Source organism: Lineus longissimus, chromosome 13, assembly GCF_910592395.1.
Source record: "Lineus longissimus chromosome 13, tnLinLong1.2, whole genome shotgun sequence".
Taxonomy (NCBI): Eukaryota; Metazoa; Nemertea; class Pilidiophora; order Heteronemertea; family Lineidae; genus Lineus; species Lineus longissimus.
The window spans coordinates 5325073-5588570 of record NC_088320.1 but is presented as its reverse complement, the minus strand read 5'-3'; the positions used below and the strand labels follow the sequence as shown (position 1 = coordinate 5588570).

At 40.7% G+C, this 263498-nt stretch overlaps 12 protein-coding genes and 1 long non-coding RNA gene across 36 annotated transcripts in view; 4 read left to right on the top strand and 9 right to left on the bottom strand.

Moving 5' to 3' along the window:
* Positions 1–21541: 21541 nt before the first annotated feature.
* On the top strand, positions 21542–55693 carry LOC135497656 (homeobox protein DLL-1-like). The gene is made up of 3 exons (XM_064787487.1): positions 21542–21936; positions 24114–24295; positions 46830–55693. The coding sequence occupies exons 1-3, from the start codon at positions 21633–21635 to the stop codon at positions 47214–47216; spliced, it is 873 nt and encodes a 290-aa protein (XP_064643557.1). The 5' UTR covers positions 21542–21632; the 3' UTR covers positions 47217–55693.
* An 11184-nt stretch (positions 55694–66877) lies between these two features.
* Positions 66878–75260, bottom strand: LOC135497865 (CUB and sushi domain-containing protein 1-like). Its single transcript, XM_064787844.1, has 9 exons — positions 75148–75260; positions 73705–73965; positions 73378–73491; positions 72461–72895; positions 71964–72299; positions 71455–71652; positions 70732–71184; positions 70166–70360; positions 66878–69852 (listed from the first exon to the last, which is right to left on the bottom strand). The coding sequence occupies exons 1-9, from the start codon at positions 75221–75223 to the stop codon at positions 69833–69835; spliced, it is 2088 nt and encodes a 695-aa protein (XP_064643914.1). The 5' UTR covers positions 75224–75260; the 3' UTR covers positions 66878–69832.
* A 3579-nt stretch (positions 75261–78839) lies between these two features.
* Positions 78840–117359, bottom strand: LOC135497655 (uncharacterized). The gene is made up of 9 exons (XM_064787486.1): positions 117276–117359; positions 113000–113134; positions 101538–101974; positions 99828–101354; positions 99467–99551; positions 97975–98109; positions 97240–97420; positions 96621–96864; positions 78840–95975 (listed from the first exon to the last, which is right to left on the bottom strand). Exons 1-9 carry the CDS (start codon positions 117309–117311, stop codon positions 95750–95752), a joined length of 3006 nt encoding a protein of 1001 aa, XP_064643556.1. The 5' UTR covers positions 117312–117359; the 3' UTR covers positions 78840–95749.
* A 1962-nt stretch (positions 117360–119321) lies between these two features.
* Positions 119322–122857, bottom strand: LOC135497795 (dnaJ homolog subfamily C member 9-like). The gene is made up of 5 exons (XM_064787715.1): positions 122501–122857; positions 121733–121885; positions 121177–121293; positions 120636–120847; positions 119322–120464 (listed from the first exon to the last, which is right to left on the bottom strand). Exons 1-5 carry the CDS (start codon positions 122685–122687, stop codon positions 120258–120260), a joined length of 876 nt encoding a protein of 291 aa, XP_064643785.1. The 5' UTR covers positions 122688–122857; the 3' UTR covers positions 119322–120257.
* On the top strand, positions 122743–129300 carry LOC135497794 (long-chain specific acyl-CoA dehydrogenase, mitochondrial-like). Of its 2 annotated transcripts, XM_064787713.1 has the most exons (9): positions 122743–122839; positions 126084–126254; positions 126399–126545; positions 126850–126987; positions 127323–127487; positions 127732–127963; positions 128174–128389; positions 128481–128608; positions 128928–129300. In XM_064787713.1, exons 2-9 carry the CDS (start codon positions 126145–126147, stop codon positions 129106–129108), a joined length of 1317 nt encoding a protein of 438 aa, XP_064643783.1. In that variant the 5' UTR covers positions 122743–122839; positions 126084–126144; the 3' UTR covers positions 129109–129300. The 2 variants fall into 2 exon arrangements, with proteins under 2 accessions (XP_064643783.1, XP_064643784.1); XM_064787714.1 differs by lacking the exon at positions 122743–122839 and having other exon boundaries at positions 123317–126254.
* Positions 129301–133062: 3762 nt separating this feature from the next.
* LOC135497564 (KAT8 regulatory NSL complex subunit 1-like) lies at positions 133063–149533 on the bottom strand. The gene is made up of 7 exons (XM_064787311.1): positions 147578–149533; positions 144938–145689; positions 140339–140539; positions 140009–140134; positions 139521–139809; positions 139047–139197; positions 133063–138874 (listed from the first exon to the last, which is right to left on the bottom strand). The coding sequence occupies exons 1-7, from the start codon at positions 148969–148971 to the stop codon at positions 138188–138190; spliced, it is 3600 nt and encodes a 1199-aa protein (XP_064643381.1). The 5' UTR covers positions 148972–149533; the 3' UTR covers positions 133063–138187.
* Positions 149534–150750: 1217 nt separating this feature from the next.
* On the top strand, positions 150751–152309 carry LOC135497939 (uncharacterized). The gene is made up of 2 exons (XR_010448969.1): positions 150751–150944; positions 151591–152309. It is a non-coding gene; the product is annotated as an uncharacterized LOC135497939 (long non-coding RNA).
* A 4002-nt stretch (positions 152310–156311) lies between these two features.
* Positions 156312–160866, bottom strand: LOC135497976 (histone acetyltransferase type B catalytic subunit-like). The gene is made up of 10 exons (XM_064788076.1): positions 160836–160866; positions 159934–160005; positions 159640–159715; positions 159437–159560; positions 158925–159069; positions 158442–158595; positions 157879–158090; positions 157357–157508; positions 157130–157246; positions 156312–156939 (listed from the first exon to the last, which is right to left on the bottom strand). Exons 1-10 carry the CDS (start codon positions 160840–160842, stop codon positions 156772–156774), a joined length of 1227 nt encoding a protein of 408 aa, XP_064644146.1. The 5' UTR covers positions 160843–160866; the 3' UTR covers positions 156312–156771.
* An 858-nt stretch (positions 160867–161724) lies between these two features.
* On the bottom strand, positions 161725–180842 carry LOC135497565 (electrogenic aspartate/glutamate antiporter SLC25A12, mitochondrial-like). Of its 6 annotated transcripts, none has more exons than XM_064787316.1 (17): positions 180817–180836; positions 180620–180697; positions 174225–174248; positions 173123–173182; positions 172637–172779; positions 172276–172391; positions 171854–171993; positions 171468–171614; positions 170545–170565; positions 168844–168982; positions 168385–168660; positions 167806–168014; positions 167582–167662; positions 167049–167328; positions 166646–166804; positions 166358–166448; positions 161725–165260 (listed from the first exon to the last, which is right to left on the bottom strand). In XM_064787316.1, exons 2-17 carry the CDS (start codon positions 180653–180655, stop codon positions 165101–165103), a joined length of 2082 nt encoding a protein of 693 aa, XP_064643386.1. In that variant the 5' UTR covers positions 180656–180697; positions 180817–180836; the 3' UTR covers positions 161725–165100. The 6 variants fall into 6 exon arrangements, with proteins under 6 accessions (XP_064643386.1, XP_064643382.1, XP_064643383.1 ...); XM_064787312.1 differs by lacking the exon at positions 180817–180836 and adding an exon at positions 176493–176793; XM_064787313.1 differs by lacking the exon at positions 174225–174248 and having other exon boundaries at positions 180817–180842.
* A 4271-nt stretch (positions 180843–185113) lies between these two features.
* On the bottom strand, positions 185114–193159 carry LOC135497999 (GTP-binding protein 4-like). The gene is made up of 13 exons (XM_064788106.1): positions 193077–193159; positions 192119–192289; positions 191706–191809; positions 191390–191473; positions 190946–191099; positions 190616–190708; positions 190202–190459; positions 189722–189922; positions 188176–188406; positions 186756–186868; positions 186339–186492; positions 185887–186018; positions 185114–185509 (listed from the first exon to the last, which is right to left on the bottom strand). The coding sequence occupies exons 1-13, from the start codon at positions 193122–193124 to the stop codon at positions 185357–185359; spliced, it is 1896 nt and encodes a 631-aa protein (XP_064644176.1). The 5' UTR covers positions 193125–193159; the 3' UTR covers positions 185114–185356.
* Positions 193160–194609: 1450 nt separating this feature from the next.
* On the bottom strand, positions 194610–242829 carry LOC135498472 (bromodomain adjacent to zinc finger domain protein 2B-like). Of its 14 annotated transcripts, none has more exons than XM_064788760.1 (35): positions 242683–242829; positions 232291–232376; positions 221447–221659; positions 220082–220099; positions 217526–217696; positions 215862–216199; positions 215497–215598; positions 214956–215357; positions 214513–214804; positions 214217–214336; positions 213768–213952; positions 213477–213593; positions 213043–213211; positions 211812–211904; positions 210463–210578; positions 209654–209719; positions 208208–208252; positions 207567–207620; positions 206848–206976; positions 206502–206691; positions 206236–206375; positions 205807–206024; positions 205538–205612; positions 205042–205309; positions 203414–204935; positions 202926–203138; positions 202509–202633; positions 201686–202086; positions 201149–201163; positions 199770–199968; positions 199440–199529; positions 199034–199203; positions 198534–198797; positions 198220–198363; positions 194610–197975 (listed from the first exon to the last, which is right to left on the bottom strand). In XM_064788760.1, exons 2-35 carry the CDS (start codon positions 232361–232363, stop codon positions 197768–197770), a joined length of 6945 nt encoding a protein of 2314 aa, XP_064644830.1. In that variant the 5' UTR covers positions 232364–232376; positions 242683–242829; the 3' UTR covers positions 194610–197767. The 14 variants fall into 14 exon arrangements, with proteins under 14 accessions (XP_064644830.1, XP_064644825.1, XP_064644826.1 ...); XM_064788755.1 differs by lacking the exon at positions 242683–242829 and adding an exon at positions 239025–239184; XM_064788756.1 differs by lacking the exon at positions 242683–242829 and adding an exon at positions 239025–239184 and having other exon boundaries at positions 221462–221659.
* Positions 242830–246948: 4119 nt separating this feature from the next.
* Positions 246949–257916, top strand: LOC135497802 (transcription factor CP2-like). Of its 5 annotated transcripts, none has more exons than XM_064787725.1 (15): positions 246949–247105; positions 247612–247800; positions 248196–248255; positions 248440–248573; positions 248804–248871; positions 250343–250448; positions 250604–250857; positions 251127–251195; positions 251448–251489; positions 253370–253600; positions 254633–254727; positions 255121–255196; positions 255739–255832; positions 256175–256315; positions 256529–257916. In XM_064787725.1, exons 2-15 carry the CDS (start codon positions 247697–247699, stop codon positions 256765–256767), a joined length of 1713 nt encoding a protein of 570 aa, XP_064643795.1. In that variant the 5' UTR covers positions 246949–247105; positions 247612–247696; the 3' UTR covers positions 256768–257916. The 5 variants fall into 5 exon arrangements, with proteins under 5 accessions (XP_064643795.1, XP_064643794.1, XP_064643796.1 ...); XM_064787724.1 differs by having other exon boundaries at positions 255115–255196; positions 256529–257914; XM_064787726.1 differs by lacking the exon at positions 253370–253600 and adding an exon at positions 252166–252201 and having other exon boundaries at positions 255115–255196; positions 256529–257912.
* An 863-nt stretch (positions 257917–258779) lies between these two features.
* Positions 258780–263498, bottom strand: part of LOC135497801 (muscle M-line assembly protein unc-89-like) — a 12800-nt gene continuing 8081 nt past the window's right edge. The window contains exons 5-6 of the mRNA XM_064787723.1: positions 261287–261416; positions 258780–261083 (exon numbers count right to left, since the gene is read on the bottom strand). Of these exons, the coding sequence (XP_064643793.1) occupies positions 259708–261083; positions 261287–261416 (1506 nt within the window). The 3' untranslated portion in view covers positions 258780–259707. The remainder of the gene's footprint in view (positions 261084–261286; positions 261417–263498) is intronic.

Genomic DNA, 263498 nt, shown 5'->3' with positions numbered 1-263498 from the left:
ATTTACTGATAAATCCATCCAAAATGTAAAAGCTCGCCTTATATATTTTTGATCCATGCACTGAACAGCCTTGAAATGTTGTTATTACATTTTCAAATATCTTCAATCCAGCAACACCAAGTAAAAATACACGTACAAACACCAACAAAACATTGCCAGCATCGACTTGGATTTTGGGGGGATTTTGGTACTTTTTTTCGATCAGTAAGCCTCGGGCATTTTCGAGATGATCAGTCAAGCTGAAATAGTAATGAATCTTATAAACTAGGTCAGTCATAAAGGTGTGAACTAAAGCCATACATCGGTAAAGTTCAATTGTATTATGGACAAATCATTAATTCTAATTTCCAATTGAAATCCGATAGTGATATTGTGCATTGTCGAGGCGATTCCTAAAGTGCTCTTTTCTTCCCTCAATTGATTCCGTTGTGTATAACGATATCATTAGTGGTAGAGGTGTCACCAGCAGATAACTAGACATGAGTTATAGTTCGTGCCGATATCACACAGAGCTCGTGAACCGTAGGCCTTCCTGTATGTCTTCCTGAGAGGGGATGGGGTAGGGTGGAAACTGGAGGTGCTTTTGGGTTATGATCTCAAGGAGGTTGTGTGACAGTTTGCCATCTTGACACATGAGGCTCTAAGATCTAAAATCAGCTTAAGGGTTGGATTGGTGTTATTGGTGTAAGACGTAGGGGTCGAAAAAGATGGAGAATCGAAAATAACTTGACCTTTTCCTCGAATCGATATCCAACAACTTGGAATCGATTTCCGGCAACAGTAGACCGGCCTGATTTTTTTTGTCACTGGTGAACTTGATTGGTTTAAGGAAAGCATTCGTACATCTCAGTCAAAAGTCATTTGAGAAATGAAGTACATGTGCATTATGTACATCTCAGTTGCATTAGCATGTGCATTTGCTTCCCAAAGATAACCAATGCCATAGTCAATGGTCACTTCCTTCCTGTACTACAACAAATGGACCATGACAATACCGACCTTACTTCGTCGTTCGTCATTCGTAAGGCGTGCGAAGTCTGCCACTAGTCGCAGTACATATTGTCGTATCTGATGTCTGCGGAACCGGAGAAAATCGTAGACGGCAGGAATATCGGAGGCGACTATAGCGAGACAAGGTATTCAAAAACCTCATATCATAGCGAAGCTTTCTGGAGCCGAGGGCGGGACATAGCGAGACATATTTACCATTTCGATATGAATAGATTCATAAACCAATTATAACACTGGGGGCCGCGGTGGCCGACTCACTCCTCGTACTTGACACTGTGCCGGCTAAATCAACACGGGAACGCCTCATATCTCGAGATGGGGAACTTTTTTACAAAGAATACGAGACACTCGAAAAGTCAATGGCCCTTCACACGCTGATGATCCAGTTGCGATTGAATGAGTAGCGAATGGTTCCTTGCAGGAGAATACAAACATTGTTTGCCTGGAGGTTAGCAAATTTCTCTCATGCTATGGTGAAGGCGCACTGAGGCGTGACCAACAGGTATTATCAATTGCATGTCTTGTCCAACACCAAGACGCGCACTGACAGTGTCAACACCGGCTTTGTGCGAGAAATGAACGAGAAAAGGCCATTATTTGCCTCTAAATAGCGCATCTCGGTCGCTCTGTTCATTAAAGCGGGGCCGGCCAATGGAAGAGAAATGCCCGAGGCTAGGGGTGGCTTCCCGCAGTGATGCGGCGTCAGTAGTGCTGGTAGTGCGCTCCTGCCCCCATTCATAGTACAGAAGAATCTTCGTCTATTATGAACCCAGACTGCCCGGGACAGAACACAGTCACAGACATTCGTCGGCGGGGTCGGCCCAATGATTTATGTTCAACTTGTTTTTTTCCTCCTGTCAGTTTGAATGTGTGTTACCTGTGTAGGACGATCGCATTCTAGGTGTGCGCGAACTCAGCAATCAAGATGAAATGGTCGGGTTTTGATTTACTGTTTCAATAACTTAGAGGGATACGCCGTTCGTACCCATATACTACTGTTGGTCCAACTGTGTCTATTTCCTATTTCGAGAATCAGGCGACGCCAAGAGTCAGTCATAATGCCTGTCACCTGCATGGATGCTGAAGCTGTTATCTGTATGCAATTGGTGCGTGTATCAATATTCCCGATCGCCGCATAATAACTTAGCGTGTACTACAAGAGAGAATGCTTAGATAGCATGTCTGCCTTGGATCGATATTGAGATTTCCGGTAAGAATAGACTTGCCCGAGCTATTGTGCCTGGTGAAAATAAGGGGTGTAAGGTTACACCTCAAAGTTCATTCGAGAAAAGGTACGGACGAGACTATCGTGACCCATACTCTTCTGCCGGTTACCTATTTGATTGGGCATCGTGGGAATTATCGGCATGATCGATGATTGATTTCAGTATTGGTTGAAAGATTGTGATTTCTTTTCTCGAAATGTCACAAACCCTCGAAGGGTTAATCGACAGTTAATCTAAATTCATAAATTACCATTCTCATAGCAAGTCAAGTAGTCCAATCGAAGCAAGATTAGTAACCAGTCGAGGCATCACAAATACCCATGTAACTAAATATTTGTTAAGGCATTGTTGTATGCATTCCTATGCCATGTCGAGCATGGAGAATCTCACCTCCATTATGTGATGACGTGACCTCATCACATCTCCAACAATAAATGCACATACAATGCGTGTTTGCAACGATAAACGCAATGATATGATTCGTGACATTTAGATATCTCGTGGAGTGTGTATTTGAGATGATTATCAATGCAAAGCCAATTGCGCGCACAAAAGCACCGTTTCTCACTCGTACCGGCCTGTTATTCTTAAATAAAGGCAGCATGTTTCTTTCAAAGGCACTTCAAGGCCTATAACTTCGATTAAATCTACGTGGGAAACGTGTCATTATTATTGGTTGGATGCATCTCAAATCGATCAATTCATGTCATCAGTTAAACGTCTATTCGGCAAATGCCCAATCCTTTATTGTCTAATTCAACGGTTAAATGAAATCAAAAGCAAACGTTCTAGATTCCAATAATAATGTTTCAGAAGAATAACTTGTCTTAAGATATAATGAAGACTAGTCTTTATTAATTGTCCAATGAATCATACGTAGGTACACTCTTTTTGCTAAACATGCTCTTGTCAAAAATGTCCAATCAATTTCATTTTCGAAGTTTTACGTTGTCCAAATACATGGTGACCACCTCCAGTATATGCAAAACTGGCACAAGCATTGCATTTTAAGGTCTCTGAGCCCGTTTTCCATCTTAGCTGAACTGGTTCAAGCAGCATGTTTATTTGTTGGCTAATCCCGTGCCATCTGGCCGCCATTCTCCCTTGCTGTCAACATCAATTAGCTACACACCGGTAGGTTAACGCCCATCATACGGCGGTTAGCCCATCTATATCAAGTCAGGTCACCGGCTGATAAAAATCTAATAAGTCTTGGCATTTTACGTGATTTCGTAACAAAGATCATGTTTCTATTGACATCAACCCAGCCATGAATCCATCCTAGGAAGATGTGTACAGGCTGTATCGGATGTGCACTAGCATGCACCTATAAAATGGTATGAATCGAAGACCGCTATCCACTTCAATGTAACAGTGATACAATCAGCAGCGCATTATGTACATTGCAATGTACTGCTTCTTGGGTACTAATGCAGATGCAATGGACGGAATCGAATCTGATTTTCGCTCTAACCATGATGGAAATCCAATTATATTTACGGTTTTACCATTGACGCATAATTAAACTACGCACGGCTCATTTTTGCTGAAGCACGTCGTACGCATGATGAGAATTTGATACAATGATAATAAGTTTTAAAGATAACCGTTTCTGAAATCTGACAGCGACAAGAGCTTTCATATATCAGTGAAATTAACCAATATCAAAATGATGGCCAACCAGTGCCGACAAAGGACTTATCCTGTGTTTTACTTACACACAAGAAAGTTTTGAGCTTTAGAAAACCTTTGAGTTAAAGTTGTCGTTTCTGTGACTTATACTTGTATATACGTATATAGCGACGAAATGAGTTGCCTTAGACCTGTCGAGCATGGTTTGACCTGCAAGGAGCCATTGCCAGCGTAGCCCTTAGGGCCAAGGAGCACGCAAACACGTGCACCTTGTCAAGGTCAGCATCCACGAAACCAGACATTATAGGACTTGCATTTTTCTCTCATCAACAACTGACAGCTTATAACTCAGATAACCAATAATGTCACCAACAAAGAATGACTACCTGTATTGTTTTCTTGAGAATTGATCAAAGTGTCTTTCGGCAAGAACGTTAATCACTGGAATGCCTGCTACGCTGTCAATGAGCGAAATCAGCAGTTTGTCGTTTTTAAGACTAAGAAAGGTCCAAATTTTGATAACTTCCTCAGGCATGTCAGGGAGGGTTCTTGTACTCAATATCCACGACTTTTTAAAAGTTAGAAATGATAATCCTGGCGCGTGGATCCCGTTCCCGGGGGATATTTTTTTTATTTCAAATTCATCCAACAGTTGGTGTTTTTGTACAATAAAACCAAGAATTAAAGAAAACATGGAAAAATGACTTCATTTTTTATGCGCATTTAAAAAAAAAGCTCCATTCACTTTGTTACAAATATAAACACAGTGCTGTCCCCCTGTACCAGCCCTGAGGTCAGATGGAACTACTACCTTTATTTCAAATGCCAGACCCCGCGCGCCTCTGTTTGTTATCATTTCTTGTGCAAATATTGCAAGTCTTTCAAAAATGTCTTGCAATCTAAGCTGGGGAGATTTTCAATTGAAACTGGGCGGGGTTGGGTTTTTTTATTCAAAATATTTTAGCAGATGCAACCACTTTGTCAATTTGAGGTAACTCGGTGCTCTTGCTATAGTCAGAAGTTTTCCTGGCCGCTTATGTCCTTTTTTGAAAGCGTGTCTTGCTCTGCTGTATGGTATCGGAATCGGAATAAGGCATGGTTCTGTACAGATTCGAGAAAGACTGCAAACAGGCAATAAGAATAGAGCCTAGAACTGATTGTCGCTAATCATATGAGCAGGATAGCATCTTTAGCGTGATGCTAGCTGTCATAATGCTACCGGTGTGATCTTCCGGCTAAAAAAAATCACGGGGAGTGTTCCGCTGGGTAAGAGGGTGTCACACGCAACTGGAGTTATTCTGCGTTATTTAATCACGATTGATTATGAAAAATAATAGGCCGCGGAAAGTTAAGTTGAGCAATTATCGTTTAGGGTTACATAGAACTTGGTAAAGACTCCCGGGGGGTAACACGGAATCGAACTGTGAGTGTTACTTTGGGTTGAGAGTTCAACGCAGAAGTGAAACATGTTGTTCCAAGGGAGACCATGATTCAAAGCGATTCCTTTCTTATGGTACATGTAGAAACGGTATAAACTTAGTTGTTTAGATTAAAAACTTATATAAGTAAGATTCAATATTTCAATAAGTTTTGAGTGATTGACACAGAAACTACTATCATCGCTTTTAAAACCTGCTCTCGATAGAGACATGCATCACGTGACCAACTGGGAACCGTTTGAGAATAACTATAGAATGGCCAGATCGCGTGCAAAGGACGAGGCGCAATGAACACAAGATAAAAGACGAGATACCAGGACCTATAATGATGGTTCCGTGATTATTTGGACGATAATGGCCACCGGAAGATTCCCAGCGCCACTTTCTGCCCGCCATCTTGAGAGCGCGTCATTGCGTGTTATCGGATTGATATAAACATGACCTGCCATCGCTTGGTACCCGTGTTACTACTCCGTACGGCTGCGTCTCAATCAGTTAGGCATAATTAGGGTGGTCGCTCCCACGCTGCGTATGAATAAATTCATTCATATCTGAAATGTTATGGCTAATTTTGTGTCTGTAAAAGACCTTCTTACTGGTATCAGAATGATTTATCGGGGACGCTGGCGAGGCCTGACTTGTCGCTTGTTGGACTGGTGAGGCGCTTTTTCAACACGGACCTAAATATTCCACTTAGGTCTGTGTTTTTACGGAGGACATTCGATGCTAAGGCTTTTTCTTTTAATATAAGTTCACTTCTCAGCGTCGCGGCGTATGCAAGGCCGTCGACCCTTGTTTTGGGAACGATTTCCCATCTAGATATTTAGGCCCACTACGCCTGAATATACTTGTGTACCAAAGATTGTGTATAACCTTAATCGAAGAGAAAAACATACACGCATGATAGAAATAAAAAATTCTTCTTCTGTCCACAAAACACACTGGTTGCATTCAGAAGAATCAATCACAACACGATGTTGACAATTATTCCAAGTCCAAAGTTTTACAGTTTGCCTTTTTGTGCTTCTCCTTCGATGCGAAGAATATTCCTCAGAGATTCTGTTTTTGTGGCTGTAAAATTCCTATTTCTTCTAACATTGGCTAATGTGAGCACACCATGACCCTTTTTGAGGTAGAAACATGTGATAACAAATCATCCCTATCATTACTAACTTGCGCAGAGAGATACTCCGTCGTGTTTGACCATCATTTCCATTCTTAAGAGGACAACACTTGCAGATTGCCGGGATAAGATCATTTGAAACTGACGACAATATCACTTTATGACATGGTTTACGTTGTCTTCTATATCAGAGAGTTTGCCCCGATCTGGGAGTCAAATCACACAATAACTGTAAAAGAATGTAAACGTATTCCATATTTCAATACAACAGGAAAATCACACAGTGATGTAAACAATGTATTCCATTGTGAAATGTAGGAAAAATCGCCGCCGTCTTCGATGTGCTACCCGTCCGCCGTCTTCGAACACTCTAACCTGACTTCGCGAACACGATAGCCAGATAACTCCAGCCAGCCTGATAAGCTTAACACCGAAACAGATTGTCCTAAACCCTTCAATTATTATAGAAACAGACAAATTGGATGAATTACTCGAAATTACCCACCAATCCAAAGGAAACCCATCATAAAATTACCATTCTTTCACAGGTAACACTGTTGTGGTACTGCGATAATTCGATGGTAATTTTAAGCCTAAATTGTCAAAATTGCACCAAATCTCCAGTGGCAAATTTGCGCCCATTTGGCCCGTTTTGCCACTCTGTTAGAATTGTCCCTATTTTGATTCGGATGACTGTAATGAAGAGGGGTGTAAGGGCCCGGTTAGATGGATGATAATCAGCTGATTATAGTCTAGCGTCTCTAAATGAGAGGCGATTTGGTGGTAGAGACGGTGTCGAAATAACCTGTCGCACGAACGAGAGCATTCCCCGTGGCAAAGTCGAGCGTCCAGAGCTATCTCCACCAGGTTAAAGGGTCTCTATCCCTGATTCAAATATTGCACAGAATTTCTTTTCAGGGGACTTTGAAAATGGACCCAACTCATTCCTCTTCTCTCATCAGAGTAGGCCTAGCTGAGCATAATGGCCGGTTGTCGTAATGCAACAATATAACAAATCATCCTTATTATCGTTGTAATGCACGAAATAATATTCCTAGTGTTCTTTATTGCATCGTATACGTTCATTTGTCCTAAATAGGTATTTTGAGGACAAGTCACAATCAGGATGCAGTGATAAGTTAACTTTAAGTATTCAGTCATATTCAGATGAATCAAAGGTCCGCACAAGTAACTTTTAAGAAATGCCACATTTTGTTATGTAATTATTTTCAAGTATTATAAGTACGGTATATAATGATACCTCAGCAAGAAGTTAAATGAAAAGAAATATGAATTCTATCATATCATAAAAAACATCACTGTGAAAGCCGCGAAGTCATTGCTCATGTTACCACCAGTTTCGCCAACCTCTGATGCTGCTGAGCGTGACGAAGCTATCATACCTTCATCAATCAAATGAAATTATATACCAGATCAAATGACACCTTATCAAATCAGAATTAAACATCTATATAAGTGTCCTTATCAAAGCGGTATATCATTCATTTTTAATTTAAAATGAGCCCCCAGCTACCGGATGATTAAGTTCAAATTGATAATGATGATTTCACCCTCGTAATGGCAGTTTATTTGAACAAGCTGATTGCATGGTGGTCTTATTATTCATTCGTGGCCACGGTCCATAATTTAAACTTCAATTCAAAACAAGTTGTCCTGCTCAATGAGAAAAACTGCTTTAGAAATAATCTATTCTAAAAAAGCTCTAGATTTTCTTCGATAACTGAGCTATGTTTAACTTTATGAACAGCAAGCGTTTTTAAACCAAACATTAGCACATCCGTATTATACTTTAAAAAAGATATTTCTTTTTAAGGTCAACACCATCATGTGCCCTTACAGGTTTTCGAGCGAAATGAAAAACATAAGAGTCTCAAATACCTTTATTTCTAAGAACGTGGCACAAATTACCACCTTTACTTCACCTCATCAGATGCAGAAATAGTCAAGATGAAACGAAAAAGATAATCAATTAGTATATCTCAAGTAAATGAAAAATTTGGCGATGGTTACTCTTCCTCATTAAATTACAGTTGACCTCATCAACTTAGCTTCAGTTCCAAAATTCTATCACCAACGTGTGATTGACGCGGGCTTGTCCTGTGACCTTTGCCACAGACTGTCCCAACCCAGGAGTGTTCTCTAATCATCTCATTAATACCATATTCTCTGTCTCATAAGGTGTGACCAGTAGACCACCAAACCAGCGGGGTCCTGAGTCCAATCACTTCAGTACAAGGATTCCTTAATCTTGGTCTCAAAATGATGACATTTTAATTGCTTCACCTCCCAGTACTACCTATTCCAGTTTACAAAAGGGATACCTATCTAATTACGAATCTTTGACCCATTTGGACCCTTGAATTCTTCTCCTCTGCGGGGTAAACATCGGGGGGCAAAGATTTTTCTCACTTGCTTCATATTTTCATACCTTGGCCAAACACTCAGTATATCACGATGTAGAAACTTAATGGATAATTCTCCTCGGGCTGAGGGTGTCGAACTTTTAATCTACCGGCCATGAGTTCGAAGCCAACCCAGTTTGGTCACCGTCCTTGCAGGTGTCGAGCGCTGTCCGTATGCTTCTTTCTAGAGACCATCAAAAATTTCGATCAAGTTGTTGTAAAGCGCTTTGTTACAGCCCTGAGTCAGTTGTAAGCGCTTACAAAAATAAGCTTGATTTTTTTCAGGGGCATAGTTAGCTTTTTGGTCTTGGAGGAGCAAAAGGCTATATCAGGGGGGAACGTCGCAAAATCGGTCACAATCATGGTAAAAAATGATGTCATAGCATGTTAATGATAATATATCAAGCTTTGTTCTTGGAAAAGGGCATGTCCCCCCAGCTGCAGCATAGGCAGCGCAGATGCGTGACACCCGGACACTGACCTACAACGAGGATTAAGATTATGAGGGTCTCAACACGTGCGCTCGCCGCAGACAGTGCATCGCGCACGGCTCAACTGGAAAAGAACATACTGCACGCCAACTTCGAGTGTATGTCAATATGGCCGCGTGTCCATCATGACACCTGCAGGCCAAGGGCTTCATCTGACAATACCACCAATCGATATGTCTTTGCAACCAGTATTTAAATAGCAATTACATGACTGGGCACTTGTTGTTTTACTTGCCGCCACTCTCAGCGACGATGTAGCTCTAATATGATCAGATAAATCGTGGATTCTTCGTAAACAGTCCGACAGCACCTTACCATACGGTATCACTCGTGTAGGCCCCTACTCGTGTTTATCTTATCCATGCTTTTCACAAATCTGAATGAACCTGTTGATTTGGGGCAAAAAATCTTCTTTACCTACGCGCTAGCAGGTAAATTTGAATTACTACATACCAGGCGGAGTCAGGTGTGATTTTGCCGCTGCGGCATTTAAAGTGGGAAACTGCTCTTAGTGGACGCAGTCTGTCAAGCCCCCCAGACATATCATTTCATTTCACCCAAGTTGCCCCAACCCAACAGTAAACCCACACCCTAAAACAACCCGCGCCACGGGTACTATGCTAGTCAGATTAAAAAGGACAGAGAACATTTAGTCATGACACCCTTCACACTATAGTAAACAAGGTATTAAGTGATTTTAATGATTGTCCCATCACTATCTCCATATTCACAGACCGTAATATGGATTAAGTGACCTTTAAACAAAGGTTCTCGTCAGAAATTAGGAGTTTAAGCTAAAAATCCAGCAATGGTCGACCTGCTAAGCCAACGGTCATCTTCATGAAGCAGTGCAGCTGTGTTTGGGTTATCTGTCGCAGTGATACCAAGCATTTCTTAGTATTATATGTTTTTCTATGTATAGGCTAGTGAATGCGATGACATCCTGATCGGATGATACATTGGTATACGGGTACCGAGCCCGCCCCTACTGGTCAAAACAATAAAGCATCCACCTGCAGCAAGAGTGTCATTGTCCCGTCACCCTCACGCCCGTATGGTCTTTGTCCACTACTAATGTAACACTAATACGACTGACAATGTAATCAGGTTATCTCTTAAATACTACACAGGGATATGGGTCGGTAGAATCAAAAATTCAAAATGTGATTTTTGTACTTGTATAAATCTTAGGTTTGCCACGCCCGCACGTGCGAAATTCATGTTAAACGTGCTCAAATTGACATCGAGAATTTAATTCGTGATTTCAAATAGTGGTATCAATGATTTAATGGTGGTTTGATTGTCCTGTGTGCAAAGGGAGCTGGGAGATTACTAGCATTCAAGAGACAACTGGGGCGGGGCAACTTGTTGATATGGAATACGTCAGAATCGCCAGTTTGCGAATTGCAAATTCAGCGGCAATTGTGAAAAAATGTAATAGGCCGAGTACGGTCACTCTAGAGCGCAGCCGGCCGACTGGCAAGGCTATGCATCCCGGCCTGTGCATCGACGTGTGCATTACATAGCAGTTCAGCATTCGACGACAGAAATCGTGCTTCTGATACATGTAATACATTCATAAGCTGACGGAGCCAACCAATTTCATCGTATTCGCCAGATCTTCATTTCTCACGTCGTTGACCTGCGTGAAGACTGCTTTACTTCTTGGACTAAGGTCTTCTGATGACATGAAATGACTGCTGTTGAATTATATTTGTAAAAAACAATGAACAAAGTGGAAATCTTTCATCAGTTAAGTGCCGACAACACAGAGATTCGCTTGCATAAGACTTGTGCATTTGATTTCGTGATTTACAGACTATAAGGGAAGATATTCTTCCAAAACATGAATATTCGGTCACCTCCCACCCAGATTTCACCTCAAACGCGGAAAGCCATTTTGAGCTACATGAGTATACATGCACTATGGTATACGTTGGTATCATAAGTATGCCATTCGACATGATATCCTTTTTTTCTTCTTCAGTCATGGCTGTGGTGTTCACCTTTCCGCTCTACCCAAAGTGTCAAAAAGGAAAGTGGAAAATATGACATGTGATTGAAACCTAGGATGCAGAAGAAGATGTGAGATATTTGACATTTACGATTGTGATTAGACATAATTGCTCTACGATAATCGGCCGTCGAGAAGCAATTATATAGCGACCCGCATTCCACGACAGCTAGAGGTTTTGTGCTGGTCGGCGTGTTGATAATAAAACAACATGACCTGTCATTTCTAACTGTAGACTTAGATATTTGAAAATATATACTTGAAAATGATATACGGTCCTACGGCAATCAATTCTCCACCATTTACAATAACAGAACTAAATATCCGATTTTGTCATGTTCAAAGGGAAAATATGCTAAAAAATCAGACATCAATCCGATGACAATTTCAGATATATAATGTCTGAACGTGGTTCAAGCGCATTTGTTGCACTTAGGCAAGATAAAATGGGCACTTCAGATAAAATGGGGATTTCTGGAAAATCAGCGATTTCTGCCCACTTGTTTGTAACAGCGTGGGTGTAAGAGAGACTTTGGTGCGATAGCAGGTTCAATTGAGACACCGGACAGCCAGCTTACTGAGGAAAGTTTGGGTAACATGTCATTAAATTAGGTACAATAAAGTTTATAGTAGACGGCAATTACACATTACGAATGTTTACACGACTTAACACCCATGATAAGTATGATAGGTGAGAACCATCCATGTCGTTATATCAATGAATATATTGGCTGGAGGTACATTTTGTATCAACGCAATGGTCTAAATTATCACATTAGAACACTTGTGGATATTACCAAAATTTACCGCTATTGATACGCCATTTTGTGTAGTATACTGGGCACGACTACACACGTACAGATTTGGCTCATGCGTTTTTATATATGTTCACAAATGAGAGCAGAAAAACGCGGCACTTTTTGTTTATTAGCATATACCGGTAGACAGGGTCATAACAGACGATAACGAGGCAAGACAACCAATGAAACCCGCTCCAGTACAAAACTTATATCATACATTCATATATCTAAAAACTCATTTAGTCATTTTCTCGTCATCTTATGATTAATTATCTTAAAATTGGCCAGATAATGGGCAATTTTGTCCAGAGAATGGCAAATTATTTCGACTTCCCCTATATTAATAGGCATAATTATCTAGACGTATTCAGGTTATAGTACATGTCGTTGCATCTGAATGTTATACTTGGCTTTTCCCGTTTTGCTCTTCCTCCCGTTGCTAAAATGTTGCTACTACTTACTGAGCTAGAGGTACGACGGTTCTATAGGGAGGGTGGATGCAAAAAGTTGTAAAACCCGAGGCAACTGTGACGTTATTTGTCTAAACTTTTGTGGCCTGGCCCAAAGTAATAAAGTCGACTCTTAAACAAGGTTAGCTTATTTGCGGTACAATTATCACCCTTGGGTTTTAGAGTGTGTTCTGTAGTCACTTTTGAACGGAGGGATCAACTGATCTATTGTTGTTGGGGTAATCTTTCGCATGTTGATAGCAGGCCATTGAGTTTTTATCCAAAATGCACCATTTCAAAGACAAAGCCACGCCAAGAAAAAAATGTCATTTTTCCAGTCACTTAAATTGTTCTGAGCAGTTTTGTGGTCCTGACACCATAAACTTTCAAAATCGCCCTGGAATTTGCATCAAGTCCAAGATGGTGGCCAAAATCCAAGATGGCCGCCAAATAGTCTAAAATTTAATCTTTGAAAGTGTCTTTGCCGCATAACTTTTTTTTTCTGCTTTTGATTGAGTATCTCATCAGCTGGTCCTTCATAAATAGGTCAAAAGTGTCAGGAGCCATCGTCGGACATTTGACACAATAATTTGATCGGCTCTTCATGACACCCGCATCAAACACCAGTTCCGTTATCGACCCCAGGACAAGTGCCGGAAACGCGTTTCAAAATGTTTGTTGTTTGTCAAGCACATATTGGCAAGGTGGCCTTTCGGTCGTATACAGGATGCTCGAAAAAGAACTCCCGAACACGTCTGCTCAAAGCAACGAAGAGTCAGTTCTATTGGAGAATGCTGCCCCCCCCCCCCCCCCCCAACAAGCGTTGATATATTGATATGTGCATTGAATTCTTCAAGATGCAGCGATTTTTTTACTAACAACATCAACAAAAAGGAATTTAGTGATTCGCCAGTCAAAATAGGACATTACGCAGACATCAATGGAATGACCTCATCCAATTTTCCTTCATTTAAATGTTGTGTAATCGTTCCTGATTACATATGATAACCAAATTAAAATGATTATTTTATTCATGTCTGTAAGATTATTATTATGAATGTGGTTAGAGTGAGATATCAACAGTTTATAAACGCATATGGAAACTATACTTAATTTGCTGCATTATTTTGGTAGAATTAAAAGACTTATAGTAGCTTGTACATAAATACTATGAAGATTTGTTGATAATGGCCGTTCATTATGTTCATTATAGATATAACACACTAATTAGAATTTACAATTTACGTTCATTAAGCAATGTTGCCTATAGATTGCGTAGCTCGTTGAAGGCATCATCTTGGCATTTCATTCATACATATATAACTGTCATGACCGATGATAATTTCGAATCGGACATATCATCTTTTGGTCTCTCGCGTCTTTAGTACTTTCGTTTTATACCAAATGTACAAGTAGATACTTTGATACATGGGCCTCTCTTTCAGGGATATTCGAAGGAATGTTGTTCGGAGTTTCGAGCCGGAAAAGCTGTACCAAGGACAACCCTATAGTGAGACCAGTCCTTCGAGAAAGACATAGTGTGAATGCCAATCAGATAGGCAAGATAAACTACAAAAGCTAAAAATGTAAAAAAACATTATTCTAAGGCTATTGTGACAGTAAATTTAGTCTCATGGAGATATGGTCCTGTCCTATTGTTTAATGATTGTCCCGTGGCTCCAGGGTCACCAAAGCGCACAAGCTGGAGCACCACGACAAGGTCTTGGACCGGCACCAGCTGAGACTACATGTATATCATTCTTACAAGGTAAAGTTCTTTCTCGGACCGAACTTCGATAACCGGGTCTTCGATACCTGCCACGGTTGTCGATTTCCATGTCCCAGCCGAGTTCCCTACTGGTCGAGTTCAGATGAGCGCCTTTCTGGTTACTCCTTGAAACCCCAGATTGATTTCTGTGGAGACCGGGCTTATGATATGATATCCCAAAAGCGCTTTGAGCAGGAAAACCTGGCAAGGAACTACATGTACATGTGCATGTACATACATGTAATATCTCAATATTATCATCATTATTATTAAGATGGCATCCTAAGATTCTGGTTTTTGATACCCCTACCTCGTATTGAAAAAATTCTGGTGCCAGGATGTTAAAATGATGTCACGGGATAGAAGTCGCCGGCCTAATCATTCATTTTAATGATCAAAGCTATTGATCATTTCGTTGTGAGAAAAAAAGCAATATCCATGTGATTATTGTCTATTTGGCTCGCTCTTTTGAATGAAAAACATTTGGGTCACAATCGGTGTGATTTTTTGATTCAGTCCGCCTAGTTTTGGCTGTGTTTTTGCCGTCTCGAAAATAACGAACTACCAGTCACTGTTCAATTTCATCATAACTAACGGACGTTGTTCAAAACTTTGTAATATCACTGCTTACGTGGCCGTGCTATCGTAAAATCGGGTTGACTCTGATTTGGCAAAATTAAATACTGACCCATTTCTCGATAGAATTTACTTTACCAGCACTGTTTTTTATGTAATAGGTTTTCATCGTAACTGTACACTTTGAAAGGTCAGTGTTACAATATGAACGAATGGAACTTCGGCATTTTTAGAAATGTATCCACTAAATCCGAACTAACTCTAATGATAAAATCCTCTTACCACAGGCTGCAGCGAAACCATTCAGGAGGCGCCGATTTGTTGTAAAGAACGGCCAGTCGGGTAGCATAACGATGGGTCGCCTGTCAGAACGGGGAATGGACTTCAATATTGGAGTATGACGAGTCGGCTTGAAAGCTTGAACATGTCTGCAAATGTTAAACACCGGCCAGTTCAGCTTTAAATTGCCAAGATAAAGCAGCAGTTCAGCTTCAAATACCCCTACACCCAGCCGTAATTACCATTCATAGCGCAGCAGAAAGACAATTTATTTATGACGGAGTCGGCAGCCAACATGTCCAGATTATTAAATGGTAATTACGATAATGTATGTTTCATCGTAATTATGTGTAATTTGGCAAATCGTTCTCTGTATGATGTGACCCTCGACTTCTTGATGCTGGTATGACGAAGTACTGGTGGTATTTATGTGGGAAAATGTTACAGCGACCTAGGCCAGCGTTTACCGGGCTTGATAGGAGCTAAATGTAGAAAATGATGGGTAAACTGCCTCGGTAATAGAGTTAATAGTGAAATATTGGCGTTTAAAGGAAATTTCTTTATTGGATGTTTTCACATCGCGTTTTGTTAAGTTGGGTCTAGTTGTTGCAAACACGGCGTTTATGTAAAGTATTTAACAGTAATCTTAACATTTTGTACACATAATCAGTTGGTTTGTTTATATCTGCTTTATTAAACGAGCGCTAAATATGTTATTAATATCTGGTGAAATAGATAGTAATTTTGACAACAATGTGTTAGGTATTATGTGTGCAATGTTACAACTATGATACTTGGGCAAGCCGTCAATGATTATGAAGTGTGAACATTTCCTAGCTATTATTTGCTATCTCCATTTTATATGTTATGCATCCTATATTAAGTGTTCTTCGTGGTACAGCACATAAATGGCCGCCATGTTGGCCGTAATGCAGCGCCCTCTTTCGAAAGACCTAATTTGAAGGTGAATCCGTAGCAGAGCCTCAAGTGAGAAGTCAACGCTACGACTTTTTAGAGGGAATACTGCGTAATGTCTTCTAAGACAAGATTCAAACGTCTTCGTTTCCGAGTTACCACTCCTACTCGTGCATTGATGATTAACCAGCATCATTCAGATGGAGAACTTTGGCAACATGCGAACATGTAGAGACAGCTCGGAAGAACGAGGTCAACGAGTGGAAGGGGCGGGTTAGCAATCGTGACGTGGCATAGGAAGACGTGAGCCATGTCAAGAAGGGGGCAATACGGGCCCCGCTGGAGATGTTTCGGGAACAAGACTGTGTGACTGCCAATACTCACCCAAACTAGAGCCTGTGCAATAACCAAGACCCGGGCTGCCAGTATAAGTTCATTTATGAATCAAGTTGGCCATGATGTGACATGCTTTGCGCTGTAGACAAATATCAATCTTTGAAGCCATGGCGGGTGTATTGTCTTGAAGACGTTCATTTAGTGCAAGACTGTTCTTGAGTTCACAAGATGGTCCTTGATAAGATTGATGGGATGCACGCTTTGTTGTCCATATTGAGAGCTCGCGACAAAAGGAGGTGCGAAACTTCGAAATCCGGATCGGAAAGCTAAAGTTTTGAGTATGTCTCGGAGCCGTGGTCACATCTCAATGAATCGTTAATTACTATCAGGACACTTTGAGACTATAACTCCAATATGCTTCCTGTAGCCTCTAGCTAAGCTCTCAGAGATAGCATTAGCAACGGCGCGTACGTGAAGAGACGTTTTGCCGCCAACGGCGACGCGCTAAAACAAAATGGCCGCGGCCATAGGGGACTTCATAACAATATGGCGGCCACGTGTTTGGCGCTGTCTAATGCATATTTATGTCTCGATGTGGGATTTTGATTGAAACTGAGACACTTATGGTGGCGCTGGGTGATTGATCCGCCTAATCAAGGAGAATAAGGGAATAAACACGAAATTAGGATGAGAGAAAATGATTACTTGCATTGTCCGTGCCTTGTCTGTTGGCAGGCGCAATCGCGGACGGTGGGAAGTCATTATCGGTGGAAGATTTTCACCTAGGTTCATCAGTGCCACAACAGACTGTTGAAATATTGTTCTTTCAACATGCTGCGGTCCTACCAAAGGTGCTTTCTGTATTGAGATTCACCCTGGTTTTTGAGTCAGGTCTGGATGCAACCCCATTCCGTTCAGGCCTAAGAGCATTTAGGCCACGAAGTCGAAAACGACAAATTACAAAAATCCGTGATACCTTGTGGTGATGGCATCCTACAAGTTCATTGTTATGCAATCGTGAGGACTGTCCTAGGTCGACTTGTAGAGACCAAAACTCCGGACTGACCGCACCTCCACTCTTAGAAATAAAGCTTTTTGAACTTTTGAAAAACCCTCTTTTCGGCTAATATAGATATCCACCCCGAAGGTAATTTTCTTTAAAAAGCATCTTTCATTGTACAGAAAAACCTCTACGATGTGCTTATCAAATTGGTTGAAAAGCCTCTAAAGATTTTTCAAGAGTTCAGATTTCTTCATTTCTAAGAGTGGAGAGGACTAACCACCTTTCGACTGTTTCATTTCTTTCGCGGCACTAATGGAGTACACAACAGCAAGTGCACAAATATGTCTGCGATTGAAATTAGACAAAGATATGACACTACCAAAAAAAAGCTCCTGACCATTGCTTCAATTGCTACCGAATGCCGTCTTCGAAAACGTTAGAATAAACAGTCACAGATTATCAATCAATCACTCGTTTTAAAAAGGAAGCGATTTCTGTTTGTCGTTAAAACACTGTAATCAAATGGACAATTTTCCACTTCGAGTCGGTACGGTAATTATGCATCACATGTACATGTAGATGTTGTTTTAGACCGAGGAAAGTATTTTTTTTCTTTTTACAGGATGATTGGTTGATTACTATAAAAATATATAATACATGATAGATTGGCTTATTTGATGGGTTAATTACTATAAAAATGTATAATACGTGATAGAATGGCGTGTTTTAGTACTTAAGGTGTTGTCTTTGGATATTGTTTTGAACGCGCTTCCAACTAACTGCCAGAAATAACTACCCTTTCATCAATTTAGCCCATAGGGATACGGGATGGGTGCACATGACGTAATGGTGATAGGTCAACATTGTCCGTCAGTTTGGCCCGGCTTGAGATAAGAAGGCGTTCGACCGATATTACCAGACAAAAGTATGTTCATCACGCATGCTTTGCAATTTAGTTTCAAAAAGATTAATTGCAAAAAAATATGCAAATTTCAATACATTTTGTGGCAAGTGCCAAGCTGTTGCGAACCCCGGGGAGGACGCAAACCACTTTTTATAAGTTCGACACCCGACCAGCCAGGGCGTAATTAGGCGTCGACTTAATTGCCACGCCTGGCAATGCAGGGGTCTGAGCCGGATGGCTCCTAGCGCGGCTGGGGTTAGTTTGACCCCTGGGTGTTCAGACCCTACAGGGGCCGTGATCCAGTACATCAGCTGCGGACAACCTTTTTGTCGTTCTTACAAGGTGCGACAAGGATCAGCCACATATTCCTTTGAATCAAAACCACCGATTGGTGTTTTGATCCTTTGATCTGTACCAAGGCCGGAAATGTTGACCATGCTGTTGGAATTATGTTTTAATTCTATAAAACTGCTTGCGTATGCTATAAACATACATTTGTCGAGTAGTAGGAAAACAATGTTCCTTGATTAAAAGATTACATTGAGTGGTGTCCCAGCGATCAAGTGGGAAATCAACTGTTTTGCTAATTCACGACAATACGCTCTTAATGTAAAATAAAATGTACACGAATAATGTACTTTGAAAGCCAGTGTCATCAATGGAGCATTTGTTCCAAAAAGATATGATAAGTTCGTTACTGTACAGGTATTACTTTGTGCTGACGTTTATTTTTATAAAAAGCGGAGAAAACAAGAGCGTAAGATCATGAGAATTGTTTTATTCAAATAATTCTTGTTTAATCCTGCCTTGTTTCGAGTTATTCAACCTTATGGCCGAATGTCAAAGAACTATAGATTCTCGTGGACCTATGACATTATGTACGCGGTATCTGTAGGGAATGCGCAAGAGAGCGTAATATCCCACCCCGCAGGAAGCCTCAACCGCTGGCGAGAGAATGGAATGCCCTTCAGGCTAGAGTGAACAATGCATGAAGAATGCACAGGACATGTTCGTGTTTTCATAGAAGAGTATATGTCACTGTCAGCTTGACAAACCCTTCACTTAAAAACGCTTTGGCAAGTGCGCTCCCTTTGTGATGTCATACTATGTTAGGTCACGTTGCGCTGTGTCCCTTCAGCTACCCAATGCTAGCGTGAAGAGGTGTCATTAGACCCCGCTGTTGCGTCACGATTACGTCATAATTGGGACACCGAGTCTTCTGCTTTTTGTGTTCTTGTTTTCTTTGTATTGGTTGAGCGTGTTTAGGCGGTTTTTCTATGGGGATTAAGGTATTAGCCCGGGCAGATAGCCCTCCCCTGAGACCTCTCAGCCATGATGCTCCAACATATGACCACTCCAACGTATCGATCCTTTTAGTATCATGAGAAAAACCGAATTTTTGGCAATCAGCACAACAAAGGACTTTTCGGGGTTTGAACAGACATGCCAAAGCCTCAGCACGCCAAAGCAGTCATGTACACCTAAATAAGTACAGTTATGAAGCTGTTTGTTTCGACTACGATAAAAGCCTGAATTCAATACATGTACTTTTAAATGAATTGGTACCCACTGGGGCCAAGCGTAATGTTGCAGTTCGGAAAATATCTTAGTAGAATCAGGCATTTAGCCTTTTAAGTGTGATATGCTGATACAAGTGATCATAATTCCCATTAAACAGGCCATTCAAACCCGAAATAATTGCAGATAAAACCGTACCGTCCTTGCATAGGCAAACGCATGCTTAGGATGATCTCCTGAATGATTTGACTTAAGACGTAGACAGTGTTCAAGTATAAGTATGTGTGGACAAGCCGACAGGACGTCAGCATTAGCTTTCTGGTGAAAGAAGCGCTTCGTGTCTGACACAGATATCCGAATGTAAACATGGTTAGTAGGAAAACTACTAAGTATCTCCCCAAACTTATTGTGCTAACGCGCCTCCACCTAAATGACATATATCATCAATTGCATGGCCGTATATGTCGAAGTCGAAAAATGTGACCAGAAACAGCTTAATCTCCACTGCCTAAACTCTTACAAGAGAGCAGATGCGTTAATTTTTGTACTTGTAAACCATGATTCTGTATGTTCGCCTTCCTTCCCCGAAGGAGCAACATGACCTGCTTGTCACCGTATGCTCGTTTGCGTCACATGGAGCTAATGGGCGCGATGGTCTCGTTTCATGGCCATCCCAACGGAGAAGCTGAGAGATGGTACGTCAGCCCGCTCGATCTCATGTAGCAATGACTACATTTAGTTATCAACTTATAATTTCTTCTGTTTTCCTGATGCTGACTTAAACCTGAGGACTGAGGACGATTTCACAGAAAGGATTATCAATTCAGAGAATAAGCTGTATCATCGACCAAAGAATTTAAAGAAGTGCCACTTTTACTTTCTCAGTTAGATTTCTACTCGCAAGCATTTCGCATTCCCAATGCTGTGTTTGTGTGAACCGGCGAGGTTCGATCCGAGTTACGCCCCATCCATTGTGAGCTCTCCTTGCAGTGGAGCTCTCGGCGCCAGGTTTGTAAAGGTCTCGCCGGCCGACTTTCGCGGTCCTTTATGGCATTCAAAGAGTAGAAATACCATGGTCTCTTGACTTGCTTGAGTTTTTAAGAAAAAAATCCTCGATATAGAAATAAAAAGCGCCTTAAATAAATATTTTTATTTGCGTTTTAGATTAGTATTTTGGCTATCCGGAGAGTGATATCACATTAGAACTGATACGTCCCTTAAATTGATTAAGTCAATATCAATGTAAACAGAGTTGTAACTATTCGATGACTTGGCTTGCAATAATAATACTTTAATCAATAAATCTTCCGAAATCGCCTTAGCGTTGAACCGCAACGTAGTTAGGCCCGCTCGCAGGGGGTCAAAAACAACGCTAGGCTAAGCCCGACTGATCGCAATTGGGTTAGCAAGGTGAAAACTCATTGCAAGCGGCCTCCTGTGACACATTTTCCATGTTGGTCGCCAACAATGTTTAGCGCCCGCATTTGAATGACAGCTCTGCGGGCGCCATTTTGATTCTAGCGACAGCGACAGCCAATCTAAATGCTTAATTCGGATGAGGGCGTGGTTTGCCACCCGATCCATATTCATTAGAACTGCTCGTGTCATGTTGATTTAAACACTAGGCACTCTGGCTAAATCGTTTAAGTCATCTGATTCTTGCAGTTCTCCCTTATTTAACTACGAAATTACACTTAATCAGCTACCAGGGATTCACTACGCAAAATGCTGAACATGAACGGAGTAGATCCTTTAGAACAGGATAGTAAATCGGCTTTTATGGAACTACAGGCATCACAGGGTATGGGGATGGGGACCCATTCCCCCTACCCCATCAGGTCCTCGTACCCCGGTACGATGCATTCGCAACACGATGGGGCTTTTACCGCGCCAAGACATACTCAACATATCCCCGGCTACCCTTTTTCCATGAACACTATGTCACATACTTCTTACAACCATCCGACGCACCATGCGTTTAGTATGTCACCCTACCATCAAACCTGCTCGACATCGCCACAACGGGACGGTAAGTTTGACTCTTTTTCCTCTTCTCTAACCCCCTTGACCCCCTTCCAACAACATCCGTCTAACCCCACTTGTATGATGTTGATGACAGCGTTCCCCTCAGAGTGTTAAAAAGGATAGCTAAGCGTAGGGCCTACCCTAAGATTTTACCAGTTTCCCAACTCCCATCTTGATATCGGGTCATCTCAAAGTTAAAGTAGTTTAATTCGAGACGTATATATGCATGGATCAATGGGACGTCATTCTGCTGTTTTCTACATTATTGCAATGAAAAATGCAACAAGTCCCAATGCAACATAAATAGTGTGCGTGGACCCATTAAATTTTGTAAACATGTGTGTATCGTTCAAATATAGGCACGTCCAATTCAAAACTTGTCACTAAATCCCAACAACTGGAACGCGATTAGAATTTGGACCAATCTAATAGTTCCATATCACAAATGTGAACTATTATACCGAAAATGTTCTCAGTAGTAGCAACCCAATGAGCATTCTGGTAAATAAATGTAAACATAGTTTGAATTGAAATTCGTACGACTTCACTATGTCCGTGCGCATGTAACCAAGCAAAGGTTTTGCACGACAGAGACAACATGCGAGAAACTTCTATCCCCATGTTGCTTTTTCTGTTATTAAGAGTTAACGCCCGCATCCAGTTTATCAGGCACTTTGCTTGTCTATATCTAGTATTTCACGCTCCGGGCTGAAGTAACTAAGATCAATCAGTGAAAAAGCTAACATCACATTCATAGTTAGGTTTTTATACATACTTTGACATAGCGCTAGAATCCGGGCAGACTCATCCGTACTTTGAGGCGTAACTTCTGTTATTTCACGCATTCTGCGAAATTTGCAAATGTCATCTGTTTTTAAAGGAAACTACTGCGTTTCACATAAAGTTAGAGTTGAAATCTGCAATAACTCAGAACTATATCTTTAAAATGTTTAACTGACAGATTTAAATTCCACTCAGAACTGTAATATTTTTCGAGCATTCTCACAAACGACACATCGTCCAAGAAAAGTAAGCAAACTTTATTCGAAATTGCGACTATAGGTTTACATGAGTTGTTACACAATTAAGCCAGCTGGTCTCTTAACTAAATTAATTCATATGAAGTTCATCGAATTTACTCAAGTTGACATGTCGGAGAAAAACAGCAACAGTTTCTCTGTTGTACGCTATTTCTACTTGGGTTGCAGCGATAGACACGTTAAAAATAAACCCATGCTACACAACCCTCTATAGTGTTGTGTTACTCAAAAAGAGGACACGTTTCACGTGGCCGTTCAAAGTGGCATATCATATGCGATTTCGATGCATTGTCATAGCTCTAAAAGACACACATTAGAATCCCATGTCATTTTAGAATGCGAACATTTGTGGAATCACCAACTCTGCCCACTGACCATAAAGCGCCATTGAAAGCCAAATACGCATGCACCAAACTGTAGCAGGGGTTAGCCCATGTGTGAAATATATTCCAGTGTTGAGAGGACACAATGCGGCCCATATTGTAGAACATGCCGAGAGTGTACGGCAAACTGGTGATGCTGTGAAAAATATATGAAAACATAAACTTTCGCGTAAATGATCAAAGAGCTGTAACTGAGGGAATCACTTTTGCCTGCAAATGTTTGAGGAACCAACTCTAAATTTCACTTAGAACCCCCAGATGACAATATTTTCGGATAACTATTGGCATGTTCTGTCAAAGAGATAAACGATACGACCCAAACTTATCCATTAATGAAGTAAAAAGAATGAAACACGGAAGAACTGACGTATTCGAGACTGTGATTCCACAAGTGATGGACTCTGGTATTAATCCACCGCGAGAAATCAAGTATATGATTCCAGGCGTGTTGTCATAACTCCGAGCAAGAGCATTACAATAATAACGCAATCCTTTGTTCCAATATAACTGAAATGACAAAGTATATTTACGTATTCCCAGTAAATGAAAATAGGTTGAATGACCATTTGTTGTAGCTGCAAAAGCAGCCGAAATATCATTAACTTTTAGTGTCAGATTTGAAATTGAATTATAAAAACATGTGAGAGTAATCCAAAATATATTTACAAAATATGACCACTACATATAAATCCGCTCTGAATGTCAGAATAAATCCGATAACATCTCGACCAAACTGACCAGAATTTTGTCAATTCCAGATAAATCGCTTGTAGAGGAGCAACTCCGCATGAACGGCAAAGGGAAAAAAATGCGTAAACCCCGGACTATTTACTCCAGCTTACAGCTTCAGCAGTTAAACCGGCGATTCCAGCGCACACAGTACCTGGCCCTTCCAGAGAGAGCCGAACTCGCTGCCGCACTAGGACTTACTCAAACTCAGGTATGTATAAGTAATCCTCTCCTCTCTAATTTACCTTAATTTTCTAGGCAGAATAATCCTACCCTAACAATTTGGCAACTTCAACTGCGCTCATTTTCTTATCGCGTAAGTGTTCATCGGAGTCATTAGTGAAAATCACGGGTCGTAAAGGCTGAAATTCAGCCCCTAGTTGCTGGAAATTAGTGGTAATTTTATTAGGAGAACCAGGCAGCTTAAAATTTCATAATGATACAAGATTATGGGTGTTCTCATTTCATCTATGTTATAAGATAATAGATAAACAAACTGTCTCTCCTTATTTATTAATTATATACGCCATCATGGAGTGGTAAGGTATAAATTGTGACATCTTCTACACAGTTAGGTAGACGTTACCTGGACGATTTTCCTAATGAGCGATCATAGCTAATTTGTCAAATTAGTCTTGTCTGGTCGAGCCAGTAGTCACCGAAAGACGTTACACGATAATCATTCATAATCGCCGCGTAATGCCTGTAATATTCTCCGGCAATTGCGGCAAATAAGGATTCATTTTCTGGACAGAATATTCCCTGGAATGTCTCCAGGGTAAGGTAGATTTCCTGTAGAAAATCGACCAGTTGCATTTAGTGCCTGGTGACATGCAAATAGCACAAGATTACTTGTGATATCCGTATGAATATGACATTGAAGAAGAAAGTGGTTCTCATTTTCTACTCCGTATATCTATCATTAAGCTCGCATGGTTAACTCTCACCACAACATTATTTAGCAATTGTATTTATCTTACGCATCCGAGGACACATGTTGCGCGCATAATCAAGCAAATACAACCAGGAGCGGCCTGTTTTCAGTCGAAAGTTGACCAATATTGATTTCATAACTCAGCATAGTAATTTATGCTTTGTATCTCAGTATGTCCTGCTATGCAGTAAACTTGTAATCAATTGAAAAACATAGGTGGTGAGCAAGAAGAGGAAATGAAACACGCCGTACTATTGGAAATCCGGATATAACTCGATTCAGTACAATTCAATTCGCACGCTTTTATCCGTAGCTTTTTTTGCTCTTTTTATGTTTTGAAAAAGGCTCCATAGAAGTAGGTAGGAATAAAATATCGTACATAAACTTTCAATACCAACATCAATACGGTCCCATGATTCGCGAAGCAAGAAGCGCGAGCCCGAAAGTCAGATGCCAAAAATTATGATACTTGTATTTCATTTTCTGATTAGGCTGTTACTTTCCTCAGTCAATAAAGTGTTAATAATACCATTTCAATCAATAAAACATTCTGATGCAACAAACGTGATCAAATTAAACCTTCAATAAATGTGTTGAAATATAATAACCTTTCAAGTCAGGCGATCAATCGATGACAACATTGTTGCGGAGTCATCCAGCGTTCCTTTGTTTCTGGTGTTAATCTTAACACATTCATAACCGCCGATTCTAGTCGTTTAAAAGCTCTTGTGGAGTGAAAAAGCAACAATTTGATATCATTTAAATGCAGGGAATGGGAAAAAGTACTTTTCTCCTCTTCTCATATTTGTGTTAATTTTCAATTTAAATTCATAGACCCGCTGATTACCGCACATTTTGCAAAAGAATTAAATTTTTCGTTTCAAATTCCCGTTCAGATCTCCAATACACGCGATCCGTGTTTACATGACGTTGACACAAACTCTTGCGCTGTTGGGGGACAATCGTAGATGACACCTCAAATTTCTACCAATTCTCCTAAAATTGCTCAGATAAGCACTAGTGTCACACGAGTCGTAAAGCAACATAACTGAAGAAAATTGCAGCAAATTATGCAAATTTGATAACGACATACCCAGGCGTATAGGGGAACTGTACTATAGAGTGACAATGCATCCAATGCATAGCAGTGTCCTTTCCTAGTTTGATAAATTCCTAGATCAGGAACTGATAAGGGATGAATAAGACGTGAATGGGACAGCGTATAGACACAGCGAGCTCGGTCGTTGTCGAACTAGGTCATCTCTGTACCCTTGAAAATGTCGGATTGACTGAACGGAGGTTTTTCGTGCGTTTTGTGTTCAACATTAAGCGTCCAGCGATATTTTCAGTCTTGAAATTTAATATTTTCACCAAAAGAGGTGAACGCTGCAAAGTTTACTTCATCATTCATTATTCATTGATATACATTGTATAAATAATCAACTCGCGCTAGCTAGGACATTTTGAGCAGGAAGTCATACCCCGGATTCTTTTCTGTTTTTATAAGATTATAAGCCGCAATTTTGAAATTCATAAGCCCCTGTGAAATGTACAAATTAAACGTTTTTCCGAAAAGTACGCATTATCCTTGTTACATAGCACATCATCATATAAACTTTTATTCTTTAGAAAGTAGCATTCTGTAATATTTCATTCAAAGTTTATTTGCAGCGCTTATGAAACATCTGATTAAAATAACTGAAAACCTAGTTTATTATAACGTCCCTATTGTAAGTGATGATGCACGTAGATTATTGACTTTGAAGATGTACAGCATAGCGATGCATCTGCAACATACACATACATCCATGTACACGGCATCCTAAGTTTCTTTTTCATATCATAATTATGATAAACACTGCGAACAATATCATACTTCATGATTGTCCACGCAGATTTTTTAACATTCGCTGATTACTATTCACCTTACACCATCCGCGAGAAATCTTAAAATACAAAGGGCTAATTTTACTTTGTTGTCATCCGTGGTACGCGCGTACCTGAATATCGGTATTGGTCAAGAAGATATATAAACTCTGATTTCTGATACTTTATAATTTCATCCAAGCTAACCCAGTACCCATTGATTATGCATTAATCTAATTATTATCATATGATGATATCTTTGCATGGAGACATATGATTATCTGGACGGATTATAGACTTGCCGCGTTTCAAATCGACTTGGCTCTGACCCGTAGCCGCTAAAGTTCAAACGAAAACAGGATACCAGTACTAGCACATTCTTTATTGTGTTGAGTCAGTATCCAGATGTAAAGATTCAGAATTTTAAAAAAAGAGAGTATTTTTTGAAAATTAACTGACCTAAAAATAAAATAAGACTTTTGATATGCATGCAAATATTGCCAGACTTGACTTCGTCAATTAATCTTTGTATCAAGTGATAATTGAAAATGGAATAAACTCGTAAAAATATAATAAAAATACGAACTAATTTTGCAGCGAAGGTTTTGCGCTGTCGTATTTCCCCGTGCTCACTTGTTGCCGTTATTGCTATATTCACTCGATATGTTTCCCCAACTACTGTGCTACACGTTTCATGATATATTTACAAGAAATCTGGACAATAGTGTCCTTCATTCTCAAGTGTCTGTTGACATAAGGAGAATCGGGAACATTGATTAATGTCGCTGTGCTCCTCGCAAGGACACAGGTGTTGCCGTCTCAGGAGCACAGCCGGTCGCCTCGCCCCGCTACCGTCCACCTCAGCTGGGGTCCGCCGCTGCAAAATCAGAACCCGCGGATACCGGATTTGTTTTGTTTGTTTCTGTATGTGTACAAAAAAGTTTCGGTCAGGATTTAAACAGTTAAAACATATTGCTTCCGCGTCCCAATCAAAACTGGTAATCAGATAGCGCACAAATTTGAAATTCCTCAAAATTAGAAATGTACATCTTGTCCAATCGATCACAATGCGATACATAAAATTTCACACCGAACTATAGAAGGAAGTGTCGTCTTTCGTATCAATTTCAAAAGCCGGGAAAAGGCTCCAGTTTAAGAATCAAATCATATTCATTTACGACTTCATCGTATCCAAATTTAAACAGAATCGTACTGAAATTTGACGTGATGTTTTAGGTTTAAATTCGTATCGAAAGGTAAAAATTCCGTATTTGGTACACCAGAATACCAGTAGTCCTGCATGTCAGGCAGGTGTTTGGAATTTAAAATCTCCAAAGCAACCATGTCTCAGTGCATAACTGGAGAACGTGTATAATATTTCGCATTTAGTTTTGTCACAGTTCTCAACTGGTGTATATTTCAAAAACGCTTTGCTGTATCAACTTGGCTAATTAGCACTATATTGCAAAGGTGACAGCCAATTAACGCACCGAATGATTATCATTAGACGAGCTAATTCGTTTTCATCGACGGTTACCCGTCTGACCCGCTAATGAGGAAACGCTAACCCGAGTTGGCCGCGGTTTTCGATGCTAGCACTTGCTAGTTAGCTTGTTAGCGGTCCTAGGGGAGTGATAAGGTCGTGCTCGTCTCCCCTGTGGCTGACATCAGGTGTTACGCAGGTTAATGATGGCATTGAAGCCGATCTGAACCGATAGATCATAACATTGTCATTTTTACGGCTCATTGGTTAAAAATTAATTGGGCAAGAAAATCAGTTAGGGAAAAGTAGGCAGTGTGTAGTCTGAATGTCACAACGTGTGGCAGTTCTAGCCTTAATAGGCTAATATTGCGTGCTGGATATTGATATATCAAACATGAAATAATATTTCTTCACAATTGTGCGGTATATAGCGCATATCACTTTGGTTTTAACCTGGCGCCTCATAGACCATAGTGACCCTAACTTCGTCCAGCAAAAATTGCTTTTGTCTGGTAATTTACCCGAAACTGGTAAAACAACACCAGAAAATAATGTAACGAGTTGACACTGTAAATTAGAGTTGATTATCAAATGACTTAATTTACTAATTAAGAAAATATGTTACGATAAATAGGGAAAAATGATTGTGATTTGATAATTTCCAACACTGTCTTGTTTAACTAACAGTTTTGATTACTTGTTAATGTATGTTTTGGCAACAGTAGTAAATGAAACTGCGTGGATTGTTTTCTCTGCATTTTCTTGAAATATGATATTCACCAAGTTACCAAAATAGAATGAGAATGACAGAGAATTGATCGCGTTTATAGAATATCCCCTTCTTCTAAAACATATCCAGAAGAGAACGCGATTTTGGAAAGTCCAATTTTTTTTCCATTTGTGACCAGTAGACAATGAGAAAGTTGACAGGTCGATGCCCGCGCTAGATCTCATTCTAAACAAACAAAAAATATTGCGAACAATGGTGTATTCGTTTTTGAAAATGCGTCTCAAATCAGACAAGCACTTCATGTTCTTTTCAATCATTATTATAATGTATTTTGTAATGGCAATGCAAGTGTTCCGAACACAACGGTTTATCTAAGAAACACTCCGTGTTACATTTGTATTGTTCGGACGGTACTTCAGTGTTTTGTGTTGGGCAATAAAAAGATAAACTAGCCCGCGGCTTAGGAACTAAGACTTCCAGTCATCCGCCCAAGTTTCTTGAAAAAGAACCCAGAGTGCGGTGGAGATGAATAGGACGCAGTCCCACGTTGTCTTTATGGACTGTGGGAGGCGTTCTTGCCCATCATGCATGCCTCTCGCATTGTTTCCCGTCCCAGGTCTGTCCCCGGGCGCTTCTGGAAACGCGGGGCTACAGATAGTGCGGAATACGAGATCCAGTACGTCTCCATCTTGTAGTGGGACTTCCACCGGTTGGGGAATAACGCCACAAAGGTACCCTGGCGTGGCACCCATGATAAGCAAATGGCGCTGCTCTTTCAAGAGCGGTCCTGAAAGCTTTGCTTTATAAGATTCGAATAACACCATAGGCGTGTATCATAACTGAGCACACGGGGTTCGACCGCTGTTTCAACCCATTTATTGCTAAAACCATGAAATAACCATACGTACATAACATGTCTTCACGGTTTTACTGCTGGGAATTTAGCGTAACCTTACTTCATATCTCCACACTCATCACGGAGCGCGTAGGACAATAAAATGCAGAAATAAATAATACGAATTCTTCACAGCATTGAAAAATTTAACACCCGCTTGTATAGTTTTTGAATACATAAGAAATTGTTTGCTGAGGTATATCATAAAAATTTTACTTGGTACCCCATTTCGTGTCTATCACTACCACAGTCTTGCGACTCACGTAAACTCTGCTAACAAAGTTATAAAGAAAACAGTTATACATGTATCTACTAAAAATGTAGGCGAAAACATTGTAGCGAAGCAAACTTAATATGCTAAGCCAGTACTGTATACTGTATACATGTATGTCATTTCACCACATCTTTTACAACATACATGGGTTTTGTAGAAAAACTTGTGTCTCTGTTTTATCTATGCTAACAAACTCCGTAGGAATGTCTGAGGAAATGGCAGTTAACCTTGGTGTTATAGTGTGAACAATATCTCACGTTGTTGGCCGGTAATAACCTCCATGGCGTTATAATTCTCACGCTTGAAGTCCATACAACCAGTCCTATCGCAAAATGTGATCATTCCTTGCTAATTCTGTTAATTTACTGGTCCGGTATTGTCAAGCGGGAAGGGAAGAGGCAATTTGCAGTTCATAACGATTGCCGTTAGATCAGGAAGCGAGATGTGTCATAAAATGATGCGGGTTTTGGGATGGGGGACTCATCATTGGTTCCATGCAGTTGAAAAATATAAAACAAATGCCGGTTAGATCAATTTTTACCCGTGAGGTTCTAGATCTGTGACATCACGTTGCAGGTCTTCACGTATATAATATTTGGCATGTTGACAGACAGTCATGTACTAGTTGCGTGCAAAACAAATTCGGTCGGAAATAAGTTAGATTCAGTTGCAAATAGTGTACATCAACAGCATCATCGGTAATTCCCGTTTGAACACGTATCGTTTTGGGGCAGTGCATGATGCAACAGACATGTACATGTATCCCCGGCATGTATCCCACAAAATGAGCTCGTATATCGACAACTTTACAGTTTTATTCGTAGTGTAAACCAGCGTCCGACAATACATGTGATGTTTAGTGTACTCTAGCTTTTAGTGGACGTATCGGTCTGCACGGAGCCAGACAGCGTTTGAGCATTTGATTTAATTTAGCCCGCAGACGACGTAAATAAAGGACAAGTTATGTGGTAAAACTACAAAATCCCCAAACTGAAGTGGATAATACGGATTTAGTTAGTTGGGTTAAAGTTTTAGGCGAAAAAGATTATTCTTTAATAATCTGACAGCTTAAGATTGGCATCTACAGATCTACGCTGATTTTCTTTATGTCGGAGTGAAATCTTGTATTCAGCCTTTTATTGAACAATTACTATCTTATAACCCAATTAACATTTTCTCGCATTGACCTATTGTCGGACGATCATAGCTTCTCAGTTTTTTTCTTTACCTCATGTCTGCTGTCTCCATTCCAATTGTCGGATGGCCGTTTTACTCGTCCGTGGCAGATGTAAAGTGAAATAATTGTGTTCGATCTCTTTATTTCATGATAACCTGCGGATCAAAAGGTTTAACTTAGCAAAAGAATTTACACGAAATATGTCACACTTCTCCACAGTCTTCGGTGATTACCTGACTAAGAACGGATTGAGTAAAATAAAAATTTACAAATCTACTGTACACTCCAGCATACGCAGACCTTTTTCAAACTATTTTTTTATTCTTTCATTTTTCAATTTGAAAATCTGCTTATATGTATGTCTTACTGAGCACCTGTCACATTTCTCGCGAAGTAATACTTAATGGAGCTCTGGCTTGTCAATATTAGCAAATTATCCCCTTACAGGGAATGAAAACTTCACGAAATCTCCAAATCCATATTTATATAAGATATTGAAACGGCGGTTAGGAAAGGCCTAAGCCTTAGCTAAAAATAGCGCCTGAAATATTGAGCGCTGTGGTTTTTTTCAGACTTTTTATGTGTCGTATCTGACTGTCAGTGAGAAAAACTTGTGAAACAGCAAAGGGGACATGTGAGTGGTGGAAGTCATCAGCGATTCTCTCCATTTTGTTTTGTTAAACACAACAGGCCGAATTACACAAAGACAAAATCAGCATAAGTTCAATCCGTTTTAAAAATCAACCAAAAAAGTTGGAATTAAGTCATCACACTCTTGTAAATTTATTAGAAAAAAAACTATGGTGATAGGAGTATTTTTTGAAACAATGAGGGATGTCAACTTCGGAATGGCACTTTTGCGTGAGTCCATTCATTCATTCAGCGCGAATCTGAGTAAATTAATTTCCACTTCCTGCGCTCGCCGACGACGGAAGCAGTCCTCTCCACTGCCTCGCGTCTTGGGAGTTAGAAATCAATTCACGGCAGATTACCTGCTAAAGTGATTCCAATCAGGCATCTCAATGTCCCGGAGATCACTAGGACCGTTACACAAACTTATTGAACTAATGACCAATTAAACCACAGTAAGCATCTGCGGACTTGTACTATCATAGTCCCGCGGTGAATACCTTCATTCACGATCTGTCACGAATGGCGTGAATTCAATTTCCGTAATCTATAATGTATGAATAACTGATGATCCGAGTTGCGATGCGTGCATGTGCGTAAATATGACATTATCAGTGCCTTAATTAGCACGATCAACAGTTTCTGCTGGGTAAGCAATGCGTTCATTTTGCGATTATTCCACGCTCATATGCCCTGATGTTATGATATTGGAAAACAGAAAGGAAAATGTTGGACTGGATTGCCAGGAAAGACTAACATCCAGTCACTACGACAAACGCCTCATAACGCAATATTTTTAACACCAACGTATTTAATCAAATTATTGGTTTAGTTCAAATTGCAAACAAAAGTTGTTATTCACTGGTTTATCGGACCAAACTTAACATATTGTTGCGCAGGAAACGATGGGATGCTAAAACTAAGCGGTGTCACTTCCGATCAATAACGCACTGAGCTGATAAATGTGTTTACAATCATATTTTTGTTTACTCAGCACTTCGTGTTTGAGGAATGATTGCCTTTCAGACTATTTAAGGCATTTGTTGAAAATAAAACACCGGAGACTTGTTTGTTTTTATTGGATTAAAATAGGTTTAGCGTATTCTACCACATTATAAACGATATAGATTCGTATTATGGTCACATGTCGCCAGGAAATGTCTGGAACTTACTAACATAATGAAGTGCCTTAATCCGTAAGATAAAGTGCCGCTGTCGGTGTCAGACACCATTGCCAAATTCCGGTGTCTAAACGAAGTAAAAACAAAATTAGGAAAAATCAGAGGAGATTTTAGCGCGAATTTGTCGATTTTGTAATAGGGTTTTTAGTGTTGATGACACGTTCGGTTAATTCTAAAGCGCCAGCGACAACCCGTAGACGATGTGGCGACGTTCTGACGTCCAGGCCGGAAGACCGTGGGAGTCCCTTGCTGTTGCGAGGGTGCCAGCACCACGAACAAAACCCTGTCCGGCCAAGTGACCAGCGGTCCTCGTTACCAAGCGATGCCCTGACAAGAAGGGCTGGACAGCGCTTTGTCCCTTGAGCAAACACGGGGCGGATATTGGTTTTTCCATTGTGGTCGAGATTCGTGCTTTTGTGGAATTTCCAAATAGATCTTCACCAAGTTTCAATATTGCTTCTTCATCATCGTCTAATCCATTTAGGATCCGTTTAGAAACCATTGACGTTGCTCAGTCTCCCGTTCCACCTTCATGTTGACTCTTTGATGTATGGTATTTACTCAAGAAAATCCGCGTAGAAAGAGGTTATCCTTTTGAAACTCTGCATAAGTGCTTCAGTATACAGCGATTTTGTTGTTGAACAACATCAGCTGCTTTCAAAAGAAACGTATATACTCTATTTTTCAACTCTTTAAGGTCAATAGGATATACTCACGACTTGACTTTTTACCAGAATTTCAAATTGAAAGATAATCAAGAGTAGCCAACTGCCTTGAATATGGATAAGAAGACTGTGGTCAACATTAATGCATACTTGTACTTGTGCAGAAGGTGTTGCTACCTGAATTTACATGTAGGTGACCTTATGACAAAAGAGTGTACACGTATTAGCACATATCTTAGTGAAGAAACACCAACACGCAAAAATATTGCCCTGTGATGTGATCCTCGAAGAAGATTTTGTGGGTTGGTGCTACCAGGTGTTAGTTTTTGATAATTTTGTATTTTAGAAAGATCTTCTAGTGTATGTTGGGTCATAACTCCAACTAAAGTCTCGGTACAGAATGTTAGCCCGGTGACAAGGTCCTGTACATGGTGACCCATGTGTCATGTAGGTGCACTGCGGCTTAGCACGCCTTCTGTTCTCCAAACAAAAATACCCCACCATATTGGCATGCAGGCTGGGCTATTTCCCTCGTATTCAGTCCGCCCATTCTTCTATTATCACGGCCATGTATCTTATCTACAATCCGATCTCTTACCATTCAAGTCGAAATTGCAGCCCCGCCGACCAGAATAAAAATTCTCCTGGCTTGATTGACAAATCTTCTTTTGCTGATATTGGAGAATGTCGGTTTCTGTAGAAAGTTTGGTGTGAGGTTCTGATAACTCTCTGTCACCATTCTGGCGAAGATTGATTTATTGTCGTGTTTTTATAATATGCTTGTTTGTTTGCCTTTAAATAGAGTACGAGTTATAAACGTCGGAAGTGACCGCGCTTCAAGCAGACCCCCGCAATTCCGATCTTGATAACATTTTCGGTGCAATTTGCGCACAATGATACTATTCAGTCTAATATGATGCATATCGCAATCTCTTAAATTGGTGTTACTCCCGGGTTTTCTTTTAACTAGGTGCGAAAATATGCACCTTTCAATTTTTAGTGGGAACTCGAGCTTTCCACATAACAGACAGTTTGATATTTAGCCCCAGACATTGTATTGACTAAGTGCAAGTATGCAAACATAAGAATTGGAAACCAAAACACGATAATAATCCAATTCATGTAATTGCATCAATTTATAGAGGTAAAATAGAATAGAATAGCATAGAATAGAATAGAAAAATAATTTATAGAAAGCACAGTTCGGTTTTGTGTTAGAGAACCACGCTGGATCGTCGGATGTCTATAACCGGGTAATTCCTATAACCCGTCATCGAATTCCTATGCATTTAATCGAATCGTCATAAAATTGAAAACCCACTTCTCATATTTAATCTAATTGAAGAACAGAGTTCAAATATGACCCCGATTACATTTTATAAAAAGCCACTTAATATATGACAGTTGTGTATAGCGCTTAGTGGTCGATATGATTCAAAGTTAATATATTTCAATACAAATTTTTAGTAACTTAACACCTGAAAATATCGTTTGAACAATTCTAGATGAGTAGCCTCGGGTAAGGAAGATCGAACTGGTGGTTACCCGAGTACATAATTATTGTTGGATCACATGGCCTGACGCTATGATGTTGTGCACAGAGGCAATATGATGCTTAGCCAACACCCGCCGCCGGGTTCGGGATCAGGTGTCGAACCACAGCTCTACATATACCGATATTGTCAAAGCAGAAAACGATATTTGGAATATTTCATGTTGATATTAGCCAAATAGCGTAGGTCAGATAAACTGAGTGCATCAGTAAAGTCAATCTATCTGACTATCAATAGGTTTTAGAAAGACAACCATTACCTCTTGTCTTGTTATCAAATATGTCAAAAACCAATTATTGGTGAATTTGTCCTCAACTACATTTTGGGTGTTTTTGAATAGAAATTGATACCTCCCTGTCTGTGTTGGTTTTCTCACCAAACACTGCTCAGGTGGAGCTGCCATATAGCCAACAACTTCAGCCGCTCTCTCGGTTACGACATATATGTTATCTCCACCCTTGCGTGATTTGTCCAAACAACCAAATACCTCCAGTCCATATCACTTCCTTAAACAACGCCAAACATTTGCGAGTTCCATTGATTTTTTTGCGCGTTTTTATCAAATGTTCAAATGTAGACTTGGAAAATAACGACAACGCCCATTGTCTCTAATTTCAGAAGACTGAGATAATTGTCAAACACGATTTCTTTTGCAGAAGGACAGGATCTGTTTCCGACACTAACAACATGTCACAAAATGGCAACTTTTTGAAGAAATGATCCCTTTTTGGCTCTGTTTTGCATAAGGTGCAACAGTAATAACAAGAACTTAAAGAAATAACCTGATCATTAGTACATTACATCAAATCATACAGCGTGCGGTTAACTACAGTTAATTAACTGAATATCTGTGGAACTTGTTTTGTACATTTTATGCCTTCGCGTGCTCGAAATCATTTTATTGGTTTTTATACTTTACGATGGGAGGCCAAACCTACCAAGCATTGGCGGCAACATCTGCAAATCTTCTAATCTTATGGTCTTATTCATGCTCTTAGCGACATGTCAGTGCATCAAAAGAGAAATCACTTTCTAATAATTTCATACGCTCAATTTCTTTATAAAATTTCTCCTATTTTCCGAGCGTTTATATGCTAAGTTGACGTGACATTGTCAGTCCAAGGGCCGACTTGGGTGGCGACCCTTTTGGAAGGCCCTGCCCTCGGGTATCATAGCCTTAAGCCCTCATCAATCATGATATGTCAAAATAATCATTTACGTTCATTTATAACATATTCATATAGATTTAACTGCGTTGCTTACAATGTTTAGGAGCTTGCGAGCGAAACTAACGAAATAAAAACTGCTTCAATTATTCTCGTGTTTTCTCATTGGCAACGAGAACAGAAATTGGACGACAATGGTAATTAAGATGATTCCATCGACTATTTTTTCACTTCTCAAGTTGTTCTACAATTTCATTATAGTAAAGACACCTTTAGGCAATTTTCGTAATTCCAGATGCTGAATACGAGTGTTTTTATAAGAGATTTGTTTTCGCCCCCTTTTGGCAATCCTTGTCATAATTGGATTGTGTTTCATTATCCTCGTGATTCAGACGAAAACCACAAAGTAGTGGCTGCATGTATCAAGAAAGGACAAGGAAAGAACATCTTAAGAAGAAAACAAGGAAACATTTCAAATCAAATTGTCTCTCGGCCTTCCTTATGACACACTATTCGAAAATTATTTTCAAATTGTGTCATTGGAAAACACAAAACATATGTGATGCAAAACATGACGAATTTTAAAAAGTTGTTAGAACTTCTTTCCAAAAACGCGGAGTTTAATTTGCGAAATTGTACGAAACGCTGTGACGCTTTTGAAATTTTAAAAGCATCTTCAGATTCTTTGTGGATGCTCATATAACTGTATCCCTCGCGTTGTTGACATTACGGCTCTTGAGTTCTCTTGTGGACTCTGGCGCACAAAGTCCCCGGCACTCGAGACCTCTCACCTCTAAACAGTTCTTAAGTGCTACACAATTGCTGTAAAGAAAGTTAAACATGGCTGTGGTTCGTGGCAGAGTCATAATTGATCAAAATGATAAATGGTCGGAAGGGGAATCACACGACTTGGCCTTGACGAGATTTTCTATGACAACATGGAGAACATATCCATCATCTCTGACAAATGGACTCCGACATATGGGGCAAGGGTAGCAAAATGAAAAGCTCGACCCCGCATTTCTCATTGTCAACCTATAGCCAGGTGTTTGGCAATTGTTGCCATGTATTAGATAAGCTATCATTCTGTGTTGTATTATGGTGATTATTCAAGCCTGGGTATCAGCTAGGGAATACGATGATGGGTTGCTGCCGAAATGTGGTGAATTGGGTGTCCAAAAGAAATGCTATCATGAAATTTTGAAACTTAATGTGTCAACCAACGATAAAAGTACCAATCGAGAATATGGATGCAACCAATTCAATAGTTCAATGTTGATCACATTCTTTCCGGACTGTCATAACTCAACTCACTCTTGCTTTAGTATTGATCTTACAACATGTAGGTAAAGTAGGGTACTTTTCGAAATATTTAACAAACCAGATACAGTTATACGCATCGAATATAACGCAAAGCTTCTAAGCTTCGAAAAACAGGCTCTTCTCTCACGAACAAGCTCTAAGAGTTTGGTTACAATATCTTAATTTCTGATGTGCTTCTTAATCGCATTCGCATTAGAATCGAGCGTCTCCACAATTTGTCTACCTCTGCTTCCTGGGCCTTAAGGTATCGCCGAAATATCAACATGTTTACCTTGGAAAATCAAATAGAAGCCAATATAGGCTGAGGATAAAAGAGACTGAGTGGACCAATGCCTTGGATGACCATTAATCTTGAACCTACAATGGTTTTATTAGCAGGGGAGGGACACTAGAGGTCAACTTTTGATGACAAAGTTGGGAATGGACCTTTGATGAGCTGGTCTGTTTGAATTGACTCCAGGCTATGGGCGCCCTTGACCAAATAAGCTGAGGCTATCACCTTTAAAGTCAGGGAGGATGACGCTGACTTGGAGAAGATACAGTAGGCAAAGTTTGCAATGTCAACGAATTGTTCTATTTGAAGTTTTCATATGAAAGCATGGAATGATATTTTCGACGTTGTTTTATCATGACATAGACACTATCTATCATTTTTCCCAACATATAGCTTAATATCTTTCATTCAGAGTATATTTCAACTTGGTTACATGTTTTGTTATGATGCGTGTGATATTTTTTTCCTGGTTGGTGGCTTACCGGGTGGACCCGTGTGAAGTGCGCTGTATTCCGACACCTGTATCTCGGATTTCATACTTTGAAGCGACGGAAAAACTTGCCTGTGGACACCTCCACCCAGAGTATCAAATAAACCAAACCAATTGCCTCGTTTACCAATCGTAAAGTAGGAGAAACTCGTATCGCGTAGATTTAGTGTCTGTCAGGTGTAGAAAGATAAACGATTTCCTGATATATTTGAGATGACATGGACAGCGCCACATTTCATAGCGCCGCGTTAGAAATTGGATAATTCTGCAAACTCTCACGTTAAGTCTCATGAGATTAGTTACTTCTGTTATTTATGGTCAGGCTTCTTAGTGTCGTTGGTGTTACGCGTGTCCCATAATAAAATAATTGGCTTTATCTTATAAAGCGTTATGTGATTGTTGTAACGTTACTCGAGAAAGTGAGACAATGTAATATTCAGGCTCAACACAGGTTAAAAAATAAGTGTTTAATATGGGTGAACATTGGTTTCAGTGTCATTTCATATGTACATGTATATGTATGGTAACCAGAATAAAATTTAAATTTCCATCGCAACATATAATACGTACAATTGCGTATCCAGTCTCGGTGAACCAGTTCGCACCAACATCGATATTCAATGCAATCTATACCGTACTAAAACGAGTTGCTGGCTTACGTTTCAAAGTTCAAATGTTTCTGCACTAAAGGTCAAGTTGATAATGCTTCTTCGTATACTTATCCGATGTTACCTAATGTTTTTTGATGGACTTAAAAGAGGTATTTTTAACAATTATATAACAATGCTTTGTTTTTAAAAACTCTATCAAGATGTTGTATAAACTTTAAGACAGATGCCCTTTGTTTGATATTGTAAAAATACAACAGTTGTTCAAGCAAAAGTCTCGAACTGTAACCCTTTGACGTATTGTAGATCTAGTAGGGCCAGTTGGTTGAGTCGAGTCCCTTTCATCCAAATTTTTACTCTTCTAATTTTCAACATGTTCAAAGGCACACTTTTATTATGACAAATGACAAAAGGCCTTTTAACGTTAAGCCTAAATCTGTAATTTCACTGGAAGACCGCAGCGCGTTTTAACTGTCATTGGTGATTTTCTCAGCACGTACTCAATTCATCTAAAACTGCTGCAAAAGAAAGACACGGCCATTGTTCATTAAACGTTTTAACTTTTTAATTCTCTAAATGATATGATTTTACATTCAGTCCACGCTTTGAAGTAAGCTAACAATTCGATTTTATGACTTTTTGCTTTGTTGCGAAAATTTCCCGAGTTCGCCACTGTACACCGCCATTCTGCGGGCACTTAAAATAACTCCAGGTGTTGAGATGACAGGAGAGGTCCCTCTCCTCGCATGCCGCTGTGACGGAAGACCGTGATCTCGGGTTTCCTCGCGCCATGACCGCGCGGTAATGCGAGACGCGGCGTTTCAGCCATACCTGCGTTAACCCGATACGTGATAATTTGGCAGGCGCTGGCTCCCGGTCCGCAGCGGGGTTCCGACTCTCTGAGACTACATCATGCTTTCGGTACTGCATCACCCAAGGCACATGGCCATGCATTGTTTTCCTTCGCTAACATCAAAAAGTAGGATGTAACACTGGGGAAAGGAATGTAAAAGTGAATATTGTTTGAAACTCTCTTCAGATTTGGAAACCGAAATAACATTAGCATAGCGGCGAGGGAACTATGGAGTGATCGGCGTTCAGGGACACCGTTACCATATGCCAGGGTTACGAGAGCGCGTCTACATACACACCACATCATAAACAATAAAAACTGCCAGTATTGCGAACTAAAAGACAGAAAATCATATCTTATTATTTGTTTCAAACTTTGCGTGTCTAACTTTGATACATATCGTCTGCGACATGGTGTAATGTATCATAACATCAACATACCTCGCGCTCAGGCATCAACGATCTAACGATCATCGGGCCCATTGGGGAAAGAGCACATCTTACATGCGCAATACATTTTTTGACCGAAAAACGTGGATGACAAAGGGTATGACTCCTTCTCACCGAGATGTCCAAAACAATAGGATACGGCGCAAGAAGAACAATCATCTCCCCTTGTCTGAATCATTGCTTCCGATCGGCGGAGATTCCTTTCAAACCAAAATTACAGGGTACACACCAGAAGTCACCATGACTCAACGAAATTGATGCGACATGAAGAAACTGGCGCTTTTCGATCTCATGCAAACAGTGTCGAAATTAGTCGTAAGATTGACAGAAAATTATACAGTAGAGGTTAATTAGTCAATTTGATGGCCTTATTGATTTCCGAAGCATGATTCAGTGTAACGTGAACCCATCACTTGTGCATTTAGTGTAGAAAATGCACTATTGTTTCAGGTCAGTGCATTTGCAATGCACATTGAATGGGGATATCATTTGGTTAATCCCGCGGCAAATACAACAGATGCATAGTCATAAAATAAGGGTTCTGATGGCTTTCTTCTGTTTTGTCATACTTTCTGTTTGACACATTGATCTCGTTATTAAAACATTAAATACAAATGTATTACCCTACAGATCTCATTGGAAGTTAATGTATAACTGACTCTTGGTAACAACCAACCTCAGATTAAGTTGCGTCCGATTCTTCATCTCTTATCAGTCAACTTCTTAATCGGGACAAAGAATCAAGCCTTGGTTTCTGACGTCTATCGCCCCGGGATGAAACTAAAGCGGCAGCTAGACGACAGTCATTTTGATTTTTGGCAGTCACTTCCGGTTCCGGAAAGAGTAGGAAATGTGATATTTGGCGGGAATTAAAGCGCTGCCATTTTGAAACCAAACGTTAATCAAGGTCAATCGTATCTTTCAAAACTCTACAAGTAAAGCCAAAACCGAAATGTGTTTAGGAGCCAATCTTCCGTCGTTCTTTTTTTAAACTAATGGTAATGCGCGTAGGAGGCATGAGAAATGACCTAGATAGCCCAGTGACGTCACAACACCCGGAAACGCGTTTCCCACAACTCGGGCTAGTTGGGTGATGTGGGTCAGTGCGTCACAAACGAACCAGGACATGCAAGTAGATAAGCATCTAAACGAGCGAGCCCGTGCTTTACGACGTTTACAACTCGATAAACAAAGAAACCTTACACAAATTCTATCGGAGTCGCTCCATAGATTCAGCAAAGAAAAGTTTCCCGAAGTCACCCGTATCGCCATTGAAAACTTTCACCCTTCCGGCAGCGACTTGGACGGCCTCAGTTTTCTCAGTTTTCATACACTCTCCTTTCTTAACATACCTCGAGCAATATAGCATTTTTATGAAGGATTGATGTCGGGGGCTTTGTAGTATGAAAGGTCTTGTCACCGGCGGCCGCCCTGGGACAATGCTTGCCCATCTTCTCCGGAGAGATACCAACGTCTAATTATCTGTAAATTGGACGAGATTTTCCATTTCTTCGCTGACAAATTGTTGTGGAGATTTTATAAATATTTATGTTGGTTGCCTCTATGTTATGAAACACGCTTCTTGGCGTCCAATATGGCGTGCATCTTTTTTGCAGTCTCGATTCTACTACTTCCTATTCTTAATTTCTTATTCCCAGCCCTCGGACAAACAGATAGAGCGACTGGTTTGTTATGTCCTACTCTGTCTCCGTAGATTACGACCAGTTTTCACTGAGCACTAATTAATTCGATACCAATAACCAGAACAATGTGTATCGAGTTTTTAAAAATGCTGTCATTGACTGTCACGTCCTCTCTGTTGAATCAAAATCCACCCCGCCGCGCTAAAATTAATAATTCAATAAAGGAAACCACACAAGGGTCTTGAAATATTGTTGTCGAGATCTCCGATATTGCCAACACTGTTATTCAACAAAGCCACTCTCGGGTTTTAATTAACTGCCAAGTGTGCTTCCTCAGGCCCTCGGGGGGGTCATTGTCTTCCCCGTGCGCTGTCTGCTCCGTGAAGAGACGGTGGAGATCCTAGGATAGATAGGGGGGCTAACCGGCTAGTAGGTGCTCGAGGGGCTCGCAGAGTTGATACGGAGTCTATTAGGCTAGTTTGCGCTAGCTGGGTAGTTAGGCCAAGGGATGCTGTTTCTCAATGCTTCAATTCGATGACAAGATGGGTATTACGTGTATCTTCCTAATGTATTTTCTGACTCGTCAACGTTTTCTGATACTATTGCCAAACAGCTCCACTAGAAAAGGCTAGTTTTAGGACTTAGCTTGGTCAGGACAAACGCTTTTTTAGAGACAGGTCATGGTGTAACCGGAATCTGTGTCTCTTCGAGAATATTGACTGATTGACGGAAGGTGCATTGCTACAGAGACCATTGATTAAAATATTCATGACAAGACAGGTGACATTTCTAAAATGTTTGTGGATCTTACTTGGTCTAGCCTTGCACATTTCCTATAAGGCTAGTTAGTGCCGTGATTGGATGTTAGGGCGTTACAAACCACGGTTGTGTAGGCAACGGTTCCAACGCCCAGGCTTACTCAGCCGGGAAATATTGACTGTAAAGCGCGTCCGCGGTCCGACCTGCGTGGTGGGATGTCGGATGGTTCGCTCCAACAAAGTGCATATCGAATATTAATCCACTTGATTTAATTAACCAAGCTGAAATTAATTTTTCGAGTAGGTGCGAGCGGATGTAACACACTGTGGGCAGAGGTAGTCTTTCGTTAGTCTGAGCAAGTCAGCGCAGCAAGACAACTCGTGAAATTACAAAAGCAAATCGTGTGTTATTGAGAAGCGTTATAGAATTCACGCACTACAATTTCACTTAGAAAGATACTGAACGCTGCCTGGGTTGATATTGTAGTATAGTATAAAAGGCCTGTTATTTTGTGGTGAAGCAGAAAGAAGAGTCACGGGGAAAAAGTCCAATTGCAATAATGGTAAAATGGTTTGGTCTCTCGGAATGTTAATACGGACAGCCACGGCGAAAAATTCCACCCACTTTCGTAGAATTATTACGTACTGTGTTATTGAATATACTCAACAAATGTGTACTGGAAAAGATATCGTATTTTATTACCAGTTGAATATTTTTTCTTTGTTTCAAATCAATGAATAAAAATCAATGTAAGGATTAAGGGCATAAGTTCCGCACAGATTTGAAGCGTTGCATCAGCCTATCCCTCGGGACTTTCGATTTTTTACTCTTGTCTCTCGCAAACATCACATACCTAGGAAAGAGCGCCTCTAAACCAATTAATAGTATTTTGACTTTTATGGTTTCTCGCAAAATGACTTGATCGAAATTGTTGTCAGTATTGCTGATAAAGAGGTGAGGCAGTGTATCAAGTATACGAACCAGCAAAACTATGCCGCCACCGCCTCTTGATGTATGCATCGTAGACGAAAACGTCAAACTAGCTAAACCTCTCTAATGCATATGTTAGCACGAACGCCATGAAAATGCTGTTTAAAGAAATCTCGATGAATTATAACTATGGACATTTTTATCGATTGATAACCAGACTCCGGCACGTAACCCGATCCTCTATCGCAATCATATCTCTGTGACATCCCTCCGCATAGCCTGAGGCAAGCCAGCCTACCATTACACCGGGCTTAAGGACAGAAATATCACTCCGGGCTGACGGAGTTGTAAACGCCTATTGCGCCTCGGGGCCTCCTGATCTAAACGGCGTGAACACCCATGCCCATGGGAACTACGAAGGGGACATGCCCAAAGTTAGCAACCGAAGTAACACATGCCCAAAGTTAGCTGCTGTTTTATTTATGTACATATGTTGAAGTATTTCTCCTCAAAGTTTATTCATCTCAAATAAGTATTACATTTTAAAATTGCTATTTGAATCCATTGAAAAAGATGTAATGAGAACGAGTGTATCCCTAATCACATGCCAAGTCGGAACACGACGTCATGACCATCAAACCATTTTGTGTTGCAAACAAATTGTCTATGCAAATTAAACATACTGAATGGCATCGAACGACCATGTGCATCTAGCTTAAACTGAATACTCATAACTTGTCTTATATAATTGACTTACAAGCAGTGCTCTTCTCGTGTGAATGCACGTACTATACATTTTATCTATACATCATGTATATAGCACCAACTCGTGTTTACAGAGTGCGGGGAGTCAAAAATACATTGTCATGGTCAGAACTATGATCTTAAATATATATGTGTATATCGATGAACACGTCGATATTTTCATTGATTTCTGTAAGAAATATGATCATAACAGACTTGGACTTAATACCATCTAACCTTTTATTGATTGATCAGATGATCTTTGTATCAATAATAGCAAGTATTAGTATGGATTACAGGGCGATGTGAGCCAAACTGACATAGCATATGTAGAGCGTTTAAAGGCAAACGTAAGTTGAAAAAAATGAATTTGTAATTGCATCTGAAAATTTCCAACGGCGTAAATACGAACTTTTAATATGAATTTTAACACAGCCGTTGTGTGGACAGATATACACATACTATGTACACCAAGTTTCAGCAAAGATGCATGCATGATAACTGCCATACGGCAGGGTGTGATAACTTTGTTTCCTTTCCCTCGATTAAATACGATCGACGTACCCATTAAAACATGAAAAAAACCATGAAAGTAAGTCGCCTTTTTGCAATGCATTTGAGAACGCCAAAATTCCATTGAGAAACTAATTTACACTACTGCCAGTGTCAACATCAAAGCAAAATGATCATCAAAAATCGTTTTTACTGCCAAAAAATGATGCGCCATCGCAATGTTTCAAAATACATCGGTTTGAAATTCATGTCAACATCAATGCAAAATGATTATCAAAAATCTTTTTTACTGCTAACAAATGATGCATCATCGCAATGTTTCAAAATACATCGGTTTGAAAGTAATAGAGCAAAAAATAGAAATACGTATCGAGGCATTTTGTGACTTTACCCTCTGAAAAAAAACGTGTTAACTTTGAAGAATAGTATAATTGATCAAACAAGTTGTTTCATTTCCAATATCAAAACCTGCCCATGGCGAGCAATACTACACTACAACACTGGTGTTGCTAAAATTAAAAACGAACAATGATGAAATTCTGACGACGTGGTGAAGATTGGAAATATGCTGAACTTTACACCTAAATATCATGTTGCATTTGAAAGCCTTCCGTTGCATTTGAAAGCAAAGTTGACATGATAGCTACTTTCAGAGGTGAAGTTATTCCGTTAGTTGTTTCCCGTTCAGTAATAGCACACTTATAGCACTTGTGTGTTGATTTTTTTTTTGTTCACTTGAGATACAGAATGCATATTTAGTACGTGTTAATAACAAATTTTAACAAACGATCTTCAGCTTACAAATTAAGGACCACCTCGTACAGGCAGTTAGGCAACATTTGTTTATGCTTGTACCTTGTTCAGGTATTGAATGGTTGATAGCACTGCACCGATACGGATTCGTGTTTTTTCCGACGGATACAACCCGCGATGGAGCACACGGTACAATGTACACTGTAAAACATGCTGTGGGTTAATTACGGACTCCAATTATTTCTGGCGGGATTCGAAATAAATTACAACAGTAATTGCCTAGAAAATTGCCCCATGAATATCATCAAATGTTATTTGAGTCTATATAATCAGAGAGTGAAGGAATTCATCACAATACCAGTACCAGTATCAGATGACGTCAGCACTGTGTTTTAGTTGTGCATTCTACGTGCCGCCCTGTGCATTACACAACATGTACTACACTTCAGTGCTTTTGCCGTTACCTTTTAAAGCAGGGCCATTGATAGATCCAACAAGATGACCTACCCAGGTAGCCTTCTAGTGCATTGTGGAATAATGCATTACCTGATGCACTATGAAAACCTCTTCCTGCGGTGCTCTAGTAGTAAATGTCTGGCTAATGTTAGTCCTACATTTGAGATCTTTGGTTCTTTCCTTTTAAAATATGTTTTGACCGTTCTATACTGTTCTACTCCAAAGTCCGGGATGTTTTTTTGGGTTGTTTTCAGATTAGCTCTACTGGGTTGGAGAATTTTCATCAACTGGTAGACTGCATCATGAATCTTGCAATTTCAGCTACTATACCTTCCCTCACCAAACTCTTCAGGATTATTTAAAGTTTAACCTAATTGCGGCTCTCTATACTTCCAGGTAAAAATATGGTTCCAAAACAAGCGTTCAAAGTTAAAGAAGATCATGAAACAGCAACAACCCTGCCCCCAAGGACAAACACCACCTCAGTCACAGTCAACGACGCCGCAACACAACGGCAACGGATTACAACAGACGCCGCCAACGCCGCATACGCCGACCCCACAGGGACAGTCAGATGGATCAACACCTACGTCACAAAATGGCCAAACAAACGTGCCCCAGACGAACAATATCTCAGTCATGCCACCTCATAGCTCAGTCAGCCCTACGACAACGTGGCAGGAACTCAGTCCAGCCAATGCCCCACCCGTACCCCAATCATACCTCCCGCAATACCCATGGTACGGACAAAATTCTATGTGCCAAACGTCATTACTCACATAATGACGTCATAAACATGGCGCCTATGGAGCTGGGACTGGAAACTAATTTTATTAATATGAAAATTTTAAACTGAAATTACTTAGATTTGCACGGCGTATATTTGTCTGATTTCTTCTATATAAAGACAGTCGTCACTGAATAGGCACAACGGGCATCTTTTTAGAGGACGTCTCATCACTGAATTGATCGGCCAACTCCGAAAATGTGGAAGTGATGTAACTGTAGTATATTCGAATATTTCGCATTCCAAATAGGCAGCATATCTTGGAAATTCAAGAAAAGGACCAGTGTATTCTCCGGCAACATTACGACAGGGGTTCGTGGAAAAAGTTCTGTTCACCAAGTCTTCGTGCGTAGAAAAGTGTATAGACCTCTTCATTGCAAACCACGTGACCGCTAACCACGTGACGTGGCTACTTCAGACGTTCTATCACATGACCTCTGACACTTCGCCATTTCGCTTTCATGTTATTTTGTAAGGTTACCCGATTCCGCACATTTTTGTGTTTGTTCTCAAAAATATTATATTTCAAGTGTTTGAAGTTCGACATCAGAGTGTTGTACCCTCAGGCCTCCGAAAAGGTTATTTTTGCGTGATAGGAGCAGTATTGACTCGCAAATTGCCTCCAAATATGTGAATTTTATTGCCTGAACTATCGACAACTGCGCGTAGCGAAGTCATTTTTCATAACCTCTCGAGATTGGGCGGGTTCAGTTTATGGAAACGAGGCTGCGAAATAAAGTGTGTGTATATAATATATACGTATATATGGATTTTTTTAAATTTCGCTGATGATAATGTATGACATTCTAATTTTACATAACGCGGCGCCGATACACGTTTATTTCAAAATGGTGGTCTCACGTGTGTCATACTGACGTCAACAAGATAATGTAGACAAGACTACGTCACTATATTTTTGTTTTATGATGTATATTCCGTGTAAATCTAAGTGTTCAGACAATCCTAGTCGTTTTTATAATTTGGTAATGTAAAATACATGTATTAACTATTGAATCGGGCAAGAGAATCGGGGCCTCTGGAGATGAGGATCTTGTCTACCAAATGAGGTGGTCTCATTACCTTCATTTTATCAGGTGTTTTGTGCAAGCGAAATCGTACGTAAAGTATGCCCCACTTTGTTCTTTTGCAAACGGATTTAAGGGACAATTTTATGGTTTGAATGCATTCCTTTATTTAATTGTGACACGGCTAAAAGAGAAAACCCACAGTTAACCCTCCACAATCCATAGCACAGTTTAATTTTCATAAGCGTCACTAGGTTATACAATGTATTTGGATGTAGGTAAATGCATTTTACTTTACTGTTGAGAAACTACCGCACTGGAGGGTGAACTATTCACAACATTTACCTTTTGATGCTGTGACATATAATGCAATTTTGTGATTTTCTTGTTATTTTAAGAACTCGAGTTCGTCCAAAAGCCCTTTTTACCTGTCTTCCCTCGATAGTAGCTCCTGACTCCTTAGTGCGACGACTCTGACCCCTTAGTTTGCATTTGTGTGAATATATCAGCGTGCTAGCCAAAAAAATCAACTTCATCTATCTCAAGTTTGCCCGATGACAATTGCATCATTCTTTACTAAAAACAGCAAAATTTACATGCCTCTTCTTTTCGCGACAATGTGTAATTAAAAATTTTCACGATTTTGGGATTCATCACTAATTTATCTAAATGTTAAAAAGAGAAAACCACTGTCAAGGGAACAGGCTGGTGCATTTTCGTATTTTTGCGAACTGTGAAAAAATTTTCCAATGTAACAATCGCAATTTTTTTTGGTGCATCGATCTTATTCGTAAAAAAAAACCAACCACATTTGGGGGTTTATAGTATCCTCGAATCACTCTCTTTGAAGATACGAGCGCGTTATTGCCAGAGACTCAGAACTGCTACAACAACCACTCCTATTTTCAACTTCTGTCTCTTCTGTCTAACGCAGCACTGGTCCCTGCCCAACCCATTATGGCGGAACCCATGGCTATCTTCGAAGTCAGCGTCGCCAGCACTACTGTTCAGCAATGCTAATACGGCAAACTTGAGATAAATCAAGATGATATTATAGATGGGTAAAACATAAGGTGAATCTCTTATTTTGTGAATGTTGACAAAAAAATATGAATTGTTCTGCTGAGAATTAGAGCTATAACAACGAGAAAAATATGGTTACAGATGCTGACTCCTTAAGGTGAATTATTTTTCTATCTTCCCACGAAAAATATGCTGATATTTATGGAAGTATGAGAAGTGTGTTGATGATAAGAACTAGAGAGGTTCTAAGACAGCCTTGTACAATTAACCGAAGTCCATTTCCTCTATGTTGGCCCCGATGAGGAATCGTCTTTATGGTAATTATAAAGTTCGGCCTACAATAAAAGTGAATACATGACTTTTATGTAACAGCCATCCCGTGTACCGATGTAACCATACGTTAATCAAAATGGACTTCAGCAATAACAATAATGCTATTTATTTGTCAAAAATGTAGAATGTTAGATAAATAGTGTTCGCGTTATCTTAAACAAGCGTTCGTTGTTCTTAGAATCTCTTGGTAGAGGAGAGGTTTCTCAACGTCCCTAGTTACGGGAACGGCTACGCTGCGGCGGAAGGGTGATGCTTGAATACTGTTGGTAGAAGCAGCAGTTTTCTAAAGGCAGTATTCAACCGGCCCATCACCCGATACATCCTAATGAGCGCCGATATTAAGGAGAGTATTTCATAGATTTACCTGGGTTTCTCCAATTCAATGCAAAGATAGACACTAAGCGGGCTTTGTAAACAGAATACCGGAACAGGCAGACTGTGCTGCTCATAGCATATCTGAAGGTGTAGGGAGAACGATACTGCCTCTTATAAACTGCTCGTAGAAGTGTTGGATGCCACTATGGTGCAAGATGCACTTTAGACCATACATGCACCGCACTCCTTTAGATAAAACCAGCAATTATTGAGGATGACGCCGAAAATCACATGAGTTGTAGTTGCACTCGTAACACATGACGTAGCTAAACCCCTCTAGTGTTTCTGTGTGAGTCGTAAGCCTGTGTTCTAGGCAAAAACAAGCCAAACTGTTACATTCAGTAACTAATTACAGTAATGTCACATAGGAATAAGTCATTTACAGTGAATGGAAATTATGAGAAGCCCGCCCGATTCGTATTGATATCTACATGAGGACGTATTTTTAGCCGATCTAAATCAACACTTCCTTCTACTATACAGCCTGTACATATGAATTAAGCCTGCGTACCTCCGAAATGTAGAGAGGCATTCCCTACAATTTTGAAGCGTAATAAATTTTAGCACGCCCTGCATGTTGAGTACCAATTTAAATTGCTACAAGCGTGGTGGTTGGACCACACCTCATTTCTGTCAACCAATCGTAAAGCTTGTAATAAATTTCATAGGTTTTCTACCAATTTTCTGCATCATGCTCCTAACGCACAATATTTGTGCAACGGATCCAGTGTCGTTGATACCTTGGTATGATATTGTGTTAAAGGCCATCTCCATTCGTTTAAAAATGTGAAAGCTGAATTTGAATTTGATATTTTCAACTGTGTATATTCGTACCGAGTTGTAAATGTAATCTCAACAAATGCCTTTGTCTAGAATGATATACAGGTACTATAAAAACCATGTTTCAGCAAATTTGCGTGCATAACAACTGCGTTATCACTTGTTAATTTCCATTTACTCGATCACGAGTAAATACAATATACACGGACGGTGCGGGCCTTTAAATTAAGTACAATTCCAACTAACTTTTTGTTGTTGATCAAAAACTTCCCATGAGCCTTTGGGTCGGAGTCGTCGGTGAGATCCTATTGGTTGATTCGAGGTGTATGAATATAATAAATATTAATGAGCATGGCTATTAATGCGCATGAACTTTATGATCAAACCTAGATTTTTGGATGAATCGCGTACACATTTGCTCTGAATGGTTCTATTTTTGAGTGTTTTAGAAGGGTAAAGATTTGATAAAATCGCAGCAAGATTTAGTGCTTGAGTATAATTGACTTTGATATTTTGATGTTTTGTGCAGCAATGGGAGACGGTTTGGTTTCTTTCAGTTAGATTTGTAAAGTATCGGGTCAAAAATAATCGTACATGTATGTGAATTATAAAGTTATTTATAACTTTATTTTTTGAGTGCAAGTGTTGGATGTAACACAAAAACAACATAGTCAAACACATGAAAATTTATGAAAATATATGGCATGAAATTAAAACACGTTTTCTATTCATTGGAGTGGCAGTTCCAGTTTATAAAACTGTTCACAACGCAACGGTCTCTGCTTCATTATCTGAGCTGGCTGATTTACAAGCGGAGTCACAGAGACGTTCTGATCAAGACCACCTTTAACTGCCCCAGAAACAAGCGATTTATGTCGCTGCGACCTGCAATTTAAATTGCAGGCGACCATAATCGCTCGTTTGCGTTGGTCACCGCACTTCGAAGCGACCTGTGAGTCAATATCAAACCCAGCCATTTCTAGTTTTACCGTCAGACGAGAGATTTTTTGTCGCTCATAGCAGCGATTAACATTGCAGGTAGCTGCGATCGCTTGTTTGCGCGGCGCTTCAGAAAGGTCATGCCTGAAATGTTATCATAGCTCTTTTCGGCAAGAAGGTGTTAAACTTTGTTTTAACATTTTCGAGCACGTCCTCGAAGCATTCCACAAACCAACAAACGTCTACTTTCGCCTCTCAGCACGATACAATGGGTCACGCAATTCAAATTCGTCATCGCGAAGCAGTAATTACATGTAATTACATATAATTTTCTATTTGTATTCCTGTGTCGTGAATCATGAACTGCAAAAATATAGGCCGGGTGAAACATACATCACGGAGGCTATTGTTATTGTGTGGGGCTGTGAACAAAAGGATATTGCTGCAACCAAACGGAGAGGAAGTAGAGGAGGGTGGAAAGATTCAATTTGAAAATGGTGGCCCGGATGTTGAGGATGAATTCCACTTCATTCTTCCGCGCACTGCTTAACCACTTGATGTGGCAGAAGTGCATAAAATACGAACGATTTTTGTTCTTTGTTGCATAGTAATACTTTTAAGGAGAGTATTTACGTTCGAAAGAAGGTTTTCATGGTGAAACTCAGATTTTATAATCGTCTTTGCTCTTAGAGTGAAATCAACGTTGCCACTGTGATTTGAAAATTCAAATCGAGCATAGGTTACAGGCTGTCTCCCATTGCGTGATTGTTACCATGAACGACGAGAATAAAACTTCACTTTTTACACTAAATTCACATCATTATGTCTCTTTGAATGATTTGTATGACTCACTTTAGGTTTGTATTTGAATTTGAATCGAATAATGTGCGTTTCTAAACTCGTGTTATATTTACTTCTGCGGAACAGAAAAAAATCCCAAACATCCTGCGAAAAGTTTTCCTAAATAAGAGCCCAATCACTCCCTGTGTACGTCCTCGCGAGTGTCGTAGCGCAGTTTGCAGAAACGAGAGCTTCCGGAGAAATTCAAAGTGTTAAATTTATCTATTTTCAATGGTATACATTTATTTAATAAGAACGTACCTGTATGAATATTGGGAAATACACGGGGATTATTGGGCCTTTATTTTTTTATTTCGAAGGCGACTAACGGCTTTTATTCCAATTTCGAAGAACGTTGACAATGCTCATTTTAAGATATGGTTTAAACTTGGCGGCATTTTTTCATGCAAAATGGCGTGTTAAATTTTTTGTTTTTGTGCGAATATCAATCCGCGGTACCTAAAATGACACGAATTTAGGAACTAATTTACTGCATTCTGTGTAACATTTTACGAATATTTCTGGATTTTGTAAGTGCGCCTCAGTAGATTCTCCATTGTGAATTGTATTGAGTGTGTTTGGTTAGTGACTTGACGTGAGATATTTCTCTGTGTTTTATCATTTCGTTGGATTTTGATGATGTTACTTTAAGCTGGGTTTAATGCTTTATTTTAAAGAAGCGAGATGATGCCTCTGTAAAAAATATAAATGTCCTCCAATGAAACACGAATTGAAATACGTTCAAACCTGGGTAAATGAAGAATGCAAATACATTTTATTGTTTTTTTCCATGAACTCATATTTTTCATAAGTTATCTGGTTAAGGCCGGCTTCATCGACACCTTCAGAGATACCAATATATCGTGGTAAGTCAATTTTTCGATTTCCATGGGTATACGAATCGAATTATTTTACCGTGACTCCATTTTGTTCCGGTCATGCAGACGAACACGGTGTATCTAACGCATATGACTGACTTGTATTTCTTACTAAGTATTCTGAATTGTCTGAGTATCTGTGCAATATTGTCCAAGCGTCACCTAAATAACCTCCACGCCGCTGCGAGCGAGCTTGAGAAGATTGAGATCCCCTCGCAGCAACTTTTCCGTATAAGCTAGACTTCAATGTACATAAATACAACTGAATTTTCACAATTTTATCGTTGGCGTGTTGACCCTGCACTTCCGTGGAAGAGTGGTACATTACGCTTATTTGCCCTTGCCTATCGAGCCCCATGAAGCTGATTCTTGAGGGTCGATGTTATGAAAATTTGCCCTGATACCTCTTTGATAAGACAGTAGAACAAAGGTAATTTAGGCCTTTATAGGTGCGAGCGAGCTTTGTTTAAAGACAATATACCATGTATTTGGCTAGGCCTGAATTCGTTCAACCACGAGGGATAAAAGGGGGAAAATAACGTATGTCACTTTTTCAGCTATACCATCTTTCTAAATCGTGTTCAATTAACATATATTCACGTGTCGAATACTCTCTCTATGTTCTCGAACAAGTGCTCATACAATGTTTTATGACTCATACCCCTAAAAGGCATAATATTGCTTTCAGCTGATATTACATTGCGTACATGTATGTTGTCTGTGATACCCGTTAAAGACGCAAAAACAAGGTCTGTTCATTAAATAATTATTTTGTAATTTGAAGAACTGTGTAGTGTTTTGGCCAAACAGGTGCAGTGATTTTTCAGGCTACAGTAACTAACCATGTATGTAGGGGAATTGTATTTCGGTTTTTCCATTCTATGTGGTTAGAAAATTACCACGGTGACCTATCACCCTTTTTTTCTTTCGTGACTGGACAATCACACAACTCATTTGCTTATCTGAGGATCATAAGACAAAATCTTGATAATTCGTACCGCTGCAAAAGGCATTTTAGAGCTGTACGAATAGTTTTTTCTTCAAGAGGCTGTAAACGTACTGTAAGCTTACTTGTGTTGAACTTTTCCAATTCAACTATTTACATTCTGAATAAAAGCCGAATAATCATTTACGTTAGCCGTTCCCTATATACGTCAGGATATAGTGATTGTAGATACGTTTCTGACCTTCATGTCGAAAGTACCACTGAAAGCTGCAGAATCCCTAATTTCTTTCTGAGGTGTCATGTATAGTTAAAAACATGGTAAAATTTGAGAGAAAATACATTAGTACAGTGCAGATTTTCTGAGGATAAGCTTGCTCGGAATGTAAGTTAAATTATCTCAAGGAAGGACACAGATTTGTGCCTGTTGCTGATCTTAACATTGCCGAGAGACCTGATCAAATGATTTATAGAGAAACTTGACATTTTTAAGAAGTTTACTTCCTTCAACCACTCATTTGAGAAGATTCTCAAATTTTAAAATGTTATAGTACGCAATCCTTAACTTTTAGTACGATTAAATTGAACCAATCAAGATCGATTGGATAAGAAATACCGGGACTGATGTGCAAAGGATTATGGGTAATCCAACTCTGTACTGCCAAATCACATGACCTTCGGTCAAGGTTATTACAATCGGTTGATGGATGGATAGATTAACGTAGTTGCAAGACGTCACTCTTTTACTATAATTGCTTCTTCTTTTTGAAGAATATCATAGGGACTAAACCCCATTTTGGGTAAAAGGTCGAGGTAAATACGTCATCTTATTATTCGCTGCTTGAGAACCTTAGTGATAACTTTTCATACATGTAATATGCCATGCACTATGGTACTATGCACTGGAAATAACCTGGGTGAATAATCACGCAAACCCAGAGTTCGAGGTTTGCGGGTTAACCGTGTTCAAATTTGAAGCAACATTTTGTGGGCGAAAATTATTGGCAATTATCATAAGAGTGTGGCGATTTGATTTTTTTTAACAGTAGGCAAATCTTTAGTAAAATGCATTGGCCCAAAATAAACAACGTCACAATACTCCGAATGAGCGGGAAAGAGGACTTTAGAATTACAGTCATAGTTTATATTGTAAATGTATTTATTGTCCAAATTTGTACATAATAGCCAATCTCGATCCTAGGCAGTTGGGAATTTTCCTGGGACCGAGGTTGTACATGTGTATATTAGATAGTGAGGAAAAATCGTCATGTTTGACTTGCATGTGACATGGTGCATCTCTGTATAATGTAATAAAGCTTTACAGCCATTTTAAAGCATATTCTGAGTTTCATTTTCTTCATTTATTTCAGATTAAAATGAATTCTCTTTGTAAAATGTCAAACATGGACGGGAAACTCCTGGTATCGGGCTGTTGATATAAAAAGGGGGTAATGATGTCCTACCCCCTTTTTGAATGACAACTTAAAGAATATGGCGACAGAAGCCATCGCCCGAGATTACTGTCTTGTAGCAGAATCCAATAATCTCAGGAATTTGTCTTCAAGGGACTCAGATTCACTTTCACACAGGTGAAAGATCTCGCAGTGTTTCCCATGTTTCAGTATTTTCCTTACTGGTTCCCTTATTCTGCACGGAATAAATGGACAACTAACCTCAACAACAACCATACGAGGCTATAGTTTTATTGTAGAAGAAACACTCTCACACAGAAACACTCTAAAATACTACACCGGTGTAATTAGTATGACACTTCACTGTTAATTAATAAATACTAAGTAATAGCCGTTGTCTTTTAGTTTCCAAAATGGCGGAAACTTTTATTATTTTTTACCATAACACCTTCCGGTTTTCGCACCTCCTTTAACAGGAGAATGTGTTAATTGATAAATTAGTTATTATCTGATCTTACGAAGCACCCCATGATCTACTATAGTGTTAGTGTGCTAATTGTTGTTTACAGTGATACAGGTAATTTCTCGCACATCTGGTGTCATCCCACGGAAGCAGTCAATATTCCAAGAACACAAGAAAATGTGAGACTACAATAATCGTTGTCTTTATCTTAAACTTGTTCGTTAGAATTCTTTCTTCGGGAAATCTTTCCGGTGAAATCGTAACACTACAGGCAGACATACTGGTATCTGACAGACAGGTATTGCTGAAATGTTCGTTTTAGTGATTTTGGTAGTGTATCATAATAACGAATAATTTTATTTCTCGGGAGGTGATGGTGAGCTCGTACAAATACCACAAATACAATAGTTTTGCAGCAATGCACACGAATATTGTACGCATTTTCATCTATACACTGTCTTTTCTTACGCAATCACCTATCCTTTCCTGCACCCTTTTCAAGATAGCACCCCTGGGTCCAGCCCTACCAGCTGGACCACGCTCAAGTCATTGTCTGGGGCAGATGTTCTCCGTGGGAGTGTGAAAGCAGGGGAGGGCCAAAATGGCTCGCTGACTCCGCTTGACGAATGCCTGTTGACATCCGTAAAAGATAAGGACCCCCGACCGGACGTGACAGGCCACAAACGTGCGTGAGGGCCTCACTTTTTCATCTTCATGGAGATTATAGATTTCCTGTTACCATGTTCATCTCTACGGTCACTGGTTTCAAAATAATCAGAAATGGTCTCTTTTTGAAGATTTCTATTAGAAAATTAGCAGGGCATTGGTCTTCACAGCCTTCTACATCCGTTTGGGATGGGCACACGATACATCAGTTAATGAATTTGAATATAGAGACAATACAATCCCTTTATATATCTACCATCCTGTCCATAAAACGTACAGGAATAGTACATCTATAAGCGAGGTGGAAAATTCAGATAAAATTCTTTGTTGATACAGTAGAACTTCTCTATTAAGGACACCCTCGGGACTGACAAGTGCTGTGGTCCTTAAAAGAGAGGTGTCCTGATCAGAGAGGTCAAATTGGATGAAAACAACCAATTTGGGATCAAAACTATCCTCCGCAATAGAGAGGTTGTCCTTAATAGAGTGGTGTCCTATTGCATTGCAGCGTGGCGTGATTACAACCCGCTTGATGTCATTCAACCCAACAAAATGTCATGGAAGAAAACTGAAGAAAAACAACACACACAATGCCCTCGGTATTAAATAGCAGGTTCCAGAGAGGGTGCGGAATAGTTTTTTTGCATTTGAATAGCTCCGTACCATGTAATTCAGTTATATTTCGCCGTCACGTGAATAAAATGATACAGTTGTTGAATGAATTTGCCTTACTTGGTAACTTAACACGTCAAACCAGTGAAACAATGCAGTATTATTTCATCCCTTCGACTTATGTCACAACATCAATTAGATAACACGACACCCTCCTTTGTATAGCTATGTAAAAATAGCGAGATTCGTACCTGATCGAAAATCCGGATTGTATCAAAAATAAATAATGCACATTATAACCCGATTATTTTGAATAATTATTATGATGCTGCTGGCTTGCACGCGCGGATAATTTGATTGTTTATGTAATGTATTTGAAATTTGAATCCTGGCTATCCAAGCAAAAGTTGATTCAATTGAGTACCTTGTCATCTAAAAATGAGACATGTGCTCACGAAAAGCTTGCCTCCAAAAAAGATTACGAAGCGGAAAAAATGATGTGTTTGTTATCTGATATTGTGTATTGTGTTTTTTGTTGTTTGGTATCTTGCATTATATGTTGAAATATGTGGTGTTGTAGCGATTCAACTGTGAACAGCAAGTCGATGAAAAGGTTTATTCAGTTGAGTGTCTCGTCGTTTAAGAATTTAGCATGGAGGCTTGCCAAAATACGAAACGGACAATGAAGTGATGGAAAACCCTAAATGGTTTCTGACATTGTGAAAATCGAAGTGTTTTTAAATTTTTTGAAAAAACCTCCAAACATATTTGTGTTGGCCGACAAACAAATGTTTTTCAGAAGCTCAAAAACCTGCATTTCTAAGAGTGCAGGCCGCTGGGCCGCTGGGCAAATGCACAGCAAAAGTTTCGTTTCTGCCTTGAAATCACAGTAGCTGATTCCTTTCTCCCTCACCATGTTCGCCTGACTGACTTCATTCTTGCCGCGATCAGAAGCTTTTCGAACGAATCATAACACCGAGAGGAAGCCTGACATCCACCGATCACGACAGCTCAAATTATCGTACTGGATCGATACGAAATTACAGTTATTACCCGAGGAGCTGGGCCAGTATTGGCTGATAGAACGAAAGGTATCATTTCAGTCTCATTAGGCCTAGATGCAACGGTCTTTCGCTACAATACAAGAAAGTCGCGTTGTCGCAAATTACACTTAATGACGTTATGAGCTTTTATAGATTGACTTCAAAGTGGGCTTCTGGCGATTTGTGCGCGGCGTTATAGCGAAGACGGAGAAAGAGTGAAAATTACACTTGCAAATGGGCTGACAGGTACCGCGGATGTCTTCAAGGGAGACGGTAGCGGGATGACGTATCGCCGTATCACTGCGCGTCGCTGCATTAAGATGGGAGTTTTAAATGGGGGTAATTATCCCTAAGATGGCGAGAGGGCACGGCCGGGTGCTGAGGTGGAGAGATGTTTTCCAAGGTTATGATTTAAGGGAAGCTTGCAAAAACAAAACTCCTAACACTGTAATGATAACTATTTTCGATTTCTGTATTGATGCAAATACCATTACACCTACGTTACCAATGAACAAAAAAACACGTCAATGTCTGCAAGCAAGGCTGCAATGTATAGTATACCTGATTCTAGATATCCGATTCGAAGCGAAGTAACTTTCTGCTTAAACGTACCTTTTTCAAGCTCGGCATATACCATTTCAAACCGGCAACAGAGAGAATGATATGAACAGCAAAAACTAACGCGATCATAGGCAGGTTTTGTCATTTCGTTTATCAAACTTGCCCGTTTAGGCCAATCGACCATATGGAAGCTGTTTCGTGGGGGTCAATGTTATCAGTATTTGCTCGGAGTACCCTTCGATAAGACAGTTGAACGATGCGAATTTGGGCCAAGGTGCCAGCGGGCTTTGTTTAAGTTTATTGGACTAGGCCTGAATTCTTTTAAATGAGAGGTAAGGGGGAAAAACGTTATGGTATTGACGTTTTATGTACTTGGCTAGTTTTCATGATCATTGTTGCATGCATAAACAACAAAGGGTAGTTGGATTGACCCCAACGTATCTAAGCGGCAAGATCATAAATTATTGTCAAAAAGGTTCAAACTGTTGGTAAGCGTTCCCACAGAAAGATTGAGTTGGTCTGTAACCCAAGGATGTGGCGGAGGAAGGCTATAATAGAAAATGAAATGACAATCAGATCCTAACAACCACGTGCACAAGTGGACGATGAAGATTGCACTCATCAATGAGGATTAAACAGAGAATCGCGTTCAATACTAAGCTGCAGTTATCTACTGGAAGCTGGGAAGTCGCCATTGTCATCTGAGGTTTATGCTTGAGAACAATCGGGGAAATTTCAGAGGATCCAAATCATTTGATGGTAAATTTGCTTCGATTGTTCACTCAAGTGGTGTTGAATCAAACCGGCTTAAGATCTGCACTTGCGCGGCGGTGGTGTAGCATGAAATTCGCATTGATTGAAAGGATGAATGGCACTAATGAGCATGCTCAGAAGTGTCAATTATGGTGATTTTGTGACGGCCAAATTGCGCTGCTATCTCTCCGTGTGCTTTGCGGTGGCCCCGGTGCATGATGAGCTGCTATTTTCTCGCCGAATCATAGGTTGTGCGGAGGAAAATAAATATTGAATCAGTACCTAAATAGGAAACTGGCTGATGTAAATTAAACCGAATACTATCATAGATGGTATACACAATCATGTGTGTAATTCACACTGTGTATAGGAAAATGGACGACACAGAAGTAATGAGAGCGTATATAAAAGACAAAAATTTATACTACCAGTTTTACATTCAGACGAGTTTGTTGATGACGAAGTGATGAAATATTATGTGTCGCCGACATGTTCGAGTCGGTTTACAGGCCTTCACACTTGATATATTCGCGCCATACGTACTCACTCCGAACCCAATTCGTGTAAAAACTGCACTCACGGTAAAATTAAATTTTTGCTATCTACATGTACGTAGGGGCGATTTATAAATGATTCGCACTCATAACTATCCCCAGAAAGTTGCGTGAGTGATTGAATATAATATATTGTACTCTTCCCGCCAAAAATTCGCTCCCAAATGCCCGTCTATCACTAAATGCCGTGGCCCCAAATATCAGCCATTTCAAAATTATCTTGACGGACAAAATGGTTATAGCGACAGTTATTCTGCAATTTATATTGAATGATTTGTCATGATTGACAAGTAAAATTATCGAGATGATTTTTAAAATGTCTTATTAATGGCCTCCGTGCAGTTTAAAGTCGGTCAGTCCATTAATTTTTTGAGATGATTACATATGGAGTAGAATTCACCGCCAACGTATCAGTTGAACTTTATTTTTCTAAACGGATTCTCTCTCAAAGTTAGAACAGTGACCATATACATGTATGTTTAAAAGGGATTTCAATTGTTAGTTTTAAAATAGATTTTTACGTTATTGAGCTGTTCATTGTGGAAAATGTCGTATTTTATCCAATCAGAATCTAGCAGTATTTCCGATTCTTTAAACCAGAGTCTGCAACAAAGAATATGACACCACAACAGCTTAGAAATGACAAAACAGAACTCGCGGAATGGATGTGAAGGATTGACTTTTGACTCCAGGCGTAGCGCATTTTTGAAATCCAAACCCCAATTTCTAACTACATGTATTAGTGGAGTTATCTTTCACAGCATACCAAATGATCATCCTTCGCTTTAAAACATCGCTTTAACATGTTTAATATCGATCTTAAACAACTTTGAATAGGAATGGTGTTCGATAGCCTTTTGCTTACGAAAAAGAGACCGCACGCCTTTGGGCTACCGAAGCCGCTGTGAACTTTAGATACACGCCGAGCGCGACTAGTGTTGACTTTTTCACACAAAGTACAGGTTCATGTGATTTCAAAAGCTTGGCGTATCCTTAGATGTATCAAAGATGCATCAACCTTCCCTCTTTGACAGATTTTTACATATTGTTAATTTGTGGCATGCGTATCAAAGAGCTTTAGACACAAACGGCAGCAATGACTTTAACGAAAAGCTCTAGAGTTACAGGTCTTACATTTTCGTTTTATTGCCCATTACATTACATCGCAGTTTAAAGAATTCCGGCCTAGCCTAATACGGGCGGTGCATAGTCTTGAAACAAAGCCCGCTCGCACCTAGGCCTGAATTCACATAATTCTATTGTCTTATTAACAGGGTAATTGCGAAAAATATTGATAACATCGGCCACCAAGAAACAACTTCCATGGAGGTAGGTAGATCTTAACCGGCAGGGGGCAAACAATGCATATAAACTTCAAAATCGCCTTCTCGATAACCAAGTCATATCAAAAGATAGTCAAAGATGGCCACTGCCTTTAAACATTCAAACACTCAGTGTCATTTTGATAAAACAAGCAAGCTTTTTTTTAATCAACATTCTGTTTGCTATTTCTTTCAAACCATCACAAAACAGCCAAACAATGCGCAAATGATACATGAAACCCCTGTGATCGATTTTTCTTGCAAAGTGATAAATTTCCGAATGCCTCTGATGCGTTTTTTAATAAAAAATATAGTTCGATGGTATTTATACATATGAATGTGAATCAATGGTGTAATCGATAAGTCGGACGTTGTTGTCAACAGGGTATCGAAGGTGTAATGTAGCATAAACGGTTCGGATGTAAGATCTCAGGTTTCAATTCTCGCGTTGGCTATACCGGGTCTTTGTTTGTTTAAAAACGATTTCATGTTGTGATGTTTTCTAGAATATTTTTTCTTCGGCGCTATGGTAACACTGCACGCAAAGTCAGAAGCTGTCGCAACTTCTAAGGTGGCAGCATTGTCTGTAGAAAAATCCATGACAGGAATTTGGCCGCCGGAGTCGCGCAGTTGAATCATCAGCGCCTATCAGCTCTGAGGTCCCGGGTTCTATTCCCGGTTGGTTCTGTTACGTTCATGTGACAGAGAGCGACTCTCTTCGACAGCGTAGGTTTCCAACGGGATCTCCGGTTTCCCCCTACTTTACAATTGCCCAGTACAGTTCATATAGCTAGTAACGTCTCAGCTGACGCTTTGCTCTCAACTCAGTGTTTTTAATGGGGGAGCAATATAGAGATGACCTTTCTTTGGCACTGTGCCGTTATTATAAATGATCGACCTGTATACCGGTCAGCGGCATCACTTACATTGACTATAGGGCATACAGTGTTGAAAACACACTCGACTCCACCACATCTAATGCTGGTGTAAGTTGACCTGATTTATATAGCCGCTATACCGGTCAGTGGCATCACTTACATTGACTAACGTATATAGGGCATACAGTGTTGACAACACACCCGACTCCACCACATCTAATGCTGGTGTAAGTTGACCTGATTTATATAGTCGCTATACCGGTCAGTGGCATCACTTACTTCGACTATAGGGCATAGAGTGTTGAAAGCACACTCGACTCCACCACATCTAATGCTGGTGTAAGTTGACCTGATTTATATAGCCTCTATACCGGTCAGCGGCATCACTTACATTGACTAACGTATATAGGGCATACAGTGTTGAAAGCACACCCGATTCCACCACATCTAATGCTGGTGTAAGTTGACCCGATTTATAGCCGTAATATCTATGTTTTTCATTTTTGTCGAGTCCGTGGTGCCTTTGGGAGGGAGCAATGACTGACCAGTAAGTTTTAATCAGTATATAGCTTACTGCGAACCTTGAAAGAGAAAATAAGAAATACGCTACTTAAGTGCATTGCGTTCACATTTCAAGCCTCATGTTTTACCAGTTGATGAAACCGTGCTGAAATCTTCTTCAACCAATCTTGAATCTGAAAAAAAAGTCGCAGATTATTTTCACATTACTTTTAACATCAAGTCCAAACGCGTTTCAAGACCCGTATATTTTGAACAGATTAGCACCATGTGGTTTCAAAAACTTGCCAAATGTTCATATTCAGCAGAACTTGAAATTTGAGACCATCTTTTTCTTGCGGACACATTGTTGATGTCGTGAGAGTGGAGTGACCAGAAGAGTGGGGCGTGGCTGCCCGCGTTGTCCTCTTCGCGCTCTACAGGATGCTTTTCACCACGGGTAAGTTCGACCTTTGTTTGATGTGGGATTCTGCGTGAACGTATTAAATTCACAGTATTCCATTTTTAGAAGAAGAAAAAAATGAATGAACAGATGATGTGAGGCTGCGATGCTGTGAGAAAGGTTGGTGTGTGCTGTTGTGGTCGTTGTTGATGAGTAAACTTCCTGGTCCTATTCCGTATCTGCCGTGTGTAAAGTACATGTGGTCAATATTGTCAATAATTGGTTATATTATTTGCTAAAGCATCCACAGATGAAATTTCAGGATTATCACCACTATGGTCTTATGCTTAATTGGGAAATGACGGTGACAATGTACAAAATGTTTTTTTTTAAACAGTGCTCATGAACTTGTAGTCTTGTTAGAGGCTTTATACTGAGTGAAGGTGACACTATATCTCAATCGCCACCTCACGCTAGTTCGACTTCCTCGCTTGAACTGAGCTTTTACAATCATAAGTAGTTACATGTACATTACATGTACGCCGACGTGATGACCAGAACATTCCAAGAGAGGAAACGTGTAACACTCTGACACTGTGGAAGCCAAGGATATGTTTTTTATCCATTCGTCACACATGATTTCACCACAATGAAAAGTTTGCGGTTTACAGACTATGCGGAGCCAAGAACTCGTTGGAGGCTTTCTGACTGAAGGGGACACCATGCCTCCCCCGACACCTCGGGTTAGAACAGGCTTTGTGAATCTCAGTGTAGCGCGCTGCGGCCAGTCTATTGAGTCGCATTCGTGAATGCCGTCACCCCAGGAGCCCGGACGATCCTTTTCTTAGCCCCAGTGAACTCGTCGCCTCGATTCGCAATTCTTAAAAGAGTTGTTTGTGTCCGCAGACGAACACGAAGCGGAAGATACAGACCTCGCCAACACGTGGTTAAAAATACACGGCGATGACGCGTCATGATACGAGTTTGAGAAGATAGGGCGAGGTCGCCCCATGCAGAGCGACAAGGAGTAAAAACGAGCAACAAAGAATTCGTGATTATTATGCTTCTCGCTGAGAAAGAAAAATTCAGCATTCTTCGTACGTCAAGAGGTTTGGAAAGTCAAGTGGGTATAGATGTTCCTGGGCATAATTGGTAATGAGCTTGCTCCGGGCGTGATCTCCGTGTGGAGCTCTCGGTGTCCAGGGGTAGCAGGTCTGGTACAAATACCCTCGCCACAGGCCCCGGTTTGGGGCGTGGAGGAGTGGTGACAATGATCTTCGAGTATTTGTGAAGATATGTACGGTGCAATTCATATTGACGTGAAAAAGAATTATGCAGCCACGCTGTACATTATGTACAGTTTTTGTTCGTATCGTTAACTTGGTCATTTCATTACAAAGGTGTTGAGCTCAATCGTGTTTCGGATATGTATATGAAGACGATATAAATTGTGCGGGGATTGATTGAACGAAATTGTCTGTGGAATGTTTGTATTTTATGTTTTGTGTAGATAAGTGGGGTCCTCTTAACCTGGTAGTTAACGATCAAGTTTCAAAGAGCGAACTGTATTTTATTGAAATGGTTCAATGTAGCTTAGTTATTTACAACGGGAATGGTGTTTTCTTTAACCATTTACCACCAAAACCATAACAAGGTAGCAAAATCAAGCCCAGTCAAGTGTTTATATCTAACAGTTTAGGGAGTGCATAGCGGCTACGGCACGGTGATCATCATCAGGAGGTCGTTGGATCGACACTCAGAGGGATCGCCGCCATTTCGTCTTTGTGTCCTTGAACAAGTCAAAAATTAATACTGCCATGACTGTATTGCGAAACCATGTCCTCGGTCACCGAATCCACCCTAAAAGCCCTACGGACATGCCCTCACAGCAAGGTTGAATTGTTCCAGAAGGTATTTTCTATCCTTCTCACAGTCTTCCCGTCCTCAAAGGCACCACCATCACCGAAGCGAGGCCCAGATGTAAAGGGGACAAGACACCGTGTCTGCGGGCCTCCCCCTTCACTAATGAGCGCATTGTCAAACCCGTCTTTCAATCTTGTTCTAGTTAGTCGTTGCGTCACACCTGCTGGGCTGCTTTCATCCTTGGCATTCCTCTGGCTTGGTGCCCTCCAGTTTGCTCGTGACAATACCATTCATCTTGCTATGTGCAAAACGTGTTTTGACCAACTGGTTTCCAGGACGGCATATGCATGTGCTGCCGCCTTGTTATAAAATAGGCAAACTGCAATCGATGGAAGTTCTTCAGTTATGATGATGTTGTCAGATTGTTGCGTCTTTCTGTAAATTCCACTCCACCCCGTCCAATGTTAGGATAATTACCAAACTCCGCCAAGTGCGTATATGTGGCTATCTTCAATACTCCTTCTATGTTACAACTTTCATTCTTGAAAATACCGCGCCTTCCAACTTGCGCACCTTGTATTCCATCGGAATAACGTGATGCCATTGTTTTATAATGTGATGTTTTAAATGGGTATCATAACGGGGTCATATCATAAGAACAAGCAGAAATAGGAACTTGGTTTTCTCCATGTAACCTTAATTATAAAAAATAGGCCTTTGCAGCTAAATGTATATATAACTAAATAGTCACCAAGCCGTCTGCTTTCTTAAGAAAACATTCAAAGCCAAATATAGCTATTATACCCATGTGAAATACCACATTCTAATAAATGTTTAAAAAGATAGCAGCACATTATTCTAATTCTTTAAAATGTTCTTTTTAAATTATGTTTTATTGGGGCCTTTATCAAAACAATGTCTGCTGTCCATATACCAAACAAGTGTGCGAGACCGCAGAAGAGTGACGGAACATATCGCGATAGAATCCGAATAATATTTTATAAACCTGATTGGGCGATCTGGTTTTACTCAAAATCACCCACAACAAAGGCTCAGCGGCACACATCAAACGATTTGCAAAGGGAATAGAATCCAAGTAACAATACGTTGACACATCTTAAAGCTAATACAAGAATGCTAAAGGGAAATTCATGCCTTTCGAGGGATAAAACTCAGACATATTTTGATAAACTGATTTTATATATTTTTATAGTGAAATAAAACCTCTATGGTTGTGCTGATGTCACCTTTGAAACGACGATGTAAGAGGAACATTTTCGCGGGAACGTTCTCAAGCGAATTTTACAGATTAAAAAGTTCAGATTTTTTCCTTTTACATGTGTTGTCAGTCGAGGGGGGGTTATTGAGCTCTTATTGCCTCGTGCCTCTGGTCGGGTCCTGCACGGTGTGACGGAGTGAGAGTCCGGCTAGTTGCCACCAATGGGCATGCGCGACACTAACCTGTTCATTAAAAACTTCAAAAAAGATAATGGACCATGAAATTGTTACAATTTATTGCCATTTTATTAGAAGAAAACTAACTGATAAGCAATGGTAGATTACAAGCGAGTAGTAAAGACTTGTATGTCGTCAGTGAAAGTAATAAAACGTTCCCCCCTCCAGTTGCTGGACGCCTATGCAGGCCATTTCGCCATCTATCCGGGCGACAGGACGAGGCCGGTCGACTGCGTCCGGAGTGTACCAATTGCTGGTGTTATGATCATTGAAGCGGATATTCAAGAGGATTTTGAACTATAATGTCCATGATTAATATCATATTCGATTCTGTGTCTTTCAATAAAACTTGCCGAATCAGACAAAGAGTATAGTACCTGTACCATAAGCCGAATTAAAATAACACTTTCTTCGAGTTGTTTTTTTGCAGGATTAAATTCAAAATTACACATATAATGAAGAAAAAAAGTTGTTTTCTCAAATAAAAATTATCGTGTGAGAAAACAACTTTAAGGTATTTGTCAGACAGCCCTCCAATTGACAGAATCTCATTAGTAAAATACTATTATAGGCCCTTTCTAAGCATAGGCAACGGCGACCTGGGGGGCTTACGTTTGTTTTCCTTTCATCGAAATGTTGATGGGAAGATATAATGACGTATTAATGACACTTGGCATGTGTGATGTCGTAAGATTGAGTAAAATGTAAAGCCCTTCATGGCAGGGAAGAGTTATATGTTTTGTTCACGTCCCCTTGCGACGGGACAGGCCGAGGCATGGCCACCCCACGCGGCAGGAATCTAATCATCGAAAGATTGCTATCTCTTTGAAAAGAAAAGGGTCTTGTACACACAGACAGAGCGAATTCAGCGGCGGTATACCCCCGACGCCAGTTACCCCGTCAAGGGTACTCATCCAAAACCTACGCTTGTTTTCCACCTGGGATCCCAACTAAAATCTTTTATAGGACACCCAATGTTGCGTCATGTTTTTAAAAGGGCGAAGTATGACATGTCAGGTTTAATGGCCGGTGTTGTCTCTTATGTATGCGCGCTAATAAGGATGGATGCATGGCTGATTCAGGGCGGGAAGGGTTTGTCAGACTATGCATTGACCTGTCAAGGAATGAAAATAATGTGTCCTGCCAAGATTTTTCTCATAGACGCAAACAAGTTCGAAGAAAAACACCAATATCCACTTAGAGATGGTGTAGTGTTTTTTTTCTTAACAACTTCGTTCCTCTATAATTTCATACGTCTTACTAACTAACCGTAGTTCAAGAGGTTGACTTTACATGTTCATACATGTACATTGCACGTCTCTTTAAACTCAGTCAGGCCACTGAGATTTTTATGTCGACTTGGTCATTATATCATGTTATACATAGTACAAGAAGTATATAAGATCGATTACGTGACGAACTTTCGAAAAGAGGAAAAAGCAGCGTCACGCATTTTCTGTGTTACGTATCGTAGTCGGGCTCAATGCCTTGGACACTGTGTTCGGTTACTCAGCTCGAATGGAATCCGACATGTCCGAGCAATTCCATCACACATATTTCTCATCTCTTCTTGGTTTGGCTGATCAAAACTATTGGTTAAACCAAAGTGGCTGTTCAACTTTTTATTTCCAACGAACATATGTTATCTTATGCTCAGGTGGACGAAAATAGTATGCAAAAACCTGCTTGGGTACACTTCCGAGGCGCGTGCCTTATATTACAATTTGACCACTTTTACTTGTATTTATCGATTTACGATTCAAATTCTGTTAAGTGTAGACTTAGTATCGGTTATTACTTCAGAAAATTGTACGATTGTTGCAATTGTCTGTAATCTGCATGAGCAGCAGACAAACAAAATGGCCGCCCCACGCGCCAGACAGTCAGGTGCATGCTCTCCCGACAAGTGCCGATTGATAAACCTCTCATTATCCATTGTCCGGGAAAGAATTAGCCGCTTAATTTATCTCATTATCCATTGTTCGGGCGAAAATTATCCGCTTACATCCAATTCTCTGGTGTAACCATGCTTGATACTTAAATTAGGGCAAAACACCTAAAAAATCACAACATCTCGGTTCATTATCTCCATTAAACGAAGCAGATTTAACCGCAATTTCGTGTAGTTTCATTACAGTTACAACAACATAAATTTCAAAACTGGAAAATTGCGCCTAGTTAGCGTCTGTTGGTGTGTTTCGTGTTCAGTGAACATCATTCTTTGCTTGACCTTATCATAATAATGAAGTTTAAATGAGTCTGTGATCGAACTAAACCGCAGACCAGGATTATCTGTAATCTACCTGTCGCGTGCCTGCAGAAACTATTCAGAAGTCAGTGCGTTCGCAGAGACCACGACAGCACAATTTCGTCTTGGAACTTCAGCGTCCCTTTATATTGCAGCACTAAACCTGTCCGAAGCGGTCACGACTTCATCAGGTTTGTAACAAGACATAGTCACATCCATGTGGCGACCTCAAAGCTTATTTTAGTGACAAAGTCACAACCGAAATTATAAGATTTTCAAACAAAGATAAACTATTGGCCTGATGGGGACAAAGAATGGTGTGAAATAGTTCGACTGACCATCGCAAGGAAACATAACGACGCAATTACATGTATTACCTCTTACAGTGTTCATGCACACACAGAGCCACCTGCCAGAAGACGCTGAAACTGAACTGATGCTCAATATCAGTATTTGGTGAATATACATTTGTAGAAACCGTCACTAAAATCTGCCAGTTATTGCGGCATGATATGCATATATAATAGGAGAAGCATCGTCTTCGGGGTTAGAGGCCAGTCTTCCAACCTGAAAGTGAGGAAAAAGGCAGTCAAATAAAGTAAACTGTACTTTTTATTGTCTTTCAGGTCCAATAGTGCGTCGACGGTGTTTATTTACACCAAGGACCTACATTATGAGGTCCGTGTTTACAGCATCATTCTGGATATGATATGCATATATAATAGGAGAAGCATCGTCTTCGGGGTTAGAGGCCAGTCTTCCAACCTGAAAGAGAGGAAAAAGGCAGTCAAATAAAGTAAACTGTACTTTTTATTGTCTTTCAGGTCCAATAGTGCGTCGACGGTGTTTATTTACACCAAGGACCTACATTATGAGGTCCGTGTTTACAGCATCATTCTGGAATCGACATGACCACTGGCACTTAAATAGAATAGAATATATTAGCTCTTTAGGTGCCATCAAGCTCTTTTGGTGCCATGTTTAAACATATCCAAAGCACGTGTGTCCGACTTGCACCAAAACACAGGTGTTCCGACCACCTTACTTGCCACTCTAATTGAACACATACGATACTTACGGACACATAACGGTACCCTGCCCGCCCATGCACCCTTCTTGCCGCAGACCACGACGATGCTATTGAAACCTCCAGGAAAACTGAAGCCAGGATTACAACCAACCACCAGTCTGTAGTTCTCGGGGTAGTAGGTGTCTGGGTTCCTCAGCAGAACGTTCAGAGGTTTCCTCAAGTCTTTACCGCTGCATCCGAGCGCTGGAATAAAATTGTACCAAGTGTTACCAACAAAAAATAAGTTGTGGTAACAGAAATGCGACAGTCGATGATGCCAGTGCAAGAAATGTGGTTCGATATCATTATTTTCCATTTCGACGAAATGAGTTAAGGCCATAATAAAAAGTGATTAGGACATCAGAGTTCAATGCGTACACTGGGGGACTTCCGTTAATCATCAAAACATGTCACTTTATCTTTATATCAGTATAAAGAAAGGGCCATTGGTTATTGATAAAATCTCTCTCAAAGCATATTGAGGGACCCTCCAAAATCCGATATTGTGATACAAATCGTGATCAGGGGTTCGGGTTGTCGTTTTGCAGTGTCTTTGAGAAAACATCATAGGTTACCTTTGTAGCTCATGTTTAAGTAACCAATCTCTTCGAAAATGTACGACCGGAAAGTAATGACAAGAGTGTGATCCGCTGATGTGTACTCCTTCCCTGCAGAGACAGATTTACCGCAGATGTACTCCTTCCGCGAGGACGCGGATCTCTTGGAGCGCGTACCCGTCGCGGCGGTGTTGCCGGGGCTGGCGGTGTTGCCGGACCTGGCGGGCGCTGCCGTTGTGGTTGTGGTTGATGATACAGTAGTCGGAATTACGGTTTGCTCTACTCCGTCAAGGACGACATAGTCGTTCATACAGCTGCTTTTGAAGTCTTCGACTTTGATGAGGATTCGCTGTCCTTCCTTGGCTCTGATGGTCCAGCTGCAGCGAGCATCCTTTGGATAGGAATGAGGATAGCCTGGGCTGGTTACGAAGCCTTCTGGAGCTGTCAATGTCTCGTTACAGACGGTGTATCCTGTCATAAGAACATGAGGAATCGATCATTCACGAACAATTTCATATGATGATGGACACGCATATTTAGTTTTTTTAAGTCAACCAAGTGAAGCGGCCTTTAACGTTTCCACCATCAACACGAGGTTAGCATTTATATACAACGGGTAGGCTCCTTTTCAAACTGTAGCTGTGTTTCAACTCGACGTCAGGTAGATCAATACTGAACCATCTCCCATGTAAAAACAGAAGTTGGCGTATGTAAGGTGCAATGTTTTTTTCATTTGCTTACCGATGCAGAATGGTATGTTACCGAACCAAGTGCTGTCAGGCAGGCATTCCAGTTTGACCTCAGCCACCTTGCTTGGGAAGACATAGCCTTGTTTACACCCAATTCTCAGACCAAACCCCTGTGGTATGTAGTCCTTAGGTTTGTTCAACATCATCGAGTTGTCAGGGAGCGAAAGTCTTTCGAGGCTACAACCAATGACTGAAAGTGAACGAGAAAACCTTAGAATAGTTGATACTATGTTATTTGGCCTCCACAAAAAAATAATGACTTCGTAACAGAAAAACTACGGTTAAAAAATCTTGGTCAATTGCAATTTCAAATTGTTCAAATCGTCCAAATGAAATGGGGCACGTTCGGGAGGAGACGGTTCTATGGGCATCAACCCGAGAGACTTTAAGCCAGCAATGGCGACCCCTTGTAGAAACCTCATTTACCACCTAGACCAACATGGGTCCTAACAGGAGAGACAAGGTGGCATATCAGCTCATATCTTTGTGGTTTAAACGCACCCGTATAATTCATCAGAAATCCCTTCAAGTTGGTGAAGTTGCTCGTCTGGAATCGTAGCTTCAGTTGATTGGATACGCTGATGAAACTCCTCCCTGTTACAGACCCTCCGCAAAGCAGTTCCATGTTCTTTGAGCCCCCTTCCACATCGGACATCATGAGATAGTCATTGCCGCAGTCGCTCTTAGTGTCGCCGAACTTTGCAAGGATCCTTTCCCCGGGCCGTACCTTGATGGTCCAAGTGCAGTTGGTGTTGTTCGCGTAGGGAGTCAGCGGGTAACCCGGACTAACCAGGATGCCACTACGGTTACTAACAACACCAGTGCACTCAGGAAATTCTGCAAAAAAATGGCACGTTTTATCAAAAACGGATTTGTTAAAAAGTGGAAGTAACCTTAACCTTTTGGATATATGCCACAAAATGCCAAGTATATATAACTAGACTTGTTGCGCGTGACGAAGTTCTAAGTGGCTTTACACAAATATGATGACCCCATACCTGAAATACGGAAGAGCATGTCATCCTTGAAAACCGTCTCCTGAACAGCATCAAATTCAAAACAAACATGGCTGCCGCCTGTCAACACGAGCGGCCATTGCTGCAATAGATGCTTGTCCGGTGTCTGCCCTGTTATCATTTGCAGGGTCTCGGACTTTATTTTCGGCGTGTCCTTGCACTCCTGGACGTTTCTGTTTCCGTAGTACGACTCGAATCGCCTCACGTATTTGCAAACTCTCTCATTGACTATATTCTGCTTGGTCATGAGAACTCGGTCCAAAGATGTCGCGTTCTTTAAGGTCATTTGGAAGTCAATCACGGTAGAGTAGCCCGACTTCAAGGGGTAGCACTCATGATGTGTCCGTACTGTGAGGGACTTCGACTTGCTCGAAGACAGTAGGCGGGTTTCCTGGACCACCAACTTGCTGCACGAGTCTGGAAAAAAATGAATTGGCATGGGTAAGCTTTCGTGCCTCACGCCTGTCTTGGTTTTGGTGCTCACCGCTCGCTATTGGAAACTGACTCAGTTGCATTTCCGAAAGAAAATAAGTTTTCCTCTTAAGAGTCTCACCATTTTTACATGAACCCTATTGTTCAATAACTCGATTTTTCAGTTTGCTTTCATCTTTCAACTGTAAGTTATGATCGCATGCTGGTCACGAACGGACTGAACAATCGACAGATTATGCAACCCCAACGAACGCCGAAGTAGAAACTACGAACGTATATCGAGTCATCTAGTTATGTGCTAATTCATTTGCTCGACACTCGTAAACCATCTTTCTAACCTCTAGTTGAGAAACCAGGAAAAGTTTCAAAAGACGTCGCCGATAGAATACACCTTAATTGTATACTTCATTGATCGTACCTTTTCGTAATGGTTGCGAAACCTGCCTAATATTTATAACGCGGCCTACCTTCATACTTGTATTTGAACGTTCCCCACTTTCCCACGGAAGCCTTCTGTAGGATCTGGAAACACACGATGGTGTTGTTCACAATGGTCCATTGGTCGGGGGCGTCACTGCTCACTGAAATATTATAGACAGTTTTCAAATTTACGCAATGCCATTTTTATTCTACAACGATTTGCCTACATCCAGGTTTTCCATCAATTAGCAACACTTTTTGGAAAGAAGTTGTAAAACAGAGAAAAAACGACTTCCACTCACGCTATACAAAACGCATTACTAAATTCAAGAATTAATAAAGAGTAATCTTTTTTAATTCTTGTTTAATCATACCTTTGACAGTGTGGTTATTATAAATCCTCATTATCCTCTCCTGAGGTATGTCCTGGGGGTTGTCATCGCAGTATGGCTGGCTGATTTTATTCGCCTCTGGCTTGGTGTAGAGGAGCAGCCAGGTTTCTTGATGAAGGTTTACCTCGAGGACCTGGAAGGTACCAAACTTCTGTTGGGTGCCAACCGTGTAGTTGCCAGTCAGATAGTAGAAGACGGGATTCTTAACGGTATATGGGGTGTCGCGTGGTGTTTTGACTTCCACTGAAATATATAAAATGATTCGAATTTCAGTCCTGCCGGAAACCATTTTTGTACGAAAACCAACATATCTCATGCTTAAGTTGTCCCTTTAAGATGACTCAAGTGTCTGAAGTGGTAGTTTTGACAAGTGTCTGAAGTACTACTCATGTTGATGTTGTTTTTACAGTGTATATTGATTTGAGAGCACAGCGTCAACTTGGACATTGTCAGCTCACAATGCTGGGGGGTTTGTAGGCCAGAGAACCAGGGGGAACCTGCGCTATCGGAGAGACAATACTGGGCGGTTTGTAGGTCAAAGAACCAGGGGGAAACCTGGGCTATCGGAGGGTCAATACTGGGCAGTTTGTAGGTCAAAGAACCAGGGGGAAACCTGCGCTATCGGAGAGTCAATACTGCATGGGCGGTTTGTAGGTCAAAGAACCAGGGGGAAACCTGCGCTATCGGAGGGTCAATACTGGGCAGTTTGTAGGTCAAAGAACCAGGGGGAAACCTGCGCTATCGAAGAGTCAATACTGGGCGGTTTGTAGGCCAGAGAACCAGGGGGAAACCTGCGCTATCAGAGAGTCAATACTGGGCGGTTTGTAGGCCAGAGAACCAGGGGGAAACCTGCGCTATCGGAGAGTTAATACTGGGCGGTTTGTAGGTCAAAGAACCAGGGGGAAACCTGCGCTATCGGAGTCAATACTGGGCGGTTTGTAGGTCAAAGAACCAGGGGGAAACCTGCGCTATCGGAGAGTCAATACTGGGCGGTTTGTAGGTCAAAGAACCAGGGGGAAACCTGCGCTATCGGAGAGTCAATACTGGGCGGTTTGTAGGTCAAAGAACCAGGGGGAAACCTGCGCTATCGGAGAGTCAATACTGGGCGGTTTGTAGGCCAGAGAACCAGGGGGAAACCTCCGCTATCGGAGAGGTTCGCCCTCTCAATCACAGGAACAAGTGTTCCAACCAAGTAACATGTATACATAATATCATTGTAAAGATTATGAATCCATTCTTATGTCATGTATAGGCCTACTTTCCAAATAAACAAGACTTTTCTCACAGATAGGCAGACTTTTCAACAGAATGCTCCATAGCAAGATCACTGAGAATAACCAGACGAAATGCTCTTATTTTGACAATATGACCTTTACATGTATATGTAATGTTATGAAATCACCATATAAATAAATAAAAACTCACCATAGCCCTCCACTGTGATCACAAAAGCCACCAAGGCAACAAAGAAAATCACCATCTTCGGAAGAGGAAAAGCCATTGTCTTGTCTCAAGAAAATCGGCGCGAGAAATGATGAATCATGAACAACGCCTGGAAACTAGACCCTGGATGCGATGGCCAAGTTACCTGGAAACTCTAGTCTCTTTGTTCGTCATGATTCTAAAGACTGCCTAATAGTTTCATGAGGTAAGACGGGAGATAAGACTTTTGATAACGGTGCCAGACTGCTGAGACTGAGCGAGCGATTACCGGGAAATAATTCGGCGCGAGCTTCGGAAAATCTGAAGATATATATAGAACGGTGGTCATAATATCAATATAACAATTACTGGGGACATTTTCTACTTCTACACCGGTGTAAAAGTAATCTAGGGCCTACCTTGTCTGAGTCCGCCGGACTCTAACTCCTAGGGGAATCGGAGTCCTACGGTCCTGGACGACCAGGAGCTGGAGTCCTAGGACTTAGGTTACTAGCAACCAATGTCCGAGGACCGTGACTCCTTGGGAGTACAGGTCCAAAATCTAGTCATCAGCGGACTTTCTTTCCTGGGAATCTAACTCCCCTATACCTTCTTTCCTAGGAATCTAACTCTCCCAAACCTTCTTTCCTAAAAATCCAAGTCCCAAGACCAGCTTTCCTAGGAATCCAAGTTCAAGCTTACCTTACCTTGAAATTGTTCTTTGCTGCTCGGCCGATTGACCGCTTTCTCGAGAAACTGCAACGAGCTCGATACGGGACCATGCCTATCCTAGCTATAGCGAAAATAACGTTTGGGTCATGAGCTGTTCTTTCGGTTGACATCTCGGCAGGAATGAAGGCCAATACAAGTTTCCAAGTGCGTTTCATAGGTCCAGAAAGCCGGCTAGACTGATGATCATGGTTTGAATGTGATCGACCCATTCCTTTATTGATGAATCAGTCAAATGATCGTAATCGATTATGCAAGAGGTGAAAAGGAAAAAAAGAAAAAGAGCAGACCGAGGGGGACCCGAACCTGCAGTTCTGGCTTACTAGGCAGGGAACATGACCACTACACTACGAGTGATTGGCTGGCCGTCATCCCGCCAAAGCCTTAGATATTTGAACGCATGTTCTATTATATGCCATACATTCTATTGTGTATGCAATTTAGATGGGCACGGACATTGGTTACGGGGACTTTAATTTAATGTAAAAGAAATGTAAGTCTCCCAGTAATCAGAGTCCTACCTTTTACATAGGAATCGTAGCCCAGGAACGGGAAGTCCGGGTAGGACAACCCTTCCTATAGTCAGTAGGACCTTGGTGCCGGACTTGCATTTCTTTTACATCGGCATACGCCGCCCTACGCTCTTAATAGGAATTAAGGTTTTTGAGGTTTTGAAAAGCTTTAAAGGTTTTCCGCCAACGCAAATACATGTGGCACCGTTTGACAATCACGCCGAGTGAAGTGCTTGCTTGAAGAGCGGGAAAAGATGACCAAATAATATCGGAGGCCAATGGCAACATCCCAGTAATCAGAGTCCTACCTTTTATACATAGGAATCGTAGCCCAGGAACGGGAAGTCCGGGTAGGACAACCCTTCCTATGGTCAGTAGGACTTTGGTTCCGGGCGGCCTTCCATTTCTTTTACATCGGCATACGCCGCTCTACGCTCTTAATAGGAATTAAGGTTTTTGTGGTTTTGAAAAGCTTTAAAGGTTTTCCGTCCAACGCAAATACATGTGGCACCGTTTGACAATCACGCCGAGTGAAGTGCTTGCTTGAAGAGCGGGAAAGATGACAAAATAATATCGGAGGCCAATGGCAACCTGATTGTAGGCCTAATGTTAGTTTAGAGGACTTCTTTGCAGACAATGTTCCGAATAAACTTAGCACAGTACATCAGTTTTTCAAGCCCAAATCATAAATTTCTTGTTGGTGGTGTGCTCTTTGATTCCTATTTATTACTGGGAATTGGCTCTGCTCAGCACGTAATCAACTTATCAATAATTGGGCCGAAGGCAGGCCTAATTACCTTTCCACTCCTGCGAAAATGGTCAGGAGCCGTTAGAGAGTCCATGAAATGTTTGCATTCTTGATTATGAAGGTAAAGATGGCTCCTGGTCGAGTTAACAGCACAGTATAATGTTTGCATCTTGTTCCCCTCCGACGCTGTAAGCGCCGAAATCCCTTCCGATGCATCATTTTTTCAGCTCCAGTTTCTTTCGGGGCTCATTTCACCGAACCGCGCTTAGCAGAATCTTTTCATATTTAAATTAAGGTTTGTATAAGCCAGTATCGAGTACATATGACGTATTAAAGGAGTTAACATATAAAAGTAAAACATGTTGATTCGAGATATTCAATCTGCAACTTGCCTTGCATTGTAGTTTTTGTAAAATTCGTAGTTTAAAATCGTATACCTTGAAACGCCAGTATTTCCGGATTGGGTTTAATACAGCACATGCATGTATGTGTATAGAGGGCAGCACTGTCTGGCATATCTGGGTGTGTCTTGTAATGTTTGATTAGAAAAAAAACCATTATAAAAGCATAATATTCTAGTGCTATATTCTATGCCACATCTTTGGCTGATTTGTACATCATACTTATTTTTATAGCTGCAAAGGGTATGTGGATGGATGTACTGTAACTGTACTTGGTTGTGACATTGTCTTTGTGTGTGTTTTTTCAGATTTACGACTTTGAGGAAGAACTTGTCATCAACGAGTACCCTGAAAAAGGGATTTGAGCCAAGTTCGGACCTCCCTGAATATTCGTGTGCCTTTCACCCACCAGAAATGTCATTGTAAAAATTGATTACATTCAATATAATATAAACCAACTGCAGTAGGGGATGCTAATAACCTAAGAATATTGGATAACATCCTTCCGTTTGACATGTTTAGCTCCACCCCTGTAGGGGGTATTTTGGTGCGACCAGTTCAGTATCAATTCCTGAAACTGTACCACTACCAGTCAACAACAGGGTAGATAGTAATGGCTATAGATTGGGCGTCATCTTCTCTGTCACTATCGGAGGCCTACTAATAATTCAGCAAAAAAGCCTTATAATTCAGAAACCAGAGTCAAATAATTCAGCAACTTAAGGGTATTTCGCACACCCAGCGCCTACTTTCTACATTTTCTCAGGCGGTGAAAATGCACATTCTCATTTCCTGTTCAAGTCTGGTGAAGATCAATTCTCCTGACCCGCCCAGCCCCTGATGAACATGTGAAAAGTAAGGCCCGCAATAGAATCCCATTCAAAAAGTCGAGTAAAACTTGATGATGCCCACTTACCAGCAGTGAATGTCAATCCTAAAGTCTTCTCCTTTCTTTGAAGGATGAAGATATGCACAACAACGGTAGATCGACATGGATGATAATTATTGTTTTGATACCGACTGATGCGCACGATGGCCACTGTATTCATTGCAAGAAAATCACTTGAAGGTAGGTATAGGCATTATGTTCTTCAAATGATAAGCGACCATTTTCACAGACTTGGGTCAAATGATCTTGGGGATCATCCATTAAGTGCGTATACACACTGAGGGGGGAGAGGAAGTTGGTGCCAGAGCACACAAGGCAATTATAGGGGGAAGACAGTCCAAAGATCAGCGGATAGGTGGATACTTTATTGACGGCCCCCTTGCACCTGGGGAAAAGAAAAACAAAGCAATGTAATGTAATTTAATCCAAACATGTTGGATGAAACTGTATTTATTATCATCTGCCAAACATCAATCAAATCCAAGAAAAATGTAAGCTTGGTGCTTCGTACCAGCAAAGAATCAACATTACTAATCTGATTAGAATCTACTGTGAGGGGGCCACTTGGGCAGTCTCACATCCACGGTGAATGAAATTGAAAGATCACCTCGGGGGGAAAGATGCCAGTAAAACTATGATAATTTTTTTGGCTGTGAATTCAGTAAGTCGGTAAGTCATCAACCAATCGTCCAGTAAGTCCAATTATAATTGGTTGAGATATGACAGTACATGCCTATTCCTGACAGTAGGACTCCCATCAGTCGGCATAAAATATGACATCAATATTATTATGAAGTTATGCAGCCTCACTGTCAAGAATGTCAAGCCTGTTCTGCCTCGTGATTTCCATTCTTTTTTTCTTAAATATGAATAAGAACAAGAGGCATGTCATGTCTGGTTTTTCAATTTTTTTCCAAATTGATAATAGCAATATACTTTTATGACTGTGGATTGACGATGTCAACAACCTTGTGAGGAGAGTCACAGCCTAAAAGAAAGCACTTCGCTGAATAACCCGCCCCGTTTGGCAGTACACATGTAGGCCTGTACATTATGTTCTTGAAGTCGACACTTGAGTCCTGAATAAAACAGTTCAAATAGGTCCAGCGAATTATTTGCATTGTGTTGCAGAAACAGATGTCGCCGATGATGATATGTCTCATTTTACTGATATCAGATTCAAGTCAATCAAAACTTTTAACAACACCTTGTTTCCAACTCAAATTTCTTATTCAATAGTCAGGAACATAGCATTTGTGACACACTCAATAGGGACTTTATATTGATTTGGAAGAAATACTAACCCTTTTGCTGCGGGTGACTGCACATAGCCCCATGACAAGCCTGTGACGTGGATCATGTCCTAAGAGTTTAAAGTTTTATTCACCAGAACTTGGGCGCACCCTTTCTATGCAGGATGCACCCAAGGAAGATTATTTTTTATCTTAATAGTACAGATGGGGACACTTTCCACCATTCAGATAACAGGAGGTTCTGGCATCCAGTATTGGTTCCAACTGTCAGCACAAGATGGCACCGGCCAAAAGTGGCGGCCGCAGCGAAAGGGTTGGCTATCTAGGATTAAGGACATCTAAACGCTCAAGAGCAATTTCTGGCATTTCAATCAAAACACGAAGATCTTTTTTCCACAGCACATACGACGACCTTCACCTGGGGTTCATACACTTCAAACAATAAAATTGCATATGAATATGCATAATGTAAGTGGTATTCAACTGTCTAATTAGCATTTTTAATGTTCATTAACAATCATTTAAATTTCAAATGAATTAACAAACTATAATGCCATTCGTCCCACTTAATTATATGTACTATTCAATTAATTTCAATAAACAATCAATAAGTATTACTTCTAGTTCCATACCGTATCATATGAATTAAGAACCTATTTCCCAAATTTTTCTTCCGTATTGACGGTACTACACTAAGTTCGATATACTGCATGTACTCATTGAAACTGGACTAATGATAATATAGGTTTGTAAGGAACAAGCTACGAGAATGTTCCGTGTCCTGGATAGCCCCTTAAAACTTTGTAAGGGATCGCCCATGATAAATACAGAACCATAGAAAGATAGGACCCCTCGAGACTCCCTGACATTATACCTATTTATCTATCAGAGTATTAATGAATACTATTAAAAACCTACAATCTCATCAAAATCTGGTAACTCTATCTTAACATTGAAGTATGTGCGCGTAAGCTTCATCAAGTCAGCGATTCGTGATGCAGTGGCCATTTTAAAACCTGGACCCCCTTTCTACTCAGTGATCGACTACCAATTTGGGGCAATTAAACGCTGAATTCTTGGCAAACATTCGAATTACTGTCTAAGAAAGAAAATAAGGACAGTATCAAATACCTGTAGACCCCTTCATCTTATTTCCTCAATTGACTACCTTTTCGGCCGTAATCAGGAATTGTAATGATTCCATTACCGTCTGATGATCCCATTTCACAAGCTGGTAAAATAGTGTCAAATCACGACCCTCTGTCGACTGAACGTTGATCATCTTGGGGGAGGGCTGTCCAGGGTTCACACTGCACAAGTCTTGGGAGCTGTTTAATGCAGGCAAGTCGAACGACTCTCGCAGAGAGGCTATCCAACCGGTGTCGTTTTAATCAGCAATGACAAATGGTGAACATTCGAAACCATCAAAACACAACATCAAATTCATCGGATTTGCACAGTTTTTACCTCGGTCTGACTTTGCTAAAAATATCATTGAAAGTTCTATGAAAAGTGAACACGAATTTTCGTAATACAGAACGTTACAACAGAAACTTAGTGTTTTTAATAGATTATAGACCAGCTTTAAGATTATATGTCATATGTTTCACCTTGTCCGAGATTTTACCAATAAGAACAGAAGCGAAAGTGTTGAATTATAATGTACGAAGACCGAGAGAAGAAGCATAGATACCAGTAATAATTTCCTGAATTTTCAGCACAGCACAACAATTTCACTGGTATAACTCGACAACGGGTTGTTACAAAAGGACATGCTTAAAAACTACAGTTAAACATTTTGGTCTGTTATTCAAAAGCTCTTGAGCAGTTCGTATGCCATCTGATCACAATTGCAGGAAATGTAGAGGCATTGTATTGTTCTTGCAAAATTTACTTAAAAAAACTTAGCCACATGTCATGGATTCACACTTCACAGTCCACATACGAACAGAGGTACAGTTGAACCTCCCTCAGCAGACACCTCTCTATTAGGGACAACCTCTCTATTAAGAGCACTAGTTTTGGTCCCAAACTGGTTCTTTTCCTTTAAATTGACCTCTGTAATTGGGACATCTCTCCATTAAGGACAGCACTTTTCAGTCTGAGGGTGTCCTTAATAGAGAGATTCCACTGTACTGTCGAAAATCTTCAATGCCTTCGCTACGTAGCCGGCAAAACCGAAATAAACTGCTCATTTTCCAGTCCTCATGTGAATCATAAATCATGGAAGTTGAATTCTGTCCCAGATGGGAAATGAAAATATGATCAAATGACATACCGTCAATATCCTGGGAGTTGCAAATTCAGAACAGAACAATTCTTTTTACAAGAGAGCTGTGCGTGTCACATTGCTATCAGTTACAGTATAAAAATTATAAGCTGCCGGAGATGCATCACGTGAAGTTATCTCAGTTTATCTAGGTAAGGTCACCTCGGAATAATTCCCCAAGTTCATGCCTCGATAATCCCAAGCTGGCTCTCTTGTTATCGTCTAAAAGATACAACAAGGACTAGGTACGTGTACACAAAGCTTTTTCTAGTCATTCAAAAGCAGCGATAAAAAAGTTTAAAACAATTTTTTTAAAGACTGATATTAGATCGCTGAGATCACATCCAATCATTAATATTAAGTACAAAACCTTGAAATGGTAATTTTCATAAAATTTCTACACGAAATGCGCGGGATCTAAGCAGAGAAACATGGTCAACACGTCACAATCAGCAGTCTACAAAAGCTTCAGGTCAAAAGTATGAAAATACACGGCAAAGACAACGGATTATTGAAGTACCAGTAGGTTGCTAATGTGTGTCCGATGAAAATCGGTTTATACAGATTAGACAAGGACATTTTTCCATAGAGGAGGTAGAGTCAACTCCAGGAGATGACAAATCACATGAATTATAATATACATTAACTCTTTCGCTTCCATAGGGTTTTAGAAGTGTACCTAACTTGGCTTAGGAAAAGTTTCATTGTGAAATAATGTAGCATTACCCAATCTTAGGGACGAGGTGTGCGTCGAGTTGACTGCAGTGCTGCCATCTCGTTTTTTCAGGTGCAACCAACTAGACTTCTAGTGCCTGTGGTTAAACGATAGAGCTTGGTAAAAATTAGGCAGTACGTATACTGTGGGCCAGTTGTACCCGGTGAATGGACCCTGGTCCGGTAGTGAAAGAGTTACTGTTGGACTGACGGAGTGTAATTTTTCAGCAAAAATTGCTGTGCTCTTTTCAAATGAAGTTCATATCCTGTACTTCTATAACATTTGTGATAGAGAATATGTCTGAGAGTCGCATATATGCTAAATCTCATTTTTAACCATTCAGAAAATTCTGGTCACAATTAACAGATGGATTAAAACATTGCACATATTTACTAGTTTTCCAAATTACCACATTTTCCAAGGATTTGGAAACTGGGGCAAGATTTCTCCTTATCAGAGGCGTGTACCGAGATGTTATAATCTCAAAACCTTGTATGCCAAACATGCCATTTTCAGATAAACCGATACCCCATAATACAGGACTTCCACGACCTCGCATTGATCTTACATGTATATAATTAATGCGGATATGTACATTACCAGAAGACGTGGATCTTGTTGCTTGAACCATGACGAGCATTAGAAAGGTAACAGGCGCCCAGAAGTACTGTTATTGCAGTGCAGGTGTATCAATTATGGCATTATAAGCCATAGAATATTTTAGACTTGTCGAATAGTTGTTCAAGAAACTCAGGGTTTTCCAACTGTTCAACTCGGCTCGTTGCTGAAGATCTCCCATGTAAACGTGGTATAGATCACGCACTGAAAAACGTGTGCAACACAAACTCACTCCTGGGGATGATTTGTATTGTATGCATTATTTAGCTTTGATGAGGGAGATTTCGTGGCTGAAATAAGCGCACCTCATCCAAGAACCTTATAGTAGTTGGAGAACCCTGAAACTGTAAACACAAAACTTTTATACAATTGCGAAAAACCACTGAATCAACCACATGACCACCACATATCAGCACGGAAAATTCAAAATACGAACATACATATCAACACTGTCATTACCGTTACTTTAAAACCGAACGTGTCACATTTTGCAAAATGCCACTAGACACACGATGTTTCCACGGAATCAAAATCACTATAAAACGGCCGTGAGACGGAAACTCACGCCAGTGATAATCTAAATCTAGAGGTTCAAGGTTCCACAAAATTCCTCAAAAGTTAAAATCACAGACTTGCACTGCACAGTAAACAGTTTGATAATAGTTCATAGTTATTAAAATGTCTATCCTACATATGTATACCACAGTTGACCCTTCTAGAACTTAGGTCCCCTGCCTCTCAAAACAGATTCAAAGTACATGTAACTGCATCATTTCTAAAGCCGAAAGATCTTTGCAGATCTCTTGTGCCACGAGGACTCCCTATAAACCTGCTTCCAGATAAAAGCTCTTCACGAGGAGTATCACAGACAAAGCCTACTAGATGTAGTTTGTGAGCACACTGGCCTAAGATAATTGTGGATACAATACGCTTATCTGGAAACATGAATGAAGTATTTTTTATCAGAATTTCAGGTTACTGATACAATTCTTGTCAATGTCTCGTTTTTCAGAGAAAAGGGAACCTTCGTCCTAGGGATCAACATACCTGGAATGTCCTATTCGATACGGTAAGTTCTATTGTGAACAAAATAATGTCAAAAACCTACAAATTTTACAACTACATTAAAAGACCAGTTTCAATAAGCACATAAACATATCAACACACTATCCGACCAATCAGAAGCGGCATGGTCATTGAAATAACAAGCTTTTTTCGTTTTGAACACTTTGAAGTGTAAATCTTTGAAGTCAATGATAAAAGTTTCTTGGGACGAAGACAAGAAGGAGATTTAATTGAAATCTGTTAAAAAGAATGGTTTTCAGTTGAAAAGCTGCCATGGCTCTTTTAAAACTCCTCTAACAAACCTGACAGCAGATTTTGTAGAAAATCGAAGAAATACTGTACAGACAGTTAAAATAATCAATCTTCTTTAGAACCCGTCAAACGATTAATTTAATTTCTTTCAGAATTCTCCTTGCAACCGTAACTAGTTTTTGAGAAAATATGATAATTCATGTTGACCGCTGGTTTGTAGGAGCTAAAAGTTCCAATTGGCTATAAATGAAAATAGGATAAGGTATATAAGATTGTCTGCAGATGGGTCCAGATTCACCGCACCAAACTATAAACAGACACCGTGAACAACTTGGGTAGCCGAAACACACATTTAAGATGATTATAGAAATATAGGGGGCCAATCGAGGCCAAAATCTCCCTCCAACAAACATGTGGACAAGCTGGTTGACAAGGCATTCAATTAAATTTCATTTTACAAGTTCTGTGAGAGCTAGCATGCTAACCTCTTATCATAGGCAAAACTCTTGTTGCACTGACATCTCAGTTGCACTGACATTTCAAGGGTTGACCATAGACACTGTTTGGCTAGAACTTGCAATCCTAAAACAATTAGAACTATTGTTACAATTTAACAATAACATGATGCAAGCGACTTTAATCATCGCCAGTCAGTGTCAGCAATACAAAATTCTTCATCATCAAAAAAAATTTCTGATATAATTTAAAACACTTTCGATGAAAATTTGGACCTTTCTGATTTCACTAAGCGAAATTACCACTATAAATCTGCCCTCCTTTAAAAACAACAAATTTAATTCCAATACCGAGTCAACGAGGAGCCCACAATTACAAACGACCACAGTGAAGTCGAGGTGTCTCCAACCAGTGGAGAGCCAGGGACGACACCTGGCATTAAAAAGACTCAAAAATGGTCTGGCAATATCATAAATATGTACAGTAAAACGTCAAACGATTAACTTAACTACAACAGGAAAATAGACAAGTTCAGTTGCAAAAGCCAGTAAATCCACTTTCTTCTTTGCATCAACGATGAGGGGAGGTGACAGATGGAGTATATGTACATGTACTTCTGGTCTTTTCAAGTTAACGCAACCTTTCTGCTGCAACTCTAATGGATTTGCATTAGAACTGATATCTTATTACAACAGGATTTTGCGGGTTTGCCATAAAACGGTTTGGTATTCAGATCCAGAGTAGTGTAAGCTTCATTTTACCATAGTTATCTCATTTCTTGGGGAACTGCGCTTTTAGTGGCTTTTGCACCTGAACTCTTCATCAATTTATCCCAACTTTGTGACTTCCAACAGAATTTTAACTTCTCACATGAACATGAACATGATTACTGCGCTTTGGGAGTGGAGTGGGGTGGGATTATGCACCGCCCAAACAAGCTAGGTACAAGTCTGTTAGGCGTGAAAGCTTTAATAAGTGATTGATTGGCATCAAATCATCGCATCTTTTTGACAGCATCCGTGCACGGTCCAAAAGGGTCAATGAACCCACACTACTCCACACCTAGCGCCCCCTACATTTGATTGCACAAAGCAACAAGTACACACAGACTCGCACGCTTGACTGAGGTATTAGATATGCAAATTACTTAATAATATTCATACATCGTCATAAGACTGCAGAACTACATCAGAACATATTCCTCACAAGAAAACCTAATAAGTTATCAAGATTTTAAAATAGTGTATTATTCCACACGTTTCTACATTTGTATATAAACCTCCACCCCTTGCAACCAGAATGGCTTCTTCTATGTCAGAAAATGCATCAAGGATTATGCCACTAGGTTCAGAGGGGTGATATTTTTTTACCTTTTAACACATTTTATGTTAGTCTGAAAAATCTACATACGACTCTAATTACACGCTTTTAAACTAATAAATAAATTCCTTTATCTTGACTAAATACAAGTCCTAAGAACGAACTAAAAAACCCTGGATATTCGTCTAAGATATGCCGCGAGTGCACATGCCTCATGGAGGTCAGCGTGAGAAAGTTAAACATGCATTATACTGAGAGGCACTCCCTTAACATGGTCACAGAGAGTCGAAAGGACTCCCAAGCAAAACACTGTACCAAGGGCACATAACTCGGTGACCAAGGATGCTACCGATAAAATTCAAATAAACTCGGTGCCAATTCACAAAATATTTTAATCTATTGCATGCAATGAATTTAAAGGGCTTCTTTCAAAACATGATTTCATCACTTAAATATTATCCATCGCCCTAACATTTCCATTGATACAGAAAGTATGAACAATATTGAAATTCTGTCAGAAAAGGTCAACGTCAGCATATAAATGTATTGCTGGTGAGTACTAAATCATCAAATAGGAAAGTTTTTGCTGCAATTTCAGACACTTTGCTTAAAAGTGTAAAAGTTTCACAAACATGGGTGTTAAATTTTCAAATGTTTACAATATGTGTAAATGAATAAAGGCTCTATACAAATGACTTAAATACACAGAGATTCGCAGAAGAAAGTATTATGCATAAGGTCACATACACTGAATGATCAACTTTTTCAAGACTGAAAACATGAATTTGCGATTTATTTTCAGTAGTGCTTACTACCCCTTCCCCCTTCACCATGCTCACCTACGGTACCCCACTCATGGCTTGACCACAGAACCTCTCAAAATGTCAAACTCACCCTAATATTGAAGCCAAACTGATGCTGTAAACTTTCCGAGGTGAGTGAGATCTGCATGCCAATTCAGAGCAGTCAAACCACCACAATAAAATCCCACAAATTTTATTGCAAACACTTTTCAAATAAAATTCAAGTAGCAGTGACATTTCCTTGAAAAAGTTGACCACATGGCCACCAATAATGCCTTGAGAAATAATTTACAAAGATATTGCAAGAAAGATAACAATTTCTTGAACAGTTTGCATGACAACGTAAACGCCTATTATTTGCATTGAAAACTATCAAAACCACGCTTAATTAACAATAACAATGATCTAATAATCAGTAGTATACTGGAGTTAATTACAAGTAGAGGTATGGTCAAAACACATCACCTCACAATAAACTAAGAACTTGTTACTAGTATTCCACTGCAATAGCACACCATCTCAAAGACAGGCGTTATGACTCGGAGCACAACACTTCAAACGTCGTCCTCGCCAATTGCACTCAATTTGAAAGAAGTGTTCTCGGTTATAAAGGGTTAACCATCACTCGATATTCTTGTGAAAACTGTATTGGTGATGCTACTTCCTTCCTGAACCAGCGATGTAGTGACTGCAGACTTATATAATACTTCAAAGACCCTCTAATATGATATTAAATATCTATGCATGGCCAAAACTAGAGAACATTATTTAATATCTAAAAGGAGACTATCTGTAGGCAGGAGCCATGTAGGTAAGATTAAAGTTACATTACGTTGACAATAGGGATCTCACTTCTCTTACACTTCATCGAAACTATCCCTTAATCCAACCAGACCCAAATTAACCAATTTGACCTACATTTCGCATTAAGGATGAGCTTGACCGACATATCATATTGAAGGATGAGCTTGACCGACATATCATATTGAAGGATGAGCTTGACCTGCATTTTATGTTATGTATGCCATTGTATTTTGTGGAAGAATACAGCAGTCAAGCATAGCTCTGTCCAATTTTACCGGGTTTCTGCATACCGGGATAATTGGCAATCCGGCAAGTCACAAGTCACAGGTTTGACGTAGATGTCGAAACACCAGGCAAGTGACGAGACTGAAAACTATATAGATTTCACCGGGAGACAGCATCTTTATACAAAACAGTTCATTATTTTTTAGCAACCGTCACATGGAGTGACTTTGAACAGTGGGGTAACCTTCGAACACCTACAGACGTTTTTTACAGCAACACATTTTCCAGAGGGTAGGTACCCCATTGTTAAAACGTCCAAGCCCCTTAGGTTCATGTTTTTATACCCTCTACCCAAACAGAAACCAAGATAAGTCTCAATAAATCACTACAGCGCTGGTTCAACTGCCAAAGAAACATCAAAACTGAGGTACTATTAGGAATAATTCTGTGCTATTCAAACAGAAGGACATTTATCAGTAGAAAGTGGATTTCTCTCAGGAACTTTAAGACTTTATCACAATTTTTTGAGCCAGGAGCAGAACAATCTAGTTGAGCAGAGCACATCTTATGAAAAGACCAGTTTTATCAAAATGTGACCTTTGGAAAGCAGAACATAAATTCCTACATGTAAGAACACTTTTGTCTTTATACAACTATTTCCTCTGAAATTAAGTCTTGAATAAGTCAACATTACTGAATTGTTCATGAAGAGAACCTTAAAAAGCATTATATTTTTGCAACCACTCAAATCAAAAGCACAGAGTCTACCCGGGCCTCTTCTTTTCATAATGGGCAACTATTGTGACCATTTTAATACAGTTGATGGCAAACCATACATGATTACTTCCACTTCGGCAGCCCTGCTCAAAATCATGAAGTTGTCTAAAATTCATAACAGGGGAAGATATGTTTAATAATTATTGCATCTTTGGCAGATATCCTTTCTAGATTTACTCAAAATTCCGAAACTTTTTAACACTTTTAAGTACAAAACCGCCTGCGTCTACAATACCACCTACAAAACATACATACAAACAAACTACCACGAGGTTCGTGAACTACACAACCATGACCTTTGGCACTTCTACTGAACACAACCCCTGGGATACCTTGCTCGAGACTAACACAGAAAATGACGAGATCAGCGGAAAAAGAAATGCAATCCCCGTCATAGACCCATAAAGGATCATGGGAGATTTACCGTTATAGAAAAACAATTAAACTTCGTGACCAACGCACGATAGTTAATCCCGCGACTGAATCAAAAAACTAACTGATGACTGTTTGACAAAGGCACATAAAAAATAGCACAATATTTTTTAATCACAGGTTTGATTTACATGAAAATGGTTAAAAAATTCTTCTTACAGGGATATATGAACAGGGAATGGTTAATTTATTGGCACTTAAATCCGAACCAAATGGAATTTTATGTTTATCTCCTCCAAAAAAAATGCAACTAAACAAATCATTCCTCGGGAGGATATTTTTTCCAAAGAAAAAAATTGCATAAAACTGTTTTGCCAGATAAAACCAAGAATGCATTAAAGATTGGTCTGTAATAAATCTGATTATGATAAAGGAATGATACACTACTGATGCACAACCAAGCAGGCAACTCTGGGGACCTATAGAAAAATTAGCTGAGGAAGTCAAGTCGTTCCTGAGCTTTTGAAAAAGCAAGAGGGGAGGGTGTTAACCTACAACACATAACTTCACACTCTACATAAACAGTACAATGGTTATTGCTTTGGTATTTCAACACAAAATGTAAAGAGTTATATACATATCATATTTGCATTACGGTAAAAAAATGAACACACACACACAAACTAAACGCATACTTATGAAAAATTCGGTATTCCGAGTCAAGGTATTCCCAGGGGCATAGACCTACATGTATCCTAATCTTTCAAGTACTAAGTTTAACTCTAATATCCATTTGATATAAGAAAATAGAGATCATACTAGCTATACACTATTATACTTGCGCTAATTGTGACCAATCACTACTATGACCACTACGTTACTTCAAAAGCTAAATTCCCGTTATGAAAAACACGGGCGGTTAAAAAATGTACACATTGTCCTATGATATTCCAATGATTATAAATGTTCCCATATATGTGCATTATGATACAAAGTGGTCCGCTTGTAATATCAATTGTGGTTAACATCATGCTAATTAATCAGCTACAATCTCAACTAGTCGGTACAATTTGCTAATGACCTAATTAAGGAACACACTAGATTCTTTTACATGAAGATTACAGTTACACAGAAGACAGAGAATGCGAAAGTTGGGCTACGCCATCTTATAACCTGCTTTCACTTAGGCATTCCAAATCTACAAAGTCATGACATACATGTTCGAAAAACAAAAATCTGTCTCAAAGATTTGACAATATGACTTTTCAAGAAACACATAATTTAATATTTATAACTTGAGACTTTTTTAATGCTTTCGTATTTTATCTTGCTGCTCATCCTGCCTACTGCCCTCCATAAAAACAGGTATATAGAATTATAACTTGTACAGACATGATTATCTCTACTAATGACATGGACATTTTTATGTCCATGAAAACGTATATAGTAACACTTAAGACAAAAACAATATTATTCAACAGGAAAGTATATAGAATACCATTTCAGATCTAGAAATGAAATGCATGCACATAAGACATCACACGACTATGATCGAAATTACTAGATAATTCATATTTTCTTCCCAATGCAAGTTGGACACCCTTCTTTTCTATGCTCGTAGAAATTGGTGAAACTTCACCACCACAGGCACAGAGAACGAAGGTCTATTTTCCTAAATCAGTTGGACTCGCATCCCAACAAAGCCTTCATAGTCTAAATTGAAAATATAATGCATAATAATTAATCATTCATTTACGTGCTCATTAAATATTATAGTGCAGATTAACGATCTTATAATCAATTGAACATTTAATAAATACTTGGCTATTTATGTAGCATATACTGGTCTAGTTCGATCTGGAGGGCAGCGGGGTACAAAAGGTTCTAAGTCAGGTAAAGCAGGGATAAGTCAGTGCCAGAGTAAAAAATTAATGTGAAAATGATGTCCTACCCTGGCCTCTAAAATGGTGATTTTTTACCGTTTTCCAAAATTCAAAGTTTTACACAAGGCTGAGGCATAGATCTTACCATTTCTGCTGTCAAATTAAGCCCTTTCATTGAGGAGGAAAAAAAAAGGGATCCTCCAAAAATCGGAAACGTCTCATCCCTGCTAAAGGGGTGAAAAGCTCAGTTAAGTTACATACTGCTAAGCAAATACATCTATGTTGAGTCATTTCAGAAAAAACACCATCACAGAAATTTATTTCAGAAAAAATAAACAGCATCTTGAAGCCATAATATTGGTTAATGGAAGTTAAGCTAAAAGCAGATTTAACCTGGAGAATCAATTCCCCAACTTGCAGTGAATCAGACAGGTCTTCCAACTTGCTGAGCTGTACTATCCTAAAAAAGGAGAAATTTTCTTAATATTTTTGGAAAATATTTGTTTTTTGAGTCTTCCAATAAGGTTTTAAATGAGGCTACTCAGTAAGTTGGGAGGCCTTTCTTGAAATACACAAGATCAAAATAAGATGGTATTCCAGGGTGGATTCAGGCAGTTATATCATATCATTACAAACTCTCAGGTCAGCAGCTTGGGGAGAAATTATGGTTTGCTTATGTCACTGTGGAGGAACACCAAAAGAAATCACTTTCGGTGGTTTAGGTAGTTTGATCGGAAATTTTCAGGCCACAAAATGCCATCTGAATGAAGATTTTTAATGTTTGTGTTCCTCCAAGTGCTCATGAAGCGCTCAACAAACAAGCAGTTTCTATCGTTGCACCATGCGATGTAGCCATGAGAACATGATAAATGACAGCAACTTTACCAATTTAATGGCAGCTTCCAATTACAAACTTCATGCTGAGACAAGACCACTAATGAATATTCATAGGTTGGAGGGTCGAGGCCTATCAATTAGACGAGTGCATGTTTTTAACTCTCAAGTACATATTTGGAGAGGTATTGAAAAAATATTTGTTGTGCAAGTCTACAGATATAAAGAAATTATTTGATGAAAAAATTAATTTCGAATTTTGCTAATTGGGTAATAGTGTTTTGAGTTTTTTCTGCCAGTTGGCTGAAAAGAGTGGAAATATCAAAGTCTGTCTAATTTGTCGATTATCAAAAAATTTCCGTGGTCAATCACCATTTTATTTTTCACCATTTACTTGCCCGACTGTCCGGAATAACATAATCTAAATTTCAGATTAACAACACCACGCGTTCTTTGATGCGTCGCAGTCAAACATTGACAATTTAACTGCTAAAAGGCTTAAAAAATCAATTGTGGTCTTGTCTCTGCTGTCGTGGCCATGTTGCAGGTCGCTGGGAGAGAAACTGCTTGGTCTCCGAGAACGCCATCCCTTAATCATAACGGTGCAAGAGCAGATTGTTAAGCATGAGGAATTCAATACCACTTTGATCACAGCTGGGGACTGATCTGTACTGACAGGAGACAGGTGATCCTGGCCATTTTCAACCATTTACTTGAAGCAAGTCCCATCAAAGACGGCTAAAATAAGGAAATGCAAGTGAAAAGTTGCATTTTGAAAGAACCTGCCTTCAAGAGCTAAATTTGTGAGGTGATATCCTAGGATCACCAGTCACCGAATGGCCAAACTACAGATCAAACAAATCTTTTTCAATACTGGTTATGGATTTTACTCCGAACAATGGAAATATCACTTCTAGTTCTACATAAAATAAACTAAATTATTATATAAACTCTACAACATCTGGATGCACTGGTCAGCAAGATCCTGTATTGGGAGGCTGCCTTGTGCTGAAAGCTACATCACCTAAAATTTGTCAAGTTGGTGCAGTGTCAGTAGATCTACTTTACCATTACCCATGAACCATATTCCAAAAAGAGCTTTCCCATGGAAGGCATGAGGATAGATACAACGCTGTCCAAAAACATTATACCGATACAAAAAATGGGTAACAAATGGGCAAGTTTGGTTCATTTCTTAAATGACCTTACGAAAGTTTACAGACAGAAAAAGAAAATTATTACTTCATTGTGATTTTCTAAACATTGCTGGCTCTTGTTGTGTGTGATGGTTTTGGTAAACTTTCAAAGAGATTGCACATCATTTACGACTCCTACTCCGACTTCAAATTTGAGAGTGAACAACAGTCGTCAAATTACATCTGCGATTCAGCTGAACTTTTCACATTATTGATAAACTGTGTAATACACTAGAGTAACGTTTCTCAATTAAACTAAATCAAATATATCGAAAGAACTATAACTCAACCTCGGGGAAGACATCGGAGTGGAAGTCGGAGGGTGCGCAACATCTCTATTACTACTAACTCTGCCACCAAACTCCTAACATACAATACCACACCACCACCAGGTGCCCAAGTCAATGACACTTATCTCAAAACCATAGGGCCTAGGGCGTGAAAAAGCTTTAAGTAGGAAAAATAGGTTACCTTTGCGTACTAAAGAAAATAGGTTTTGATTTATTATTATGTTACCTAGAGAAATCTAATCTACAGACCACTGGTTCAAAATTTGTCTACACACTTCTTGTAATCCTTCAAGAACCAATCATTTTCTGGTACTTCCCCTTGTTATGGATTCTTTTATTTAAAGATGGGAAATCTGTGTACCCCAGAGAAAGGCCACTGCATCCTGACTGTCGGGGTATTTTCACTTTAGGGATGTGAAAGTGTTCAGAGCAGCAAATGAAGTTAAAAATTGCCATGAGAACTGCCTTTAAAACATTGTGCAAAACTGTGTCGTTAAAATGCCTATTTTCAGTCGGATCTTGAAAATTCACAGACATAGATTTTTCTATCTCTCTAGTCAAATCCAATGTTTTTCAAGAAAAAGAACTAACTTTGTCACATCCCTGGGTACTTTCTCCCAAAATCAGAAAAAAGGGAGGGGGGAATTTGAAGGATAAGGCGACAGAACTTAACACCGGTCACCAAAATTTCATACTGTTGACAAATCTTCTGCAAAAACCTTTTCTGCATCCCAAGTTCTTGAAAGATTAACATTGCTACATGTAAGTCTAACCATAAAAGGATAATAATGATTATAAGCCAAAGTCACCAATTGCACAAACACAAAAATACACTAATTCAGAGACGTATTGATTTAGAACACATGTACACGTTATACAATGGTTAATTAAAAATGCAAAAGTGGTGCCCACATTGGGACAAAATTCTAAAAAAAACACAAAGTGGTGCATTACAAATTGATTATTTATAATAAGACCCCAAATTTACATATTCATAAGCCAATTTACATATTAATTAACCAATTTACATATTGATGAGCCATACAAATAGATTATATCACAGTATTATAATTGTATTAAAACTATGCCACCGCGGCCTTTCACATCCACAAGTAGCAGCATGCGATCATTGAAAAATATCCTAGCCTTGATTTCACCATTTATACAAATATATTTCAAATTCGAATTCCAACTCTCAACGACAATGTAGATAAAACTATTCATCGTTATGCACAACGATACCTAGGGTTCAAATTTGGAACTAATAAAATACAATGATTTTGAAAAGAAATCCTGTCGAATTCAGAGAAACTATTTTCGTGTCACTTCTCAATGCGTAAGGTGACGAAGTGTCAAAGTTCTACGCCATCACACAGAGACATCTAGAACCAAAATGTGGAACTCAATCATGCAGGATTTAAATCTCAGGAACAAACCATGAAACTCCAAATTCGACTTATTGATGCATAAGGCGGTAAAAATGCTAGTCTATTCACCACGAATGCACAAACAGCTAAACCTCGACCAATAATTTGGAACTATTGGATATAATACAATGATTTGGAAACCACTAGGATACGTTTCTAGGTTACAGACGAACAGGTCAAACAGCTACATTCACTCTGAATGCGCGAGTTCTCATAAATTGGACTCCCAACAACCCTCAAGAATCAAAAATGACATTTTTGTAGGTAATAAACAGACAAAATTCTGTTTAGAAAAAATTCTGAATCAGCAAATGGGCAAACTGTGGCCATGATGTGGTTTTCAGGCAATATTTTTTTTTAAGTAGTTGGATTATTAACAACCACACCAAACAGTGAATGGACTTGTTACGGGTCGGATATTTACTTGATCTTTGTAAAAGAGGTATTGACATTTTTCATCTCGTGCGGGAAAACACCACAAACTTTTCAAAACGAGGTTCATAAAGCTAGAAAGCTTTCACCTTTTTATTCAAACAGAGAATACTTAGCCTGGACAATCATGGCCAATTCATGGCATGGACAATCTTCTTTTGGCAATAACTACTGACCATTCTTCACGTAAAAACCCACCAAAATCAGTTTGGTTCTTGAATGGTTGATTTGAATATCATAGCTAAAATCCACTAATCTAGTGTATCAAACAAGAATTCTCAAAATTAGACAAAGTGTCGATTAAAGTTCACTCAATTACAACAAGGCCAAGAATCTTAAATTTCAAATAAGCGAATGTCACATAGACATGACTTGCAAGAGGGAATGGTCTGAAACTCCATTTCAGACTTGCAAGACGGAACAACCTGACGCTCCATTTCAAACTTTATTCTTCTTGCGGGACCTTCGCTTGTTGAATCAGTCTTCGGTTTTTCTATTACGTCGTCGGCAGATGCGTCTTCGTCAATCATCATGACAAGCTGCCCGAAAACAGTCCGGTGCCTAATAACCAAACGGTATTCCTCAGTGGTACAAACTTCACAAACAACTCAAAACTCAACAACGCACAATCTCGTTTGGCAAGAGAAATTTCCGACAAAATCTTCTGGGAAATTCTCAAAATGGAGCCATTCAATAAATACCCTTGAATTACATACAACTTTTTAAAAACTTGAAAAGAGGCCAAGTCGGCAAAAACACGAACGCATTCAGTAACTTATTTATTTTATCAATAGATTCTTCAAAAATCAATAATAATCAGCAAATGCTTTGTCGGTTAGAAAATTCATCAATTTGATTAGAAAATTTTGAAAATCTGCCGCACGTGCAAAAACACACAATTTCACTTGGGTATTTTCATCTTCAATCAGATAAATAACCTGGTTTCTTACACCACTGACTTGTTTTTGAATTTGACGAAATACACATCTTAACCAGTGTATTTAGCAATTTCAAATTGAAACCATTATTTACACATCTTACAAAATACACAAGCGAATTTGTATATTCTTATATTCAAAATCCATCACACACAATTTTTTGCTTAATTTGTATTCAACTGGCAAGCTTGCATTGGTCAATCAAAATAACATTGTTTCAAAAAAGCAGATGCGATGATTACAAGAAAAATTTCACGAGATCATTTACTTTTTTTCGAGATTATTATTACTGTCTTCCCGCCTTGTGAAGCTTGTGAGATCATTCCCGCCTGACTCCACTGACTGCCTCTCCTCCTTGGCTAGTTCTTGTTCCAGCTCCCTGATGGCGCTCTGCACAACTTGGTCCGTTGGCCTATCCTTGCTGCTCATTTGAAGGGCACACCACATTGCTGTGCGGGCCTGTCGGGTGTGCGTCGTCAGCTCACTAATGCTGGCAGCGAGAGCGAGGACATCTGAAACAGAACAGATGATATCAATGGAGTCAAGCAAAACAAGCCTTTCACTGACACTGCGAGAGCCATTCTTGGCCAGCATCGCCCAGTTCCAAGCAGTGACAGTAGCTTGCACCTGTGAGGACATGTGTAACGACGTGTTATCATGCACATCGTCCGGAGCGATAGGGATAATCAAAATCAAACCTGCAACACCTTCTCATGCAGCAGCATCTTCTCAATCCTCTTTTTGAAAACAGAACGATATCAGGATCCTGATTCTGTAGCCACTACAGCTACTGCTGCAGTGCTAGAGAGAGTGCCAAAGCCTTGCTTGCAATTGCATAACTGAAAAGTTGGAAAAAGAAAGAAGCTAAAAATGATCTATACCTGTACCTTTCTCTTCCTGGTAACGAGGACCACCATTCCTATGACGATTCGTAGCATTTACGATCTCCTCCTTTCGGCGTGCCTGTACCTTCCTGATCCCCTCGATCCATCGTTCCATTGCTGAGTGAATATTTGAATGGAGTGGTTCGTCGCGAAGTCGTTCCATCTTGTTGATAAGAGTTATCACCTGAAAATAGCACGTTTTACACTGTCACTTTTGGTTTACTTGATTTTGACTTACGTTCTCTAGCTTTTACCCTCGGTTTATTAGTTGCATCACAAAGGTTTCTTACTAGGTTCAGTTATGGCCAATTGATTTAGTCTTCAGTTCGGGTGTCGGCCCACAGAAAATACAACACAACAGTCCATGGAATGTTTTGAAAGTGCAAATTACTGGTGCAAGGTTGAAAACAAAGAGGCCAACTGCCTTCAATCCAATTCCGAACTTTCAGAGGTATTCTGCTCTGTGCTTTCCTTTATAACCTCAATGAAGAATGAACTAAAGTTGACTCTGTCTAAATCTTGAGCGTCAAGATGATTCTGTCTTAGAACTATCACAGGTCTCCAAAGGTTTGAAATCAGGGAACATTGGCCTCAGATCTGTCTCCGACATGAGGATATAGAGAGAGATGTGGGAGTCCCTATCTGTGATAATCTTTAGTCTTTACCCGTCCCTCAGCAAAGGCCCAAACGTTTTTAGAACCTTTCGATGCCTGCATCACCGCCAGAAAGGCTACTTACCCTGGCATGCTCCCGAAGCGAATCGACCACCAATCTGTCAACTCGAGAAGGATTTGATGGTAGCCGCGGGATCACAATATTGTTGGCACTTGAGATCTTCTTCCCTGGGTTCTGGCGTGCAAGCTCTGCTTCAGTCTGCAAGAAAATATATGTTCAGCCCAACATTGGCCATGGGATGCCGACTCAGGTCAATTATATGCAGAAAGATGAGGATCTTTAGATGGTACGTGTACTTTAGCAGAAGTACCACCACCAGTTACTTTTCACCTATTCAAACCTGCCCTGTTGGCCAGAAGCTGGGCTCAGGTGGACCAGTAGTGTCAAAATGACTGCTGGGATAGAAGGTACCTTGATTCTAGGACAAGGTTGATTAATTTTAGGCTTGATGCTGCTATACTTGATGAACTTGAGTCCAGGGCGAGTTTGTGCAGCCGTCTCAGACAGCTGTCAAGGGCCAAGGTAATCAAAAACTCAAGCAGTGGCTCATACACCAGTGCCCTACAATTGGATCAAGTCATATCATTCATTACTTGCAAAAAGAATCGCATATTTCTTATACACCCTGTCTAGCCACAACAAAGTGTGGATAGTTGACAGGTAAGAGGCGTGTCTCAGCTCAGGCCCATGCACGAACTAGACGAAGGTGAAGAAATGAGGTCTTAGACCTGCAGTTTAGACTAGAGTTTCCATTTAATATTTTAGACAAGTGGCTGTAGTGTAAGAAGGCAAGGGAGGTTCCCGATAATCAAAGGGTTTTGGATTAGGCCTCCAACCAACTTGTCATGATACCGGAAAGTAAAAGTACATGCCACTGAATTATTCTGCCTGGACAGATGAGAATTCTTATCAGTCCCCCTGGTTATGCCTGGGGAAAATTAACCTACTTTCCTTTGTACAAGTTTTAAATTACTACCAGAGTATATTTAATGAGTCTCTACCAAAGTCTTTCAAGTCAATCAAGAAACATGTTTTAAGGAACACATGCTCTTGCTGAGTAAGAAAATGAAGTTGGGGACAAGGACTTATCAGTTATTTTATGCAGCAATTAATGTAAGCCTTGTAGAATTATCCATTAGGAGGTATCTCTGCATTGTTTCCTTTACTTAAACCATTCTAGGGCATTGACTGTGTAGTCCTGCACCAAACTGGCCTAGTTTTTTGGGGTAAATTACCAGCTTGATTAAAAGAAGGAAGTTGATTGAGCTCAGGAGTTATATCTTCACATGAGCTGGCGCCTCACTACAAGATACCAATGTGACAGACCTCAAGAGCATCGCTCACTTATCTTTACTAAATCTGTACCATCGGAAGTGTTCATCAAGACCTTTGCATTGAATGCCAGAATGGTCATGGTATCAACAGAAAGAACTTAACTAGAGCTTTCCAATGTCAATGGCAATAGCTTCTTTCCAAAGTTTTTGGTTACAACTTATATGACCCACATCTCGCAACAGGGTCAGGGTCAGCATCAGTCATCAAAGGAGTAACCCACCTTCTTCCTTTCCTTCTCCAAGTTCTTGAACTGGTCATAACATTCTTCAAGTCGTGAGTGAAGTTCGTTGGATGGCCCAGTTCGCCTGAAAAACAACACCATTCTTGAAAACTGCTCTACTGCAGAGTCCAGTAGAACCCCTCTATGAAAGACACAATGGGGCTGACAACTGCTCTCCTTAATAGGAAGATGCATCCTGATTACAAAGATCAAATTGTATAGAAATGACACATTTGGGTCCTGGGACCAAAATTACTGTTCCTTATGGAGAGGATGTTCTGCTATAATAACAGAGGTGCCAAGAAAGCAAGGAGCTATATTGATACTCTTTGGGACAGTATTGATAACAATATAAACTCACCTCGGAGGCCTAAACCCTGGAAAGTAAGGGTGCATACCAGCGAAGAAGTGAGGAGGTGGGATGTCGTAAACCATTTCATTCGGTCCAAAGAATGCAGGAAATCTTCCGTACGGATCCATGCCTAATGCAGCGTAGTATTCCAACGCCTCCTGGCTCATCCCAGGTGGCACCCCCGGCATGTGAGGTTGGGGCATGTACGGATACTTCTCCTGGATTTGTCGCATTAGATGAGGCGGGATTGGCATTGGTCCAACACCAGAGAAATCTGGGAACTGCATATTATCCTCTCGTTGTTGCGGGCGTCGCATGTTATCTTTCATGAAGGGCGAGTTCCGATCCATGAATTGCTCCGGGATTGGGTAATTATGTGGCATGAGACGTTCATGTTGCATATGATCACCACCAGGTGGTGTGCCTATCTGTCCTTGATGCATGTTCATGTTATTCGGCGAGTGCTGCTGCTTCATCTCATGAGATTGTGACAGCATTTGTTTGTAATTTCCGGATCCCTGAATCGGGCGGGGGACTCCCTGCATTGTGTTGCCCTTAGAGTTTGGTGACCCGCCGAGTGACCCTGTACTTCCCTGAAGATTTCGCCGTTCCAATTGCATTAGGGGCGAGTCATTGCTGCTATGAGGAGACTGTGAAAACTTCGGACCACGGACATTACGGAAGGGGAACCTTGCATTTGGAATTGACATACCCGTACTCTCGAAACTAGACGAAACGCTGCCGCCTGTATCCGACATGGAATTGGGCGTACTTGGATTCGACCACGAAGGCAAGGACTGGCTACCGTAGTTACTCGGCGTCTGGGTCTGTATCCTGATTGGCTGCATCACACCGTAACCCTTGGAATGTGATTGGCTATCGCGCTCTAGCGACGACGTAATCGACGAGTCAACGCCTTGGTTCCTGATTGGTCGGAATGACTTCTCACTTTTTCCTTGGAACTGTGATCCCGGCATCAATTGGGATTGCATCTGTTGCTGACCTGACTGCTGATTATTCTGACTCATGAACTTATTCTGTGGAAACCCAGAGCGGCTGTTCCACGCCTCCTGAGGCGGAGTCGAAAACTTCTCCACGGAGCGCTGATTCTGAGAAAAATTCTGATTTCCCTGTGGCAGCATCTGATTCTGATTAAACCGATTCGTGCCAGCATCACCTTGTGCCTTGATATCCTCCAAACTAAATTCGCCAAAGAAAGACGATGGCGACGCGCTCGACGCCTTCTCTCCATCCTGTGGGAAAGTCTTACTGAACACAAAGCTGGAATCGGACGTCAAAGTTGGCTGAAGGAGATTTGAGAATCTCGAGTTTTGGAAAGAAGATGACGACGTAGGGTCAGGCGAAGGGCGGTCTGGTAATGACTGAATACTGTCACCGACACTCGGTTCCCAGTAGCTCGAGTCTTGAGACTTGTAACCCTGGTCCAGGCTGTTGTACAGAGAGTTGCGATCTGATTTTGGCGTGCTCTCAACTTGACCAGCGGTGGACCAAACACTTGGGATAAAACTTGGAGATCTGGAAATACAGAACAAGAAAGACCACAGTGACAGTGTTTACTTCTCAAGGCTGTGAATGGTGAGGATCCTGAAGTCTTATCAATAGAGTGATATGATAGGAAGCAGACCTCTCTTGGCACCCAAACGCATGCAAAAATGCTCACAAACAGAGCTTCTGCGGTGTGCAAATATTGATACTTACTCGTCAAGAGGAAACAGATCTGAGTTGTTCGAATGAGAAATTGTAGAATCCTGGTTGCGATCCGTCGTGAAATTACTGAAACCATTCGGAAAGTTGGAAGATGACGAAAACGTCTGTTCATCATCCACGTCGAGAATCTTGGACACGATATCGTCAAACACACGATTGAAAGTCGCACTCGATGTGCTATTCCCCAATGCAAACGAATCGCTGTTCCCGCTTTTATCAAGTCCATGAGGATCGTTTATGTTTGGTGTGTCAGAGGCCGACGGAAAGCCGAGTTTTTCACCCGGGGGCATGTAGGACCACGGTAGGAATCCTTGCGATGCTGAAGTACCCTGTGTCCGGCTGACATCCGAACCAGCTGCTGTGTTGTTGCTATTGAGGTGCGTCATTTGGAAGGCATCTTGTAACTGGTCTACAGTAGAGTTTAGAGTCTGCAAAGACAAAAGATGGCGGAAGTGACAATTTGAGGATAATAAATGTAACTTCGATTTGTCTACAGAGTAGCCACCAAGAAAAACCAACCCTTGCTCATGTTTCTGCATGGTCACGGTGTTTCATGGTCATTAGCAAAAACGTGGTTCAACAGGTCTTTACTATTCTTCGTCATACTGGTAATCTCATCACGTTACTAGATATAATTGATTTTCTTTAGTAGTCTATCTTTTATCGAATTGGGTTAACTAATGAACTTTCAAATAGAAATCTATTATTATATCTTTTAACTGCTGAAGACAATGTAGCTCGCCTCACCGGTAAATTCTGTTATCTAACTTTTTAGGTGAGAAAAGCTCTATAATTATTAAAAATACTGCTGTTATCATTGTAATAATATCCACCAATTCTCTTGCACTCTTAAGTAATTTCTGTATTATTTGATTACTTTTATTACTTATTGCTCTCTTTACTTCTGACTCTCTATCTACACTGCACTTCTGTTTATTATATTTTCGTCCCATGCAAAATGTAAATTTTATACGGATTCAGTAAACTTTTGTAATTTGTAATTTATCTCATGAAGATGATTTGTTTTCTTCTATGTGATATCTTATTCAAATGTTAGTCGTGGTAATGATGCTACATAATAATACTACTACATTTATAGCAGCAGTTCAGTGTTTCACATGTTCTTCGACATAGTACCCCAGCTGAAGTATGCCTGTACATTCCGGTTCAAGGTCAACTTCCTTGGAAGTATCACAGGTGGTTGTGACTGCAAGCTTCACACCTCGACCCTTGGGAAACAAGAGGTAAGTGACGTAAGAAATGTTTGTGTGCCGCGGTGAAAGTTTTGATTATCAAACCTGGAATATTACATCTCTCACACTAATGACTATATCAATCACCTTCTTTCTCGATGATGTTTTCCCAGTTCCACAAAGTGCACAATTGCACGAAATAAATATCAATATTAAAACTACAGGACAACCTAGTCAACAAACTTTACATAACGTAATTCCCTAGCTTATAATACCATGCAAAGAATCAAATATTTCGTAGCACATGGAGTTTTCCCAGGCCAAAGGTTAATAACCAACTGATAACTTATTGCTGGTAAAGGAAGGACTGAGTGGCTGTGATCGATCCTTAAAGTATACGGGGAAAATGTCATCATCATCAACGATAACATTCGATTTTCTTATATCTAGCTCCGACATAGTCATATCATATGTTACCCCTCTCGTTACAAGCGTTTGTTGTATACCGCTAAAATATGGTTGGCCTGGACGCCAGTTGAGTTTATTGGCCTGGCTTAGTGACTCGGTCTTCGGCCCGAGGTCGAGTCCAACACAATCTACTCATGTTTCTCTGCTTGGTCATATTGGTGAGATCCACCTCCCCAAGAGCGCATGTTATAAAGGTTAAGTGACTTGCCTGTAAAAATCACAAACGATGTGTTTCCAAATTTTGAACAAAGTAAAGTCCGACACCCCTTTTGACCAAAGCGCCCTTTAAATTATCATGAGAGAGGTGATCCAAACTCAATCATATCATGTAGATTGGATAGAACCAACGGGTTAATAACGCCTTCAGGTAAGTCATATCAAGTACAAGGAAGTAGAGTAAGATGAAGGACTTCCTCCTTATATGGATTCACAGGAAATGAATATCTCGTCCACTTTGTCAATATGGATGCGATTCCTGTCTCAAATTTCCATATTCCATAATGAAAAGTGATGATCTGCAATCATGACTGTGAATGCGAGTGATGATGTTTGCCGGCATTCATTGGTTGAGAATGCAAAGAGTCCAAATCTAGGGCTGGGCTTTAAGTAATTTCAGTTGGCTACCAAGCCCTCGTTGTAGACTGTCCAGCGCCAACTGTGCTGGGAGATCTCAGCAATTTAAAAGATGCCCTCATAAATGTAAGTATATAATAAATGTAATCTAAGCATTTCAGGTGTGGCTTTTACTGTAACGGTAACAACATTCCTGTGTTAGCGATGACTCTACTGAATAAAAATCTTCCAAAATGGTCAGGTCGTTTTGCGTTTTCTATCAAATTCATATCATGGATTGGATGTCAAGCATATTTGGCCAAGAAAAGTTAGACATGAGCACTGAGGATTGGAATAGCCTCTAGCTCATTACTCATTTTCTAACATTCAACGCAAAATAAAATCTTTGCAGATAAATTTAGCCACCAAGATCAAAAGATATTCGATAAAAAGATAGCTATATACACAGGTGGTGTGGGGGTGAATGCTCCGGTGCACTTTAAGGATTGATCAAGTTGCATACCTGGGAAATTGCCTTCGGGCTGTGCAGTTTTTGTGTTATGACAACTTTGTGACATTTCTGGCTCAGGCACGGACTTTTAAATAGTTTGTTGAGGATGGCCCGTCTGTTTAGACGCCGGAGCAGTGCAAATGGAAACAAGGGTATTACATCATCTTCTTCCGAACTCGGTCTGTTGGTGAAGGTCTATAAATGTAGAGACGCTTGTAAAAAACCCGAAGATGGTCTGCATTGATCACTGGAACCCACCACCAGTTCCAGCATGCAATTCTCATAAATCTGACCACTAATGGAAGAAATTTCGAGCCGGCTCTACCTCGCAGGCATTCGTCGGTCTTTTGAACCTTGGTAATGAGCAGTTGTGGAACTGAAGCCCACGAGGCATTGTGACAACGCTTTGGCAGTTAGTCATATGATTATGAGAATCGTATTGGCCAATAGTCCTACCACTGCATGCCTCTCCTCAAGGTTTCCGTTGCGATTCGTTTTTGAGGGTACGTTAGGGGGTAAAAGAAATTTGTTGCTTCTTTTACATAATTTCTTTAAATGCGTAAAAATCATCTGGTATTGGTAAACACACTTCTCGGTACGTATCTCTACCCTCTGAGTGTACGTATTACTGTGCACATATGTGAGTGTACATAAACAAACCCAACGTACTCTATCCTCTATAGCAGAGACACTGCCCTACTAAATAATTTTATCTCTTCAGAGACTCGCAGCAAAATGAAATGCTATGTTATTCCAACATTTTTATTGGGTAAATGAAGGCAGAATTCTATCCTTGAAGTTTGCCTGCACCACTTTAGCTCCTCATGTGTGGTATTTCACCTTTGATAAAGCCCGGGTAGTTAGCATTCTGAAATTGCCATCGAGAAGGCATTCCTCATCATCGATAGAAATCAGCTGGTCAGGTGATTCCCATCAGGAGTAATGCCAGTCATGTACCTGCGTCGACAGGTCATTCAGAGTAATTCTTATGATTACTGGCAAATTCAATCCATATTGATTGAAGAGTTCAACCACTGCAATCTAACTAAGTGTCGGAGCCTTTTCCAGGACGCTTTTCTACATAATAACAGAGAAACAATGGAATGCAACTCTCTGTTAATTATCAAGTTCAAAGTGATGAAATTCATCAGGGCTGTTTTAAATGTTTTTCTTTCGCAATCACCGGCAGCTGTCTCGTGATATGAGACATCTTCAGCTCGACTTTTCAAATTGCCCATTAAAACCTCACTCCTCATTGCAACATGAAAGATTAATCTTGCAAAATCCGGGTAAAATTTCACACTCAGTCAATGCGGATTCTGTGTGCATAAATGCAGTTTTCTGTACAAAAGATACAGCTTAGGTGCAACAGAGTCTGAATAGGTTTCTTCCAAAGTTTCTGTGGAACGGTACTAATGTCCTGTCTACCGTGCAAAATACAGGTTATTTCAGCATCTTTGAACTGCAATCTGTGAGAATTTTTGATGGAAACTAATCTGATGCACCGCCAGAGAGTGATTTTTATAATAAGACAAATGATGATGTTTTAAAACTTCTGTGTTTTGAATTATTGACTATTGAACCACGCAGGTTTATTTATAGTTTATGACATTAAAGGAGCACACAGGCTTTAAAACCCCTTCTTAATAAAGCAGAGAACTTTTAACCACGCTTTTTCATTTTAAAACCAAAATCAAACACCCCCCCGTCAAGAGAAAATTCTCAATTCCAAAAAGATCAAAGCGATTCTACCTCCTTAGCCATCATTCCAGCTGTCAACTCATCTAGATCCAACCAGACAGACGCACATTTGAACATGTCGATGACGTCCTTTATACTTGGCGATATTGCAATAACTTGCCATCAGCTGAGGAAGTCGATTCAACAACGCAAAGCCGCCCCGCAGCCATCTTACCCCATTACGCTCATCGTTCCTTGCCTGGCGATCAGCTGATTGTTGCGACGGCATCACTCGCGGCAGCCGTACGTCCGTATCTCGACTAATAATGCACATTTGATAGCTATCTGGTGAAGTCGGCGCAGATATTGATTTCAGTCTTGGGTGCCAGGAGGAATAGCGGTGAAAAGATTGGCGGCAACCTATCAGCAGTTACTTTCGAAGAAAATTGCTAAAACGCAGTTCGATTTAAAAAAATTAGAGACCTGAATGTCTTAGGAGTCCCACTACCTTCAGTAACAATTACTCCACAGGGCAAGTGCTGATCTCACATTAAAACCATTGGTTTCCTAATATGCAGAATATGTTTCATGAAAGAGCAAGAAAGTTTTTTAAGTTGTGCTTGTTAATAACGAACTGGCATACACTATACAGTCACCAAAACACCATCTTATGACTGATAGTGATAAGCTCATCAGAATATTTGAACTAACTGAGGATCAACCTTTGATAAATACCTGTCTCGCCCATGGAAACAGATGAAGTCCTCGCCAGGAATAATAGATTTGCATACACACAACTTCAGACTTCACGGTCTAGTGCATTTCATCTCGCACTCATGATACAAGCACGTCACTCGGATACATCAAACATCGATCCATTTTTCTACACCATATGATCATCACTACTTACTGAGTAGATTCATATCGCCGAGCTTGCAAGTGGATGGTAGCAGAGATGACAACCGTTTCCCCACATGAATTAATAAAGGGTCATGAACTGTTAATGCATCATTTAAAAAAAGATTAGCTGCTCATTTTTGAGTTAGCAGGGATGGTATGGTCTAGTGGAGGAGCATGAGCCATTTGTTCTGTTTGGCCAAATGTTGGGGGTTCAAGTCCACTATGGACCGACCAACATGAGACCTTGGGAATGTCACCAAGCAACCATTTTCACGCCACATGAATACAAATAAACTTGGGTGGCATAGCCTAACCCCCTGTTCAAAAATTGTGGGAAAGGTGTAAGCTTCGAAGCTGGTGTTTATTATAATTAACTCCACCAAAGACAGAATGTCTGCGCTACAAAAGTTACTACAGAGGCAGGTCAGTGAATAGGCCTACGTCTAAAAACAAACGTCCACGCCATGCTCTATAGGCAATCCCTCCGGATGATACTGTCGGAATTTAATTTGGAAATAATGGTAAATCTTCAGAAGACATTTGCGACCAATATTCGCTTCAAAGTCGAATGAGAGCGATGCAAGGGTAATTCATTGTTTCGAATGAATGGAAAGGTCAGTTACATCTGTTGCTGTCTTTGCTGACGTCATACCTTCGTGTCGATGAATTTCTTGGAGAAAATCAATATTTCGACTCAATTCTAACTTGGTGTCAGTAAAAAATGTGCGAGGAGATGGAATGGGTAGGTTTACCGGTTTTTGAGAGTGAATTACTATCAATATCACATACATGTAATATCCATTGCCTGTAGCATGGTGTTCAGAACATCGACACTTGTCAATACTAAGACATCCCAGGAATGATTTCAACACACTCTCTTTCCACGAGACCACAGCGAGTGGAATATGAAATAATTCCAGCGGATGCATATTTGATGGGTCTTTACACTTCAAGAAAGTCTGAGCAAACGAAAAAAAACAATTTTCTTGATCATGAGCTCGGCCTGGGAGGACGAACCAGTGACCATACCGTGATATGATGCTAACTGCTATCCCCCTTGGATGGCAAGCCAGACACCTCAACCAGTAACTGCCACGCTTCAATTACACTGTGAAGGCAACTTGTACTTGTAGTCTAGTGCAACTAATGTGTTTTGATGTTTTGTCCCTGGGCTCAGCCCCAGATATCGAACCTGTGTCTAATGCAAGGTTGTTCGGTCTGATCCATAATATTACCAGTAGTAATGATCCGAACAAACTCTGTTTTGTTGTTGTGTTGCCAGTTGATCTTCATGTTCTAATAGTATCGAGTTTACTATGGATCAATAAGCTACTACTGTTAGGCTATAGATTTTAGGAGGATATTTGCCAATGGTCGTTTTTTGCCATAATGTACGTATACACCCACTTACACAGATTTAGCCTTAAACTACAACATGCAAAATTAAAATTGAATTGCCTAATAAACTACAAGCACAGACACTGCATTAAACCACTGCACAAATGTTCAGGTTGAATAAACACAAAACATTGAGAACCACCCAGTAGTAAACAGGTAACCGAAACTCAAATTGATGAAGGTTTGACCTGTAAAGACAATTCTCACAAGCCATTAACAGGTGCAATTTTCTTCCCTAATATGACACCATTGTGCATTGGAAGCGAACGGACCGAACTCCAATGACAGCAACTCGATGAAGTCGCACCATGCAAGGGAAAACGAAAGAAAGACCAACTCCATCCCGCATCTTAGGAGCAATCACAATGTTTGTGATGAGTTGTGATTAGAAGTCAAGTCTATTCAATGATTCCCATTAGCAAGTTGTATTGGGTATTGATCCCGTGAGAGAACGGATCGGAATATGAAATCATTCACACGAATAAAGGAAGACACAGCAGCAGTTGTAAAGACCAATCTGATCTGAAGTATCAAGCCTCAAGGGTTATCATCACTTTGACTAGGAACTACAATAAAACGTAAATGGACGTCACCGTCACCATACTGACACTTACTGATCTGTTTGATTCAAAATTGAAGTCTCCTCACTGGTCATTGAAAGTCCTTGTCTCTCTTCATTCGACCCTGGACTATCATCGTCATCGATTTCTTGACTGCTGATGCTTCCCTGCTTGTGATTTAGCATCCAGGTAGCCTCATCTACTAACATTATTGACCAACCCATAATCTAGACAACGGTATTGAACATGAACAATGTACCATATGGTTTGGGGGGATGACTATCTCCGATGTCTAAATGACTCTAAGCAACGAGTTTAGAAACCGATACAACGTAGCCTGTCTAACTGTTACTTCTAGTGCAATTTCTAGTTGCTTTAAACGAGTTGTGCCATGCAATATGTTGGCACCATTGTGGCGTCTCGTTCTGCCTGATCAGCTGATTGACTGATTCTGCAAGCCGTGTACGTCAGTAAATCTAGACAGGCATAACCGGGAAAATCAGACCTGCAATGAATACGAGTTAGAATCCGGTAAACATGAACGTTTTTCAAATTTTCAATCATGGTAAGAAGTTATACATCACTAGAACAAATGTCTTAAGCAACACCTAAGATTATGAATGAAAGAAGGTGTGTTTCACGCCAAGGTTACAAAAATGCAGCATTGCCTGGTTGGCCGTGTTTCCTATCCACGATCAATGTCATCAGATTGTCAGCTGGGGGCAAACCATTCCAGAAAAAAGAACACCAGCCTTCCTTTCTGGCAAACTTTCCTGAAATCTGAAGTTGCCACTAATCACTGTAATTATTTCAATATCTTTTTGTTGAATTGCAACCCCTGGGTATTTTAAAGGTGATAATTGAATCAATTTTCAAATTCTGCTTCTCAAGTGATAATGCCTTGGCTCGTCTTGCAATGGGTTCCCTTTTTAATTTCAAAATTTCTGTCTTTGGTCAATCACCAACTTTAGAAATTCACGACTAGGACATTTTTATTGTCAATATTCCATATTTTTAACACAGCCTCGATTTAGATAATTGCCCCGAGGCAGGGATTATCTCTCTTGATATCATATGCCAGAATGGCAAAATCATTGTATGGATTTGGGACATCATGCCAGCCTTGAGTCTGGTCGAGTGTGTCACACTTTTGCGTTTTTAACCGAAATTGTGTCATGACACTGACCATTGACAGGTTTAACCCCTTCCCCCTTCATTACCGACCTGCCACCCCCAGTTTACATGTAGGTCAAACCAAAACGCAATCTTCCAACCAGCCTTAGACAATCCATGAGGGTTAACTCGACTGCAATCCAGTGGAACCAACTGTTGAGTGCTGAAAATCGTTTGGATACCGTGCTGGCTCCCCTTGCCAGCTGATGTGATTTCCCCACACGGGAAATCAATATCTACATTCACGAGTTTTACACACCACCATCATGCAATCAGGGATGTAACAGCTAGTAGTGCCAGATAGATCCACTTGATACAGATTTCGCGGATTCAGGAAAGTTCCTAATCCTTGTATTTGCCCATTCGCGTCTGAGGATCCTGTGCCAAAGACCAAAGAGAAGAGGAAGTGATTCCCGGGGCCCTGGCGGGAGTCTGTTCTTGTCATTATAGACTGGTGTAATAGATAGTTCTGCTCCCATCACCCACATTAATCAATAATTCATTGTAATGCCAGCAAACCTCAAGAGGATTTTGGTTCCTCGGTAAATGTTTGCAGCCGAAAGTAGCTTGTTTTCAAAAGACTCGGAATCCGGTTATCGGCACACTCAATTATGCTGAAGTGTTAGTCAAATACGAGGTCCGGGTTCTGTAATTTTTTTACTGACATTGTCAAGTCAATAATATCACTGCCTTATATCAAGTGCCTAACACGGTAAAACATCTGTGCCACTGCTTGTTGCTTGCACTAAAGCAAACAGAGCTCCTCAGATTTGCTCTGGATAATTATCGTACGTTGGACACCGAAACAACTGTCATAACAAGTTTTTTGCCCTGGACTTGTAGGAAGTCTGTTCTTTCACCATATCAGTGTCATAAACTTTTAAAGAAAGTTTTTTTCGATCCACAACGAAAATGTGAGACACCGTTATTTAAAACAACCATCAGCAGACAGTAAAACCCATCCTTTTCTTCCCATCACAGCTTGGTCACGTTGTCAGCTCAGCCAAACAGCGATTAGCCTTGACAAGATTAATACACCCACTTGCACTGCAGCATTCACACAAATCACCCTCACTGCACCTCACAAGAAGAATTATTATCAGTTGTGGCTTCCAATCCATCAATAAGGCCCAGCACTGTCCATGTCAGTGAAAGAGGATTATAGCTGATCATCAAGGGATTTTATGGTTCAATATCTCGACATGATCAATTGGTAATAAAATTCACCAAAACGATCAATCGTTGGTTTGACTATCAAGTAGTCAATTGGATGGAGATTAAAATCATTTTCACAAGCCTTGAGGTAGATCCATGCCCTTGTCTTCAGAGGCAGGGAATATTCGTACATGTTAAATCAGTGAAGCAGTGTCAAGTAAATTGTATTCAGCTGCAGAAGGGGCAGGGGTCACATGAACAAATGTATCTTTCCAGGCCACACTTACAGATCTGGAGGTTTGAGATTGGTGCATGTATCCATACTCGGCAAATGATCAGCCTTCCGTATTTAAACAACGTCATGTATTAGTACACAAGACTGAAGAGAGTTCAACCTAAGATTTGTATAAAACAATACCCCTTGCATGAATTCATACATGTATGCAGCCTTGTCTAGACAGGGGATAGCCTTCATTGGCCTACATAAAATGTGAATATTATGGTGCAAGCATTGTAGGCCTATCCAATATGTCCCGAGGGATTCATGTCTTCCACTGATAGTAAACGGATATTTTCTCATACAGATACCATGCACAGTCGCACCAATCTGTCCCTATTCCTGGACTCTTTTTGAGACAGCGTGCGGAAGGGTTGGGTGTCCACTTCGAATGGATTCCACTGGATAATCCCCTAAAGCAGCCCAAAGTCATCCAGACAATTGAATTTACATGTATCTATGGTTGATACGATCATTTCTACGAAGCAACTGCCAGCTGTGATGGTCTGAAGGATTCTGGATATCCATTAGTTTTGCGATTTCAATCATGAATTCATACCAACATCTAGTGAACTGGGGAGGCATGTTTGAATGTTGATAGTACAAAATGTACTTTGTATAAACCTGCATGGTGGAGTTCATTTAACCTGCACATAATTCTTTCGTGTCACACAATGTACTTCCTTGTTTGTGTAAACACAGCTTGGGCAGGGGATTCCGTCTCACTTTACATGCTGTAGCCTGTACTGATGTAGAGTAGACAACATTGGTCAATGAACAATTCGATGATGAAGATCTGAGAGAGAACAATATTCAAAGGAAAAGAACAAGATTTTTGAAAGTTATTTTTATATTGTCATGACAGTTGGAACAGCATTTTCAAATCAAAGACAAAGGATTGCTTAGATAAAATGTTTTTATTAGATTTATTACAAAATATATTACAAAACCTGAAACTGAAATTTGATAAACAAGGCAATGTATTGTGAAATATGGACAGCGGAAAGATGTACATGTACACAGTTGTGAACACTGAGGCAGAGGCTAGCCTTTTACATGAAAGCAAGAACTAAATAAAGATATGGTATTGTATGTAGAGGCAAGGCTGATTTTGAAGACAATTTGATCTCGAAGTCCTATAGCATGTATAGGCAAATTTGCCATAAAAAATGTGAAATTTTTGTGAAAGGCTGAACTTGCAGAACTTCGCAGATAATCCGATAATGAAGACCAAGAGACCAAGTTGCCATATATTTAATAAAATTTGGCCGATTGCAAAAATGTCAAACTCCGCAAGACGCCCTCAGCTTTGATCACAGCAACATGTAAGGATCTTTAAACTGTCAACTGCACACTTCCGAGAACTGGCAATCGCAGATCAAAGCAAAGCATTAGTTTATATTTTATAAACAGGTTTGCCAGGCTGCTTAAACTTATTTAGTAAAAACAGTTTTAAAAGTTAAGTTACATGTACATGTACCTTTAGCAAAAACCTGATAGCTGCTTAGCTGCTCAGCTGCTCTGCCCCCCTGAAGCCCTGAAGGAAGTATCACTGAAATGGTTGATTTTTAGGAAGCATGACTTACCTGGCCATTCCTTAAGTTTAATTTACTTGTGGGTTTCCCAGAGAACGATGTATCCTCGGCATCAAGGATGCCTGGTCCGAAGTTTCCGTACTCGCCTGGCAAGAAAGGCTTAGCTCCAAGGTTGAATTTAAACTGCTGAAAAGACAGGATTAAAGGCGGCAATGAGGGAGAGATACTTATTTCAAGGGAGAATTTGTTTTAAATGCCCCGCAAACAAGGGATTTTTGATGCTTGAAGTACAATAATCACTCCATTTTAGCATGCCGGTGCAGTAGTCCTGTCCAATTGCAACTTGACCTGCTAGCCTCTACCTCCTTTCAGAATCTATCAATTGCTTCTTTACGAGAAAAAAATGTGGTGCTGGAAAGTGTCATCACAGACTTGCATCACGACAAAACCACTGACAGCTGATTCTCCCACAGGGCGTCATGCAGTAATCGAGAAAAGCGATTTTATATCGACCACGCCAAGGCGAGAAACGCTACTGTCTTTCATCCCTAGAAATAATCAACAGTGACAAATGCAGATTATACTGAGATGGGAGTAAGAGGACATAACGCTCGATTTGTCTGGAGACCTCGGCGCACATGAAAGGAGAATTAGACTAGTGTTCTTCTTATACTGAAGGTGGCACTGCAATGAGGTTGAAGTATATTGATACAATCGGACGATAGCATGACTTTCATGTTTTGCCGATGCGATGGATGAAATCTTGCGATTTATACACGATTCTCCTTTGCCAAGGTGCCACACTAGATTGTGACTCTACTTACCATGGATTTCTTCAGCACTTTCCCCTTATTCCTACTATTTCTTTTGGATGAAATCAAGAGGGTGTGGACTGTCACACCCTCCCCCTCAAAAAGTGCTCACTGCCTTTTTTCAGAACAGCTACAATTACATGAACTGCATGTCGATGCCCCACTGCCGGATTAGAATATAGCCACTACGTGTACATTTGTAGCACCCCCTTCCCCAAATGATTTCAAGACCAGTGTGATATGATCAATCAATAGCTTCCTTCCTTATTTGAATGGTATATGTCTCCGATTACTTCCTGGTTGAGTATACACACACTACTGCACTTTGTCAACAGACACAGTGTGATAGACGCCTATGTCTTGCCTCGACCACACATACACGATAATGAATCCTATTGCTACATAATACACAGCTTCATTCAAGCCATGGTCTGCACTTTTTATTCACGTTCTTCTGCAACAAGCATTCTACCGCCTTCTTCAAATTCAAATCCATCGGCATCACAAACTTTGTATACACCACATTTGGTTTCCATTATGGCCATCAGCATCTCTCCGAGTAGATTCTAATTCAAGGGTTTTCAATCAAAATCCGAGCATCATTCTTCAAATGTCAACAAGCGAATAAAATGTCATTGTGCCACCAGGCAACATGATCGATATTGATACCTAGTATTAAGAGTTTTATTATACGTGGTAGTAAATATTATACCACCTACAGAAAACTGAAAAGGACAAACACAAAGTCATGCAATAGCAGGCTCGCAGGGGCGTTGGTTGCTGCGATACTACTAGGATCAGCTGCCTACAGAACTTGTGACATCACGCAATCAAACGTAACATGCATGAGCGGATATGATCCAATAACTCACAATGACGATGTAAGTATAAAGGTAAGGTACAATTAGCCCCTGAATAGCTATGATGAAGCAGTATGTCAATAACGTTTTTTACCCCAAGCTGTTGGGGGGGGGGGGGAGGGCAGCATCCTGGCACCCCCTGGGACAGCCTAGTGGTTTTCTGGTGCCAACTGGCTGAGCTTGAAACCCAAACAGGCTGCTTAGTTTATAGGAGGAAGCCCTGGGTGCGGTCTCACGGACAGCAGTCACATTCTCAAAAGACTATGAAATGCATGCGTAAAGACTCCAAATCCTAAGTGCACAGTCTGCCCGAGACTGAAGGACTTGCTGCACAAAGCAACCTGTTGAATCACTTCCTACTACTAGTACGTAAACTATAGAGCTTCGTTATCAGTTCAAGTTAAGGTTGGGTGGTCAGAGATGTGTCAGATGATCTGCTATCTCATTCGAATGTGAGAACACAAGTTTGTAGTGCTTCCAATCCATAATGTGACATGACACCAAGGATGTGGACTACATGTAGATGTAGGTAGGAGGATCTAAAGGTTAAGGTAAAACCTTCCATTCCAACAGCACTGACTGTAACTGATTTCAACTCAATCAATGACAAGTCGACTTGGTCAAGTTTACATGGTTGTGACAAATGGGGACAATCACATCCAGGACATGATGAACTACAACTCGGAAGACACCTCCAAACTTCAAGAGTACTCACACGCAGTAACGCTTCGGCCATCAATGCTATGTTGTCCTCCATCTTGCACGTCCTGGATCACATCCAGCAATGCATTCTGCAGCAATCCGGAACACTCAAAAGATCAAGACACAATAGAAATTTGGACAATACCAATCCATACTGCTCCTGGAGAGGTCAGTGCTATTACAATGGGAGTGGGACTGGGGATAGAGCTGGAGAGTCAAATGCTGTCCAACTCCATCTAAGCGTACCTGAGACACTGATGTAGTCAGACCAGCAACTGCACAACATGACACAGGACAGCCTGCCAACTTTCTCTGACACCATTCTTTAAGCGCCCAGGTAAAAATAAGAAGTTTCACTGAGGCAATTGGAATGTCTTTGTGGTACGAAATGCCTTGCAATTATTTCATGGTAATTTGGAGCAGTATGGATGGTATTTTATATGCATGGCGTTGAGATGTGATACTTGGACAATAGCAGCAGCATGCCTTGGCTTTATTATCGTCACACTTGCCAGTGGGAGCTATATGGAACTGTAAAAGGTCAAGTTAGTTCAAGATGGAGTGGGGCTAGGCTTATGCCAGGTCAGCTCTGCTGTGGAGAGGAAATCACCACTTTCATTCATCGTATTTGAATTATCATCATAGCCAAGGACTTCAATAAAACACTGAATGTAAAATACCTCCATCCAGTTTGTCAGTCCTGATCGTTGAAGAAAAGGATATCAAATGTCTGCAAAGTGCTAGTGATTAATGGTTTCCATTCAGCATACAGGAATGTATTAGGACATGGAGGTTTACCTCCATGATTAGGATCACATGTTTCTTTATTTGTTGTAGAAACAGTCTCATCAAAGTCAAAATAAATTTTAGGTTCATGTACCATTGACTGTCGACAATAATGGCCTTGACATCACAATGACGTATTTAGCGTCTTACATTGTCATTGAGATATGATTGCAGACCTTTGGGGTTTCCACAAGATGTCTTTACATTCATTCGGATCCCATGACATTTCAATATATTCAACAAAAGAACATTGAGGCCCAGTGACCCACTGAAACTGACACATATCAACATAGACATAACAAACAACTGTTGTCATAATAATGATACACACGACCCCATATGCGTGCTATTTTTAGAACCAACAGCTGACGGAGGAAAACAAAACGCACATAATTTATGCTAAACTTCACCAAAACAATGCTCATACTACCAGATTTTATCGTCCAGTGTGTTCAAGTAACTAAAAGAACTTATTTTACATAAATCATACAGCTATTCAAGGAAAAATAGGAGAGTAATTCACCTAATTATCAAATTTATTTCAACCAGCTGTGTTGTGACGCAACAGGCAGGCGCGTGCATGAAATGTTTTCAATATGTTATGGTTGGTGGCTTCCATACGTCACCCAACTTTACAGCCATATTCACAGCAAACCGCTCATAAACATCCATCAAAGATGAATAGATTATTTGAACACATTGTAGTTCTTTGTAATAACCTAGGTTACAGAGTGAATATTTTATTAAGAGAGTTCAGAAAGTGAACTAAATGCGTCGTCATATTCACAAACGGGGCGCCATTTTTGCAAATGAAATGAAGTGGTGAAAAACGCTGACCAAACGCTTAACCATTGTTCGAAATCTGCTTCATACTCCTTAATAACAGGTCCAATCCAGCTAGAAATTGTGCAACACCTTGGTCAGAATAATAGCTAACTAATAAATTACCTTTTAGTTCGGGATATGCTTGAAATGTGGTCCACATTACAAAATAATCCAATGTTTACAGAATGTACACAACACAACGCAGATGCATGGGGCAAGCATGTGATCAAAATCAAACAGATGAAAACATTGGGAAACCAAGGAGAAAAGAAAGCTCGTTTACTGGAAATCAGGACACTACCAATAATCGGATTTCGACATATTAAATCAGGAAGAACTAACCTGTTGTTCACGGAGGCTGGTTGCAGCCGACATCATTCTGCTGAGCTGTAAATCGCCACTATTTTGGCCCTCATGTTGAAACGAGAGCGCCATTTAAAGAGAACATTTTGCTTATGCAAATGAGCAGCTGTTCCAATATCACCCCTCCGCTGAGAAGAACGGTCAAGGAAGAAGGAGGTGTACCGAATGACCTCTCTCAGTTACGTCAGGGCATTGTCAGAAGAAAAAATACAAAGTTGTATTAAAAGATATCTGATATGATAGATACATCCTTCACGATTCGGAGGCATTTAGTCCTAGGTTATGAAAATGACTATTGAGCAGAGCATGCTTAGAAACACATCCGAGGAAATCAGCAGGGCCGGCAAAGGATGCGGTAGCCTCGTGTTTCATCAGTGGCTAGCCTATATTGATATAGCATCCATCAAATAATTTAATTCGCAAGTAGGCCTAAGGTGGCTACTATTTGCCGAAAGTCATTTCTGCAGGTAACAGTATAGAGCGACGGTAAAATACCGTTTACCATAGTGAATTGTGGATTTACCATCATAAAATTGAGACACATTTTTCGTAAGGGATATCATATGAGTGAGATTTGGGAATTAGGCCTATTCACGTAGTTGGGGACCGGTGGGATTCGAACCAGCGCAAAAAGACCCAAGCAGCGTCGCACACCGCCCCCACACCCCCGTGCTGAATATGTACCAGCTACCCATCTCTCTCTATTCCAGATGTACTTCGGTAGCTCAGTGGTCTGAGGCCGCGGCGCTGACCCCATTGGTTTTTCTTTTTGCGCTGGTTCGAATCCCACCGGTCTCCCGCAACGTGAAATTGAGCAGTTTCAACGTGTCAATACACGATTCTGATAAGACGGCCGAAGGATTTTGTTTTTGATTCCAAATCCTAGGGTCCTCTTTATTCTACATAGCCTTTGAAGTGTGAACACCCAGGTCCCTGTGGCAATTTAGTTATAAGCAATAGCGCAAGACCTACTCCATGGGGTGTTTAGGTACTAAGCTATCTTTAAAAGCCATGATAGTAGTGTAGCCTACCTTTGATAAAAACAAGATGTCTACTTTCAGACAGGCCAGGTGTCAACATTGTCTCTGTGGTAGCAATTAAGGCTGTGAACTGTCTTCTCTGTGGTCACGTCGATGTGTCTCAACCTCAGGTAGGCCAGGTCACAATGATAGTCAGGCTATAACAAAATAATGTCGGGAAGGTGGGAGACAGAGTTGCCAATAAGCAGAAGAATCTTTCAAGCACACAAGACTCAATCTGAAGATCGAAGACATACATTATAACTATCTTCTTGGTAGTACGGTCGAGCTGTTGTGTCAGATCTACATTGCACGATTCTAGGATGAGTCGGAGAATTCGATCGACCATGTTCTTATTGTTGACTGGTTCAATATATCAGATCCTACTTGCTGACTTTGAGCTGGTAATCTGTGGGTCAGTCTCCGGTCATGTAATGATGAAGCAAAATACAATTTGTAGTGTCTCCTCCAGGGTTGTGACGGTCTTCGGAGATTGTGTGACTAAGACATAAGTTGGTCAATTAGACACATACAAATCTCCTCGATTTTCATAATCGAGGTCTGGTTGTGACAGCATCTGCAATTTAATCAGGTCTGGTTCTGCCGCGCCAGCATCTCCTGTCTATCAGGTCCGGTTGTGACAGCATGTTATGGTATGGTTGTTGCAGGAGCTGCTGTTTCTTCAGGTCTGGTGTTCTGATTTCATGCAATCCCTTTATGAAAATTATCAGATATTCACCATGTTAAAAATGAGACACATTTTTCCTAAGGGTGGAGACAAGGTCCAACCTGTAGAAACATGGTACACTACGTTGGGAGAGTACACATCTAGATAAGACAGATCAGTACGCATAGTGAAGGGACATGGCACATCCAGCAAAGACTTGGTACACTCTCGGGCAACATGGCGAGTTATGAATGGGAGGGCACATCCAGAAGAGATATGGTGCACTACTGTCTCGTCTCATTGCCCGAAAGTCATTTCTGCAGGTAACAGTCTAGAGCGACGGTAAAATACACAGGCCCCTTGCGGTGGAAAACAGAAATATTCTCGTTTTTCTCACTTTCGCTCCGATGTCTTGAACTGGGTGACAAGTTCATGTACGAGTGTGGCCCAGAATTTTTTTACCTCACACAATGGATACACAATAGAATTCTATTGTGCAAGGGAAAACCTTTCTGGGCCACCATGGAGTTTCGTGACTTTCCTCATCAGCCTCAGGTAGACCAATGATTTTGACAAGACCCCAGCTGGCACCATCTGAGCTAAAAAAAGTGGAACTACCGAATTTAAAGAAGGAATCTGTTGAACCAATTCCAGGATCAGGAATCTCTGAATGAGAGACAACTAAAATTCTTTAGACAAAGGCAAAATCTGCTCAACTTCGGCTTGATAAGGAAGTTTTCAAATCATTTAAGATAATAAGAGATTTATTAAATACATATTTAAGAGCACAAAATATTTCACAATCATACAAAATAAAGATAGGACATGGAATTCTTTCCGAGCATATACAGACAAATCCAAAGTACAGTGGAACCTCCCTTAGCGGACACCTCACTATTAAGGACAACCTCTCTATTAGGGACACTAGTTTTGGTCAAAAATCGGTTGTTTCCCTCCAGTTTGACCTCTCCAATCAGGACACCGCTCCCTGAGGGAAAGAGCACTTGTAAGTCCTGAGGATGTCCTTTATAGAGAGGTAACGTTCTACTGTATTAGTTCATGTCATGACAACTTTATGCTTTATCAAACAACTCAACTGAGCATCTCCATTCAACAAACCCCGAACCTTTGCATTAGCAGGCCAGGTAATTTGATTCATGCAGTTTATCGAGCTAAACGAAGTTTATTGAAATCAACAGACGGCCATCTTATGTTTTTATAATATAAAATTGAACTCTGTTCTTTGAAATAGCAAATCGAAGACGGAGTTGTCTATCATTTCTTCTCCTTCTTCTTGCTACCACCTGCTTTCGCTTCGGGTTTTGAGTATTTTTTCTCCAACATTGAAAAGAAATTGTCAGATTGTTGTTCCCGCGATGCTTGATTTTTTTTAATCATCGCCATGAGAGACACGTCACCATCACTGGAGACGAGGCCGATATCTTTCGCGTGTTGCTCAGCTTCTGCAGCCTCTGTGTTAGCCTAAAATAAAAAGAACCAGAAGTGACTTTACCAATGCGTGCACATTTTGACCGTGTTACTTGTAAATGTAATGCATTAAAGATTTAGTTGACGAACTGACTCTCCAAGGTGCAAGTTGGCTACGGGATATGAAATAAGTACCGGTAGGCTGTTTTGAGCAAAATTCAATACCCTTCTTTTCCTAGCCTTTTGAGTTTTCTTTTTCTCGTTTGAAAAAGCTTCAAACTCGGGTAATTCTTTCTTCTTGATCAGCTTTGTAAGGATCTTTCGAAATCTCGGCTCGTCGTCTATCGTTGAACACATGATATTGTCTAGGATTTCATCCATGTTGCCTTCGAAGTCCATGTATGCAGATTTCAGATCGTCCAGTTCTTCATCGGAACCTTCAACAGATAAGGTCATTCTGAAGAAAGGAATCAAATACGCTTTTCCTGAAGAACCCCACAAATTAGTGCCACCTGCGAATTAACTCTATGCAACGATAATAGCTTGTTTGCAGTGAGACCTCCAAGTCAATATCAAACCGAGCTATAACCGGCCGTTTAGGCTCATTTTCTGTGCGACATAGGCCTACCCCTGGTTTTGCTGCGATAGGTCACATTTGTAAACAAGACAATTCTGGTAATTTAGTATTCGAATTTAAAGAGTGTGGTGAACTCCTATTATAATCATAGACAGATTAAAGCCAGCAGAAAGCGAGGTACTATTTTACCTTGATATTCCTTTGTAAATTCTTCAATCTCTTGCGGACTGATCTTGTGATACACCAGTCTCCAATAATCATACCAATCTCGATCTGGTGGGATGTCGTTCTCTTCATCAATTTCACCTGAAATAAAACACATTGTCGTGGATGCAAATTAATCTAACAGTTAGAAGAAAAAAATTCAACCCAAAGTTTCATCTGTTGAAAACTTGTCCTTTTTTCTGGAATCGTGTATTTTCAATAACTTAGGGCCATAAAGTTAAGCAGGCCATAATCATAATCACAAAATTTCCATTAACTGTCATGAATATTTCTCCTTCTTTTTCTGGGAATTTTGAGATTAAAGCACAGAATAGTCTGTTTCAGGTTAAGAAAGCTGGCTGTCCGAGAGAGTTGATGGCCAAGAGGTTTCACAGTCAGGGTGTATAGCTGGAGGGGGGAGGGGGGAGGCTTTCATACTAGTTTCAGAGTGTCAAAAAGGACAATTTGTTGACATGCATGGCCAAAACGCTAGCTCAAGCCGGCATGACAAAAAGTGCTGGCTAAGACTTTCTTTTCTTACCTGTCTCATCATACACTTTCCTCTTTTCTTCATCTGATAATATACAGTAGATTTTGCCAATAGTTTGGAACTTCTCTGTAGCCTCATCCTTATCCTCGATACTGACACGATCAGGGTGACATCTCAGTGACAATTTATGGTATGACTTCTTCACTGAGAATGAAAAAACCCACATCTACAACTATGTAGGCCTCAAATTTCTGGCCCTCCCAATCCAAACCATTAGAATTAGAACCAAAAATTAACAGGGGATCAGATGAGGCTAAAACTAAAAGGCTTGGTCTGCTATATACCGTAGTCTCGATGCCAGGGCAAGTAAAAATATCACGGAAACTTGACACAGGGTCAGGGGAATTGACTTGGCCATGTGTGGCTGATGTGTATTCCCCTAGAACATTACAATTAGAAAGGGTCAAAATGGCTTATGCCATGGCTTTGTCTGAAGTTGGCTTACATTTCATGATTTAGGCCTTTTGACATGTTCTGAGTGCCGGCCGATGGTACAGTTAGCGCATTGCCGCATAACTAACCGACCAATCAGCTAATCATATCATAACACAGAGAGCTAGCAAATGACGTAAATAATGCATAATCAGATGCGCAACATCATTTGCTGGCTCACTTAGCTGATTGCATTCCGGGACCGAAGTTGAAGTTCTTTTAGTGTATAATTATCAATATGTAGTAAACAAAGAGTAATCAACTTCGACCAGCATAAGGAATAATTCAATAAAGAAAACAAAAATATTGACAAAGCAATCGTTTCACCTTGACTAGCAGAAGCAGTTTTGGGGATCGAAAACACTTCATAGAAGTTCTTGGAATCAAATAGCTTGTCACACGTCTCGAATAAACTCGGCATTTTGTCTGAATTATAAATAATAGGCAAAAATTTATTGCAACATCGTTCTACACAAATTATTTTGCAAATGGCGCTACTTTTTACGTTGGTCATATGACTGTCACATGACTCTCACATGAGGGTCATGTGACAGTCACATGACGCTCATGTGATAGTCACATGATCCATCGACTTCGTTGGGACCCATTTTTCAGGACGTTTTAGAGCCTAAAATATCTTTAAAAACCATTTTAAATATCATTTTGGTAATGATTGAAAACATGGACTACACATGTTCAAGCAAATTTTAAGCTCAAAAGTTGTCCCGAATTATTGATTGCCAGCAGTACAGCTGGGTGTAATTTTTTTTAAATTCAAGTCCAATAGAGCTACGTAATATATTAATAGGCCTAATTAAATTGGTTTTTCAGGTTATGTCACCATCATCATCATATTGCTATTTGTAGGGCCTACATGTTTGCACATGCCCAAACATGCTGTGCATAAGTGATCCTTGACTTAGAAAAAGAATAGTTGAACACTTTCATAACACTCATGACTCAAAATCGGTCATACTAATTCCCGACCTACCCCGACTTGCGGAAAATGCTGCCAAAATATAGTGTTTTTATTATCAGAATATTTATATTTGTACTGTTTACATCATATACAGCACGTCTGTTAATTTCAAGACTTTTGAGCGATGCTAAGTTGAGCAAATCAACTCCAATAATTACATCTATTAACCGACCGCAATTTTCTGCAAGTCGGCCATCTTTGTTAGTTGTGGTTGTCGCTTCTTGTAAACTGTACATGATTATGCTCGTGACCGGCCTTGTCTGAACCCAGCATTAATGGCGGGAAAATAGCACGTGGCTGGCTTTGGCGCTAGGTGTAATGGAATTTTTAAACTATTTTTAAACTTTTCGTTTACTTTCAGCTGATGGCAGTGTCAATGAAAATCAGCTGAGATATTATCATCAGATTTTGAACAAGATTCTTTCCCATGTGAATTCATACCCAACGTCGTCATGACACCTTCGCTCCCTTACTCACGAAAGTGATGAGATCCCGGATGAGATGTCGAAGTGGTCAGCAATTAGTGTCATGACACGGCTCCCTCCCTTCTACTCACTAAAGTGATGAGATGATGAAATGGTCAGCAATTAGTGTCATGACACCTCTAAACAGTATAGGCCTAGATATAAATATTCTGATGATAAAAACACTATATTTTGGCAGCATTTTCCGCAAGTCCGTAAAGGTCGGGTAAAGTCGGGGTTTAGGTCGGGAATAAGAACGACCCCTCTTCTTCTTCTTCAGCGTTCAACCTGCCTAAGTACTATAACCTCAGTCCTGTGGCGGAGATGAAGCGGCTTGTCGCCTGAAGGTCCGGCTGTGTTCCCCACAGCTTTTCTTCGACCTTCGTGTCCTTAGGCCAGAATCTATTTCGTGAATCCTGGTACAGGGGACAGTCCTGTAGGATGTGCGTTGGTGTTTGCACTGCTGTCTGGCATTGGCATTCTGCTGTGTCTCTTACTCCTATACGTTTAAGATGCCCACGCAGGCCACAGTGGCCTGTTCTTAGACGGTAGATGGTAGTAGCGTCTTTTCGGTCAAGTAGCCACAGCTGATCTGATTGGGGGTGTTGGTTTCCCTGGCTTTTCTTCCAGTCATTTCTGCATTTCTGCTTCAGGAGTGTTGTTATTTCTCTGTATGACTGCTTCCCATTTGGCTGGATCTGTAGGCTTCCTTCTTTTGCTAGTTGGTAGAACGACCCCTCAAAATCGGTCACTCAGTCCGTCACTGAGTCAGTGTCACTGAATGACTGATGAATATCGAATGTCCGGTTTCGGCGGGCAAGAGATCCCTGTAACAGACGGTTAAAATTTCTACGATAAACGGTTAATTAAAAGTTTACCCATTTTATTATAATTTATCAAAGTCTTGAGGATTCATCAAAACTTGAATTTATTGACAATCATCACAGGCATGTTACATATGATTTCTCTTCTGTGGATGATCGATATAATTATTACAAGCCGTCGCACACTCGCTCACTTTATTTTCGGCAGCACCTGCTGAGATCTTTTATGTAAGGACCGTGTACAAAACTATAGGAAGCATTAGAATCATAGTTTACATTTTGACTAAAATAAGGTTATGTGATGTAAACCTTAAACGAATAGTAATTTTGCAATCTGTTTATTTAATCAGAAGCTTCATTTCTACCCTTTGTGAAATACGTGAAGGTACGATTCGGGAACTCGGCACCGAGGTCAGACATTTAAATTGATGAGTGAGATCTTCTCTTTTGTGTGAGAGTTGAGTTTAGACTGTATTTTATTCGGTAAATTAGTTTCATTGATTCTGACTTCGCTGAGGACCCAAGTTGTCCTTTCACGGGGTTAGATGATGAAGAAGATAATTTATTCATTAACAAGAAAACACCTAGTCTTAATTAGAAATAAGTAATTAGTTGAGGTGATTTAAGTTGAGTTCGGTCAAATTTTCTAAACCTAGTTTTTCCACATGTTCGCAGCTGTTGCGCTCATCTCGGTTCGTTGTCGCTATTTAGGAATCGCCGGGACAATAGGGCTGGGTCACAGATACTCGTTTTTATAAGGGCCAAAATGTTCTTTCGTGGCTTGGTCATGACGATTCCTAAATTGACTTGGCAGTTCCTGATTGGTCATTTATGACGTGTCGGGGTCTTCCTGTTCAACGACGCATGCGCAACAGTTGATGCTAAAAAAGAAGGGGTGCGCCCTGACCCGGGACACTCGCTTGCGGGCTGCAGTTTCAAAACGATAAATTTACGTTCCATGCATCTCGCATAGATCGGTTCTCAAATCACACTTAAATCAAATCCTCATAAACATCCGTTTAAAAGTAAGTCCACATTTTGAAACGTACACGGCTCATTATTCTAAAGTTGTACCAACGTAAACTTTCTCACAAAAATACTCATATAATTCCCCAGATATTGACTTCTCGATTTCTTCGATTTCGATTTCGATTCTACCTGGACCTGGCCCTGCGTGACCTTCCATCGGCACACTGCAGGTCAAGATCTATGACCTCCTTCGGGAAGGCTCCCTCATCACCGAAGGTTGGTATCGGTGGATGATTCGAATCGAACGAATTCTTATATAATATTCGGATCATGACCGATACCGGCGTAAGGTGACATCCCTATGGCATGTACTGCTACACACAAAGTTTGTTTTGGCTTTCTACATCTCAGTTCATGGCTTTTATCTGTTTTTAACGATTTGATATTTGAGTTGATTAAGCATGCACTATGCAGGTGTAACTCTTAGTCTTGACTCTTATGCTGGCAAATCTGCCATTAGCGTTGTCTTCAGGTTGCTGGCAGATTGCTGTAATTATAAGTCGCACATCATTTTGGGAGACTTCCTCTAACTGGTACGAAGTTGATTGTCATCTGGGTGACACCTCGCTCTGAATAGACAGAGTCCTTCACCACAATATATATTTTTATTACAGATTGTTATCATAGCGTTATACTTAAGAGTGCCATTTTGTGATTTAAAACCATCGAAAAGTCATGGCTTGCCAAAAAGCTTCAAGTTCAATGTTGAGATTGAATCAAGTGACCAGAAAATTACAGAGAGAATATCCCAAGGTTCTAGTAACAAGACGACATTTTAGTGATAGGTAAGGATAATGGCCACCATTAATTATTGAGGGTGGAGCAGGACAGGGCAGAGTTAGTCCTCTTTTCTATAATTTCAATTAGGGCCGTTGTTCACCAATTGAAGATATCCTAGGTATTGCATTTTGTGTCATATTTTCTTTCAGTTCTGATGCTTCAAAGAGGCCAGAAGTTTCACAATCTCAGAAATTGTTCGACATTGGAACGAGAGGAATCTTTGGTGAGGAACATGATATTTTCCGGCAGACAGCTAGGAAGTTCTATGTTGAGGAAGTTCTCCCGCATCATACAAGGTAAGTTGGGAAGGAAAGATTTGTCGATTTGATATTCATATCCTGGAGAATTCTGAACTGTCTTATTCTCTGATAAAATCTGGGGTTTTATGTATTACTGGTTGTTTGAATGACTCTGGATAGGACGCACTGCCCTATATTTTATTATGAAACTACCTTGAATATCACCATGATGATTGGTGTGTACGTAGACCTGGGTAGTCGAACCCAGATAGCGCTGTTATCTCAATTTCACTTGCAGATTGGTCACTTTGTGAAATCATCAACTTCACTAGATAAACTTATTTCTGTGGTATTGTGCCAGGTGGGAGAAGCAAGGCAAGGTGGATCGGTCCTTATGGGAGAAAGCAGGCGAAACAGGTTTATTAGGAGCGTTCATCCCAGAGGAGCATGGGGGTCTGGGAGCAGATTTACTCTCTGCAGCAATCTGTTGGGAAGAGCAGTAAGTATTAATGAAACGTTTGAATAAGGGGAGAGCTTTTTGAAATTAGGGTGGGGGGGGGGGTAAAGAACAAAAGGTTTTCTTAGCATCTGCCCAAACACAATGTGGAATCATAACCACAAATGAAAGGATAAGTATTCAGATATGATCTCAGATAATGCCTTTTCAAAACGATCGTCGATTAAAAATTGTTAGTGTTGAAAGGATAAGGTTCTACCGAGTACAGCCAGTCGGCAACATTAAAGAGTTATCTGAGCAAACAGTTTCATTTGAAAATTCTTCGTGAATTCAGGGGTTCATCGACCATGTCTCACAGATGTTTTTATTCATTCTAGGATGTATGCCAACTGCACCGGACCTGGATTTTCCCTCCATTCTGACATCGTTATGCCGTATATATCCAAATATGGTACGCCTGAACAGAGGGAGAAGTTCCTTCCCGATATGACGGCTGGGAAGAAGATTGGAGCAATAGCTATGAGTGAGCCAGGAGCAGGAAGGCATGATATATTATATCTTCAGCATTCATTCTGCACTACAGAGATAATTTGTTCTCCAGGATGAGATGATTTTTTGGGTGTCAGTTGGGGTTATTGCCACAGTGACCGATCCCTATGGCCTATTGGTTAAGGCGTCCACCTCGTGAACAGGAGGTCGAAATTCAAGGAGGCCCGCTAGCCATCAACATGCCACCTCGTTCTCGTATCGAAATCTGAACCTCTCTATTGTGTATTTTTTATCCAGCGATCTTCAGGGTGTCAGAACCAATGCCAGGAAAGATGGCGATGACTGGATTCTCAACGGCAGCAAAGTATTCATCACCAATGGCAACCTGTGTGATGTTGTTATTGTTGTCACGGTAACCAACCCACAGGCCAAGGCTGCTGCTCATGGCATCAGTTTGTTTTTAGTTGAGGAAGGAATGAAGGGGTTCAACAAGGGGAAAATTTTGGACAAGATTGGACTCAAGGCTCAGGTGTGATTTCTTTCGCAAAACTTTGTCACTGTGAGTTGCAAAAATTAGTCGTACTATTATAAGGAGACTGTAATTTGTAACAAAAATCTTTTCTTAAAAAAAATTTTTTTTTTAGTTTGAAGAGAGTAAGATGGTATCCTGGGATCAGAAATCTGAAATACTTTTACATTCAGTATTTGCTATATTTCGGAGATATATTTACACTTCTAGGACACGTCAGAACTTTTCTTTGAAGACGTCCGCCTGCCATCGTCGGCTCTCCTTGGGGGAGAAAACAAGGGTTTCTATTACCTCATGAAAGAGCTCCCTCAGGAACGCTTGATCGTTGCTGATATGGCCATCGCGTCAAGCGAATGGATGTTTGAAGAGACGAGAGATTATGTGAGACAGAGGAAGGCTTTTGGAAAGACTTTATCTAAGCTTCAGGTCAGTATATCGAAGTGTTTATAAAGACAAGTCTTGGTTTAGATGATTTCTAGTTGCTGGCGTTGTTTTATAATCATATACTTTCTTGCAGACAATTCAGCATGAGCTTGCCGAAATCAAGACCGAAGTTTGCGTTGGGAGAGCATTCCTCGACCAATGCCTTGCTCTTCATGCTGAGGAGAGGTTGGATTCGTCAACGGCTTCTATGGCTAAATACTGGTAAGCTTGTCAAGTTGCATTTACCATTCATCATTGTTCAAAAGTGCTTGCTCAAAGTTGCACCACCACTCAAAAAAATAGTCACACATTGAAGAGTACATGTAGTTTGAAGAGGAATGTGCTGCCCAGAGAACCCCACCCTCGGGGCTGCTTGTTCTGGATCTAGACAGTCGAATCGAATTGAGACAAAAAAAGTCTACTCGTTCCCTTTTCAGATCAAAATCTGAACCTATTATTTTAAGTTGAAGTGGTTATGGTCCTTGACAAGGGAAATTTTCTCCTCCAAAACTAAATATTATGACATGTTTTCTTATTGTAGGGCATCTGATCTTCAAAACAAGGTGGCCACAAGATGTCTCCAGTTGTTCGGTGGCTGGGGCTACATGTGGGAGTACCCTATTGCCAAGGCATTCGTCGACGCTCGCGTTCAGCCAATCTATGGTGGAAGCAACGAAATTATGAAGGAGCTGATTGCAAGACCGATAGTTACGGACAATTAGAAAAACATGGCTATAGAGCACGGTACATGTAAAAAATGTATCTGTAGTTTCTCTTTGTGGCTTGGTGCTTTGCACACGGGTGTATATAATGAAACTTAAGTATTGCATGTTTAAAGAAACTTTTTGCGACAATGTTTTTTGATGGTTCATATTATAATTATTTGACAATAAAATCCATTCAGATTTAAAATACTTGTTGTTTTTCTTAATTCCTTGCCTCGACTAGAATTGATTGAGATAGCTAAGATAGAGAGAATTATTCAGAATGATGATGGTTGGATGATAAGAAGAGCTTAACTGAGCGTTGAATTGTTAGATTCAACGGCAGCATAAGAATTTATGTTTACTGTATTTTAGGAGCACAAGCTGAAGCAAGAACAGCGATAATTGGTAGTTTTGGAAGTGAATTGGACGCGCAGAAGCAATTCTTAAAACTCTTACAAGATTGTATTGATCAACACGTGGATATCCCAACTTCAATTGCTAGGTACCAGAAAGCACTGTCTGACACTCGTACAAGATTAGACTATGTAATAGCTCTGGGATTGTACATCATTGGATCTGATCTGATCCTTAAATGGAATCAATGATAAATCAGACATCAGCTGTAATTGTACAAAAAAAGAAACAGATTGGTGTAATCAGTCAAAACCCAATCGGACACAGCCCTGAGAGCACAGCTCGAATCGGAGCTAGTTACCAACAGAACACTGGTAGTAACCAACAAAGTTCGACTAATTATCAACAGAACTGCACTAACAAGTAGATGAATAGTTCACTAAATGTAGTTACTCCTTGTCAAGGTCTAGTCAATCCTAGTCGAGGAATAGTCAATTCTAGTTGTCAACGAGGCTCAACTAATAATCAACAAAATTTGAACTATTTGACTGAGTGGCCAAACAAGACCTCGATGTTCTGGTGGCAACAGGGAAAAGAAAGGATTTCCTGAATAAAAAGCTTACATTCAATGACTTAGATAACATGACAGAGAAGGAAATCTTTTAACACCATAGAATCTACCAGACAAAGATGGCTGCCAGACTTAATGATTCTTTGGGTAAGACAGTCCGAAAAATGGATACCAATAGATGATGAAGAAGCACTGTACTTCGATTTAGATTACATCATTACCAATGAACTTGACAAATGGCTCGGGTGGATAAGTCTGAGAATGGGGGCACCAAATGCCCTCGCCTCATCTTCACTCATTACTTTAGGGCATTGTCAGGATGAACATAGTCAGGATGGATGAAATCAGGATGGAAAAGAAAATTCAAATAAGATAAATGGAGAATCAGGAGACTCCTGTGACACATGTGACAACCAACGTAAAGCCTAAGAAGACCAGATCAGAGAAACAATTAGCATGGTCAAGAGAACTGGGTAAACGATCTCAGGAATTTAAACGGTTAAAAAAGGACAAGACCACATTCAAAGTAAATGAACCACAGACCGAACAAGAACCAGAACAAGAAGCACCTTCAGAGCCTGAAATGAATGAACACTCAAATCAGATGAAAAAGTCAGAAATGACAAAGTCAGGTTCAACACCATATGTTTTTTTAGCTATGTTAGCTATTGGTAGTGTAACTATCATTTACTACTACCCAATGTTTAAGAAAGTTAAATCAGTAGTTAAACCTGTGATGCCAGTAAAGTCTGAGAATCGAGCAGACATCGTTTTTAAATCAAAGAATAAAGACAAAAACAGCTAGACTTAGTTTAATGGAGTAATTTCCACTTAATAAAACATATTAATTTTAGTTTCGAGAGAAAAATGTGAGGTAATTGTTGTTCCTCTGAAATTAACTAGTTTACCATCTTCATCATTGATTTCTTGAGATAACTGGTACATTTGTTGACAACTTTATTACAATTAAGCTCGTATCGCTGGTTCTTTATGTGGTCAACGAAGTAAGTTCAACGATAAGGTAATTATTGTTGTCACAGTTTAGTTTAACATGGTTTATTCTTGCATGATTAATAGCGTCTTGCCTCGCCTCACAAATTACACTTAAACTGTAATGTCATTTCAAATCACCTGTCCACCACGAATTCAAGGTATATCGATTTCAAAGTAATAGATTTTATGTTTCATCAGTGATTTCTTGAGATAATTGGTACATTTGTTGACAACTTTATTACAATTAAGCTCGTATCTCTGGTTCTTTATCTAGTCGCCATCTTCCACTGGTACAATGCAAAAGATGTCAGAAGGTTTATTGTTGTAGAGTGTCTTACTTTGGTCAACCAAATTTGATCTTAAATTAAGTTGTGTTCTGTAAATTGGAAGTGGTTTTGTAGAGTAGTACATTTTTATTTTCCTTTCTGAGTGAATGCTGTCTGTTTAAAATCAAACCACTTATTCACCACTGCGAGTAGGTGTTTTCTAATCTCATCTATGAAACAGTTCATCTTGAAGCCGTATGGGGCTGGTTCCACAGTGGTTTTTTCATCTTTTGTATCCAAGATAGCTCGTGAACCATTTTTAGGTAATTTAAACTAACTGAATTTTCTTCTGAACGGTTTCTCTTTTTCATTCTTTCATAACAAACCGTTGGACCTGTTCTGAGGTAAATTATGAAATTGGGCTTATCACACATATTTTTGTAGTGTTTGAAATATGTGTCTTTTAGATGATCATATTGTTTACAAGTTAAATTCCCATTATCCCAACACAAACACACATGAAAAGATATGATGTGTTGAGAAAATACTCCTCTCCATAATAATTGTTTTCTCGTTAACAGAGCACCATCTATCAATGAATGTTTCAATCGCCATCAATTGAAATTCTTCAGAATATCTTTTCGGGTTATTGTACAGTAGTTCAACTAAAATTCTCATGATTCTAACCATTTTTTAACCAATAGAACATTAAGCAAAGTTTGGATCGGTGTAATCTATGTATTTCTCATAATGTACTTACCAAATGGCATCGTTGAGATTCCATCTTCTGAGATGAAGCGTTTGTCATCAAAAGGACACAGACTTTTCTTTTCAACCTCTTCCAAATACATCTTGTGTTTCCCTGACCTTAAGTGACGCATTTTGTTCTTTATCTAGTCACCATCTTCCACTGGTACAATGCAAAAGATGTCAGAAGGTTTATTGTTGTAGAGTGTCTTACTTTGGTCAACCAAATTTGATCTTAAATTAAGTTCTGTTCTGTAAGTTGGAAGTGGTTTTGTAGAGTAGTACATTTGTATTTTCCTTTCTGAGTGAATATTGTCTGTTTAAAATCAAACCACTTATTCACCACTGCAAGTAGGTGTTTTCAAATCTCATCTATGAAACAGTTCATCTTGAAGCCGTATGGGGCTGGTTCCACAGTGGTTTTTTCATCTTTTGGCTTTCCGTAGAAAGCGTTGTTCATGAATTTAAAGCAATCTTTTTCAAAATCTGTCTTAGAATCCATCCTCCTTTTCGTGTTGAAGTCAATATTCTTAGTAGTTTTGCTCTCACTCTGCTATTGTGTGAGGAAAAATACTTCTGGGCCACCATGTTGAAAACCTCTGCTTATTTAATATGGTTTCAGAGACAGGCCAGAGAACCAGAGGGCATGCAGAGGTATTCCAAGATGCAATCACCAATTTTCTGTCGGGCCTTGGAAATTTGCAGTTGGTACCCATCTAGGGAAATGGACAGGTACCGTCAGTTCGAATGAGGATCTCAAGGCCTGTACTTGCATTCTCCAGTTCTAAGTCATACCACACAAGGCCATCGTCCATTGAAAGCAGGTGCCAAGATATTTATTGGAATAGCTGTTTCTGACCCCCTAATATTTACTTATCTCTCGCAGTGTTTCGGAGGACGATCGATCATGTCCAAAGTAAACACTGCCTGCTTCTGATATTGAACATCAGGTCGACTGGTATCTGTCTTCGTGGGATGAAGACAGAGGAAGGTTTGCGACCAAGGGCCGGACAAAATGAATGAATACAAGACTAGATATAATCCGGAAAGCATGAATGTATTTGTGATTTTACAGTAAGACCCCAAACGAACCAGCAATGATTCTGGAGCAACTCCACAAGAGAGGATGTGAACAATGGCAATTTTATCATTTCCAGGACACCATCCTTAAATCAAATTTATAACGTTTTATGAGCCACGATTTGGCAATATACAAGTTATGTGGTCAACGTAAGTCGTTATGTCGACGTGCATTTTTACATACATATACATATACACAGACGATATTTGTTTATATACACACTGGCTGTAGTGTGAAAGGTTAACCCTTGATGGACCCAAAATGTCCCTATCACCAAATAGGACAGTTCATTGTATACATCAAGTAATTTTCTACTCTAATAATGCCCTTTACAGTCAACGTCCTAAGGCCCAACTAGAAAAAAAACCGCATTGAGGCAAATGTGCATTTCTTACAAGCTCTCTTTTTTATAATAACCCCTTTTCTGGCATACATGCCAGCATACCTGCTACCCAGCATGAATTTTTTTCCATTTTTTCGACTTTGAAGTTTTTTTATTTTCAATCGGGAGTCCATCAAGGGTTAATTGAAGCACATTTAAAGGATAGAACACATTTACAGTGTGCCTGCTCTTTAAGGGGGACTACAGGCAGGAGCGAGGGGGTCAAACTGATAGTCTTAAGGTGACTATTAAGCAGAGTTAGGTGGGCTGGGTTGACTGTGATTCAACAATAATTATATTTCCCACACAAGCGTGAACAGTTTTGATGTAGGAGAGACATCTACTGGTGACTGTGTGTATTGTATTGGACCCACCTGGCTCCTGCTTATATAGCCTACCTTTAAATCTCAATTCATGGAAACTTCAAGCAGCTGATGCAATAGTCATGGTACTTACAACGGAAACTTATCCCCCCGTTATGTAATTGTTACCAAATTAATATTTCTAGGCCAGTGCTCGAGTTTTTGTCAAGTGGCACTTATTTGAAAAGCTGAGGAAATGACTTGGATAGTCAAGCAAGAAAAGTGTTTTCTCATCACATACCCAGGAAACTGCATATTTTGCTAGAATTCAGAAGTAGAACAAACAATTAAGAAAGCTGTACAAGTGTAGCCAAAAATCGAAATTATCGGAATAAGACTTCCACGGCCAGATTGCAGGACCAGTTAGAAAGCACATCAGGGGAAGGTATCAAGGACGTTCGGCCCTGCCATGCTGGACGGCAAACACATGACCACAGACAGGAGGATGATGCTGTTATAAATGTCACCGTGACACCACTAGCGCTCTACAATGCAACATCTACTCTACATCTTCTCCTTTGGTAAATGACATAACAGGACTTAGTGCCAATTGAACTCATGTAATGTCATCGTATAACCATCCGTGGGTCATGTGCTTTTTGGCCAATATTGCTAAGACAAAATCATCAATAGTGGTATACATCAACCAATGCAACCTCTACAGCCAGTTACCATGTCTATGCAGTGAATATTTAACTGCTCTTAAGATTAAGAAGCCAAAAGTCGAACAAATGAAGCAGGAATATTTTTCAACGCGAAACAGTACCAAAAATGCCAATAGCAAACATGATTTTGAAACCTGTATTCAAATAATAGGACGCAGACAAACGGAATAGTTTTATTTTGCATGGAAAAATATTCTTGCTGAAAATATCTACCAAGTGAACACGCATATCCCAAAGTGCTAACGTCATCGGATATCGTAGTCACACTCAAGTTATACAAGTACACAAATTATAATGTTCTGTGTCAAAATATTCCTGTAAATGTTCTCGACTAAGATTGCGAGAAGACAAGCTGTGCTTCTTTCAGAAAGCACGACTACACCCGACTACCCCAGGAGTTCACAATAATGACCTAATCCGTTTCCCACCACACCTGACCAATCCACGAGTTCACAATGAGCCAACCCATTTTCATATAAACAGGGGGACAAATAAACAAAAGATGCCAAAGAACCTTGCCTGCAAGCAGGATGATTTTATCAATCAATCAATTCATCACATTTCTTGCACACATTTTTCTCGAGTGGATAAAACTATTCACGACAAAAAGGAAACTTGACCATCTTCTTTTTAAGGCCTACTCTCATCGATGAATTTGAATATTTTTAATTATGTCATAATAATTACTAATGAAAATTTCAACTATACTGTAGTGGAGACTGATATACAACTACTATAAATGCCAAGTTTCAATGAATTGCACAATTATGGCTATGTTCATTTCCAATTACCTGAACCACAAGTAAATACGATGAGCATGAATGGCATACATCCTTTAAGGTGGCTCGAGGTCAAAGCAGTTTTGGCATCATGGACAGCTTTTAAAAAACTCGATTTGGGAGAGTTGTAGCGTCACTGAAACAGTAAATTATTGATTCATTGTTCACGAGGGGTGACAGCAATTCAAACTAATGCCTTCCACCCATATGCAAAGTCAATATTTACAAACAGCAAAACATATTCTTGCAGTTTTTTTTACAAATGGATTCAATAATATACATATATAATACATCGTGTATACAACATACACAGTACACTGGTATACACAGTCAAGAGCGATTTTAAATTCACAGGATGAATGAAGGAGAACGAAGCCATCATTGTCCAGAGTCAGGTCTGCAATTTATTTAGTCATAGTGAAATGCCAAATAATCGTGCCCATATGCAAGATGAATAATCATGCCTGAATGCAAGATGAATATCAAATCAATCAATCCAGCGTTTAAAAGCAAATCAATCAATGAGAACAGAATCTGAATTGCACAGAATATATCAATGACAAGAAGACTGGAAATTACAAGTTCTCATTGCAAAACAGACTCTAGACTGCAACAGCCACTCCTGCTAGAGTTAGAACAGGGTTCCCATTATGGGAAAATATATCTTCAGCGGTTATTACCTCCACTAGGCATATTAAAGGTCATTTGAAAAATGCATCTGATTGATACAAAAAACAAATGCATTGGGAATATTCTAATATTCTGCAAATTGCCACATTTATTTTCCCCAGAAGAATACAAGCAAAAATATACAAGGAGAAATTATGATGTTTTACAAAGGGTAGGCGAGGACACGACACCATGGAATGAATTCACAGAGTGAAAAACCTGCTGTTGTAACCAGTTAGTTGCCATGGAAAGCCACCAAATCACCAAATTATTCATGATCTTGTCACCAAATTATTTGATTCGGTCACCAATTTTTCAGAACTGCAGCAATGAACACTCGCTATGGCAACCAAAAATACCTTGGTAACTAACGCAACTACACAACAGTTGCTACGGTTACAAAATAATGCGGCAGCTGTAGGTCGTTTGACTATCAAAGCATAACAGCGGAGGCAACAACCCACTTTTTTTTGTCTTCACATTTTTGCTCATTTTTATGCACTTATGTTTTCACGGACAGTTTAATAAAATCTAGATACCAAACACAGATTAACAGTGTACTACAGTACAGTGCACTCATGTATAAACCCATAAGATAGTTAGTTTTTCTACAGTGTCGATGAACACGCTAGAAACCTGAATGAAGGCATCTCTTACACAGTTATATTTGAATTTCCTATTGTACGTTATAGCCAGCCAATTGAGAATACACCTTCTAACAAGCACGGATTATCAATACTGGCTAGACCGTATGTGCAAATAGTACATTCAAGAGGCTCGCATCCTAACAAGAGAGTTTGAATTTTCCAAATGCGCAGTACTTTCTGTTATGAACACTTCAATAACTTAGTCACATTATCGGGTATAAATCTTGGATAAATGCAAAATTAATTGATGAAAAAAATGTTAACCAACATATTATCAGGTAAAGAAGAAGAATTTTGGGTTCCTGGATATGAATTTCAAAATCCTGCCTGGCTATGCTTGCCCTCTTCTTTATAATATGTATTAACAAGGATCTGCAATTGGTTAGGCACAACTTCACATATCAGAACAAAATTTTCTTCCCAAGCAAAAACTGGAAAAAAAACAACTAATTAAAACAAACAACATCTCTAAACAACTGGAATAAACCAATTTTTGGGGAATTATGACTTCAAAGCATTTTCAGAATACAATTTATGATTCGGGATTATTTTTTGAATTAAAATATTATCATTAACGCTCTATGCATAGCTCTCCACAAGTCTGTTCCAATATCACAAGCTCTAACAAACGTGCGCGATTCAAACCTAAAAGTAGATACTGGGTTGTGTCAGAAGACTTGGTGCTAATATCAACTTAGATGTTAAATTAGATTTTCATCATCAGTGCCTTGATTATTGAGAACATTTATTAAACTGATCATGTGATGTTCTTTCAACCAATCAAATGTCTTAGAAATTGGCATTAGGGAATTAGGGAATACACCCAGGGAAAATTAGGGAATACACCCATTTTCGTTTTAAAAATTCTATGACAGCCAATTTTTAAAAAACATACCATGGCTATCTTAGTACCATTATTGCTACTTTACGTTGCAGCCTTTCTTTCCCAGTCAGTTCTTTCTCAATGAGTATGGTTATCATAGCTGGTACAATTTTTGCATTCTGATTTTCAGGGAAAATAACAATTCTTGTGACGAAGAAAATGTCAGGATGTTTTGAAACCAGCACCAACAGTCTGTGACTTCTGACAGAAACCCATAACGATCTTAGTGAACAACTCATAACAATCATATTACCAAATTAACAATGGCTATGTTATGTTGGTAGATACGAACTTTCAACACTACACACCCACTTCAACCAAGACATTTCTACTTTTCTCCACACCCTTCAAACTTCCAACCAATACCACCACTATACAATCGTGTGTATTCTCCAACCTTAGAACACTTTTTACCGTCGAAATGCATCACCACACCACTGCCTTTAACCAGTTTGAACCGATTCCCGATAGGGGCAAGCTTTATAACCTAACCACTGCACTGGAATGAGTAACCACTGGGATAAAGTAACTGGCTGAACACTCGTGTTACTTTCTCATGACCAAACCAGGTCTGAGGATTATACACGTGTTTGAACATGCTCCGGCCAACCAACTGCAGAATTCTCCGACAGGAGTCGACATGCCCAGGCCTTTTTGCACAATCTCACACCCACCTGGGGCGTTGCGAGACCTTTTCATCGCTTGGCCAGCTTCAGAACGATATTCCTGGGCCGAGGCTCTGGCGACACAACTGTCCATTCCGGGTCATTCGGATCCTCTTCCAGCATCGAAACGCCTGCAGACCCGGACGATGTGCTCGGTAATGGCGATGGTGGACTGCTATTAATCGGTGTGACTGGTTCAGATTGCATTGGCGGCAACATCTCGCTCTCTTCCATCACAATAGGGGGCGTCGGCACCCGATTTATCACGTCCTCCATTTCCCGCTTCATACCATCATACTCCTCCTCTGATATTGGGAATTCTCTCGGCTCCCACGGCGGAATCAGGACTTCCTCAAACTCTGGCGTTGAGGTGAACATGCGATCAAGATGATCACCGGACAACGACCGGTCACGTTCCCGTTTAGAACCATACGAACAAGATATGGACCCACTTCGCCGTCGACCCTCTTCAAACCGTACCCCACCAATCGGAGTTGATGGCGGAGTCCCAAAACCACTATTGAATGACGACACAAGGTTCGGTTCATTTGGACTGTGTTCCGGCTGCCCCATTGGGTCCGGGGTCGCCGCACCACTTTCGGTTCTTGATCCACGGTTGCGTTTGTTTTTCGTGATGTACGTCATGTAACGCTTCTTCTCCTTGATCTCACAGCGAAGATGGCGCATTGCAAACTCGTCATCAGTCAAATCTTCCATCTGCAAACAACAAACAAAGCTATCAACAACTGCCTTCTGTGATGAAACTGTCTAAAGATGAAAACTGTTCTCTGCTCTGTTATAAGGTTTGGAAGTTGCCGACGTTTTTGATCCGATTCAAGACCAGGATGAGGTAAAGCGCATAGCTCAAGCCGAACACTCGTCTACCTACCTCCTCTGCCTCTTCATCTACCTTCCTCATGATGATCATCCCGTTAGCATTAGACGGCAACGTCTCTTTGGTCTCCACGTCAGGAGGGAGCGGCGTAACTTCGTTGACATGACTCTCCAAACCTGCATTCTCAACAGACAACTCGCGCCATCTACAAGTAACAGAGATTGTATAACAGAAGGTGCAGTCAGTTGTGTTGTTGCTTTGTTTGGTCTCAACATTGGGCGGGATGAATGGACTTCAACCCGAAATTTTTGTATTTGTCCTCATAAGTACTTTTACTTTGCCAATTTAGAATCTCAAGGCAACAGCAGCGCTGAATTTGGGATGCCAACACCCTGTTGCCTTGAGATTAGTACCAAATTGAGTTTGTTAGCAAACACTCGTGGGAGTCAATTGCTTGCCACTCCACTTGAACTCATATAACAGCCTGTCTAATGATGCCGACTTTGATGGCAGAGTTGAGGGACTTACTTTGGAGTGATGATCTCCTTGTACTCAATCTTGGTCACCCGAGTTGCGGCCGCTATACTATATGGAATCACAATATTGTTGATATCAAACGCGCTCTCCCCGCGCCGCTTCTTCATCAGTTCCTTCATCTCCTTCAACATGGCCGACGATGCAGGACAACTGACGCTACCCGGCGTTGATGGCGGGGGCGTGTCACGGGGACTCGCATTGGCTGTCGAACACGGCGTCTTGTGGTAGTAACTGGCTGGCAACGAGAACCTTCGCTCGCGTTTTTCTTTCTTTTTCATGGCTGGAAAATTATGCAAAATATTAGAAATCATGAAGTACTGGGTGATATTATTATAATTTAACAACTTTAAAACTTCATGTTACTCCTAAAAACAACAAAGATTTCTTGCAAGTGCTCAAGGATACCTCACAAAGAGTGACAGCATCAGGACCCTGGGGCAATAGGTGCCAAAGTCTAGGATGAGGCAACAGAAACGTACCTAATGCTAATTTCTTAGCAATCTTCCGTCGCTTCAACTCCTGTCGGCGTTGCCGCTTTTCTTGTAAAGTCATTTTCGACACAGGACAACGCGACCGAGATCTATCACTGTACTTCGTCCGATATTCTGCGAAGTAAGAAGAAAAGTGTAAGGATTTATTTTGAGAAAATTGCACAATTTTTAATAAGAACATGCATTGATATTCGGTGAGGCAATACTACAAGTATATATTCAGATATTTTTTGATAACTACATACAAGTATATTACCCAACTGAGGCCAATCACTCACTGAATTATGCGTTCAACCAACTTTCAACAAAATAACTTACTCTGAGAAAGTAATGACACGGCTGTCTTGGCCAACTTTTTACTCTGTTTCCGCACATGGTCCACAGTCGGTGAGATCTTGTTATTTCTCCGCTTTTCTAACGGTGACGCGGCTTGCTGTTGCTTGACTTGCTTGTGTAACGATTTGTTCTGCCAGTCGCCACTCTTGAGCAATGACTCAAAGTGAATTTGTAACGGAATATCTAAACAGAAGATTTTTAATAGATTTAGTCATATGTTGCAACAGATCAAAGTACATTGGATTGGTATACTTGGGATAGATGGAGCGGAATAGATTTTCATGACATATTTTGTATCAAAATCTGAAAAGAAGCTTATTTGGAATGGGGGTTGCGGGGGCGAGGAGGTGAATCTATAAAACTGAAACCTGTTCTTCTCCAATCTTATCACCCATGAACTAGTAACGAGTAGTATTTCGCTGGCTATAGTTCACTTTTAGGCAGAGCTGTGTCAAGTTCATTCATACTGATTTAAGGCTATCAGGATGTTCATGTTGTTGGTCAAGTACTGAAGTAGTGATTAGATAACACTCTGGGACATGCAGGGTTAGAAATCATCATCAACGTGCGATAGTCCTCACGTTTTTTTTAAGGATAGTCAGGCCCATACCTCATCTCATTCCTACTAGTATTGGATTGTGGTCTTATGTTTATTTGCCACATGCATTTGGAACAGCTCATTATAACAGAATATGAGTATTTGCCAGCAATCAGCAACAAAAACCAGAGCAACTATAGCCCGAACAACCACACTTCACACAAACAACAAAGGGAAATAAACCACATGGTAGGTTATGGTATCAGTTCATGTGAGAAAACATTAGTTGCTAAAGATTCAGTCTTCACCACTTGCTGAATTATGCAAAATATGGTAAAGATTCTTTCCAGTCCATCCATCAGGCAACCTTTCAAGAGAACTCGGGTGAACTGCTCAATCAGCGCTACAACCAGATCATTTGCGACCGGTACCCATTTATACACAGCTGGGTGGAGTGCGGCTGAAAGGCAGAGAAACCTGCCTAGATTCTCACACAGGAAGCTTGGAGCAAACCACGGACCTCATGACTGCTAGTCTGAGACCCGAGCCACTACACCACCACTGCCCCTTTGACTTGGCCAGCAGGACTAGGAGCAGATCTGGAAACCAAGCTGTGGGGAGCGTTGAACTTGCCTGGACTGCCACTGGCCAGACAATTCAATGCCAGAGGAAGAGTTCGTGGTTTAAGCAACTATCTACTACTAGTACTACTGCTACATTTACAAGGCCTTTGCTCTAGCACAGACACCAGGTTAGAAATTCTTTTTAAACTCATTCAAAGGATGAAGCAGGTGAAGCAAACGAACACGCTCAGGGTTGCAAACGAGTGGAGTCGAGCTAGCAATCGAAACCCACAACCTTTTGGCATGATGGGAACAAGAGCTTATAAAGTTCAACCCAACGGCAAATACGTTGATGCTCCTCAAACAATAAGCCAACGATGTAATACATGTAATAATAACATTGTAAACACACAAAATTACATTGTATAGTACATCATGTACAATGTATGTTGACCTTTTCATCTTGTCTCACAGAGAAATGTCACCAGGTAATCTTAGATGATACGACTGTTATAGATAGTCATGTGACAATGCTCTTTGTTGACTGTTGTCAATTATTTAGATGTTATCTATTTTTTAAGTCATGGAAGTGTCATCTCATAATCTGGAACAGCAGGATGAAGGTGAGCTTGCCATGATGCCAATTAGGCCTTGATCAAAGATTGGTCGTTTTTGATGCTGGCAGACACCAGCCAGATCAAGCACTTGATTTATCTGGCTCACAACGCAAGAATACACTTCTTGGCAGGAAGCTTGTTCATCCCACCTGAAACATGTATGTTTCATGACTGCCCTATTTGCGCCAGCACAACCACAACAGTTATTTCACTCACATGGCACACAGCCAAACCAACAAGGCCAACCCAGACTAGAACATTCTGGAACATGGATCATCATTCACACACTTGCAGCTGGTCTATATAACGTAGTTCATGAATCACAGTATTTTTCACACAAGGCCTATGTCATGTGTACATGCAAACGTTAACCAAATGATACACAGGCATATATACGTACATTGTCAATTTGCAATAATTGACTAAAAACTCAATGAATGACGACGTTTGATATTGATTAGCTTCACTAGTAGTACATGTAAATGTATATTGATGGGTGTTTAGTTCAACACAGCGCAAGGAAAATTGGTAGCCTGACTTCCTATATTTTGAGCGGTAACCAATTGATGTCATTGTCACTGCTTGACGCCTTTGGTTTGATACCTTAGGTGTATCACTTTCAGTTTAGTGGCATAACTGAACAAGCATGTTTTACTTTCTGTTTTGCGGTATGAATGAAGACGCTTTAATTTCAGTTTTGCGGCATCAATGAAGATAAGATGTTTTGGCTCATTTCAGAAACTCTGAGTCATTACCAACGTGTTGCCAAGGGTATTCTGATTGGTGGAAAATTGTTGACATTTAGCCAAATCTGTAGCAAAACAAGTCGCCACGTAGACGATAACATCATCATAGTCTGTCTACACTGGTGTCACAGCACCCGAAGGCAAAGGGTCTCTGCCCAGGACCAGCTGCTGATCGGCGATCCAATTTTAAATAGCTGACATGGCAGACAACAACAACTTTCAGGGAATACAGAGAAAGGCAGTCAGGAATGGACTCTCATGGAGCGTTTAGTCTTTAGACCAGCCGTTTTTCAGGACAGAAAGTCACATGCATGGTTTAGACAAAACCCATGGACCATGCACTTACTTTAGTATTACAAGATTTCTGAATATAATTATTGATATTATTATTATTTGAAAGTTATTATTGATCAAACTACAAACTGTACTGATGTCATGAATGAGGATTATGCATGCCTGGGGCCAGATGTTCTTATTGGACCTCAAGCTGTGATCCTGAATGAAAGATGGCTGGGCCAACTGATTCAGTGAATCACTTCATCAGCCAGACAGGAGGCCACATGGTTTTCTTCTGAAGTGCAGACAGTCAGTCATTGATTGTCCCTACGTTTTTCATCAGGCAGCATGAAAATAATGTACATTTCATAATCCAACAAGTACACGATACGCCCTACCATCAATGAAAGCATCCCCACTTTCAGAAAAACTTGAGAGCAGGCGAAGTTGCTCTGAAAGCCAAGCCTTGACAAAGGTTTTTGCTGACACCCTGGGAAGACCCAGCACCCACCCTTCCAAAACAGGTCATGATAAGTAAACACCTGAGTCAGCAAATTCCCAAAGATATCCAAGGAAACAAAAAGACTCCTCAATCACAAAAGGCAGGATGTCCAACCAAGAATTCAAAATTAGAACAGGAATTCAGGCTAACAATAGAAGTCCAGACAATTTGTGACAAAAAAATCAAAATACAATACTGCTCAGACAATAGCCTAGCCCTGTCCTGTCCTGTGTAGAAAAATCACAACAAGTTCTCAAAACAGAGAGCCTTCGATCTGATGGTGTCGTAGATTCACTCAGAGCTCAGGAGGATGGGTAACCCTCAGTTGTTCCTGATACTGAGCAGTGAGATATGATTATGACAACTACCGGTTGTAGTGCACAAAATGTGCTTGGTAAGTGACTAGCCCGATCTCCCTCCCTGATTCATACTTGCATCATTCATGTCCTTACCAGTTTTTTATAAACTACATGATCATACGACATACGTACATCAATCAATCAGCGCTGCACATGAACTGATTTTAGATTTGCGATGCCATCTTGATCTTATTATTCATGGTCTGTACCAGGCACGGAACATACCAAGTCACTAAAATAGGATATATTTTGTGAAAAATATGAAGGCCTATTTTCAAAACATTCTTTGAACATGTTGAATAGCCAGCAACAAAATTCACATACTTCTATCTTGTATGCTCCACATGGGCATATTATTGTGAAGGTTGTTCAATGTCATTCATGAACAACCACTGGAAAATCTTTACCAACCACGGTGCCAGTGTATTGGCAGTGTAGAAAGGATCAATACATAGGTCATACATGTAGTAATGTATTGCACAGTGTGTCTATTGTACACAATAAAGGCCAGCCAGGGCATTTTAACCCTTCAATCTGGGGCATTCAGGCGTTGTAAAGACATAGTTCAAGTATATGTATGAAGGTTTTGTTCTTTTTTAGACGCAAGGCTGCACACATCTGAAGCAGATTTACTGGTTTTTTTGTCATCTGTGAGGGGACGAGGGCAACCAATGACACCAAAACTACACAGACAGATTATGACAAATTTTAAGAAGAATAGAATGAATGGCGTGGCACAAACAAACTAGACTTCAGGGGCCGATTTTTACCAGTAAAGCACTCAATTCCTGCCTCAAACAGGTCAAAGGCTGATTATTATTCTTCGATTCAAAGTCCATTCCATGTACTGAGGCCCTAGGGGTGATTTGTTTTGTGATAAGTGATGGCCTAGACACAACAGAACTTAAGACATTTGTGCTGGAGTGGAGATACAAGAACGAAAAAAACGAATTTTGAGAATTAATGCTGATGATACCTACCTTGAGGGAATGAAAGCACTGAGTGAAAAGAATTGTCCAGTAGCGCCACCTTCTCAGCTGGCGGTAACGTATCGGAATCGAGCGGCACCGTATTGTTATATCGACCGCCACACATAGCACATGGTGTCGACGGAGGATAGCACTGACAACGAACAGTCGACAGCCGCGAAGCCTTCCGACTTGCAAGATGTAATCCAGTTGTTCGATATAACTTCCGTTTCCGGTAACTCCGAACTGGGCGACACCGTGCCGCAACACAAGAATTATCCACATTATCACTGACATCCTTTGATGCACACCCGCCGTCTTGCGTATCCAGATTATTCACCAACACCGGAGTGTCGACGTATCCGTTAGTGGTTCGATTTTTATTTAAACCGGGACCTTGCAATGGCGAGAAACAGTTACCGACTAAAGACTGTGTCAATTTTTGAGCCTGGTGGTCAACATTATTCAACAACACAGAAAGATTCACCGGCGACATCTCGTTCTGTTTCTCAATTTTAGCAATCTTTGCCTCAATCGGAGATAATTTTTTCCCACCTGTCCGCAACACACTAAGCTTCAGGAGATTTTCTATCGTTGGTGGTTCACCAAGGACAACTGAACCTTTAGAGTTTCGTAACTGCTTGTGAATATCACTGTGAGTTCGTATTCGATACTCCAAGTCCGAGACTTGCGCCTGTAACCACGTCCACCGGGTCGCAACCTCAGCTCGCTCTTGTGCCCATCGCCATTCAGCTCGCCGATGTCTGAAATAGATTAGAATCACATGAACATCGAATCAAAAGAAATAGATGTTACATGATAACTTTATCAAGTTATCATTTACATACATCAATACATTGTATTGTCGTTAAATAGTCTGGCAGTACTGACTGTAGTAGAGATTGATGAGTCATCACTCAAAATAGGCCCGTCCTGAATAATGAATGGAATTTTAGTTATTGACATCCATTCCATATAGGAAATATACCACATGTAACGTTTAAAACATGGTACATGTATACCAACCACACAATGTAGGTCAATGCAAGTTATCAATAAATGCAGGCTTGTTTATGGAAATAAAATTTTATGCAAGTCCGCTGTGCACATGTACACAGGCTATAACATTGTATGTATTGACAAAAATAGACAGACAACCTGCAAAAATTATCCGACTGAGACCAACCCAAAGCCGAGAACTCAGCATACATGTTTGCCAAAAATCAATATCAACAAACTTGATGTATTGCATGTATTGAGTAAATGTCCAGTCTGCCAAGCCCAATGTTACTCCATGTTACAGAACCCAAGGAAGTATTGCGCAATCACCGAGTGCAAACATCATAAAAATTGCATAGATTGAACCCATCATGGCTCCATGTTCACTTCATGTACAATCAACCATATCTGATATTGAGCCAGGAATTTTAGCTACATGAAAGCCAAGCCACTTTATCAAGAAACATAATCCTGGGTGTTCTCCAGGATTAAATCTGGGCCCTATATATTGAGGCAGTAGCAAGTGATGTAGGCTATGATAAGGCTCCTCTTTATGATGATTCAGGACCATCTAGCCTCGATTACACCTGGCCCAATTCTGATATACTGACTCTGTGACTGTGTGCCTGACTACATATTGTACATCATCACATGTACCACCACCAAATCAATGATTGTCATCACACATTGTCATAGCATTAGCACTAGCACTATAGAGTGTGGAGTAGCCAGCTGACTGACAAATGACACTAATGTGTTTTATCATAATTTGGGAAAAATTGAAGCACCTTAACCCACACATGATCATTTGAACAGAAGATCTTGAAAAATACAATCAAAGTGGTTATTTTTTGCATACCACCCCATCCCAGTTACATCTGTTTCCATGGAAACAAACAGACGATAACAACTAAGCAGTACTAATGTAAATGTAAGCTGTATGCGTACAGCTCCTGGTAAGGATAGTTATCAAGATCATGGGAAAGTCAAGCTTGAGTTTGTCGTCCCACATCGATCAAACATTCTGTTGGTATTGATTTGACTGCCCAGCTTTTTGAGTGAAGTGAATCCGTCAATCGCAGTCAAAACTCACATTCTTAGTACATTTAGTATGTTATAGTTGCCCGTCACCCAGACGACTTGATATTTGAATGAAAATCAACTTCTTTCTAAATCAGCCGGCTACTTCAAATATGGCATCCTGCCAAAGTCCATTCCGACACCACTATTTTGTAAACAACATAACAAATAAAATGTGCACACTCAGAACACATCAGAAGGCCTAAGCCGACAGACAATGCCAAATGCCACTGTGACTGTGAGCCTTGGTCTTTGTTCCAGGTGAAACGCATGACTGGCCAGAGTCATAACAAACTTCTTCGAAGGCCTCAGGGCTCAGTCTCGTTGTATTAGCAGAAAAATTGGGCCAAAACTGCAATACCTGTAGAGGATATCGATGTTGATAATATTAACACTCTCTGGGTAGGTTGTAACGGTCGTAACTTATCCATAACCATGACATAGCACTTTCAGCAACAGTTGTATTACCATACTACGAAACTGTAAACTTCTGATTAGCACTTCCAATGCTGTTTCCTTGACAACTGACCCTGAAAATCGCCTGACATTCTATTACTTATGACTTATACTTACAATGGCGTTTGTCTGTAATTACTGTAATCTTCGTAATCCATTTCATCACAGCTTTCACCGCCCGAGCTGCTCTCCGTCGCATCCGAATCAAGTGCAGTCTCGAGTTGGCGGATATCCGACACCATTTGACTCGACGTTTTCTCGATTTCAGCACAGAAGTCTTCATCCAATCGAATCACACTGGCAGCATCCGATTGCGAACTTGTCAACCTCTGCTTTAATGTGATTGGCTGGGATGACTGTAACTTCCGGACAAGATTTACTAAAGATGCTGTCGATAGATTCTTTATGTTTTCACTCTGAAGTAATTCTGTTTTGTAATCAGTGTTTGTCGGCGGGACTTTTATCGATTTCGCCATGGATTCTAAGCTTTTGTGTTGGTGTCCCACCAAACCAGTCAACTGGTCCGATACGTGTGCGTGAGACTGACGTGCCTGTAACCGTCTCACGCGCCGCAGGAGTCTCTGGGCCCTTTTCTCTTGCATCCGTTGTCGTCTGGTGACCTCACTTACAGAATCCTTCATGTTGTCTTCTTGAGGAGATTGGGGGCATGGTGAATGCAAAATGTCCGCATCACCAGACCCATCGACTGGCATCTGTGTGGGCATATCAGCGGACTCCAACACACTGTCTCCACAGCCCGCTTTTGTGACATCACCAACTTCACCAGAATTTGACACACCTCCATTGGTTGTTTTTGTGTTCAAGGACCCTGCGTGGGCCTGGGGAACCTTCTGCTGGAGCAAAATCGCAGGCTTATCTGGAGCAACTGACTTGCCGTTCATGGTCATAATGGAAGTTTTCCCAACTGGCACACCAGTAGCTGTTGTAGACGTTGTTGTTGCTGTGCCATTCAGGAGGTCCTGATTCATACTGTCTGTGACAAAAAGGTCTCCGTTCTGATTTGATTTCAGAAATAATCGATCCCTCTGCTGATACAAATCTTGTAAATCCTTAAACGTCTTTGGGTGAACCAGTTTTAAAGTTCCAAACGTCTGCTTTCCAGCAATTAACTTCGCCTCTTCTGCGGTATGGATTTTGAATTTCGAGTTTTGCAGGAAATCTTTTTGGGTTATTGAAACCAACTTCGTCTTTGCTAAGTTGTGTATTTTTTGCACAGGTGATCGCGTAATTGTGCAATCTCCTACAAGGGCCTGATGATCCCCACCGTTCAGCTCTTTCTCATGAGTGTCGGGTGGGGAGAGCAGTTTAACCCTTGGTGTGGTAGCCGCCTCGGTGAGCGCGGGAGCCATTGCGGCCATACAACATAGCCTCAGTGGCAAAGGTCTTGACATACACGCTCTAACATTTATGGCAAGTCGTCCAGATAATTTATTCAAGTCAGTCAAGATCCTATCTTTTAAGTTACACACAGGTGGAGTGTCTGAGCTCATGCAGCGCAGCGGAACATCGAACAAAGTTACACAACTAATCAGCACTTCCCAGTCCCATGCCAGTTTGTTGTGCTATGCTTTCAATACACAACGCATGCGAGTGTACATTATCCAAATAAAGCACGTGACTGGCGGAGCCCCAATTCTTCTGCTACAGACACAGATCCGATTTTATAGAATACCACGCCCATTCAGCAAAATCGAGCTGCGCTAAAATTTTCTAATGAATTTCAAAAAACGAATGGTGTAAGGATTAGGGGTTAAAATGTACTGGTATCATCGTAAAAGGTGTCGTTGTTCACAAATCAAAAGCGCAGGGATGTTACCCCACGTGACCAGCCACGTCTGGTTTCGTCGATCCTAAAACGTAATTTCTCCTCCACTTCCAATGCAATTTTTACCACTTAAGAATATCCAAAATCGACTGAAATTTCGGTGTGTACTACGTTATAGAAAGATTATCCGAGTGCTTCCATCACAATATATCGCTGCGCCTTCATTATCCTGCAATCGTGCAAAATATTTGAGTTAGCAATGGCGACCATCGATTGAGCTCACATAATGTAGCACAAACAAAAATGCGGGACGGGCTCATTTAAATACGTACTTGCGTCAATGCAGATATCCCCCTCTAGACGCTATTGCTTGATTGGCTGTGTAGCAGGTGCCCGCGTTGCGTTTAATGAATGTTTGCACCCCCGCTGCTTGGAATATTTATTAATCAAATCAACGTTTTTAATCAGTAATTCCAGCAAATGTGTATTTTGTAATGGTACTAAAGCAAATTTAACACATCAAAAAGTAATCCTTTCAATACATCTTGTTGAATTTAAGATTTGATGGTGATAAAGGGAACAATATGTTCAATGGAAGAGGGTGAGAAAATAATATACGAACCAGCCAGCTAGTCTGCTGACATCCCTTGATTTTGCAAGGTTCTGAGATCAACGAAATTTTGGGAAATTTGAAAATATTTCTGCAAAAATGGGGAGGGGGAGCAATGTAGAGGTGTCATCAACCCGATGTCAATCAATTGATGTGAACGAACACTACACTTGTAGCAGGATATGTAATAAACGTATCATTTTAATGCTAATTGCCTTATGGGAAAATAAAAATCTCAGAAAGCTAGATAAGATTAGCCTAACTTGTTGCCTCCCCAAGCTCCCCCACCACATCCCAGAAGAATTACAAGACATTCAGACATAGACATGATATTGATAAGCTAATTATTCCTGCTAACACAAGAGCAAGATTATGCAATGGAAAGTTTTCTGTCTGATGCAACCGCAACTTCGCAAAGGCAGGGGGCCGGTCCGGCTAAAATTATCCATGACTAGCCTATACATTTAGCCCCGCATTTAGCGCTCGTTGAGGTTGAGATAAGATTGTGTAATCGTGACGTCTATGATAAGAGTGGCCGACAACAAAATTCCGATCCTCGCATCTTGACCTCAAAGCAACACTCAGCACTACGACCGAGCTTAAATGTGCGGATTAGGCCTATCGATAATCGAGGATGCCATCCGTGTGCATGGGCCAGATAAAAAAACCTCTCTTTCGTGACAACATTTCGGGGGCAGAGTAAAAATGCTTTTGCACTGTATACCGTCTCATTGTGGGTGGGACGTTTATGGTTTTCTGATTTCATGCAATTCCTTTATGAAAATGATCAGGTATTCACCATGTGAAAATAAGACACATTTTTCTTGAGGGTGGAGACAAAGCCTTCTGTGTCCAAATAGTTTCAATACTTGAGTGTAGATAGCACCACCGTCGTTTGACCTTCACATTTCCTGTGCTGTGCTGTGGCAAAACTCTTCATTTATTTCATTTCATTATATCTTGAAAAGATCAAAATGTCTGGTATAATCAGGGCTATCTCGAGTAGAGCATTGACTCTAGTTAAACCAAACACATTACAGAAAGCTACTCTTGTGTCTGGACCACCAAGACACCGAGTTTCAATGCAGGTTAGAAATAACTTTTCTCCCCATGGCATACACACATGCATGCACACACATTATCACGTATAAGCCGTGATATTGGCACACACTCTGGTATGAGGTGCACAGGCAACACACTGCCACTGGCAATGCACACTGAAAAATGTGAGGTGCATGATAGAGACTGAAGAACGCTAACAAACATAGATACTTCTTTATGTCCAATGTGAATGTCGCAAGGTCAAGGTGTCCAAAGTTTACGATCATGTCAAAAGAATATCGGTTCTGTAATTTGTTCAGGAAATTATTTACTTTACCAACAAAAACGTTTACCAGGTTTTTTAATCGATCACGTAATGTTTCAAAATAAAACATTTCCGGGACCTTTCTTCCTTTAGAGTTGAGGTATGCTTCCATTTTTGGAAACCTTTGGCTGAGAGATTAGCAGCAAACGCCAAGAAGAATTACCAGCCAACTTCGGCCTTTGGATTACAATAGACCCTTTTACACCAGGCAGAGGAAGCCACTGCTGGCCACAGGAAACTAAAGACCGCATGTTCTTTTATTCGTTGTGCCCATATTAAGGTTCGTTTTGGCCAGCAGTGACTTCCTCCACCTGGTCCTGGTGTAAAAGTGACTAGACTCTTCTTAATATTATCCGCTAAATTTCCAGGAGAAGTCCATCATCGGGATTGTCATGTGCACCTGTGTTTGTGCCCCGGCTGCGTGGATCATGTCTCACGTCGAGGACTACAAGTCAAGGCCAGATGCGGAGGAATAATTCTAGCCAAGTTTAGGAAACGTTTGTACATATTGTGTGATGTTTAGGAATTTTACCGTGGTGGACTTTCCAGGACCATTCAGTCAGAGACGCCAAATTTACACACTTCAAAAGGCAGTTTGCTTAACATGGAGGAGAGATAGACATGCATTCAGTGCCATTTACTATTCAGAAGGATTATAAAGAGGTGCAGGATTTCTGTACTGAACATTTTTCGACTCCAGAGGCAGAGATGGCTTCAGAAACCGACCTGAATTTTGAAATCATTTCAAAAAGAGGACTCAAAAACTTGGATTGTTCAACAACTGTTGCCTCTTAAAGTGTTTGTATCTAAAAAATTGAGAGGGCGACGGCAAACAACTGGACTGCGATCAAACCGTTAGGGCATTCACATAACTAACCCACCAACATGCATGGGGAAAAAGATCTTATCTGACTTATCTTATTCTGAAATTTGTCATGAAAGAAGTTGATAATGCAAATTATGCTTGAACAAAGCTCTGTCTTGTGAAAAGTTAAGAAACATGTGAAAATTAAGTGTGTGGTCTGGTGAATAGCTCGCATTAAAATTTACTTTCAATAAATTCCTTTTCAAACCATGGTTTATTGTACATTCTTCTTCTGAAATGCCTTCGGATGTCTGAAATCACGAAACTTTTGGGGAATACCTGCCCATACATGATTTTGGCAGCGGGAAAGACATCACGTTATGAACAATGTTGGGGAAATTCCATGAAATCAGACGGCGGGGCCAATCCATGTCCAAATTGGTCCCCCAAGTCATGATGTCTCAGAGGCAACGGAAATTGGCAGTAGGCCTGGAACCAGCCTGAGAAGATTGATCTACACAGACACAATCAGTTATCTTATAAATATCACTGTACACTGATCTCAACCCAGCTGGAGGAGCCAGTACATTGACGCAATCAGTTATCTTATAAATATCAATGTTCAATTGTCTCAACCTAGCAGGAGGAGCCAGTACATAGACACAATCAGTTATCTTATAAATATCAATAAGCAACTGTCTTAACCTAGCAGGAGGAGCCAGTACATAGACACAATCACTTATCTTATAAATATCACTGTGCACCGATCTCAACCTAGCTGGAGGAGCCAGTATATAGACTAAATAAGTAATCTTATAAATATCACTGTGCACCGATCTCAACCTAGCTGAAGGAGCCGGTACATAGACACACTCGGGTATCTTATAAATATCAATGTTCAAATGTCTCAACCTAGCAGGAGGAGCCAGCACATAGCTAGACACAATCAGTTATCTTCTAAATCAATGTTCAACTGTCTCAACCTAGCAGGAGGAGCCAGTACATAGCTAGACACAATCAGTTATCTGCTAAATCAATGTTCAACTGTCTCCACCTAGCAGGAGGAGCCAGTACATAGCTAGACACAATCAGTTATCTTATAAATCAATGTTCAACTGTCTCCACCTAGCAGGAGGAGCCAGTACATAGACACAATCAGTTATCTTATGAATATCACTGTGCACCGATCTCAACCCAGCTGAAGGAGCCAGTACAAAGACACAATCAGTTATGTTATAAATATCAATGAGCAACTGTCTCAACCTATAGACACAATCAGTTATCTTCTAAATCAATGTTCAACTGTCTCCACCTAGCAGGAGGAGCCAGTACATAGACACAATCAGTTATCTTATAAATATCACTGTGCACCGATCTCAACCCAGCTGGAGGAGCCAGTACATAGACACAATCAGTTCTCTTCCAAATATCAGTGAGCAACTGTCTCAACCTAGCCTCTCCTGCTAGGTGGAGACAGTTGAACATTGATTTAGAAGATAACTGATTGTGTCTATGTATTGGCTCCTCTATTGGCTCCAGCTGGGTTGAGATCGGTGTACAGTGATATTTATAAGATAACTGATTGTGTCTATGTACTGGCTCCTCCTGTTAGGTGGAGACAGTTGAACATTGATAATTAGAAGATAAGTGATTGTGTCTATGTACTGGCTCCTTCAGCTAGGTTGAGACAGTTGAACATTGATAATTAGAAGATAACTGATTGTGTCTATGTACTGGCTCCTCCTGCTAGGTGGAGACAGTTGAACATTGATAATTAGAAGATAAGTGATTGTGTCTATGTACTGGCTCCTCCTGCTAGGTTGATACAGTTGCTCACTGATATTTATAAGATAACTGATTGTGTCTGCGTACAGGCTCCTCCTGCTAGGTTGAGACAGTTGCTCATTGATATTTATAAGATAACTGGTTGTGTCTGTGTACAGGCTCCTCCTGCTAGGTTGAGACAGTTGCTCATTGATATTTATAAGATAACTGATTGTGTCTATGTACTGGCTCCTCCTGCTGGGTTGAGATCGGTGCACAGTGATATTTATAAGATAACTGATTGTGTCTATGTACTGGCTCCTTCTGCTAGGTGGAGACAGTTGAACATTGATAATTAGAAGATAAGTGATTGTGTCTATGTACTTGCTCCTCCTGCTAGGTTGATACAGTTGCTCACTGATATTTGGAAGAGAACTGATTGTGTCTATGTACTGGCTCCTCCTGCTAGGTGGAGACAGTTGAACATTGATAATTAGAAGATAAGTGATTGTGTCTATGTACTGGCTCCTCCAGCTGGGTTGAGACAGTTGCTCATTGATATTTATAAGATAACTGATTGTGTCTATGTACTGGCTCCTCCTGCTAGGTTGAGACAGTTGAACATTGTTATTTATAAGATAACTGATTGTGTCAATGTACTGGCTCCTCCTGCTAGGTTGAGACAGTTGCTCATTGATATTTATAAGATAACTGATTGTGTCTGTGTACAGGCTCCTCCTGCTAGGTTGAGACAGTTGCTCATTGATATTTATAAGATAACTGATTGTGTCTATGTATAGGCCTCTCCAGCTGGGTTGAGATCGGTGTACAGTGATATTTGGAAGAGAACTGATTGTGTCTATGTACTGGCTCCTCCTGCTAGGTTGAGACAGTTGAACATTGATATTTATAAGATAACTGATTGTGTCTATGTACTGGCTCCTCCAGCTGGGTTGAGACAGTTGCTCATTGATATTTATAAGATAACTGATTGTGTCTATGTACTGGCTCCTCCTGCTAGGTTGAGACAGTTGAACATTGTTATTTATAAGATAACTGATTGTGTCAATGTACTGGCTCCTCCTGCTAGGTTGAGACAGTTGCTCATTGATATTTATAAGATAACTGATTGTGTCTGTGTACAGGCTCCTCCTGCTAGGTTGAGACAGTTGCTCATTGATATTTATAAGATAACTGATTGTGTCTGTGTACAGGTTCCTCCTGCTAGGTTGAGACAGTTGCTCATTGATATTTATAAGATAACTGATTGTGTCTGTGTACAGGCTCCTCCTGCTAGGTTGAGACAGTTGCTCATTGATATTTATAAGATAACTGATTGTGTCTGTGTACAGGCTCCTCCTGCTAGGTTGAGACAGTTGCTCATTGATATTTATAAGATAACTGATTGTGTCTATGTACTGGCTCCTCCTGCTGGGTTGAGATCGGTGCACAGTGATATTTATAAGATAACTGATTGTGTCTGTGTACAGGCTCCTCCTGCTAGGTTGAGACAGTTGCTCATTGATATTTATAAGATAACTGATTGTGTCTATGTACTGGCTCCTCCTGCTGGGTTGAGATCGGTGCACAGTGATATTTATAAGATAACTGATTGTGTCTATGTACTGGCTCCTCCTGCTAGGTTGAGACAGTTGAACATTGACATTTATAAGATAACTGATTGTGTCTATGTACTGGCTCCTCCAGCTGGGTTGAGACAGTTGCTCATTGATATTTATAAGATAACTGATTGTGTCTGTGTACTGGCTCCTCCTGCTAGGTTGAGACAATTGAACATTGTTATTTATAAGATAACTGATTGTGTCAATGTACTGGCTCCTCCTGCTAGGTTGAGACAGTTGCTCATTGATATTTATAAGATAACTGATTGTGTCTGTGTACAGGCTCCTCCTGCTAGGTTGAGACAGTTGCTCATTGATATTTATAAGATAACTGATTGTGTCTGTGTACAGGTTCCTCCTGCTAGGTTGAGACAGTTGCTCATTGATATTTATAAGATAACTGATTGTGTCTATGTACTTGCTCCTCCTGCTGGGTTGAGATCGGTGCACAGTGATATTTATAAGATAACTGATTGTGTCTGTGTACAGGCTCCTCCTGCTAGGTTGAGACAGTTGCTCATTGATATTTATAAGATAACTGATTGTGTCTATGTACTGGCTCCTCCTGCTGGGTTGAGATCGGTGCACAGTGATATTTATAAGATAACTGATTGTGTCTGTGTACAGGCTCCTCCTGCTAGGTTGAGACAGTTGCTCATTGATATTTATAAGATAACTGATTGTGTCTATGTACTGGCTCCTCCTGCTGGGTTGAAATCGGTGCACAGTGATATTTATAAGATAACTGATTGTTTCAATGTACTGGCTCCTCCAGCTGGGTTGAGACTGTTGCACATCATAGTTGTTGAGACGACTGATTGTGCCTGTATATGTCCCAGCTGGGTTTCATCCGTTGAACATTGATATCTACGAGAAACAGCCAAGGTTTGTTCGACCAGAATTTTTAATAAGCTTATACACCATCATGATGAACTGTACATAAATTTATTAACTACATACATGGAGCACATTAAACGTGGGAATTTTCCATCTTAGCACAGATTGACAAACCACTTCGTACAAAGGTCCGGGGAGCAGATATTTCTTGTCCTCAGGCCCCAGACCATGAAATGACCTTAACCTCGACTCAAAATCATCCCAGCCCAACTAGAACACGACAGTCAAAATCTGCATCATCATTTTCCAACTCCCTAATGGTCGTAATAAATCCACCCCATTGCCTCAGTAGGACTATTCACACTTGTCTCAGAAGACCACATCAAAAGCTCAGAAGACGTTTCGTATCTCATAGAATAGCAATGCATGACAAAGTTTTCATACCACTTTATTCCAAGTCCTTCTACTGAAATCTCCAATTGTCTAGGTCGACCTATTGTCTATTGAATATGTTTTTTATTTCACAGAATAGCAATTCGTTTGACGACTTTCTCATACTGTTCGACCAAGTCCTCGAACTCCTTCTGCAAGTACGTCATTCGTTGCTCCGTATTCAAGCTATTCATGGCCGCCGTCAGTTCTGTGGTGTTCAAAGAATGTTCCAATTTACTCATCTCACGACCAGTTTTCTGGAAAGGAGAAATGCGAGAATGTGACCTATCTATGTCCCCATTCACAGTCTAGAAATTTGTTTTCCTAAAGAGACTTGAAGATTACATAGTTTCCGGTTCAAGATCTTAATGAGATTGAGCAATGGAAACTTATTTAGTTTGTGTTTTCACTTGAGTCACTGAAATCGTGTTCTATGTTATAACTTACCGCAAAAGGTGCATTGATCCGTCTCTTGATATCGAGTCTATATTTTTTGAAGTCTTCCAAGTCGTTAACGTTGGTTGCCTTGAGGCGAAGAATCTCATATATTCTTCTGGCTTGTTTCTGAAAGGACGGTGGGAGCAAATGCATTTTAAAGCAGCCATTCAGAGGAAATTGACAAGAAGTGTTGGAAACTATCCTGGGACGAACTGAATTCCCACCAAACTACTTACTTTATTAATTTTCAACTTTTCCCTTGCCTCTGTAAACATATCCTTGCAAAAGCCTGTTTTCAAATTTTCTGGTTGGAAAGACTTTAGGTGACGACAGTTACTTGCGTCTACATAATCACGAACACGCTGGAAATCTTCTGATGGATCTTCAACTGAAATAAATCGGGAGGCTACACGGTCAAAGAAATATTTTCTTCATACATGGAGCACATATTTAAACGTTGGAATTTTCCATTTTAGCACGGCTGCCGAAACTGCCTCAAGTGGCGGATCCAACAACCTCATCCCGAGTAGTTTCGATCTCCATGCGTCGATTCAAACAATCTTACTGCCTCACCTTGAACGCCTGGACTCGGCAAGGCACCACTTCTATACAATTATTTATCCCAAAAACGAGGGGATATTGGTAATATCTCAGAACACCTTTAGAAATCAAACAAGAGTGAGACTGGGCGATATCCTGGTGACCTCTGAACCAGGGATCGGCCTGGTCAGGGCAGCTTCCCCAGCCATCATCCCTACCTGTGATATCCAATACCTCTTTATCTCGTATCGCCTCATCATAGAAGGTCTGGATGAGACGGGAGCCGTGTCCCTGTCGCTGGAATGGCGGGAAAACCAGCACTTGGCTGATTCGTGGTCGAATTCGTTCGGGGTAGGCATAGTATCTGTAGACTGTCATATAACCAGCCAATGCAAACATTGGGTTGCCATTGCTTTTGTATTTCTCAAATCTGAAGACAAAAGTTATAGAAGTTATTTTTTTTGCTTTCTAGTTTCCGAGAACAAAGTTCAGGGCTTGTAAGGAGAAACATCCACGGGAGCTATTGATCAGTACTGAGGAGTTTCTCACAGGATGATGATGAAATCCTCCACTTTGTAAACAAGTATTACTTTATAGTTTCAGGGAGTTACACTATCATTGATGAGCAGTCTTCATCAGCAGCCTAATTATTTGGCTGTTTTTGACATGAAAATGATTTTTAAGCGGACTCCAACCAATAATTCACTTCTGTGCCATCTCATTTAATGACACCTTCAGGGTGTCTTCGTACATTCAGCAGCTGGTACCAACAAATACTTACAATAGATAATAGGACCAACGATCATCATCGTCATCTAGGTATGATGCGGCATCAACAAACCACAGCAAGAATGTTCGCAATCGTTCGTGATATTCCCGAAAACTGGGAGATTCTATGCTCGTCTTGAATATGGCAAAGTGCTTTTCTTGATTTTCTGAAAACAGAATTGTGATAAGTCTATTCCTATCAATGATTCCCAGAACATGATGGAGGAACAACGTAGCATCGAACACAGAATTAATCCAATGCCTGACCAGGGTGAGGACAGGGTTTAAATTGGGAGATTCTATGCTTGTCTTGAATATGGCAAAGTGCTTTTCTTGATTTTCTAAAAACAGAATTGTGATAAGTCTATTCCTATCGATGATTCCCAGAGCATGATGGAGGAACAACGTAGCGTCAAACACAGAATTAATCCAACGCCTGACCAGGGTGGGGACAGGGTTTAGATTGACCGCTGCATTATCTACACGATAGACTAACCTTTTGTGATTATTTTATAAGAATGTATCATCTCTCCAAATGGTTGGAATGACGCTTCTTTTGGTATCTGCTTGATGAACTCATCCATATTCGTGAAGAATCCTGGAGGTATCTTTTCTACAATGGGTTTCATCACATCATCCGCCTGAAAAGAAGAAGGAATTGCATGTTGCGTAGATCGTTCTTGGAGCATTTATTAGTTATGCGTATTTGCATTATTCATAACATACACGAATTCGGGGTGATGTCAATTGTATTTGGGACCATACAAACATTACTGTTCCGAGAGAATTTCTAATCACAAATTGTAACACTAGTATTAAAGTGACCATTGGTGATCCATGGCTTATTAATAACTACTTTAAAACACTGCCTCAAGATGCAGCAGGAAAAAAGGTTATAGAAGGCTTCGGACTGCTCGTTTGGTCAAACCTTGAAAGCCTTTGGCTAAACTTTTCGCCAGAAAGAACAGTGGAAGTTTAATTCCCTCAGAAATTCATTTTTGAACTTACATAGACGCCATCAAACTTCTCCGGTGAGATCTGCTCGGACGACGTCATACCGAGGTAGGTCTGAAGACTAGCAGCTGTGTAATACATCTTGATTTTGAGGTCTTTATAGCCAAAGATACTTTCACTGAAAAAGGATGAGGCAAATCAATGGAATTGTTGCTCTGGCATCTTCAAATCTGCAAGGTGATGTTTTTATTACTTACTTGTCTCCGAAGAGCTGATGTGACATCTCAGGCCTGAACACTGACACATCACTTTCAATGTCAGATTCTTCACGGACTGAAAAGGGATGGGAGGCCAAATTATTAAAAAAAACTCCATTCCGAGCTTATTCTCTTTTTAAATTCCCAACTCTTCTCCTGCCAATGATAAGACTAAGAATTCTTATTAATATGAACAACGTCTCTAGTTGTAACGCCAGTGAATGTGGACATGATCTTATGCTTTAGCTCTATCAATCTTTTAGAGCGATAAATTGCCAGTGAATATAAACTCACCTAGTTTGAATTCAATAGCGTCGTTTGCACAGCATTTGTACTGAGCAAACCTGTCTTTCAAAAGTGTTCCGTCTGAAAGGGAAGGGGGACATGTCAAAATAGAAAACACCAGTTTCTGACTATTCATGTAATCACGCAAGCACCTTACCAGGCAGTAATCTTCTACAAATTATAATCTAATCTTATCTAATATGTCGCTGTACGATACTGTATCGCCACTTCTGCATTAAATCGCCATAATTTAAGTTTTTAACGTCAGTCAGGACGCTATTTCCTTAACCAGTGTACCCAACTCAATGCATGCACTCTTCTCATAATGTAGCGATATAATATCGTGCAAGGACAAGGGCGGTGAGGTAAAAATTAATTTAACTATTAAACAGTAGGGACCCATTTGTCATCATTTTTAGGGGGTGAGATTGGATACATACAAGGAAGAAAGGCGTATTCTAATCGCAATTTGCAAAAAAATTTACTGTGTCGATGTCAGTGCATGTCAGTCAGAGCTGAGAGCATTGTTCATTGCCCATTGGTGCGGTACCCGGCGCGGCTTGATTGCAGAATCCCTGACAAATGCTTCAAAAAGAGGTTTTGGTTAGGGTTAGCTATAGAACATTTTGGAAGTGATGGCCATTTTGTAAGGGATCCTGCAGTAGTGCCAGTCATTCAGTGTCTAGGGTGGCCCACTTACTACTGTTACTGTTTCTGTAGTGCATGTAGCATATATTAAGCATGTGTGTAAGGGTCAAAGGAAGACTTCAAATTCAAAATAGAATGATGTAATAAGAATAAAGGTATATCAATCTAGTAGACAATAACATGTTCTTTCATCTCCATGCAACAACATCTCAAGACAACTCTTTATTGTTGAGTTATTTAACTTTTTCGTAGTTTTTACTTACCCGCCATTTTGTGCAATATGGACTATTCCCGAATAGTTTACTCACCGCATGACGTCACTTGCAACGATATTCACTTGCAAGTTCCCGCCAAATTTTGAAATCAGCGCTCGTCAGAAATGGCAGAATACAATGTTCGGTCCAAAGGTCGCGAGTTCGAATCCGGTTGTGGACAACATTTTTCTTTTTCTTTTTTACTTTATATTTTATTTTTATAATGCGTTTCTTTTCTACGGTGGCTGGGAAAGGACATAAGGAAAAAAAAATTCTCGGCGGGAAGACTTATTATCGTGGGGACGACTTATTATGTCGGGGGGGACAACTTATTATCTCGGGGGGACGACTTATTAAGTCGGGGGGACGACTTATGAAAGCGAGGGCAAGGCCTGGCTGTGACTGTCTCATCTCTCTCATCATGTTGTCAACACGGTGGAGCAGCCAGGACTGATTCGGCCTGGCTGTGACTTCCTAATCTCTCTCATCATGTTGTCAACACGGTGGAGCAGCCAGGACTGATTCGGTCTGGCTGTGACTTCCTCATCTCTCTCACCATGTTGACAACTTGGCAGAGCAGCCAAGACTGATTTGGCCTGGCTGTGACTGTCTCATCTCTCTCACTATAATTATTGTCAACTACGTTGTAAACATAATGCTCAAAATTGATTCATGAAAAAGGCAGTAGGGCAATATTATTATTAAGTTGTCAACATGGTGAGAGAGATGAGGAAGTCACAGCCAGGCCAAATCAGTCCTGGCTGCTCCACCGTGTTGACAACATGATGAAAGTGATGAGACAGTCACAGCCTGTAATGGCCCCCTTTTAGTATCCCAATGGCAATGGAGAGCTTGAGATTAATGAGAAGAGAAACAAACACAACTAAAAAGACAAAAATTTGGCAATTGATAATTTAATATTTCCAAATGATGACAATAAGGACATTCATTATATCAAGCACCAGGCTAATTTCTTACAAAACCATTGTGTACGGTGAATACAGAAATATCTTTCAATAGTGCAGGCAAGGAAGGATAAAACTGTCACTTCTTTCTCGAGTACACCTTAAAGTCAAACAAATCAAAGAAGAAGTCGTAGGTAGTGATCTCACTTGGCCTCCAGTGGGGACTTTGTCGTCACAAGACCAATTTCGGATGAATAGATATATCAGTAGAACCTAGCTATAAGAAACACCCTTGGGAATGGGAATTGCTTTCCTTCGGGGCTTTATAGAGAGGAGTCCTGAATACAGAGGTAAAACTGAATGAAAATGAGCAATTTGGGAACAAATGCAGTGTCCTCAATAGAGAGGGCGTCCTGCTTTCAGAGGTGTCCACAGAGTTCCCACTGTATATGTAATAGGTTTTTGTTACTACTTTTGATATAGTGCACAAATATTGCAAAAATAAAACCCCTAATAAAAGCTGGGTTCGTATTATATTGCAACAAACATGGATAGGAAAGAGCATCTGAAGTCTCTATGATGGCACATTCCACTAATATAGTCAACTACTTTTCTATAGTCATTTCCAAATGCCCAATATAATATCTGAAGATGTCGGGCGCAAATCTTCTAAAAGCCGTTTTAGTGAAAATTTATTAAATCACATGCTTAACTCAGTACGAGTCTTCTCACTCCCCCGATATATTGCACAGAAGTCTTTGTACGGCGTCTGATGATTTTTGTCAGAACCAACTCAATTGGAGCGCTATTTTTTACCAATGCAGTGTTTGTTGATCAGGCAAGACAAAAGTCAATCTGAGGTGTCGATTACCGGTATCAAAAAATCCTAAGGACAAAAGTACGTTACTCCAGAACAACTTAAACACAGTTTGATTGAATTGGGAACCCCAAGCTTCTGGCATAGGACTTGCTATTGATTCATCATGGTGATGAATTAAAGAGATGGAGACAATTCAATTGAGAACTCATGCGTGTGCCTTCTTCTTTTTCAGCATTCACTCTCAACCTTGAAGGTGTTATTCTCTGGAGAGCATTCCTTATCCAAGGCCGGATGAGCATTTCTTCATGCTACAAGGTTAGTCGCTATTTGCCTCATGACGCCATCATTTGCCAGATGTGTGCCTAAATCCAGAAGTTTTATTCTTTATTCGTGAAAAAGTTATCAAAAGGGTTATTTTCTAAACGTATCCTATGATTTTTCCCCAAATAAATATTAGATGGTCTTGTCAGTCGAGGGTGAAATGACGTTCCAATGCATACAATTCTCTTATCAGTTATTGCCCTTATTTAATTCTCACTAAAACACAAAGTCCTACGTTCACTCTTTTTACAAAAACTGTTAACACCTGTACATCGTGGATCAATTCACACCAAACTGTTCCTCCATTCAATATAATATGATACAGCCTGGCTGCTTATTCACATTCTAAGTTATGTTTAATATTTTTGTTAATAGTCAACTACGTAAAGGTTATCATTCGACTTCACACTTTAAGCCTGGTATTTCCTGAAATCTTTCAGTAGAACTCTGATGAGCTGCTCAATCAGCCCAAACATTCAGACCAGAACCTATTTATAAACCTGGGCAGAGAAAGACAAGTTTGACAAAGAGACCTGCCAAGAGTCTCATGCCAACAGTGGGGTTCAAACCAGGCACCTCATGACTGCTGCTTGAGAGTCCAAGCGACTACAATTACACCACAGCCGCTGCTTGTATTCTAGAATATTCTAACATCTATCTTTTCATTCAATCCTTTTTATAAAAGCAAATTTAGCCAAGCTTAATTTGTCAACATTTGGCCCTAATATTTTTACAAATAATTCTATTCACATATCTTACAAATATCGCAACATGCAAAGAGTTTAACAAGAACAACACAGTGGCCATATTCGGTCAAGTCATCCAAAGTCTCCCGTAAGTCTCGAACAGATGAGGCAGACTTCATTATGACACAGTGCATGACTAATACGCCCTTCTGTCACGTCCAAAATATGGTGACAGCACCCTAGCAAAGAAATTTGTCTAGGAGAAGGCTGCAGTAGCATCCGCTCATGCAGCTATACAAACGTGATAATGACTTCAGAGCAGCCACACAAGAGTAAAACAAGTGGTCTAATTGACACAACGAATATACCGTACGTAGACCACCATATCTTCACACCTTTAGTTTAATTTTTTGATCAATTAACGTTGTTTGCAAAATCAGCAGAAATAAAACACCAGCGAAACTTAGACGGTCCGCAGTACCACTGCCTCAGAAGAATTGGTTGACATGACTTATACAGCGAATGGTCCAGCTTACGCACACAAACTGGCAACTAGTCAAAAACGTACGAATGCAGACGTCATATACTACTAACAAGAGTTAAGAATATTTATATAAATTATCAAAAAATTTAACATCTTATGAATTAGTAAATATGACACCACCCAAATTAGTAAAATGTCGATCATTTTTGATTTCTTCAAACATGTAATTGAACTATTGTGTGAGTAGAATCATAACCCACAGGCATTGAAAAATTGTGATTGATACTGCTTGTTGCAACATGAATCATCATCCCCAATACAAAAGATGTCAAACCAACCAATCCACAGAGGAAATTCCAAGTTGTTGTTTCTTGATCACCCATCTACCGACTAACCACTCTGATTTGCTTTGGCAAACGCACCAATCACAAAAGATTAAAGGAAAATCCTCCACTGATTGATTGGTTTGACATTTTCTTGCATGAGAGCGATGCAAGTTTTTTACCGCAAGCGCTGGAAAAGGTTCTTGACAATATCCACTTAGTGAAGAGCTCGAGATCTAATATTGCAAAGTTCTCTGATCATTCTAATCAGCTGTTTAATGCTACCATCACATGAATGTTTTTACAATATGAAGAAAAATACATTATACAATAGCATCATTAAAACATTTTGAAGATTTTTTCATCATGAAGTCCTTTTGACATCAACGCACAGCCTCAGTCTTGAGAAACCAATATCACATTAGAGGGGTGAGGTCCACTGAACAAAGTTGTTGAATTGCCTGTGGAGTGAGGCCCACCAGAGTTTGTTGAACTGCCAGTGGGGCAAGGCAAGAACAAAACCACGCACCAGATGCTATGGCTCTCTGTACTTCTGGTAGCCCTCAGTCAAGAATGACACAAACAAACTTATGTTCGTAGTTCTGAAATGTCGCTGTCCTTCAAACCTATAAGCTGAAACCACTGTAATATTGCCTACTTCTAGTTCAAATTCAGGTGCATATCACTGCAGTCAGAGCTGAAACCACTGTAATATTGCCTACTTTTAGTTCAAATTCATGTGCTTTTCACTGTGGTCGTGAATCTTGGTAAATGAATTCCAAACTTCGTTTCGATTCCTTCGAAAGTTGCTAAAGCAAGTTTGTACCCTCCTATGTGATCCGGGTTTTTCGGGAGCTGCTCTTCAATCGACAGAGTTTCTGATCCAGTTGGTCGCCTGGAAAAAAGCAACATGACAACAATTTAAATGTTTGGGCAGCTTTTATTTGTCAATTGCTATGCTTGTTATCTTGTCTCATTCGTGGACTATTTGTTTCTCCATTTTCGTTGAAACTCTTTTGCACACGGCCTGGCACAGGAAATATCTTCCTGCCGCGGACTGAATGAGGTCCGACTTTAAAATCTCACCCCAATTTTTATGACAATAATGTTATTTTCATTGTGGTCAAAGGAGTCTCCATCTGCATTGCACGTAAATTTTTTTATATATGCAACGTGAGTAGAACATAAGGTATAGAATCTGTGTCTATCTAATGCTATACGACAGACAGGATTTGAATTGAGTTTCTACAGCAAGCGGCCTAACCTGAAGCACTGAGCATTGGCTGGTGGTGATGAGATTCATCTCGCACTTATGACAATGTATGAGCTTGAAGATTTCTCAAGTAGCCCATGATAAACAACAACAGTAATATCCACCTCCGCCTCAGACCCTAAATTTAGGGTTTGGAGGAACCTAAACCATGTGTCCCGCAATTACAGAGGTTTAAAAAAAATCCGATAATGCCTTCACTTGGACTTCTTCAAGCCACAGTGACTATCAGTATCGCCATTGCAACAGAAAAATCATGTTGACGCTTGGCACCATCTTTGTACCTGTCCAGACCCAGCCTCCTTGTAGCCACCAATTCGTAAACCACTATGCAGTCAATAACTCATATAGTTCAAGCTTTATTGTTCGTAATATGTACAAATTCGGATCAGAGCAATCTAGAACTATTGTCAAACATCTCACTTGACGATGTATTTACTGCTTGACCTGCAAAAGGGCACAAAACCAAAACAATCCTAAGTACTTATAGGTGAAGTCTGCTCGGCTGACAGGCCCAAGCCAATAATAGGGTTACGGCAAACAGACCTATTATTTGGTCTAGCCATATGAAAAAATCTGTTCAACATTGAGGAAATAAGTTTGTCGGCAGGCCTGCTATCGAAGGTAGCAAATGGAGTGGCATGAGTTTGGTGTATATTCTATGGATATATGAATACTGGCAGTGAATTTTTCATGCAAAGTAACTAATACTGATTTCTCACCTTCCACCAAAGTCCACGTAGAATACTCGTTGTAATACCTCGTACGTCATTAGTGTGACACCAAACTGGGGTGAGGATCGGACAACTCGAGCTGAAAAAGCAGAAGTCAAGGTAAGTTCTTACTGGTTCATTTCAGAACAATCCTTTGGCAGTGGACAATTAGATAAATTACACCTTCTCAAATACGCAGAGTTATTCTAAGAATTTGAAAAATTACATGAAAAGAACAGAATGCTCAAGTGAACTCCTACACTACAACTAAAGATGGGTCATTAAATCGTACCGTACCTGGTGCGCCCTTCCAGAAAGCTCTCATTCCCTCCTCGGCGTAGATCTTCCGCGCAGCATCAAAGACACCATTATACACCGTCTGTCCTCCGCGGGCTTTCACCTGTAACCGCGTCTTTATCACATCGGCAGGCGTCGTCAACGAGGCAGCAGGTGCACCTGGCGATAAACGTCAAATATTTTAAATTCATAATCAAGAAAGTCATCTTCTTGGTGTCATCATCATTATCATCAGTTGACTGCACAGCCGGCTGCCACAAGCTTCCTGCAGCTGATCCTACCCTGGGCCAGGACCTCAATTTGCCGGGGTCTCCTGCCATGCGTCGTGGCTTTATCGCTGGCTCCAAGTGGATCTGTAAGCGGGATAAAAGGATTGTTTACAGCATTTTCCTTATAACCTTACCAGCAAATGTAGCAGCAGCCAGAAGTGAAATAGGTCCATTATAGCCATTCTCATTAGCAAGCAACACTTTCCCGTGGGCATAAACTGGAAAGTAGATCGCCGAGAAAGGAATATCACGTAGGAAGCATGCTCGAGCGCCTTTGTATAGTCCAAAGATTCCAAGATCCTTGATAACCGAGATGGCACCAACACGCTTTTGACTAGCGATTTCGCCAGCAACTTGGAGGCGGATTTTTACAATCTCGAGCGGGTTTGTGAACATCACCTGAGAGCCTCCAGCCTGGAAGTGAAGAGTATAAATTATCAGCAACGATTACCCATCATCCTGCATGTTTCATAAGAAATCATTCACAGGTCAGTGTATCTGTGGAGACTCATTCCAATGCACCAGTAATGGTGACACCTGCTGTAAAGTGCTTTGGTACAGATCATGGTAAAAGCCTACACAAAAATAACCACCATTTTTAGAATATCATTCATATTATTATCAGTTTTTTGTCACACCCCGTGAAAATTTGTATGCAAAGACTTACACAACCACCAGCCAACATTTCAGCCCAAAATGGAATTTCTCCATCACTCGACGTGGTTTTGTCTCGTACAAAATCATTCATCTGAAAAATACAAGTTTTACACATGAATTTGAAACTAAAACCATGGCATTAGAAATATCCATATCCATCTTTTCTGATTGTCCAAGCATACACCAAGCTTCGGTTATCAAATCTCAAGTTTTTTTTACACCACAGAAACTTACCGTCAGTTTGATAGCCTTTTCGGGCGCGACACCAACCAGCTGTGGCAACAGGCCTCGGTAAAGACCAAAGAAACCCTCGTACCGCACAACTTTCTTGAAACAATCGAAGCTGTTTTTGTACATCAATTCCCCAACGTACGAGCCGCTGCGCTGGTTCTGGAGTCGCGTTTTCACGAGATCGATAGGATAGACGCATGTAGCACCAATCGCTAGAAGTTGAAAAGTTAAGAGTCAGGCAGGCCCAGCAATAGGCCCAGGACCACACTTCAAAAGATACACGCCACCGCCACAGGCCCTTCATTGTCAACTTCCTGTTACTCAGATATCTCCAGTATCATCTCGACTCCAGTTACGTTTCCCCAAACTCGTGTTCTGGCAGGTACAAATACCGGAATGAAGGGTCGTGACAAACTTGTATAGGGAATGTATACCACCAATGGGGGTTGGGGATGAAAAATTTGCCAGCAAAGTAGGTGGGGAGCAGAATGGCTTCTTGACTTCTCAACGCTTATGTTATTACGTTACATAATGTAACTTTTTACATTAAATTACACTTATGGTTTCAGATTTTGTACCCACCTCCAGCAATGCCACCAAGAAAGAACCTGTAACCACTCTCTAGAATCTGGACGAGCACGCCACGCCCATGTCCTGCAGCAGCGTCCTCCACTGCGTCCTGGACAGCAACAACTTGCATCCGGTACGGCATTTTCTCCTCCTCGAGCGGAGCCAGGGCAAGAATATCTTTGTAAGTGATTTTTCCAATCTGGTGGCCAAGTTCGACCATTTGGAATAATATCTCGATCTCCAATGGTGTAATCTGTGTGAAATTCTGAGCCTCATGGAGCATTTCACCTGAAAATGATCAATAAAGAGTTTGTGTGTGCCTTTTGAACAAGTTAACAAATCCCAATCACGGCCCCCAAAAAGGCCATTAAGCGATATAAAGCACCATTATTCAAAAGATTTATAGTTGAGTGTTCGATCGCAGAAGTAGACTAGCGGGGTCTGACCAAACGCCATAAATTTTAACCGTACCTTTCGTCAGCTGTGCTTTTGGGTTGCCTCTCGCTACGCCCATGTATATCTTTTTGATCAGCTCCATGTTGTTCAACAGCGAAATGAACGCAACGAAGAACGGAAAGCTGACTGATCGAGCCTTCTCTCCTCCAGCAATCTGAAAATGGACGAAACCGGGGTAGATTTTATGTCGAAAATGAGAGAAAACTACTCGAAACTTTCTGTAACACACTTAATAACATCAAAAATAAGGTCAGTTGGTACAATTTTAACCTTAGTGTGCATTTACGTGCACTGCCAGCTGTTTTCTACACTGTTCAGGCTGCAGTTTTACCAGAAGAGCTATAAGTGTTCCAATTTATCTTTTATGTACATCCATATAAATCTGCCTTATACCAGAAAATACACTCTTTAATCTAGTGCAAGTGTAACAAAAAGATGGTCTACAGGCCTTATACCGATGATATTTGGACAGTTATATGCTGTTGAAGTGCTGACAATGTAAAACTGACGATCAGGGGCCAGTGAACATAAACATGTAAATCTCTGGGCTGCCCTAAAACATCGAGAGCATTTGAATTTTGAATTTTACAGAGACTTTTTCTGAGCCAGTTTAAAGGGGTTTTGCAAAGATATTACATTAGGCAGGAACGAGTCATTCTCAAAATGGTCGAGTCATTCTCGAAATGGTAGTTTTGATTAGTATAAAGCGCTTCTGCATTCATTTGATAAAAAAGTCAATCCAGCAGTCGTTCTGCCTGACTGACTACAAGGGAAACAGTTAAACAAGCCAGTTGAAATGTTTTTTAGCTTTAATTCTTCTTCTTTTGCATGAAAGGCGTTCATGTTTATTGTATTTTCTTGTGGCTAAAGTAAATAGAAATAACTTTATTGCAGTTAATTTGTTATGTTGGGAAAATTGCTAAATCTTAGCTTTCATACTTATTCTTTTTCAGTCTACCCCATGCAATTTACATTCAGTATGTCTTTACACGATTGGAAATTTATATATCTAAAGTTCAATTTTTGATTTTTGGAGAAGGCCTTAAATAAGAAGCAAGAACATTAGTGTCGATAAGCAATGGCCATGCTATGCAAATTACTGCCAAAACAATACTTTCCAGATCGGTGTATCTCGCTGCAGCTTCACTGACAGGCCTCTCACTTAATATAGAGTCTTACCCGTGTGTGTAACTCAACAAAGTTCAGCTTCTTCACTGCCAGATGCACTGATCTGGACAGAGACTAAGTGTAAACTACTTGCTCATTGCTGAATCAAGATGTTCTGTTTTTTTATCTTGAATTGCAATTAGAACTCCAGAAACCAAACTTTCTGCCAGAATCAAGCAAAAAAAGTAACCACCGTGAAAATTACCTCAATGAAGCTACCACATGGAAAAACATGCTATTCGCTAAAGACACACATTTTTCTGAATTCTATAAATGAATCCACTGAAAAAGGTGACTCAAAAGGAGCACAGACGATTAAAAGAACTGGACGCACATGTGAATGGAGAAACATTCCGGTACACTGATACACCAAAAGCAAGGAAGCGTACTCTGACCCCCCGATCTGCCCAATCCTCATTTTGGCAAGGTAAGAACTCCCCGTTTATTTGCAAGCAAGGAGAAAATGTTTGAGACTTTTGTGATGAAATCAGCGAAAATTGAGGAGAAACTTTTTTATGCAGGTTGGCGTGACAACCACATTAAACTCACCTTGTGACGAATATCAGCGATCTGAGATGTTCATGAGAAATGGACAGATATATAAAAAATATCGAAATTCGTCACAATTCTTTACCATGGAAACATCAAAATGAGAGCAATGGTAGACACAACCATACGACGATTCCTCCTGAAGTCGACATATGGGACCCCTCATGGAGAAACGTATCTCTGTGCAGGATGGCAAAGAAATGCCCTCATCCGAAGAGATGTTCTCCAATGCCAGTCACAGCAAAACCAGGCCCATGTTGCCCTGAGCTTGGCAGGTTGAGAGGGACTGGTTGTTCATTTCTCTGTTGTCTGCCTTCTGTGAAATCTGAGCGCATCAATTTCTTCCATGTGCCTCGTTTTGCTGTGACGGGTCATATATTGTATTTTTCTTGACCTTTATTCAGCATCGATCATAGTTTCAAATTATATAATATAACAATTCACTTGCTACACAATTGTACCAAATCTCAAATCAGGGTTGGCCGTTTTCCAGCTGCTGAAATTGGCCATCGAAATTTTTACCGGTACCCTAGCTACAGGCCAATACATCCCTGTGTCACCTGAGGAAAGGCTGCTGTTAATGAGAGCGATTGTACGACAACAGGATGCTACACGAAATGTTATGGTAGTCGATGCTGGTGTACATGTTGCAAAACTATACAGGCCAGGTTCGTTTGGTTTTGAAGGTAGTTTCCTAATCGCGGTGCAAAATATACCCTGATCACTACCCTCGAGTTGCAATACATGTACAATTCAAAACCCAGGTTTGCATGTGCAGTACCTCAAGTGGATTTCATGTCAAGTAGAGATAAATTCTGCCATTTTACTACTCCACTCTCCCCCAGTAACGAAACAAACTCGGCCAATAAGTTCTTTTCACAAAACCAACATAACTATCAATGTGCCCCACATCATATACTTACAGCTATAAGATTCTCTTTTACGAACGGTGTGAGCAGGTGGCTTTTACATAACATCATGATGCTTTCAAAGTCGACTGCCGTGATGTAGCCAGCTGCGTGACGGTCGAATCTTTGGAAAGCTTGCAGGGCGTGCTCTTCATGGAAATCCTGAAAGATGGGACAAAATTGTTTCACTCATTAATCCTAGAAATTAGATGCGACAGGTGCTGATGTTTAGAGCAAACAGGAGGGCACAAACATGTCTCTGTAGAGTTTCAACTGAGAGCCAGAATAGTGGGAGAGGGGTCTGATAGCTGCATTGATGGTGAGGAACGAACTGCCTGAATGCACAAAGTAATTCAGATGACAGCAGATCGATCTCAATTTAGAGCCAAAAAGGAACTTACATGAAGGATTTGTGTAAACTCCTGATAGCCGACCGCCCGACTTTTGTGCTTGCCAAAGTGGAGTTTGATAAAATCACAGTCGAAATTGAACGGTATATCATGTTGGAGGAGAGTGAGATTCAGCACTTCTTGGAACTCATCTGAAAGAGAGAAGACAGTAATTCGATTTTAAAACCTGTCTTTCGCCAATACTATTCAATGATGCCATGGTTATTTCCTTGCGAGATAATACTGATGTGATTCATATAGAGCGTGTGCAGTGATGTCAATATTATTGTGACCACTTGTTACAACGTCAAGACAAAAACTGCTATGCCCTTTTGGAATAAATTTCGAGACTTGTCTTTGGGCCAGCATACAAGTCATGTGATTTTCATTAGACTGATAAGCAACCCACTCTGTGTTGGATCATCACAACATACCAAACGTGACGAATCCGCTCCCATTCTTGTCAAAGAGCTGAAAGGCTGTGGTATACAATCCATCAGGAGAACAGAGGATTGACTCGAATGCTTGGAACTCTCCAAATGAGATCAATCTGCAAATGAAGACTATATACGTTTAAAGCTTGGTTGCGGTCAAATGCAGACGAAATAAATTATAGTAGGGCATGACGTGTAGTGCACATCACCGCGTGTAATGGGACATGTAACACGGCGTGCTATGCACATCACTACAACGAAAGGGTTCAGAGCTAAACCAATTGACAGATGGGTAACTTGCAGGAATATTCTACACATCAGAAACTGTCTCAAATTCATAGTGTCATTGTCACATTCTTACCCATTTTTGGTCGTGTCCACAATATTCGCCAACAGCGTGACAGTCTCCTCGTTGTGGTTTTCATGACGGAGCAAGCCTAGGTAACGCCGCACAAAGTCATCTGGCGACAGAAACTTCTCCCCGGCGATCTCTTTGCTTGCATACTAAAGAGAAGGAACCAAGAAATGAACTGACTTAACTCTAGTCTAAGAATCACGTCTTATGCCTCGACCCCTTTCTCATCTTGACCACAAAGGTTTTTTTTTATCTTACCCCGGCTGCATTAAAAGGGATTATGGATTATTAAGCCAATGAGGTTCAGGATACCCATTTCTACCCTTTCGCCATCTGCCAATAGCACACGTTTGGATTGCTCCTAAAATACACTCACACAAATTGAGAGAGTGAGCATATTTCGACTGCGACCCAAAGGCATGCTAAGGGATATGAAGTTTGCGTACACAGCTCCCACAGTAATTTCCTAAGACCTCCCCAAGTTTTACATACTTTGTTGAATATTTCCCTAAGTTTGTCTGTGTCTGCTCTCTTGATGAAGTTGACATAACTCTGCAAAATAGAAGTTGAGACGAGTTAGAAGGAGAAACTAACAGACTTGGATAAATGCTCAGCGGAACCAACTTTTTAGTCCACAACGTTTCTCCTAGTTCTCTCAAAGGCGATCATTGTTACATGACCTTATGATTATAACCAAGTATTGATTAATCTATACTTGCTAATATTTCATTAACACTCTGAAAATTGCTGCTGAAAGGTCCAAGTTCGTTTACTAAAAAAAAACAACTCTGAAACCAACTTTGCAAGAAGTTTGCTTGGTGGCTTTTTGCATTGCTTCATGTTCATTTCAGTTATAGATTCACCTAAAAATGCCTAAAATTCAAGAAACTTGGAAAGTGGAAAAAGATGATTATATATATTTTGAAATGCTCAAATATCGAAGTTTAAGGTTTTTCAGAACGAAATGGGAACATCTTTGAAACTTTAAAATCCCAAAAATGTCCAAAATTTTTGAAGATGTCAGATTAATACACGTATCGAACAACAAGAAAAACAGACTTTGAAAATTTACATACATCGAGAAAATAAAAAGAAGCAAATAGAAAACAAATCAGTACTCAAATTGCAGTAGAATGAATCAACAGGTTCTTCAGAGCGCAGAAGGTTCATCCTGAAATTAAAATCCAAGCTGATGTTCAAACTATAAAGCATGTATTAAAGTAGATGTGTTCGAAAGGAAATTATTGTTAGTACTTATAGTTATATAGCACTTTATAATGTACAACATTCTCAAAGCACTTAACATTGCACTTTTTGTTCTTGAAATCTTGTGCAGTACACTTCACTACCCTAAACTCTAGTCTAAAATGTGCACACTGTTCACAATGTAATACTTGCACTGACACACTACGGTCACATACTTAGGAGGTGCATCCCTACCAGCTTTTTTCATGGTGATAAATCTGTTGTTTTTAAAGCATTATAATGTATTAAAACGGCATTTATATACACAGTATCTAACATTATTTCTGGCAATCCCGTTGGCTTCGATGTAGGACCGAAGAAGCAGAGTCGACTACACCGTCCATCTTACCACATCCGCGCCCCTTTTGTTTTTCTGAAGAAATGCACAAAATCAGAAGAAAAATCAGAATTGCCCATGACGCATTGCAAATCTTGTTGATCATTTTGTATAACAGTGTTCACAACATTCTTAAGTCTCCGCATAAACAGTTAGAGGCTGCGCCAAGAAACTGTGCATATATCTTACGTATGAGCCGAAGTGCTACAAACTTGTGATTTTGACTGTATGGATAATGTGCATGATACTTCCAATGTCTCTTGTACTGAGGAAGGAAGAAAGTGATGAGATATTGCAAAGCTGAACAAACGGCATGCTTGGTCTAAATGCAACAAGAACAGTACATGTAGCAAAATCAAATATAAAACCTGCACACACAACCCGTCATGAAAAATGAATTTCTTGTTAGCTCGGTGTGACAATGAAATTCACCATCGCTCAAAGCACATCCTTTTTCATGAAGGGCACAAATGGCACTGCTAGAACAGATGATAGTACTTGGCTGCAAAAGGGTAAAACTGCCTGAAAATGCAAGAACTTTGAACTATAAAGCTTGGAGAAATCTGAAAAGCGGAAAAACGGGGTGAACAACAACAATCTCTATGATGCAGAGTAGGAAATTAGAAAAAAATTTATTCGAAATTTTTCCCGGATAATTTCTCAAAATTTGCCAAACTTGCCCAGCTATACGACAGGATCTAGCAGTGGTTAAGATACATATTTTGTGTCCAATTCAATTCTAAACATGGCCAGCGTTTTGGAAGAATCCCAAAATTGACTAATTTCCTCCACTGCTCTGTACGACATTCCATTAGTGATGCCGGTACTTACGTGGACTTCATCCTGGAGTAGAAAAGGGAAGAAAAGCAAATCATCACATAGTTTAACAAATTCTGACAATTAATTGGCTATGGAAAAATTGAGCATCACAGTTTTATAAGTTCTGACAAATGCTTTGACGCAAAATTGACTATAGGTGATACATGTAGAAAAGGGGACCTCATATCACACGTGAATGATTCAAACAAACTCTGGCAGTCCTCATTTTCATGTTACATGTAGTTGTACCAAAAACAATCACCAATTCACCATGTCCATGCTCCCCCAAAAATTAACACCAATGTTTAAACTGCATGCAATATGAAACGAAAGAAGGCAACACCATCTTGCACGAATCAAAAACACTTTTTACAAATTATAAAATCACGATCGAAGCTTAGCTCCTCACTAATGAGTGATTTAAATTGTTGTGACCTGAAATCAGGTTTCTAATTCTATTTGGCAATAATCTCATAATGGTGCTGGTCATTGAATGTGCCAGAAACAGTAACCCATGATTGAACCAATCAACAATCAAATCACGAGAGGGACAGAAATGCGGAGACGTACACACACCTTTTACGCCAGCAGAGGATCACATCACGTAGGACGGAGAGAAAGCAGATGTGTCTAAAAGACATTTAAAGGGCAAATACTGTAGGCAGGACGACACAGACTATAAAGAAGAGTAAGACTACATGTGTGTGCAGCAAACTGGTGAATCAAAATCAATTCCCTAGCTTGCCAAGAATCAGGCACGCATTCCAACTTGCCAAGCCGGCCTGCTGGAGATGGAGTTTTCAATAATAATGCAAAGACTGTGTTGTTTGAGTCTTCTGATGAAATAATATTGCGTTCAAATGCACCAACGAAATTGTCCTGTGGATAGTGAACAAATTGCAATTAATATGCACGAATCTGCCAGTGCCAGGCACTACCCAGGATAGGCACATGCCTGCTCGGTAAGTTGGAAAACCATCCTACGATCTCGGTCTCTTGGGGGAACTGATTTCCTAGAGTGAGGCTGTAGCATTGGTGCAGTTGGAAGAGACCTCAAGTTCTGAAAGCTATAAACTGTTTCAAAAGAAGCCAAATCTTATTGCACCAAAATATCAAGCCCAACAAAATGAATTCAATCGATTTTTCGGTGCCATCACAGCAACTTTCAAGAGGCAACCAGACAAAGGCAGTGTCTTACCTGACTGTTTTCAACGTGTCGACGAACATGTTTAAATGGCGCCACCTATTATTAAAGCAGTATCAAAAAACAAAATTGACATTGCCGGGAAAAAAACATGATAAAACGGTAGGTCCGACACACGGCAGGTCTCACACTGAGTCACAGGTTCAAATCAAAAGTAAGGGAAAACACTGCAGAGCCTGAGGTCACTGCCAATTGCACCAAATTTGCTCCGGACATTTTGTCAGGAGCGCATACAGCCGAAGAGTAAGAAATCTTACCCCCATCGCTAGCAATCGCTTGAGAGTTTCTGTGATGACGCTGAGACAAAACAGATGCGGGAACACCCAAAGGTACATCCAGGGCGGTTAGACTCGACTGTATTACTTGGTGGGTCAGCTCAACTTGACAGCTGGGTTATACTGTATTGACCTGGTAGGACTGCTTGGCCTGTGCTGTATACGTGGACAGCACACCAGACAAAAACAGAAGTCATCAATCCTGAGCAGAGTAACAGCGGCGGACTTTATGATATCAAGAACATCCAGGCTGAGCTGCACAAGCGGGATGACGGGCCTAATCCTACAAAGCCAATTGGAAAAGAATTCAAATCATAAACATACACTCTACAGAAGCAAAGCTGGAAAAGTGGGGCATGTACTCAGAAGTGTCAGAATTCATCATCAGGATTGGGGTCAGACAGTCACTGATCATGAATGACCTCAAATTCGAAACTTGGCAACATAGGCCTATAGTAGTAGGCATACAGCCAGAGGTACTGCTACTGCCTAGTACTGGTATATGAAATAGGCCCAAATGGCATTAGTGTCCTCATGGCTACTACCATCTTGACAATCACGATAGGCTACAAGTATATTCATACTCCCTCATGCGTATAGGGTAGAGCAATGTTTGCTAGACTCTTTCACCAGTCTCCTCCATTCACTCATTACAGAGACTGGTACTTGACGGCATTTCACTCGTGATGAACTAGATTTGGGGGCATCGGCCTCCGGTGTCCGTCATCCACGGTATGCACTGAAAATGTCTGGCTCGCCCCGACCCTCTGCTGCGTGGGGAAAGGGTCGAGGTTACCTGGACTATGTTTGCAAGAGGACGGGTTTACAGAAGAGAAAAGTTTCTGGATGTGCTTGGAAATTGAATGTAAAGCACTTTTAGACTGCTGTACTGTGTAAAGCCCTTCCCAATTTATAACGAGTTTTATTTTATATGTCATCATGCATTTTAATATTTTTTAAAAACTTTCTGATTCAGGGCAATAGAATAATAACTGCAGAAATATTCATCATGACCATAAATGTTCATGAAATAAGGCCACTACTGGCAATAATTCCGAAACCTTTCCTTCACGCCAAAAAATACCTATTTTCAATCAAGCCTTTGAGTTGATCCAAACGATTAGCATATTTCCATTTTGATAATTCTTTCTTTGGTATAATGGTAATGGTATAAAGGTTGGCCTACATAAGTTCAGGCTGTATGATGGAAAACCCATTGCTAATGTTATTGCATAAAGGACAAATTTTTATGCCGAAGCATACGATTATGCAATAAAACCGACTGTCTGCGTGGGTCACAGGCGAGACATCAGCATCACAGGCAGATACGATAAACATCAAACAGGTTTATTTTTGTGGTAGATCGTCACGTAACAGGTGATTTCACATGTCTGCACAGCCTTTTAAATGATACAATTTTTGACAACAGAATTGTCTCATTATATACCATTCTAGTGTAACTTGCCATCATTCTATTTGAGAAGTGTCAGAAACACTATCGTTCTGAAGGATCGTCGTTCTGTCAATTCAAGGGCTCATTCATTATCGCTATTCAGAGGTTATTATTCGTCCATTTAATATTCAGAACGCAAATAGGCCGATATGGATCATTGAGTACATATAATGTATAGCCATAGAGTAGGCCTATACTACAGTTATAACTAAGATCCATGTCCATAATCAAGTGATGATTCCTACAAAATTAGCTGGACTAGAACCCTGTTTGATTCCAAATTTCACAGAAAGCCAAGTATGAACAAAAAGGTCCCTGGTATAACAACCTACATATACATGTATGTCCAAGGCTAAAACCACATGACCATGTCTTAGGTCATCTTGCTTTGCAGCCCTTCAAGTTCAAGTGGGAACTAGAAGTACAAGTTACAACCCAGGACGACAAGCACACATTTCTCACAACACAGATTCTAAAAGAAAGTCCTTAGATGTTTCTCATAACAAACATTCTAATCTAGATGTATATTGCAAACATGCAGATAAGGTCCACAAAAGGGAAATGAAAACTTGATCAAAACTTAACGAGAACTCATGAGTACTGTAAGTGTAAACGAGAAATTTTTCAAAAGTCAACCTGATCCCAAAAAGTAACAAGTGCAAAATGTAACTTATGGGACATGATGCATTACAGCTCCCATTGTTCTGCAAAATACAATTTGTAATTTGTAATTTGTAATTTGCGAAATTCATCAATACATCCCTGTATATGGGCAAAACATTGGGTAGGAAACTGCAAATAGAACAGGTTGCAAAATATTTCTGAGTTAATCAGTAATGAACAATATTTCACATGCACCTAGTATGTATATCATTTGCAATTCATAATAATTATTTATGAGCCTGTTACAGAACTTTATGAATGACTAAATCAGTTGCGTTTATCATAAATACATACCAACCACTACCATGATCAGTGACGTCAACACAGTTGTTGTGAGAGTCTGTTAGAGCTCAAAGAACGGTAACTGTGTATCCCGTAATTTTCCCCAAAACTCCAACTCAACTGTATTGTAACAGACAACCATGCATCTTGGAGCGCTTGGCCTCCTAGCAACTGCGTAGAAACCTCAAAATTGATCACGGCATGCCATGAATAATCATAACGTGTGACGATTATGACTGCGAGGGTCAAACCTTCTCAGCGAACAAATACATGAAAATGTAGAAATTTAAGACATTTAAGAATTTATTCGTGACCATGCTGAAAACAGTCTCTGAACCATCTGAAAGTTAAATGTCAACTTTATGGACAATGTCACTTGTACTTATAGTCATGCCAAAAAACAGTAACAGTAAAACAACCTTTAAAAACGTACATGGGGGCGAATGATAAGCATGCTGTCATGAGCTGACGTTCTTTCACATCAGATCTGAAAACTTACCCCCTCCTGGTCAGGCCTTTCATTCAATCGCATTGCGTATTGTTTTCACACCATTCAACGGTGTATCAACTAGGGTAATTGGTAAAAAATGTCAACAATTTTTTTCTTCAAAAAAGGCTTTTTTCAATTTTTGGGGGTATTTGTTCTAGATGAATCCCTAAAACATCCCTGAATTAGCATATGCCATACGTCATTTTCTAGGGGAGATGCTAGTCTCCACTATATTAATAGCTAAAATAGGCTTAAAATTACAATGTATAATTTAAAAGGGTACGTGACTGAAAGACCTGCTTGTGTGGATGAAGTGGAAACAAATATGCGAAACCATACTTACTTCCAACTATAGGAGCATCACAGAACAAAATAAAGCAATGGCATTAATTCTACAGATATCATATTCATACATCAGATGAGATAGGGGATGCCCATTTCTAACTTTACGTTATTTGTGATAATTGAATATATTTATAGATGTCCGTCTTCCAATGGAATTTGGGTCAGAGATTAGGTTTATGTATTGTTTCGATCGGAAGATCCATGAATTGAAAAATATGAAGGACTGGAAGTGGAAATACACAACCTTTAATAAACAAATTTCAATTTTTCCGATCGTTGTTGGTTTAACTTGGATACGAGGAGTTTTTCTTGCCTATCTTCTCGTAAACCTGCATGATATTTTAGAATAAACCTTGGATAAGATTTTGTCACAATAACAGCTGTACATCATCGGTTAGGCATCATTATTTTATCGAGAGAAATCTCAACAGGACGATGGTTCGTCGCAACTTTTCTTCATGAAACCCCATGTTATTGAGATACGAGAGTGCACTCGCATGATGGCATGATCTTTACAAATTAGCCAGATATCCACTTATAATGTAAATTTAACATTATTAGCGTACTTTCTGTAATTTTATTATCTGTATTACCTTTGGCCCCTAGAGGGTGCATTTGAGTAATAATAAATTGAATTGAATTGAATTCAGCAATGACATTGACAGCCAGCTCATTCATTTAGCAGTGGAGGTCACAACAACTTTGGACACTGTTTTTGATAAGTAAACAAGCTCAGAAAATTACTTGAAATGTCTCATTTTGAAGCTAGAAACATAAGCTATGAAATCAACATACGCACATAACTATTAAACACATCACAGAGGTGTATGCAGCATCCAATTTCGATCGAAATGAATGCCCTTCCCAGAAACTTACCGCGGGATTGTGTTTGGCTTCGCAAGACGCTTTCATTTTTACCGGCCATATTTTGGATACAATGCTCAGTTTGTTTTCCTGAAACGACCAAACGAAAGACAGTTACATATTTATTCGTACTGCATTCATGATTTTGACGCTAAGGCCGTAATTAAGATGCGTTTGAAAGATTTTTGTGACAAATTTGTTCGACTCACATCTGCACCGGAGGCTGCCATATTGGTTGCTGAATTGCGGTTGTTTCGCTCCCTAATGTTTTCGCCCCCAGTCGTTTCGCTCCAAGTCGAAGTCGTTTCGCTCCAAGTCGAAGTCGTTTCGATCCAAGTCGAAGTCGTTTCGCTCCCAGGGACTTCTTGTTGGGGATTGAGAACGTACCCCGGGAAGGACAAGTCAAAGTAGATGTGCTTTCCAGGGTTGTCGAAGAAGGAATCATTCGGTCATCTGCTGTGTGATCTTTGGCAGGTGACTGGCCATTCGTCGGTCATCAAGAGTGTGATCCTGGGCAAAGAGGGAAGGTTGTGACTGTCTTCGGAGAGTAGGCCTATGTACTATTAAGTACCAACAGACATATAGTAGTCAGTCAATTTGACACATCAAGTACTTCCGGTTTGCAGGATCCCCTCCCCCCCCCCCATTCGTTATCTCGCCACGTCTGGCTGTGACAGTATCTGCAATTTAAATTCACATCAAGAATTATTTGATTTGGGAAGGCATATGTCTTGTATGTCTCCCTGTAGAGACCATGTCACAACCAATCTGATGACAGTAGCTGCTACAATGTCCGAGATCTGAATAGTAGTTACCAACCGGCTTAACTCGTCCTAGACACTGTCACAACCAGGCTGATGACAGTAGCTGTTACAATTCTGATTTTACGACGACGAATCCAAGATCTTTTCATTAGGCCCTTGTGCCTGCGGTATACATGTAGAAGAGACGGCCAAGTACGTTGTACCTGTCTTCACACTGAAGCATGGTGAGATGATAGTTCAGCTAGCCTAAGGCAGTAGGCCCTGGCGTGCACAGTGAGATGTCAGGTCAGTCCAAGACAGCAGGCCCAGATGAATGCTGTGGGAGAGACAAGGCTGTGAATGTCTTCCAGAAAATTGTGAGATGCTAGCCTAGACCAAGTCAGATTATAATGCATGTACTGGAATGACGCCAGCTTATGCATGTCGTCCGAGCTAAGACATTGGAACTAGGCTCTGCCTGAAATAAAAAATCCTATACTTTGTCATCTACCTTCTCCTGTCACCTTCCAAAGTCTTCTGTCGTCTCCAAGTGCGAATGTCCTCAACTGCCATCTGTCACCTACGAAATTTTCATTAAACCATGTGTCAACGTCTTCTGTCTCCGCTGGATGCGAATGTCTCCTACTGTCATTCATCACCTCCTAATATCCCAGAAGGCATCTCAGGACTCCATCTGTCATCTCTGAATGTGAATGTTAACCACTGTCATCTATTACCTCCAACGTCTCGACTGTTTCGACCGTCTTCTGTCGTCTCCGAATACGAACGTCCTCGACGGGCGTCTTCTGTCGACTCTGAATGCGAATGTCCTCGACCGTCTTCGGTCTCCTGCGAATGTTTTTTACTGTCATCTGTCATAGTTTAACACCTCAAACCATCGCCAAACGTCTTTTGTAACCTTTGAAAGCGAATGTTCTTTACCGGCTTCTGTCTCCTCCCAACACCACGAGGCACCTCTAAATGTCGTCTGTCATATCTACTTTGTCATCTACTGTCTTCTGTCACCTTCCAAAATCTTAAGCTACCTCTTGGCGTCTTCTGTCGCCTCTAAGTGCGAATGTCCTCGATCGTCTTCGGTCTCCCGCGAATGTTCTTTACTGTCTTCTGTCATCTCCCAACAGCTCAAACCATCACCAAACGTCGTCTGTAGCCTTTGAAATATCTTTTACCAGCTTCTGTCTCCTCCCTACATCTTTGCGGCACCTCTAATTGTCGTCTGTCGCCCCCCCCCCCCCCCCCCCCCAACAGCTGAAGTCACAAACATCTTCTGTCGCCACCGAATAAAAATGCCCATTCGTTCTCGCACACCTCAAGCCATTACAAAACGTCTTATGTAGCCTGTGATTGTCCTCTACTGTCTTCTACCACCTCCCGACATCTCAACCCATCGTCCAATATCTTCTGTCGTCCTCTCTCACCTCCCAACATTTTAGGTTCTCTTTGAACATTTTCTGCCCCTCAGAATGCGAATGCTTCTACTGTCTGCTGTCACCTCCCAGTATTAGAAGCCATCACAAGACGAAGAAGATGAGCTCATATTTTGTAATCCCGACACGCAAGCATATAGCTGCAACGGCTCTTGGCTGTTTTCACAGCTTTCCCATTTGCCGACGACGGAGAGAATGAACCCGCCCAATGGGTTGGGGGCGGGCAGGTGGAAGATGCAAATTTTAAAAAGCTCACAAAACCAAAAAGATGGTGTCAATGCAGTTTTCATGACAACAGCTGTATTATTTCATTTTCTGGTCAATTTTAGGACCAATCATTGGGTTTGTGAAGCAAAAAACAGCTTTTTGAGGATACGAGGATTTGATCCTAGACCCGCCCAAAGGCATATTTGGGCAAATTTCGGCGCGAAGACAGACATTTCGCAAAGTTCTGAAATTTCGTGCATTTTTTGTCCTTAAACACAGTTTTCGTGGGGTAAGTAACATACATTCTATGTCCAATTTCTTCTTCATGATCTCGTGATCGTAAACGATTTTGTAATTGATTTAAGTCAACATGTGCACTATTTTTTCAGTCGGCGAAGTTAGCGCAAAAGTTTGCAATGCTCAGAGAAGACGAATGGTCTGTCATGAAACACCGATCTAATCCTTCATCATCCCAGTGAATAAGCACAAATTATAATGATTTGTAGGTTCTATGAGCAATTCTACAACTGTAGAACAGAATATTGTGATATTAATTATGACATGAGTGCGTGGAATCAGATTTTCAATTCCGGAAACTGCAGCGGACGCTGCGTCTATGATAGAAGAATACATTGTTGCACGCAATGCTTCGCACTGTCATGATGATTTCATCGATGTTTTCAGTTTGACAGCTCGAAACTAAGAAAAGTAGTAAATAGAATTTGTTATTCTTCAATGTAAGTCCTTCTTTTTTTTCAGCTTGAATTCGACCATTTACAACGATACGGAAGCTTCTCCCCCTCTTCGTTTTTCTCGGCCATCATGTACATCATTGGAGGGCAAAGATGGCTGTCATGAAATGGTCTATCTCCTATCCTCGAAGATGTTGAATTGCTCAGTAAACAGTGTGGGAATTTGCAGAACACAATGGTAATGGGCCTAGTTAAACTCCGTATTTCTCTTGTTTTCCAGCAATCTTTAGGTGTGGCACCCTCTGAAAATAAATAAATTATTGCCCTGGTCTGTCCTCTTTCAGATTGACACTGCTGGTGCCTCTTGAATGAATGATGATGATGCCATTATGAGTGTTAAAGGGGGATGGGGCAGTGTTCACTAAAAATATACTGCAGCGGCAGTGGCATAAGTGAATATTTAACAGCCCTGAACAACCTTGATGGTCATTATTACCAAATGTCAGGAACAGGAAAGTCCAGGAGACCCCAGACTCCTTGCTAGGCTTTTATATTCATCTAATCCTCAAGGCTTACAGGCGTGGATCCACCCTGCATTACCCCTCTTTTTCTGTCTCCAGTATTCACCCCTGGCTCACTGCAGTTGGTAAAGGTGTCTTCACTCTTCAGTCAGCAATGAGCCTCGGGAGAAGTTGGAAGAAGTCAGGGATGTAACAAGATTAGCCATTGTCAATGTACATGTACATTATTCTGTCTTCTTGATTTCAGCAATGAAACAACCAACAGTGGTGTTGCCTGAAAGGACAGTTGCTGAGGAAGCTTTGCCCAGATGAAGGAGGTCCCCAGCCAAGGGAGCGACTAAGCCAAGGAAGAGGAATCGCTTTCTGGAAATACCAGAATTTTCAGGTGGTAAGTCGCACTGCTGTCTCGAGGAAATGAAAGGTTAGTGAAAGAATTTTATGGGCTGTCAAATTGTTCAAAGGTATTTTGTCTTCTTTCAACAATAGGCCGAGCCAAGCACAGCGACGTTTGTTGTTATGGAGAGCTTCCGATGTAGAGACATAAGGAATTGTCCTCATCATTGCTGTTTTGCAAGGAAAGAGAATCGACTGTGCTTGATTATTATAATTCAAATTGGTCTTTTGAGGACAATGTCACAACCAGAATGTTGGGATAAGCTCACGAAGCACTGGGAACCTGGTGGGGTACCGCTATCCCTATTCCAGGAGGCTTCACAAAGACGGCCTTCCTTGTACCCTTTGATAAAATGTAGGTGCAGTAACTGAATACAACGAAAGAATTTTCAAGTTTATCACCAGTATGAATCACTCCCCTCCAAGATCACCAATTTCCAATTTCACACAGTGAAAAACGGTAGCAACTTCTCTACATTGTCAAGAATGTCAAGAAAGAAAATTTGGCGTGATGATCAAATAGCTTTTTCTTATTTTATCATATTTTACAGTTTTTTTGTGCAGTTTCTTTTCATTCCCAATGTACCTTATACAGCGTTATTAAATAAACCATTAATATAATTTTCCCCATGGATAAAAGTGTCTTTCCCTTATAGTAAGACAAAGATGTTCCATGGTTCCAATGCAAATTGCAAGGAGCACAGGAGAACCTTCAAGTCCAGTCAGTTAACAACAAACAATGTCACTATCGCCGATCTGTCTTGCCCAAACCCCGTTTTCCTGAGAACAGATGTTTCGGCTTCTTTTCTGCAATGTGTCGATCTGCCTCACCGGCTCTTGCATAACGGTTCATCTGCCGCTGTCCGAGCTTGTGGAGCTTACGCACTTTCTTCGCCATCTGGAAGGGAGAAGGAGTGATGAGGAATGGAAATGATCGACTCTCAAATAACACAGGGCAGCGGAAGCTGTCTGAAACTTGTTAGACAAGATTTTCAGAACACTGTACCATGTATATTCACTGCAGTGAGCCAAGCAGCAGTGCAGACTGCAGTGCATATCTTCCAAGACTACTTCTGACCTTGTGACGCCCGCACACAACATGAGAATCTTTGTTTGGCTTATTGGATGATCCCACTGGTCGTACCAGGGAACATGAAATGGAAACAATGCCACAAGTACACAAGGAAACAGTCTATGGACACACAACATTAGAGCAGACTGCTGCTCACATCGCCATCTCACATGACAGGAAAAGTGCACATCACAAACACTTACTGGTTCGTCCCGGACTCCCGATTTGTCTCTTGGTGTTCTTGATGAACTCCTCGCCCGTGATTCTGATCTCTCCGACTTTCGTTTCAGTGGCTTGCGACTACCACTTCGACCTCGTGACTTTGAGAAGTTTGCCTGAAGAAGAGGAGCAACAGAAGATTATAAATGGACTACAGAAATTCCAGCGAATGTGATGTTGGCATTGGCCTACCAAATTGCAAAAAATACTAGTAGAGAATGTTATGTGGTTTAAAGTTTATGATTCTTATGTGTCATACAATCCGGTAATTCTGTTTTAGCTGAGAAGTTTTGCCCACACTAAGTTTCATATCTACTCCCTGATTGGAATGTTTTTCACTATCAATCAAAAGACAAGGCAATCACGTAGTCAAGGATCTTGCCCAAGGAGTGAAATGCTCTGTTGGATGGAGAAGAAGTCTGTTATTCATTCATACCTCATCAGGATGTTCAATATCGACTCCCATTGCTCCCATCTCGGTTGTGATGGCATTACGCTCCACCTTTTTGGCTGTTCGGGGCAACCTGGGTCCTTGGGTCCGTCTCTTCTCTTTGGATTGCAGGACGCGCAGCTTTCGTTTTGTTCGGATTCTGAAACCAAGATAAAGAAACTTGTAAACAGAGACCAGCTTTGCACCCACTTTAACAGAAGGGAACATTAGACTGCGATTTGAGAGAAGTCAATATCAGACTTGCGGAAATACGAACTGCCAGCTGCATCAGGGTGATTGAGCATGCAATGTGTCCTTCGGTTAGGCGATCAATCGTTTTGCCAGAGATTTGTATGGAGCCAACGATGTTTGGAATGCAAGACCCACACCTCAACCATTAGACATTTTAATATCTTCACTTACACTTTTGCAGTTTTCCTGACCTCCTTCATTTCTTCATCTTCTTCAGACTCATCGGAATCATAGTATCCGGCCTGTTCTCGTAATCCTTCTTCTTTTTCCAATTCTTCCAATTTCTACAAAGAAAAGAACCGATGTGCACCTTTTTGACGATTTTCTGACGAAATAAGACCATGCAAGTACAGTTATCATAAGATGGTACTTGAAACTTTGCACTGCACACCCTCAGCAGCCCAACACAAGAGTTATGATACCGATTAATTCATTCAATAGCCAGATATCCCAAAATGAATGAAATGGCCAGGGCCATTGTGCTCACCTCATTTGGAGGAAAGATGGATAAAGAGCATGGTCTTGTGTCATGTAGTGTTAGGTTTGATGTAGGTCCAAGCAATTACAATTTCCCCAAAATGGCCAATACAGTACATTCGACCTCTGTGACCTTGAAAAGTAGGTCAAATCAAAGAAGACCCGGGTGACACATTGAATGGTTGTTAGAATTAGATGTACCTATGATATAAAATTGGTGCCAATCGGGCAAGTCATTACTAGGAATAATGGCATTTTGAAGAATTTAGGATTTGGCCCCCTCCCTGGAGGCCAAACGGCAAATCAGATCGCACCAAACTTCGATACCTGAGATCACCTGACCAAGGGGTACATGTGTACTTAATTTGTGATCAATAGTCATTGCAGTGAAGAAACGTGCCATAGTTACGGCCTGACGGCGAATTTACGCCATATGACCTCTGTGACCTTGACAAGAAGGTCAAATTAAAAACCTGTGTGACATATACTGTATGGTGGTTAGATGTACCCATGATATCAAATTGGTGGCAATCGGGCAAGAAGTTAAGGAATAATCACATTTTTAAGGCTTTTGGATTTTGCCCCCTGGTGGTCAAGTGGTGAATCATATTGGACCAAACTTCGGTCCCTGAGATCAGCTGACTAAGGGGTAAATGTGTACCAAATTTGGTATCAATAGTCATTGCAGTTTAGAAACGTGCCATCGTCACATCCTAACGGCCAATTTACACCATTTGACCTCTGTGACCTTGAAAAGGAGGTCAAATCAAAAACCCGGAGGATATATGATGAACCTTTGCTAGAAGTACCTACCATATTTTTTTCAAAATTTCCCGACTACTATTAAGGGAGATATTGCATATTTTCACTTTTAACGTTTGGCCCCCTGGTGGCCAAACCATGAAACGAATCGGACCGAAACTTGGTCTCCCAAGTGTCATTACATAAGGGTACATGTGTACCAAGTTTCAACTCAATAGCTCTAACAGTTACGAAACGTGCCCTGCTAACGGACGACGGACGACGACGACGACGACGGACGACGGACGCCACGGTATGGGATAAGCTCACCTCTGCTAAGAGGTGAGCTAAAAATGATAACAACTCCACAAACCTTCTCAATCTCAGGATCTATGAAATCTGCAATGTTATGACCCTGCCATATCTCTGGTATGACATCATATTTCTCCTCTGGGTTCGCGAGGTCCCATCCCTTCTGCAGATCCAAGACATAGTCATCCCCCATCTCCTCCTCGATGTGTCGCTCCAGCCTCTTTTTGGGTTTGTCGACCTCCATTGCATCACGTTTCTGCTGGACCGCCTCTGGGATACACGGTGGGCGAGGCTGTCAAAAAACAAAATCTAACTAGAATTCCGAAATTTGCTGGTAGCAAATTTGATAGTCCCCAGGTAGTCGTCATGTCAACAGAGTAGAAAGCGAGAACATTTTGCGCCGTCGTATTCCGATTTGACTGGTTAGTGGTGAAATCTGCTTTTACTTTAGTTTTAACGTTGTCTGAATTAAAGATGCTTTCCCAATGCTTGACTGGTCCGGCAAGAGGCATTGCCAGGAAAACGTGACGTCATTTTGGCCATTCTTCTTACCGCACGCCCTCCCTCTCCGTAAAACTTCCAGACATGGTGTGAAGTGGGAGGGCGCACAATGGGAACCACACTGCCGCGATGTTAAAGGTTTCTATTTATAGAATTCAGGGGCAGAGATTTTAATCACGGAAAAAGTAGATTAACTCGGCTAATCTCAATGGATTTTACCCAGGAATGTTTTCAAGGCGGGAGAAACATCTGATTTAAGTACTGCGCTTATTAGATTTCATGTTCATGCCGAAGATTGGCCTAAAACGTGGACGAAAAGAGTGCATTATCGAGTGTTGGAGAGGTCACGTGATTGGACGAGAAACCTGAGCGAAAACAATACTGACTCCAGCTCCCAGAGAGGGAGGAGCTGGAGTCATAAAAACGCATCTAAAGCATCGAAATATTCTGAGTTTTGAAAAATCGTTTTGCGATAGTCCATGAATCGAATTGGGTTTCTTTATAATACCTCCATCGTCCCATCGCTCGACCAACTCCTGAGAATAATGACGTCATTATGACGGGGCGGAGCTTATGCTAATGTCTCAGCGTCTCGCCTCTGCGCAGGTCACAGCGCATGTCAGATTGAATCGCGGCTTCGGCATGTTGGGAGAAGACGATCAGACGAATCTCAGCAAAAAATGCTTCAAAAGTATCGAAATACTCAGGATTTTTAAAATACTTTTGCGATAGTCCATAGATGGAATTGGGTTTGGTGGTGTAAGGGTGATTGATTTCTGGTTTATTTAGCCGTTTTGCTGGACTACCGCAATAAATGTGTTGGTGGAAAAAAATAACAGTTTCGAGAATTCCAGTGATCTCAATATAGTCCCCAGACGGGATCTGGGGCCTATAATGAACGAGACCAGCACATGATCAGAAGGTTGTTCGTTGAACTCTCGTAGGATTTGCAAGCCTGAGTGTTTATCATATGACGATACAGAAGGCCACTCTGAACTCAAGTACCAACACCGGCCACCTCCGAGTCTGAAAATCTTACAGCAGGAGCCGCTCAAATTTTAATGTCATGCTCTCCACCTCTTATACCAAGCACTGCGCATTCCTACCTTCTGATCTCTAGCCGTAGGCGTCGCCACATGCAGCCGGTTCAACACGTTGCCAACCTTTCGTCCCTTCATCTTCACATCGACTCTCTGGACGAGTAAACGATCACAGGCCTCTGTTTTGACGTTGATGACTCCTTCCTCTGTCATTGTGCTCATCTCGATCACCTGGATACCTTCTTCCTGGAGGTCGGCGAACATTTTCTGAAAACAGAAGATTGACAGTTTGTTGTGGTAATTGGTAAAGCAGTGCTAGCATTGTCTGCTACCTTGCCCACGAAATTTGTCATTGAAATGAAATACATCATTACAACAATTTCTCATGAGCATGGGGCTCTGCCTGAACACGAGCCTGAACAGTGGACACGAGCCTGAACAGATACTTGCTGAAAACATGTTCCGTTTCATCGAAGGTCACTTCAACTGCTACTGGACATGATGATGACTAAGAAGATTATGATGGAATAGATTTGCTTAACTAACCTGTCGTTCTGGTTCCAATTCATCGATGCGTTTCACATCTACTTTATTCGCGACAACGATCAGAGGTTTATTGGCGAATAACGGCCGGATATTTTCAAATAAGGCAAACTGCTGTTCCAGGGTATTACCGCATTGTTCCGAGACATCCATAACGTACAAGATCGCTGCTCGTAAATGTGCCAAGGCTGTGATGGCCTGCATTTCAATGGTGTTACGTTCTTCAAGACTATGGTCAAGAATCCCAGGAGTGTCGACCACCTGCAACAAAGAGAAGACGGGGAATGTTATGATGCAAAAAATTTAACGACTTCATGATTTGTGATGTTAAATTTTGGAGGGCATTTTGGAGCCAGTCATTAATGACATATAGGTAAAAAAATGTTGGTGAACACGGCATATTTCAACAACTCTTACCTGCCATCGGAGGTACTTGTAATCCATATGACCCACAAATAGTGATTTAGTTGTAAAGGCATAGGGCTGGACTTCAACATCAGCTCTGGTGATCTGCAATTAGAGACATCATTCGTTTTTCATAAAGGAACAAAGCTCATGCAAACAAAAAAACAACAATATTTCTTCAGAGACACTTCTATTGTAGCTTTGAGTCAACAGCATGATTTACCCCCCCCCCCCTCACCATGACCCACTTTAAGCCTAGCCTGGTAGATACTTAGGCAGACAAACAATGGTTGGCAGACCTGAGGAATCTGCTACTGGTATTGGACAGTTTATGAACCTCACCTTATTTATAAAACTTGACTTTCCAACATTAGGGAAGCCACATATAAGAAGGGTCCTCGTATTAGGATCGATAGACGGCAATCTGGATAAATGCTGGCGGACTTGTTCCAAATATGATAAACTCTGGCCTTGACGTTTCATAATTGTACACATCCTGAAGAAATCATTTCTCATAAATATCATTGGTTGATAAAGAAAGAAATATATTTGTTGTCAGCACTCTTTGAAAAAAGTACTTGATTCTAATCCACCTGTTTTACTTTCAATTGAATGATTTTTGGCACACCCTGTACTTCCTAATTTGAACTCAAGTAGTAGTCGTCAATCACTTTTTCCACTGGGTTTCAAAGCCCAGAAAGTCTGCTGTGCATATTGCCACTGAGAAGAGAGAATGGCACAAGTCGATTTCAGCCCAAGTGTTTGATTCAATTTTTATCCACCTACCTTCCTAGTGCTGCCTTCTTTAGCTGTTTGCATCTGTACAAGGAGTCCGCATATTTCATCAGTCTTACGTAATCTTTTGCCACACTGAAATTAAAAATGTTGCATTAGATAGAAGCATCCTGCATTCTGGTTGTGTCTTTGTCCTCACAAGACCGATTTACAAACAAACACCAGGTTAAGGATGATCTGTTAAGCGTTACCATCACAACATGAGTAAACTACGAGTAACGTTCTCGCAGCCTACAAAAAAAACCTTCGCGAAATATTGCGTGGGGAAATAATGATCCGACTTGGAGATAAACACCAAAGGACTTACTTGTCAATCAGATGGAGAGCTGTGTTGAGTTGTCCAAGAGCAAGCTTGTAGTGATCTCTGTCGTAGAGAACATTCATCAGGTCCGCATAGAATGGATGGATATCCTGAAGTAAATTTTACAAAATTCACAACTTAGTTAGAGTTGGACTGAAGTTGAAAATATACGAAAATCTGTTGCTGGCTCCGACAAGTCCACGCTTGGGGCAGCAGCCTGGTTTTCTGGTGCCCTCTGGTTCGACTTGGTGCCCCAACGGGCAATTATTATAGTTGGAAAGCCCTCAATATTTTTTTTATGCATTCCAAACTTCAAAAGAAAATACCACTTTTATGTGGAACTAATTAAATTAAGTAATTTCGGGATTCATGAGGCTGTATGGGGCGACCCCCAAAGATATTGCTTGAACTTGACTCACCTCCAATTTTGGGAAATCTGTCAAAATTTGTGTGAGTTTATCATGGAAATTTTGTTGGGTATACTTGATCTTCCTCAAATAAAACTGTCGTATCCGCCCAATCTGGTAATTCTTGTGGATAACTGTCGGAGTTTTTCTCTGGGTCTTGGAAAGGACTATATCCACAAAGTCCTGAAAAGAAGTGGATGATTAAAACAATGCAAGGGCCAATGCCCAATTGCAACAGAATAGGACAACTTAAGGGGAAGAGGCAGTTGTAGATTTTTCTCTGCCAAAATCTTATCAATCATGCGTGAATAAGGGTCATTGCTAGGGCAAGCTTGTATTTGAAGAAAAAATCATCTATGACTGAGTGGCCTATCAGTCACCTGAAGATGGCCTAATTAGCCCCTCTACTCGGCAGTGCTCCTGCCTATAGACCCCTTAAGAAGTTTGCCCGGAAGTTACGGCGGTACGTTTTGAGTATAGTCTCGTGCGGATCGGATATGACCTGTTTAGCATATCGCTTTCAAAGAAAATACAGTGCGGTGCTCGATAATGTAGGGCCTACCACCGCAACTTCCAGGCCAACTTTCAGTCATATTCATTGATCTTGGTGTTGCGCAATTCCACCTATTTTATGTTTACTTTATTTGTTTTGGCTCTGAAACAAAGGAATGGCCACCTTGACTGGCTGGTACAATAGACCAGATCCAAAAGTTGACCAGCGGGTAACAACAAACATATTTGCATCTTGACAGTGAAGTTGTACAGGATATGGATACATACACACAGCGCAGTGCATTCAGGCACAGCATACATTGGCATATAGGAGATTTTTTGAGATTTGGAAGCAGACGGAAGAATTTTCAGGGCATATTTTTCGCTCGAACAACGCATACTAACCCAGCGAAAAGTTGCTGGTTAAAAGAAATAACATTGTATTTAACTATTTTTGGTTTATTTTGTAATAAGTCACCTTTGCCGTCGGTACGACGGTTATTTTCTTGAAGTTGTAATGCGACATTTTGCTAAAATTTCACCACGCCGCATGAAAGGAAGTGACGTCACCACTCTACGGATAAAATGAACAATTGCTGGTTTGTTGAATTTATTTATTAATTAAACCCCCCGGATAGGCCTAGTTATTGTACATTAAACTATCATCTGAAGCATCTTAATCAATCTCTTCTCACGCCTTTTTACGTTTTGGTTTTCTTGGCTTATGTGACTAAAAGATAGGCTCGGTCAAAAGCCCGCGGAATTCAAACGGGCATGGTCAAAAGCCCGCGGAATTCAAACCGGTTTGAACGGTTTGAATTCTGTGGGCGTTGGACCAAGCATATTTTTTAAGGACATCTACTAAAGTGTTATTAATGTGCCCTTTGGCCAGACATTTCGTTAACAGGAATTGGAAAAGCTTTGTACTCCCTTTGACTTGAGGACTTCATGTGATTGTTGGATGACTGTGAAGACTTCATGTCAGATGTGTTGTAAGTATAGATATTGTCACAACCTAACAGCAGTTTAGACCATGGGAATGATTAATCCGGTTTACCGTCCGAGAGATTTAAAAAGATGACGAGGCTTTTTTTCATTTTTCTTTATTCGTTATCGGTTTAAAGCCTGATTTACTGGTCAAAACAATTGATTCAGCAGAGTCTATTTCAATATGCCAATCAAAACAATTTACAGCCGCCCTCGGTCTCATGAATGTTCGCCTTTTCAGGTTCAATATTTGTAATACCTCCTGTGGCGCATGGTACTCTCACCGAGGTTGGTATCTCGCGATTTCGCATTCCGCATCTCGCGGTTTAAGCCCAGGGTCAAATGCTTCTTTGTTGCAGATACCAGGCACTGATAAAGCCAGGGTATCCCCATGCATCATTGGTTCAATGTTTCCCCGAATCAAAAGCGTTTTATGTACCCCAGGTTATATGTGTCCCAGATTCTAGGTGTCCTCATTTGTAGGGGAAGGTTGCCTTAGGGTTAGGACCAGGTTGTAACAAAGTAGCCAATTGAAATATTGGCATGAATCAACCTAACTTTCCCACACAACTTGGACACATGGAACACAGGACTCATGGAATCCATTTGATTTGGCCAAAAATTGTAGTCATATAAACACCAGGACACATAAACCTGCCCTGATCAGATTAATCCAGCCTTGCTTCAATCTTCTTGGTATACGATTTCAGTGTTCTCCACAGGGTTTTCTCAAGGTAGGGTGATAGTACTGATACCCTTGATTTTCATGACGTTTTACCAGTGTGCAACACAAGGTAGGGTGGCCAGCAATTTGAGGTACGGTGGCCCTATAGGAACCCTCTACAAAGTTCTAGAGCAAGGTAGGGTGGCTCTTCCAAGGTGGGGTGGTAAGCTGCCAAGGCAGGGTGGGCCACCCTGACAAATAGCCTTGTGGAGAACACTGGATTTACAGACTGAATAGGATTTAATTCAAGGCATGTGTTTTCCTCACAGAAAAAAAGAATTAAAAGAAGCAAAATGCACGTTTCACTGACTTGGGCACCCTTTATTTGACATCAACATTTACAGGAGAAAATATAACTACCGAAATAGTATGTACACAGATCCTATCTACACTTACACAAAAAAACAAGATTCACAACAATTGTTCTGTACGCTTGCACAACATTGCTCTGTTGGCTTACACAACAGCTCTTCTGTAGGCCTGCGCAATAATTGTTCTGTAGGCCTGCACCACAACTGTTCTGTAGGCCTGCGCAATAATTGTTCTGTACGCTTCCACAACAACTGTTCTGTATGCATGAATGACAATTGTTCTATAGCTTGCACAACATTCGTTTTATATAGCCTGACTATCATCTGTATGCTTACCACAATTGTTCTGTATGCTTGCACAACAGTTGTTCTGTGCACCTGCACAACAACTGTTCTTTTCACTTGCACAACAACTGCTCAGTTTGCTTGGAATAACAAAGGAATGCTCTGATTGCGGGGTTACATGTTTCTGGGCGTTAAAAATCCATTCAACATTAGACAACAATAAATTAATTATACAGCGCCCCTTAAATAACTACATATTAGCATTTCCTAGAATGCTTTGTATATAAATCTAAAAAATGCACAGCTGAAGATACAATAACTAAGTGTAAATGTTTGTCGATTAAATGCAGAAATTGAATAATATATTGTAATGTATGATGATTCAATTACAAGAGCCGAGGACCATTTTCAATTGGACAGCGGGCTTTTAATTCAGAATACCGGTTCGCGACATTCAACAGGTTTGCTAATTATCTGTCAAATCAGTTTTATAATTCAAGGACCTTGAAATACGACATTAAAATCCAAAGGCTTTTGCAAATTTACCAGAACATTGTTGGAACGCTGTGCATCTCTGCTTTGGTTCCAAATATGCCTATGTCCAAAGCATTTTTTGTTGGCCCCACTCACCTAATTGGCCTTGGTCGATACAACGTTTTGAAGGCCTGGTGTTGGATGAAATCCAACAACTGAAATCGGTTGACTAATGTTTTCATAAAAAGAACTGGAACTTCAACTTAAAGATGTTGCAATAGTGATAAGCTTTCACATCCTGGATACTACACGAATATAGGCAGCAAATGGACATCATCTGATTGAATTGCAAGGTGGCACATTGAACCCACTACTGGCACCAGGAGGCGCTGCCAATCTGGTACAAAAAATTATTGCGGGATATCGAAAATAGGACATAGACACAGTGACTAACCGTAATGGTTTGAGTTGCCTGCCACATCAGTTAGTGCTGTTTTCAACTGGTTGGTTGTTGTGCATACGTAATGTGAATATGCCTTGAAAAAGTCCCAGCGTTGCAGCGCCACCACCAGTAATTTATCAAAAGTCCAATTATCGAAAACCATGATTTCAGGATTATTGCTAATAAGATATGACAGGACATATTGTTTAATGTCTCATTCAGCACCATTTTTTAAAAGCAAGACTTTTAAACGAATGTTACAAATATTATGAAAGTTACTTGTGCTATTGGTTAACAGAAAAAAGGTGATATCCCTCCCAAGGCCACTGCAAATCCCTGCTTTAGGTATTGAGCCCCCCTGGTTAACTTCTGTACATTCTGGCTGATCACCAACATCTTGTGATATCATATCTTCAATTCAAGCGGATCCACATTTATTTGCTTGAAAAAATATCCTCACCAATGCAGTTTTCTACAACCACAGGGATTGGAGGCAAAAAGTGTCAGTTAAGGAAAGGAATTTACAACCATGTGTTGTTCTTCTGCCTAAAAAATTTAATTACTAATTATTTTTAATCCCAATTAGCACTTTCTGCCTCATAATTCCTCTACCTACAAAGTAACTTTTCAAAACCATTCTATACACAGTACAATACTCTCTCAGTAGAATACTCAGTTTCCAACAACATTCTAAAAACCCTCAGTCATTCCTTCAAAGAAAAAATCCACAAAATTTGAGTAACTTAACATAATTCTCAAATGACCATTTTTATGACATTATTATCGCAATGAAAACGAATATCCGTTTCATTAATTACCTCATTTACATGGAATCTATATTCACAACATTTTACCAAAAGGACATTATATTCTTCTAGCCATAATCCTCTAGGTCTGAACTATAAAAACGCGACCACAAAAATGGAAATCTTAAAACCTGTCGGGGTAGGGCCACGGACACAGAATATCTCAGAATCGTTTTGGAACTCTGTCTGTATATGTTTTATATAAAACAACTAATCGCACAACAAATAATTTTTACTGGTACAATGTAGGCGTAAATTGTTACAGGCCAAAATATTGCAATCATCAGTTTTCTTTTCCTTTTAATACCAAAAGCCTATTTTTATTTGGATATGCAACTTAAAATTGGCATAGGTCAAATCATGGAGGTATAAATAATTTATATGTATGTAATGTATAATTATTTATTACTCCATGGTCAAATGGACTCAACTAAAGGAGATGGCGCCAAGAATGATTGACAGAACTTGCCTTATATAACCAGGCAATCGTCAGTTAAGATAAGGCAGCATTGAGCCGGTCTTCAAGCACATGGTTGAGAAATGCAGGATTAAAAGCTTTCTTTATACTGGCAGATGGAGGTAATAGCACATTTATTTCAATGTAGACGTTATGAAGTTGTCTGCTCCAATCTTTCTTATCATTATCATACGAAATTATAGGAACTTTTTTACAAATGCCCATTATGGCAACTGCAGCCCCTAAAGCGACATTGGCCCGATAAGAAACAGGCTTTTAGCCAGAATTTGTTTTTACCTGTTCCACTTATACATGGCAATGGTCCCATGATGTACATTTCAAACCAGTGGCTCCCCTAGATGACACTAGTGTGACAACCCGGTACAACAAGTAGGCCTGGCGTGAACCACATGTCAAACCATGCCAACCTAACAGCCTGCAGTGTTTCTGAGAGCAAAATCATCTCCAAGGTTATTTCTATACGGACGCCAGCTGTAAATTGTGAACTGGGAAACTCAGTGAGTATCCGATGTTATGATATCCCAAAGTATAACACAAAGAAAATCTTGAGTCTTGAACTTGCATTTTTGTATTTTTACTGACAAAAAGTAAAATATGGCCAAATTTGCTAACTTCTGAATGTATAAAAATGTCCAAATTCTCAATTCTCTGTGACCAACATCCTATTTATCCTCCATTTCTTTTTCTGCAGCATCATTTTTGTCTTTTTTGACCTTAGGCATAGCCTGGAGCAGAGTGGTCCACTTCTGTTCAAAGAACTTCCTCATCGTGTGCCCGGCTATGCCGACATCGGAATCATCTTCGTTGAACGTCTCGCAATTATTGAAAACTTGGCGCGTGTCGTTTGCAAAGTCTGCTTGACATTTATATCTGTAGGGAGAAAATCAAAAGCGGAAAGCTTTAAAGATTTAACATTTCGCAAAAATAGCTTATTTTCTGTTCTGTTCACGGAACCCTGCGGTGTTTGATGAGACAACCAATACCTCCAGGACTGTCTTAATTCCTAAACCCCAAATCACACCGCCATCAGATCACTCTGAAACGAACGGCGTAGGGTTTTATTCACAATCGCAAACCCCCTGCAAATCAAATGGGCATCAGATCTCAAACTTACACATTATCCCTGAGTTTTTTCTCCATGGTACCAAAGTCCATGGGGCGGCGGATTATCTTCTTATACTGGGGGAACTGTTTGGAGTTGACCGCCTTCAGGAACGGCCACGCTTTGTCGTGAGCTTGCAGCTCGGGCATTATCGACCTAAAATGTTAAGAAAAGAAACGTTTAAAGTGAATTTCGTATGATCAATACAATGGCCTTATAGACCTAAAATATTAAACAAGAAACATTTAAAGTGAATTTCATATGATCAATAAAATGGCCTTCCCGCATGTCAGTCAGCAAATTAGGCTGGTTAGAACAGAGCTTACTTGCACGGTCCCATATCTTCCGAACTCTCATCGAGCGCACTGACTGGTTCCCGGTCCTTTTTCTCCTTCTCGGCAGCACCATTGTCCGTTACCATCGCAACTGTCTCCTTCTCCTCCTTCTTATTGTCCTTATCCTTTGCACCTTTTCCCTTGGGCGTGTCGGGCTTTTCCTTTGCGTCTTTCGGCGTTGCCGTGCTCTTTCTACGGCGCTTTGCTTTGCCCTTCGTTGCTACGCAGGTGATGCAAGACCATTTTCTCGGAACCCTGTGGTATAAAATAAGGATCAACTAAGTCTTCAACTCAAATAAATTTCAGAGATATAGGAATCTGATATCTGGAATTGTCATGCGTATACACGGAGAAAACCGTTTGTCAGTTCAGTTAAACCGAAGTTGTTATTAGACGACTGTGATTTACGCTCAAAGTTGAAGTTGGAGTGGGTGATGTAAATGATGTGCAACCACTTTAATTAAAAAATAAAATTATTGATTGGTCCTTACCTGGGTAGAGGAGGAATGAGACAGTCGATATGAAAACATCTCGGGCAGTGATCACACTCAGCCAGACGTCCACCCTTCTTCCCACAGACGACACAATGAGGACAGCCCGTTGCCTTGGTGACACACTCAAAACAATACCATTCTCCGTCTGGGATGTTGTCCATTTTGGGCTGAAAATTAAGATGCAAGAAATCAATTGAAACTATCAGTTCAAACTTGTCCAAAGAAAAACAAACTCCTCATTCGACACCTGCCAACTGACATATTCTGACATGTCTTCAGCTTTAGCTGTAGAGTGTTTCCTGCACACCACTACGGTGTGGCATCAGTTGCGAGTTATTGGCCTGACCTAAAGGCTCTATCCTCGGCACTCATGCGATTCTTCACATCAAAATCTCTCATGTACCTTGAAACAGTATGTATGATATCCCTTGTCGCAACCATCACACAGTAACAACTGAGCTTCGTTGTCATCCTTCATACAAATTTGACAGATCTGAAACAATAAATGATGTGAATTTAAAATGCCATCTTTGCCCCCAACCTGGCCTTAAAACAATCAACAGTCAAGCTCTCCAACACCATGCGATGCATCACTGCCACTTTTGTTGCGCTCATTTTAGTCCGCTTTAGATAAGGGTCAAGTGATTACCAGTACTGAAGAATTTGACAGTCATCTCATTGTTGTGATGGCTCATGATAAATTTACAGTACACCTCTAAAGAAACATACATACCACTTTCATTATAGACTTCTCCCACGCTATACAATTATTGAGATGCACCAAACACATGTGTAGCTGAGCCGCAGAATGAGCCGTTTCAACTGCCCGACGCCAGGTCAGGAGGCCCTGGGACACTTGGGTTTCATCCTCTTTTTCTGGTTTGCCCGTCTTTGGGTCCGGACTCACCACGGCAGGAATGTTGAGCTGTAAACTAAAGAAAGAGAAATATTCTGATTAATGTGATTCAAAGGAACAAGTTGGGGTTCTACATTCCAAAACATCTTGGTTACAATGTTTCATTTTTATCATGGATTATAACTTAGTCTCGTTTTGACAACAGTGGTTTTGGTGACATCGCTGACATCGCAGGTTATTGAACGTTTACATATCTTGATACAAGACAACAACATACAGACTCACTAACAACACCAAAACATGCTGGTGTAGCAAAATAAAACAGTTGGAGACACTGACATAGAACTGAAAATTGAAAAGACTGTACATGATCGAATCTTTGGGTCACTAGTCCAGCTCGACGTAGTAATATCAGTGCACACTGAGGTGATAATTGTACTGGGCTCTTATTGTACCATATAGAAACCATCCCGTCTTTTCATTTATTGAGAATGTAAACATGAAAATGATCTTTTTAGCAGAGGAACTGACTTAAGCAACTAACGAAAATGTATTGCAACCCACCAAAACGTATTGCATAGAGAAATGAGAAGTGCAAAGAATAAAAAGACACATAGTATGAAATTAATCTTTCTTTGGATACTGCATGGCGCTAATTTTAACAGGAGCCACAGAACTGGTTCTATTTTCAACACAGTCACATTTGGCATTAAAAACGAACATAAACCCCACAACAATCTCACCCGAGTTGGACGAACCCCAGTCAATTGGCTCTTTGTCTCTCACAGGTCGAACACAGGTGCCTCTGTGGAAACCTTTGATAGCGGCGACATTGCTGACGAAACTGGCCCTTCATTTCAGCAGTACCACAATATTACCGCAGCCACAGAACTGGTTCTATTTTCAACACAGTCACATTTGGCATTAAAAACGAACATAAACCCCACAACAATCACACCCGAGTTGGACGAAACCCAGTCAATTGCCTCTTTGTCTCTCACAGGTCGAACACAGGTGCCTCTGTGGAAACCTTTGATAGCGACGGCATTGCTGACGAAACTGGCCCTTCATTTCAACAGTACCACAATGGTACCGCACTGGCAGTAACCATTAACGAAAAAACAACACATATTGGATTGAAAACATCTAAAGTCTGAAGTAAAATGTTGAAGACGACATTTGAAATTTACAGCACAAGCAGACAACATAAGTTCTGGACAGAAAACAGACGAAAAATGTTGATGAATCACGCCTACCTTTTCATCCTAAGTCTTTATGAAAGAGGACAAAACAGGATTATGGAATTGCAAAATTTGTTTTGTCTCCAAAGTTCTTTTTAACTCAATCAAGTGAACAACTCCCCCCTTCCCACCCCTATCCCTACATTCATCACGAAGTTAAAGTGGACAGAACAGCAACAGACAAACACACAGCAAACTTGAATAAATCAGCAGGTTTTTCATTCTTTAATTCTAAAATCGATAAATGACCTTATCTGTTGTCAGGGCAATTCTCTTTCCTTTGCATCAGAGCACAAAAAGTTATCCCTCCTTCCCCAGGTCTCAAAACAGTACAAAAAGTGATTTGCTTTCAATAGAGGCATTTTCTAACTTAACAATATAGTTGAGCACCCAAAGAGTTAAAAAATTTGATGAGCAGGTACATAGGTCCCATAGGAATATAATCTTTTTTTTTAATTACTTGAAAATTGATTCCAGCAGGCCATAATTGTTACTGAAGATACCTTCTGTAAAATATAAACCTGTGCAACAGAAATCTCACAATTCACTCACCTTTTATTTAGCGGAGGCTTGAGGTAGCGGCGTTCAATATTCTTCTCCAAAGTCAACAGGCGATACTTGGCACTTTCTAGGGCATGGAGTTTCCGTTCCTCCAACCTTGCAGCTTTTCTTGCCTCCTTTTCGGCCTTGGCTAGTTTTTCTGCCTCCTTTTCCGCTTTGGATTTTTCCGGTTTTGGTTCCTTTTCTTTGGATTCGGCATCTTTTTCTTTCTTTTTCTCCTTCTTTTCCGCTCGCCCCTCCTTCGTTCTTCCATCAATTTCCTTCTTTTTTTCCATTTTTCCTTCTTTCTTTTCTTTTGCATCTTTTTCTTTCCCATCCTTATCCTTTACATCTTTCTCTTTACAGTCTTTTTCCTGTTCCGAGTCTGAACTGTGTTGAGGAATTTTCCAGCCCTTTAAGACAAGAACATGAGGTAAATATCACCATCCCCTTGCCTACAATAGTATGTCAAAGGCCACACTCTCTGAATCAGACAGTCCCTGTGCTACAACCAGCCAGGATGTCTGAATTCCTTGGCAGTCAGCACCCTCAAAAAAGGCCTTCATGCTCTTTCAGATCTTCTTTCAACTTCCCAACTAGCCAAGGCCAAAAGGGCTCTAAACTGGTTGCCCTACTGATTTGTTATTTCGAGGCTTGTTGGCCAATGCTAGAAACCCATTTATACCACCCACAGAGGAAAAACGGGGAGGCAGTCAGCGTTTCTAAAAAGTGTTTGTAATTGGAGCGAAGTTTGCTATCGATTAAAGGCACGTGACATAACGGTTAAAAAATGTCTGAAGGACTCTGACGGAACCAGAGAATATTTCAATGTCACCTTTATCTGAAGACTTGCACCATACACTCTTTCCTCCATGTTTTCCACTTCATCCAATACATTCATATTCATTTCATAGAGGGCGCTCTTGAGGTAGCTATCGGGGTCATCGGGATCTGGTGCACCTGAAAATGGATGTAACAAAGCTGTTTTTATGAATTTATTCTGAGCATATCAACCAAAATCTCGCCTCAAAAATGACAGCAATCAATGCCAGCGTTAGTTACTATTCACTTTGCGAGTAAAACCCAAAGTCAAGCTGAGTGGCAAAGATTATGAAAAACAACATTCTGTTAGCTAGGGATAAAGATCTGATAATCAGGAGCGCGGAGTTAAACAGGAATCACTTGATCCAAAGATTTCTTTCGATATCACCACAAGACAACTCAAGAGTTTTTGATTAACATGCTTCTGTACCTGTATCGGGATTGGTTAATTTCTCGTCCAATGGCGTCTCCTCCATCACCAATGCCTCATTGTTGCCGTTGGTACAAGACTCGCAAGCGTAGTCCGCATATTTCTGGAGCGTCTTCTGCAGGAGTTTTTCACATATGCCGCGGGAATGCAGACTTCGGATCAATGCGCGAAGTTCTTCGGCGTTTGTGATTCTCCACCAACCACGCTGTTTCTCTGAATTATGATATTAATAATGATGAAATTAACACGGGGTTTCAATCACTGAAAGCGCTTCACATTATTAACAAGTTTCTATAACTATAGGCCTCTCCAACCACGATCCAAACTATATGGGAGGGAGTAGCTCCTGTCTGAGCTACTACAAGGTGCTCAGGATTCAAAACACCGTCTTGACCGACGGTGAAAGTTGGCAGTCATATCATGTGACTAAATGAACGACTCTTATTGCCAAAAGACGTTGATTATGTCACGAATAAGATTTTACTCACCAATAGGGATTGGCTTCGGCGCAGACAGTCGTTCAGGGTCCACACTGGAGGTATTTGGGGTCGAGGTTTCATAGGAACGATTAAAACTCGAGTGAGGAGGCGTACCCTCCTCTCCGTTCATCATTCCTGAGGTTTTCATTGGTTGATACCCACCGCCCGGGAGACTAAAGTTAAATGGCGAGTACTGTAATTGTCCCATTGGATAAGACGCGAACATGGGGTTGTGAACTTGGAATGCGGAGTATGGTACCGGAAGAAAGAATGGCGAGGGAGACGGTGACGGAGAATTTGACATTTGAGAGTTCGACATCTGAGACAGGTTACTTGGAGTTCGCGTTAGCGTCGACTCATCACAAGGCATTCTGGGAAGGATACTGAACCACGGTTTCTGACCTTGGCGCTCTGAGAGATTTTTCAGCATTTGTTCGGCGGAGAGCGGCCCGGAGGGTGGAAACGGGAGGAACGGTGAGCAGCTGTTGTTATAGTGAGGCCCCGGGTCCTCCTTCTTAAGAATAGAGTCAATGCTCATGAACCCGGGAGAACTTTCTGTAGAAGCACCAGTTTTTATAGCTGAGTTGTTAAAAATGTCGGATTTCTTTGGCGTACGCTGGTAGGGGCTCTCAGATTTCCGTGCCAAGTCACTGAGATTCGATGCTGAGTTAGGTCGTTGAAATAATGAGTTCACAGGCGGCGTACCTATTCCATTGACTAGTGATGGTTCACAATCTTCCTGTTTTACCTCGACCTTTTCCTCTTTTACATCAGAATTCTCCTCTTTGACTTTGACACTGTCCTCGACCTTGCCATTTTCATCTTTGACCTTGACATCAAGGTCATTAATCTCAGTTTCCATCTTTATTGCTTTTGATTTGACACACTCCTCTACAATGTCACCGTTCTCCATTTTCACAGAATTTAATTCCGTTTTCACACAATCTACATCCATTTTGTTCTCTGCCTCGACGGTGTCTTTTTGAACATCAACCTCCATTTTAACGGAGATCTTCTCCATGCCATCGACCTCCATTTTCTCCTCTTTTACGGCACCATCAATATCAGCAATTTCACGTTTGATTTCCCCCATCGTGGTCCCCAATGCTTCCCCTTTGTGGGGCCCCTGATCATCTGCTTTCACATCAGAATCCTTCTTTTTGACACACATCATGTTCTGCAAAACAGTCGCAAAATCACTCTCCTTTGAATCTACAGAATCAATATTACTTTCACACATTTTATCTGCAATTTCCTGACTTTTTAAACCTGCACTCAAATTCAGATCTTTTTCATCAGATTTTATGAGTTCACATCCCGATTTCCCCAAAAATGCCTCATCGCAATTCGACACAGTCTTTCTCTCAACTTTTGTCATGAGTTCCGGTTCGGCCGATTCGAGACCTTCGACGTAAATTCCTCCGGCAAATGGCAGCACCCAGTATCTTCGATGGTATCGATCCTGTCCAAATGCCATTGCTCGGAGTTTGTGCGACGCACAGAACACTTTATCTCTGAACTGGGAATGTTGCTAAAACGAAAAAAAATTATCATATTATTAATATCAGAAAATTACCTGAGAAACACATATAAAATACGGAACCCCTCCATTAACATTTATATTGCTCCTTTCTTACCTTACTCAACTTCTCCAACCTTTTCTCGAGCTCCTCAATCGTGGCTGGCTCATCCTCGTCATCCGCATCGGTACCGGTAATCTCGCTCCCCGCGTCGCTGTCATCGCTATCCTTATCGTCGTCTTCATCATCGCTGCCCCGCTTGCTCGAGATTGACGCGTTATTCAACCCGAGGAGCGAGCTGTCTTGACAACCCATGGAGCTGTCGTCTGCCAACTGTTTGGCTGGGATTGGACGGTTAAATTTCCTGGCTTGAAGTATGCGTAACCTACAAGAGATGATAACATATTTACAAAGTGTCCGAGGAATAAAAGCATAGGCTGATTTATAAGGCCTTGAAATTAAGAAAGTCTTTATCTTCTTCTTTTTCAGCACTATTTCTCCCACAGATGTAAGTAATTTTCTTTTTTGTAATAAGTTTTTCCTAATTATCATTGTTGTTTTCTCCAAGCCTAACATCAAATAGCATATAATATATTTTCATTTTTCAACTTACTTTCTAACTTTGCCTTCCACAACCCATTTATCTCTCCGTAGGGTGGTCATAGTGTCAATGTTCTTGTCTATCTCACTACAAATACAACAAGCAACACTATGAACATCTTGAAACAAATCAATAAAGATAACTGGAAAAACAGCTGACAGAAACAGTACAGGTATTTTTTGTAAACAAAAAGTGATTAAATGCCAATGATTGATTGATTGGTTAACTAATTGATTGATAGTTTGATTGATTGTTTTTACTAATTCTCAGTAAAAGCTCACCTGACAATGTTTTTACTACACAGCAACTCGTTGCAGACAAAGGCTAAACATGCTGCCTTTTGAGTCGAATTCAGCGAGGTCAATGGTCGTTTGAGAAGCAGATTCGACAGGTCGTCTGGTTTGCCGTTTCGAGCCTGAATAAATATCCTGAGAATCTCTGAAAGATTGTCGTCGTTAATCTCCATGTCCATGATCTTGTGACCTAGTTGTGTTAAGGCCTGAAACAAGATCAAGTAAAAAGGTATTGTTTTATAAAATGGCTGTAGTCGGGTTAACCCGACAAGTGTTTGGTATAACATTGGTCTATCCATTCTATCAGACCAGTGATAATTTGGTCAATACATTCCATCGGACTTTGTGATCAAGATACAGCAAATTATCTACTACACACAGCCCTCACCCCCCTTAACGAGCCAACGTTATACATACATCCTTAGGGTTTGGCACCCCAGGATCCTCCAGTGCAAACTTGAGTAGGTGGGTGATAAGCGAGAGATACTCATCAATGTACTCATCGTCATTTAGGAGGGCCAGTTGGAGGGTATTGAGCGAAGGTAGCGAGTCCAGGTCTGAAAAAGAAGACGAAGAAATCAGCATTTCATACACTTTTGGAAGTTCTATTTCCAGTGAGCAATTGGATGAACTTTCCTCTTTTGTATTTGACAAGGCAGCATTGCGTAAACCACATCACTCACCGAAACCAAGTGCAATTCCAAAGTTATTCAAGAACTCTATGACCATCATGGCATCAGCGAGCGCCTCCCCTGCCAGTTTAACGCCCTTGATCCGCTTCAACTCCGGCACTGGCTTATGATCAGCCAGCTGCATGTCCTCTATTGGTTTCTTCATCTCCCTGGCAACCTGCATCTCATACTGACGCTGTTCCTGAAGAGAGAATTTATGAAAATTCCAAATTTCATCCACCAAAAGATACACTCAATCATTACAAAACTGAACCACCAAGTGCTAATTGAGAGCTTTCCAACGAATGGTCATGTCAGTTAGTTTAGCTAGCTAGTTGAGCTAAAAATCCAGACTCACAAATTTCCTCTGCCTATTAATCCTCTTCTCATTATTCTTCTCTTCTCTCATTCGTTCTCTCTCCTCCTGTCGTTTCCTCGCCTCTAAGGCCTTCACCAACAACATGTGCTGCCGCCGCCTTTCTCGTTCCTGAAAAATAACGAATTCTTGAAGGACCATTCTTCCTCTTCCACAGCATTTGCTCTGCATTTGAGGGTGTTATTCACATTGGAGTAGTCCTCCTCCAAGCTGGGATGAGCGTTTTTGTGCCACTACGAGGCACCTTCTCTAACACACAAGGAAGCATTACACTGAAGACTTGACCCTCACTTCTTGCTGGTAAAAAAATTGTCATGGCAGCAGACACAGCACTTGCTCTGGCAACAAGACAGCAGACATATATATATTCACAGAGAGTCACCTTTTCTACCACATGCAGAAGCATTACACTGAAGATCCAAACCCACAACCTCAAAGGTGACAGGTGTTGCTTTCATTTACGAACACCAGTCTTAACACTGTGCTACTCTGATTGTCCATGATACACGTAGCTATTAGACCACATCAGCCAGCACCAAGAAGTTGTTATGAAAGAGCTTCTTTTTTTATTCCTTGTACTTGAACCGCAAGTTTCCTGGGTCAAGAGAAGCGTCAACCGAACTGTGTTATTTTCTATGTGAAGCGACTTGATAACCAAAAGATGCCATGATATCCCCATGCCAATGATGAAATCAACATACCATACTCGCCATAACCAGCATACGTCTGCGCTGCTCGCGTTCTTGTTGTGCAGCCTTTTGTTAGCAAAGCAAAATGGGGAATGTTAGAACAACAACGGTGAGGTAAATTTTTAATAATTAAAGGGTCATTCGAAATCTTTATTAAAGGTCATTGGCACTCTTAAAGTTACACAACTTTTCGACAAAAACTGTTATTTGTTATCTGACCGTCTGGTCCTACGAAATGCCTACTTATATGCAACTGTTGTATTTTAGCTTGCCTGTTATACATGTTGAAGCAAACAGCAATATGTTTCAAAGGAACTTTTCAAAAGAAATTTCTCCGGAGCCTGGTGATGTTAGATAATGATTCACTGCAACTAAAATGAAGTCTTGACGAGAGAACACCCGCTAAACTGTGTGAAGGATCCTTGATGCTATAACGATCTATAAAGGAGCAGTAGTGCTGATTACCGCCAGGCCAGTGCTAATGGATAGTTCTGATTGAAAAAGGTAAGGAAATTTTGTATGTTCTCCGCATCAAGACATTCAGAAATGCCAAAAGTTTATTTTGTTGTTTAATAGTAATTGTTGACAGTATCAGTAAGTGTGTCTCCTCTCTTAATTTAGCTGCCCGCATAAACATTCTGGCCATCTCTTACCTGTTCTTTGAGGATAACCGCTTGCTGTCGCTTCATCTCACGTTCCTGCAAGATATACAAAGTGGAAGAACCACATAGAGCAACAACGACAACAATGTAATCAGCAGGGTTCAAACTCTACCAGAATAAAATGAAATGGCCAGGGCCATTGTGCTCACCTCATGTGGAGGAAAGATGGATAAAGAGCATTGTATTGTGTCATGTAGTGTTAGGTTTGATGTAGGTCCAAGCAATTACAATTTCCCCAAAATGGCCAATTTACAGTACATTCGACCTCTGTGACCTTGAAAAGTAGGTCAAATCAAAGAAGACCCGGGTGACACATCGAATGGTTGTTAGAATTAGATGTACCTATGATATAAAATTGGTGCCAATCGGGCAAGTCATTACTAGGAATAATGGCATTTTGAAGAATTTAGGATTTGGCCCCCTCCCTGGAGGCCAAACGGCAAATCAGATCGCACCAAACTTCGATACCTGAGATCACCTGACCAAGGGGTACATGTGTACTTAATTTGTGATCAATAGTCATTGCAGTTAAGAAACGTGCCATAGTTACGGCCTGACGGCGAATTTACGCCATTTGACCTCTGTGACCTTGACAAGAAGGTCAAATTAAAAACCTGTGTGACATATACTGTATGGTGGTTAGATGTACCCATGATATCAAATTGGTGGCAATCGGGCAAGAAGTTAAGGAATAATCACATTTTTAAGGTTTTTGGATTTTGCCCCCTGGTGGTCAAGTGGTGAATCATATTGGACCAAACTTCAGTCCCTGAGATCACCTGACTAAGAGGTAAATGTGTACCAAATTTGGTATGAATAGTCATTGCAGTTTAGAAACGTGCCATCGTTACATCCTAACGGCCAATTTACACCATTTGACCTCTGTGACCTTGAAAAGGAGGTCAAATCAAAAACCCGGAGGATATATGATGCACCTTTGCTAGAAGTACCTACCATATTTTTTTCAAAATTTCCCGACTACTATTAAGGGAGATATTGCATATTTTCACTTTTAACGTTTGGCCCCCTGGTGGCCAAACCATGAAACGAATCGGACCGAAACTTGGTCTCCAAGGTGTCATTACATAAGGGTACATGTGTACCAAGTTTCAACTCAATAGCTCTAACAGTTACGAAACGTGCCCTGCTAACGGACGACGGACGACGACGGACGACGACGACGACGACGACGACGACGACGACGACGGACGACGGACGCCACGGTATGGGATAAGCTCACCTCTGCTAAGAGGTGAGCTAAAAACTATCAAAATTTTTTAGACATTTTGACACTATACATATTTTTTCAAAACTTTTTTGTTGACTGTCCAGATTACTGGCCTGGGATCAAACTGGAACCATGGTCCTTAAGTGCCCAACCAACACCACTGTAACAAATTTCAACTCCATCTTTTATTCGTCGTTTGAATCACTGACCTTTGCCTTTCTCACCATTTCGGCAACTTTCATATTCTGCGACTCTTCCTTCCTTCGACGACGCTCCTGAACATGCAAATAGGGGGCAGCACAGATCAACACATGCACATGCAGAGGGAGGGAGCGCGAAGCACAAAAATACAAGACGATTACCATTAGCAACCAAATAAACAGCAAAATAACTAACTAGAGACGGATGCATCAAAACTGTACCCCAACCCACAAAAACGTCATTGTACCATCATTGACTATTCAAAGCTTCAAAAGTTCTGATCCCAAATACCACAATTCAATACATCGAGCCATCTCTTCCACGAGATTCATTCATTACAAACCATCTGCCGGTAATTTTATATTCCTATTTTTACAGTGAGTTTAATCATGTCATACAATACAGAAGAAACAATTTTTTGGGATATGACATGAACCAAGCCAAAATTCTCCTCAAATAATCATCTCTATATCTGCCACCACAACTACATGTACCATATTCACTACACATGACAAGCAAAACTAAGGAATGATAAGCCTAAACATCTTCTAAACTGAACGGCACTCACAACAGTAAAGCAACTTGTATGAAATTGTCTGAAATATCATCGTTCTTTTTCTTCTCTTTATTGAAATCTGAAGACATTCAACAAACTAAACTTCTACGACTATGCGAACAATAACTTAAAAGTACACAGCCCAAAGCAGGGGTCGAACTCTGACAAATATGTAACACTATCAGAAGCAATGAACGTATTGTGGCACAATCAAGGGTAGCACGCTACCCTTGATTGGAAGTACAGAGGACCGATGCTTACCTCAAGGAGTTGTTGTGCCCGAACCTCCCGCTCGATACGGATATGTTCCTGGCGCTGCATCTTCTCCTGGTGCCGCAGCAGACGTTCCTGTTCCTTGGCTTTCTTACGTTCGTTTGCTAAAATAACAACAGGTTGCATTAAACAATTCCATTCATTTCCAACACGACTTCAGACCCTTGAAATTCCAAGGTTCCCAAGCAGGTATGAGACTGGACACTATGTAAACAATTTAAATAATGGAGGGATCCTTTTTTTAAGACCGGATTAAATCTCCACATAAAAATTTTACAAAAAGTCCTCCATCATCATCTTGCACTATAAAGGAGACTGACATTTCAGCTTCTGCAAAATTTCTCTTGCCTGAAAGCATTCGCAATGACAGGGGTCATTGCACATGGAAACTAAGAAGAAAACCTAAAACTACTATCCCACCTGAAAACATTCGAATTCAAATTTTAGAATGTAAATTTCAGCCTCTGCAAAATTTCTCTTGCCTGAAAGCATTCTCAATGACAGGGGTCATTGCACATGGAAACTAAGAAGAAAACCTAAAACTACTATCCCACCTGAAAACATTCAAATTCAAATTTTAGAATGTAAATTTTGGGACGGATACTGGACGAAAATGTCACTGCACATCCCTGCACTAAACTACTAATACAAGACTTCACAACAGAACGCTTGACTTAAGCATGAAGCTGGCGACTGCTGTACAACACGTATGATTTGCAAAACTTTCAGGGAAAATATATGCGAGACACAAAAGTATTTTATTCGATAAAAGTATAACAAATGAATTCAAAGGTTAGAGAGTTATTCACGAAAATTTTTAAAGAATCAACACTAAAGTCTATGTTCAACGTTAGATAGTGTTCATGCCCCATGCCCCTTTTCAGATTAAAACAAGAACCCATATTCGGCATAACCAAAACCGCCCAGGATATTATAATGGTTACATGACATATTAGTAGAAATATCAAAGAGTGTCAGATAATGCTGTGTATAGAAAATAGACCTAGAGGAAGGAAAATGAGGTGTCAATGTGAAAACTACTTAAACGTTGAGAGAAATCTACCAGAAACTCTGGCTGAAGGTGTGAAAAAGTACCCTTCCAATGTGGGTTGAGCAATCTGAAACTTTTAAGCACTATCTCCATGTGTGTTTCCCACTCTACCTGTGGGTGTTGCCAAAATCTGCAATTAGATGCAGATCTGAGATGGGAAATTGCCAAACATGACCTTAGGTGTAAAATAACTTTCGGAAATGGAAACTTTGAGCAGTGCAATACGCAGAACTGAATGAGAAATGGAGTTTGCCTAACTGTGCAATCCGCTTAACTGTGTGCCTACCTCTCATTTCTTTTGCTCGCTTATGAGCTTCGACTTGCTGCCGTTTTTCATGTTTGCTCTTTAATTTCATTTCGCTTGACTTACGGGACATCTCTGAAAATCAGCAAATGTACAATAGAGACACCAAGTCAGGATCCCTCCCCTCGTCTGCCATTGTACTAATGGTCACCGGTCTCTGCAGAAACTCTCAACCCCTCCATGATCTGCAAATTCGCTTTAATACGTTTTTCTACATTTTAAATAGCCAGTGCGGACACAGGGGCAGTGAAAAATTACTTTAAAAGAACCCTCAATTCAGGAAAACAACCACATCATATTTCTTTTTAAACGTTTGTTTTGTGAAAATATCTCACCATCTGAAAACGTAACGATCTGATAGGCGTGCGCTTGGTGGTCACACTATATCAGTGCATTCACGAGAATAGCACACCATTGGTTGGAATAGGACAGGCATTAGAACAGATTTGTTAGTAAAGAAAAGCCGCTGTAAATTATCTCATCACCTCTTCTGCACTTTATACATGTACTTATTCTGCCCTCACAATGAAAAACAAAGTGCATACTATCAGTAAATAACATAACTGATATCTCAAAAATCAGATTAGATGGTTTCCCAAAAACAGACATTAACTGCTGCTTAGAAATAGTAAAATGACTCCATAAGCTCTCAAAAGATGGCAACACTGTCTGACCAAAACTGAATTTTGGTGTCGGGAGTTATCTGAGGTAGGGGATTAATCCCAATCGCACTTGTGCTATTGTGCCACTTCATTTTTCATTGCAATGGCAAAATTCTTCATAGATAACCAGCAGGTTGAGCAAAAACAGGCAACTTGGTGGGACAACAGAAGCACATGCTAGCTTCTGCTTCAAACAGTTACCAATGCATGGTAGCTTAGTCATGTCTGTTTAACAGTTGACCCAAGAACACTCACAGAGGCATGCAGGATCTTTACCTAGACGTTATGCTGAGCCCAGTGCAAACCAATTATACGCAGTCTTAAAACAGCTGAAGGTCCAATACTTCTGGATTTGGAATGATTACCGAGTGATCAAACCACAACAGCAATTTGGCTTTTCACACAATACATTTTAGAGAGCCTGAAGGGTTGAACCAGGACAAAAAATAAGCCACATTTTCAACAGAAGTACTGGACCTTTTAAGCAAAGCAAGCCATAAAAGCACACCAAGAATTCAAAACGTATGAGTATGAAAACCTCTGGGCCTGACCTTGCTGCTCTAACTTTTTCTTCAGCTTATGATCGGCAGCCTGTTTCGCGAGATCCTCGGAATTCTTTTTCTTCTCCTTCTTCTTCATCTTGCCCATCTGATGGAGTTTTTTCATTTTCGTCAGCATCATACGTTCCAGGACTTCTTCTTCAGTGAGCAGTACAAATCCCTGAAAACACAAGTTCCATAAAAATGGGACTTTTATCTGGAATATCATATATTACACTTTGGACCGCTCAACCATTAGCCGAGAGTCCAAGCCACCAGACCGCAGCAACTCCTCACAAGCTTGGAGCTTCAAATTGGTTGAGTTGACTATTACGAGTCAATTTGATGCTGCTATCTAAAGTCAAAGGCCTATGTATCATGCAAAGCTCAATTACGCAGCATTCCCGGCATCCACCAATGCCGTAAAGAACTTCTTCACTACTCACGTTGTCTCCTTGCCCTCCACCCCCGTGGCGTTGTTCCAGGAAATCACCAACACTTATTTTTGGACTGAACGAAAAGTTGACGCGAGACAGGTCTGTGATGGCATTCTTCTCAAGATACTGAAAAATGAAGATGAACATTTTGTGAAAACTTTCAAATGTCATGGAAAAGATCTTCTTCTTTTTCTGTTTTGTTTTCCTTTTTGCCATTCGTTCTAACTTTTATTACGTCCCTTCCTCAGGACATTGCGTGGACAGCAACCATCGGATAGCCTTATCAAATGCATTTCTCACCTTTGTAACTTCAGGGTAAGTCTTCAACCTCTTCCCACAAGGAGCATAATAAATGACATCACCAACTATCCCCCGACTACTCATTGTGCGAATCCGGGTCTCTCGGCGCCAGCCGTGCTCCAACGGTATACGAATATCGGTTTCATCAACGACTGGACGCGGCTTCCGTCTCTTTTTGTGTTGATCTAAAAAGAAGAAGTGATCATTCCAGTATGCAAAATATCCTTCCAAAGTCCTTTGATTGCTGTGAAAGTGCAGCCCCTTTCCTTAGGTTTCTTCAATAATGGCATTGATGTCTACTGAAGCACGCACTCCAATACAATATACCTTCCAATTCATTTACGACTGCTGATTATAAGCACACTCACTTCAATCAAAATCGAAACATCTCTTCAGCAAAACATCTTTCAACGAAACAGCTGATTTTTTGAGACCAGGGAACACCGTACCTGCCACCATACCGTTTTCATCACCTGTCGTTTGCCTGCCTACGCTGCCCGATTCTCCCTCAGATGCTGATCCTGAACTGGAACCACTACTACTGCTACTGTCACTGTCACTATCTGAACCTACAAATAAGGAAAAAACCCGTTAAGTTTAAGCGTTATCACACAAGAGCTTTCCTTTTCGACTCCATCATGGATATTAGATGGAGGATTTTGTCCACGTCAGGTAACACCTTTGTCCATGCCATCAGTTATTAACCAATCGGGGACACCAGCTTCTCACTGCCATTTCAACTCACCAGAGGCCAAGCTATCATCATCACTCATCCCACTCGCACCCTCTCCAGGCTCCGGCTTCATTCGCGCAATTGACGAATGTGACGTTTTACTCGAACGAGACGATTGGCTGAGACTAGGTGAGCTACTCGTCAGTCCCGGCTTCCCCTTGTGCGACTTGAAAGCGTTCTGTTGTGACAACCGATGTTTTTCCCGCTCTGCCACGGCCTTCTTAGCCATTTTTAATTCCAGCTGTTGTTGTTTTAGTTGAGCTTCTAGTTCTAGCTTTAATAGTTCTTGACGCTTTTTGTGGTCCTGGAAGAGTAAATTTAACTTAGGGTCAGGCATAGATGAAGTTACTCCCCGACTCATAAATGACTGAAAGGATTGGTGTAAGATTTCCCCGACTTATAAGTGACTGAAGGGACTGGTGCCACTGATTAACCCTCTCATAATCACAACCTACCATTCGTTCCTTTTCCGTCATAACCTGCTGCTGCTGCAAAAACTTCGGCTGCTTTCGTGATTGTTTCCTCGGTTGTTTCCCCAGCATAAGATGTGCCGGAACGCTAAATGCAGATGTATCCTTCTTACTGAGATCTAGGGGCGCAGAGCTAGTGACAGGAGATGGCGACGGCGAAGGTTTCGGATGGTCCAAGTGCGCCATCTGCTGTATCTTATGTTGCCTAGCGATACAGTCTGTTATACTTAATGGCGAATTCATTAAAAGTTCACGATTTTTTATGGCGGTGTCTTTGACTGATTGTTTTGAGGTGATTGAGGTCATATGGCGTTTTTCGGGCGGTGTGTTCGAATGTTGACTATCCGATTTTCGTTTGAGATCCTTCCTGTGCTGAGACTGTTTGTCCTGAAAATAAAAAGTCCAAAATCATACTTCGTTTAACAAAAAAAGCACTGGATGCAAAACAAGCCTAAAATTGCGAGGAAGCCAGCAGTCTTAACGACTACGCTATTAGAAGATTATCTGAAGAAACATATAACATTACCTTTTCTCCTTCCTCGTCACTACTGAGCTCACTGGGCGTGTCCATACTAAGGCTGCCTGAACTCACGTCCAAATCGCTGTCTGACAATGCTTCCATTGTTGGCTGCAAGCAAAGATGACTACTTTTTACACTAATTTAAAAATAAATATATCATAATATCAAGGATTCCAAAGTAACTACAGCCACTTTTGGCTTCTGTTGAGCCATAAGTGGCTCAAATACAGTAAACAATATGAGTCAAAATTGGTTAAAAACTGGCTCAAATTGCAACTGGCTTAATATGAGCCCGAAATAGCTAGTCTTTAGCCAAAATTGTAGACACTTTACCTAGGTTTGTCTGGCCAATGTTGACACCCAAAACCTACCATCTTCGAACCCTTCTTGTGCTCCTTTCGCTCCTTAGAAACTGACGACTCGGCCATCTTAGGAATGCTCGTAATAACTGATGTGGGAATCCCGTGATTGTGACTCTTCTTCCGAGGTTTCGCTGAACTCCGACCAATCGCCTCCGTCGTTATACTCGTTCCATGCGAACTCACACTCGCTGGCGATGCGCGGCTGCTTGTCAATGTCGTGCTGGCCGAACTTTTGGCAGTCGTCACAGTTACCGTGGTGACAGTATCTTTCGATGAACCGGCAGAGGCTTTGGACGCCGTTGCTTCTGAGACGGGCATTGGTGTCGGCGTCAACCCAAACAACGAACCTGGAAGAACGATTCTTTTAAAATGTGGAAGAAATAATAGTTACCACCTTTGCAGGGGAGACTTCGTCGGGAGGCCTAACAAAAGTAGTTTGTACTTGGTCATGACAACGAGTTGAAGGTCATCTCACTTTGAAATTTCACTCCAAATCCTCCGGGGTGATTATGAAGTATTAGGACACAAAACGTACAAGCATGGGGTGAATCAAATAAATATACTGGTTACGGGCCACAATACATTCGCTGCAATGTTTTGTCAGAAAAATTTTAAGTCAAAGGCACTCCTATAAAGTACCTTTCACCCCTCAATTTCACCCACCACAAATTACTCGGGCAAGTGGCCCGCAACTGGTATCTGAATCCCCACCGTAAGATGGTAAGGCATAACAAGGGAACACACACACATAGAACAAGTAGGGATATTCAAATTTGTACCATGCAACTTCGAAACGATTAGTAAAACACAGTTACTGAGTTACCTACAAAGACACCGGGTTAACAAATTTGACGATGCTATTAGAAAATGGAACCAAACAGGACTCTGCATTCAATGTGAACACACTGGCAACATCCATGGAACTGACTGACGCTCCTGCACTGATCGCCATGGCAAAAAATAGAACATTGACGCTTTTATAACACAAATGTATTTATTATATATCTTAGATTCCATAGCAACATTCAACAACAGTGTAGGAAAAGGGATGAGGGGTGAAGGGTATTGACATACATGCAGGGAATGAAAAATATGTACAAAAATATGCATCAAGTACACTAGAACCTCCCTTAGCGGACAACTCTCTATCAAGGACACTAGTATTGGACCCAAACTGGTTGTTTCCATTCAACTTGCCCACTCTTATAAGAACACCTTTATCAAGGTCAGCACTTAGTCCCGAGGGTGTCCTTAATAGAGAGGTCCCACTGTACAGTAAAACATACCAACTACATGTATCAAAACATTCCACAATAACAGGGAAATATTTGTAGCTACGAAGGTTTTATGAATTTTGCAACTATGGCATACAAATGTCGCTACGCTCTGTAACGTCAGAAGACACTTCACACGATGATGAACTTTCTTTTGACGTTTACAGTAATTCTAATTGTTTTTTTTCCGTTTTCATTATTTTGTTGCTTGCCAAATATGAAAAATTTAAATGCACACAAAACTTTCCCTGTAAACTGTATTTTGGACATGCATTTGAACTTCCTAAAATAACATGAAAATGTCAATCAAAAGATGAAAATTGCCACAACAACAACTAGACCGCAAGCAGTACGAAACAAGCCACTAGGGGGCACTACAACAGCCACAGCGCTGCTTACTTTGAGATTGGCGTAATAAGGCATCGAATCCTGTCGGACTGGCTTCGCCGGTGTGCAATCCGAATGTCGGCGATAAGCTTGGTGCCAATCCACCAATGTAGAATTCTGGCGTTGTGCCCGCCGCGAGTCTACGGGCATGCTCAGAGGCTAGCCGCCACCAGTCAGCACCACCTATAGGTTACATATAGCATTATGTTAGCGAGTTACTGGCAAAGCATGTTAGAAGCGAGAAGAGTTAGTAATGGGGACATGTGGCAACTTCTTTCCATGACATGGCTTGAGGTCATTTATGATAGCAGAAATTGAAGAGCAAAACCTTTGCATCCTAAAATATGCATTCTTGTCGCCAAAAGATCGCACAAAAATATCATTGACATAAAACAACCCTCAGAAGCCAAAAAGGAGGTCTGCAGAAAAATCCTGAAAATATCTAACACCCATCACCATATAATGCTTATGAAGCGCACAAAATTTACCAAAACTGTTGTAAAATGCTACATTTTGTCCATTTTTAAAAAAGTTGTACAGTGAGAGAAGAGAGCAAACAAATAGAACCAACTTTTAAATATCGCAATTCCAGTTTGAATGACAGCAGAATACTTCTGTAGCAGCATGTACCACGAATCAATGTATCAATGTATCATGCAATGAAGTGGAAATCAGTTAAACAAAATAGACTTCAGGTGGCAACACTGTCAGATTATTGATTTTTCTTCGTTCTTCAAGTACACTCCTTTGTCTTGTAAGCACACATATCATTAGGAGACACATACATTGACAATTCCGCTGATTTCATTCCAGAACAAAATATGTGTTAAGAGCAGAGATAGAACCATATGCCAGGCTTTGATAAATATCCTGGTAAAGGGTCAATAAAGCACTGACAGGTGTGTTGTGGGGTTATATTAGTTTGGCTCAATGGGACAGAGACCCAGGCCCCTCCAACTCGGGATACATGCACTTCCTATTTACGAGGGAAAGGGGATACGCTAAGGAACTGTTCCTGAGTATTCCTCCAAGAGTGTATTTTTCCTCTCGAGATATCCCAAGAAAATCAACAAAAGGGGTGTGACAGCGGATATAGTCCCCCTGGAGTCATAGTCCGGTAGCATTGTATTTGATCAATTAAGCAGCATGATCTATTGTACCGCTAACCCTAACCAAAACATTTAGCAATGCGGGCTATTGTTACACGGACTATCAGCCCTAGGACTACTATCCCTTGCACACCGGCAGTAATAGGTGAAAATATAGGTCGGAAATGAGGGGCTAAAAATCCTGTAACATTTTCTGCGATAGGAGCTCAATTCAAACATAGGGAACGAGCTTAGCGTGTCGGCCCATAGGTGGTGGTATTGTGCATCGGTCCGACTTATTCAAAACAGTCAGTGAAGACAATAGTACCACTACAGACAGCCAGACACATGACATTTGAAGGATAACAGGAAAAGACAAAATATGCTGCAGGATATTCTTGGCTCTTCTTTTTAATACAATATTCACTAAGCTTCATTACCAGTCTTCCAATGAAGCGTCTTCCCCGTGTACCCTTAGATCCTAGCCTGCTGCGTGCAGACTCATTACATTACTGAGTCTGCTCTGTGACAAGAGAGCAACCAGCAGTAGATTACTGTAGTCTACTGCTGATGCAACCTGAGTTGTGCGTCAATTTTCCTAAGTAAAACTATTTTTTAAACTAAATCTGCAAGTGCACAGTAACACATCAAATCGTAAATTCATAAATCCATTCATCGGCGGTTCCACCACAACTCTTCGGATATTTTGCAAAATTAAAAGGTGCAAAAAGTTTGCGGTTTACAGTAAGTTCAATTTAAAGAGTCAATTTATACATCTCATCAATATTTACAAAATTGGCTAAAAAGCAACATGCAATAAAAGAGTAGTGAAGCCATTGTGAATGACTGAGGGTGTTACAAATGTTTGCTGGTCATATCACCCTCAGTCTTAAGAAGAGCGGAAGGACAAGAGCTTCAACAAAGTGTGACTTTAAAAAAAAACAAAAAACATTAGGGACTGGAAAATCAACACTTTGGAGAATTCTGCGTCACACTTCAGTTTAGTGACTTATAGATATTGGAAGAACCTCCATCATATTTTAGCCTCCCACGTGGCAAGTCACTGATTGTAGCAAACAAAAACAAACATGCTCGAAGAAGTCCATGTAACGGTACCGCTCTGAGGGTCATCGGTGGTGTGGGGATGTCATGCACGTACCGCTTCACGGGTCAAGGGTGTCAGAAGGGTTAAAAGGTACCCACTACAATTTGGGTTGACAGTGTGGTCATTCTCGCTTAAGAAACGAGAAGAGCAAAACTCTTGTCCTGCATAAAAGTAGTGCAAGTTGCAATAATTTACAAGTTTTGGAAGTGTCCAGGCTAAGATCCAACTCATTCTCCTAGCGATTCTAAAGTGCCTAACAGAAACCTCATGCCCCTATGAAAGTCTAGCGCCGCCACTGAGATGGACAGAAAATAAAATAGGCCAAAGGCAGCAGAAATGCAACGTATTTCCGTGCCAAGATTGAAAGTTTCTTACCATAAAGACCAGCCAATCCTAAAGGAAAGAGGGATACATAACACCGAGAATGAATGATAAAGAAGATGTCATTTTTTAAAAATTTCCTGCAACATCGGCAGGCAATCCATGCATATTGAGTTCCTGGGTGTAACTGGTGTTTGTGATCTACAACTGGCTGGTTACTATGTCAATGATCCACACTGAAGACAGTATAAGAATTTGCCAATTTTTAGCACAAGGGGCCCTGTTACTACCTAGAAGTGGGAAAAATCTTTTTTGGGACGTTGGGATGAGCCGAAATATTTACCTGGGCCTGGTGGTCAAAAGCAAGTAAGCCACTAACTTTATTTTAACATTAACTTGGTGTTAAGTCTAATGGTGTAAAGGCTGATGGACCCATCTGAAGGAGATAACTAAAAGTATAAAGTCACTGGTATAAAACAACTTGGCCTGTATGTATTTCAGTGGGATTCATGACAAACAGTGGATAACATCAGGAATCGGCTGCGTTTTTAAATTGGACAAAGGGACATATACATCAATGACGATACAATATATCACATGGCCTCAGTGTTGTATCATTAACAGTACACATGGCACCTGTGCATTTATTGTCAACATGTCAGGGAAATGCATACAATTTGCAGAGTCCTATAGGCCAGCTGGTGCATCAGATGACATGAAGTGATATGCTGATACCATCAGATTTGCACGAATTACAAATACAAATTAGGTTATCCTAACCTATACCATCTTCAATTAACAAGTTTTTCAGGCCATGAAGGTAGATTTAGTTGGGGGAGGCAGAGCCTTTATAGGATGCGGATAGGGCCAAAACTTGCTAGCGGGATTGGGGATAACCATTTATATCTGCTAGGATTTGGGGAAGCAAGCGATTGCATCAGGGGTCAGCTGAAATTGCATGTCAGGAACTGGGAGGGGGCCTTTTTAAACAGGACAGTGAAGGATTAATGGGGGCCAGGTCTTCATTTTCACAACACTTATGTGATAATTGCTGCATAGGTGTTTATAGAGACACACAACACGATAGAAGAGGTGTGATAATTGTTGCATTGTTGATGGAGACCCCCAACAGGAGAGGGGAGGTGGCCACCTTATAAAATGCAGCTTAGTATTTTGTAATTTGGTTAGCAGTGCATGGTTGTCAACAAGGTGGCAGATAAATGAGACTTTTAAGGATCTGTAAGGTTTTTTGTTTCTTCCAGAAGTCAAGTGAGGGGGGGGGGATTGTCAGGAGCATGTGGTTAGTAGGTTAAGGATGCGTCAATAAAGCGTAAGTTACGACTCACAAGAATGTGACTCACCATTACGTGACTCACAACAATATGAGTATGACTCGCTACTAGTAATAATGTGACTCACCATAATATGACTCACCTGTCGTCGGACTGAGTCCAGAGCCAAATGGTGACCTCAGTCCAAATCCCTCCAACGTCCCTAGACCTCCAAACGGTGCAGCTCCCGGGAATAGCGGGGGTCTCCCTAGCATGGAAAACGCGCTTGGATGAATGTTCGCCAGTGGGGAAAAGGGCGAAGTAGTCACCATCGATGCTGCAGCAGAACTGAATGGGTGGCCTGGAATGACAACAAATTTAAATCTTACAATATCTTTTTATAAGGATCTAAGGATGCAAGTCCTGCTACCTAGAGTGTGTACTGTGACGGGCTTTTATCCCCCCCCCCCCCCAGATAACCTTTTGCGAATTAATATTATCGAAATTGCTCAGACAAAAATCTGCAATGAAATTAGCACTAAAATAAAAGACACCACGATATCCCGTATCCAGGCTACATCAGCAGCGATGCCAAGAGCACATCAAGCGGCCATCATCCCTATATAAATGTATCGGGATGATCTCGACTCGTCATTGATCTGAACACCTCATTGTCATTTCAACCAGCACCAGCCACTGCATCATCATACAATGGCGCATCTCCAAAAATAACTCCCAGGAGCGATGTCTTCTTGCTTTGCAAAAATAGTAGACACCGTAATAGAACCTTCTTCTGCGCAATTCATCACAAGACAGGTGACTCCAACAAGCAATACAATGATGAAAAATCTCCAAATCATAACTCCCAGGGTAGGGGCATCTTCTTTCCTAGCCCCCCCCCCCCCCTCCCCCCTCCCCCCTCCCCCCTCCCCCAAGTCTATAAATATCTCAGGCATTTTAAAAGTATGTTGACGGGACTATGATTCTCTATAGTATACAAACCAAGGCTCAAACCAAAGATCAATCAGTCTCAAGATGATCCTGCCAAGAAGGTTCAGGGACTGAACTAGCAAGATTTGAAGCAAATACAGCCTTAATCGCTCATTGTGGGCCTCGCCAGATGAGCTCTCGTTTGTATTAATCCAAACTGCCTCATTGTCATTTCCATGGACGCCAGATCTTACCGATCTTAACACCTGACTTGTACAATTTTCCATAACTGCCGAACGAATAATTACAATGGCCGTTGCCATGGTTAATACCGATTCAAAAGGATGGCTGATATCTGTGTACTTCCACCGGAGATGCATAGCCCGTGTTGAGTTATATATCCTCCCCATTAAATACTGACATCAAAACCTTACACAGCGTTTGAAATATCTGGTTTGCACTGTAACGAGACGCCATGCGATCTCGCACACATCTTTATGCAACTGGGCAGAGTGCGAAAACGAGGTGGATTGTTTGCCGACGTCTTGTGTGCATGCAGACACTTAACGGCCACAAATTGACCATGACCCTGTACCTTTTGGCAGTACATGGCACTGGTCATGGTCACTCGGGAGCCAAAAGCCACGTGAATGATGTCCATTCCTATTATATGGTGGGGCTCGGCAGATTGTGAAAAGTGATTGCTTGTTTGCCGATGATGAGGGATCAAATCTATCAGAGGCACCGAATGGAGGGCTCATTTTTCACCAGTTCCGATCTCGTGGCTTGTGTGCATGCAGACATTAAACAGCCAGATTTGACCATGTCCTGCATATCTGAGTATTTCTTAGTTGGTCTGCTCCTAAATCCTAATGGATATGTGTCATCTTTTTCAATTGAGTACAACATGCACAAACATGGTCTCTTGTTTTCTTATGTCTCATGTCTCACGTTGGGGCAGATAATAGCGTTATAAGCAAACTAGTGCCTGGTGTCTAAGTGGGCGAAAAGGCATATCGAATTCTGCACAGCGAAGAAAAGTATTGTCACAGTATAGCCTACATGGGACTTGCAAACTATGTACCTATGATGACTCATGATGCAGCTATAGTGCTTTCAAGATTATCAAATATCTGTTTTGATGAATTTTAACTAATAATTCCCAAATCATCCCTTTGACTGAGAAATCACTGAGGTTTGTGCAAAACTTAACCAGCCAGGCCTGCAAGGAATAGCCCCAATCGGACAAAGATACAATTCTATCCAAATTTTTTCCCACTTCAGCAGGAAAAACTCATTCAGTCAGAGTGAGGCAGTTGTCCAACCAATTATCAAAGTAAACATCACCAAGTGTCACCTATAAGGTCAATCGTTCGACTCCCTGTCGACATCTTAAGTATAGATAGCAGAGGCAACAATCTCCGATCGTTTTTACGCCTATAGTGCAGAGTCCCCAGTCCACCCCCGCACTCCATTACAAAAACCCCAATACTGTTTATAGAGCTAGTTGATCGACCCACAGCTCTCAACTCAAACTCTTTAATGACGAATATACATGCCTGATAACCATTTCTGACTCTCCCTCATTGACAGTCATTCCCCATGATTTCAAATAGGCTCTTCCATCATCCAAATGAAATGTGCCATCAATGGTAAATGTACGCTAATTTATAATGAATCATATCAAATGTGATTTTACCATGAACCGTTATAGTCGACCCTCATATCATATCTTATCAAATCCATGACAACCGACTATTTGTATAATAAACTGCCATCTCTCACCGCAACATCTTTCATCATGGTCAAGTCATCTCTCGGCTTTAAACGCATGGCTTGCTCCACCCAGTATACATTTGGAGTAATTACCTACAATACCTTTACTTTCTGCACTTCTTCAATGATTGCTTTTATGGTTTTTGCTTGAACATTTCTATCAGCAATGCATAGTTTTTTTCGTATTTTATGCTTTTATCCTCTACTCCGGTTATTGTATTAGATCTAGGCCTGCCACCTTTTTAAAACTTGACATGTGAGAGCCATACTGCACAAGCGATCAGCTATCGACAAGATTGCATGGCCATATTTATACATAGACAAGTCACAACTCAAAAAGATGGCCACAAAAGTCTGTATGCCGACCACCATGATCTTTTATCCAATATTCTGCGCTCGATGGATGAAGACCGCTTACAACTCAGTATACTTCATACATTATTCTTGTCTTATCTTCCATCCGATCGAACACATTTTTCAAGAGTGGCGACCTGGTTTTAGGAGGTGACATCAACGTGTGTAGTGTGGAAGGCGATTAATTTTTATCAGCTCAGGGTTTTTTGTCTTATACGTAGCCTCATCAGATCAAACGAACAGTGATGTGGCGTGGTCAGCATCTTGAGTGACAAGGTTCTTTCATTGACAACCGCTAGCTTGAGTCATAACAGTGAGATTCTGTGCATCTGAGATTATCAGGAGGAAAGTTATTTCAGAATGGTGAAAATTATCTTGGAGTCCAAAATAAACTTAACCACTATCTAGAGACTAATTGGGTCATTTACCAACGATGGCCCTGACAAATTATGTTGCAAGAAGCATGATAACTCTAGAAAGTAGGTTGAAAATTAGAGTCATTTTCCAAGTTAGGGGGGCCAATCTTCACTTGGTGAAAAAGCTTATTTTTACCCCGGGACGACAAATCCTCAGGATACAGCTTGAAGAACAAAACTACTTCATCATCATAAAAATAATCTCCTCACACACATCGAGCTGCGTAGAGAGAGCTTTCCAAGGCCAACAGAAGCCATCTTGATAAATCACATTAATATTTCCATTAGAGCATCACGGGCATACCCTCAAGGTAGTTCAATAGTTTTGTTAAGGATGACTCAGATTTTAAATGGTGGAGATCGCGTATGAAATGCGACCTCTGTTTGGTTACGGTTTATTGGATGTGATCCGTTATCAAAGGGGTATAGCCCAAGGGCAAGTCTGTTTCTGAGCCTCCCGATGAAATGGAAGCTCGGACAAGGGGGAGGCGGCAGTAAAACCGGCAACGTAAAAAATTTGTGAAAAAAGTGACTGATTGATCACTCCCCCGCATATGACTCAATCCATGAATTGTAGTATTTCTGCCTGTCAGACATTCAGAATTTCTTTGTTGTAGTCATGAACATTTTTGGCATTTTGGGAACTTATTCTTCCAGTCTCAGAGTTTTCTAACCTTTTATCAACTCAGCGTATTGCGGTCGGACCTCTGAGTAGCGGTCATGAGGTCCTTGATTCGATCTCCACTGTTGGCATGAGACTCTAGCCAAGGCAACCTCAGCATCCTGGCCATCATTAGGCAGCCATGTTGTTATTTGGTGCCCCCTGGTATAGCTTGGCACCCCAAAAAGCTGCCTATAGTAGTTGGAAAGCCCTGTCAGTCGACCAAAGGTTCTTCACGTCTCAGTCATATCAGGCATGATAACATGATGTTCCTTTGTATTTGCATTAAGGTCTCGCTCTTGTGAGCAGGATGAATAATTACGCACCGTTGTCACATTTATAATGATTTTTCTTAGCAACGAGCTGCGGGGAGATCGCAGCAGTCATTGACATGCAGCCATCAGATGCCATTTCTGCCAATGTTTGTACAATACATGCATCAATTACTGCACACAGAATGGCGGAATCCATACCAATACAAGTATAGAGGCAACTGCTTGTAGTAGATGCAAGCCAATGATATCGTATATCCCTTAACAAAAATGTTGAAGAGAGCTTCTTTCCATCTTGAATTACTTTAGTTCTAAACATGTCAAATGATCACATCTTAGAGCCAAATTTCCTTGTCTTTGCATCAGAACACATTGCTTATCTTTTCCAATTCTTTGGTCACAACAATCCCTAGGATTTTATGCCTGTTATATGATAGGCCATGGCAAACTATCTTTTGGATGTATCAAGAAATTAAACAACTTCAAACAATCAGCCTGCACCGGTTTTCGTCAGAGCTGTCTGAAGGCCGGTCCGAGGCCATGCAATACTAACAATCAGCCTGAACCGGTCTTCCTCACATCTCATCACAACAGTCCAACGGTACTTTCTGGTCCGAGGCCACTACCTCAAGCAATAAGCACGCACTGATCTGAGGCCAATACATCTAACAATCAGCCAGCACTGGACTTCGTCACACCACGACTGAATTCAGCTTACACGTGATATTTGCCACTCAAAACCAGCACCGATACACAATTAAATCAGAGAGAGGAGTGGCCAATTGTCTCTAAATCATGACTTCCCCGATTTCACAACACCATTTCCCCTAATAGGCAAGTTAATCACAAGCAATACGGAGTGACAGCTTTTTATCATCTTCAATACACTTATATATTCAGAAAGGGTTTCGATTCAGTGTCGCCATGGTGATCAGAACAAATGAAGAGGAATTCTGCCGATTTCAAAGAAAATGGATTCTAGCAGAACATCCTTAGATGTGACTGCTCTGTTAAAGATGTTTTAACCTGAGATTGTTTGCATATTGACATATGTGAAATGTTCCCAACCATGACATCTGTTTCTAACAGTTACTTCCAGGTAAAAAAGGTGATTTTGATATAAATTCAATTTTTTTGTGTATTTGTAAATTTTGCTCAAAGCCTCATCCTATTCTTTCCCTAAACTAAACACTCAAGTGTCATTTTATCAGCAAACCCCAACTGAAACCCCAACATATCCAACAGCAGAAACGATACACGCTCATTAAAGTATATCATAATTGTGTGTATTTGGTTTAATAAAGCAAGCCAGCATAATTTTTAACACCCTGCACAGCAATAGTGAAATCTGCATTAACATTTCACATTCAATAATGGACATACAGCTGCTCAAATGGATCGCATACAAGTTTGTATGACATGTACATGTATTATGCCGATCGTTTTCATTACAAGACACACGCATATCGAATGATTGTATTGTGTCAGGCGTTTGATTCAGTCGTTCTGGGACAAACCACAATATGATACTGAAGAAAAGGTAGAGAAAAGACAATGTGCTGAACAAGTTCAGTTCATTTGGCTTGCTGTTTGCCCTTCCTTTATGCAGAAAGCTTTTCCCAGTGGTGATTCGGAGTCCTTGGCCATTTCCCTTGAAAAGAAGATGAGTACCCACCCTGACCACCCCTACCAACTCACGCACACACAAATCACCACCCACAAAACAAGTACGAGGGGCAACCTGCCTGCCGTACCTGACAATCCCGTTTATCGTTGAATATTCATGATTTGGAGGGGTACGTATGGCGTGAAACAGCCCTTTTTCTTAGAGGAGCAATCCTTGTGGGTTCATACCCTTTGAAGACTCAATGTCCTTTAATAATGGCAAAGATATGACAGGGTATAAGACACCATGATTAAGACGCATTTACCTTTGGATTACGGCCAAGAACAGACTCATTATCAAACCACAGTTATCACCTTGACCACCTCATCTCTTATTCAAATAGAGTATAAAACCATGATAGTCAGGATACAAAGTAATTGGTCTGGAGCCAAATTCATGATCCTTTGCTCATATTTTGGCAATAAAATTCATCACTGGAAAAAATTTCCATCATGCAAGGGAGGCACTATTTGTTCTGGGAGCTGTCTGGCCCAATTTCAGGATGACTGACTCCATGCATGGTCATGCAACCTTAGTCTCTTGCAAGGGCTGTATCATTGCGTGGAGGCCCACGTGTGTGACAATATTCATGGAAGCCACATGGGCATTGTAACTAGGGTATGATCATGACTGTCATGTTCATCTCAAGCGACATCACATCTTGCATGATTTGAAAATCTAATCACGAGTGCTGCAGCACCTGCTTTGACGTGCCACTGCCATGTTCGTCATAAATCTTCGTCAAATTCATCCAACGAAAATGCAAATACACAAAGATATATTATGAGATGGCACATTTGCGCGATATGATGAAGTACAGTATAGTTTGTACAGCAGGAACTCTCGGAAGGAATATTCTGACAACAACTTTTGCAACGATATGTATTAAAGATTGAAGCTCAGTCAATCAGTTTGTTAGTGCTTTTGCCTTTGGCCAATATGAGACCAAGCGTGAAAGTAAACGACTGAATAAGTTCTAGGTCCAATTATTTGATGACCAATGATGGTGCATGGCTATACAAGCCAAATGCCATAGGGAACCATGCATCGATATACAAATTACAGATTCTAAAAAGCTACAAGGGTTTCAAAGTGGAAGAAGTCATGTGGTGGCCATTTCTTTTTAAACAGCTTACTAATTTTTTCGCAAAAATTCACCACTGTACCCTTGGTTAGAAAAATTCAATGACACACTATCACATCACATGCTCACATAATTCTACTATGACCAACTGTTTCATATTCGCAGCACTAGCTCCTCTAGCCCCGACAACAGCATCATAGTAAGCAGGCATAAGAAGACATAATCCTACTAGCTCTGCTATAAGTGCGCTATAGATACAACGCTAACACGAAACAGCGACTCGACCTCTGCGCCATTATCATCATAAAATTCCTCCGTCGTCTAATCAATACCGAGTTCGTGTACAGAAAATATAATTGAACTCTCTCGCTGCCCGATTCAATGCTCGACTAGGAAAGAAACACACGGGGACTGACGGATCCATCGAGATAATTCCTATACAATAGTGTCCGAAGAAATGCGAGCGTACTTTGAATCTTATTCATGTAGGTGCTTGGCATTTTTGCATTGAACAACTGATGGAGTCAGTCTCAGTTGGTATTGAATAGACAGATCGTCCATCTTTAGGAAAGATTGGGACAATTCGGATTATGAAAGTGTTCAGCATGTACTTTTTAAAAGACCAAGTGTATAATAGGTTATAAGCACTTTTTCAGGGCATTCGGGGTGTCTTTCCAACCAAACCTTTGGGCTCGGCAGGGGCAAGGACAGGGTTGCAACATTATTGAGTTGTCGAAGCCAACCATTGCAATAAGTGATGCCTTTCCCTTTAGTCGTGATGCCCTGACGATTTTTTCAACTTTGACTTGTCGTCCATACATTTTCTTCACTAATTACAAAAGTGTGTTTTTTTAATCTTATGCATGTTTGGAACAAATCATGCACCCTGCCAAGGGTTTGTCTGGTTGGGGCAAAGGGAACATAAAAAGTTAATAACAACCTGCCCATGTTCTGCAGTCTACAAGTATAGATCATGACAGAATGCAACCAGAGTCAATAAGATGCAGCACAGCATCCAGAGTCAATAAGATGCAGCACAGCATCCAGGATGATACATACTCCCATATTTCAGGCGTTGTTTTTCCACCACAATAAGCCAGGCCACAAAACAAAAGTTCAGCAGTGGGAAAAGAATGCAACACCAAGTCGATTAGCGCTAGATCAACAATGGAAACCTCTGTGCCCAGGCTGACATTTTCTCGACCCTTTGTCGGTTTATAACAATGACGATTGAAAATAAATGGAGGAAGAGAATTAGTTTCTTTGTGCTGCTTTTGAAATTGCCTGAAGTTGTCGCGAGGGCTTTCATGGGTGCGCATGAAGCTAATGGGGATATAGACAGTTTGAGAAAATTGTGGTGTGATGTTTTAATGAAATAGTTTTTTGGCCATAAATGTAGTATTTGGGACATTGGGCTTATAAAGTGAAATATATACTGGTTACTGCAGATTTTTAATGTAAAAGCTCATCCACATCTCAATTGTTGGGGGGGGGGGTCATCTGCTTCGAGTCTATCTTGATTTGTTTTAGATGTGATCTGCTTGAGTCCCCATCACCTCAAATTACGCGAAAATGTGATCTACGGTAGACTACCCAAGTCAGTAAAGAGTCAAGTTGACTACGTTGAGAAACTCAACTGGTAAAGGCCAGAGGATTGAGGTTAACAAATAAACTGATCCCACTGCTGGACAAGATAGCCAACCATAGACCACAGCCGTTACAGGAAGACAGCACTCCGCAGCCTCAGTATCTAATGCACGGAGCTAAACGACATTATTCTGTATTCAATAGGCCAGGGAGCCGTCAGTATTGAAATAGCAGATCAGTCAAAGAGGAGATCTCTCTCGGCAAGCTAATTCTATCCAACGAATACATCGCGCGGACGATCTATCATGACATCCTGACAAGGAGGTTGATCGTTACGGCAACCGTAACCGGGCGGCCATCTTGTCATCTCTAGGTACTGTTTATGCTACAATATAGAATTGATTGGAGGCGGAGGGAGTGGATATGAATTTAATGTTTTTGTGCGTTTTGGCTGCAGTGGCTGCTGACGATTGCTCATAGCCCCCGATACATGTAATAATAAACCATTCGCCTTTGGTAACTATTCTGGAGGGCTAAGAAGGCTAGGGCATGTATCCACAACCTCTAACCTTATATTTATAATGACCCTAAATTGATTGGAGGCAGGGGGAATATGATGTTCTGTTTTGACAGAAGTGGGATATGTGTAGCTGTGAATGCGACTGCGTAGTTCACCACAGCCCATCAACCCTTTACCATGGTGGTTGGTGTTCGACATGTTTTAGAGATATCATATTTCAGCAGCAGATCAAGCGCCCAAGAAAAACATTTTATATCAATGTGAAATGCATAGTATGATAAAATGCTGGAAAAAAACATCTCTGCTGAATTCATTTCAAAGTTTTCAACATTCCATAAGGTTTGATAATCAATTCTGCATACTGGCATTGCTAAACCAACAGCAGGAACAATGGATCACAATGAAATTATTATTCGACATAAAATGCATTAGAATAGGATATTTTTGGATAATATACAAAAAGCCAATAATGCGCTTGTTTTTATCGTTGCTCCAATTTCAATCAATTTTGTATCAGACTTCATTTCTCTAGAATGAGTGTACCATTTGCCTATTGCGAGTGTTCAAGATTTGTGGATTGTGAATTACATGTATGTGAATATGAAAATTGCAAAAGTTTTTTATTGGGGGGGGGGGGGGGGGTTTGAAAAACCAAAAGATCCCAAAATCATCTTCAAAACTTGCCAAAATAGCCAAAGTCCCTCAGAAGTGATCTTGCCACACAAGGCCCTCTGACAGACTGTACAATTTTCAAAGCACTCTGCAAACGACTGATTTCTATTGCTGCAACATTTGACATCACAATATGACGATTGTCACTAAAAAACATCTGCTGATTTCTCACAGCCTTACTGCAGGTATGAGAATTTGCTCAGTTGCATTTTCAAAAGTATGGGTGCCTGATGAGGTGAGAATTCTCGACTCTTGGGTAGGATGTAAGAAGTAAAAGTCTCAAGAATCATCTAAGAATATCTGCAACTCCAGAAACACCTCAATTTATTTTGAAATCTTATTTCAAATGGAAGAACAAAACCCTCACCTATGATTCCCCTACCCTATAGAAAAGGCTAACACCAGACATACCACAGCTATCACAAGAGCTAATGAAGCTCACAGCACACAACATTGACGTTTTTTCATATTTCGTCTTCCAACGAGCGAACGCCATTATAGATGTCGACGTATATAGGTTTTCTTGTGTAATATGTAATGAATTTTATGTTGGGGATGATGCCGTGATGCGTCGTGGCTCTGGAATGGAGCGATAGCATTCTCTGATGTTTGAACGATCAAAAAACGTCTTGGTGATTGCTGTGCATGGTAGGGAATGTATGATCATGGGGAGAGGAGGGTTTAGAATGCTCACAAAAGATGATCATCCACTGGAGTCAAAGCAATCACTATGCTGGTTATGAACTGGGAAGTGGTTTGAACAGGCAGTACCTGACCTGGGGCTGGGAGTTGCAAACCTTGCCTTATTGTTCTCGGGCACCTCAGTGGATGTTAACAGTGTTTCTTTTAGATGGAAATAGATGGATGCAGCACACTGCTCCTCAAGTAGAAGTGCTCCCTGTCTTTTTCAGAATAGTTATTGCATTTTGCTCTTACCGACGGGGCTAACCCTGCCCTTTTTTTACGTGCCACTACAGTTAGGTGCCAGTTGGGCTTATAGGCCTAAAGACTTCATCTTTGCTCACTATGTAGAGTACACATATACATTACTCACCAATGAGATTAGCTCCATCGAAGTAGTTGACGTTCGGGCCAGGACTGTGGGAGTTACGATCGCCACGCTCCATGGCAGTAACTGCCCTGCAAGAAGAAAGCAACAAAAGGTGAGTATGCAGTTTTAAATTGCACTTGTCTGTAGGCACTTTAACAGGATGGGGTTAAACATGGTGTAGAAGTTACTGAGAGAAAAACCCAAGTGCTCTCAGTTGATCACGGCAATGGGATAGGAAAGTCAAAAGAAGTTGGACTAAGTTGGGGTCCCAGAGCTTGACGCTGAGTAGAATAAACTCTGTAAAACCAATGACTGACAAAGCTGTAGACATCATCAGAAGAAGAGGAATGAAAGAATGTCCATCGTTATGGAAGAAAATCACACAAGGCTCATAAAAAAAACCAACCAGAAATACCAGTCAATAGCTCAGAAAACATCCAAAACGTTTCAAGAGGAAAGCAAGACGAGACAGGAAAATTTGTGACGAAAGTCTTGACAAAGGATCCTACCTCGCTTTCCATTGAGAGTCTACAGCGTCTGCTCATCAGATCACTAATGCGACACAAACAAAACTGGCTGACCCCTACGTGTTTCACCGGGCTACTATACCCCCAGCACACAACAAGGAAATCAGAACCGCTCAAGCTATTCCACAAACCCCAGGGTTTTGAATAGAGCGAAGGACAAACTAGAATTTACACATCGTGGCTAGAAGCTGACCGAGGGTATGCAAGATTCACAAAAGGAATTTTAGAATCTTGGTGCGAGTGTAGACTGTGTAGACCTTGGCGATAAGTGGTAGGGTTTGAATAGGGAGAGAGCATACATCATTTTAACACATCTGTGACTGGGGTGTGTAGGGTCCTGGAGGCCACTCAAGACATCAACGCTTTAGATTTACTTCCAACACCAAAACTACGGGTGCTGTACAGTCTTCTATCATCATAAAAACCTTGAAGTGTGGGTACAAAGAGATTCAATTACATTGCGTATTTCTTAGAAAGTTGCCTTGAAGAAGAAACAAAGGTTTGGGTAGTGGTTAACTATATTTGCAGATTTGTGTACTTTCCGAGTGTGGTTATCAGTCACTAAAGTACATGTATCGCTCAGTCATCTCAGAAATGCAAAAACGTGCAGGGTTCTTTGTAATTTGAGCAATGTTCACCCCTTTTACTTCAGTACGCTATTCTCAATCCAAACATGCCAATGGAATGTGTCTTCCCCTCACAATGAATGCAGCATTGCCTCCTACTACAAATGACACCGCTAAATTCCCCCCATTCAACCTGGTCGAATTGAAAGTCCATCCCCTAACTATACTGGTCTATCTCCCTATTCAAGCCTGTGAAACAAGCCATGTTCTACCCATTGCCCCATTTCAAAACCCTATTCAAACACCATATCATTTGCAAGATTTAAAAGCCCAAAATCCCGACTGATTTGGTCTTCCTCACAGACGGTCCAGACTACAGATTATCAGCAGTCTCCATTCATAAACCCAATCTTTCCTGTAGCTACAGGGTCATCTGCATCGGGCTCTGTAACCTGAACACTTCCAGTTTGAAGATAAGGGGGTAACACTTTATTTCTTTGATACCGGATCATGAGATACATCCTCACCAAGAAGCTCAAAAAAACAAACTTAGCATGATCCTGTTTCTCAAATACTAACAGAATTATGAATAGGAAAGATCTCGCACATTAACCAAGCACATAATCTGTGTCAAAACATCAACAGAGGATACACATTGACAATAATTGGAAGACAAGCAATGATATGAAAATTTGTCCTAATTCAGGACAACATGATAATCATGCTGCATTAGTGACACAGTGGAATATTCAATAGGGGCCTGTTCTGCTTATGGATTTATATTCCTCTTATATCTATACTTGATGTCATTTACAACATCATGCAATGTTCTTTAACATTTTAGTTTACAATATCTACTTCGGTCCTGACATGCAAGGTCAGGTACTTCCAAAAGAGATCACATACAATTCATTCAATTTGACCTCAGGTGAATCGAAAGAACATCTCATTCAACAAACAAACATGGCCATTCTGCAAGACAAACCTCAGAACAACTGTATCCCAACACAAGTAATACAACGCAATGAGTAAATTCCCATTATCAAAATCAGATGTCATATTCTAACCGAGATGACTATAATGGGCATACATGTTGCGACTCCGTCAAACGAATTTACATAAATATTTCAGTACACTCAAAGAATGCCATACCAGAATGCAGTGATCTATTGTCTAGTAAAATTATGCTTCTAATATATATAAATCTACACTTGCATAGACCTGAATACCATTTGTGTTGGTTTTAATGACATTTTATACCCGATACCAACTGATAGCTGGTTGTGACATATGCACTGGTTATTTGTTCAGGTTAGTCGCAAGTGTGGTCATGAATTATTTGAGGCCAGTGCCGAGGAGCAGAACACTAATGGAAATAAGTGCCTTACGTAGGAAAGAACCAAGTGGCACTGCGCAATAGACTCCAAGGGCAGTCCATTTCATCAGCATATTCATACTTTCTCGTGGAGGGATGAGGCTGGTCCACTGCGTTGGGAGTGTTGTCGCAGTGGCTGAAACACTCCCAGGGCTCAAGGGAGTGCAGCGTTTGTTGCATTCCAAACTTTCAATTGCATCAGACATAAAACAGACACCCGCTACTAATTGATGCCTCTACCAAAGATGAAGACATTATCCAACATTTGACACACCTGAGTAGCTTGTGTTCTGCTCCTTGACCAGGGCTCGTCCAAGACTTCCTTGAAAAGTTTGGATAACATCTCAGGATCCATTGAGGGCCCAGATCAAATATCAAATATGACCGCTCTGACCAAAATTTTGGAATTGATTGAATCGTGCAGACTCGCGCACCCCAAATTTTTCTTATCCCAGTATCTGTCCCATCCTCATGGTCTTTCTGCTCCCTGAAACGCATCTGGAATCCAGGGTATATCAAAACTCGATAAGATGCAAAAACCCTGGTGGTCAAGATGGATCTACCATTGGTATCATCTTATCCAGTCACATCTAAAGAAATCAGTAAGCTACACCAGCGACACAAGTTCTACAAACCCCACCTCCTACGTAACGGCAATATCTATTTGAAACGCAGGATGTACACACAGCACCAATCACTGCAGCAGATCAAACCATCATATCCTATGATCTTGAGATTTTTATGAATAGCAGTAACCCTGGTAACAAAATTGTTGATTATACATGTAATATCAACTTAGGAGCAGCGTATTAATTAGATGAATTGTCATACGTAGATTTCAGTTGCCGTGGCGCTGAGGATGTGACAGATATCGACTTTGTGTTCTGTTATGCTGAGTGCGTTTTATAAAATATGCACATCTATTTGATTTCTTTTGAAATGCGATGGATTCTCCTGCATCGGCAATGTCATTTAATGGCGGCTTCATTTACAGACGAGGCAGGAGATGTTGGTTTTAATGGAAAAACTTGGCCATAGGATTTAAGTGGCCAAGAGGACATTCCCCTGCTTACACCATATGTAGCATACGCTCAAATTTATACTCTTCTAATTGATTTTTGTTGTGTTGCGAGAGGATTTTGAAAATGGCTAACGAATTTCAGGTACCCTACAGCAACATTCTATTCTTGTGCTGTTTATTGCAGTTTTTGTGATCTAAATTTGTCATTCAAGCTCCTGTCAGCAACTTTTACAGAATAAATCTGCCACTGATCAATGCCAATCACTGAAATGAGTGATGTTTTTAATGAGGAGTATCTCATTTACTAGCAACCAAACACAGCTACTAATTAGCGGAGCAAAGATCCATAAAACAATGGAAATCTAGGATGGGTCTAAAATTTCACTGTCAAGATATCTTGCCTCGAGTCCTCGTCGATAATATACAAGAGGAGTATCTTGCGTTTAAACAGGCAAGCCGTTTGTGTTAACCGATGGTTCAGGAAAACAGAAATGCAGTTAAACACAATGTTAATGTATAGTTATTATGCATGCATACTCACGGAAACTTCGCATTTAAAGTATGTATATATCTGCCCCGACAACAACATTGTTGAAATTTATATATTTAGTTCTTGTTAACACTATAGGGAATTTTCAAATTCTTAAATTGGGTTGAAGCCGATAAGACAAAAAATAATGTCTCGGGGGGTTATCAGTTTACCATCCAAACATTGCCTTTTGAAATACTAAGGCTTCAAGATATCAGACGGGGGACACCCCTTCCAAATTTTAGAGGAAGCATCATCCACTGAGGTCTTTCAGTCAGGAATATGTTTTCCGCAACAATCCAACTGCCTTTTAACTATGTCTCCTGCATTCGGATTCGATCAGATCTCATCCGGTGTTTTCATTGACGTGATAAATCAGAAACCAGGGTTCCAGTTCCCTTGTACCATTCTCCGACCACCAGTTTCTCAAGCACTATATATTCCCTTCCTTGAGACATAAAAAAATCACACCTACCAGTCAGCGCACAAACGCATCCCGCTTGAAATCTATATAATTTGCCGACTCTTTTTCTCTCATGACATTAGCTGCCTTGGCAACGATTGGAGTCAGGTACATGTATTCAATGGACGTTTTATTGCAAAACGAAGAGTTGCCGCTATTCTTGCAGCAATTGGATAAATTGATCACTTCCTGAGATCAGCCATTTTGTTCTAGCGTTGTGTGTCACAGGCAGGCACAGATTTACATGGGGCATTGGGGGTACACTACTCATACTTTGGCAAAGATTTTATATTTTTACCAGGACCTGTCCTGATCGAGCTCGTCCATTTTTTCAATAAATTTTCAAAAAAGCAAGATAACTTATAAGGTAAGGGCTGTTGAGTTTTCTGTTCAGGAAGAAGGGGAGGGGAGTGGGTTGCTAACAGAATGAACTCTTCGTTTCGATTTATTATATTTTTGACACTTTGAAAACTGATGGAGACAGCCCCACAAAGGCAATTTAACATCTTATCCCCGCTGTGCGCGGGCATGGCAGTACACTACCACAAAGAAAGGGTTCCATCTCAGAAAACACAAAAGCCCCAAGCGATAGTTGTCATATTCTTCTCTCCGAAACTGCATAAATTAAATCTTGGGCAAATAATGCCTCTCAGCCTCCAAGATCTGCATCTGTGTATGTTTTAATTACTCACAATGTCAATATGACTGTCTGATATTTTGGTTCATTAGAATTTGTTTTATGTTGCTGCTAATGACTAGTGTGGATCCAGTTTTGACTTACAGTTGGTAAAAAGGCAATAGGTAAGCACTTCTTGTACTCTAGATTCACAAATCTAAGATTGCTTCATCCAATTACTAAGAATAGAAACCATGGCTAAGAAGATGACATCATGATCACCAGACAACCTGGTATCGTTTAATCATTGTCTATCCTACTGAACACGTTTCTGTTAACCGCAAAATGATCTGGTGTTTTTTACTTTTGCAGATTTCACAATGAACATAGATTCACAAAATAAAGAAAAGCACCTCGTCATCCCAGGGTCTTCAGGACATGTTAGGAGAATGTACCAAGCGCTCAAGTCAGCTTCAGTTGCAACAGAAAGAACTAAAATGCCTCAGAAGGGATTTGAATCCACGACCACTGGGTCAGGAGTATTAACTAAATGCCTCAGAAAGGATTCGCGTCCACGCTTCATGGTCAGGAGTCCAGAAAGGACTGTGAGGACATCATGGGGACTGACAACTGTTGTCCCTAATGGAGAGCTGTCATGATAAGAGAGATAAAATTGAATGGAAACAACCAGTTTGGTTATGAAATTAGTATCATTGATAAAGAGGGAATCCTTAAATAGAGACTACAAATGTTACAGGGATGGACAACTACATGTATGCATAACTGGACCTAACTACGATTATTCAGGGAAAGAAACTTTTCAATGGAGAAGATGTTGAATGGATATCACAACTAGTCTTATACAATGTTAGATCATTGTTTTATTGTGATTACAATTCCTAATGCAGATTGAGTAGCAAGGACCCAACACCTGAGGGTGATAATACAATTACAAAAAGTATGAAAGGGGTTATTCTTATGCCCCACCACTCAAGACTGAAGGACCATCTGAATATTGCAGAGAATTTTAAAAAAGCCAGGCTTTCAAATTTTTGGCACCCAACAGAGAAAACATCAGACTCTTTATTGAAAGAATTAGGAGACTTGGACTGCGATCAAATATGGTCCACCTTTGGCCAGACATACATTACTGAAAGTACATTCTGGACCCAAAATCAGATTTTTCATTTAACGTAACAAGATGGACATTTGAGGAAACACTCCAATATCCATGATTGCATGCACACCATTATTTCGTCAGCTGGATAAGGCCAATTAGCCAGAACTAAGATGACTCCATCTCAGACCTGCAACCCGATCTTTCACATCAGAAGAACAATCAATTTTTAAAAAGATATTTTTGTTCAATTCAAAGCCAAAGCCACCCAAAGACAATGAATATTTGAACAAATGTAGGATGTAACTGTTGCCAAATGTACAGCCTACTGTCTGAGATTTTCAAAAAATAGCCTGGTAACTGGTAGCATTGTGACATCTACCGGCACTGCCTCACAACCTGCGACATTGGGCAACACAACATCGCATCAATTAGGAACTGTCATATTAACATATACCAATGATCAACGCTAGGAAAAACATCGGGGGTACGGACGGAAAATAGGCACAAAATCAGTACGTACCCTAAGCCTGGGATCGGAAACATCGTCTACATGGGGTCTAGTCACTTAGGGTAGAATTCCTGATGAAATTTTCTAAAAATTTCCAGTAGAAATATGTGATTTTTGATTGGATAGGTGTGATTCGACTTCCCGAGCTCATAACGAGACGAGGATTCTACACAATGAATCGTCTTCATACAAACACTTTAATACCCGACTCTCCGATAATATCCAACGCGACTGCCCGCCGTGGATGGATGGTAGGGCGACGTGCGCACTCATGTTTTACTTAGCTGCGGTGTTTATTCATATGGATGAATTGATTGTATTTGGGGCATTGTGCATGGACGGTGTATGGACACTGGGGGAGTACTAAGTATGGACTTGTGCATGGAATCAGATGAGAGGCCAGATGATTTGTTGTAGGAAACCATTTATGTGGTCGGGAGGTCAGCATTCATAAAGGAATCTACACGTTTTGTGTCATAGAAGATTTGATTTTTTTTCCAGCACACAAAGCAAAAAGGTGTCCAAGGCCAGCAGCAGGGTGAACAAGTCATTTCATGCAGCGGTTTTATTGCAGCTTGGTTTTTTACTAAAGAGGATGACAATTGATATAGCTGAGTTTGTGATGTGGGTGAAGGGATAATTCCTTTATGATTTAGCATGAAACCAAAGTTGATTGTATCTAGGGAAATGTGGAGGGATGTAGCATGGACAATGGGGAGTGAGTTAATTGTGATCCGGTGGTCAAGATTCAAAATTAATGGATTCTGAGATTGTTTTAACGTGGTATTTTCCGCATACAATTTTATTGAGTAAAGGTTTAGGGAGGGGTTTTCTGCAGCTTGGTTTTGAGTAATGGGAAAGGACTGTGGTATATGTGACAAAAATCAGAAGTGGAGTTGTGGTTTTTAACAGGGGGAGTCTCAATGGAGCTCAAGTAGTTTGGGGTTGGGAGGAATTAGTGCAAATCACTGCTTATGGCAACAGATTTCAGAAGAGCAGGTCAGGGGGATTGTGGTATTTATTTTGTGGAGGGGGAAGGGGAGAGGGGAGGATGAGGTAGGTCTACAAAGACAATGCTTCAGGGCGCTAACTTAAGGTGTCTATCACAGGAGGGAGGTTGTGTGAAGGTTGAGTGTAGGTTGTATGTACATGGCGCATAAAATATGTGAATTTAGTGATGCCAAATGTGATTGCGACTGTACAATTCAAAATCCAGCAGAACACTTGACTGATCAACAACACCAGCATAGGAATTAGGATAAATATTTCAGCATATTCTTTCCAGCGGACTTTTGAATCAAATTATGCATCTGAAGTATTTATTCACCCTAAAGCATTCTGAATTCTATATGTCAACTCTGTAACTTGTAATTTATTCATGCAGTGACTGTATACATTGTATACACTCCAGAACCGTGCATAAATTCCCAGCCATATCATCCCATACATGACATTTATAAGATATGCCTAAAGTATGTAGTCAACACAGACATTTTTCAATATAAACACTACAGTACAGGCCTGAAGTGAGCGCTGTCATACTTTACTCAGTAGATTGCAGAATTGCCAACCTGCTGGAATGAAAGAAAATAAAGGAGTTCGAAGACACAAAACTGTGAAGTTTATGGCAATCCCCCCCCCCCCAGCATATTTGACCCAATCAAGTTTACTGGTTTCAAAATCAATTCAAATGCCCCCATCAGCCTATATTAGTCCTCAGCTGCTACCATTGACAATATTGTGCAAGTCCTAAGCCTCAGCCAAGGCTTCAGAAAACAATGCTGCCACCTGGAGGTTAATAAACGAGTTTCTACAGTGGTGACCCCCTTGACTGTCAGACTTGCCAGAAGTGACCAGGTACCACAGTATGAACATGCTGATCTGTCGTGGTTGTGCATTGATACCCCTCCTCAAGGAAAAAAAGGGGGATCAGATTCCAGGATTTAGGGCTGTCCGAGATGGACTTGAAGAATGGACCATGAAGAATCTGCAAAGGACAACAAAACTTTGTCTTTGCCCCAGGGCACTGGCACTCTTCAATCAATTTTGTGCTCAACTGAAGACAGGAGAAAGTTACAGGAGGCATGGACCACTGAACACACACAAGAACAGTTCAAGGTTGGGCCACAACTTCACAGCCAGTGAGGGACGCATTGTCCGTTCAAGATCATCAAACTTTTCAAAGAGATGAAAGAAGTCGGTGAGACAAAATCATAGCCATACCAAGAGGTGTCATTGGTCACTCCCATGACTGAGGGAGAATGAGTTGTGAGAAAGTGATCTCTGTAAATACATGCACAGTACATGTTCTTTCCCTTCCCTTTGGCATCAAATCCTAGAACACCTGATACATGTACACAGTCGTTTAATCACAAATTCTTTTTTGTTTGCACTCCACTGAATGTTACCAGATACCAAGTGGAAGGAGTGGAAGGCTCTGATAAGGATTAGGGAGAATAGACAGCAGCATGGACAGTCACCTATGTGGATACACTAGTCTGGTTACTCTAAGCTACAGAGATACATGACGATATTATATTCATCATATGGGTCAAAATCTTTGCTAACCAACAGTCAGGGGCTTACTTTAACAGAGTTACAGTATTCAGTAACAATGTACATGTATAAATATCTAACAAAAAAACGTTCTGAAGATGCAACCCACCATTGTCTTATCATACTCAGTTTGGTTCCCGCAGCAAGGGAATAAGGATTGCACTAAACGGTTTGACAAGATGCCAAAATAGTTTTATTTATTACCCGTCACCAAAAACTCTGAAGTAATGAGTTTTTGCCATCACCCACAAGAATATTATCGCAAAACCAAGGTCTGTAAAACCTGCAACACATCTAGAATAAATTATATGGTGCCACCAACGACAGCAATTGATTTCACCGGAGCAGGGAGATAATGTTATTCACCATTAATTCTACTGACACACGGAGGATGACATTCAAAGAAAATGGGTCCAAGCCACCTGAGCAGATTGAGTAATCACCAACGATCACATACGTTGCTCACAAAAATCAATTAAGACCATAAAATCTGCTTTTCAAAATCTTTGCCCCTCAATACAGAAATTACTAACACTCATGACCTCCATTTAGCAGATCCTTTGTAAGAGACCATTTTATTTTGATAGTGGATACAAAATTTTGGGAAAGCATCCTTTGCAGTTCACTGGCTTTAGTTTTGACAAGTGATTATCAAGCAACAATGTTGCCATATACTAGTGTTGGGACATTTTATGAATGAAAAAAATGCAGAATTGTACTACCAGTTGGTGATTTTATAACACATAACGGATAGCCCCACTAAACTCTGTCTGGTGATAAAAATGGCTGTTGTCGGTGGAAGGATATAGTCAATAACGTGAGGATCGCTGGCAAATATCACGGACAATTTCTTCAAATTGCAGGCCGAAATGAGGTCGGGGAATCCCCAAACTTTGCACACTGCGGCACGAGAGTGTTAATTTTATTATGCAATTGTCATTTTTTCATAAATTGCACGTTTTTCTGGTCAAATTTGGCCCCCGCGCAAGCAAGATAGCAAGTGTTGAGAATCTGCATAAAAGCTCCAGGAACACAACAAAGTATGCAGTGAACACAGTAACATAATTTCAATATTTTGAATGAATCTTCATCAAAAACACTTCTAATCACTCACGTGAATTTGTGATCCCCTAACGCCTGGCAGTCTTCAGAAGCCCTCTCTGCAGTTTGATGGCAGTTTTAGGGTGGATAAAGCATAATAAACACAGTTTATCCACGATTTCTCCGAGTCTTATAAATCGGTGTATAAAATCTGCCCGGTTTTTCGAGGTCGCATGCGTTCATTTGTGACGTCACGAACCATACCAAACAATCACACTCAGTCAATGTTGTTAACTTTCCTATCATAAACACCGTTTTTATACGGCTAATTAACGTCAATTAACACTATTGACTAATTGGTGGTGTCACTTTTTGTTTTAGGGAGGCTTTCTCTTCATTTATTTTACATTTTGGGCTCTGAGTCACCTAAATTTAGTAGTTTTATAAGGTGAATGTTTTACAAATACTGCATGTTGGAGTAAATAGTCTTGTATTGGTTCTATTGTGCAGTGGACGCTTATCGGGATAATTTGAATAACAAAAGGCTAGGACTTTGTTGATAATTAGGGCAGAGAAAGGATTAAGTTTTATGTACTTATTTTGTAGAAATAAGATCAAAGAGTGAAAATGAATGGATCAGGGAATAAGATATGACGACTACAAAATTACTGATTCTTTAATTATTTTATTGGATAATTAATTTCCGCGTTAGCGCGTTTCTGCTGCTTCCAGGAGCCCGACGACTCCGATGACGACGGACTATTTTTAATAAAAACAAATTTGCGGGAAAGATGATATAGCCCGTGGACCACGGGGGAGACAGTGGAAAAACTGGTCGGAGGTTTGATCGTAGCTCCACTATTAATTGTCAACAATTGATTTATTGGGCAACTGCATATCCAGGTAAGGATCTAGTGTGGCCTCGTCGTATATTATATCATCACCAGTACCGGGGAATTGCCTCCGAATATATATATGATCTCCGAACACGAGGTTGAGTTTTTTTTCGCGCCATTTCGGACTGTGTGGTGACGTCCCTCGTGACGTAATGTTGTATATCATACTAAGTTTTTTCTTTAGCTGTTCATCAGCGTAGTGAACCCATAAACATTTTGATGGACGATAGTGATGCGGTAGGCCTACTCTGATGACAGAACTGAGTTATATCGGCCCGTGTTTCCTTTCATTTGCGCAATCAGGTCTGGTGTTCTGATTTCATGCAATCCCTTTATGAAAATGATCAGATATTCACCATGTGAAAATGAGACACATTTTCCCTAAGGATGGAGACAACGTCCACCCTGTAAAAACATGATGCACTACGTTGGGAGAGTACACATCTAGGTCAGACAGAGTACGCATCGTGAAGGGGCATGACACATCCAGCAAAGACTTGGTACACTCTCTGGAAACATGGCGAGCTCTGAAGGGGAGGGTACATCCAGAAGAGATATGGCGCACTAATGTCTCTTTGGTCGAAAGCCATTTCTGCAGGTAACAATACAGAGCGACGGTAAAATACACAGGCCCGTTGCGGTGGAAAACAGAAATGTCCTCGAATTCTATTGTGCAAGGGAAAACCTTTCTGGGCCACCCTGTAGAGTTTTGTGAGTTTCCTCGTCGATGATTTTGACAGGACCCCAGCTGGCGCCATCTGAGCTAAGAACATGGAACTACGCCATACTTGCGGGGACGAATGAGCTGATGCTGTGGATTGGTTCTTACTAGGTATTCCTCTGAATGGCTTTTACCAACATAAAAACCTGACTCTGGCATCATGATGTGGATAATCATATTTATTACTTATGCTCTTGCAGGCTGACAGTAAAACTTGTGGCACCCGTCTCCGGCGACGTTGACGGTAAGGGAACTGTAAATCTCGTGGCATCCAATGACGGTAATATTTAAACTGTCTTCTCCCCCTTAACCGAGCGCCAGGAAAATGGCTCGAAAATGACAAAGTCCAGAAACATGGCAGTCTGTAGTTTTTTACCGGTGGGCTGCAAACATTCAATATGACAGCCAATTATAGTGATCAATCGTTATAGGAAGACAACCTTGTAAATGTTGTCAATTCAAGAGCGCCTGGTTAAGGCCAGGGCTAGTAATCCCTGCAGTCAGGGTAATGATTATTGAAGTTACGTAAGTCTATTACAAGTCCATGTAAATGGTTGACCAATCCAGAGTCTTTCAAATGAATTTATTTTACCTAATCGATTATGGAATCGTTTTCTGTGGGGGAAATCCAATAAAGGGCACTTTCGTGTCAAATGTCATAATTGTTGTCTGCCATCTTTCTTTGACCACGTTCTTTTGGGAAAGATGCACGCAATTCGATGGATTTTATTGGTAGGCCTAGCAGGCTCCCTGATGAACTTAACGAATGGAATGATGACGATGACGACGACGACGACGACGATGATCGAAAATCGGCCACACCGATGATCAAGGACATTGTGAGCGGATCACCAGGCGGTAAGTGGTCAGGATGATCAGACTCGGCTGGGAAAGGGTCACACAACAGACGATTATGAACAGTTGGAGAGCCAATGGCCTAGTTCCTGAGGACGATGACGAAGTCGGGGAGGGGGTAGAGATGGTAAATGATGAGCTTGAGCAGTTTGTTGAGGGGATTGAGTTTTCTGAAGGAGAAGAGGATGATGATGCTATTGATGATGACGTGTAAACCCCGTTTGGATAATATAATTGATTGGTAAATTGATAAGTAAATCTGTGATCTTATTTAATTTATGCGTTGACAGCAAGACTTCTTTATTGGGACATTCTGCAGACCCGTGAAGCTGGCTTCATCATCGAGCCCAGATTAGAAATTTCTGGTCAACCAACACTATGGGCATAAAATGAGGACGCTGGCTTCATCATCGACCCCAGATTAGAAATTTCTGGTCAACCAACACTATAGGCATAAAATGAGGAGGCTAGTAGTATTGTATTCATTCATTCAGTTCAGGACTACCCCATGTCGATGTTCATGTCTTTTATCCACTTACGTGGAAGGCATTGGCATTGCCCACGAAATGGGAGTCAATTATCAGCTGTGGCTGTTCTTTCTAATGTTCGCCTGCCACCAGTAAAATCAGCCTATTCATTTGGACGGAGTCATTTTACGATTCAGCCGCGCTCGGTTAAGTGGGAGAAGACAGTATATATATATACGCATACTATATATGAATATATTTTAGTGTTATACTAATATGTTAAGTGAAAGCTCTAGTGAACTCACATAGCTGTTTGACATGGGGGAGCCCCCAAACCCCGTCCTTCTGAGGTGAGCAGGCCCTGCATGCTATTTATAGCTCAAGAGGATGTTGACACCGACTGGTTCCTGTGAGATTGCACATGTTCTCAAGGTAAAATTTCGAGGGCAAAAAACTCAAACGATAGCCGCAACGACAGCCTATTAAAAGATTGAAATGGTCGTCAGTTGCCTTTCTCAAGGTGATGAGTAAATGTGTATGAAATGTTTTTTTCACCATCCTTGTTAATCTTGAAGTTATAAGGCATAGAGGTGGAATTTTTCAAATTTGCGTTAACATAGGGTGTCTCATGCATTGTGCTGCATCAGTCTATGCATGACTGTATGTCTAGACGACGTTGAAACTTGGCCAGATGTATTTTACAAGAGACAAGCTATTCAGAAATGTATAGGTTTGTGTGAGAGTAAGGTACTGCCAAGTCTACAGCCGCTGGAACAGGGGTATGCATGAAATGACGTCGGTAGGCCTGGCCTCCGCACCGACTAGTGAGACCAATATGCAATATTGGTTCTAGTTCTTCGATTTGCCGCTAGGGTTTCGACGTTGAATGTCGGTTTATCGGCCGGGTCGGAAGGAATGAAATCGATACGCATGTCATGTCCTTTAAAAAAAAATATCTGAAAATCGGGCCAGAGTCCTCTATTAAAACATGTGCACATTACGTGTACATTGTTGTGCATAAGTTTTGGTAAAAAAGTGCTCATTGGACCAATCAATCTGCACAAAATTTCATATGTGTCCAGAAGAACCCTTTGCCAATAGCATAATAAAGTTTATAAAGTTTAAAAACATTCCAATACCGATTGCCTGAGAAAAAAAGAGATTTCCGTACACCATATCCATCAAAACGTCACTGGCGCATTGATATGGCCCTGTCAAAGTACAAGGTCTAAACTGACCAGTGAGACCACATTTTCTTAAATATATTATCAAAAAGCATATTTCTGTGATGGCCTGACTCTGTAGATTAAGAATCAACCACAGATTGAGAATTATTGGTCCATCCCAGCCATGTATTTACCACAACTTGACATTTTGATAAGCTCTATGTGACTTCCGGTCGTGGATGAATACATGTCTCTGCCCATCGGGCCATCACATGCATGATATAATCTTTTTCGATAATTTAATATCGCTGAGTTTGTCCATTGTCTTTCATCTTGAATTGACAGAATAGATAGAATATAAACCGGAGCATATGCTGAACATCTTTTGACAGTGTGTATTTTGCACGTATTTTTAGGCGATAGGTGGAAAGTGAAGACTGAATTTTGTTGGGTTGTTTGTTTTACACTACACATTGTAGTGTAGGCCTAGCCCTATAGTATACACCTACTGACCTAGGCCTAGCCTATGTATGCACACAGTCAGTGAGTCACGACACAGCGTAGGCCTACATAACACACATGTCCATACTGTAAACACTCCTCTACCCCATCAAAAGTGCCTGGAAGTGCCTGCCCTATGGTTAGAATTACTGTTGCTGTTAAGAGCAGCGCCGGCCTGTTGAGTGACAAGTAGGCCCATTAAAGTAGGGCCTGCTATTTGTATTCTTCTGGACACTACTCTCCTCCACGCATGCGAGGAGTGTCAGTGTGGCCCAACCATTTCTCAAACTTTTCCATGAATGAAATTGAAAGAGTCTCACATTAGTGTGTTCCACTCTTATCCACTGATTTTGATTGTTGTTGAATGATCATTGCTAATGACACACATCTTTTCAGAAAAATCTAGGTTATCATCACCAGTGTCTGCCTGGTACATATTTAGTAAAGAGAATTTCGGTAACCTCACACTGATTTCGTCATCATGATGAACGATTCTTGGCGCGTTGATGATGACCTTGCGGCTGACTTCGATGGATCCCTCTCGGGCCTTGGGGTCGAGCTTGGATCGGGCGCATACAACATGAGGTAGGTCTCCAGGCATTTCAGTTACAGTACTTGTACTTTTTGTGGAGTTGCGTTATTTTCTATTGCCTCCTATTATTGGGGATATTTTGTCATGGCAAGCTGTTGACGTTATTCAGAATTTCAGTGGCAAGAATTTAAGTTTGTCTCCGATATTGATATCACCACCACCACCAGGAAGTGACATTGTTTGGGGTTCAGGCATTGATTTATTCGAATGGGAGCAGAAATTAGCATTTTGTGGTGCAAAAAAAGCAGCAAGAAAATGTGTGTAGTTCAAAGATTCATAAGTTTGTACTTGTAGTATGCTTATTCATAGTATTTTTTGAGAAATCTGAGCTTTTCTAAATTGTATACCACCAGTGTGATACTGATTTCTTTTATTCTTACCAATTCAGTGAGGCGTTGATGGCACTGCCTGCTCTACTGAAGGAGGATGGCATGAATACATCGTGCGAGTAAGTTGAATTCGAGTTTTTCTAGGAATATAGAAAAATCAACCACATTCACAACTTCTGATTCCTGAAAAGACTGTTTTCCCAATCAGTGTTCTACTGTTTATTGCCATCAGCCATGGCAGCAGTTGTGATTATTGGACACAGAAAAAACAGAGTTGTACGCTTAAACTCTCCTCTGTTTCAGGACTTCGCCCTCCCACCATGCAAGTCACGGCTTCGATATAAAAGTGAACCAGACGACCTTTCAGTACGTCCTTGCTGCCCCCACCTCGCCTGCGACCAAAATGAATGAAGAAACTCTCACATATCTCAACCAAGGTGGGTGACTGAAGGCTTTCACATTTGAAAACAGCTCAAGAGGTGTTTTTCACTTCTGTGAGGGTTTTATTTGGAGGACAAAACAACTCTCGATTAGGTACAGTTGGGCAACCAAGCAGCGACTTGGCCAGGAGTCGAACTCATAACCTCTTGATCAAGAGTCTGAGGCTCTTCCACTGCACTGCCACAGCACCATATTTTGTTTACACATCTTGAATCATCCTTTGCAGGCCAGTCTTACCAGCTGAAACTAAAACAAATCAACTCAGATGCCAGCTCACAGGGTAAAACGTATAGGGTAAGTTTTACAAGAGTCTAATGCAGGGTTGCCCACTAAGATGCTCTTTGTCCAGGACCCCTACACAGCCACCTCCAAAATTCATGTCTTCTTTCCGCAGGCAGCACACGTTTCAAGGTTGTTTTTTTACTGTATTCACCCTTCCCCCCCCCCCCATCTGAGTACCCCTTATTTGGTCGTTAAACTTCCATGTCTAGACGAAGTAATATGGGATTAGTTTTGAAAGGATTGATGTCACAGGTCTTTAGAATTGTCTGGAAAATGGACTTCACTGGCGTGTTTTCTGGGGAGTCGTGTTGTTATCTCGTATAAGCCCCAGCTCCATTATTCACTTGACCTTTACTGAATGGTGTGTCAACATTTGATTGTCATAATTTCAAGTTCTGACGTTACGAAGATAATGACATCACAGACCTCGAAAGGTCAGGTGGGGTGGTGTCTAGTGCAAAAATAATGATGTAGTAGAGGCTAGAACCTCTCTATTATGGACACCGTTGGGATTTACAAATGTGTATAGTAGAACCTCTCTATTATGGACACCGTTGGGATTTACAAATACATAGTATGGTAGAACCTCTGTATCATGGACACCCTTTGAACAGACAAATGCTGTTTATGACACATTCATCATATAAACAAAGCTATACTTAATGATTCTTATCCGAGGTCGAGGGGGGGGGGGGTTAGTTGGTTTATTTGTATGAAGTTGACTGACCGCACAGGTTTTCACATATGAGGGAATGACATGTTATGTCCTATTTAGTGGTATTTGCTACGAAATGAGGTTGCATTGTGATAACTTAACTTTGTGTGGACTTGCGTTATTACAATGTGACAACTTAACAGGATGTGCAAAGGTCAAAATGCCACTTAAATAACATTCTTTTGGTTCCTCTTCATTTTGATATTTTCGAGTTCAAGACATTAAGATAAGAAAATTTTTACTTTTGCAGTTGAAATATCAACGTTTGTTGTACTTCTATTACATGTAGGCCACAGGCCAAATCCAAAAAGGAGCTGAGGTTTTGAATTTGAGACAACGTTTTGGTGTAAATTAAAAATGCAATCTTGTGATAATCATGGTGCTTACTTCACATTAAACAAAAGTTCCCGCAAAAATAGCTGCTCCTAAACCAGATATACATGTATTGACATCAGTTGCCAGAATAATCTGTCGACTGATCCTTAGCTGAGCTTGAACTGAGCTGAGCTGAGTGAAAGAACAGTTTTAGCTATGAATTATATCCTAGGTGGCAGCACTGAATGGTGTGAATTTGGCAACTTAGGAGGCAGTTAATGAACTCAAACAGCTTAAATATCTCCCTAATAAGAGAAAGTCGGTTTGGGCCGTCGCACATCTTTTACACTGAGCACTATCGCAACATGTACATTGTACACTTTCAGTATTGGGCAGAGTTTAAGAGTAGTTGGATTCAAAGCCCTTGTCATAAAAAGGAAATTTCTTCTTCAGAGTATTGTCCGAATCATCTTCCATGACCGGCGTCTTCAGTTCATGGAACAGGAGCAGATCGATGCGTGGAAGCGTGCCAGGCCCGGGGAACGAATCTTGGATGTCGGTGAGTGGCGTGATATCAAAAGACCTTGATAGGGAGAGAGGAATGGGACAGAGATTTGATAGTGTTTCATCCATGATTCCGAAGTTAAACTCTTGCAAGGGGCTGTTTCTTAAAAAGAAAAAATTGGTAAACATCTCTTCATTTCTTCGTTACAGACATTCCTCTGTCCTATGGCATATCGGACATCAAGGTGGACCCAGCACACGCCAACGTCATCGAATTCACGTGGGACCCGTCGATAGAGACGGGCGTCTACATTCAGGTCCAGTGCATCAGTACGGAGTTCACGGCAAAGAAACATGGCGGTGAGAAAGGCGTGCCGTTCCGGGTTCAAGTCGACACATTCACCAATGATGACGAAGAACCGGAGTACCGAAACTCTGCTTCGTGTCAGATTAAAGTTTTCAAGGTAGGTGATATATTTTGATAAAAAGGGTTTTATTATTTGGCCTTACGAATGCAAGGAGGACGCCAGAAGTCTGTTGTACAAAGCAACAAGTTGTTGCAACATCGTAATGAATTGTTTATATTTTTCAATCCAGAAGAAACTGAAAGTCTATCACGTCTGTGTGCTTTGCATTCTTTTCTTCTGCCAGCAGAGAGCAGGTTTTGCCAGGAAAAATCTGTCGTACTTCACAGCAAGTTGTTGTTATGTCATGAATTGTTTATATTTTTCAGCCCAAAGGTGCTGATCGAAAACACAAGACAGACCGGGAGAAAATGGAAAAGTTCACTGAAAGTGAAAAGGTAGGGGACGACCTCAGAAATCGCTATGCCAAAATAGCGTTAATAGTTTAGTGTGAGGAGGAGGTTGGTTATTCAAAGGTGCCTTGGTTACACGGGCCTGCAGCACTGTTTACACTGTATAATGCACTGTGGCTCATTTTAGTGGCAGCGATTATATTTCAATGACTGAATCTGGACCCACAACCTCTTAGTTCCTGCCCTCCCAAGAGAACATTGAAGATGCATTTGAATAACTTTCTTCTATCTTTGCAGAAAAATTACCAACCATCGTACGAGTGTACTGTCCTCTGCGAAGTAAGTATGAGAAATGACTGGTGAAGTATAATTTTTCGTACTTTGTTTTTGTTGTAAGTTTTGTGCAGTGCTCTAACCTCTAAATCAATAATGCTTGGGAGGTGAAAACATGAAAATCACATTGGTTGGGATGGGTTTCAAGAAACGAAACAGGGGGGAAGGGGTATCTTGAAGTAAGGTGTAAGAATTATAGACCCGTTGGAATTATAGCACCAGGGTGTATTTAAGTGTACTTCCAGCTGTTTTTCAACACTGTTGGGGATATAATTGTACCACACTATTGGCAAGGGTATCTTTGAAATGTAAGATACGGCCAAGAGGTACAATAGCCTCTGTTCAATTACAGCCTCAGTGTGCATTGATGTGTACTTCCAGCTCTTTTCAACACTCTAATTGTACCATTCTACCTTACTGCATCATGGCTCAAGTTTGAATATTTCAAAATCCTTTTTCTCTGCTAAATGTCGACATAGAACTAATGAACATTATTGGACAGTAGAACAGCTATAGAAATTTTTTGTCAGTGCTAAATGTCTATAACATTAAGCCCTCCTTAGTGTGTTTGCAAGAAACTGTCATGTTTTGGGGTGGAAATTTAAAAAAGGGTCGTTTTTCATGTCTGGGGAAAATATTTGCATCTACGTTAATTTTCACTCACCTTTGACTTCTCTCTCAGGCATTGGAGAGCCAGGAATTTTGGGCATTAAATAAGGTAGAAAAAGTTCACCGGCTGAGAGCTCAGAATCAGATGCAAAAACTACTGAATCTAATTGAGGCCTTTTTAAGGAATCTAAATTTTCGCTGCGACTGAAAGAAAAGAAAGCCTGTGGCAAGATTCAATCCCCATGCAGATTTAAATTGCTGCCACCTCCGATTTAAATCCCGTGATGATAGCTTGTTCGCGTTGTTCATTACACGTCCTAGAGACCAATACCAAACTCAGCGATAGCCGGTTTTACCTGCAGTCAAGAGATACTTTTTTCTCACATAGCAGCGATTATATGACTATTTGTATGTGAATATGCAGGTTTTGCATTGATATTTCAATGACTTGCATTGAAATGGCCATAATAAATTTCAGAATGACTTTTGCATCTGAGCTTTATGACCTCTAAGTGAGGCAATGTTTTGGTGTGGGATAGAACACAATTGCCCTTTTAGATTATACTAGTTGTATCAAGGATTAATAAAGACTTCGTCTTTATTGATTCTTGGTTGTATGCTGCTTTTGCTTATAACCCTGTTGTGGATTAGATCACTTATTTTCATCTGGAGTCATAGTCGTCATGTCATCCTCTACATTTTCAAATGTGTTGGTGAATGCAAATTCTTATGTAGTATTTGGGCACCGTTATATATTTGAAATTTGTGAACATTTCTGAAGAAAAAAAAATTTCATGATTTTGTTTTGGCAGATTAAGAAATTTCTTTCCATTTTTGTGTGATTTTTTTATTTTTGTGAAATCGGGATCATCCGTGAAGTCCATAAGAATAAAACACTCGAAAAGATGTTTTGACTAAGAGTATTGGATATCCAAAATCAGTTTGAAAGAAGTAAAACATTTGATTCGCAGCACGTTTGAGTGTAGTTTTTCATGTGATGCATACATTGGCATTAGGTGTTGTAACCTGCATGCAAAGTACCATATTTTGGTATTCGTGCCACAAGAGGTAGTCAGGGGCTAGTTGGACGGATATGGTACGGCGTGGGGTCCTATCCTTCTGACTAGCACCTGTGCCTTTGATACCTTTGTGAACGTTGCATTTTGACACGCTTTCACGCTTTTGAAATCAGGCACTGGAAAAGTTCACCCGACTTTTTCCGAGATGAAACTGAGTGCAATAAGTGATATAACCCAGCGCTTCATTTTCTAAAACAGCCGATGCCCGAGTTTGATAACGTTGCATGGACATATCATAACTTGGACAACACCGGCCACCACCAGAAATGGGGGACCGGGCACTACGAGGACTGGGGGCACCAACAAGCGGGCACTGGGCAGGCATGGGACTGCATGTACGGCCACGGCGGGCATCAATGGATGGAGGAAATGCTGCGCCCGTATTACGGAGACTGGTTCGGCAACTACATCGGTTATGATAGGTTAAAGGCAAGGTCGTTTGTTATGCTATGACCCAGAATTAGACCAGCAGTACCTCCTATAAAAGTTTTCCATATAAGAGTACCCCCTAGAATGGTACCCCTATAAGGGTACCCCCAATAAGGGTTTCGTCTGACTCACTCTGTGCTCTACTTTGGATGGGAGGGCATGCGTTTTTTCTGCATTTTTTGATTGTAAATCACATGTCTATTGGTTTTATGATAAAGTGAAGGAATCGTGAAGTTATGCCCAATTGTATTTTCATGGTTCTTTCGCTTTCAAATTTGGTTGTGATTCTAGCATTGGTCTTGGGGTTGGTGTTACATGTATTTGCTGTTGGGCAGAGATGTGAAACTCTCATCATCAAAGAATGCAGAGATATTGAAGTTGCTCCTCTTTCAAGCCAAAGGATATTGTTAGAATAATTTTGGATTTCATAGCATACCGGTCTTAGCCTTCTGCTATACTTTTCTTACTATACAGTGCGCCACCAAATTTTCGTGCTTTTTATTTTTGCGATTTGCGATTTGCAAATTTTCACGATTTCATTTTGAGTTTGACCAAAATTTTTCACGGTTTCTCATTTTCGGGATTCTACGTATTTGTTTTATCTGCAAAAATATCATGGTCGCGAAAATTTTGTGGTTTACCGCTTAATCACGTACAAACTAACAAATTTGTTGTTAAAAAAAATCAAATTCAAACTATATCAGGGATGTCAAAAGTCACATTTTAGGCGGGTTTCAGACCTTTTCCACCAAATAAAAGCTAAATTTCATTGCTGAAATGGAAAGGTGTATCTCTCGCCTCTCTATGAATCTTTGAATTTTCCAAATTGGATCAAAAGTTAGCATTTTAAAGACATTTTTGTGCAAGTGAGTGCTGATCAAGAAAACAATATTCAGCCTTTTTGCCACAAGTTATTGGCATCCCTGCTATATTTATTGGTAAGTTGTTATCTGTATAAGTATTTTTGACGTGTTTCAGTTGATTGAAATTCTTGATTATGTCTGAAGATGCCTGTGCTGTTTTTACTTGCAGGTGCCATTGGATCAGCTTTATACATCGTTTTCGAATTCAGCGAATAACACAAGTGCAAGTGCAAGTTTAGCCAGTGAGCCCGGGACGGAGCTGAGGTTAGTGGACGTGCCCTAGTTGGCAGTCCAGTATGAATTGGACAAACAGTCTGTAGATATGATTTAAAATCGTTGAAAGACAGTTTGTGTGTGAGTGAAACACCAACGAGATGAATCAAAACTGACCAAATTTCTGTGCCGAAAGGATTCCACATGAAATATATTGGGCATTTCAGTCAACCGTTCAATGGACAAAGGTCTTGGCACCAAAATCATAGGTAGGCCAGGTTAAATCCACTCGTGTTGCCGCCAGGTCTGGCACTCGCAAAAATGACGCACCTCGGCGCATCATGAGTCAATATGACATTACATAAAATCTTGTGACATCACGCGATTGGGAAAATGAAAGGTTCAATGATTGCCTAGACTTCAAACTCTAGATGTTAGTTTCAGGGGGTCGCCAGTAAGCGTTCACAGCCCTGATCCCAGTCCGTGTCGGTCACAACAGTCACTTCCAGAAGAAGCACAGGTTGGTACTATCTCCCTTTGCCTTTTCGTCGTGGGGTCTCCAAATTACAAATTACATTGCAAATTATTGCAAATTACAAAACAACTGTGGCACCACATCCCTCCAGGCATTGCGGTCCCGAGCTGTCTTGTGTCAACACCCCTCTTGCAACTACAGTGCACTCTGTATCGCTGGCTACAACATTCATCCAGGGAGTCTGTGGCATCTTCCCCTTTGTCATTTTCCTCCAACATTCTCTGCTTGCCACTCCAACACTATCTTGGGAAGTCTTGCTCCATTCGACATATGAGTCATAGTCTGCTTCTTGTAAGAGATTAGTCTTGGTAAACCATCTACGCTGGTGTCGCGGTAAACCATCTACGCTGGTGTCGCTATTTCGGATCAACAAAAGTATAGGTCTCCACAGCAGCGCTCGTTTCTAACCCATGACTTTCGGATTGAGAGTTTGCCTCGTTGACCAGAACACTGGGTCACTCCACGGATGCCCCAACATTCTTGAAAAAGGTCATTCGAAAAATCTTATACTGTGTCGTTTCTTCTAGTCGTTATCGCCTGATGCCACTGCCAAACAAACAGCCGACTGGTTGCAAACAAATCGATTTGCACAATATGTAAAAGTGTTTCAGAATTTTTCAGGTAAGTGCAATACACATACTCATAAAACAGTAGAACTCGGTACTGACGTGCAATATTTCTATTCATCAGTACACCCTCCACTCCACATACAAGTATACTAGAACCCAAATCCTCTCAAATCAAGGAGCACACACACTGCTTATAGTCTATGCCCGACATGTTCGGGCCATTGAAAATACCTCGAGGCTCTTGTGGAGCACGACCTTGTGGTCAAAGGTTGGACTCTATTCCGTTGCCACGGCTTTTCACTATTTTGTACTTCACCGTAAATTTTTACATTGTCTGCAGTCTTCTCCTCAGTCCTTCAAAATTTGATAAAAGTGTAGTTGTTATTCTGTCTAGGTGCTGACTTGCTGCGGCTGACAAGGGACGATCTCATCCAAATATGCGGTCTTGCCGACGGAATCCGGTTGAACAATCTTCTGCAGTTCAAAGTTGTACGGCCTCGCATGACGATATACGTTTGCCAGGAGAGTGAAAAGGGTATGTTGTTTTTCAGACATGCTGACTGAATTGTATTTTAACGTACGAGAATCGGAGTTGGGATAAACTTGGCCTTGAAGTTCGTTGTTCGCTATGACCTGCCATCAATATTGGACACACTGATTACCAGTTATCTTTTTATCACTCATCACAGCAATATATGTCGCAGGGACAAAAAACGTTTGTTTTGAAACAATGTTTTTCTCATTTCAGTTTATCACGCCGTGTACCTTGAGACATTAGAATACGAAGAGCTGCTTTTAAAAATCGCTCAACTCTTTTCGGTACCGCTTGAAAAAATATGTGATGTGTTTATTCAGGGGCCGTCGGGGATTCATGTTATGTTGACAACAGAGGTGATACACAATTTACAGGATCAGGTCAGATTGGCTGTGGACGCAATGAAAGATGAGCACGGCCAGTACAGGATTCTGTTCAAAACCATGGACTGAGGCAATGCTACTTGAAACGGCGAGCGTTTTCGCAGATTTTTGCAAATTGTATCAATTTGCGAAATGCCTACGTAAATTTAGGCCTTTACAGTAGCCTAGTCGTGATTGTCGAAATTGTTGGTGTGCAGAAAGGTACTAAGTGCATAGCTCCCGATTGAAAATCTATGGAGCAAATCCAACTCCGGAGAAGTGAGGGTTAATTGTTAAGGATAATTGTTGTTTGAAAGAGTAGTGCGACCTTATAGATGGCCGCGCCAGTTCTGCGATGATTTATTCTGTTATAATGCAAGTGCTGCCATCACGATCTCATTCCTGGCCTCTAATAATATGTACAGTACATGTACTTCTTCACTTGTAGTTAAAGGAATTGATACCGAACTGGAGGGATTGGTTGGCTCACAGAACTCTGTGAGGATGGAGCTAAAATATCGGCCAAAACTGGCAGAGCAGCCTCCGTTTCAGCAAACTGACATCTCAACTCGAGCAGTGTTTGGTGAATCAACCAATACTTTGCTTTACTCTCCTTTCGCATTTACACTTTTAGCCGTATCATGATACAATAGGTAAACATTGTGATAAATAAACTTCCTTTATTTCATTATAAATAAGTATTCATTACATCATTCTCTGAGTTTCACAAATAAGATGTTAAAATGTCTCGTCCAGTGATAATGTAAGCAACCACACAATATCACTTCTTGGGCAGCATTAATGCATCCTGTGACAGAGGTTGTGATGTTTGCATGTTGTCAAGAATCTTCCAGAGTTTCTGGTTCTTCGGTGCTCTTCCAAGATCTGACCTTCACCTCCATGACCTCTATAGATCTGACCTTGACCTCTGTCTGTGTCCTGACCTCTATAGCCGTCTGCTTGTTGGTCTCCTGGTCAAACTTGATTTGGGAAGTAAGAAAAGGAAAGAGAAAGAAAGAGAAAGAAAGCAGAAGTCAGGGATAGATAGATGGAAGAAAATGAAGAAAATTGCTAATTCGACCATTTGGAATCTGTAGGCCTTGGTCTCGCAAGCCAGTGAGGAGGATTTCTCCGGTTCAGCCACCAAGTAGGCCTGGTTCTGGGATGCAAGGCATGTTCTGGATTCCTCATGAGGTGAAACATTTGGCAATGATTACCACAACCTATACTTTTTTTGATTTGCAGAGACCCAGAGGAGACGTTTTGGCAAATCGGAATGAAATGCATTCTGTTGGTGGCCTTATTTTTAGGACAGAATAATTTCATGCTGAAGGTAAGCTATGAGCAGGAGCAGATGGAAGGATAGGTGTACGTGCAGCCCAGATAAGAAAAGCGGATATAATGCAATTACATTTAAGGACTTGAACTCATCAGGAGCCACATTAGAAAAACAGATAAAATAATTGTATTGCCCCATCACAATAGATAGGATTCAAGTTGGTCATTGGTGGCTCCTGATGAGTTGGATACTTTAAACATATCACAATATACAGTAGAACCTCTCTATTAAGGACACCCTTGGGACTGAAAAGTACTGTCCTTAATAGAGAGGTGTCCTGATTAGAGAGGTAAAATTGAATGGTAACAACCAATTTGGGACCAAAACCAGTGTCCTTAATAGAGAGGGTGTCCTTATTAGAGAGGTGTCCGCTAAGGGAGGTTCTACTGTACATGTACTTGTGAGGTAACACCATCATTTAAAAAGGTCATCAACTACCTACAGTTCGAGTTAAATTGACCTAAATCTGAAAATCCAAGATTTCAGAAAATTTCTGCCAGATGCAATGCCAATAAATCAGTTGATGAACTGCAAGCAAGAAGCATAGGCTGAAAAAATGCCCTTAGAAGTGTATTTTTCTTTACAATTCCAAATAAAATGCCCATTACTAAAAAAGATGTTCCCCTAATCGATAACTGGTTGCCCCCAACCTCATGATTGTTCAAATGGCGGTGTCGTCTCTTATGCAAAGCTGAATAACATGGCATCAAGATAACAAAATTATTTTCTGAAAAAGTTATATATTTATTCAATACAAGCACAGTACATATTATGGCACTGGGATCAGTAGTGGGTACTTTATGGCACTCGCTGTAGACTCTACAGGATGGCCAAGAATTATTTTCCTTTGGACAATAGAATTCTATTGCGTATCCATTGTGGGAGGGAAAATAATTATGGGCCACCCTGTAGACACTTATATTTTTGGGTATTGGTGACCGATATAGCACTGCATGCTAAATTTGGCAATGAGACTTAATATGGAACTGCCTCGGCAAAGGAATTGTGGCACTGTTGGCTGACAAGAAATAACAAATGAAATAGAAATGAAATAGAAATAGAAATAGAGCCCTGTGGCGGATTCTGGCCTGCAGATGGGCTGAAAACCAGAACTGAAGCGAGTCGGCAATATTATTCTGGTCTGCCTCCTCCTATAAGAAAGACGGCTGGTGTGGAATTGGTCCATACTCGGTTTACCAGTAAGGTAAAAACGAAAGGAAGAAGAAAGATGCTACATGCATGGGTGCGCTGGATTGATTCGGTGATCGATTTACTGACTCAGTAAAGAATCAGCCGAACAGAGCAGTCGACATTGCCACAATAAAGGCTATTTGGGTCAGGCTTTTGATGCTTCACAACATTTCTCAGTCGGCTATCATGCGGGCCAGCATGGCAACGAAGCATGTGTAGTAGACATGCTGGCATGTATGTAATGTACGTAGCCTCAAATTTCGCCATTAGTGACGTCATTGGCGCTAACTTGACAAAAAGGCTACACATTGTATTTAGTACTTGAGTCCGTCAAGAGGCATGACGGCAGACGAAAAGCTGATTCGCGTTTACGAGCCTTCACCTGAAGTTCTGATATATCATCCTTGGCCATTCGAGTTCGGTCCTTACTTGGAGGGAAGTCTTTTTTCAGTACAGCTTGGCGTTCAGCACATAGGAGGTGTGAGTTACAAATTTATCCCTCAACCTAAAACTTCAAGACACTTGTCCATAAGGTCTGTCCCATCCGACTTCCCTTGCAAATATCTGTCTAAAGCCTGACTAAACTCTCCATTCAGTAGTTCATCTAACTTTTCCTTTGGTATCACAGGCCCATTGTCACTAGTCTGTGGCCGCCCAAGCACACTATTAAGTTGGTTGTCTATTAAAGCGTCTAACGCCGATAACGTACTATCTATTTTATCCTGTCGCTCTTTTTTAGTTTGCAACTCTTGAGCCTCTTCGTCGTCCTCCTCGGAATCATCGTCTCCCTCAGTCTCTAGTGTGTCTACCCCTTCCTGGGGCCCTGTTTCAACCACTGGTGCCTCCTCTGTCGGTTTAGGCTCCTTCTCTCCTTCGCTTGGTGATTCTTCTTTTTTTTGTTCCTCGTTCGGTTTTGGTGGTGCAGTCTCGGCTTCTTTTTTCGGTTCTGACGATGGGGATTTTTCTGGTTCAGGATCGTTCTCTGCTGCTGGTGTTGCTTCTCTTTCCAGTTCCGGTGACGGCGTTCGTTCCTTTTCCAGTTCGTTCGCTTCCTTGCCTTTTTCTTCCTCCTTTTCTGGTGTCTTTGGTTTTTCTTCTTCCTTCTTTTCAGATTCTTTTTCAGATTCCTTTTCAGGTTCTTTTTCCTTCTTCTCCTGTGGATCCTTTTCATTGTCTTCTCTATCTGCCATTTTGGACCCCTTTTTCACAACCGAGCCTAAAAGCTTACTTGTACTCTTTTCAACTTTTTCACCACCTTTGTTTTCAGCTGTTTTTTCTACCTTTTTACTACTTCTGCTGTCAGCAGTTTTCTCACTTTCATCACATTTTTGTCTGCCTTCCTTACCGACCTCGCTTTCCCCTACAGTCCTATTATCCTTTTTAACTTTCGATTCAGGTACAATCTCATTACCGGTATTTGTATTGGCTATCACAGATTTGGAAGTCTCAGCAGAATGCACACTATTTTCATCAACACGTGAATTTATTTCGGTTTTTACAAGTTTTGTATCACTCCGGTTCTTTTCCAAGCTTACCGAAGTATTCCCACTTCGCCCCTGTTGTGAATTAATAACAGTGTCCCCGCTTGCCCCTGTTGCGGAGACTATCACATCTGCCTTCACAACAAATTCGTTCCTGTTGCCCTTACTTGCCCCTCCTTCTCCAATACCAGTTCCTTCTTTGCTCACAACCTGTCGTTGCCACTTGCTAGCAACCGTCCTTTCCTCTGTTATCTCTTGTCGATTGGTCCTTGGATCCCTGCCTGGCACATCCACTTCTCGTGAGCCCGCCTGCTGCCTTTCTCGTCGGGTTTCTTCGAAGCTAAGGGTCTTTACTGCGGCCCCGCGACTGTTCCAATGATGTAATGTTCTTCTCGCTGAAATAGAAGGAAAGGAAACAGCTATTCAAGAATCGACATCATTGACCAATTTTATCACCAGGTTGAGTGGCAATAGAGAAAGGGAGACCAACATCTTTTGTTGACGGCTGGTTATATCAAACTAAATCTCAATTTTCGTTTTCAGGAATTTTTTTGAACTCAGGTCCATTATTTTATTACGGTCGGTAAAACGCCCATACCTTCCTCGTTCTTGGCCGCCTCTTCAACCTGCGGATCACTGTTTACGAGGGGGCTGCCGGTGCTCGGGGAGGTGTAGCCACTGTCTAGGCCAACGTTCGTGGGCCGCGGCACAATATCAGCATGATTATCCTGCAAACGGTTGAAACTTTTTGAGAACATGTATAAAATGATAACGAATGACTATTAATTGCATAATTAAAACCGTAATCAGATTACAGCGAAGAGATGGTTGGTGGTGCATGTTTTGCTGGTGGATATACAATGTATGGAAGGTAAGTGGTAAAATGATTGCCCCAGTACAATTGTAGCGTCGTACTATTTCATCATCAGAAAACAGCTGTTATAGTACACATTTAAAAGGATGTTTTTATTGTCGCTGTAGCTGCCGAATTGACGGGAAGGATTGTGCCAAGACCTTCCTTTTGCCATGTTTGTCAAGATCTGTACCCCGGCCCTGTTTACTAGTAGCCTACATAAATAACGGGGCAGCTGTAAGTCGTATAACCAAGCATAACAGCGTCGGCAGACACTTGTAGCTGCCTATTATTATGTCTAACATAACAATGGGATAGGCGTTCACGTTACGGTTTCGGGTGATTTGCGAAAACTCTCTGCTGGACGGCACGTCAACACTTAAGTTTTAATTCAAAAGTAGTCTTGGACTGTAAACCGCTGACGCAGCCTACGCGCTTAACCAGTGGTTAATGAACAATCCTATTAATGATGGCCATGGTTGCCATGTACATGTACATTATGATATAGTCACAATTCCTAATAATCCGATAGATTTGCTTCATGCAAGTAGTGTTATTCCTCAACCCATCAGAAAGAGCGTCAATTCATGTGTTTATGTTTGGGCAACACATTTTGTTTTCCGAGTAGGTATCGTTAAACAACGACAACACCCCTCTTCGAAATTTAGTGAAAAACGTGTCTCCAGTTTCTTCTTGGAATGAAATTGTGGGCAATCTTTTGCAACCGATACGACACGAACCAGCAACAATGGAGCACTGTCTTCACGCTGCTACCCAATTCACTTCAGAATATTTGACAGAGGTCGGCCCAAAATGACGTTTTCTTATTGGCTCATTTATTGTGATTACATCGGTGAAATGAAGTTGGCATTTCCGATTGTGCCAAACAACTGGAAGTCGAACATTCGGAAATGACATGGAGTTTGAGATTTTCCCCTCTGGCAAAGTTAACGAGAAGTTCTTCGTAAATACGATATCCATGCGCGAAATACAGGCTTCTATTTTTCTGTAAGTTTGACTTAAGTTGCGAAATGACTAAAATTGGTCCTACCTCAAATTTTCTACTCCACTCCCAATGGCTGGTCCACAGGTTTAGACTGAACTATGCGTCGTATAGTCCACACGTATTTTATCTATTCTGGTTTAACAGGCTACTGCTAATGGACACTTCACCCGCCCACGGTGGACCAGAACATCCTGAGCTTTCAAATTTCAACCTAATTGCTATAGTCGCACTCTCGGCACAAAATCAGACATATAGGCTACAGCTTGACAACATGTTGCACTGCGGATAATTGGTTAGTATAGTCAAGTTGACACGCTATGAATTATAAATGTCACTTTATATCGAACGAACATTCAAATTACAATGACAGTTAGAGCGCGCGAGGTTTTACATTAACAAATATTGACCAACGAGCGATACGATTCAAATAATGATAATAAGTTCGGGTTTAGACGCCTTGAATGGAACTGGCGTTATAGTCATTAATGTTGAGATGTCAAGTTCCTTTTAATATTTTCATCCAAGCAGGTAATGTGATTCATATCTAGTGGGACCTTCGCCTATCTTTATATCGATTAAGAATTTCAATCATATTAGTAAATAGGTACTGAATACACATTTCAATATTCCCGTTGTGTAGATAGATTATAATTGAAGTGTCGTCTTGCATCAGGAAAGTGTGCCGTCTGAACAGCCTGTCAGCCATCTTGGATTTCAAAATGGTGGCGATCGTTTATTCTTGCCTCGATCACGTGATAATACCACGTGGATCATAATCCAAGTGACAGTGCTCATAATGGCAAGAAACTACAATGTATCTGTCTTTTTTACTCTCCTGCAATGAGCCGGTCGTGTGAGACTATTGTAATTTTTTGAATAAATCTAAATTCTACATGTATAATAGTCGCAGTGACAGCCATTCTGGGAAAAACACGATGGTGCTGATTATTA

Excerpts from the sequence above, each read along its gene's own strand:
- LOC135497656 (XM_064787487.1), top strand. The coding sequence starts at position 21,633 with ATGCTGAACATGAACGGAGTAGATCCTTTAGAACAGGATAGTAAATCG. Across the intron at positions 21,937-24,113 it reads GACATCGCCACAACGGGACG|ATAAATCGCTTGTAGAGGAG; the intron begins GTAAGTTTGACT and ends TGTCAATTCCAG. Across the intron at positions 24,296-46,829 it reads TAGGACTTACTCAAACTCAG|GTAAAAATATGGTTCCAAAA; the intron begins GTATGTATAAGT and ends CTATACTTCCAG.
- LOC135497865 (XM_064787844.1), bottom strand. The coding sequence starts at position 75,223 with ATGGCTTTTCCTCTTCCGAAGATGGTGATTTTCTTTGTTGCCTTGGTG. Across the intron at positions 71,185-71,454 it reads TAACATACCATTCTGCATCG|GATACACCGTCTGTAACGAG; the intron begins GTAAGCAAATGA and ends TTCTTATGACAG. Across the intron at positions 70,361-70,731 it reads CTTAAACATGAGCTACAAAG|CGCTCGGATGCAGCGGTAAA; the intron begins GTAACCTATGAT and ends ATTTTATTCCAG.
- LOC135497655 (XM_064787486.1), bottom strand. The coding sequence starts at position 117,311 with ATGATGTCGGCTGCAACCAGCCTCCGTGAACAACAG. Across the intron at positions 101,975-112,999 it reads TAAACTTAAGGAATGGCCAG|ACTCTAAACTCTACTGTAGA; the intron begins GTAAGTCATGCT and ends TTGTCTTTGCAG. Across the intron at positions 96,865-97,239 it reads TCGTTACCAGGAAGAGAAAG|ATGTCCTCGCTCTCGCTGCC; the intron begins GTACAGGTATAG and ends GTTCTGTTTCAG.
- LOC135497795 (XM_064787715.1), bottom strand. The coding sequence starts at position 122,687 with ATGACCAACGTAAAAAGTAGCGCCATTTGCAAAATAATTTGTGTAGAA. Across the intron at positions 121,294-121,732 it reads GAAAGTGTATGATGAGACAG|GTGAAATTGATGAAGAGAAC; the intron begins GTAAGAAAAGAA and ends GTTTTATTTCAG. Across the intron at positions 120,465-120,635 it reads AAAAGGCTAGGAAAAGAAGG|GCTAACACAGAGGCTGCAGA; the intron begins GTATTGAATTTT and ends TTTTTATTTTAG.
- LOC135497794 (XM_064787713.1), top strand. The coding sequence starts at position 126,145 with ATGGCTTGCCAAAAAGCTTCAAGTTCAATGTTGAGATTGAATCAAGTG. Across the intron at positions 126,988-127,322 it reads GCAATCTGTTGGGAAGAGCA|GATGTATGCCAACTGCACCG; the intron begins GTAAGTATTAAT and ends TATTCATTCTAG. Across the intron at positions 127,488-127,731 it reads AGTGAGCCAGGAGCAGGAAG|CGATCTTCAGGGTGTCAGAA; the intron begins GCATGATATATT and ends TTTTTTATCCAG.
- LOC135497564 (XM_064787311.1), bottom strand. The coding sequence starts at position 148,971 with ATGAGCTCAGACACTCCACCTGTGTGTAACTTAAAAGATAGGATCTTG. Across the intron at positions 140,540-144,937 it reads AGTGCTTTCATTCCCTCAAG|ATATTCCGTTACAAATTCAC; the intron begins GTAGGTATCATC and ends TCTTCTGTTTAG. Across the intron at positions 138,875-139,046 it reads TAGATGAAGAGGCAGAGGAG|ATGGAAGATTTGACTGATGA; the intron begins GTAGGTAGACGA and ends TGTTGTTTGCAG.
- LOC135497976 (XM_064788076.1), bottom strand. Across the intron at positions 159,716-159,933 it reads CGCTATTGAATTCAAACTAG|TCCGTGAAGAATCTGACATT; the intron begins GTGAGTTTATAT and ends ATCCCTTTTCAG. Across the intron at positions 158,596-158,924 it reads TTATAAAATAATCACAAAAG|AAAATCAAGAAAAGCACTTT; the intron begins GTTAGTCTATCG and ends TTCTGTTTTCAG.
- LOC135497565 (XM_064787312.1), bottom strand. The coding sequence starts at position 176,570 with ATGTACCTTTGGGTGTTCCCGCATCTGTTTTGTCTCAGCGTCATCACA. Across the intron at positions 170,566-171,467 it reads TAAAAGAGAATCTTATAGCT|ATCGCTGATATTCGTCACAA; the intron begins GTAAGTATATGA and ends TGAACATCTCAG. Across the intron at positions 167,663-167,805 it reads AAAAGGCTATCAAACTGACG|ATGAATGATTTTGTACGAGA; the intron begins GTAAGTTTCTGT and ends TGTATTTTTCAG.
- LOC135497999 (XM_064788106.1), bottom strand. The coding sequence starts at position 193,124 with ATGTCGCATTACAACTTCAAGAAAATAACCGTCGTACCGACGGCAAAG. Across the intron at positions 192,290-193,076 it reads CCGTCGTACCGACGGCAAAG|GACTTTGTGGATATAGTCCT; the intron begins GTGACTTATTAC and ends ACTTCTTTTCAG. Across the intron at positions 188,407-189,721 it reads CTACGGCTAGAGATCAGAAG|CCTCGCCCACCGTGTATCCC; the intron begins GTAGGAATGCGC and ends GTTTTTTGACAG.
- LOC135498472 (XM_064788755.1), bottom strand. The coding sequence starts at position 239,047 with ATGTTTCCGATCCCAGGCTTAGG. Across the intron at positions 210,579-211,811 it reads GCGAGCAAAAGAAATGAGAG|CAAACGAACGTAAGAAAGCC; the intron begins GTAGGCACACAG and ends TTGTTATTTTAG. Across the intron at positions 202,087-202,508 it reads GTGCAAGTCTTCAGATAAAG|GGCTGGAAAATTCCTCAACA; the intron begins GTGACATTGAAA and ends CTTGTCTTAAAG.
- LOC135497802 (XM_064787724.1), top strand. The coding sequence starts at position 247,697 with ATGATGAACGATTCTTGGCGCGTTGATGATGACCTTGCGGCTGACTTC. Across the intron at positions 247,801-248,195 it reads TCGGGCGCATACAACATGAG|TGAGGCGTTGATGGCACTGC; the intron begins GTAGGTCTCCAG and ends TTACCAATTCAG. Across the intron at positions 255,197-255,738 it reads CACTTCCAGAAGAAGCACAG|TCGTTATCGCCTGATGCCAC; the intron begins GTTGGTACTATC and ends CGTTTCTTCTAG.